The sequence below is a fragment of the Scyliorhinus torazame genome, chromosome 27 (genome assembly GCF_047496885.1).
Source record: "Scyliorhinus torazame isolate Kashiwa2021f chromosome 27, sScyTor2.1, whole genome shotgun sequence".
NCBI lineage: Eukaryota > Metazoa > Chordata > Chondrichthyes > Carcharhiniformes > Scyliorhinidae > Scyliorhinus > Scyliorhinus torazame.
Genome location: NC_092733.1, coordinates 43,302,734 through 43,591,091, shown reverse-complemented (window position 1 = coordinate 43,591,091; position 288,358 = coordinate 43,302,734). Strand labels below are relative to the sequence as shown.

At 49.6% G+C, this 288,358-nt stretch overlaps 1 protein-coding gene across 1 annotated transcript; it reads right to left on the bottom strand.

Annotated features, from left to right (window-relative positions):
* Positions 1–85,125: 85,125 nt before the first annotated feature.
* On the bottom strand, positions 85,126–286,720 carry LOC140403373 (uncharacterized). The gene is made up of 38 exons (XM_072491293.1): positions 286,680–286,720; positions 272,123–272,171; positions 267,440–267,584; positions 237,103–237,179; positions 236,846–237,010; positions 232,451–232,592; positions 221,246–221,322; positions 220,989–221,153; positions 216,623–216,764; positions 206,189–206,265; positions 205,932–206,096; positions 202,145–202,286; positions 195,254–195,330; positions 194,997–195,161; positions 190,649–190,790; positions 183,736–183,812; positions 183,479–183,643; positions 179,694–179,835; positions 172,814–172,890; positions 172,557–172,721; positions 168,209–168,350; positions 161,295–161,371; positions 161,038–161,202; positions 157,253–157,394; positions 150,373–150,449; positions 150,116–150,280; positions 145,768–145,909; positions 138,848–138,924; positions 138,591–138,755; positions 134,323–134,464; positions 127,320–127,396; positions 127,063–127,227; positions 122,686–122,827; positions 110,241–110,317; positions 109,984–110,148; positions 93,473–93,571; positions 89,851–89,933; positions 85,126–86,399 (listed from the first exon to the last, which is right to left on the bottom strand). The coding sequence occupies exons 2-38, from the start codon at positions 272,166–272,168 to the stop codon at positions 86,334–86,336; spliced, it is 4,521 nt and encodes a 1,506-aa protein (XP_072347394.1). The 5' UTR covers positions 272,169–272,171; positions 286,680–286,720; the 3' UTR covers positions 85,126–86,333.
* Between the last annotated feature and the right edge of the window lie 1,638 nt (positions 286,721–288,358).

Sequence of the window (288,358 nt, the reverse complement as noted above, 5' to 3'; positions counted from 1 at the left end):
GTCTGAGATTACTATCCACGTGGTGTGGAGCGTGGTCCGAGATTACTATCCACGTGGTGTGGAGCGTGGTCCAAGATTACTGTCCACGTGGTGTGGAGCGTGGTCCGAGATTACTATCCACGTGGTGTGGAGCGAGGTCCGAGATTCCTATCCACCCGGTGTGGAGCGTGGTCCGAGATTACTACTCACGTGTTGTTGAGCGTGGTCCGAGATTACTATCCACGTGGTGTGGAGCGTGGTCTGAGATTACTATCCATGTGTTGTGGAGCGTGGTCCGAGATTACTATCCACATGGTGTGGAGTGCGGTCCGAGATTACTATCCACGTGGTGTGGAGCGTGTTCCGAGATTCCTATCCACCCGGTGTGGAGCGTGGTCCGAGATTACTACCCACATGTTGTGGAGCGTGGTCCGAGATTACTATCCACGTGGTGTGGAGCGTGGTCTGAGATTACTATCCACCCGGTGTGGGGCGTGGTCCGAGATTACTATCCACGTGGTGTGGAGCGTGGTGCGAGATTACTATCCCCGTGGTGTGGAGCGTGGTCCGAGATTACTATCCACGTGGTGTGGAGCGTGGTCCGAGATTACTATCCACCCGGTGTGGGGCGTGGCCCGAAATTACTATCCACGTGGTGTGGAGCGTGGTCCGAGATTACTATCCAAGTGGTGTGGAGCGTGGTCCGAGATTACTATCCACGTGGTGTGGAGCGTGGTCCGAGATTACTGTCCACGTGGTGTGGAGCGTGGTCCGAGATTACTATCCACGCGCTGTGAAGCGTTGTCCGAGATTACTATCTACGCGGTGTGAAGCGTGGTCCGAGATTACTATCCACGTGGTGTGGAGCGTGGTCCGAGATTACTATGTACGGAATGTGGAGCGTTGTCCGAGATTACTATCCACGGGGTGTGAAGCGTTGTCCGAGATTACTATCCACGTGGTGTGGCGCGTTGTCCGAGATTACTATCCATGTGGTGTGGAGCGTGGTCCGAGATTACTATCCATGTGGTGTGGAGCGTGGTCCGAGATTACTATCCACGTGGCGTGGAGCGTGGTCCGAGATTACTTTCCACGTGGTGTGGAGCGTGGTCCGAGATTACTATCTACGGAATGTGGAGCGTTGTCCGAGATTACTATCCACGTGATTTGGAGCGTGGTCCGAGATTACTATTCATGTGGTGTGAAGCGTGGTCCGAGATTACTATCCACGTGGTGTGGATCGTGGTCCGAGATTACTATCCACGTGGTGTGGAGCGTGGTCCGAGATTACTCTCCAAGTGGTGTGGAGCGTGGTCCGAGATTACTGTCCACGTGGTGTGGAGCGTGGTCCGAGATTACCATCCACGTGGTGTGCAGCGTGGTCCGAGATAACTGTCCACGTGGTGTGGAGCGTGGTCCGAGATTACTATCCACGTGGTGCTGAGCGTGGTCCGAGTTTACTATCCACATCATGTGGAGCGTCGTGCGAGATTACTATCCACGTGGTGTGGAGCGTGGTCCGAGATTACTATCCACGTGGTGTGGAGCGTGGTCGAGATTACTATCCCTGTGGTGTGGATCGTGGTCCGAGATTACTATCCACATGGTGTGGAGCGTGGTCCGAGATTACTATCCACGTGGTGTGGAGCGTGGTCCGAGATTACTATCCACGTGGTGTGGAGCGTGGTCCGAGATAACTATCCCCGTGGTGTGGAACGTGGTCCGAGATTACTATCCACGTGGTGTGGAGCGTGGTCCGAGATTACTACCCACGTGTTGTGGAGCGTGGTCCGAGATTACTATCCACGTGGTGTGGAGCGTGGTCCGAGATTACTATCCACGTGGTGTGGAGCGTGGTCCGAGATTACTATCCACGTGGTGTGGAGCGTGGTCCGAGATTACTATCCACGTGTTGTGGAGCGTGGTCCGAGATTACTATCCACGTGGTGTGGAGCGTGGTCCAAGATTACTGTCCACGTGGTGTGGAGCGTGGTCCGAGATTACTATCCACGTGGTGTGGAGCGAGGTCCGAGATTCCTATCCACCCGGTGTGGAGCGTGGTCCGAGATTACTACCCACGTGTTGTGGAGCGTGGTCCGAGATTACTATCCACGTGGTGTGGAGCGTGGTCTGAGATTACTATCCATGTGTTGTGGAGCGTGGTCCGAGATTACTATCCACATGGTGTGGAGTGCGGTCCGAGATTACTAACCCCGTGGTGTGGAGCGTGTTCCGAGATTCCTATCCACCCGGTGTGGAGCGTGGTCCGAGATTACTACCCACATGTTGTGGAGCGTGGTCCGAGATTACTATCCACGTGGTGTGGAGCGTGGTCTGAGATTACTATCCACCCGGTGTGGGGCGTGGTCCGAGATTACTATCCACGTGGTGTGGAGCGTGGTTCGAGATTACTATCCCCGTGGTGTGGAGCGTGGTCCGAGATTACTATCCACCCGGTGTGGGGCGTGGTCCGAAATTACTATCCACGTGGTGTGGAGCGTGGTCCGAGATTACTATCCACGTGGTGTGGAGCGTGGTCCGAGATTACTATCCACGTGGTGTGGAGCGTGGTGCGAGATTACTATCCCCGTGGTGTGGAGCGTGGTCCGAGATTACTATCCACCCGGTGTGGGGCGTGGTCCGAAATTACTATCCACGTGGTGTGGAGCGTGGTCCGAGATTACTATCCAAGTGGTGTGGAACGTGGTCAGAGATTACTATCCACGTGGTGTGGAGCGTGGTCCGAGATTACTGTCCACGTGGTGTGGAGCGTGGTCCGAGATTACTATCCAAGCGCTGTGAAGCGTTGTCCGAGATTACTATCTACGCGGTGTGGAGCGTGGTCCGAGATTACTATCCACGTGGTGTGGAGCGTGGTCTGAGATTACTATCCACGTGGTGTGGAGCGTGGTCCGAGATTACTATGTACGGAATGTGGAGCGTTGTCCGAGATTACTATCCACGGGGTGTGAAGCGTTGTCCGAGATTACTATCCATGTGGTGTGGAGCGTGGTCCGAGATTACTATCCATGTGGTGTGGAGCGTGGTCCGAGATTACTATCCACGTGGTGTGGAGCGCGGTCCGAGATTACTATCCACGTGGTGTGGAGCGTGGTCCGAGATTACTATCCACGTTGTGTGGAGCGTGCCCAGAGATTACAATCCACGTGGTGTGGAGCGTGGTCTGTGATTATTATCCACGTGGTGTGGAGCGTGGTCCGAGATTACTTTCCACGTGGTGTGGAGCGTGGTCCGAGATTACTATCTACGGAATGTGGAGCGTTGTCCGAGATTACTATCCACGTGATTTGGAGCGTGGTCCGAGATTACTATCCACGTGGTGTGGAGCGTTGTCCGAGATTACTATCCATGTGGTGTGGAGCGTGGTCCGAAATTACTATCCATGTGGTGTGGAGCGTGGTCCGAGATTACTATCCACGTGGTGTGGAGCGTGGTCTGAGATTACTATTCATGTGGTGTGAAGCGTGGTCCGAGATTACTATCCACGTGGTGTGGATCGTGGTCCGAGATTACTATCCACGTGGTGTGGAGCGTGGTCCGAGATTACTCTCCAAGTGGTGTGGAACGTGGTCCGAGATTACTATCCACGTGGTGTGGAGCGTGGTCCGAGATTACTACCCACGTGTTGTGGAGCGTGGTCCAAGATTACTATCCACGTGGTGTGGAGCGTGGTCCGAGATTACTATCCACGTGGTGTGGAGCGTGGTCCGAGATTACTATCCACGTGGTGTGGAGCGTGGTCCGAGATTACTATCCAAGTGGTGTGGAGCGTGGTCTGAGATTACTACCCACGTGGTGTGGAGCGTGGTCCGAGATTACTACCCACGTGTTGTGGAGCGTGGTCCGAGATTACTATCCACGTGGTGTGGAGCGTGGTCCGAGATTACTATCCACGTGGTATGCAGCGTGGTCGAGATTACTATCCCTGTGGTGTGGAGCGTGGTCCGAGATTACTATCCACGTGGTGTGGAGCGTGGTCCGAGATTACTCTCCCCATGGTTTGGAACGTGGTCCGAGATTATTATCCACGTGGTGTGGAGCGTGGTCCGAGATTACTATCCACGTGGTGTGGAGCGTGGTCCGAGATTACTAACCACGTGGTGTGGAGCGTGGTCCGAGATTACTCTCCAAGTGGTGTGGAGCGTGGTCCGAGATTACTGTCCACGTGGTGTGGAGCGTGGTCCGAGATTACCATCCACGTGGTGTGCAGCGTGGTCCGAGATTACTGTCCACCCGGATTGGAGCGTGGTCCGAGATTACTATCCACGTGGTGCGGAGCGTGGTATGAGTTTACTATCCACATCATGTGGAGCGTGGTCCGAGATTACTATCCACGTGGTGTGGAGCGTGGTCCGAGATTACTATCCACGTGGTGTGGAGCGTGGTCCGAGATTACTATCCACGTGGTGTGGAGCGTAGTCGAGATTACTATCCCTGTGGTGTGGAGCGTGGTCCAAGATTACTATCCACATGGTGTGGAGCGTGGTCCGAGATTACTATCCACGTGGTGTGGAGCGTGGTCCGAGATTACTATCCACGTGGTGTGGAGCGTGGTCCCAGATTACTATCCACGTGGTGTGGAGCGTGGTCCGAGATTACTATCCACATGGTGTGGAGCGTGGTCGAGATTACTATCCCTGTGGTGTGGAGCGTGGTCCGAGATTACTATCCACATGGTGTGGAGCGTGGTCCGAGATTACTATCCAAGTGGTGTGGAGCGTGGTCCGAGATTACTATCCACGTGGTGTGGAGCGTGGTCCGATATTACTATCCCCGTGGTGTGGAACGTGGTCCGAGATTACTATCCACGTGGTGTGGAGCGTGGTCCGAGATTACTACCCACGTGTTGTGGATCGTGGTCCGAGATTACTATTCACGTGGTGTGGAGCGTGGTCCGAGATTACTACCCACGTGGTGTGGAGCGTGGTCCGAGATTACTACCCACGTGTTGTGGATCGTGGTCCGAGATTACTATTCACGTGGTGTGGAGCGTGGTCCGAGATTTCTATCCACGTGGTGTGGAGCGTGGTCCGAGATTACTATCCACGTGGTGTGGAGCGTGGTCCGAGATTACTATCCACGTGGTGTGGAGCGTGGTCTGAGATTACTACCCACGTGGTGTGCAGCGTGGTCCGAGATTACTACCCACGTGTTCTGGAGCGTGGTCCGAGATTACTATCCACGTGGTGTGGAGCGTGGTCCGAGATTACTATCCACGTGGTGTGGAGCGTGGTCGAGATTACTATCCCTGTGGTGTGGAGCGTGGTCCGAGATTACTATCCACCCGGTGTGGAGCGTGGTCCGAGATTACTATCCACCCGGTGTGGAGCGTGGTCCGAGATTACTATCCACGTGTTGTGGAGCGTGGTCCGAGATTACTATCCACGTGGTGTGGAGCGTGGTCCGAGATTACTATCCACGTGGTGTAGAGCATGGTCCGAGATTACTATCCATCCGGTGTGGAGTGTGGTCCGAGATTACTATCCACGTGGTGTGTAGTGTGGTCCGAGATTACTATCCACGTGGTGTGGAGCGTGGTCCGAGATTACTATCCACCCGGTTTGGGGCGTGGTCTGAGATTACTATTCACGTGGTGTGGAGAGTGATCCGAGATTACTATCCACGTGGTTTGGAGCGTGGTCCGAGATTACTGTCCACGTGGTGTGGAGCGTGGTCCGAGATTACTATCCACGTGGTGTGGAACGTGGTCCGAGATTACTATCCACGTGGTGTGGAGCGCGGTCCGAGATTACTATCCACGTGGTGTGGAGCGTGGTCCGAGATTACCATCCCCGTGGTATGGAGCGTGGTCCGAGATTACTATCCACGTGGTGTGGAGCGTGGTCCGAGATTACTATCCACCCGGTGTGGAGCTTGGTCCGAGATTACTACCCACGTGTTGTGGAGCGTGGTCCGAGATTACTATCCACGTGGTGTGGAGCGTAGTCCGAGATTACTATCCACGTGTTGTGGAGCGTGGTCCGAGATTACAATCCACCCGGTGTGGGGCGTGGTCCGAGATTACTATCCACGTGTTGTGGAGCGTGGTCCGAGATTAGTATCCCCGTGGTGTGGAGCGTGTTCCGAGATTACTATCCACCCGGCGTGGGGCGTGTTCCGAGATTACTATCCACGTGGTGTGGAGCGTGGTCCGAGATTACTACCCACGTGGTGTGGAGCGTGTTCCGAGATTACTATCCACCCGGCGTGGGGCGTGGTCCGAGATTACTATCCACGTGGTGTGGAGCGTGGTCCGAGATTACTATCCACGTTTTGTGGAGCGTGGTCCGAGATTACTATCCACGTGGTGTGGAGCGTGGTCCGAGATTACTACCCACGTGGTGTGGAGCGTGTTCCGAGATTACTATCCACCCGGTGTGGGGCGTGGGCCGAGATTACTATCCACGTGGTGTGGAGCGTGGTCCGAGATTACTATCCACGTGGTGTGGAGCGTGGTCCGAGATTACAAACCACGTGGTGTGGAGCGCGGTCCGAGATTACTGTCCACGTGGTGTGGAGCGTGGTCCGAGATTACTATCCACGTGGTGTGGAGCGTGGTCCGAGATTAAAAACCACGTGGTGTGGAGCGCGGTCCGAGATTACAAACCACGTGGTGTGGAGCGCGGTCCGAGGTTACTACCCACATGTTGTGGAGCGTGGTCCGAGATTACTATCCACATGGTGTGGAGCGTGGTCTGAGATTACTATCCACCCGGTGTGGGGCGTGGTCCGAGATTACTATCCACGTGGTGTGGAGCGTGGTGCGAGATTACTATCCCCGTGGTGTGGAGCGTGGTCCGAGATTACTATCCACGTGGTGTGGAGCGTGGTCCGAGATTACTATCCACCCGGTGTGGGGCGTGGTCCGAAATTACTATCCACGTGGTGTGGAGCGTGGTCCGAGATTACTATCCAAGTGGTGTGGAGCGTGGTCCGAGATTACTATCCACGTGGTGTGGAGCGTGGTCCGAGATTACTGTCCACGTGGTGTGGAGCGTGGTCCGAGATTACTATCCACGTGGTGTGGAGCGTGGTCCGAGATTACTATCCACGTGGTGTGGAGCGTGGTCCGAGATTACTATCCCCGTGGTCTGGAACGTGGTCCGAGATTACTATCCACGTGGTGTGGAGCGTGGTCCGAGATTACTACCCACGTGTTGTGGAGCGTGGTCCGAGATCACGATCCACGTGGTGTGGAGCGTGGTCCGAGATTACTATCCACGTGGTGTGGAGCGTGGTCCGAGATTACTATCCACGTGGTGTGGAGCGTGGGCTGAGATTACTACCCACGTGGTGTGGAGCGTGGTCCGAGTTTACTACCCACGTGGTGTGGAGCGTGGTCCGAGATTACTATCCACGTGGTGTGGAGCGTGGTCCGAGATTACTATCCACGTGGTGTGGAGCGTGGTCGAGATTACTATCCGTGTGGTGTGGAGCGTGGTCCGAGATTACTATCCACCCGGTGTGGAGCGTGGTCCGAGATTACTATCCACCCAGTGTGGAGCGTGGTCAGAGATTTCTACCCACGTGTCGTGGAGCGTGGTCCGAGATTACTCTCCACGTGGTGTGGAACGTGGTACGAGATTACTGTCCAGGTGGTGTGGAGCGTTGCCCGAGATTACTATCCACGCGGTGTGGAGCGTGGTCCGAGATTACTATCCACCCGGTTTGGAGCGTGGTCCGAGATTACTATCCACGTGGTGTGGAACGTGGTCCGAGATTACTGTCCACGTGGTGTGGAGCGTGATCCGAGATTACTATCCACGTGGTGTGGAGCGTGGGCGGAGTTTACTATACACGTGGTGTGGAGCGTGGTCCTAGATTACTATGCACGTGGTGTGGAGCGTTGTCCGAGATTACTATCCACGTGGTGTGGAGCGTGGTCCGAGATTACTATCTACGGAATGTGGAGCGTTGTCCGAGATTACTATCCACGCGGTGTGAAGCGTTGTCCGAGATTACTATCCACGCGGTGTGGAGCGTTGTCCGAGATTACTATCCGTGTGGTGTGGAGTGTGGTCCGAGATTACTATCCATCCGGTGTGGAGCGTGGTCCGAGATTACTATCCACCCAGTGTGGAGCGTGGTCAGAGATTTCTACCCACGTGTCGTGGAGCGTGGTCCGAGATTACTCTCCACGTGGTGTGGAACGTGGTACGAGATTACTGTCCAGGTGGTGTGGAGCGTTGCCCGAGATTACTATCCACGCGGTGTGGAGCGTGGTCCGAGATTACTATCCACCCGGTTTGGAGCGTGGTCCGAGATTACTATCCACGTGGTGTGGAACGTGGTCCGAGATTACTGTCCACGTGGTGTGGAGCGTGATCCGAGATTACTATCCACGTGGTGTGGAGCGTGGGCGGAGTTTACTGTACACGTGGTGTGGAGCGTGGTCCTAGATTACTATGCACGTGGTGTGGAGCGTTGTCCGAGATTACTATCCACGTGGTGTGGAGCGTGGTCCGAGATTACTATCTACGGAATGTGGAGCGTTGTCCGAGATTACTATCCACGCGGTGTGAAGCGTTGTCCGAGATTACTATCCACGCGGTGTGGAGCGTTGTCCGAGATTACTATCCACGCGGTGTGAAGCGTTGTCCGAGATTACTGTCCACGTGGTGTGGAGCGTGGTGAGAGTTTACTATCCACGTGGTGTGGAGCGTGGTCCGAGATTACTATCCACGTAGTGTGGAGCGTGGTCCGAGATTACTATCCACGCGGTGTGGAGCGTGGTCCGTGATTACTATCCACGTGGTGTGGAGAGAGGTCCGAGATTACTATCCACGTGGTGTGGAACGTGGTCCAAGATTACTATCCACGTGGTGTGGCGCGTGGTCCAAGATTACTATCCACGTGGTGTGGAGCGTGGTCCGAGATTACTATCCACGTGGTGTGGAGCGTGGTCCGAAATTACTATCCACGTGGTGTGGAGCGTGGTCCGAGTTTACTCTCCAAGTGGTGTGGAGCGTGGTCCGAGATTACTGTCCACGTGGTGTGGAGCGTGGGCCGAGATTACTATCCACGTGGTGTGCAGCGTGGTCCGAGATTACTGTACACGTGGTGTGGAGCGTGGTCCGAGATTACTATCCAAGTGGTGCAGAGCGTGGTCCGAGATTACTATCCACATCATGTGGAGCGTGGTCCGAGATTACTTTCCACGTGGTGTCGAGCGTGGTCCGAGATTACTATCCACGTGGTGTGGAGCGTGGTCCGAGATAACTATCCACGTGGTGTGGAGCATGGTCCGAGTTTACTATCCACGTGGTGTGGAGCGTGGTCCGAGATTACTATCCACTTTCTGAGGAGCGTGGTCCGAGATTACTATCCACGTGGTGTGGAGCGTGGTCCGAGATTACTATCCACGTGGTGTGGAGCGTGGTCTGAGATTACTATCTACGGAATGTGGAGCGTTGTCCGAGATTACTATCCACGCGGTGTGAAGCGTTGTCCGAAATTACTATCCACGCGGTGTGGAGCGTTGTCCGAGATTACTATCCGTGTGGTGTGGAGCGTGGTCCGAGATTACTATCCATCCGGTGTGGAGCGTGGTCCGAGATTACTATCCACCCAGTGTGGAGCGTGGTCAGAGATTTCTACCCACATGTCGTGGAGCGTGGTCCGAGATTACTCTCCACGTGGTGTGGAACGTGGTACGAGATTACTGTCCAGGTGGTGTGGAGCATTGCCCGAGATTACTATCCACGCGGTGTGGAGCGTGGTCCGAGATTACTATCCACCCGGTTTGGAGCGTGGTCCGAGATTACTATCCACGTGGTGTGGAACGTGGTCCGAGATTACTGTCCACGTGGTGTGGAGCGTGATCCGAGATTACTATCCACGTGGTGTGGAGCGTGGGCGGAGTTTACTATACACGTGGTGTGGAGCGTGGTCCTAGATTACTATGCACGTGGTGTGGAGCGTTGTCCGAGATTACTATCCACGTGGTGTGGAGCGTGGTCCGAGATTACTATCGACGGAATGTGGAGCGTTGTCCGAGATTACTATCCACGCGGTGTGAAGCGTTGTCCGAGATTACTATCCACGCGGTGTGGAGCGTTGTCCGAGATTACTATCCACGCGGTGTGAAGCGTTGTCCGAGATTACTGTCCACGTGGTGTGGAGCGTGGTGAGAGTTTACTATCCACGTGGTGTGGAGCGTGGTCCGAGATTACTATCCACGTAGTGTGGAGCGTGGTCCGAGATTACTATCCACGCGGTGTGGAGCGTGGTCCGTGATTACTATCCACGTGGTGTGGAGAGAGGTCCGAGATTACTATCCACGTGGTGTGGAACGTGGTCCAAGATTACTATCCACGTGGTGTGGCGCGTGGTCCAAGATTACTATCCACGTGGTGTGGAGCGTGGTCCGAGATTACTATCCACGTGGTGTGGAGCGTGGTCCGAAACTACTATCCACGTGGTGTGGAGCGTGGTCCGAGTTTACTCTCCAAGTGGTGTGGAGCGTGGTCCGAGATTACTGTCCACGTGGTGTGGAGCGTGGGCCGAGATTACTATCCACGTGGTGTGCAGCGTGGTCCGAGATTACTGTACACGTGGTGTGGAGCGTGGTCCGAGATTACTATCCAAGTGGTGCAGAGCGTGGTCCGAGATTACTATCCACATCATGTGGAGCGTGGTCCGAGATTACTTTCCACGTGGTGTGGAGCGTGGTCCGAGATTACTATCCACGTGGTGAGGAGCGTGGTCCGAGATAACTATCCACGTGGTGTGGAGCATGGTCCGAGATTACTATCCACGTGGTGTGGAGCGTGGTCCGAGATTACTATCCACTTTCTGAGGAGCGTGGACCGAGATTACTATCCACGTGGTGTGGAGCGTGGTCCGAGATTACTATCCACGTGGTGTGGAGCGTGGTCTGAGATTACTACCCAGGTGGTGTGGAGCGTGGTCCGAGATTACTACCCACGTGGTGTGGAGCGTGGTCCGAGATTACTACCCACGTGGTGTGGAGCGTGGTCCGAGATTACTATCCACGTGCTGTGGTGCGTGGTCCGAGATTACTATCCACGTGGTGTGGAGCGTGGTCCGAGATTACTATCCACGTGGTGTGGAGCGTGGTCCGAGATTACTATCGCCGTGGTGTGGAACGTGGTCCGAGATTACTATCCACGTGGTGTGGAGCGTGGTCCGAGATTACTACCCACGTGTTGTGGAGCGTGGTCCGAGATCACGATCCACGTGGTGTGTAGCGTGGTCCGAGATTACTATCCACGTGGTGTGGAGCGTGGTCCGAGATTACTATCCACGTGGTGTGGAGCGTGGTCCGAGATTACTATCCACGAGGTGTGGAGCGTGGTCTGAGATTACTACCCACGTGGTGTGGAGCGTGGTCCGAGATTACTATCCACGTGGTGTGGAGCGTGGTCCGAGATTACTATCCACGTGGTGTGGAGCGTGGTCCGAGATTACAATCCACGTGGGGTGGAGCGTGGTCGAGATTACTATCCGTGTGGTGTGGAGGGAGGTCCGAGATTACTATTCACGTGATGTGGAGCGTGGTCCGAGATTACTCTCCCCATGGTTTGGAACGTGGTCCGAGATTACTATCCACGTGGTGTGGAGCGTGTTCCGAGATTACTATCCACCCGGTGTGGAGCGTGGTCCGAGATTACTATCCACCCGGTGCGGAGCGTGGTCAGAGATTACTACCCACGTGTCGTGGAGCGTGGTCCGAGATTACTCTCCACGTGGTGTGGAACGTGGTCCGAGATTACTGTCCAGGTGGTGTGGAGCGTTGCCCGAGATTACTATCCACGTGGTGTGGTGCGTGGTCCGAGATTACTATCCACGTGGTGTGGAGCGTTGCCGAGATTACTATCCACGTGGTGTGGAGCGTGGTCCGAGATTACTATCCACCCGGTTTGGAGCGTGGTCCGAGATTACTATCCACGTGGTGTGGAACGTGGTCCGAGATTACTGTCCACATGGTGTGGGGCGTGATCCGAGATTACTATCCACGTGGTGTGGAGCGTGGTCGGAGTTTACTATACACGTGGTGTGGTGCGTGGTCCGAGATTACTCTCCCCATGTTTTTGAACGTTGTCCGAGTTTACTATCCACGTGGTTTGGAGCGTGGTCCTAGATTACTATCCACGTGGTGTGGAGCGTTGTCCGAGATTACTATCCACGTGATGTGGAGCGTGGTCCGAGATTACTATCCACGTGGTGTGGAGCGTGGTCCGAGATTACTATCCACGTGGTGTGGAGCGTTGTCCAAGTTTACTATCTACGGAATGTGCAGCTTGGTCCAAGATTACTATCCACGTGGTGTGGAGCGTGGTCCGAGATTACTATCTACGGAATGTGGAGGTTGCTCCGAGATTACTATCCACGTGATGTGGAGCGTGGTCCGAGATTACTATCCGCAGAGTGTGGAGCGTGGTCCGAGATTACTATCCACGTGGTGTGGAGCGTTTTCCGAGATTACTATCCACGCGGTGTGAAGCGTTGTCCAAGATTACTATCCACGTGGTGTGGAGTATGGTCCGAGATTACTATCCTCCTGGTGTGGAGTGTGGTCCGAGATTACTATCCACGCGGTGTGGAGCGTGGTCCGAGGTTACTATCCACGCGGTGTGAAGCGTGGTCCGCGATTACTATCCACGCGGTGTGAATCGTGGTCAGAGATTACTACCCACGTGTCGTGGAGCGTGGTCCGAGATTACTCTCCACGTGGTGTGGATCATGGTCCGAGATTACTGTCCACGTGGTGTGGAGCGTTGCCCGAGATTACTATCCACGTGGTGTGGTGCGTGGTCCGAGATTACTATCCACGTGGTGTGGAGCGTGGTCCGAGATTACTATCCACCCGGTTCGGAGCGTGGTCCGAGGTTACTATCCACGTGGTGTGGAACGTGGTCCGAGATTACTGTCCACGTGGTGTGGAGCGTGATCCGAGATTACTATCCACGTGGTGTGGAGCGTTGCCCGAGATTACTGTCCACGTGGTGTGGAGCGTGGTCCGAGATTACTATCCACCCGGTTCGGAGCATGGTCCGAGATTACTATCCACGTGGTGTGGAACGTGGTCCGAGATTACTGTCCAGGTGGTGTGGAGCGTGATCCGAGATTACTATCCACGTGGTGTGGAGCGTGGTCGGAGTTTACTATCCACGTGGTGTGGTGCGTGGTCCGAGATTACTCTCCCCATGGTTTGGAACGTGGTCCGAGATTACTATCCACGTGGTGTGGAGCGTGGTCCGAGATTACTATCCACGTGGTGTGGAGCGTTGTCCGAGATTACTATCCACGTGGTGTGGAGCGTGGTCCGAGATTACTATCCACGTGGCGTGGATCGTGATCCGAGATTACTATCCACGTGGTGTGGAGCGTTGTCCAAGATTACTATCTACGGAATGTGCAGCTTGGTCCAAGATTACTATCCACGTGGTGTGGAGCGTGGTCCGAGATTACTATCCTCAGAATGTGGAGCTTTCTCCGAGATTTCTATTCACGTGATGGGGAGCGTGGTCCGAGTTTACTATCCACAGAGTGTGGAGCGTGGTCCGAGATTACTATCCACGTGGTGTGGAGCGTTTTCCGAGATTACTAGCCACGCGGTGTGAAGCGTGGTCCGAGATTACAAACCACGTGGTGTGGAGTGTGGTCCGAGATTACTATCCTCGTGGTGTGGAGCGTGGTCCGAGATTACTATCCACGCGGTGTGAAGCGTGGTCCGCGATTACTATCCACGCAGTGTGAAGCGTGGTCCGAGATTACTATCCACGCGGTGTGGAGCGTGGTCCGTGATTACTATCCACGTGGTGTGGAGCGAGGTCCGAGATTACTATCCACGTGGTGTGGAGCGTGGTCCGAGATTACTATCCACGTGGTGTGGAGCGTGGTCCGAGATTACCATCCACGTGGTGTGGACCGTGGTCCGAGATTACTATCCACGTGGTGTGGAGCGTGGTCCGAGATTACTATCCACGTGGTGTGGAGCGTAGTCCGAGATTACTATCCACATGGTGTGGAGCGTGGTCCGAATTACTATCCACGGAGTGTGGAGCGTGGTCCGAGATTACTATCCACGTGGTGTGGAGCGTGTTCCGAGATTACTATCCACGTGGTGTGGAGCGTGGTCCGAGATTACTATCCACGTGGTGTGGAGAGTAGTCCGAAATTACTATCCCCATGGTGTGGAGCGTGGTCCGAGATTACTATACACGTAGTCTGGAGCGTGGTCCGAGATTACTATCCACGTGGTGTGTAGCGTGGTCCGAGATTACTATCCATGCCCTGTGTAGCGTAGTTCGAGATTTCTATCCACGCGGTGTGGAGCGTAGTCCGAGATTACTATCCACGTGGTGTGGAGCGTGGCCCGCGATTACTATCCACGTGGTGTGGAGCGTGGTCCGAGATTACTATACACGTGGTGTGGAGTGTGGTCCGAGATTACTATCCACCCGGTGTGGGGCGTGGTCCGAGATTACTATCCACGTGGTGTGGAGCGTGGTCCGAGATTACTATCCACGTGGTGTGGAGCGTGGTCCGAGATTACTATACACGTGGTGTGGAGCGTGGTCCGAGATTACTATCCACGTGGTGTGGACCGTGGTACGAGATTACTATCCACGTGGTGTGGAGCGTGGTCCGAGATTACTATCCACGTGGTGTAGAGCGTGGTCCGAGATTACTATCCACCCGGTGTGGGGCGTGGTCCGAGATTACTATCGACGTGGTGTGGAGCGTGGTCCAAGATTACTATCCACGTGGTGTGGAGCGTGGTCCGAGATTACTATCCACGTGGTGTGGAGCGTTGTCCGAGATTTCTATCCACGTGGTGTGTGGCGTGGTCCAAGTTTACTATCCACGTGGTGTGGAGCGTGGTCTGATATTACTACCACGTGCTGTGGAGCGTGGTCCGAGATTACTATCCACGTGGTGTGGAGCGTGGTCCGAGATTACTATCCACGTGGTTAGGAGCGTGGTCCGAGATTACTATCCACTTGGTGCGGACCGTTGTCCTAGATTACTATCCACGCGGTATGGAGCGTGGTCCGAGATTACTATCCACGTAGTGTGGAGCGTGGTCCGAGATTTCTATCCACATGGTGTGGAGCGTGGTCCGAGATTACTATCCACGTGGTGTGGAGCGTGGTCCGAAATTACTGTCCACGTGGTGTGGAGCGTGGTCCGAAATTACTATCCACGTGGTGTGGAGCGTGGTCCTGAGATTACTATCCACGTGGTGTGTAGCGTGGTCGGAGATTACTACCCACGTGGTGTGGAGCGAGGTCCGAGATTACTTTCCTCGTGGTGTGGAGCGTGGTCCGAGATTACTATCCCCGTGGTGTGGAGCGTGGTCCCAGATTACTATCCACGTGGTGTGGAGCGTGGTCAGAGTTTACTATCCACGTGGTGTGGAGCGTGGTCCGAGATTACTATCCACGTTGTGTGGAGCGTGGACGAGATTACTATCCACGTGGTGTGGAGCGTGGTCCGAGATTACTATCGACGCGGTGTGGAGCGTTGTCCGAGATTACTATCCACGTGGTGTGGAGCGTGGTCCGAGATTACTATCCACGTGGTGTGGAGTGTGGTCCGAGATTACAATCCACGTGGTGTGGAGCGTGGTCCGAGATTACTATCCACGTGGTGTGGAGCGTGGTCCGAGATTACTATCCACGCGGTGTGTAGCGTAGTTCGAGATTACTATCCACGCGGTGTGGAGCGTAGTCCGAGATTACTATCCACGTGGTGTTGCGCGTGGTCCGAGATTACTATCCACGTGGTAGTGGAGCGTGGTCCGAGATTACTATACACGTGGTGTGGAGCGTGGTCCGAGATTACTATCCACCCGGTGTGGGGCGTGGTCCGAGATTACTATCCACGTGGTGTGGAGCGTGGTCCGAGATTACTATCCACGTGTTGTGGAGCGTGGTCCGAGATTACTATACACGTGGTGTGGAGCGTGGTCCGAGATTACTATCCACGTGGTGCGGAGCGTGGTCCGAGATTACTATCCACGTGGTGTGGAGCGTGGTCCGAGATTACTATCCACGTGGTGTAGAGCGTGGTCCGAGATTACTATCCACCCGGTGTGGGGCGTGGTCCGAGATTACTATCCACGTGGTGTGGAGCGTGGTCCAAGATTACTATCCACGTTGTGTGGAGCGTGGTCCGAGATTACTATCCACGTGGTGTGTGGCGTGCTCCGAGATTACTATCCACGTGGTGTGGAGCGTTTTCCGAGATTACTAGCCACGTGGTGTGTGGCGTGGTCCAAGATTACTATCCACGTGGTGTGGAGCGTGGTCTGAGATTACTACCACGTGCTGTGGAGCGTGGTCCGAGATTACTATCCACGTGGTGTGGAGCGTGGTCCGAGATTACTATCCACGTGGTGTGGAGCGTGGTCCGAGATTACTATCCACTTGGTGTAGACCGTTGTCCTAGATTACTATCCACGCGGTGTGGAGCGTGGTCTGAGATTACTATCCACGTAGTGTGGAGCGTGGTCCGAGATTTCTATCCACATGGTGTGGAGCGTGGTCCGAGTTTACTATCCACGTGGTGTGGAGCGTGGTCCGAGATTACTGTCCACGTGGTGTGGAGCGTGGTCCGAGATTACTATCCACGTGGTGTGGAGTATGGTCCGAGATTACTATCCACGTGGTGCGGAGCGAGGTCCGAGATTACTTTCCTCGTGGTGTGGAGCGTGGTCCGAGATTACTATCCCCGTGGTGTGGAGCGTGGTCCGAGATTACAATCCACGTGGGGTGGAGCGTGGTCGAGATTACTATCTGTGTGGTGTGGAGGGAGGTCCGAGATTACTATTCACGTGATGTGGAGCGTGGTCCGAGATTACTCTCCCCATGGTTTGGAACGTGGTCCGAGATTACTATCCACGTGGTGTGGAGCGTGTTCCGAGATTACTATCCACCCGGTGTGGAGCGTGGTCCGAGATTACTATCCACCCGGTGCGGAGCGTGGTCAGAGATTACTACCCACGTGTCGTGGAGAGTGGTCCGAGATTACTCTCCACGTGGTGTGGAACGTGGTCCGAGATTACTGTCCAGGTGGTGTGGAGCGTTGCCCGAGATTACTATCCACGTGGTGTGGTGCGTGGTCCGAGATTACTATCCACGTGGTGTGGAGCGTTGCCGAGATTACTATCCACGTGGTGTGGAGCGTGGTCCGAGATTACTATCCACCCGGTTTGGAGCGTGGTCCGAGATTACTATCCACGTGGTGTGGAACGTGGTCCGAGATTACTGTCCACATGGTGTGGGGCGTGATCCGAGATTACTATCCACGTGGTGTGGAGCGTGGTCGGAGTTTACTATACACGTGGTGTGGTGCGTGGTCCGAGATTACTCTCCCCATGTTTTGGAACGTTGTCCGAGTTTACTATCCACGTGGTTTGGAGCGTGGTCCTAGATTACTATCCACGTGGTGTGGAGCGTTGTCCGAGATTACTATCCACGTGGTGTGGAGCGTGGTCCGAGATTACTATCCACGTGGTGTGGAGCGTGGTCCGAGATTACTATCCACGTGGTGTGGAGCGTTGTCCAAGTTTACTATCTACGGAATGTGCAGCTTGGTCCAAGATTACTATCCACGTGGTGTGGAGCGTGGTCCGAGATTACTATCTACGGAATGTGGAGGTTGCTCCGAGATTACTATCCACGTGATGTGGAGCGTGGTCCGAGATTACTATCCACAGAGTGTGGAGCGTGGTCCGAGATTACTATCCACGTGGTGTGGAGCGTTTTCCGAGATTACTATCCACGCGGTGTGAAGCGTTGTCCAAGATTACTATCCACGTGGTGTGGAGTATGGTCCGAGATTACTATCCTCCTGGTGTGGAGTGTGGTCCGAGATTACTATCCACGTGGTGTGGAGCGTGGTCCGAGGTTACAATCCACGCGGTGTGAAGCGTGGTCCGCGATTACTATCCACGCGGTGTGAATCGTGGTCAGAGATTACTACCCACGTGTCGTGGAGCGTGGTCCGAGATTACTCTCCACGTGGTGTGGATCATGGTCCGAGATTACTGTCCACGTGGTGTGGAGCGTTGCCCGAGATTACTATCCACGTGGTGTGGTGCGTGGTCCGAGATTACTATCCACGTGGTGTGGAGCGTGGTCCGAGATTACTATCCACCCGGTTCGGAGCGTGGTCCGAGGTTACTATCCACGTGGTGTGGAACGTGGTCCGAGATTACTGTCCACGTGGTGTGGAGCGTGATCCGAGATTACTATCCACGTGGTGTGGAGCGTTGCCCGAGATTACTGTCCACGTGGTGTGGAGCGTGGTCCGAGATTACTATCCACCCGGTTCGGAGCATGGTCCGAGATTACTATCCACGTGGTGTGGAACGTGGTCCGAGATTACTGTCCAGGTGGTGTGGAGCGTGATCCGAGATTACTATCCACGTGGTGTGGAGCGTGGTCGGAGTTTACTATCCACGTGGTGTGGTGCGTGGTCCGAGATTACTCTCCCCATGGTTTGGAACGTGGTCCGAGATTACTATCCACGTGGTGTGGAGCGTGGTCCGAGATTACTATCCACGTGGTGTGGAGCGTTGTCCGAGATTACTATCCACGTGGTGTGGAGCGTGGTCCGAGATTACTATCCACGTGGCGTGGAGCGTGATCCGAGATTACTATCCACGTGGTGTGGAGCGTTGTCCAAGATTACTATCTACGGAATGTGCAGCTTGGTCCAAGATTACTATCCACGTGGTGTGGAGCGTGGTCCGAGATTACTATCCTCAGAATGTGGAGCTTTCTCCGAGATTTCTATTCACGTGATGGGGAGCGTTGTCCGAGTTTACTATCCACAGAGTGTGGAGCGTGGTCCGAGATTACTATCCACGTGGTGTGGAGCGTTTTCCGAGATTACTAGCCACGCGGTGTGAAGCGTGGTCCGAGATTACAAACCACGTGGTGTGGAGTGTGGTCCGAGATTACTATCCTCGTGGTGTGGAGCGTGGTCCGAGATTACTATCCACGCGGTGTGAAGCGTGGTCCGCGATTACTATCCACGCAGTGTGAAGCGTGGTCCGAGATTACTATCCACGCGGTGTGGAGCGTGGTCCGTGATTACTATCCACGTGGTGTGGAGCGAGGTCCGAGATTACTATCCACGTGGTGTGGAGCGTGGTCCGAGATTACTATCCACGTGGTGTGGAGCGTGGTCCGAGATTACCATCCACGTGGTGTGGACCGTGGTCCGAGATTACTATCCACGTGGTGTGGAGCGTGGTCCGAGATTACTATCCACGTGGTGTGGAGCGTAGTCCGAGATTACTATCCACATGGTGTGGAGCGTGGTCCGAATTACTATCCACGGAGTGTGGAGCGTGGTCCGAGATTACTATCCACGTGGTGTGGAGCGTGTTCCGAGATTACTATCCACGTGGTGTGGAGCGTGGTCCGAGATTACTATCCACGTGGTGTGGAGAGTAGTCCGAAATTACTATCCCCATGGTGTGGAGCGTGGTCCGAGATTACTATACACGTAGTCTGGAGCGTGGTCCGAGATTACTATCCACGTGGTGTGTAGCGTGGTCCGAGATTACTATCAATGCCCTGTGTAGCGTAGTTCGAGATTTCTATCCACGCGGTGTGGAGCGTAGTCCGAGATTACTATCCACGTGGTGTGGAGCGTGGCCCGCGATTACTATCCACGTGGTGTGGAGCGTGGTCCGAGATTACTATACACGTGGTGTGGAGTGTGGTCCGAGATTACTATCCACCCGGTGTGGGGCGTGGTCCGAGATTACTATCCACGTGGTGTGGAGCGTGGTCCGAGATTACTATCCACGTGGTGTGGAGCGTGGTCCGAGATTACTATACACGTGGTGTGGAGCGTGGTCCGAGATTACTATCCACGTGGTGTGGACCGTGGTACGAGATTACTATCCACGTGGTGTGGAGCGTGGTCCGAGATTACTATCCACGTGGTGTAGAGCGTGGTCCGAGATTACTATCCACCCGGTGTGGGGCGTGGTCCGAGATTACTATCGACGTGGTGTGGAGCGTGGTCCAAGATTACTATCCACGTGGTGTGGAGCGTGGTCCGAGATTACTATCCACGTGGTGTGGAGCGTTGTCCGAGATTTCTATCCACGTGGTGTGTGGCGTGGTCCAAGTTTACTATCCACGTGGTGTGGAGCGTGGTCTGATATTACTACCACGTGCTGTGGAGCGTGGTCCGAGATTACTATCCACGTGGTGTGGAGCGTGGTCCGAGATTACTATCCACGTGGTTAGGAGCGTGGTCCGAGATTACTATCCACTTGGTGCGGACCGTTGTCCTAGATTACTATCCACGCGGTATGGAGCGTGGTCCGAGATTACTATCCACGTAGTGTGGAGCGTGGTCCGAGATTTCTATCCACATGGTGTGGAGCGTGGTCCGAGATTACTATCCATGTGGTGTGGAGCGTGGTCCGAAATTACTGTCCACGTGGTGTGGAGCGTGGTCCGAGATTACTATCCACGTGGTGTGGAGCGTGGTCCTGAGATTACTATCCACGTGGTGTGTAGCGTGGTCGGAGATTACTACCCACGTGGTGTGGAGCGAGGTCCGAGATTACTTTCCTCGTGGTGTGGAGCGTGGTCCGAGATTACTATCCCCGTGGTGTGGAGCGTGGTCCCAGATTACTATCCACGTGGTGTGGAGCGTGGTCAGAGTTTACTATCCACGTGGTGTGGAGAGTGGTCCGAGATTACTATCCACGTGGTGTGGAGCGTGGACGAGATTACTATCCACGTGGTGTGGAGCGTGGTCCGAGATTACTATCGACGCGGTGTGGAGCGTTGTCCGAAATTACTATCCACGTGGTGTGGAGCGTGGTCCGAGATTACTATCCACGTGGTGTGGAGTGTGGTCCGAGATTACAATCCACGTGGTGTGGAGCGTGGTCCGAGATTACTATCCACGTGGTGTGGAGCGTGGTCCGAGATTACTATCCACGCGGTGTGTAGCGTAGTTCGAGATTACTATCCACGCGGTGTGGAGCGTAGTCCGAGATTACTATCCACGTGGTGTTGCGCGTGGTCCGAGATTACTATCCACGTGGTAGTGGAGCGTGGTCCGAGATTACTATACACGTGGTGTGGAGCGTGGTCCGAGATTACTATCCACCCGGTGTGGGGCGTGGTCCGAGATTACTATCCACGTGGTGTGGAGCGTGGTCCGAGATTACTATCCACGTGTTGTGGAGCGTGGTCCGAGATTACTATACACGTGGTGTGGAGCGTGGTCCGAGATTACTATCCACGTGGTGCGGAGCGTGGTCCGAGATTACTATCCACGTGGTGTGGAGCGTGGTCCGAGATTACTATCCACGTGGTGTAGAGCGTGGTCCGAGATTACTATCCACCCGGTGTGGGGCGTGGTCCGAGATTACTATCCACGTGGTGTGGAGCGTGGTCCAAGATTACTATCCACGTTGTGTGGAGCGTGGTCCGAGATTACTATCCACGTGGTGTGTGGCGTGCTCCGAGATTACTATCCACGTGGTGTGGAGCGTGGTCCGAGATTACTAGCCACGTGGTGTGTGGCGTGGTCCAAGATTACTATCCACGTGGTGTGGAGCGTGGTCTGAGATTACTACCACGTGCTGTGGAGCGTGGTCCGAGATTACTATCCACGTGGTGTGGAGCGTGGTCCGAGATTACTATCCACGTGGTGTGGAGCGTGGTCCGAGATTACTATCCACTTGGTGTAGACCGTTGTCCTAGATTACTATCCACGCGGTGTGGAGCGTGGTCTGAGATTACTATCCACGTAGTGTGGAGCGTGGTCCGAGATTTCTATCCACATGGTGTGGAGCGTGGTCCGAGTTTACTATCCACGTGGTGTGGAGCGTGGTCCGAGATTACTGTCCACGTGGTGTGGAGCGTGGTCCGAGATTACTATCCACGTGGTGTGGAGTATGGTCCGAGATTACTATCCACGTGGTGCGGAGCGAGGTCCGAGATTACTTTCCTCGTGGTGTGGAGCGTGGTCCGAGATTACTATCCCCGTGGTGTGGAGCGTGGTCCGAGATTACTATCCACGTGGTGTGGAGCGTGGTCAGAGATTACTATCCAGGTGGTGTGGAGAGTGGTCCGAGATTACTATCCACGTGGTGTGGAGCGAGGTCCGAGATTACTATCCACGTGGTGTGGAGCGTGGTCCGAGATTACTATCCACGTGGTGTGGAGCGTGGTCCGAGATTACCATCCACGTGGTGTGGACCGTGGTCCGAGATTACTATCCACGTGGTGTGGAGCGTGGTCCGAGATTACTATCCACGTGGTGTGGAGCGTAGTCCGAGATTACTATCCACATGGTGTGGAGCGTGGTCCGAATTACTATCCACGGAGTGTGGAGCGTGGTCCGAGATTACTATCCACGTGGTGTGGAGCGTGTTCCGAGATTACTATCCACGTGGTGTGGAGCGTGGTCCGAGATTACTATCCACGTGGTGTGGAGAGTAGTCCGAAATTACTATCCCCATGGTGTGGAGCGTGGTCCGAGATTACTATACACGTAGTCTGGAGCGTGGTCCGAGATTACTATCCACGTGGTGTGTAGCGTGGTCCGAGATTACTATCCATGCCCTGTGTAGCGTAGTTCGAGATTTCTATCCACGCGGTGTGGAGCGTAGTCCGAGATTACTATCCACGTGGTGTGGAGCGTGGCCCGCGATTACTATCCACGTGGTGTGGAGCGTGGTCCGAGATTACTATACACGTGATGTGGAGTGTGGTCCGAGATTACTATCCACCCGGTGTGGGGCGTGGTCCGAGATTACTATCCACGTGGTGTGGAGCGTGGTCCGAGATTACTATCCACGTGGTGTGGAGCGTGGTCCCAGATTACTATACACGTGGTGTGGAGCGTGGTCCGAGATTACTATCCACGTGGTGTGGACCGTGGTACGAGATTACTATCCACGTGGTGTGGAGCGTGGTCCGAGATTACTATCCACGTGGTGTAGAGCGTGGTCCGAGATTACTATCCACCCGGTGTGGGGTGTGGTCCGAGATTACTATCGACGTGGTGTGGAGCGTGGTCCAAGATTACTATCCACGTGGTGTGGAGCGTGGTCCGAGATTACTATCCACGTGGTGTGGAGCGTTGTCCGAGATTTCTATCCACGTGGTGTGTGGCGTGGTCCAAGTTTACTATCCACGTGGTGTGGAGCGTGGTCTGATATTACTACCACGTGCTGTGGAGCGTGGTCCGAGATTACTATCCACGTGGTGTGGAGCGTGGTCCGAGATTACTATCCACGTGGTTAGGAGCGTGGTCCGAGATTACTATCCACTTGGTGCGGACCGTTGTCCTAGATTACTATCCACGCGGTATGGAGCGTGGTCCGAGATTACTATCCACGTAGTGTGGAGCGTGGTCCGAGATTTCTATCCACATGGTGTGGAGCGTGGTCCGAGATTACTATCCACGTGGTGTGGAGCGTGGTCCGAAATTACTGTCCACGTGGTGTGGAGCGTGGTCCGAGATTACTATCCACGTGGTGTGGAGCGTGGTCCTGAGATTACTATCCACGTGGTGTGTAGCGTGGTCGGAGATTACTACCCACGTGGTGTGGAGCGAGGTCCGAGATTACTTTCCTCGTGGTGTGGAGCGTGGTCCGAGATTACTATCCCCGTGGTGTGGAGCGTGGTCCCAGATTACTATCCACGTGGTGTGGATCCTGGTCAGAGTTTACTATCCACGTGGTGTGGAGCGTGGTCCGAGATTACTATCCACGTGGTGTGGAGCGTGGACGAGATTACTATCCACGTGGTGTGGAGCGTGGTCCGAGATTACTATCGACGCGGTGTGGAGCGTTGTCCGAGATTACTATCCACGTGGTGTGGAGCGTGGTCCGAGATTACTATCCACGTGGTGTGGAGTGTGGTCCGAGATTACAATCCACGTGGTGTGGAGCGTGGTCCGAGATTACTATCCCCGTGGTGTGGAGCGTGGTCCCAGATTACTATCCACGTGGTGTGGAGCGTGGTCAGAGTTTACTATCCACGTGGTGTGGAGCGTGGTCCGAGATTACTATCCACGTGGTGTGGAGCGTGGACGAGATTACTATCCACGTGGTGTGGAGCGTGGTCCGAGATTACTATCGACGCGGTGTGGAGCGTTGTCCGAGATTACTATCCACGTGGTGTGGAGCGTGGTCCGAGATTACTATCCACGTGGTGTGGAGTGTGGTCCGAGATTACAATCCACGTGGTGTGGAGCGTGGTCCGAGATTACTATCCACGTGGTGTGGAGCGTGGTCCGAGATTACTATCCACGCGGTGTGTAGCGTAGTTCGAGATTACTATCCACGCGGTGTGGAGCGTAGTCCGAGATTACTATCCACGTGGTGTTGCGCGTGGTCCGAGATTACTATCCACGTGGTAGTGGACCGTGGTCCGAGATTACTATACACGTGGTGTGGAGCGTGGTCCGAGATTACTATCCACCCGGTGTGGGGCGTGGTCCGAGATTACTATCCACGTGGTGTGGAGCGTGGTCCGAGATTACTATCCACGTGTTGTGGAGCGTGGTCCGAGATTACTATACACGTGGTGTGGAGCGTGGTCCGAGATTACTATCCACGTGGTGCGGAGCGTGGTCCGAGATTACTATCCACGTGGTGTGGAGCGTGGTCCGAGATTACTATCCACGTGGTGTAGAGCGTGGTCCGAGATTACTATCCACCCGGTGTGGGGCGTGGTCCGAGATTACTATCCACGTGGTGTGGAGCGTGGTCCAAGATTACTATCCACGTTGTGTGGAGCGTGGTCCGAGATTACTATCCACGTGGTGTGTGGCGTGCTCCGAGATTACTATCCACGTGGTGTGGAGCGTGGTCCGAGATTACTAGCCACGTGGTGTGTGGCGTGGTCCAAGATTACTATCCACGTGGTGTGGAGCGTGGTCTGAGATTACTACCACGTGCTGTGGAGCGTGGTCCGAGATTACTATCCACGTGGTGTGGAGCGTGGTCCGAGATTACTATCCACGTGGTGTGGAGCGTGGTCCGAGATTACTGTCCACGTGGTGTGGAGCGTGGTCCGAGATTACTATCCACGTGGTGTGGAGTATGGTCCGAGATTACTATCCACGTGGTGTGGAGCGTGGTCCGAGATTACTGTCCACGTGGTGTGGAGCGTGGTCCGAGATTACTATCCACGTGATGTGGAGTATGGTCCGAGATTACAATCCACGTGGTGCGGAGCGAGGTCCGAGATTACTTTCCTCGTGGTGTGGAGCGTGGTCCGAGATTACTATCCCCGTGGTGTGGAGCGTGGTCCGAGATTACTATCCACGTGGTGTGGAGCGTGGTCAGAGATTACTATCCAGGTGGTGTGGAGCGTGGTCCGAGATTACTATCCACGTGGTGTGGAGCGAGGTCCGAGATTACTATCCACGTGGTGTGGAGCGTGGTCCGAGATTACTATCCACGTGGTGTGGAGCGTGGTCCGAGATTACCATCCACGTGGTGTGGACCGTGGTCCGAGATTACTATCCACGTGGTGTGGAGCGTGGTCCGAGATTACTATCCACGTGGTGTGGAGCGTAGTCCGAGATTACTATCCACATGGTGTGGAGCGTGGTCCGAATTACTATCCACGGAGTGTGGAGCGTGGTCCGAGATTACTATCCACGTGGTGTGGAGCGTGTTCCGAGATTACTATCCACGTGGTGTGGAGCGTGGTCCGAGATTACTATCCACGTGGTGTGGAGAGTAGTCCGAAATTACTATCCCCATGGTGTGGAGCGTGGTCCGAGATTACTATACACGTAGTCTGGAGCGTGGTCCGAGATTACTATCCACGTGGTGTGTAGCGTGGTCCGAGATTACTATCCATGCCCTGTGTAGCGTAGTTCGAGATTTCTATCCACGCGGTGTGGAGCGTAGTCCGAGATTACTATCCACGTGGTGTGGAGCGTGGCCCGCGATTACTATCCACGTGGTGTGGAGCGTGGTCCGAGATTACTATACACGTGGTGTGGAGTGTGGTCCGAGATTACTATCCACCCGGTGTGGGGCGTGGTCCGAGATTACTATCCACGTGGTGTGGAGCGTGGTCCGAGATTACTATCCACGTGGTGTGGAGCGTGGTCCCAGATTACTATACACGTGGTGTGGAGCGTGGTCCGAGATTACTATCCACGTGGTGTGGACCGTGGTACGAGATTACTATCCACGTGGTGTGGAGCGTGGTCCGAGATTACTATCCACGTGGTGTAGAGCGTGGTCCGAGATTACTATCCACCCGGTGTGGGGCGTGGTCCGAGATTACTATCGACGTGGTGTGGAGCGTGGTCCAAGATTACTATCCACGTGGTGTGGAGCGTGGTCCGAGATTACTATCCACGTGGTGTGGAGCGTTGTCCGAGATTTCTATCCACGTGGTGTGTGGCGTGGTCCAAGTTTACTATCCACGTGGTGTGGAGCGTGGTCTGATATTACTACCACGTGCTGTGGAGCGTGGTCCGAGATTACTATCCACGTGGTGTGGAGCGTGGTCCGAGATTACTATCCACGTGGTTAGGAGCGTGGTCCGAGATTACTATCCACTTGGTGCGGACCGTTGTCCTAGATTACTATCCACGCGGTATGGAGCGTGGTCCGAGATTACTATCCACGTAGTGTGGAGCGTGGTCCGAGATTTCTATCCACATGGTGTGGAGCGTGGTCCGAGATTACTATCCACGTGGTGTGGAGCGTGGTCCGAAATTACTGTCCACGTGGTGTGGAGCGTGGTCCGAGATTACTATCCACGTGGTGTGGAGCGTGGTCCTGAGATTACTATCCACGTGGTGTGTAGCGTGGTCGGAGATTACTACCCACGTGGTGTGGAGCGAGGTCCGAGATTACTTTCCTCGTGGTGTGGAGCGTGGTCCGAGATTACTATCCCCGTGGTGTGGAGCGTGGTCCCAGATTACTATCCACGTGGTGTGGAGCGTGGTCAGAGTTTACTATCCACGTGGTGTGGAGCGTGGTCCGAGATTACTATCCACGTGGTGTGGAGCGTGGACGAGATTACTATCCACGTGGTGTGGAGCGTGGTCCGAGATTACTATCGACGCGGTGTGGAGCGTTGTCCGAGATTACTATCCACGTGGTGTGGAGCGTGGTCCGAGATTACTATCCACGTGGTGTGGAGTGTGGTCCGAGATTACAATCCACGTGGTGTGGAGCGTGGTCCGAGATTACTATCCACGTGGTGTGGAGCGTGGTCCGAGATTACTATCCACGCGGTGTGTAGCGTAGTTCGAGATTACTATCCACGCGGTGTGGAGCGTAGTCCGAGATTACTATCCACGTGGTGTTGCGCGTGGTCCGAGATTACTATCCACGTGGTAGTGGAGCGTGGTCCGAGATTACTATACACGTGGTGTGGAGCGTGGTCCGAGATTACTATCCACCCGGTGTGAGGCGTGGTCCGAGATTACTATCCACGTGGTGTGGAGCATGGTCCGAGATTACTATCCACGTGTTGTGGAGCGTGGTCCGAGATTACTATACACGTGGTGTGGAGCGTGGTCCGAGATTACTATCCACGTGGTGCGGAGCGTGGTCCGAGATTACTATCCACGTGGTGTGGAGCGTGGTCCGAGATGACTATCCACGTGGTGTAGAGCGTGGTCCGAGATTACTATCCACCCGGTGTGGGGCGTGGTCCGAGATTACTATCCACGTGGTGTGGAGCGTGGTCCAAGATTACTATTACACGTTGTGTGGAGCGTGGTCCGAGATTACTATCCACGTGGTGTGTGGCGTGCTCCGAGATTACTATCCACGTGGTGTGGAGCGTGGTCCGAGATTACTAGCCACGTGGTGTGTGGCGTGGTCCAAGATTACTATCCACGTGGTGTGGAGCGTGGTCTGAGATTACTACCACGTGCTGTGGAGCGTGGTCCGAGATTACTATCCACGTGGTGTGGAGCGTGGTCCGAGATTACTATCCACGTGGTGTGGAGCGTGGTCCGAGATTACTATCCACTTGGTGTAGACCGTTGTCCTAGATTACTATCCACGCGGTGTGGAGCGTGGTCTGAGATTACTATCCACGTAGTGTGGAGCGTGGTCCGAGATTTCTATCCACATGGTGTGGAGCGTGGTCCGAGTTTACTATCCACGTGGTGTGGAGCGTGGTCCGAGATTACTGTCCACGTGGTGTGGAGCGTGGTCCGAGATTACTATCCACGTGGTGTGGAGTATGGTCCGAGATTACTATCCACGTGGTGCGGAGCGAGGTCCGAGATTACTTTCCTCGTGGTGTGGAGCGTGGTCCGAGATTACTATCCCCGTGGTGTGGAGCGTGGTCCGAGATTACAATCCACGTGGGGTGGAGCGTGGTCGAGATTACTCTCCGTGTGGTGTGGAGGGAGGTCCGAGATTACTATTCACGTGATGTGGAGCGTGGTCCGAGATTACTCTCCCCATGGTTTGGAACGTGGTCCGAGATTACTATCCACGTGGTGTGGAGCGTGTTCCGAGATTACTATCCACCCGGTGTGGAGCGTGGTCCGAGATTACTATCCACCCGGTGCGGAGCGTGGTCAGAGATTACTACCCACGTGTCGTGGAGCGTGGTCCGAGATTACTCTCCACGTGGTGTGGAACGTGGTCCGAGATTACTGTCCAGGTGGTGTGGAGCGTTGCCCGAGATTACTATCCACGTGGTGTGGTGCGTGGTCCGAGATTACTATCCACGTGGTGTGGAGCGTTGCCGAGATTACTATCCACGTGGTGTGGAGCGTGGTCCGAGATTACTATCCACCCGGTTTGGAGCGTGGTCCGAGATTACTATCCACGTGGTGTGGAACGTGGTCCGAGATTACTGTCCACATGGTGTGGGGCGTGATCCGAGATTACTATCCACGTGGTGTGGAGCGTGGTCGGAGTTTACTATACACGTGGTGTGGTGCGTGGTCCGAGATTACTCTCCCCATGTTTTGGAACGTTGTCCGAGTTTACTATCCACGTGGTTTGGAGCGTGGTCCTAGATTACTATCCACGTGGTGTGGAGCGTTGTCCGAGATTACTATCCACGTGGTGTGGAGCGTGGTCCGAGATTACTATCCACGTGGTGTGGAGCGTGGTCCGAGATTACTATCCACGTGGTGTGGAGCGTTGTCCAAGTTTACTATCTACGGAATGTGCAGCTTGGTCCAAGATTACTATCCACGTGGTGTGGAGCGTGGTCCGAGATTACTATCTACGGAATGTGGAGGTTGCTCCGAGATTACTATCCACGTGATGTGGAGCGTGGTCCGAGATTACTATCCACAGAGTGTGGAGCGTGGTCCGAGATTACTATCCACGTGGTGTGGAGCGTTTTCCGAGATTACTATCCACGCGGTGTGAAGCGTTGTCCAAGATTACTATCCACGTGGTGTGGAGTATGGTCCGAGATTACTATCCTCCTGGTGTGGAGTGTGGTCCGAGATTACTATCCACGTGGTGTGGAGCGTGGTCCGAGGTTACTATCCACGCGGTGTGAAGCGTGGTCCGCGATTACTATCCACGCGGTGTGAATCGTGGTCAGAGATTACTACCCACGTGTCGTGGAGCGTGGTCCGAGATTACTCTCCACGTGGTGTGGATCATGGTCCGAGATTACTGTCCACGTGGTGTGTAGCGTTGCCCGAGATTACTATCCACGTGGTGTGGTGCGTGGTCCGAGATTACTATCCACGTGGTGTGGAGCGTGGTCCGAGATTACTATCCACCCGGTTCGGAGCGTGGTCCGAGGTTACTATCCACGTGGTGTGGAACGTGGTCCGAGATTACTGTCCACGTGGTGTGGAGCGTGATCCGAGATTACTATCCACGTGGTGTGGAGCGTTGCCCGAGATTACTGTCCACGTGGTGTGGAGCGTGGTCCGAGATTACTATCCACCCGGTTCGGAGCATGGTCCGAGATTACTATCCACGTGGTGTGGAACGTGGTCCGAGATTACTGTCCAGGTGGTGTGGAGCGTGATCCGAGATTACTATCCACGTGGTGTGGAGCGTGGTCGGAGTTTACTATCCACGTGGTGTGGTGCGTGGTCCGAGATTACTCTCCCCATGGTTTGGAACGTGGTCCGAGATTACTATCCACGTGGTGTGGAGCGTGGTCCGAGATTACTATCCACGTGGTGTGGAGCGTTGTCCGAGATTACTATCCACGTGGTGTGGAGCGTGGTCCGAGATTACTATCCACGTGGCGTGGAGCGTGATCCGAGATTACTATCCACGTGGTGTGGAGCGTTGTCCAAGATTACTATCTCCGGAATGTGCAGCTTGGTCCAAGATTACTATCCACGTGGTGTGGAGCGTGGTCCGAGATTACTATCCTCAGAATGTGGAGCTTTCTCCGAGATTTCTATTCACGTGATGGGGAGTGTGGTCCGAGTTTACTATCCACAGAGTGTGGAGCGTGGTCCGAGATTACTATCCACGTGGTGTGGAGCGTTTTCCGAGATTACTAGCCACGCGGTGTGAAGCGTGGTCCGAGATTACAAACCACGTGGTGTGGAGTGTGGTCCGAGATTACTATCCTCGTGGTGTGGAGCGTGGTCCGAGATTACTATCCACGCGGTGTGAAGCGTGGTCCGCGATTACTATCCACGCAGTGTGAAGCGTGGTCCGAGATTACTATCCACGCGGTGTGGAGCGTGGTCCGTGATTACTATCCACGTGGTGTGGAGCGAGGTCCGAGATTACTATCCACGTGGTGTGGAGCGTGGTCCGAGATTACTATCCACGTGGTGTGGAGCGTGGTCCGAGATTACCATCCACGTGGTGTGGACCGTGGTCCGAGATTACTATCCACGTGGTGTGGAGCGTGGTCCGAGATTACTATCCACGTGGTGTGGAGCGTAGTCCGAGATTACTATCCACATGGTGTGGAGCGTGGTCCGAATTACTATCCACGGAGTGTGGAGCGTGGTCCGAGATTACTATCCACGTGGTGTGGAGCGTGTTCCGAGATTACTATCCACGTGGTGTGGAGCGTGGTCCGAGATTACTATCCACGTGGTGTGGAGAGTAGTCCGAAATTACTATCCCCATGGTGTGGAGCGTGGTCCGAGATTACTATACACGTAGTCTGGAGCGTGGTCCGAGATTACTATCCACGTGGTGTGTAGCGTGGTCCGAGATTACTATCCATGCCCTGTGTAGCGTAGTTCGAGATTTCTATCCACGCGGTGTGGAGCGTAGTCCGAGATTACTATCCACGTGGTGTGGAGCGTGGCCCGCGATTACTATCCACGTGGTGTGGAGCGTGGTCCGAGATTACTATACACGTGGTGTGGAGTGTGGTCCGAGATTACTATCCACCCGGTGTGGGGCGTGGTCCGAGATTACTATCCACGTGGTGTGGAGCGTGGTCCGAGATTACTATCCACGTGGTGTGGAGCGTGGTCCGAGATTACTATACACGTGGTGTGGAGCGTGGTCCGAGATTACTATCCACGTGGTGTGGACCGTGGTACGAGATTACTATCCACGTGGTGTGGAGCGTGGTCCGAGATTACTATCCACGTGGTGTAGAGCGTGGTCCGAGATTACTATCCACCCGGTGTGGGGCGTGGTCCGAGATGACTATCGACGTGGTGTGGAGCGTGGTCCAAGATTACTATCCACGTGGTGTGGAGCGTGGTCCGAGATTACTATCCACGTGGTGTGGAGCGTTGTCCGAGATTTCTATCCACGTGGTGTGTGGCGTGGTCCAAGTTTACTATCCACGTGGTGTGGAGCGTGGTCTGATATTACTACCACGTGCTGTGGAGCGTGGTCCGAGATTACTATCCACGTGGTGTGGAGCGTGGTCCGAGATTACTATCCACGTGGTTAGGAGCGTGGTCCGAGATTACTATCCACTTGGTGCGGACCGTTGTCCTAGATTACTATCCACGCGGTATGGAGCGTGGTCCGAGATTACTATCCACGTAGTGTGGAGCGTGGTCCGAGATTTCTATCCACATGGTGTGGAGCGTGGTCCGAGATTACTATCCACGTGGTGTGGAGCGTGGTCCGAAATTACTGTCCACGTGGTGTGGAGCGTGGTCCGAGATTACTATCCACGTGGTGTGGAGCGTGGTCCTGAGATTACTATCCACGTGGTGTGTAGCGTGGTCGGAGATTACTACCCACGTGGTGTGGAGCGAGGTCCGAGATTACTTTCCTCGTGGTGTGGAGCGTGGTCCGAGATTACTATCCCCGTGGTGTGGAGCGTGGTCCCAGATTACTATCCACGTGGTGTGGAGCGTGGTCAGAGTTTACTATCCACGTGGTGTGGAGCGTGGTCCGAGATTACTATCCACGTGGTGTGGAGCGTGGACGAGATTACTATCCACGTGGTGTGGAGCGTGGTCCGAGATTACTATCGACGCGGTGTGGAGCGTTGTCCGAGATTACTATCCACGTGGTGTGGAGCGTGGTCCGAGATTACTATCCACGTGGTGTGGAGTGTGGTCCGAGATTACAATCCACGTGGTGTGGAGCGTGGTCCGAGATTACTATCCACGTGGTGTGGAGCGTGTTCCGAGATTACTATCCACGCGGTGTGTAGCGTAGTTCGAGATTACTATCCAGGCGGTGTGGAGCGTAGTCCGAGATTACTATCCACGTGGTGTTGCGCGTGGTCCGAGATTACTATCCACGTGGTAGTGGAGCGTGGTCCGAGATTACTATACACGTGGTGTGGAGCGTGGTCCGAGATTACTATCCACCCGGTGTGGGGCGTGGTCCGAGATTACTATCCACGTGGTGTGGAGCGTGGTCCGAGATTACTATCCACGTGTTGTGGAGCGTGGTCCGAGATTACTATACACGTGGTGTGGAGCGTGGTCCGAGATTACTATCCACGTGGTGCGGAGCGTGGTCCGAGATTACTATCCACGTGGTGTGGAGCGTGGTCCGAGATTACTATCCACGTGGTGTAGAGCGTGGTCCGAGATTACTATCCACCCGGTGTGGGGCGTGGTCCGAGATTACTATCCACGTGGTGTGGAGCGTGGTCCAAGATTACTATCCACGTTGTGTGGAGCGTGGTCCGAGATTACTATCCACGTGGTGTGTGGCGTGCTCCGAGATTACTATCCACGTGGTGTGGAGCGTGGTCCGAGATTACTAGCCACGTGGTGTGTGGCGTGGTCCAAGATTACTATCCACGTGGTGTGGAGCGTGGTCTGAGATTACTACCACGTGCTGTGGAGCGTGGTCCGAGATTACTATCCACGTGGTGTGGAGCGTGGTCCGAGATTACTATCCACGTGGTGTGGAGCGTGGTCCGAGATTACTATCCACTTGGTGTAGACTGTTGTCCTAGATTACTATCCACGCGGTGTGGAGCGTGGTCTGAGATTACTATCCACGTAGTGTGGAGCGTGGTCCGAGATTTCTATCCACATGGTGTGGAGCGTGGTCCGAGTTTACTATCCACGTGGTGTGGAGCGTGGTCCGAGATTACTGTCCACGTGGTGTGGAGCGTGGTCCGAGATTACTATCCACGTGGTGTGGAGTATGGTCCGAGATTACTATCCACGTGGTGCGGAGCGAGGTCCGAGATTACTTTCCTCGTGGTGTGGAGCGTGGTCCGAGATTACTATCCCCGTGGTGTGGAGCGTGGTCCGAGATTACTATCCACGTGGTGTGGAGCGTGGTCAGAGATTACTATCCAGGTGGTGTGGAGCGTGGTCCGAGATTACTATCCACGTGGTGTGGAGCGTGGTCGAGATTACTATCCACGTGGTGTGGAGCGTGGTCCGAGATTACTATCGACGCGGTGTGGAGCGTTGTCCGAGATTACTATCCACGTGGTGTGGAGCGTGGTCCGAGATTACTATCCACGTGGTGTGGAGCGTGGTCCAAGATAACTATCCACGTGGTGTGGAGCGTGGTCCGAGATTACTATCCACGTGGTGTGGAGCGTGGTACGAGATTACTATCCAAGTGGTGCAGAGCGTGGTCCGAGATTACTATCCACATCATGTGGAGCGTGGTCCGAGATTACTTTCCACGTGGTGTGGAGCGTGGTCCGAGATTACTATCCACGTGGTGTGGAGCGTGGTCCGAGATAACTATCCACGTGGTGTGGAGCATGGTCCGAGATTACTATCCACGTGGTGTGGAGCGTGGTCCGAGATTACTATCCACTTTCTGAGGAGCGTGGTCCGAGATTACTATCCACGTGGTGTGGAGCGTGGTCCGAGATTACTATCCACGTGGTGTGGAGCGTGGTCTGAGATTACTACCCAGGTGGTGTGGAGCGTGGTCCGAGATTACTACCCACGTGGTGTGGAGCGTGGTCCGAGATTACTACCCACGTGGTGTGGAGCGTGGTCCGAGATTACTATCCACGTGCTGTGGTGCGTGGTCCGAGATTACTATCCACGTGGTGTGGAGCGTGGTCCGAGATTACTATCCACGTGGTGTGGAGCGTGGTCCGAGATTACTATCGCCGTGGTGTGGAACGTGGTCCGAGATTACTATCCACGTGGTGTGGAGCGTGGTCCGAGATTACTACCCACGTGTTGTGGAGCGTGGTCCGAGATCACGATCCACGTGGTGTGTAGCGTGGTCCGAGATTACTATCCACGTGGTGTGGAGCGTGGTCCGAGATTACTATCCACGTGGTGTGGAGCGTGGTCCGAGATTACTATCCACGAGGTGTGGAGCGTGGTCTGAGATTACTACCCACGTGGTGTGGAGCGTGGTCCGAGATTACTATCCACGTGGTGTGGAGCGTGGTCCGAGATTACTATCCACGTGGTGTGGAGCGTGGTCCGAGATTACAATCCACGTGGGGTGGAGCGTGGTCGAGATTACTATCCGTGTGGTGTGGAGGGAGGTCCGAGATTACTATCCACGTGGTGTAGAGCGTGGTCCGAGATTACTATCCACCCGGTGTGGGGCGTGGTCCGAGATGACTATCGACGTGGTGTGGAGCGTGGTCCAAGATTACTATCCACGTGGTGTGGAGCGTGGTCCGAGATTACTATCCACGTGGTGTGGAGCGTTGTCCGAGATTTCTATCCACGTGGTGTGTGGCGTGGTCCAAGTTTACTATCCACGTGGTGTGGAGCGTGGTCTGATATTACTACCACGTGCTGTGGAGCGTGGTCCGAGATTACTATCCACGTGGTGTGGAGCGTGGTCCGAGATTACTATCCACGTGGTTAGGAGCGTGGTCCGAGATTACTATCCACTTGGTGCGGACCGTTGTCCTAGATTACTATCCACGCGGTATGGAGCGTGGTCCGAGATTACTATCCACGTAGTGTGGAGCGTGGTCCGAGATTTCTATCCACATGGTGTGGAGCGTGGTCCGAGATTACTATCCACGTGGTGTGGAGCGTGGTCCGAAATTACTGTCCACGTGGTGTGGAGCGTGGTCCGAGATTACTATCCACGTGGTGTGGAGCGTGGTCCTGAGATTACTATCCACATGGTGTGTAGCGTGGTCGGAGATTACTACCCACGTGGTGTGGAGCGAGGTCCGAGATTACTTTCCTCGTGGTGTGGAGCGTGGTCCGAGATTACTATCCCCGTGGTGTGGAGCGTGGTCCCAGATTACTATCCACGTGGTGTGGAGCGTGGTCAGAGTTTACTATCCACGTGGTGTGGAGCGTGGTCCGAGATTACTATCCACGTGGTGTGGAGCGTGGACGAGATTACTATCCACGTGGTGTGGAGCGTGGTCCGAGATTACTATCGACGCGGTGTGGAGCGTTGTCCGAGATTACTATCCACGTGGTGTGGAGCGTGGTCCGAGATTACTATCCACGTGGTGTGGAGTGTGGTCCGAGATTACAATCCACGTGGTGTGGAGCGTGGTCCGAGATTACTATCCACGTGGTGTGGAGCGTGTTCCGAGATTACTATCCACGCGGTGTGTAGCGTAGTTCGAGATTACTATCCAGGCGGTGTGGAGCGTAGTCCGAGATTACTATCCACGTGGTGTTGCGCGTGGTCCGAGATTACTATCCACGTGGTAGTGGAGCGTGGTCCGAGATTACTATACACGTGGTGTGGAGCGTGGTCCGAGATTACTATCCACCCGGTGTGGGGCGTGGTCCGAGATTACTATCCACGTGGTGTGGAGCGTGGTCCGAGATTACTATCCACGTGTTGTGGAGCGTGGTCCGAGATTACTATACACGTGGTGTGGAGCGTGGTCCGAGATTACTATCCACGTGGTGCGGAGCGTGGTCCGAGATTACTATCCACGTGGTGTGGAGCGTGGTCCGAGATTACTATCCACGTGGTGTAGAGCGTGGTCCGAGATTACTATCCACCCGGTGTGGGGCGTGGTCCGAGATTACTATCCACGTGGTGTGGAGCGTGGTCCAAGATTACTATCCACGTTGTGTGGAGCGTGGTCCGAGATTACTATCCACGTGGTGTGTGGCGTGCTCCGAGATTACTATCCACGTGGTGTGGAGCGTGGTCCGAGATTACTAGCCACGTGGTGTGTGGCGTGGTCCAAGATTACTATCCACGTGGTGTGGAGCGTGGTCTGAGATTACTACCACGTGCTGTGGAGCGTGGTCCGAGATTACTATCCACGTGGTGTGGAGCGTGGTCCGAGATTACTATCCACGTGGTGTGGAGCGTGGTCCGAGATTACTATCCACTTGGTGTAGACTGTTGTCCTAGATTACTATCCACGCGGTGTGGAGCGTGGTCTGAGATTACTATCCACGTAGTGTGGAGCGTGGTCCGAGATTTCTATCCACATGGTGTGGAGCGTGGTCCGAGTTTACTATCCACGTGGTGTGGAGCGTGGTCCGAGATTACTGTCCACGTGGTGTGGAGCGTGGTCCGAGATTACTATCCACGTGGTGTGGAGTATGGTCCGAGATTACTATCCACGTGGTGCGGAGCGAGGTCCGAGATTACTTTCCTCGTGGTGTGGAGCGTGGTCCGAGATTACTATCCCCGTGGTGTGGAGCGTGGTCCGAGATTACTATCCACGTGGTGTGGAGCGTGGTCAGAGATTACTATCCAGGTGGTGTGGAGCGTGGTCCGAGATTACTATCCACGTGGTGTGGAGCGTGGTCGAGATTACTATCCACGTGGTGTGGAGCGTGGTCCGAGATTACTATCGACGCGGTGTGGAGCGTTGTCCGAGATTACTATCCACGTGGTGTGGAGCGTGGTCCGAGATTACTATCCACGTGGTGTGGAGCGTGGTCCAAGATAACTATCCACGTGGTGTGGAGCGTGGTCCGAGATTACTATCCACGTGGTGTGGAGCGTGGTACGAGATTACTATCCAAGTGGTGCAGAGCGTGGTCCGAGATTACTATCCACATCATGTGGAGCGTGGTCCGAGATTACTTTCCACGTGGTGTGGAGCGTGGTCCGAGATTACTATCCACGTGGTGTGGAGCGTGGTCCGAGATAACTATCCACGTGGTGTGGAGCATGGTCCGAGATTACTATCCACGTGGTGTGGAGCGTGGTCCGAGATTACTATCCACTTTCTGAGGAGCGTGGTCCGAGATTACTATCCACGTGGTGTGGAGCGTGGTCCGAGATTACTATCCACGTGGTGTGGAGCGTGGTCTGAGATTACTACCCAGGTGGTGTGGAGCGTGGTCCGAGATTACTACCCACGTGGTGTGGAGCGTGGTCCGAGATTACTACCCACGTGGTGTGGAGCGTGGTCCGAGATTACTATCCACGTGCTGTGGTGCGTGGTCCGAGATTACTATCCACGTGGTGTGGAGCGTGGTCCGAGATTACTATCCACGTGGTGTGGAGCGTGGTCCGAGATTACTATCGCCGTGGTGTGGAACGTGGTCCGAGATTACTATCCACGTGGTGTGGAGCGTGGTCCGAGATTACTACCCACGTGTTGTGGAGCGTGGTCCGAGATCACGATCCACGTGGTGTGTAGCGTGGTCCGAGATTACTATCCACGTGGTGTGGAGCGTGGTCCGAGATTACTATCCACGTGGTGTGGAGCGTGGTCCGAGATTACTATCCACGAGGTGTGGAGCGTGGTCTGAGATTACTACCCACGTGGTGTGGAGCGTGGTCCGAGATTACTATCCACGTGGTGTGGAGCGTGGTCCGAGATTACTATCCACGTGGTGTGGAGCGTGGTCCGAGATTACAATCCACGTGGGGTGGAGCGTGGTCGAGATTACTATCCGTGTGGTGTGGAGGGAGGTCCGAGATTACTATTCACGTGATGTGGAGCGTGGTCCGAGATTACTCTCCCCATGGTTTGGAACGTGGTCCGAGATTACTATCCACGTGGTGTGGAGCGTGTTCCGAGATTACTATCCACCCGGTGTGGAGCGTGGTCCGAGATTACTATCCACCCGGTGCGGAGCGTGGTCAGAGATTACTACCCACGTGTCGTGGAGCGTGGTCCGAGATTACTCTCCACGTGGTGTGGAACGTGGTCCGAGATTACTGTCCAGGTGGTGTGGAGCGTTGCCCGAGATTACTATCCACGTGGTGTGGTGCGTGGTCCGAGATTACTATCCACGTGGTGTGGAGCGTTGCCGAGATTACTATCCACGTGGTGTGGAGCGTGGTCCGAGATTACTATCCACCCGGTTTGGAGCGTGGTCCGAGATTACTATCCACGTGGTGTGGAACGTGGTCCGAGATTACTGTCCACATGGTGTGGGGCGTGATCCGAGATTACTATCCACGTGGTGTGGAGCGTGGTCGGAGTTTACTATACACGTGGTGTGGTGCGTGGTCCGAGATTACTCTCCCCATGTTTTGGAACGTTGTCCGAGTTTACTATCCACGTGGTTTGGAGCGTGGTCCTAGATTACTATCCACGTGGTGTGGAGCGTTGTCCGAGATTACTATCCACGTGGTGTGGAGCGTGGTCCGAGATTACTATCCACGTGGTGTGGAGCGTGGTCCGAGATTACTATCCACGTGGTGTGGAGCGTTGTCCAAGTTTACTATCTACGGAATGTGCAGCTTGGTCCAAGATTACTATCCACGTGGTGTGGAGCGTGGTCCGAGATTACTATCTACGGAATGTGGAGGTTGCTCCGAGATTACTATCCACGTGATGTGGAGCGTGGTCCGAGATTACTATCCACAGAGTGTGGAGCGTGGTCCGAGATTACTATCCACGTGGTGTGGAGCGTTTTCCGAGATTACTATCCACGCGGTGTGAAGCGTTGTCCAAGATTACTATCCACGTGGTGTGGAGTATGGTCCGAGATTACTATCCTCCTGGTGTGGAGTGTGGTCCGAGATTACTATCCACGTGGTGTGGAGCGTGGTCCGAGGTTACTATCCACGCGGTGTGAAGCGTGGTCCGCGATTACTATCCACGCGGTGTGAATCGTGGTCAGAGATTACTACCCACGTGTCGTGGAGCGTGGTCCGAGATTACTCTCCACGTGGTGTGGATCATGGTCCGAGATTACTGTCCACGTGGTGTGGAGCGTTGCCCGAGATTACTATCCACGTGGTGTGGTGCGTGGTCCGAGATTACTATCCACGTGGTGTGGAGCGTGGTCCGAGATTACTATCCACCCGGTTCGGAGCGTGGTCCGAGGTTACTATCCACGTGGTGTGGAACGTGGTCCGAGATTACTGTCCACGTGGTGTGGAGCGTGATCCGAGATTACTATCCACGTGGTGTGGAGCGTTGCCCGAGATTACTGTCCACGTGGTGTGGAGCGTGGTCCGAGATTACTATCCACCCGGTTCGGAGCATGGTCCGAGATTACTATCCACGTGGTGTGGAACGTGGTCCGAGATTACTGTCCAGGTGGTGTGGAGCGTGATCCGAGATTACTATCCACGTGGTGTGGAGCGTGGTCGGAGTTTACTATCCACGTGGTGTGGTGCGTGGTCCGAGATTACTCTCCCCATGGTTTGGAACGTGGTCCGAGATTACTATCCACGTGGTGTGGAGCGTGGTCCGAGATTACTATCCACGTGGTGTGGAGCGTTGTCCGAGATTACTATCCACGTGGTGTGGAGCGTGGTCCGAGATTACTATCCACGTGGCGTGGAGCGTGATCCGAGATTACTATCCACGTGGTGTGGAGCGTTGTCCAAGATTACTATCTACGGAATGTGCAGCTTGGTCCAAGATTACTATCCACGTGGTGTGGAGCGTGGTCCGAGATTACTATCCTCAGAATGTGGAGCTTTCTCCGAGATTACTATTCACGTGATGGGGAGCGTGGTCCGAGTTTACTATCCACAGAGTGTGGAGCGTGGTCCGAGATTACTATCCACGTGGTGTGGAGCGTTTTCCGAGATTACTAGCCACGCGGTGTGAAGCGTGGTCCGAGATTACAAACCACGTGGTGTGGAGTGTGGTCCGGGATTACTATCCTCGTGGTGTGGAGCGTGGTCCGAGATTACTATCCACGCGGTGTGAAGCGTGGTCCGCGATTACTATCCACGCAGTGTGAAGCGTGGTCCGAGATTACTATCCACGCGGTGTGGAGCGTGGTCCGTGATTACTATCCACGTGGTGTGGAGCGAGGTCCGAGATTACTATCCACGTGGTGTGGAGCGTGGTCCGAGATTACCATCCACGTGCTGTGGACCGTGGTCCGAGATTACTATCCACGTGGTGTGGAGCGTGGTCCGAGATTACTATCCACGTGGTGTGGAGCGTAGTCCGAGATTACTATCCACATGGTGTGGAGCGTGGTCCGAATTACTATCCACGGAGTGTGGAGCGTGGTCCGAGATTACTATCCACGTGGTGTGGAGCGTGTTCCGAGATTACTATCCACGTGGTGTGGAGCGTGGTCCGAGATTACTATCCACGTGGTGTGGAGAGTAGTCCGAAATTACTATCCCCATGGTGTGGAGCGTGGTCCGAGATTACTATACACGTAGTCTGGAGCGTGGTCCGAGATTACTATCCACGTGGTGTGTAGCGTGGTCCGAGATTACTATCCATGCCCTGTGTAGCGTAGTTCGAGATTTCTATCCACGCGGTGTGGAGCGTAGTCCGAGATTACTATCCACGCGGTGTGAAGCGTGGTCCGAGATTACAAACCACGTGGTGTGGAGTGTGGTCCGGGATTACTATCCTCGTGGTGTGGAGCGTGGTCCGAGATTACTATCCACGCGGTGTGAAGCGTGGTCCGCGATTACTATCCACGCAGTGTGAAGCGTGGTCCGAGATTACTATCCACGCGGTGTGGAGCGTGGTCCGTGATTACTATCCACGTGGTGTGGAGCGAGGTCCGAGATTACTATCCACGTGGTGTGGAGCGTGGTCCGAGATTACCATCCACGTGCTGTGGACCGTGGTCCGAGATTACTATCCACGTGGTGTGGAGCGTGGTCCGAGATTACTATCCACGTGGTGTGGAGCGTAGTCCGAGATTACTATCCACATGGTGTGGAGCGTGGTCCGAATTACTATCCACGGAGTGTGGAGCGTGGTCCGAGATTACTATCCACGTGGTGTGGAGCGTGTTCCGAGATTACTATCCACGTGGTGTGGAGCGTGGTCCGAGATTACTATCCACGTGGTGTGGAGAGTAGTCCGAAATTACTATCCCCATGGTGTGGAGCGTGGTCCGAGATTACTATACACGTAGTCTGGAGCGTGGTCCGAGATTACTATCCACGTGGTGTGTAGCGTGGTCCGAGATTACTATCCATGCCCTGTGTAGCGTAGTTCGAGATTTCTATCCACGCGGTGTGGAGCGTAGTCCGAGATTACTATCCACGTGGTGTGGAGCGTGGCCCGCGATTACTATCCACGTGGTGTGGAGCGTGGTCCGAGATTACTATACACGTGGTGTGGAGTGTGGTCCGAGATTACTATCCACCCGGTGTGGGGCGTGGTCCGAGATTACTATCCACGTGGTGTGGAGCGTGGTCCGAGATTACTATCCACGTGGTGTGGAGCGTGGTCCGAGATTACTATCCACGTGGTGTGGAGCGTTGTCCGAGATTTCTATCCACGTGGTGTGTGGCGTGGTCCAAGTTTACTATCCACGTGGTGTAGAGCGTGGTCTGATATTACTACCACGTGCTGTGGAGCGTGGTCCGAGATTACTATCCACGTGGTGTGGAGCGTGGTCCGAGATTACTATCCACGTGGTTAGGAGCGTGGTCCGAGATTACTATCCACTTGGTGCGGACCGTTGTCCTAGATTACTATCCACGCGGTATGGAGCGTGGTCCGAGATTACTATCCACGTAGTGTGGAGCGTGGTCCGAGATTTCTATCCACATGGTGTGGAGCGTGGTCCGAGATTACTATCCACGTGGTGTGGAGCGTGGTCCGAAATTACTGTCCACGTGGTGTGGAGCGTGGTCCGAGATTACTATCCACGTGGTGTGGAGCGTGGTCCTGAGATTACTATCCACGTGGTGTGTAGCGTGGTCGGAGATTACTACCCACGTGGTGTGGAGCGAGGTCCGAGATTACTTTCCTCGTGGTGTGGAGCGTGGTCCGAGATTACTATCCCCGTGGTGTGGAGCGTGGTCCCAGATTACTATCCACGTGGTGTGGAGCGTGGTCAGAGTTTACTATCCACGTGGTGTGGAGCGTGGTCCGAGATTACTATCCACGCGGTGTGTAGCGTAGTTCGAGATTACTATCCACGCGGTGTGGAGCGTAGTCCGAGATTACTATCCACGTGGTGTTGCGCGTGGTCCGAGATTACTATCCACGTGGTAGTGGAGCGTGGTCCGAGATTACTACACACGTGGTGTGGAGCGTGGTCCGAGATTACTATCCACCCGGTGTGGGGCGTGGTCCGAGATTACTATCCACGTGGTGTGGAGCGTGGTCCGAGATTACTATCCACGTGTTGTGGAGCGTGGTCCGAGATTACTATACACGTGGTGTGGAGCGTGGTCCGAGATTACTATCCACGTGGTGCGGAGCGTGGTCCGAGATTACTATCCACGTGGTGTGGAGCGTGGTCCGAGATTACTATCCACGTGGTGTAGAGCGTGGTCCGAGATTACTATCCACCCGGTGTGGGGCGTGGTCCGAGATTACTATCCACGTGGTGTGGAGCGTGGTCCAAGATTACTATCCACGTTGTGTGGAGCGTGGTCCGAGATTACTAGCCACGTGGTGTGTGGCGTGGTCCAAGATTACTATCCACGTGGTGTGGAGCGTGGTCTGAGATTACTACCACGTGCTGTGGAGCGTGGTCCGAGATTACTATCCACGTGGTGTGGAGCGTGGTCCGAGATTACTATCCACGTGGTGTGGAGCGTGGTCCGAGATTACTATCCACTTGGTGTAGACCGTTGTCCTAGATTACTATCCACGCGGTGTGGAGCGTGGTCTGAGATTACTATCCACGTAGTGTGGAGCGTGGTCCGAGATTTCTATCCACATGGTGTGGAGCGTGGTCCGAGTTTACTATCCACGTGGTGTGGAGCGTGGTCCGAGATTACTGTCCACGTGGTGTGGAGCGTGGTCCGAGATTACTATCCACGTGGTGTGGAGTATGGTCCGAGATTACTATCCACGTGGTGCGGAGCGAGGTCCGAGATTACTTTCCTCGTGGTGTGGAGCGTGGTCCGAGATTACTATCCCCGTGGTGTGGAGCGTGGTCCGATATTACTATCCACGTGGTGTGGAGCGTGGTCAGAGATTACTATCCAGGTGGTGTGGAGCGTGGTCCGAGATTACTATCCACGTGGTGTGGAGCGTGGTCGAGATTACTATCCACGTGGTGTGCAGCGTGGTCCGAGATTACTATCGACGCGGTGTGGAGCGTTGTCCGAGATTACTATCCACGTGGTGTGGAGCGTGGTCCGAGATTACTATCCACGTGGTGTGGAGCGTGGTCCAAGATAACTATCCACGTGGTGTGGAGCGTGGTCCGAGATTACTATCCACGTGGTGTGGAGCGTGGTACGAGATTACTATCCACGTGGTGTGGAGCGTGGACCGAGATTACTCTCCACGTGGTGTAGAGCGTGGTCCGAGATTACTATCCACCCGGTGTGGGGCGTGGTCCGAGATTACTATCGACGTGGTGTGGAGCGTGGTCCAAGATTACTATCCACGTGGTGTGGAGCGTGGTCCGAGATTACTATCCACGTGGTGTGGAGCGTTGTCCGAGATTTCTATCCACGTGGTGTGTGGCGTGGTCCAAGTTTACTATCCACGTGGTGTGGAGCGTGGTCTGATATTATTACCACGTGCTGTGGAGCGTGGTCCGAGATTACTATCCACGTGGTGTGGAGCGTGGTCCGAGATTACTATCCACGTGGTAAGGAGCGTGGTCCGAGATTACTATCCACTTGGTGCGGACCGTTGTCCTAGATTACTATCCACGCGGTATGGAGCGTGGTCCGAGATTACTATCCACGTAGTGTGGAGCGTGGTCCGAGATTTCTATCCACATGGTGTGGAGCGTGGTCCGAGATTACTATCCACGTGGTGTGGAGCGTGGTCCGAAATTACTGTCCACGTGGTGTGGAGCGTGGTCCGAGATTACTATCCACGTGGTGTGGAGCGTGGTCCGAGATTACTATCCACGTGGTGTGTAGCGTGGTCCGAGATTACTATCCACGTGGTGTGGAGCGAGGTCCGAGATTAATTTCCTCGTGGTGTGGAGCGTGGTCCGAGATTACTATCCCCGTGGTGTGGAGCGTGGTCCCAGATTACTATCCACGTGGTGTGGAGCGTGGTCAGAGTTTACTATCCACGTGGTGTGGAGCGTGGTCCGAGATTACTATCCACGTGGTGTGGAGCGTGGACGAGATTACTATCCACGTGGTGTGGAGCGTGGTCCGAGATTACTATCGACGCGGTGTGGAGCGTTGTCCGAGATTACTATCCACGTGGTGTGGAGCGTGGTCCGAGATTACTATCCACGTGGTGTGGAGTGTGGTCCGAGATTACAATCCACGTGGTGTGGAGTGTGGTCCGAGATTACTATCCACGTGGTGTGGAGCGTGGTCCGAGATTACTATCCACGCGGTGTGTAGCGTAGTTCGAGATTACTATCCACGCGGTGTGGAGCGTAGTCCGAGATTACTATCCACATGGTGTGGAGCGTGGTCCGAGATTACTATCCACGTGGTGTGGAGCGTGGTCCGAGATTACTATACACGTGGTGTGGAGCGTGGTCCGAGATTACTATCCACCCGGTGTGGGGCGTGGTCCGAGATTACTATCCACGTGGTGAGGAGCGTGGTCCGAGATTACTATCCACGTGGTGTGGAGCGTGGTCCGAGATTACTATCCACGTGGTGCGGAGCGTGGTCCGAGATTACTATCCACGTGGTGTGGAGCGTGGTCCGAGATTACTATCAACGTGGTGTAGAGCGTGGTCCGAGATTACTATCCACCCGATGTGGTGCGTGGTCCGAGATTACTATCCACGTGGTGTGGAGCCTGGTCCAAGATTACTATCCACGTTGTGTGGAGCGTGGTCCGAGATTACTATCCACGTGGTGTGTGGCGTGCTCCGAGATTACTATCCACGTGGTGTGGAGCGTGGTCCGAGATTACTAGCCACGTGGTGTGTGGCGTGGTCCAAGATTACTATCCACGTGGTGTGGAGCGTGGTCTGAGATTACTACCACGTGCTGTGGAGCGTGGTCCGAGATTACTATCCACGTGGTGTGGAGCGTGGTCCGAGATTACTATCCACGTGGTGTGGAGCGTGGTCCGAGATTACTATCCACTTGGTGTAGACCGTTGTCCTAGATTACTATCCACGCGGTGTGGAGCGTGGTCTGAGATTACTATCCACGTAGTGTGGAGCGTGGTCCGAGATTTCTATCCACGTGGTGTGGAGCGTGGTCCGAGATTACTATCGACGCGGTGTGGAGCGTTGTCCGAGATTACTATCCACGTGGTGTGGAGCGTGGTCCGAGATTACTATCCACGTGGTGTGGAGTGTGGTCCGAGATTACAATCCACGTGGTGTGGAGCGTGGTCCGAGATTACTATCCACGTGGTGTGGAGCGTGGTCCGAGATTACTATCCACGCGGTGTGTAGCGTAGTTCGAGATTACTATCCACGCGGTGTGGAGCGTAGTCCGAGATTACTATCCACGTGGTGTGGAGCGTGGTCCGAGATTACTATCCACGTGGTGTGGAGCGTGGTCCGAGATTACTATACACGTGGTGTGGAGCGTGGTCCGAGATTACTATCCACCCGGTGTGGGGCGTGGTCCGAGATTACTATCCACGTGGTGTGGATTGTGGTCCGAGATTACTATCCACGTGGTGTGGAGCGTGGTCCGAGATTACTATCCACGTGGTGCGGAGCGTGGTCCGAGATTACTATCCACGTGGTGTGGAGCGTGGTCCGAGATTACTATCAACGTGGTGTAGAGCGTGGTCCGAGATTACTATCCACCCGGTGTGGGGCGTGGTCCGAGATTACTATCCACGTGGTGTGGAGCCTGGTCCAAGATTACTATCCACGTTGTGTGGAGCGTGGTCCGAGATTACTATCCACGTGGTGTGTGGCGTGCTCCGAGATTACTATCCACGTGGTGTGGAGCGTGGTCCGAGATTACTAGCCACGTGGTGTGTGGCGTGGTCCAAGATTACTATCCACGTGGTGTGGAGCGTGGTCTGAGATTACTACCACGTGCTGTGGAGCGTGGTCCGAGATTACTATCCACGTGGTGTGGAGCGTGGTCCGAGATTACTATCCACGTGGTGTGGAGCGTGGTCCGAGATTACTATCCACTTGGTGTAGACCGTTGTCCTAGATTACTATCCACGCGGTGTGGAGCGTGGTCTGAGATTACTATCCACGTAGTGTGGAGCGTGGTCCGAGATTTCTATCCACATGGTGTGGAGCGTGGTCCGAGTTTACTATCCACGTGGTGTGGAGCGTGGTCCGAGATTACTGTCCACGTGGTGTGGAGCGTGGTCCGAGATTACTATCCACGTGGTGTGGAGCATGGTCCGAGATTACTATCCACGTGGTGCGGAGCGAGGTCCGAGATTACTTTCCTCGTGGTGTGGAGCGTGGTCCGAGATTACTATCCACGTGGTGTGGAGCGTGGTCCGAGATTACTATCCACGTGGTGTGGAGCGTGGTCAGAGATTACTATCCAGGTGGTGTGGAGCGTGGTCCGAGATTACTATCCACGTGGTGTGGAGCGTGGTCGAGATTACTATCCACGTGGTGTGGAGCGTGGTCCGAGATTACTATCGATGCGGTGTGGAGCGTTGTCCGAGGTTACTATCCACGTGGTGTGGAGCGTGGTCCGAGATTACTATCCACGTGGTGTGGAGTGTGGTCCGAGATTATTATCCACGTGGTGTGGAGCGTGGACCGAGATTACTATCCACGTGGTGTGGAGCGTGGTCCGAGTTTACTATCCACCCGGTGTGGGGCGTGGTCCGAGATTACTATCCACGTGGTGTGGAGCGTGGTCCGAGATTACTATCCACGTGGTGTTGAGCGTGGTCCGAGTTTACTATACACGTGGTGTGGAGCGTGGTCCGAGATTACTATCCACGTGGTGTGGAGCGTGGTCCGAGATTACTATCCACGTGGTGTGGAGCGTGGTCCGAGATTACTATCCACGTGGTGTAGAGCGTGGTCCGAGATTACTATCCACCCGGTGTGGGGCGTGGTCCGAGATTACTATCCACGTGGTGTGGAGCGTGGTCCAAGATTACTATCCACGTAGTGTGGAGCGTGGTCCGAGATTTCTATCCACATGGTGTGGAGCGTGATCCGAGATTACTATCCACGTGGTGTGGAGCGTGGTCCGAGGTTACTGTCCACGTGGTGTGGAGCGTGCTCCGAGATTACTATCCACGTGGTGTGGAGCGTGGTCCGAGATTACTATCCACGTGGTGTGGAGCGAGGTCCGAGATTACATTCCTCGTGGTGTGGAGCGTGGTCCGAGATTACTATCCCCGTGGTGTGGAGCGTGGTCCGAGATTACTATCCACGTGGTGTGGAGCGTGGTCAGAGATTACTATCCACGTGGTGTGGAGCGTGGTCCGAGATTACTATCCACGTGGTGTGGAGCGTGGTCGAGATTACTATCCACGTGGTGTGGAGCGTGGTCCGAGATTACTATCGACGCGGTGTGGAGCGTTGTCCGAGATTACTATCCACGTGGTGTGGAGCGTGGTCCGAGATTACTATCCACGTGGTGTGGAGTGTGGTCCGAGATTACTATCCACGTGGTGTGGAGCGTGGTCCGAGATTACTATCCACGTGGTGTGGAGTGTGGTCCGAGATTACTGTCCACGTCGTGTGGAGCGTGGTCCGAGATTACTGTCCATGTGGTGTGGAGCGTGGTCCGAGATTACTATCCACGTGGTGTGGAGCGTGGTCCGAGATTACTATCCACGTGGTGTGGAGCATGTTCTGAGATTACTATCCACGTGATGTGGAGCGAGGTCCGAGATTACTATCCACGTGGTGTGGAGCGAGGTCCGAGATTACTGTCCACGTCGTGTCGAGCGTGGTCCGAGATTACTATCCACATGGTGTGGAGCGAGGTCCGAGAGTCCTATCCACGTGGTGTGGAGCGTGGTCCGAGGTTACTATCCACGCGGTGTGAAGCGTGGTTCGATATTACTATCCACGTGGTGTGGAGCGTGGTCCGAGATTACTCTCCACGTGTTGTGGAGCGTGGTCCGAGATTACTATCCACGCGGTGTGGAGCGTGGTCCGTGATTATTATCCACGTGGTGTGGAGCGAGGTCCGAGATTACTATCCACGTGGTGTGGAGCGTGGTCCGAGATTACTATGCACGTGGTGTGGAGCGTGGTCCGAGATTACTATCCACGTGGTGTGGAGCGTGGTCCGAGATTACTATACACGTGGTGTGGAGCGTGGTCCGAGATTACTATCCACGTGGTGTGGAGCGTGGTCCGAGATTACTATCCACGTGGTGTGGAGCGTGGTCCGAGATTACTATCCACGTGGTGTAGAGCGTGGTCCGAGATTACTATCCACCCGGTGTGGGGCGTGGTCCGAGATTACTATCGACGTGGTGTGGAGCGTGGTCCAAGATTAATATCCACGTGGTGTGGAGCGTGGTCCGAGATTACTATCCACGTGGTGTGGAGCGTGGTCCGAGATTACTATCCACGTGGTGTGTGGCGTGGTCCAAGATTACTATCCACGTGGTGTGGAGCGTGGTCTGATATTACTACCACGTGCTGTGGAGCGTGGTCCGAGATTACTATCCACGTGGTGTGGAGCGTGGTCCGAGATTACTATCCACGTGGTTAGGAGCGTGGTCCGAGATTACTATCCACTTGGTGCGGACCGTTGTCCTAGATTACTATCCACGCGGTATGGATCGTGGTCCGAGATTACTATCCACGTAGTGTGGAGCGTGGTCCGAGATTTCTATCCACATGGTGTGGAGCGTGGTCCGAGATTACTATCCACGTGGTGTGGAGCGTGGTCCGAAATTACTGTCCACGTGGTGTGGAGCGTGGTCCGAGATTAATATCCACGTGGTGTGGAGCGTGGTCCGAGATTACTATCCACGTGGTGTGGAGCGTGGTCCGAGATTACTATCCACGTGGTGTGGAGCGTGGACGAGATTACTATCCACGTGGTGTGGAGCGTGGTCCGAGATTACTATCGACGCGGTGTGGAGCGTTGTCCGAGATTACTATCCACGTGGTGTGGAGCGTGGTCCGAGATTACTATCCACGTGGTGTGGAGTGTGGTCCGAGATTACAATCCACGTGGTGTGGAGCGTGGTCCGAGATTACTATCCACGTGGTGTGGAGCGTGGTCCGAGATTACTATCCACGCGGTGTGTAGCGTAGTTCGAGATTACTATCCACGCGGTGTGGAGCGTAGTCCGAGATTACTATCCACGTGGTGTGGAGCGTGGTCCGAGATTACTATCCACGTGGTGTGGAGCGTGGTCCGAGATTACTATACACGTGGTGTGGAGCGTGGTCCGAGATTACTATCCACCCGGTGTGGGGCGTGGTCCGAGATTACTATCCACGTGGTGTGGAGCGTGGTCCGAGATTACTATCCACGTGGTGTGGAGCGTGGTCCGAGATTACTATCCACGTGGTGTGAGCGTGGTCCGAGATTACTATCCACGTGGTGTGGAGCGTGGTCCGAGATTACTATCCACGTGGTGTGGAGCGTGGTCCGAGATTACTATCCACGTGGTGTCGAGCGTGGTCCGAGATTACTATCCACGTGGTGTGGAGCGTGGTCCGAGATTACTATCCACGTGGTGCGGAGCGTGGTCCGAGATTACTATCCACGTGGTGTGGAGCGTGGTCCGAGATTACTATCAACGTGGTGTAGAGCGTGGTCCGAGATTACTATCCACCCGGTGTGGGGCGTGGTCCGAGATTACTATCCAAGTGGTGTGGAGCCTGGTCCAAGATTACTATCCACGTTGTGTGGAGCGTGGTCCGAGATTACTATCCACGTGGTGTGTGGCGTGCTCCGAGATTACTATCCACGTGGTGTGGAGCGTGGTCCGAGATTACTAGCCACGTGGTGTGTGGCGTGGTCCAAGATTACTATCCACGTGGTGTGGAGCGTGGTCTGAGATTACTACCACGTGCTGTGGAGCGTGGTCCGAGATTACTATCCACGTGGTGTGGAGCGTGGTCCGTGATTACTATCCACGTGGTGTGGAGCGTGGTCCGAGATTACTATCCACTTGGTGTAGACCGTTGTCCTAGATTACTATCCACGCGGTGTGGAGCGTGGTCTGAGATTACTATCCACGTAGTGTGGAGCGTGGTCCGAGATTTCTATCCACGTGGTGTGGAGCGTGGTCCGAGATTACTATCGACGCGGTGTGGAGCGTTGTCCGAGATTACTATCCACGTGGTGTGGAGCGTGGTCCGAGATTACTATCCACGTGGTGTGGAGTGTGGTCCGAGATTACAATCCACGTGGTGTGGAGCGTGGTCCGAGATTACTATCCACGTGGTGTGGAGCGTGGTCCGAGATTACTATCCACGCGGTGTGTAGCGTAGTTCGAGATTACTATCCACGCGGTGTGGAGCGTAGTCCGAGATTACTATCCACGTGGTGTGAAGCGTGGTCCGAGATTACTATCCACGTGGTGTGGAGCGTGGTCCGAGATTACTATACACGTGGTGTGGAGCGTGGTCCGAGATTACTATCCACCCGGTGTGGGGCGTGGTCCGAGATTACTATCCACGTGGTGTGGATTGTGGTCCGAGATTACTATCCACGTGGTGTGGAGCGTGGTCCGAGATTACTATCCACGTAGTGCGGAGCGTGGTCCGAGATTACTATCCACGTGGTGTGGAGCGTGGTCCGAGATTACTATCAACGTGGTGTAGAGCGTGGTCCGAGATTACTATCCACCCGGTGTGGGGCGTGGTCCGAGATTACTATCCACGTGGTGTGGAGCCTGGTCCAAGATTACTATCCACGTTGTGTGGAGCGTGGTCCGAGATTACTATCCACGTGGTGTGTGGCGTGCTCCGAGATTACTATCCACGTGGTGTGGAGCGTGGTCCGAGATTACTAGCCACGTGGTGTGTGGCGTGGTCCAAGATTACTATCCACGTGGTGTGGAGCGTGGTCTGAGATTACTACCACGTGCTGTGGAGCGTGGTCCGAGATTACTATCCACGTGGTGTGGAGCGTGGTCCGAGATTACTATCCACGTGGTGTGGAGCGTGGTCCGAGATTACTATCCACTTGGTGTAGACCGTTGTCCTAGATTACTATCCACGCGGTGTGGAGCGTGGTCTGAGATTACTATCCACGTAGTGTGGAGCGTGGTCCGAGATTTCTATCCACATGGTGTGGAGCGTGGTCCGAGTTTACTATCCACGTGGTGTGGAGCGTGGTCCGAGATTACTGTCCACGTGGTGTGGAGCGTGGTCCGAGATTACTATCCACGTGGTGTGGAGCATGGTCCGAGATTACTATCCACGTGGTGCGGAGCGAGGTCCGAGATTACTTTCCTCGTGGTGTGGAGCGTGGTCCGAGATTACTATCCCCGTGGTGTGGAGCGTGGTCCGAGATTACTATCCACGTGGTGTGGAGCGTGGTCAGAGATTACTATCCAGGTGGTGTGGAGCGTGGTTTGAGATTACTATCCACGTGGTGTGGAGCGTGGTCGAGATTACTATCCACGTGGTGTGGAGCGTGGTCCGAGATTACTATCGACGCGGTGTGGAGCGTTGTCCGAGATTACTATCCACGTGGTGTGGAGCGTGGTCCGAGATTACTATCCACGTGGTGTGGAGTGTGGTCCGAGATTATTATCCACGTGGTGTGGAGCGTGGACCGAGATTACTATCCACGTGGTGTGGAGCGTGGTCCGAGTTTACTATCCACCCGGTGTGGGGCGTGGTCCGAGATTACTATCCACGTGGTGTGGAGCGTGGTCCGAGATTACTATCCACGTGGTGTTGAGCGTGGTCCGAGTTTACTATACACGTGGTGTGGAGCGTGGTCCGAGATTACTATCCACGTGGTGTGGAGCGTGGTCCGAGATTACTATCCACGTGGTGTGGAGCGTGGTCCGAGATTACTATCCACGTGGTGTAGAGCGTGGTCCGAGATTACTATCCACCCGGTGTGGGGCGTGGTCCGAGATTACTATCCACGTGGTGTGGAGTGTGGTCCAAGATTACTATCCACGTAGTGTGGAGCATGGTCCGAGATTTCTATCCACATGGTGTGGAGCGTGATCCGAGATTACTATCCACGTGGTGTGGAGCGTGGTCCGAGGTTACTGTCCACGTGGTGTGGAGCGTGCTCCGAGATTACTATCCACGTGGTGTGGAGCGTGGTCCGAGATTACTATCCACGTGGTGTGGAGCGAGGTCCGAGATTACATTCCTCGTGGTGTGGAGCGTGGTCCGAGATTACTATCCCCATGGTGTGGAGCGTGGTCCGAGATTACTATCCACGTGGTGTGGAGCGTGGTCAGAGATTACTATCCACGTGGTGTGGAGCGTGGTCCGAGATTACTATCCACGTGGTGTGGAGCGTGGTCGAGATTACTATCCACGTGGTGTGGAGCGTGGTCCGAGATTACTATCGACGCGGTGTGGAGCGTTGTCCGAGATTACTATCCACGTGGTGTGGAGCGTGGTCCGAGATTACTATCCACGTGGTGTGGAGTGTGGTCCGAGATTACTATCCACGTGGTGTGGAGCGTGGTCCGAGATTACTATCCACGTGGTGTGGAGTGTGGTCCGAGATTACTGTCCACGTCGTGTGGAGCGTGGTCCGAGATTACTGTCCATGTGGTGTGGAGCGTGGTCCGAGATTACTATCCACGTGGTGTGGAGCGTGGTCCGAGATTACTATCCACGTGGTGTGGAGCATGTTCTGAGATTACTATCCACGTGATGTGGAGCGAGGTCCGAGATTACTATCCACGTGGTGTGGAGCGAGGTCCGAGATTACTGTCCACGTCGTGTCGAGCGTGGTCCGAGATTACTATCCACATGGTGTGGAGCGAGGTCCGAGAGTCCTATCCACGTGGTGTGGAGCGTGGTCCGAGGTTACTATCCACGCGGTGTGAAGCGTGGTTCGATATTACTATCCACGTGGTGTGGAGCGTGGTCCGAGATTACTCTCCACGTGTTGTGGAGCGTGGTCCGAGATTACTATCCACGCGGTGTGGAGCGTGGTCCGTGATTATTATCCACGTGGTGTGGAGCGAGGTCCGAGATTACTATCCACGTGGTGTGGAGCGTGGTCCGAGATTACTATGCACGTGGTGTGGAGCGTGGTCCGAGATTACTATCCACGTGGTGTGGAGCGTGGTCCGAGATTACTATACACGTGGTGTGGAGCGTGGTCCGAGATTACTATCCACGTGGTGTGGAGCGTGGTCCGAGATTACTATCCACGTGGTGTGGAGCGTGGTCCGAGATTACTATCCACGTGGTGTAGAGCGTGGTCCGAGATTACTATCCACCCGGTGTGGGGCGTGGTCCGAGATTACTATCGACGTGGTGTGGAGCGTGGTCCAAGATTACTATCCACGTGGTGTGGAGCGTGGTCCGAGATTACTATCCACGTGGTGTGGAGCGTGGTCCGAGATTACTATCCACGTGGTGTGTGGCGTGGTCCAAGATTACTATCCACGTGGTGTGGAGCGTGGTCTGATATTACTACCACGTGCTGTGGAGCGTGGTCCGAGATTACTATCCACGTGGTGTGGAGCGTGGTCCGAGATTACTATCCACGTGGTTAGGAGCGTGGTCCGAGATTACTATCCACTTGGTGCGGACCGTTGTCCTAGATTACTATCCACGCGGTATGGATCGTGGTCCGAGATTACTTTCCACGTAGTGTGGAGCGTGGTCCGAGATTTCTATCCACATGGTGTGGAGCGTGGTCCGAGATTACTATCCACGTGGTGTGGAGCGTGGTCCGAAATTACTGTCCACGTGGTGTGGAGCGTGGTCCGAGATTACTAGCCACGTGGTGTGTGGCGTGGTCCAAGATTACTATCCACGTGGTGTGGAGCGTGGTCTGAGATTACTACCACGTGCTGTGGAGCGTGGTCCGAGATTACTATCCACGTGGTGTGGAGCGTGGTCCGAGATTACTATCCACGTGGTGTGGAGCGTGGTCCGAGATTACTATCCACTTGGTGTAGACCGTTGTCCTAGATTACTATCCACGCGGTGTGGAGCGTGGTCTGAGATTACTATCCACGTAGTGTGGAGCGTGGTCCGAGATTTCTATCCACATGGTGTGGAGCGTGGTCCGAGATTACTATCCACGTGGTGTGGAGCGTGGTCCGAAATTACTGTCCACGTGGTGTGGAGCGTGGTCCGAAATTACTATCCACGTGGTGTGGAGCATGGTCCGAGATTACTATCCACGTGGTGCGGAGCGAGGTCCGAGATTACTTTCCTCGTGGTGTGGAGCGTGGTCCGAGATTACTATCCCCGTGGTGTGGAGCGTGGTCCGAGATTACTATCCACGTGGTGTGGAGCGTGGTCAGAGATTACTATCCAGGTGGTGTGGAGCGTGGTTTGAGATTACTATCCACGTGGTGTGGAGCGTGGTCGAGATTACTATCCACGTGGTGTGGAGCGTGGTCCGAGATTACTATCGACGCGGTGTGGAGCGTTGTCCGAGATTACTATCCACGTGGTGTGGAGCGTGGTCCGAGATTACTATCCACGTGGTGTGGAGTGTGGTCCGAGATTATTATCCACGTGGTGTGGAGCGTGGACCGAGATTACTATCCACGTGGTGTGGAGCGTGGTCCGAGTTTACTATCCACCCGGTGTGGGGCGTGGTCCGAGATTACTATCCACGTGGTGTGGAGCGTGGTCCGAGATTACTATCCACGTGGTGTTGAGCGTGGTCCGAGTTTACTATACACGTGGTGTGGAGCGTGGTCCGAGATTACTATCCACGTGGTGTGGAGCGTGGTCCGAGATTACTATCCACGTGGTGTGGAGCGTGGTCCGAGATTACTATCCACGTGGTGTAGAGCGTGGTCCGAGATTACTATCCACCCGGTGTGGGGCGTGGTCCGAGATTACTATCCACGTGGTGTGGAGCGTGGTCCAAGATTACTATCCACGTAGTGTGGAGCATGGTCCGAGATTTCTATCCACATGGTGTGGAGCGTGATCCGAGATTACTATCCACGTGGTGTGGAGCGTGGTCCGAGGTTACTGTCCACGTGGTGTGGAGCGTGCTCCGAGATTACTATCCACGTGGTGTGGAGCGTGGTCCGAGATTACTATCCACGTGGTGTGGAGCGAGGTCCGAGATTACATTCCTCGTGGTGTGGAGCGTGGTCCGAGATTACTATCCCCATGGTGTGGAGCGTGGTCCGAGATTACTATCCACGTGGTGTGGAGCGTGGTCAGAGATTACTATCCACGTGGTGTGGAGCGTGGTCCGAGATTACTATCCACGTGGTGTGGAGCGTGGTCGAGATTACTATCCACGTGGTGTGGAGCGTGGTCCGAGATTACTATCGACGCGGTGTGGAGCGTTGTCCGAGATTACTATCCACGTGGTGTGGAGCGTGGTCCGAGATTACTATCCACGTGGTGTGGAGTGTGGTCCGAGATTACTATCCACGTGGTGTGGAGCGTGGTCCGAGATTACTATCCACGTGGTGTGGAGTGTGGTCCGAGATTACTGTCCACGTCGTGTGGAGCGTGGTCCGAGATTACTGTCCATGTGCTGTGGAGCGTGGTCCGAGATTACTATCCACGTGGTGTGGAGCGTGGTCCGAGATTACTATCCACGTGGTGTGGAGCATGTTCTGAGATTACTATCCACGTGATGTGGAGCGAGGTCCGAGATTACTATCCACGTGGTGTGGAGCGAGGTCCGAGATTACTGTCCACGTCGTGTCGAGCGTGGTCCGAGATTACTATCCACATGGTGTGGAGCGAGGTCCGAGAGTCCTATCCACGTGGTGTGGAGCGTGGTCCGAGGTTACTATCCACGCGGTGTGAAGCGTGGTTCGATATTACTATCCACGTGGTGTGGAGCGTGGTCCGAGATTACTCTCCACGTGTTGTGGAGCGTGGTCCGAGATTACTATCCACGCGATGTGGAGCGTGGTCCGTGATTATTATCCACGTGGTGTGGAGCGAGGTCCGAGATTACTATCCACGTGGTGTGGAGCGTGGTCCGAGATTACTATGCACGTGGTGTGGAGCGTGGTCCGAGATTACTATCCACGTGGTGTGGAGCGTGGTCCGAGATTACTATACACGTGGTGTGGAGCGTGGTCCGAGATTACTATCCACGTGGTGTGGAGCGTGGTCCGAGATTACTATCCACGTGGTGTGGAGCGTGGTCCGAGATTACTATCCACGTGGTGTAGAGCGTGGTCCGAGATTACTATCCACCCGGTGTGGGGCGTGGTCCGAGATTACTATCGACGTGGTGTGGAGCGTGGTCCAAGATTACTATCCACGTGGTGTGGAGCGTGGTCCGAGATTACTATCCACGTGGTGTGGAGCGTGGTCCGAGATTACTATCCACGTGGTGTGTGGCGTGGTCCAAGATTACTATCCACGTGGTGTGGAGCGTGGTCTGATATTACTACCACGTGCTGTGGAGCGTGGTCCGAGATTACTATCCACGTGGTGTGGAGCGTGGTCCGAGATTACTATCCACGTGGTTAGGAGCGTGGTCCGAGATTACTATCCACTTGGTGCGGACCGTTGTCCTAGATTACTATCCACGCGGTATGGATCGTGGTCCGAGATTACTATCCACGTAGTGTGGAGCGTGGTCCGAGATTTCTATCCACATGGTGTGGAGCGTGGTCCGAGATTACTATCCACGTGGTGTGGAGCGTGGTCCGAAATTACTGTCCACGTGGTGTGGAGCGTGGTCCGAGATTACTATCCACGTGGTGTGGAGCGTGGTCCGAGATTACTATCCACGTGGTGTGTAGCGTGGTCCGAGATTACTATCCACGTGGTGTGGAGCGAGGTCCGAGATTACTTTCCTCGTGGTGTGGAGCGTGGTCCGAGATTACTATCCCCGTGGTGTGGAGCGTGGTCCCAGATTACTATCCACGTGGTGTGGAGCGTGGTCAGAGTTTACTATCCACGTGGTGTGGAGCGTGGTCCGAGATTACTATCCACGTGGTGTGGAGCGTGGACGAGATTACTATCCACGTGGTGTGGAGCGTGGTCCGAGATTACTATCGACGCGGTGTGGAGCGTTGTCCGAGATTACTATCCACGTGGTGTGGAGCGTGGTCCGAGATTACTATCCACGTGGTGTGGAGTGTGGTCCGAGATTACAATCCACGTGGTGTGGAGCGTGGTCCGAGATTACTATCCACGTGGTGTGGAGCGTGGTCCGAGATTACTATCCACGCGGTGTGTAGCGTAGTTCGAGATTACTATCCACGCGGTGTGGAGCGTAGTCCGAGATTACTATCCACGTGGTGTGGAGCGTGGTCCGAGATTACTATCCACGTGGTGTGGAGCGTGGTCCGAGATTACTATCCACGTGGTGTGGAGCGTGGTCCGAGATTACTATACACGTGGTGTGGAGCGTGGTCCGAGATTACTATCCACGTGGTGTGGAGCGTGGTCCGAGATTACTATCCACGTGGTGTGGAGCGTGGTCCGAGATTACTATCCACGTGGTGTCGAGCGTGGTCCGAGATTACTAGCCACGTGGTGTGTGGCGTGGTCCAAGATTACTATCCACGTGGTGTAGAGCGTGGTCTGAGATTACTACCACGTGCTGTGGAGCGTGGTCCGAGATTACTATCCACGTGGTGTGGAGCGTGGTCCGAGATTACTATCCACGTGGTGTGGAGCGTGGTCCGAGATTACTATCCACTTGGTGTGGACCGTTGTCCGAGATTACTATCCACGTGGTGTGGAGCGTGGTCCGAGATTACTGTCCACGTGGTGTGGAGCGTGGTCCGAGATTACTATCCACGTGGTGTGGAGCGTGGTCCGAGATTACTATCCACGTGGTGCGGAGCGAGGTCCGAGATTACTTTCCTCGTGGTGTGGAGCGTGGTCCGAGATTACTATCCCCGTGGTGTGGAGCGTGGTCCGAGATTACTATCCACGTGGTGTGGAGCGTGGTCAGAGATTACTATCCAGGTGGTGTGGAGCGTAGTTCGAGATTACTATCCACGCGGTGTGGAGCGTAGTCCGAGATTACTATCCACGTGGTGTGGAGCGTGGTCCGAGATTACTATCCACGTGGTGTGGAGCGTGGTCCGAGATTACTATCCACGTGGTGTAGAGCGTGGTCCGAGATTACTATCCACCCGGTGTGGGGCGTGGTCCGAGATTACTATCGACGTGGTGTGGAGCGTGGTCCAAGATTACTATCCACGTGGTGTGGAGCGTGGTCCGAGATTACTATCCACGTGGTGTGGAGCGTGGTCCGAGATTACTATCCACGTGCTGTGTGGCGTGGTCCAAGATTACTATCCACGTGGTGTGGAGCGTGGTCTGATATTACTACCACGTGCTGTGGAGCGTGGTCCGAGATTACTATCCACGTGGTGTGGAGCGTGGTCCGAGATTACTATCCACGTGGTTAGGAGCGTGGTCCGAGATTACTATCCACTTGGTGCGGACCGTTGTCCTAGATTACTATCCACGCGGTATGGATCGTGGTCCGAGATTACTATCCACGTAGTGTGGAGCGTGGTCCGAGATTTCTATCCACATGGTGTGGAGCGTGGTCCGAGATTACTCTCCACGTGGTGTGGAGCGTGGTCCGAAATTACTGTCCACGTGGTGTGGAGCGTGGTCCGAGATTACTATCCACGTGGTGTGGAGCGTGGTCCGAGATTACTATCCACGTGGTGTGTAGCGTGGTCCGAGATTACTATCCACGTGGTGTGGAGCGAGGTCCGAGATTACTTTCCTCGTGGTGTGGAGCGTGGTCCGAGATTACTATCCCCGTGGTGTGGAGCGTGGTCCCAGATTACTATCCACGTGGTGTGGAGCGTGGTCAGAGTTTACTATCCACGTGCTGTGGAGCGTGGTCCGAGATTACTATCCACGTGATGTGGAGCGTGGACGAGATTACTATCCACGTGGTGTGGAGCGTGGTCCGAGATTACTATCGACGCGGTGTGGAGCGTTGTCCGAGATTACTATCCACGTGGTGTGGAGCGTGGTCCGAGATTACTATCCACGTGGTGTGGAGTGTGGTCCGAGATTACAATCCACGTGGTGTGGAGCGTGGTCCGAGATTACTATCCACGTGGTGTGGAGCGTGGTCCGAGATTACTATCCACGCGGTGTGTAGCGTAGTTCGAGATTACTATCCACGCGGTGTGGAGCGTAGTCCGAGATTACTATCCACGTGGTGTGGAGCGTGGTCCGAGATTACTATCCACGTGGTGTGGAGCGTGGTCCGAGATTACTATACACGTGGTGTGGAGCGTGGTCCGAGATTACTATCCACCCGGTGTGGGGCGTGGTCCGAGATTACTATCCACGTGGTGTGGAGCGTGGTCCGAGATTACTATCCACGTGGTGTGGAGCGTGGTCCGAGATTACTATACACGTGGTGTGGAGCCTGGTCCGAGATTACTATCCACGTGGTGTGGAGCGTGGTCCGAGATTACTATCCACGTGGTGTGGAGCGTGGTCCGAGATTACTATCCACGTGGTGTCCAGCGTGGTCCGAGATTACTAGCCACGTGGTGTGTGGCGTGGTCCAAGATTACTATCCACGTGGTGTAGAGCGTGGTCTGAGATTACTACCACGTGCTGTGGAGCGTGGTCCGAGATTACTATCCACGTGGTGTGGAGCGTGGTCCGAGATTACTATCCACGTGGTGTGGAGCGTGGTCCGAGATTACTATCCACTTGGTGTGGACCGTTGTCCTAGATTACTATCCACGCGGTGTGGAGCGTGGTCTGAGATTACTATCCACGTAGTGTGGAGCGTGGTCCGAGATTTCTATCCACATGGTGTGGAGCGTTGTCCGAGATTACTATCCACGTGGTGTGGAGCGTGGTCCGAGATTACTGTCCACGTGGTGTGGAGCGTGGTCCGAGATTACTATCCACGTGGTGTGGAGCGTGGTCCGAGATTACTATCCACGTGGTGCGGAGCGAGGTCCGAGATTACTTTCCTCGTGGTGTGGAGCGTGGTCCGAGATTACTATCCCCGTGGTGTGGAGCGTGGTCCGAGATTACTATCCACGTGGTGTGGAGCGTGGTCAGAGATTACTATCCAGGTGGTGTGGAGCGTGGTCCGAGATTACTATCCACGTGGTGTGGAGCGTGGTCGAGATTACTATCCACGTGGTGTGGAGCGTGGTCCGAGATTACTATCGACGCGGTGTGGAGCGTTGTCCGAGATTACTATCCACGTGGTGTGGAGCGTGGTCCGAGATTACTATCCACGTGGTGTGGAGAGTGGTCCGAGATTACTATCCACGTGGTGTGGAGCGTGGTCCGAGATTACTATCCACGTGGTGTGGAGCGTGGTCCGAGATTACTATCCATGTGGTGTGGAGCGTGGTTCGAGATTACTATCCACGTTGTGTGGAGAGTGGTCCGAGATTACTATCCACGTGGTGTAGAGCGTGGTCCGAGATTACTATCCACCCGGTGTGGGGCGTGGTCCGAGATTACTATCCACGTGGTGTGGAGCGTGGTCCAAGATTACTATCCACGTGGTGTGGAGCGTGGTCCGAGATTTCTATCCACATGGTGTGGTGCGTGATCCGAGATTACTATCCACGTGGTGTGGAGCGTGGTCCGAGATTACTGTCCACGTGGTGTTGAGCGTGCTCCGAGATTACTATCCACGTGGTGAGGAGCGAGGTCCGAGATTACTTTCCTCGTGGTGTGAAGCGTGGTCCGAGATTACTATCCCCGTGGTGTGGAGCGTGGTCCGAGATTACTATCCACGTGGTGTGGAGCGTGGTCAGAGATTACTATCCAGGTGGTGTGGAGCGTGGTCCGAGATTACTATCCACGTGGTGTGGAGCGTGGTCGAGATTACTATCCACGTGGTGTGGTGCGTGGTCCGAGATTACTATCGACGCGGTGTGGAGCGTTGTCCGAGATTACTATCCACGTGGTGTGGAGCGTGGTCCGAGATTACTATCCACGTGGTGTGGAGTGTGGTCCGAGATTACTATCCACGTGGTGTGGAGCGTGGTCCGAGATTACTATCCACGTGGTGTGGAGCGTGGTCCGAGTTTACTATCCACGCGGTGTGTAGCGTAGTTCGAGATTACTATCCACGCGGTGTGGAGCGTAGTCCGAGATTACTATCCACGTGGTGTGGAGCGTGGTCCGAGATTACTATCCACGTGGTGTGGAGCGTGGTCCGAGATTACTATACACGTGGTGTGGAGCGTGGTCCGAGATTACTATCCACCCGGTGTGGGGCGTGGTCCGAGATTACTATCCACGTGGTGTGGAGCGTGGTCCGAGATTACTATCCACGTGGTGTTGAGCGTGGTCCGAGATTACTATACACGTGGTGTGGAGCGTGGTCCGAGATAACTATCCATGTGGTGTGGAGCGTGGTCCGAGATTACTATCCACGTGGTGTGGAGCGTGGTCCGAGATTACTATCCACGTGGTGTAGAGCGTGGTCCGAGATTACTATCCACCCGGTGTGGGGCGTGGTCCGAGATTACTATCCACGTGGTGTGGAGCGTGGTCCAAGATTACTATCCACGTAGTGTGAAGCGTGGTCCGAGATTTCTATCCACATGGTGTGGAGCGTGATCCGAGATTACTATCCACGTGGTGTGGAGCGTGGTCCGAGATTACTGTCCACGTGGTGTGGAGCGTGCTCCGAGATTACTATCCACGTGGTGTGGAGCGTGGTCCGAGATTACTATCCACGTTGTGTGGAGCGAGGTCCGAGATTACTTTCCTCGTGGTGTGGAGCGTGGTCCGAGATTACTATCCCCGTGGTGTGGAGCGTGGTCCGAGATTACTATCCACGTGGTGTGGAGCGTGGTCAGAGATTACTATCCACGTGGTGTGGAGCGTGGTCCGAGATTACTATCCACGTGGTGTGGAGCGTGGTCGAGATTACTATCCACGTGTTGTGGAGCGTGGTCCGAGATTACTATCGACGCGGTGTGGAGCGTTGTCCGAGATTACTATCCACGTGGTGTGGAGCGTGGTCCGAGATTACTATCCACGTGGTGTGGAGTGTGGTCCGAGATTACTATCCACGTGGTGTGGAGTGTGGTCCGAGATTACTGTCCATGTGGTGTGGAGCGTGGTCCGAGATTACTATCCACGTGGTGTGGAGTGTGGTCCGAGATTACTATCCACGTGGTGTGGAGCGTGGTCCGAGATTACTATCCACGTGGTGTGGAGTGTGGTCCGAGATTACTGTCCACGTCGTGTGGAGCGTGGTCCGAGATTACTGTCCATGTGGTTTGGAGCGTGGTCCGAGATTATTATCCACGTGATGTGGAGCGAGGTCCGAGATTACTGTCCACGTCGTGTGGAGCGTGGTCCGAGATTACTATCCACGTGGTGTGGAGCGAGGTCCGAGAGTCCTATCCACGTGGTGTGGAGCGTGGTCCGAGGTTACTATCCATGCGGTGTGAAGCGTGGTTCGATATTACTATCCACGTGGTGTGGAGCGTGGTCCGAGATTACTCTCCACGTGTTGTGGAGCGTGGTCCGAGATTACTATCCACGCGGTGTGGAGCGTGGTCCGTGATTATTATCCACGTGGTGTGGAGCGAGGTCCGAGATTACTATCCACGTGGTGTGGAGCGTGGTCCGAGATTACTATGCACGTGGTGTGGAGCGTGGTCCGAGGTTACTATCCACGTGGTGTGGACCGTGGTCCGAGATTACTATCCACGTGGTGTGGAGCGTGGTCCGAGATTACTATCCACGTGTTGTGGAGCTTAGTCCGAGATTACTCTCCATGCGGTGCGGAGCGTGGTCCGAGATTACTATCCCTGTGGTGTGGAGCGTCGTCCGAATTACTATCCACGGAGTGTGGAGCGTGATCCAATATTACTATCCACGTGGTGTGGAGCGTGGTCCGAGATTACTATCCACGTGGTGTGGGGCGTGGGGCGTGGTCCGAGATTACTATCCACGTGGTGTGGAGCGTGATCCAAGATTACTATCCACGTGGTGTGGAGCGTGTTCCGAGATTACTATCCACGTGGTGTGGAGCGAGGTACGAGATTACTATGCACGTGGTGTGGGGCGTGGTCCGAGATTACTATACACGTGGTGTGGAGCGTGGTCCGAGATTACTATCCACGTGGTGTGGAGCGTGGTCCGAGATTACTATCCACGTGATGTGGAGCGAGGTCCGAGATTACTATCCACGTGATGTGGAGCGTGGTCCGAGATTACTATCCACGTGGTGTGGGGCGTGGTCCGAGATTACTATCCACGTGGTGTGGAGCGAGGTACGAGATTACTATCCACGTGGTGTGGGGCTTGGTCCGAGATTACTATACACGTGGTGTGGAGCGTGGTCCGAGATTACTATCCACGTGATGTGGGGCGTGGTCCGAGATTACTATCCACTTGGTGTGGAGCGTGGTCTGAGATTACTATACACGTGGTGTGGAGCGTGGTCCGAGATTACTATCCACGTGGTGTGGGGCGTGGTCCGAGATTACTATCCACGTGGTGTGGAGCGTGGTCTGAGATTACTATCCACATGGTGTGGAGCGAGGTCCGGCATTCCTATTGTGGATTACTCCACACCTACCACCCCAGGAAGCACCGACTCATCCACGATGAAGAATTCCATGTGGGGTTTTGCTCTGTGGTTGTGGGATAAGAAGGAGAAGTCCTTTTCTCTCGGGTGTTTGAATCTCCATTGGTTCCCCCCACTCTCCCCGTCCCAATCTGCTCCATGAAGGTGTTTAACTCTTTCCATTCTGGTTCCTGGGCTGGATTTGTCTGGATTCGGGTCCTGCCCACAGTTGAATTCTCCCCCATAATTCGCCCCATGGAGGAGCTGGTTTAGCACAGTGGGGTAAATCGCTGGCTTGTAATGTACAACACAGCCAGCAACGCAGGTTCAATTCCCGTACCAGCCGCCCCGAACAGGCGCCGGAATGTGATGACTAGGGGCTTTTCACAGTAACTTCATTGAAGCCAACTTGTGACAATAAATTATTATAATATTATTATTATTATGAGTTGCTGGGAGCCTTGGTCGGGGATTTCTGTCATAGGTTTTTTAACGAGCTCGGTGTTGTCCTGGGTTGGGGCGTAGATATTGATAAAGAGCACCGTGCTAAGCGTATCATCCCCCTGGGTCATAGAATCATAGAAGTTTGCAGCATGGGAACAGGCCCTTCGGCCCAACCAGTCCATGCCGCCCAGTTTTTAGCATTAAGCTAGTCCCAGTTGCCCGCACTTCGCCCATAACCCTCTATACCCATCTTACCCATGTAACTATCTAAATGTTTTTTAAAAGACACAATTGTACCCGCCTCTACTACTACCTCTGGCAGCACATTCCAGACACTCACTACCCTCTGAGTGAAGAAATTGCCCGTCTGGGCCCTTCTGAATCTCTCCCCTCTCACCTTAAACCTATGCCCTCTAGTTTTAGACTCCTGCCGACTACGCCAATAAAAGGAAACTATAATTTAAGGGAATCTTAACCTGTCGAACTACGCCAAGTTTGGGGGAAACTTAGTTGATGAATCAAGTCCTGGCGCAATACGACAAGTTGTAAGATTTGTACTATTTCTGGACTATGCCAAGTTGTTTGGTTCCTTGTATTATTCGACTGTGTATAGTTGAAGGAATTTATATCATCTCTGCTATTCGGTTGTCAGTAGCACTTTGCGAATACTGGAACTCAGCAGAAATTTGCAGTATAAACTCCTCAGGTGCCAAAAAGAATTGTTTTATTTGTAGTCGCTTGATTACAATTTGAAAGTCATTTAAAAGGCAATTCGTAGACAATTCGAAGCTTTCAGAGAATTACAGACATTATCTTTCTTTGCTTAGGCAGACAGCTCGAAAGTAACTTTTAAAAGGTCAAAGTCTGGCAATGAAACATGAAGAGAGAGAGAGCTAATCTTCAGCTAAACTCAAACTCAAAGTCAAAAGTGGACTAACATCACTGACACAGACTGTTAAACTGACAACCCCCAAAAGACATAAACCTAAAATCTAAAACTAAACCAAACCTAAAATGGAGACTATAAAGGACAAAACTGACTAAACTAAACACTAAAACAAAACTTAACCTAAAATGGCCGGGAGAAACTTTTCAGTTATACACTTTCATATCTGTCTTAAGTCATCTAATTACACCCCAATATAATCCAAATTGGTTTGGGTTAGACTCAAACACATTTGATTTGATGGCAAGCCGTCCATCTTCAATGTGCAACATCAGCTTTTCTGACCCAGCTGTTATCTGCATTGTGAACAATGGTGCCTTCATGTTGCTGTGTATTCAATCCCTTGGCCTTGACAATTAGCACAAGACAGTGTCAAATTATCTTGCAACTGTGCTTTTTTTAATGTCACACTGTCTTTGAAAATATGCATTTGCCAGAACAACGGACTTCAGTAAAAGTGAATTATGCTGTAACTGGGGCTCAACATTTATGCTTAAACAGCTATCTTTTACCTCTACTAGTTGTATTTGAAATACTTGGCTTCTACACCCTACCTTTGGGAAAAGATGTTCACTATCTATCTTATCAATGCCCCTCATTATTTTATAGAGTTGGGGACCAAGGGCAATGTGTCCAAGTTTTCAGACGACACTAGGATAAGTGGTAAAGCAAAAAGTGCAGAGGATACTGGAAGTCTGCAGAGGGATTTGGATAGGCTAAGTGAATGGGCTAGGGTCTGGCAGATGGAATACAATGTTGACAAATGTGAGGTTATACATTTTGGTAGGAATAACAGCAAAAGGGATTATTATTTAAATGATACAATTTTAAAACATGCTGCTGTGCAGAGAGACCTGGGTGTGCTAGTGCATGAGTCGCAAAAAGTTGGTTTACAGGTGCAACAGGTGATTAAGAAGGCAAATGGAATTTTTACTTCATTGCTAGAGGGATGGAGTTTAAGACTAGGGAGGTTCTGCTGCAATTGTATAAGGTGTTAGTGAGGCCACACCTGGAGTATTGTGTTCAGTTTTGGCCTCCATAGAACATAGAACATAGAACATAGAACAATACAGCGCAGTACAGGCCCTTCGGCCCACGATGTTGCACCGAAACAAAAGCCATCTAACCTACACTATGCCATTATCATCCATATGTTTATCCAATAAACTTTTAAATGCCCTCAATGTTGGCGAGTTCACTACTGTAGCAGGTAGGGCATTCCACGGCCTCACTACTCTTTGCGTAAATAACCTACCTCTGACCTCTGTCCTATATCTATTACCCCTCAGTTTAAAGTTATGTCCCCCCGTGCCAGCCATATCCATCCGCGGGAGAAGGCTCTCACTGTCCACCCTATCCAACCCCATGATCATTTTGTATGCCTCTATTAAGTCTCCTCTTAACCTTCTTCTCTCCAACGAAAACAACCTCAAGTCCATCAGCCTTTCCTCATAAGATTTTCCCTCCATACCAGGCAACATCCTGGTAAATCTCCTCTGCACCCGCTCCAAAGCCTCCACGTCCTTCCTATAATGCGGTGACCAGAACTGTACGCAATACTCCAAGTGCGGCCGTACCAGAGTTCTGTACAGCTGCAACATGACCTCCCGACTCCGGAACTCAATCCCTCTACCAATAAAGGCCAACACTCCATAGGCCTTCTTCACAACCCTATCAACCTGGGTGGCAACTTTCAGGGATCTATGTACATGGACACCTAGATCCCTCTGCTCATCCACACTTTCAAGAACTTTACCATTAGCCAAATATTCCGCATTCCTGTTATTCCTTCCAAAGTGAATCACCTCACACTTCTCTACATTAAACTCCATTTGCCACCTCTCAGCCCAGCTCTGCAGCTTATCTATATCCCTCTAACCTGCTACATCCTTCCACACTATCGACAACACCACCGACTTTAGTATCGTCTGCAAATGTACTCACCCACCCCTCTGCGCCTTCCTCTAGGTCATTGATAAAAATGACAAACAACAACGGCCCCAGAACAGATCCTTGTGGTACTCCACTTGTGACTGTACTCCATTCTGAACATTTCCCATCAACCACCACCCTCTGTCTTCTTTCATCTAGCCAATTTCTGATCCACATCTCTAAATCACCCTCAATCCCCAGCCTCCGTATTTTTTGCAATAGCCTACCGTGGGGAACCTTATCAAACGCTTTGCTGAAATCCATATACACCACATCAACTGCTCTACCCTCGTCTACCTGTTCAGTCACCTTCTCAAAGAACTCAATAAGGTTTGTGAGGCATGACCTACCCTTCACAAAGCCATGCTGACTATCCCTGATCATATTATTCCTATCCAGATGATTATAAATCTTGTCTCTTATGATCCCCTCCAAGACTTTACCCACTACAGACGTGAGGCTCACCGGTCTATAGTTGCCGGGGTTGTCTCTGCTCCCCTTTTTGAACAAAGGGACCACATTTGCTGTCCTCCAGTCCTCTGGCACTATTCCTGTAGCCAATGATGACATAAAAATCAAAGCCAAAGGTCCAGCAATCTCTTCCCTGGCCTCCCAGACAATCCTAGGATAAATCCCATCAGGTCCCGGGGACTTATCTATTTTCAGCCTGTCCAGAATTGCCAACACCTCTTCCCTACGTACCTCAATGCCATCTATTCTAAAGGACTTACTTGAGAAAGGACGTACTGGCACTGGAGGGTGTGAAGAGGAGATTCACTAGGTTAATCCCAGAGCTGAAGGGGTTGGATTACGAAGAGAGGTTGAGTAGACTGGGACTGTACTCGTTGGAATTTAGAAGGATGAGGGGGGACCTTATAGAAACATATAAAATTATGAAGGGAATAGATAGGATAGATGCGGGCAGGTTGTTTCCACTGGTGGGTGAAAGCAGAACTAGGGGGCAGAGCCTCAAAATAAGGGGAAGTAGATTTGGGACTGAGTTTAGGAGGAACTTCTTCACCCAAAGGGTTGTGAATCTATGGAATTCCTTGCCCAGTGAAGCAGTAGAGGCTCCTTCATTAAATGTTTTTAAGATATAGATAATTTTTTGAAGAATAAAGGGATTAAGGGTCATGGTGTTCGGGCCGGAAAGTGGAGCTGAGTCCACAAAAGATCAGCCATGATCTCATTGAATGGCGGAGCAGGCTCGAGGGGCCCGATGGCCGACTCCTGCTCCTAGTTCTTATATTGCAGGTTTTCTGCTGATGAAAGCTCGCTGTTCACAATATCGAATAAGACAAGGGATAGGAGACCAATCGGCCCCTCGAGCCTGTTCTACCATTCAAAGCCATCATGGGTGACCTTGGGCTTCATCTCCACTTTCCCGGCCACTCCCCACATCCCGAATTCCCCGAGACCAACAACCTGCCTCTCCCAGCCTGAAATATATTCCGCGATGGAGCTTCCACACCCTCTGCAGTGAGAACTCCAAACATTCCCAACCCTTTGAGTGAAGAACTTTCTCCTCATCTCAGTCCTCAGTGATCCTGAGACTGTGTCCCGTGGTTTAGATTCCCGGGCCAATGGAAACAAACCCTCCGTGTCCCCCCGTCACAGCTCCTCGGAATCTTGTATCTTTCCCTCTCTGAACTCGAGAGAAGATCGACACAACTTTACTCAGCCTCTCATCCCAGGGACCAATCTACTCAACCTTCACTGTTCCACCTCCAATACAACTAAACCCTTCCTTAAATATGGAGACTGAGGCCGGGATTTCCCCAGAATGTGGTCGAGTGCGACAGTGGACAGGAAAAGCAGCGTTTACCCCACTCATAGAAACACGGGGCGGGATTCTCCGTTGCCTGACGCTGAAATCGGGAAACACGATTGGGCGGAGAATAGTTTCCGACCCGAAATCGTGGGGGGCGCCGATTCGGGGGATTTGACACCAAATCACAATTCTCCGTCACCTCGACAGCGGCGTCGATGCGGTCTGGGACGCACGTCCAGTAAACACCGTTTGCCTATCAGCAGTGGGCCTGACCCAGTATTCTCCGGGCCCTCCGCCATTCTCCGGCTCCCATGGGCGGAGTTCCTGATGCCGCGGTTCACTGATGCCTTTAACAATCATGAAACTGGCGTGGTGGCTGATTAAGGAGAGGGGGCACGGAAAGCGGGCCCAACATCGCCACGGTCTCCTGACAGCTGTGCCGCTGGCCGGGGGCTTCTGCCAGGGCAGGGGGGAGTAGCGGGGGGGGGGGGGGGGGGAGTAGCGGGGGGGGGGGGGGGCGGGTGGCCAGCTGGGCTGTGGGATGGGGGTGGACGGGCACCAAACTCCATTGCCGCGGCTGGCAAGGCAGCCATGCAGCTGCGCAGGCCGCTGACAGCCCCACTGGGAACTTAGTGCCCCCAAGCCACCCCCTAGGTGCCCTCTGGCCCCAGACAACCCAACAGCTGGATGGGCTCCAGCACAACCAGTGCCATCTTGTTGGCTGGGATGGTGTGTGTGGGGAGTGTAATGTGTACAGGCAGCTGCAGCTTGTCAGCCTCCCGAGTGTCAATCACGGACCCGGTCAATCCTGCACCATTTACCATTGGGATCGATTGTGTTCCACGTGACGCCGGTTCGAACCCCTCCACAGTCGCTGGATCGGTCCAGGGTCAGCGACAGTTTGGATGTTGCGAAAGTTCACGAATCCTGACCCGACGTCAGCTCTTCGTCTCAGAAACGGAAAATCCAGCCCATAGAATTCCTACGATGCAGAAGGAGGCCATTCAGCCCATCGAGTCTGCAGAATCACAGAATAACACAGCACAGAGGGCCCTTCGGCCCATCGAGTCTGCACCGACACGAGAAACGCCCGACCTGCCGACCCATTCCCATTCCCAGCACTTGGCCCCGGGCCTGGAATGTTGGGATGCGTTAACTGCTGATCCAGGTACTTTTTAAAGGATGTGAGGCGACCCGCCTCTCCCCCCCTCCCAGGCCGTGCGTTCCAGACCCTCACCACCCTCTGGGGAAAAAGCTTTTCCCTCAAATCTCCCCTAAACCTCCCACCCCTCACCTGGAGCTGTGTCCCCCTCGGAACCGACCCTTCAACTCAGGGGAAGAGCTGCTCCCTCTCCACCCTGTCCATGCCCCTCAGAATCTTGTCCACCTCGATCAGGCCGCCCCTCAGTCTTCTCTCCTCCAGCGAAAACAACCCCAGCCGATCGAAACTCTCTTCATAACTGAAATGTTCCATCCCAGGCAACTTGAAAATGTTTCCACGGGATGTGGGGGTCATACTGTTCAACAAGAGTAATATTTATAGTGACGAACACAGTGACAAACACGGTGACTGACCAGAGAGTCCATAAAGCAGCGGGAGTTCACAGAGAGAGAGTCCATAAAGCAGCGGGAGTTCACAGAGAGAGAGTCCATAAAGCAGCGGGAGTTCACAGAGAGAGAGTCCATAAAGCAGCGGGAGTTCACAGAGAGTCCATAAAACAGCGGGAGTTCACAGAGAGTCCATAAAGCAGCGGGAGTTCACAGAGAGTCCATAAAACAGCGGGAGTTCACAGAGAGTCCATAAAGCAGCGGGAGTTCACAGAGAGTCCATAAAGCAGCGGGAGTTCACAGAGAGTCCATAAAGCAGCGGGAGTTCACAGAGAGTCCATAAAGCAGCGGGAGTTCACAGAGAGAGAGTCCATAAAGCAGCGGGAGTTCACAGAGAGAGAGTCCATAAAGCAGCGGGAGTTCACAGAGAGAGAGTCCATAAAGCAGCGGGAGTTCACAGAGAGAGAGTCCATAAAGCAGCGGGAGTTCACAGAGAGAGAGTCCATAAAGCAGCGGGAGTTCACAGAGAGAGAGAGTCCATAAAGCAGCGGGAGTTCACAGAGAGAGAGTCCATAAAGCAGCGGGAGTTCACAGAGAGAGAGTCCATAAAGCAGCGGGAGTTCACAGAGAGAGAGTCCATAAAGCAGCGGGAGTTCACAGAGAGTCCATAGTTTCGGGAGAACAGTTTCGGGAGCAGGCCTATTGGCTGACTGTAAATCAGGAAGGATACAAAAGGTGTGGCTGAAGTGCCTTTAGAAATGGAGTGCTGGAAGCAAACAGAATGTACCTGAGTTTGGGTAAGGCTGAGTTTGGGTAAGAGGTGAGTGAGGGCTGTGTTTTTTGGAGTTTGGTGTTTGGGGTTGAGTTTCCAAAAAAAAACCCAATTATTAATTAACTAGTAAGGGAATTTGGTGCTCATCTTAAGGAGGTGCAGAGAAGCAGACCTGTGAGGGAGCCTCGGGAGCAATTACATCACAGCCAGCAGGTAAGTGATTGCCTTGTGACTGGTAAGTGATTTTTCTTTTCTCTCTTTGACTTTCTCTTAGCTGTGTAGTGTAGTTCAAATTTAACTTCAGGTTTAAGTCATGGCAGGAGAGCTCAGACCCGTGTCATGCTCCTCTTGTGAGATGTGGCAATTCAGGGACCCTTCTGGTGTCCCTGACTCCTTCATCTGCAAGAAGTGTGTCCAACTGCAGCTCCTGTTAGACCGCTTGACGGCTCTGGAGCTGCGGATGGATTCACTTTGGAGCATCCGCGATGCTGAGGAAGTTGTGGATAGCACATTCAGTGAGTTGGTCACACCGCAGATTAAAATTACTGAGGCAGATAGGGAATGGGTGACCAACAGACAGAGGAAGAGTAGGAAGGCAGTGCAGGGATCCCCTGCAGTCATCTCCCTGCAAAACAGATATCCCGCTTTGGATACTGTTGAGGGAGATGGCTCACCAGGGGAAGGTGGCAGCAGCCAGGTTCAGGGCACCGTGGCTGGCTCTGCTGCACAGAAGGGCGGGAAAAAGAGTGGCAGAGCTATAGTGATAGGGGATTCAATTGTAAGGGGAATAGACAGGCGTTTCTGCGGACGCAAACGAGAATCCAGGTTGGTATGTTGCCTCCCTGGTGCAAGGGTCAAGGATGTCTCGGAGCGGCTGCAGGGCATACTGGAGGGAGAGGGTGAACAGCCAGCTGTCGTGGTGCATATAGACACCAACGATATAGGTAAAAAACGAGATGAGGTCCTACAAGCTGAATTTAGGGAGTTAGGAGTTAAACTAAAAAGTAGGACCTCAAAGGTAGTAATAGAACATAGAACATAGAATGATACAGCGCAGTACAGGACCTTCGGCCCACGATGGTGCACCAAAACAAAAGGCATCTAACCTACACTATGCCATTATCATCCATATGTTTATCCAATAAACTTTTAAATGCCCTCAATGTTGGCGAGTTCACTACTGTTGCAGGTAGGGCATTCCACGACCTCACCACTCTTTGTGTAAAGAACCTACCTCTGACCTCTGTCCTATATCTATTACCCCTCAGTTTAAAGCTATGTCCCCTCGAGCCAGCCATTTCCATCCGCGGGAGAAGGCTCTCACTGTCCACCCTATCCAACCCCCTGATCATTTTGTATGCCTCTATTAAGTCTCCTCTTAACCTTCTTCTCTCCAACGAAAACAACCTCAAGTCCATCAGCCTTTCCTCATAAGATTTTCCCTCCATACCAGGCAACATCCTGGTAAATCTCCTCTGCACCCGCTCCAAAGCCTCCACGTCCTTCCTATAATGCGGTGACCAGAACTGTACGCAATACTCCAAATGCGGCCGTACCAAAGTTTTGTACACCTGCAACATGACCTCCTGACTCTGGAACTCAATCCCTCTACCAATAAAGGCCAACACTCCATAGGCCTTCTTCACAACCCTATCAACCTGGGTGGCAACTATCAGGGATCTATGTACATGGACACCTAGATCCCTCTGCTCATCCACACTTCCAAGAACTTTATCATTAGCCAAATATTCCGCATTCCTGTTATTCCTTCCAAAGTGAATCACCTCACACTTCTCTACATTAAACTCCATTTGCCACCTCTCAGCCCAGCTCTGCAGCTTATCTATATCCCTCTGTAACCTGCTACATCCTTCCACACTGTCGACAACACCACCGACTTTAGTATCGTCTGCAATTTTACTCACCCACCCTTCTGCGCCTTCCTCTAGGTCATTGATAAAAATGACAAACAGCAACGGCCCCAGAACAGATCCTTGTGGTACGCCACTTGTAACTGAACTCCATTCTGAACATTTCCCATCAACCACCACCCTCTGTCTTCTTTCAGCTAGCCAATTTCTGATCCACATCTCTAAATCTCCCTCAATCCCCAGCCTCCGTATTTTCTGCAATAGCCTACCGTGGGGAACCTTATCAAACGCTTTACTGAAATCCATATACACCACATCAACTGCTCTACCCTCGTCTACCTGTTCAGTCACCTTCTCAAAGAACTCAATAAGGTTTGTGAGGCATGACCTACCCTTCACAAAGCCATGCTGACTATCCCTGATCATATTATTCCTATCGAGATGATTATAAATCTTGTCTCTTATAATCCCCTCCAAGACTTTACCCACTACAGACGTGAGGCTCACCGGTCTATAGTTGCCGGGGTTGTCTCTGCTCCCCTTTTTGAACAAAGGGACCACATTTGCTATCCTCCAGTCCTCTGGCACTATTCCTGTAGCCAATGACTACAGGAATCTCAGGCTTGCTACCAGTGCCACGTGATAATCAGAGTAGGAATGACAGGTTAGCTAGGATGACTACGTGGCTTGAGAGATGGTGCAAGAGGGAGGGTTTCAAATTCCTGGGACATTGGAACCGGTTCTGGGGGAGGTGGGACCTGTGCAAATCGGACGGTCTGCATCTGAGTGGGACCGGAACCAATGTTCTCGGGGGTGTGTTTGCTAGTGCAGTTGGGGAGGGTTTAAACTAATGTGGCAGGGGGATGGGAACCGATGTAGGAAGTCAGTGGGGACAGAAACAAAAGGCAGGAAGGGAGAGTGTGTAAAGCATGACCAGAGAAAGCAGGGCAGAGAGCAAGCAAAGTCTACATTAAACTGCATCTATTTCAATGCAAGGGGCCTGACGGGCAAAGCGGATGAACTCAGGGCATGGACGGGCACATGGGACTGGGATATTATAGCTATGACTGAAACATGGCTAAGGGAGGGGCAGGACTGGCAGCTCAATGTTCCGGGGTACAGATGCTATAGAAAGGATAGAACAGGAGGTAAGAGAGGAGGGGGAGTGGCGTTTTTGATTAGGGAGAACATCACGGCAGTACTTAGAGGGGATATATCCGAGGGTTCGCCCACTGAGTCTATATGGGTGGAACTGAAAAATAAGAAGGGAGAGATCACCTTGGTAGGACTGTACTAAAGGCCCCCAAATAGTCAGCGGGAAATTGAGGAGCAAATATGTAAGGAGATTACAGATAGCTGCAAGAAAAATAGGGTGGTAATAGTAGGGGACTTTAACTTTCCCAACATTGACTGGGACAGCCATAGCATTAGGGGCTTGGATGGAGGGAAATTTGTTGAGTGTATTCAGGAGGAATTTCTCATTCAGTATGTGGATGGACCGATTAGAGAGGGGGCAAAACTTGACCTCGTCTTGGGAAATAAGGAAGGGCAAGTGACAGAAGTGTTAGTGAGGGATCACTTTGGGACAAGTGACCATAACTCCATTAGTTTTAAGATAGCTATGGAGAATGATAGGTCTGGCCCAAGAGTTAAAATTCTTAATTGGGGCAAGGCCAATTTTGATTGTATCAGACAGGAACTTTCAGAGGTAGATTGGGGGAGACTGTTGGCAGGCAAAGGGACGGCTGGTAAATGGGAGGCTTTTAAAAATGTGTTAACCAGGGTTCAGGGTAAGCACATTCCCTTTAGAGTGAAGGGCAAGGCTGGTAGAAGTAGGGAACCCTGGATGACTCGAGATATTGAGACTCTGGTCAAAAAGAAGAAGGAGGCATATGACGTACATAAACAACTGGGATCAAGTGGATCCCTTGAAGAGTATAGAGATTGTCGAAATAGAGTTAAGAGTGAAATCAGGAGGGCAAAAAGGGGACATGAAATTGCTTTGGCAAATAATGCAAAGGAGAATCCAAAGAGCTTCTACAGATACATAAAGGGAAAAAGAGTAACTAGGGACAGGGTAGGGCCTCTTAAGGATCAACAAGGGCATCTATGTGCAGAGCCACAAGAGTTGGGTGAGATCCTGAATGAATATTTCTCATCGGTATTCACGGTGGAGAAAGGCATGGATGTTAGGAAACTAAGGGAAATAAATAGTGATGTCTTGAGAAGTGTGCATATTACAGAGGAGGAGGTGCTGGAAGTCTTAAAGCGTATAAAAGTAGATAAACCCCCTTACCTGATGAAATGTATCCCAGGATGTTGTGGGAGGCTAGGGAGGAAATTGCGGGTCCCCTAACAGAGATATTTGAATCAATTTAGAATCAGCGCGGGAATTTTGAAAAGCGCGGGGGCTGCGAGACAGAGGGGACCATTTAAAAGGTTGCTGTCTGTGGTGAGGTGAGTACAGATTAACTTACTTGCCTTGCAGGTCAGCTGTTGAGTTCGGGAGTGAGAGCTGGGACCTTAGAATCAGCGCGGGAATTTTGAAAAGCGCGGGGGCTGCGAGACAGAGGGGACCATTTAAAAGGTTGCTGTCTGTGGTGAGGTGAGTACAGATTAACTTACTTGCCTTGCAGGTCAGCTGTTGAGTTCGGGAGTGAGAGCTGGGACCTTAGAATCAGCGCGGGAATTTTGAAAAGCGCGGGGGCTGCGAGACAGAGGGGACCATTTAAAAGGTTGCTGTCTGTGGTGAGGTGAGTACAGATTAACTTACTTACCTTGCAGGTCAGCTGTTGAGTTCGGGAGTGAGAGCTGGGACCTTAGAATCAGCGCGGGAATTTTGAAAAGCGCGGGGGCTGCGAGACAGAGGGGACCATTTAAAAGGTTGCTGTCTGTGGTGAGGTGAGTACAGATTAACTTACTTGCCTTGCAGGTCAGCTGTTGAGTTCGGGAGTGAGAGCTGGGACCTTAGAATCAGCGCGGGAATTTTGAAAAGCGCGGGGGCTGCGAGACAGAGGGGACCATTTAAAAGGTTGCTGTCTGTGGTGAGGTGAGTACAGATTAACTTACTTGCCTTGCAGGTCAGCTGTTGAGTTCGGGAGTGAGAGCTGGGACCTTAGAATCAGCGCGGGAATTTTGAAAAGCGCGGGGGCTGCGAGACAGAGGGGACCATTTAAAAGGTTGCTGTCTGTGGTGAGGTGAGTACAGATTAACTTACTTGCCTTGCAGGTCAGCTGTTGAGTTCGGGAGTGAGAGCTGGGACCTTAGAATCAGCGCGGGAATTTTGAAAAAGCGCAGATTAACAACTTGCTTACCTTGCAGGCCAAGTCGATTTCAGCAGGAGCGGAGCAGGTTAGTCCATTTCTGCGGGGGCAGTGCGGAAGTGATTTCTGGGAGGTAAGTTTCTCCTTTAAATAAATTTTTTAAAAAAAAATTCTAGTGTTTAAGGTGGGAACAGGAAGTCGACCCGCGGACGTCTGGGAAGACCCTCACCAATAAATTCTGGTGGAGAGGAAACCCGAGACACTACACGTGTAGTGTCTCCCACCCGCCCTCCTCCTCTAACCTAATAATAAAACCCTTTGGAGTGAGGTAAGTACCATATTTTATTATTGTTATTAATAATTTTTATTCTTTCTTTTTTTGCATATATAATTTTTTTTTTTAAATTTAGTTGTTAGCCAGATCTTGGTAGAAAGTTAGAGGAATGGCAGGGAAGGGAGTGCAATGTTCCTCCTGCAGGATGTTTGAGGTGAGGGATGCCGTTAGTGTCCCTGCTGATTTTACCTGCAGGAAGTGCTGCCATCTCCAGCTCCTCCAAGACCGAGTTAGGGAACTGGAGCTGGAGTTGGAAGAACTTCGGATCATTCGGGAGGCAGAGGGGGTCATAGATAGCAGCTTCAGGGAATTAGTTACACCAAAGATTGGAGATAGATGGGTAACTGTAAGAGGGACGGGGAAAAAACAGTCAGTGCAGGGATCCCCTGCGGTCGTTCCCCTGAGAAACAAGTATACCGCTTTGGATACTTGTGGGGGGGACGACTTACCAGGGGTAAGCCATGGGGTACAGACCTCTGGCACAGAGTCTGTCCCTGTTGCTCAGAAGGGAAGGGGGGAGAGGAGCAGAGCATTAGTAATTGGGGACTCTATAGTCAGGGGCACAGATAGGAGATTTTGTGGGAGCGTGAGAGACTCACGTTTGGTATGTTGCCTCCCAGGTGCAAGGGTACGTGATGTCTCGGATCGTGTTTTCCGGGTCCTTAAGGGGGAGGGGGAGCAGCCCCAAGTCGTGGTCCACATTGGCACTAACGACATAGGTAGGAAAGGGGATAAGGATGTCAGGCAGGCTTTCAGGGAGCTAGGATGGAAGCTCAGAACTAGAACAAACAGAGTTGTTATCTCTGGGTTGTTGCCCGTGCCACGTGATAGTGAGATGAGGAATAGGGAGAGAGAGCAATTAAACACGTGGCTACAGGGATGGTGCAGGCGGGAGGGATTCAGATTTCTGGATAACTGGGGCGCTTTCTGGGGAAGGTGGGACCTCTACAGACAGGATGGTCTACATCTGAACCTGCGGGGCACAAATATCCTGGGGGGGAGATTTGTTAGTGCTCTTTGGGGGGGTTTAAACTAATGCAGCAGGGGCATGGGAACCTGGATTGTAGTTTTAGGGTAAGGGAGAATGAGAGTATAGAGGTCAGGAGCTCAGATTTGACGTCGGAGGAGGGGGCCAGTGTTCAGGTAGGTGGTTTGAAGTGTGTCTACTTCAATGCCAGGAGTATACGAAATAAGGTAGGGGAACTGGCAGCATGGGTTGGTACCTGGGACTTCGATGTTGTGGCCATTTCGGAGACGTGGATAGAGCAGGGACAGGAATGGATGTTGCAGGTTCCGGGGTTTAGGTGTTTTAGTAAGCTCAGGGAAGGAGGCAAAAGAGGGGGAGGTGTGGCGCTGCTAGTCAAGAGCAGTATTACGGTGGCGGAGAGGATGCTAGATGGGGACTCATCTTCCGAGGTAGTATGGGCTGAGGTTAGAAACAGGAAAGGAGAGGTCACCCTGTTGGGAGTTTTCTATAGGCCTCCAAATAGTTCTAGGGATGTAGAGGAAAGGATGGCGAAGATGATCCTGGATATGAGCGAAAGTAACAGGGTAGTTATTATGGGAGACTTTAACTTTCCAAATATTGACTGGAAAAGATATAGTTCGAGTACATTAGATGGGTCGTTTTTTGTTCAGTGTGTGCAGGAGGGTTTCCTGACACAGTTTGTTGACAGGCCAACAAGAGGTGAGGCCACATTGGATTTGGTTTTGGGTAATGAACCAGGCCAGGTGTTGGATTTGGAGGTAGGTGAGCACTTTGGGGACAGTGACCACAATTCGGTGACGTTTACGTTAAGGATGGAAAGGGATAAGTATACACCGCAGGGCAAGAGTTATAGCTGGGGGAAGGGAAATTATGATGCCATTAGACGTGACTTGGGGGGGATAAGGTGGAGAAGTAGGCTGCAAGTTTTGGACACACTGGATAAGTGGAGCTTGTTCAAGGATCAGCTATTGCGTGTTCTTGATAAGTATGTACCGGTCAGGCAGGGAGGAAGGTGCCGAGCGAGGGAACCGTGGTTTACCAAAGAAGTGGAATCCCTTGTTAAGAGGAAGAAGGAGGCCTATGTGAAGATGAGGTGTGAAGTTTCAGTTGGGGCGATGGATAGTTACAAGGTAGCGAGGAAGGATCTAAAGAGAGAGCTAAGACGAGCAAGGAGGGGACATGAGAAGTATTTGGCAGGAAGGATCAAGGAAAACCCAAAAGCTTTCTATAGGTATGTCAGGAATAAGCGAATGACTAGGGACAGAGTAGGACCAGTCAAGGACAGGGATGGGAAGTTGTGTGTAGAGTCTGAAGAGATAGGCGAGATACTAAATGAATATTTTTCGTCAGTATTCACTCAGGAAAAAGATAATGTTGTGGAGGAGAATGCTGAGCTCCAGGTAAATAGATTAGATGGCATTGAGGTAAGTAGGGAAGAGGTGTTGGCAATTCTGGACAGGCTGAAAATAGATAAGTCCCCGGGGCCTGATGGGATTTATCCTAGGATTCTCTGGGAGGCCAGGGAAGAGATTGCTGGACCATTGGCTTTGATTTTTATGTCATCATTGGATACAGGAATAGTGCCAGAGGACTGGAGGATAGCAAATGTGGTCCCTTTGTTCAAAAAGGGGAGCAGAGACAACCCCGGCAACTATAGACCGGTGAGCCTCACGTCTGTAGTGGGTAAAGTCTTGGAGGGCATTATAAGAGACAAGATTTATAATCATCTAGATAGGAATAATATGATCAGGGATAGTCAGCATGGCTTTGTGAAGGGTAGGTCATGCCTCACAAACCTTATCGAGTTCTTTGAGAAGGTGACTGAACAGGTAGACGAGGGTAGAGCAGTTGATGTGGTGTATATGGATTTCAGCAAAGCGTTTGATAAGGTTCCCCACGGTAGGCTATTGCAGAAAATACGGAGGCTGGGGATTGAGGGTGATTTAGAGATGTGGATCAGAAATTGGCTAGCTGAAAGAAGACAGAGGGTGGTGGTTGATGGGAAATGTTCAGAATGGAGTTCTGTCACAAGTGGAGTACCACAAGGATCTGTTCTGGGGCCGTTGCTGTTTGTCATTTTTATCAATGACCTAGAGGAAGGCGCAGAAGGGTGGGTGAGTAAATTTGCAGTCGATACTAAAGTCGGTGGTGTTGTCGATAGTGAGGAAGGAAGTAGCAGGTTACAGAGGGATATAGATAAGCTGCAGTGCTGGGCTGAGAGGTGGCAAATGGAGTTTAATGTAGAGAAGTGTGAGGTGATTCACTTTGGAAGGAAAAACAGGAATGTGGAATATGTGGCTAATGGAAAAGTTCTTGAAAGTGTGGATGAGCAGAGGGATCTAGGTGTCCATGTACATAGATCCCTGAAAGTTGCCACCCAGGTTGATAGGGTGGTGAAGAAGGCCTATGGAGTGTTGGCCTTTATTGGTAGAGGGATTGAGTTCCGGAGTCAGGAGGTCATGTTGCAGCTGTACAGAACTCTGGTACGGCCGCATTTGGAGTATTGCGTACAGTTCTGGTCACCGCATTATAGGAAGGACGTGGAGGCTTTGGAACGGGTGCAGAGGAGATTTACCAGGATGTTGCCTGGTATGGAGGGAAAATCTTATGAGGAAAGGCTGATGGACTTGAGGTTGTTTTCGTTAGAGAGAAGAAGGTTAAGAGGAGACTTAATAGAGGCATACAAAATGATCAGAGGGTTAGATAGGGTGGACAGTGAGAGCCTTCTCCCACGGATGGAAATGGCTAGCACGAGGGGACATAGCCTTAAACTGAGGGGTAATAGTTATAGGACAGAGGTCAGGGGTAGGTTCTTTACGCAAAGAGTAGTGAGGCCGTGGAATGCCCTACCTGCTACAGTAGTGAACTCGCCAACATTAAGGGCATTTAAAAGTTTATTGGATAAACATATGGATGATAATGGTATAGTGTAGGTTAGATGGCTTTTGTTTCGGTGCAACATCGTGGGCCGAAGGGCCTGTACTGCGCTGTATTGTTCTATGTTCTATGTTCTAATTTGAAGATTGGAGAGTGGCGAATGTTGTGCCCTTGTTTAAGAAGGGCAGCAGGGAAAAGCCTGGGAACTACAAACCGGTGAGCCTACCATCTGTAGTAGGTAAGTTGCTAGAAGGTATTCTGAGAGACAGGATCTACAAGCATTTAGAGAGGCAAGGACTGATTCGGGGCAGTCAGCATGGCTTTGTGCGTGGAAAATCATGTCTCACAAATTTGATTGAGTTTTTTGAGGGGGTGACCAAGAAGGTAGATGAGGGCAGTGCAGTAGACGTTGTCTACATGGACTTTAGCAAAGCCTTTGACAAGGTACCGCATGGTAGGTTGTTGCAGAAGGTTAAAGCTCACGGGATCCAGGGTGAGGTTGCCAATTGGATTCAAAATTGGCTGGACGACAGAAGACAGAGGATGGTTGTAGAGGGTTGTTTTTCAAACTGGAGGCCTGTGACCAGTGGTGTGCCTCAGGGATCTGTGCTGGGTCCACTGTTATTTGTGATTTATATTAATGATTTGGATGAGAATTTAGGAGGCATGGTTAGTAAGTTTGCAGATGACACCAAGATTGGTGGCACAGTGGATAGTGAAGAAGGTTATCTAGGATTGCAACGGGATCTTGATCAATTAGGCCAGTGGGCCGACGAATGGCAGATGGAGTTTAATTTAGATAAATGTGAGGTGATGCATTTTGGCAGATCGAATCAGGCCAGGACCTACTCAGTTAATGGTATGGCGTTGGGGAGAGTTATAGAACAAAGAGATCTAGGAGTACAGGTTCATAGCTCCTTGAAGGTGGAGTCGCAGGTGGACAGGGTGGTGAAGAAGGCATTCGGCATGCTTGGTTTCATTGGTCAGAACATTGAATACAGGAGTTGGGACGTCTTGTTGAAGTTGTACAAGACATTGGTACGGCCACACTTGGAATACTGTGTGCAGTTCTGGTCACCCTATTATAGAAAAGATATTATTAAACTAGAAAGAGTGCAGAAAAGATTTACTAGGATGTTGCCGGGACTTGATGGTTTGAGTTATAAGGAGAGGCTGGATAGACTGGGACTTTTTTCCCTGGAGCGTAGGAGGCTTAGGGATGATCTTATAGAGGTCTATAAAATAATGAGGGGCATAGATAAGGTAGAAAGTCAACATCTTTTCCCAAAAGTAGGGGAGTCTAAAACTAGAGGGCATAGGTTTAAGGTGAGAAGGGAGAGATTCAGAAGGGCCCAGAGGGGCAATGTCTTCACTCAGAGGGTAGTGAGTGTCTGGAATGTGCTGCCAGAGGTAGTAGTAGAGGCGGGTACAATTGTGTCTTTTAAAAAGCATTTAGATAGTTACATGGGGAAGATGGGTATAGAGGGTTATGGGCCAAGTGCGGGCAACTGGGACTAGCTTAATGGTAAAAACTGGGCGGCATGGACTGGTTGGGCCGAAGGGCCTGTTTCCATGCTGTAAACTTCTATGATTCTATGATTCTAACAATCCTCTCAAGGTCCTCACCTGTCATAGCCTCATTTCCATCAGTCACTGGCATGTTATTTGTGTCTTCCACTGTGAAGACCGACCCAAAAAACCTGTTCAGTTCCTCAGCCATTTCCTCATCTCCCATTATTAAATCTCCCTTCTCCTCCTCTAGAGGACCAATATTTACCTTAGCCACTCTTTTTTGTTTTATATATTTGTAGAAACTTTTACTATCTGTTTTTATATTCTGAGCAAGTTTACTCTCATAATCTATCTTCCACTTCTTTATAGCGTTTTTAGTAGCTTTCTGTTGCCCCCTAAAGATTTCCCAGTCCTCTAGTCTCCCACTAATCTTTGCTACTTTCTATGCTTTTTCCTTCAATTTGATACTCTCCCTTATTTCCGTAGATATCCACGGTCGATTTTCCCTCTTTCTACCGTCCTTCCTTATTGTTGGTATAAACCTTTGCTGAGCACTGTGAAAAATCGCTTGGAAGGTTCTCCACTGTTCCTCAACTGTTTCACCATAAAGTCTTTGCTCCCAGTCTACCTTAGCTAGTTCTTCTCTCATCCCATTGTAATCTCCTTTGTTTCAGCACAAAACACTAGTGTTTGATTTTACCTTCTCACCCTCCATCTGTATTTTAAATTCCACCATATTGTGATCGCTCCTTCCGAGAGGATCCCTAACTATGAGATCCTGAATCAATCCTGTCTCATTACACAGGACCAGATCTAGGACCGCTTGTTCCCTCGTAGGTTCCATTACATACTGTTCTAGGAAACTATCGTGGATACATTCTATAAACACCTCCTCAAGGCTGCCTTGACCGACCTGGTTAAACCAATCAACATGTAGATTAAAATCCCCCATGATAACTGCTGTACCATTTCTACATGCATCTGTTATTTCTTTGTTTATTGCCTGCCCCACCATAATGTTACTATTTGGTGGCCTATAGACTACTCCTATCAGTGACTTTTTCGCCTTACTATTCCTGATTTCCACCCAAATGGATTCAATCTTATCCTCCATAGCACCGATGTCATCCCTTACTGTTGCCCGGATGTCATCCTCAAATAACAGAGCTACACCACCTCCCTTACCATCCACTCTGTCCTTCCGAATAGTTTGACACCCTGGGATATTTAACTCCCAGTCGTGACCATCCTTTAACCATGTTTCAGTAATGGCCACTAAATCATAGTCATTCACGTAGATTTGCGCCATCAACTCATTTACCTTATTCCGAATACTACGAGCATTCAGGTAAAGTACACTTATGTTGGCTTTTTTACCTCTGTTCTGAATCTTAACACCTCGATCAGTAACCTCTCCTAAGTTCTATTTCCTCTTAACCTTTCTCCTAATTTTCCTTGTCGTTTAACCCATATCTTCATGTAACAACCTGCCGCGTCGCTTACCATTAATGTTTTCACTTCCCGTTTTATTCCTTTTAGTATTCCTGGTCTGATTCACTGAGCTCCCCTCAGTCACTGTACCTTGTACTGTCGCCCTTTTTGATTTTTGACTGTGGCTTCTCTGCCTTACACCTTCCCCCTTACTGCCTTTTGTTTCTGTCCCTGTTTTACTACCTTCCAACTTCCTCCAACGGTTCCCATCCCCCTGCCACATTAGTTTAAACTCTTCCCAACAGCTCTAGCAAACACCCCCCCCCCCCCAGGACATCGGTTCCAGTCCTGCCCAGGTGCAGACCGTCCGGTTTGTACTGGTCCCCCTCCTCCAGAACCGGTTCCAATGCCCCATGAATTTGAATCCCTCCCTCTTGCACCATCTCCCGAGCCATGCATTCATCCTATCTATCCTGACATTGCTACTCTGACTAGCTCGTGGCACTGGTAGCAATCCTGAGATTACTACCTTTGAGGTCCTACCTTTTAGTCTAACTCCTAGCTCCCTAAATTCAGCTTGTAGGACCTCGTCCCGTTTTTTACCTATATCGTTGGTGCCTATGTGCACCACGACAGCTGGCTGTTCGCCCTCCCCCCCCCACCCCCCCTCCCCAGAATGTCCTGCAGCCGCTCCGAGACATCCTTGACCCTTGCACCAGGGAGGCAACATACCATCCTGGAGTCCTGATTGCATCCGCAGAACCGCCTGTCTATTCCCCTTACAATTGAGCCCCCTATCACTCTAGCCCTGCCATTCTTCTTCCTGCCCAGCTGTGCAGCAGAGCCAGCCACGGTGCCATGAACCTGGCTGCTGCTGCCTTCCCCTGGTGAGCCATCTCCCTCAACAGTATCTAAAGCGGTATATCTGTTTTGCAGGGAGATGACCGCAGAGGACACCTGCACTGCCTTCCTACTCTTGCTCTGTCTTTTGGTCACCCATTTACTATCTCCCTCAGTACCTTTCACCTGCGGTGTGACCAACTCGCTAAACGTGCTATCCACGACGTCCTCAGCATCGCGGATGCTCGAAAGTGAGTCCATCCGCAGCTCCAGAGCCGTCAAGCGGTCTAACAGGAGCTGCAACTGGACACACTTCTTGCACGTGAAGGAGCCAGGGACAGTGGACGTGGTCAGAGTGAAGCAGAGAGAGGAAGGTGAAGCGGGTGGAGGACAGAGGAACAGAAAGATCCCACTCGGAGAAACAAGCCAAACATCAGTCTCAGCGTCAGAATGAGTTTCAATCTGGACCAGGATGGTTTTCACTCTGAATCAGATCATCTGCACATTTCTCCAAAAGAAACACCTTTCACACATTGTGGTCAAGCAGTTATAGATTTATTGAGCACACACTTCATGCAATAACATTGAAACACCCGCTGAACCGATCAGCCCACATGTGATGGTGAGGAACTCCGACATGTTACACTTCCCAGCTGAATATTCAGTGAAACAAACTCTCCACAATCCAGATCCTCAGGACAGTCGACTGCTTCATTCGAGACCTTTTTGACCCCAGGTTTGTGTCTGTGAAAGTCCATTAATGGGAAGCTCACAGACCTGATTGTGTGACAGAAACAAGAGAAAACCCAGCGAGCTGTAAATGCAGAGCCGGTCAGGCAGTAACTGTGGAGAGAATCCCAGTTACTCTTTCAGGGTCAGGAGCCAAAGCATTGAGCTGAAACATGATCTGGGGTTTCTCCACAGCCGCTGCCTGACTAGCTGAGAGTTCAGTGTCTGCAGGAGTTTCCCTGATATTAGTCCTGACCATGTCTCGCTCACACCAGCGGTTTGCCAGCTTCACGCTGCAGAGTTGTGACCAACAGGACATTTTCACCGGGTCTATTGGTTGACACGAGTGAAGGTGGGAACACATTGCTCTCTGCTCCATCAGGAATATCGCTCCTCCAGATAAGGAGCATCTGATTGGACCCACCACATATCGGAAAAGCTGATTCCCTCCCTTGTTTCATTGAGCTCCTGGGATCAGTTATCAAATATTTCACTTTGCTCAACAGAATGTGTTTCTGTGAAGGAAACAAGAACGCTGGATTTTATTCTGTCCCAACAACACCATTGTCGAGGAACCCTGAGGGAATGGATGATCTCTACCCAGAGATTGTGCTGGGATTCACTGTTGTCTGGACACCCATTCCCGGTGCTGACAAATCTCGGAATTCAGCAACTGGACACAGATCTTTATAAAATCCTCTCGTTAAGCAGAAGGTTAAAAAGGGTCATTTGGGGTCAGTCTCTGTCCCACAGCCCAGTGGTCAGGACTTCCAAATGGAGGTTATACTTCCCTATTCCACAAAGCCAAAACTAAAAGCTCCCACATTCCCTAATATGAAGACGAATCAATCGCAATGTAAGATTAACACACAGCGAGCGATTAACCCTTTGCTCGCTGCGTCACGCTGTAAGGCAGGGCTATTACTGAGCGAAGCTGTAAACACACAGGTGACCAGGTGCTCACTGGTACGATCCATCACCGTCAATCTTCTGGAGCAGCCACAGCCCAGAGCTAACTTTCTCCCAGACTCAAATGAAGCTTCAGGTCCGGGAATCGTTCCCTGAACGACAGCTGCAGCTACATCGCAGACAGGAGACATGGTTAATATTGCAGTGAGGGAGGGGAGACATGGTTAATATTGCAGTGAGGGGGGGGGGAGACATGGTTAATATTGCAGTGAAGGGGGGGAGACATGGTTAATATTGCAGTGAAGGGGGGGAGACATGGTTAATATTGCAGTGAGGGGGGGGAGACATGGTTAATATTGCAGTGAGGGGGGAGACATGGTTAATATTGCAGTGAGGGGGGGGAGACATGGTTAATATTGCAGTGAGGGGGGAGACATGGTTAATATTGCAGTGAAGGGGGGGAGACATGGTTAATATTGCAGTGAGGGGGGGGAGACATGGTTAATATTGCAGTGAGGGGGGGGAGACATGGTTAATATTGCAGTGAGGGGGGGGGAGACATGGTTAATATTGCAGTGAGGGGGGGGAGACATGGTTAATATTGCAGTGAAGGGGGGGGCATGGTTAATATTGCAGTGAGGGGGGAGACATGGTTAATATTGCAGTGAGGGGGGGGAGACATGGTTAATATTGCAGTGAGGGGGGGGAGACATGGTTAATATTGCAGTGAGGGGGGGGAGAGACATGGTTAATATTGCAGTGAGGGGGGGGAGACATGGTTAATATTGCAGTGAGGGGGGGGAGACATGGTTAATATTGCAGTGAGGGGGGGGGAGACATGGTTAATATTGCAGTGAGGGGGGGGAGACATGGTTAATATTGCAGTGAGGGGGGGGAGACATGGTTAATATTGCAGTGAGGGGGGGAGACCTGGTTAATATTGCAGTGAGGGGGGGGGAGACATGGTTAATATTGCAGTGAGGGGGGGGAGACATGGTTAATATTGCAGTGAGGGGGGGGGGAGACATGGTTAATATTGCAGTGAGGGGGGGGAGACATGGTTAATATTGCAGTGAGGGGGGGGGGAAGACATGGTTAATATTGCAGTGAGGGGGGGGGGAGACATGGTTAATATTGCAGTGAGGGGGGGGAGACATGGTTAATATTGCAGTGAGGGGGGGTGAGAAATGGTTAATATTGCAGTGAGGGGGGGAGAAATGGTTAATATTGCAGTGAGGGGGGGAGAAATGGTTAATATTGCAGTGAGGGGGGGGAGAAATGGTTAATATTGCAGTGAGGGGGGGAGACATGGTTAATATTGCAGTGAGGGGGGGGAGACATGGTTAATATTGCAGTGAGGGGGGGAGAAATGGTTAATATTGCAGTGAGGGGGGAGACATGGTTAATATTGCAGTGAGGGGGGGGAGAAATGGTTAATATTGCAGTGAGGGGGGGAGAAATGGTTAATATTGCAGTGAGGGGGGGAGAAATGGTTAATATTGCAGTGAGGGGGGGGGGTAGAGTTTGGGGACAAAAAGTCACCTTCACTGCCAATCACTGGCTGGAACGGCTCAGGGTGTGAGGAACGCGGGAAATTGCTGCCAATATTTTGGGCAGCACGGTAGCACTGTGGTTAGCACTGTTGCTTCACAGCTCCAGGGTCCCAGGTTCGATTCCCCGCTGGGTCACTGTCTGTGCGGAGTCTGCACATCCTCCCCGTGTGTGCGTGGGTTTCCTCCGGGTGCTCCGGTTTCCTCCCACAGTCCAAAGATGTGCGGGTTCGGTGGATTGGCCGTGATCGATGGCCCTCAGGTTAGGGTTGCAGGAATAGGGCGGGGATTGGGCCTAGGCAGAGTGGTCTTTTGAAGGGTCAGTGCAGATGTGATGGGCCGAGTGACGTCCTTCTGCACCGCAGGGATTCTATCATTCTATTTTTAATGAAATGATAAGAGGGAGAAAAGAGAGAGACAGAGTGGAAGAGGGTGTGAGAGAAACAGAGAAAGGGGGAGACAGGATGAGGCAGAGAGAGAGAGAGACTGGGATAGGAAGAAAGAGGGAGAGAGTGGGATAGGAAGAAAGAGGGAGAGAGTTGGACAGACACGGCAGAAAAAAAAGAGAGACTGGGACAGAAATAAAGAGAGCAAGTGGGACAGACACGAGAGAGAGATACGATTCTTTCTTGTAGCTCCAAAGAGAAGGGTTCAGCGGCGACACACGTCGAGTTGGTATCACATTGAGGACGGGGTTTATTTACAAAATGCAGCTCAAACAGGGCACAATGATGAACTCCACAAAAGCCCGTGAAACGCTCCGATTATGTCATTGCGGAACACGTGACAATAACACGTGGGCGGCTCGGTGGCTGAGTGGTTAACACGGCTGCCTCACAGCGCCAGGGTCCCGGGTCCAATTCCGACCTCGGGTGACTGAGTGGAGTTTATACTTTCTCCCCGTGTCTGCGTGGGTTTCCTCTGGGTGCTCCGGTTTCCTCCCACTGTCCAAAGGTTTGCCGGTTAGGGGGTGTTATGGGGGTAACGGGGACGGGGGCCTCGGCAGGGTGCTCTTTCAGAGGGTCGGCGCAGACTCGATGGGCTGAATGGCCTCCTTCTGCAACGTTGGGATTCGATGGATTTCTGAGGTTCTATTACACCAGCCAATGGTGTTACTCTGATACAGAACAGAAAGTAAAAGGGGCAGATGGAGACAAAGCGTGAGAGAGAGAGAGAGAGAAACATTGAAGGTTAGAGGGAGCGAGAGTGTGAGAAAGAGCGAGAGATTGAGAGGGAGACAGAGGACAGACAGGTTGAGGCAGCAACAGAGATGGACAGAGGGAGAGAGAGAGAGAGCGAGGGAAAGATACAGGGACAGAGAGAGAGAGCGAGAGAGAGTGGGGAAAGATACAGAGAGAGAGAGAGAGAGAGCGAGGGAAAGATACAGGGACAGAGAGAGCGAGAGAAAGATACAGAGGCAGAGCGAGGGAAAGAGACAGTGACAGAGAGAGAGCAAGGGAAAGATGCAGAGACAGGGGGAGAGGGAAAGATGCAGAGACAGAGAGAGAGGGAGGGAAAGATACAGAGACAGAGAGAGAGAACGAGGGAAAGCTAAAGAGACCAGAGAGAGAGGGAGGGGGAAAGATGCAGAGAGAGAGAGGGAACGAGTGAAAGATACAGAGACAGAGAGAGAGAGAGAGAGAGAGGGAAAGATACAGAGACAGAGGGAGAGAGCGAGGGAAAGGTACAGAGACCGAGAGAGAGAGCGAGGGAAAGATACAGAGACAGAGAGAGAGAGATTGGGAAAGATACAGAGAGAGGTGATCTCGGGGACAGCAGTGCAATGTGAGTCTGCCCCTTGTGTGAGGAGATCGGCCCAATGGGACTGGACTGTGACAAAGCCCCTGATCCAGCGACACTGTCGAGGCTCAGACACCAAGACAGGAACAGGAGGAGGCCATTCAGCCCATTGAACCTGTTCCGTGGGACAGGAGGGTTGTCTGGGTGATAGGAGGGTGGCCAGAGGGGGGGTGGAGCTGCTGTATGTGAGGTGACGGCTCCTGATCTCTGAATCCAGACAGTGAGAGGCAGGTGTTGGTGTCAATATTTAATCTCGAAACAGTTTCTCACCTCCAGAATGAATTTCCGCATCGAGTCAGGATCAAAGTCTCCCAGCAATGTGATCACCAGTTGAAACTGTTTGCCACCCATTCCTAAAGACAACAATCACAGCTTTAGAAGGTTAAACTCACTGAGCCCAGCTCCCAGGAGGCACTGGGGCCTGGCCATTCTTCCCTCTATTTCATGTTTCCCCCTCAATGTTACCATTGCCTCTTTCCTCTCCCGTACCAGCCTCCCGGAGCAGGCGCCGGGATGTGGCGACTAGGGGCTTTTCACAGTAACTTCATTTGAAGCCTACTTGTCACAATAAGCGATTTTCATTTCATTTTTTCATTTCACTCCATATCTGGTTCACACTCTCTCTATCTCGATATAGTTTCTACTTTCTACTCTCTGTGTCACATCCTCCCAACTCCTGTCCAAACTAATAAAAACATCAGGAATATGAGCGAGATCATCGAGTCCATCAGGACGGCTCTGCCTAATCAGGGCTGGTCATTGTGGATCTAACACCACTTTCCTGTCTTCCCGATAATCCTCGTCAATCCAAAATCTGTACCTCGCCTGTCACTCTTTGTTCCTCCTTCAATTGCTGTTGCTCTCGCCCTCCTCCCTGTCACAGGAGAGAGAGAGATGCAGCAAGATAGAGAGAATGTGTGAGAGAGAGATACAGCAAGATAGAGAGAATGTGAGAGAGAGAGAGACAGCAAGATAGAGAGATTGTGTGAGAGAGATACAGCAAGATAGAGAGAATGTGTGAGAGAGAGTGATGCAGCAAGATAGAGAGAATGTGTGAGAGAGTGAGATACAGCAAGATAGAGAGAATGTGTGAGAGCGAGAGATACAGTAAGATAGAGAGAATGTGTGTGAGAGAGAGAGATACAGCAAGATAGAGAGAATGTGTGAGAGAGAGAAATACAGCAAGATAGAGAGAATGTGCGAGAGATACTCCATCCCACTCCCCTCACTCACTCACTCCATCCCACTCCCCTCCCTCACTCACTCCATCCCACTCCCCTCACTCACTCACTCCACCCCACTCCGTTCACTCACTCACTCCATCCCATTCCCTCATTCACTCCATCCCACTCCCCTCACTCACTCACTCCATCCCACTCCCCTCCCTCACTCCATCCCACTCCCCTCACTCACTCCATCCCACTCCCCTCACTCACTCCATCCCACACCCCTCACTCACTCACTCCATCCCACTCCCCTCCCTCACTCACTCCATCCCACTCCCCTCACTCACTCCATCCCACTCCCCTCCCTCACTCACTCCATCCCACTTCCCTCACTCATTCAATCCATCCCATTCCCTCATTCACTCCATCCCACTCCCCTCACTCACTCACTCCATCCACTCCCCTCCCTCACTCCATCCCACTCCCTTCACTCACTCACTCCATCCCTTTCCCTCATTCACTCCATCCCACTCCCCTCCCTCACTCACTCCATCCCACTCCCCTCACTCACTCACTCCATCCCACTCCCCTCATTCACTCCATCCCACTCCCTTCAGTCACTCACTCCATCCCACTCCCCTCACTCACTCCATCCCACTTCCCTCACTCACTCAATCCCACTTCCCTCACTCACTCCATCCCACTCCCCTCACTCACTCAATCCCACTTCCCTCACTCACTCACTCCATCCCACTCCTCTCACTCACTCCAACCCACGACCCTCCCTCACTCCATCCCACTCCTCTCAATCACTCCATCCCACTCCCCTCACTCACTCACTCCATCCCACTCTCCTCACTCACTCACTCCATCCCACTTCCCTCACTCACTCAATCCCACTTCCCTCACTCACTCCATCCCACTCCCCTCACTCACTCAATCCCACTTCCCTCACTCACTCACTCCATCCCACTCCTCTCACTCACTCCAACCCACGACCCTCCCTCACTCCATCCCACTCCTCTCAATCACTCCATCCCACTCCTCTCAATCACTCCATCCCACTCCCCTCACTCACTCACTCCATCCCACTCTCCTCACTCACTCACTCCATCCCACTCCCCTCCCTCACTCACTCCATCCCACTCCCCTCACTCACTCCATCCCACTCCCCTCACTCACTCCATCCCACTCTCCTCACTCACTCACTCCATCCCACTCCCCTCACTCACTCCACCCCTCCCTTCACTCACTCACTCCATCCCACTCCCCTCACTCACTCACTCCATCCCACTCCCCTCACTCACTCACTTCACCCCACTCCCTTCACTCACTCACTCCATACCATTCCCTCGTTCACTCCAACCCACTCCCCTCACTCACCCACTCCATCCCACTCCCCTCACTCACCCACTCCATCCCACTCCCCTCCCACACTCACTCCATCCCACTCCCCTCACTCACTCACTCCATCCCATTCCCTCACTCACTCCATCCCACTCCCCGCACTCACTCACTCCATCCCATTCCGTCATTCACTCCATCCAACTCCCCTCATTCACCCACTCCATCCCATTCCCTCATTCACTCCATCCCACTCTCCTCACTCACTCACTCCATCCCACTCTCCTCACTCACTCACTCCATCCCACTCCCCTCACTCACTCTATCGCACTCCCCTCACTCACTCACTCCATGCCACTCCCCTCACTCACTCACTATCCCACTCCCCTCACTCACTCCATCCCACTCCCCTCACTCACTCACTCCATCCCACTCTCCTCACTCACTCACTCCACCCCACTCCCCTCACACACTCTATCCCAGTCCCACTCCTTCACTCACTCCATCCCACTCCCCTCACTCACTCATTCCATCCCATTCCCTCACTCACTCACTCCATCCCAGTCCCACTCCTTCACTCACTCCATCCCACTCCCCTCACTCACTCACTCCATCCCATTCCCTCACTCACTCACTCCATCCCAGTCCCACTCCTTCACTCACTCCATCCCACTCCCCTCACTCACTCACTCCATCCCACTCCCCTCACTCACTCACTCCATCCCATTCCCTCACTCACTCACTCCATCCCAGTCACACTCCTCTCACTCCATCCCACTCCCCTCACTCACTCCATCGCACTCCCCTCACTCACTCACTCCATCCCATTCCCTCATTCACTCCATCCCACTCCCCTCAATCACTCACTCCATCCCACTCCCCTCACTCACTCACTCCATCCCACTGCCGTCACTCACTCACTCCATCCCACTCTCCTCACTCACTCACTCCATCCCACTCCCCTCACTCACTCACTCCATCCCACTCCCCTCACTCACTCCATCCCACTCCCCTCACTCACTCCATCCCACTCCCCTCACTCACTCCATCCCACTCCCCTCACTCACTCCATCCCACTCCCCTCACTCACTCCATGCCACCCCCCTCACTCACTCCAACCCACTCCTCTCACTCACACAATCCCACTCCCCTCCCTCACTCCATCCCACTCCCCTCACTAACTCCATCCCACTCCCCTCACTCACTCCATCCCACTCCCCTCACTCACTCCATCCCACTCCCCTCACTCACTCACTCCATCCCATTCCCTCACTCACTCCCTGCAGAGTAATAAAAGCCACTCTCTCAGTTGGAGATTTGATGAATGCTCCGGGAGTTTTCCGGGTGAAGTTTGAGTTTAAAACCCCTCCGGATGCTGTTACCTGGCGCTGGTGATGTCAGATTTGGGACAATCATTGAAGATGCAATTTGTGGCAGAGTGGGCTTTGGTGTGGTTGGCAGAGTTGGTATGACAGCTTCACCTGGAAATAAGAGACACAAAGGTGGGAGAATGAGTGAGGACAAAATCCCAACATCAAAGCAAAATAAAGAAAGTGCCGGGAATCTGAAGTCATTGCAGAAGCTTCTGGAAAGACCCAGTACATCTGGGAGCATCTGTGGAGCGAGGAACAGAGAGCCTTGCAGATTGAGGAACTGTTTGTCATCCAGCAGGGGCTTGGGAACCTGAATTGTAGCTCCAGTATACAGGAGGTTGAGAGTAGTGAGGTCATGAGTAAGGTTTCAAAGTTGCAGGAGTGTACCGGCAGGCAGGAAGGTGGTTTAAAGTGTGTCTTCTTCAATGCCAGGAGCATCCGGAATAAGGTGGGTGAACTTGCGGCATGGGTTGGTACCTGGGACTTCGATGTTGTGGCCATTTCACAGACATGGATAGAGCAGGGACAGGAATGGTTGTTGCAGGTGCCGGGGTTTAGATATTTCAGTAAGCTCAGAGAAGGTGGTATAAGAGGGGGAGGGGTGGCATTGTAGTCAAGGACAGTATTACGGTGGCTGAAAGGATGTTTGATGAGGACTCGTCTACTGAGGTAGTATGGGCTGAGGTTAGAAACAGGAAAGGAGAGATCACCCTGTTAGGGGTTTTCTATAGGCCTCCGAAAAGTTCCAGAGATGTAGAGGAGAGGATTGCAAAGATGATTCTGGATAGGAGCGAAAGTAACAGGGTAGTTGTTATGGGGGACTTCAACTTTCCAAATATTGACTGGAAATGCTATAGTTCGAGTACTTTAGATGGGTCCTTTTTTGTCTAATGTGTGCAGGAGGGTTTCCTGACACAGTACAAGAGGCGAGGCCATATTGGATTTGGTACTGGGTAATGAACCAGAACAGCTGTTAGATTTGGAGGTAGGTGAGCACTTTGGTGACAGTGACCACAATTTGATTACGTTTACTTTAGCGAAGGAAAGGGATAGGTATATACCGCAGGGCAAGAGTTATATCTGGGGGAAAGGCAATTATGATGCGATGAGGCAAGACTTAGGATGCATCGGATGGGGAAGGAAACTGCAGGGGATGGGCACAATGGAAATGTGGAGCTTGTTCAAGGACCTGTCGGGCAGGGAAGAAGTGGTCGAGCGAGGGAACCGTGGTTTACTAAAGAAGTTGAATCACTTGTCAAGAGGAAGAAGGAGGCTTATGTAAAGATGAGACGTGAAGGTTCAGTTAGGGCGCTCGAGAGTTACAAGTTAACTAGGAAGGACCTAAAGAGAGAGCTAAGGAGAGCCAGGAGGGGACATGAGAAGTGTCATGTGAGAGTACCTTTAAGACATGGATGTTTATGCAATGTACCTTTAAGAAAACAGTGACGTCAGAGAGTGGGTGGAGCTGAGGTCAGGTCAGCCATTTTGCAGTTTAGTTTTGCAGTTTGGAAAAGAGCTTGTGTGTGTCTGGGTGTTTCCAGAGAGCTGCAGTATTAAAAAGCAGCTTGTGTGTGTCTGTGTGTTTCAGAGAGCTTCAGTTTGGAGAAAAAGAGCTTGGGGAGTGTCTGTGTTTTGCAGTGAGCTGGATCTCTGCCATAAAAAACTATCTCTGGATCATTTGGGTGATTTAAACTCATAATTGTAAAGCCTTTAACCTGATGTGATTCTGTTTAAAGGTGTTAAGTCTCTTGGAAGTTTGAAGGAACATTTTAAGGAATTATTTACTGTTGCAATATTTTCGGAGTTATCTTTGAAGTAAGGGGTGTTAAGAGATCCAATGTTTATTTAAGAAGTTAAGTTGAGTTCTTGGAATAAACAGTGTTTTGTGTTTAAAAACCCACGTGTCCATAATTCTAATCCCACTCCTAGGGAACAAGCCGTGTGCTCGGAAAAGCAGCAAATACATTAAAGGGAGAGGTTGGTTGAACTCCATGATACATTTTGGGGTTCTGAAAACGCCTCGCCCATAACAGAAGTCTTTGGCAGGTAGGATCAAGGATAACCCTAAAGTTTACTATAGATATATCAGGAATAAAAGAAAGACTAGGGTAAGAGTAGGGCATGTCAAGGACAATAGTGGGAAGTTATGCGTGGAGTCCGAGGAGATAGGAGAGGTGCTAAATGAATATTTTTCATTAGTATTCACACAGGAAAAAGACAATGTTGTCGAGGAGAATACTGAGATTCAGGCTACTAGACTAGAAGGGCTTGAGGTTCATAAGGAGGAGGTGTTAGCAATTCTGGAAAGTGTGAAAATAGATAAGTCCCCTGGGTCGGATGGGATTTATCCTAGGATTCTCTGGGAAGCTAGGGAGGAGCCTTTGGCTTTGATCTTTATGTCATCATTGTCTACAGGAATAGTGCCAGAAGATTGGAGGAAAACAAATGTCCCCTTGTTCAAGAAGGGGAGTAGAGACAACCCCGGTGACTATAGACCAGTGAGCCTTACTTCTGTTGTGGGCAAAGTCTTGGAAAGGTTTATAAGAGATAGGATGTATAATCATCTGGAAAGGAATAATTTGATTAGAGATAGTCAACACGGCTTTGTGAAGGGTAGGTCGTGCCTCACAAACCTTATTGAGTTCTTTGAGAAGGTGACCAAACAGGTGGACGAGGGTAAAGCAGTTGATGTGGTGTACATGGATTTCAGTAAAGCGTTTGATAAGGTCCCCCACGGTAGGCTACTGCAGAAAATACGGAGGCTGGGGATTGAGGGTGATTTAGCAGTTTGGATCAGAAATTGGCTAGCTGGAAGAAGACAAAGGGTGGTGGTTGATGGGAAATGTTCAGACTGGAGTCCAGTTACTAGTGGTGTACCACAAGGATCTGTTTTGGGGACACTGCTGTTTGTCATTTTTATAAATGACCTGGAGGAGGGCGTAGAAGGATGGGTGAGTAAATTTGCAGATGACACTAAAGTCGGTGGAGTTGTGGACAGTGCGGAAGGATGTTACAAGTTACAGAGGGACATAGATAAGCTGCAGCACTGGGCTGAGAGGTGGCAAATGGAGTTTAATGCAGAAAAGTGTGAGGTGATTCATTTTGGAAGGAATAACAGGAATACAGATTACTGGGCTAATTGTAAGATTCTTGGTAGTGTGGATGAGCAGAGAGATCTCGGTGTCCATGTACATAGATCCCTGAAAGTTGCCACCCAGGTTGAGAGGGTTGTTAAGAAGGCATATGGTGTGTTAGCTTTTATTGGTAGAGGGATTGAGTTTCGGAGCCATGAGGTCATGTTGCAGCTGTACAAAACTCTGGTGCGGCCACATTTGGAGTATTGTGTGCAATTCTGGTCGCCCCATTATAGGAAGGATGTGGAAGCATTGGAAAGGGTGCAGAGGAGATTTACCAGGATGTTGCCTGGTATGGAGGGAAAATCTTATGAGGGAAGGCTGAGGGACTTGAGGCTGTTTTCATTAGAGAGAAGGTTAAGAGGTGACTTAATTGTGACATACAAGATGATCAGAGGATTAGATAGGGTGGACAGTGAGAGCCTTTTTCCTCGGATGGTGATGTCTAGCATGAGGGGACATAGCTTTAAATTGAGGGGAGATAGATATAGGACAGATGTCAGAGGTAGGTTCTTTACTCAGAGAGTAGTAAGGGCGTGGAATGCCCTGCCTGCAACAGTAGTGGACTCGCCAACATTAAGGGCATTTAAATGGTCATTGGATAGACATATGGACGATAAGGGAATAGTGTAGATGGGCTTTAGAGTGGTTTCACAGGTCGGCGCAACATCGAGGGCCAAAGGGCCTGTACTGCGCTGTAATGTTCTATGTTCTATGAGGGCCAGAAGCCGACAAGGTTAGCTCTGTTCCTGTCCACAGACACTGCCAGACATGCTGAGTATTTTATATTCTTCCCCACAGACACCTAACTCCACTTCAAACCCGAACTAGAATTCAGCAAATGAGAGGGAGGAGGTAAAACAGCCTCCGTAATCATTCCAATGTGACTCCTACCCAGACTGGGCCCCATACGGCACAGTCCTCATCCTCCCTTCCCCACAACAGACTCCTCCACCCCTCAGTAAGAAACCCCCCATGGTATTCCCCAAACCCGACCCCCACTCCCACGAGATTCTCTCCCCCCCAACAACTGACCCGACACCCCATCACCCCCATTCTCCTCTCACCCCCCCCTCGCTCATCCCCATGCACTACCTGACTGCACCCACTGCCAAACCTCGCCCCAACACGGCTGGAAACCACCCCTACCCACAAAACTGACCTGCCAGTCCCCCGATACCTGACCCCACCCACCCCCAGCACCATGACCCAGCCCCCAGCTCCATGACCCATGACCAAGCCCCCAGCCCCATGACCCATGACCCATGACCCAGCCCCCAGCCCCATGACCCAGCCCCCAGCCCCATGACCCAGCCCCCAGCCCCATGACAAAGAAACATCGGGATTAGGATCAGGAGGAGGCCACTCGGCCCCTCGAGCCTGCCCCACCATTCAATAAGATCATTGGCTGATCTGATTGTAACCTCAGCCCCACATTCCTGCTGACCCCCCGATAACCTTTCACCCCCGCGTTCACCAAGAATCTCTCTCGCTCGGCCTTAAAAATATTCAAAGATTCTGCTTCCACTGCCCTTTGAGGGGGAGAGTTCCCAAGACTCCCCCTCCCCCAGAGAGAAAACATTCTCCTCATCTCCGTCTTAAACAGGCGACCCCTTATTGTTAAACACTGACCCGAGTTCTGGATTCTCCCACAAGAGGAAACATCCTCTCCGCATCCACCCTGTCAATACCCCTCAGCATCTTAAAGGTTTCGATCAAGTTGCCTCGTACTCTTCTAAACTCCTGTGGATACAAACCCAACCTCTCCAACCATTCCTCATCAGACAAGCCGCCCATTCCTGGGATTAGTCTGGTAAACCTTCTCACTGCTTCTAACACATTTACATCTTTCCTTAAATAAGGAGACCGATACTGTTGACAATACTCCAGATGTGGTCTGACTGGGGCCCTGTGTAACTGAAGCACAACCTCCTACTTTTGGAATCCATCCCCCTCACAATAAATAATGTAATTCCAATATCTTTCCCAATTACTTGCTGTGCCTGTTTATCAGCCTTTTGTGATCCATGCACTGGGACCCCCAGATCCCTCTGTACCTCAGAGCTCTGCAATCTCGCACCGTCTCCAAAATCAGCTTCCCTTTTATTCTTCCTGCCAAACTGGACACTTTCCCACTTTCCCAAGTTATACTCCATTTTCCCCACATTTACCCTCTCGATGTCCCTTTACACCCTCCTTACGTTCTCTTCACAATTTACTGTCCTTCCTATCATTGTGTCGTCAGCAAAGTTAGTGAGCAGACATTCAGCCCCTTCATCCGAGTCCCTATCTCCATGTTTCTGAAATATCCTCAGTGACTCAGCTTCCACAGGCCTCTGGGATAGAGAATTCCAAACAGTCACAACCCTGGGGTTTTATCACACGGGTTCAGGGGTGAGCTGGCAAGGTGGATACAGAACTGGCTAGTTCATAGAAGGCAGAGAGTAGCAATGGAGGGATGCTTTTCTAATTGGAGCGCTGTGACTAGTGGTGTTCCACAGGGATCAGTGCTGGGACCTTTGCTGTTTGTAGTGTATATAAATGATTTGGAGGAAAATGTAACTGGTCTGATTAGTAAGTTTGCAGACGACACAAAGGTCGGTGGAATTGCGGATAGCGATGAGGACTGTCGGAGGATACAGCAGGATTTAGATTGTTTGGAGACTTGGGCGGAGGGATGGCAGATGGAGTTTAATCCGGACAAATGTGAGGTAATGCATTTTGGAAGGTCTAATGCAGGTAGGGAATACCTGTAGGGAATGCTGTACTTTTCTTTGTTCTTTGTTTTTTGTTATTTGTTCTAATCCCGCTTTCCCCCCATATCCTTCAATCCCCTTCGCCAGAAGTGCAATATCGAACTACTTCTTGAAACATTAATGTTTTGGCCTCAACAGCTTCCTGTGGTAATGAATTCCACAGGCCGACCACTCTCTGGGTGAAGAAATTTCTCCTCATCTCTGTCCTAAATGGTCAACACCATATCCTCAGACTGTGACCCCTGGTTCTGGACACACCCATGATCGGGAACATCTACCCTGCCCAGTCCTGGTTGAATTTTATCGGTTTCTATGAGGTCCCCCCTCATTCTTCTGCACTCCAGCGAAGACAATCCTAACCGACTCAATCCTCCTCATATGTCAGCTCGACATAAGACAGCTCAATAAATACATGGATAGGATGGGTATAGAGGGATCTGGCACAAGGAAGTGCTGAGGGTTTTGGCCAAGGTTGGTATCATGACCAGTACAGGCTTGGAGGGCCGAAGGGCCTGTTCCTGTGCTGTATTGTTCTTTGTCTGTCCTGCCATACCAGGATTCAGTTTGGTTACATAGGCAGCACAGCGGCAAATGGAATTTAATCCTGAAAAGTGAGAGGTGATGCCTATTGAATGGGCTAACAAGGCAAGGGGGTATACAATGAATGGTAAGGAGGGTCAGAGGGATCTGAGTCTGCAATGACAGATATACAAGGTGGTTTACAAGGTCTATGGGATACCTGCCGTTATTAACCCAGGCACTGAATACAAGAGCGGGGAGGTTATGCTGGGACTGTATAAAGCGCTGGTTAGGTCACAGCTAGAGGATTGTGTACAGTTCTGGTCACCACACTATAGCAGTGAGTGCATTAGAGAGGGTGCAGGGGAGACTGACCAGGATGTTGCCCAGGCTGCAATGTTTCAGCTATCGAGAGAGACTGGAGCGGCTGGGAATGTTTTCTCTGGAGCAGAGAGGGCTGAGGAGGGAGCTGAGCGATTTGGACAGAATTATGAGGGACAGGGACAGGGTGGATAGGGAGGTACTTTTCCCCTTAGTTGAGGGGTAACCAGGGGGCAGCGATTTAAGGTAAGGGGCCGGAGATTTAGAGGGGATTTGAGGGAAAACCTTTTCATCCAGGTGGGAATTTGACTGAGCTCTCACTGCAATCTAAACCAGACTGAAATGGAGAGACAGGGTCGATGCGGCGGAGCTCGTTCCCCTGGTCGGCGAATTCTGAACCACGGGGCAAAAACCCCAAATAAGGAGAAGCCAATTAGGGCCGAGGGGGAGAGAGGTTTTAAAAAAAAAATTATTATGTACAGCACGGGAACAGGCCCTTCGGCCCTCCAAGCCTGTGCCGACCATGCTGCCCGACTAAACTACAATCTTCTACACTTCCTGGGTCCGTATCCCTCTATTCCCATCCTATTCATGTATTTGTCAAGATGCCCCTTAAATGTCACTATCGTCCCTGCCTCCACCATCCCCTCCGGCAGCGAGTTCCAGACACCCACTATCCTCTGTGTAAAAAACTTGCCTCGTACATCTACTCTAAACCTTGCCCCTCTCACCTTAAACCTATGCCCCCTAGTAATTGACCCCTCTACCCCGGGGAAAAGCCTCTGATTGTCCACTCTGTCTATGCCCCTCATAATTTTGTAGACCTCTATCAGGTCTCCCCTCAACCTCCGTCGTTCCAGTGAGAACAAACCGAGTTTATTCAACCGCTCCTCATAGCTAATGCCCTCCATACCAGGCTATATTCTGGTAAATCTCTTCTGCACCCTCTCTAAAGCCTCCATGAATAGGATTGGAATAGAGGGATACGGACCCAGGAAGTGTAGAAGATTGTAGTTTAGTTGGGCAGCATGGTCGGCACGGGCTTGGAGGGCCGAAGGGCCGAAGGGCCTGTTCCTGTGCTGTACATTTCTTTGTTCTTTGTTGTTCTTTGTCCACATCCTTCTGGTCGTGTGGCGACCAGAATTGAACACTATACTCCAAGTGTGGCCTAACTAAGGTTCTATACAGCTGCAACATGACTTGCCAATTCTTATACTCAATGCCCCGGCCAATGAAGGCAAGCATGCCGTATGCCTTCTTGACTACCTTCTCCACCTGTGTTGCCCCTTTCAGTGATCTGTGGACCTGTACACCTAGATCTCTCTGACTTTCAATACTCTTGAGGGTTCTACCATTCACTGTATATTCCCTACCTGCATTAGACCTTCCAAAATGCATTACCTCACATTTGTCCGGATTAAACTCCATCTGCCATCCCTCCGCCCAAGTCTCCAAACAATCTAAATCCTGCTGTATCCTCTGACAGTCCTCATCGCTATCCGCAATTCCACCAACCTTTGTGTCGTCTGCAAACTTACTAATCAGACCAGTTACATTTTCCTCCAAATCATTTATATATACTACGAACAGCAAAGGTCCCAGCACTGATCCCTGTGGAACACCACTGGTCACAGCCCTCCAATTAGAAAAGCATCCTTCCATTGCTACTCTCTGCCTTCTATGGCCTAGCCAGTTCTGTATCCACCTTGCCAGTTCACCCCTGATCCCGTGTGATGTCACCTTTTGTACTAGTCTACCATGAGGGACCTTGTCAAGGGCCTTACTGAAGTCCATATAGACAACATCCACTGCCCTACCTGCATCAATCATCTTAGTGACCTCCTCGAAAAACTCGATCAAGTTAGTGAGACATGACCTCCCCTTCACAAAACCGTGCTGCCTCTCACTAATACGTCCATTTGCTTGCAAATGGGAGTAGATCCTGTCTCGAAGAATTCTCTCCAGTAATTTCCCGACCACTGACGTAAGGCTCACTGGCCTGTAGTTCCCTGGATTATCCTCGTAAGGCTCACCTGTAGTTCCCTGGATTATCCTTTCTACCCTTCTTAAACAGAAGAACAACATTGGCTATTCTCCAGTCCTCCGGGACATCCCCTGAAGACAGCGAGGATCCAAAGATTTCTGTCAAGGCCTCAGCAATTTCCTCTCTAGCCTCCTTCAGTATTCTGGGGTAGATCCCATCAGGCCCTGGGGACTTATCTACCTTATCTACCTTAACACCTCGTCTTTTTGGATCTCAATGTGACCCAGGCTATCTACACACCCTTCTCCAGACTCAACATCCACCAATTCCTTCTCTTTGGTGAAGACTGATGCAAAGTATTCATTTAGTACCTCGCCCATTTCTTCTGGCTCCACACATAGATCCCCTTGCCTATCCTTCAGTGGGCCAACCCTTTCCCTGGCTACCCTCTTGCTTTTTATGTACGTGTATGTTATAACCTGCCTACTTACCATTGGCTGGGGACTAATGACAATCCCACAATCCTGTGGGTGTATGAGCTTCCCCAATGAGGGGGGCGGAGAAACCACGAGTAAACTCCTAGTATAAATAAAGCTGGCCAGTTCAGGAACCAGCAGGAAGGAGTGTGCAGCAAGGGAAGTTACTGCTACTGTTATGTATATATGTTATAGTGAATAAATGTTATTTCTTTGTATCCTTAAAACTCGTGCTGGATTCTTCGTGGCCCTCACAAAACTGGCGACGAGGGTTAAAGTGAATAGCTGTCTACACTGCTGAAGCCACCTCCCTGGATTTTTGTTGGATACAGGTTGGAAGTTGTTTTCTATTATACCATGCCTCTGTACGGACGTTTGGATGTGTTTGATGCTGCGCTGGAAAGCTGGAACCAGTACACACAATGGATGCGTTATTATTTCCGGGCAAACAATATCACTGAAAACGAGCGCCAGGTGGTCATATTGCTCACCGCCTGCGGCCCGCATACGTTTGGGGTGATTAGGAGCCTTACGTACCCAGCTGCGCCGGACACCAAAATGTTTGATGAACTTGTGAATATAGTGGGGCAACATTTTAACCCAACCCCGTCCACGATAGTCCAGCATTACCGGTTTAATACCGCTGAGAGGACCCCTGGAGAATCCCTTGCCGATTTTCTATCCAGGATACGCAGGATTGCGGAGTACTGTGACTATGGTGAGACCTTGTCAGAAATGTTACGCGACCGTTTGGTTTGCGGTATTAACAATACAGCCATCCAGAGAAAGTTGTTAGCGGAGCCAACATTGACTTTTCAACAGGCCATTCAAATAGTATTGTCCCGAGAGAGCGCAGAACGAGGAGTGCAGGAGCTACAGGGAATGGAAGTGCATGCCTTGGGGCGCAACCCCTTCCGTCCGAAAACGTCCCCCCGCACCCCGTACCTTGGGTGAGGCAACGTCCGGTCCGACGCCAGTGGCCGTTGGACATTCCTCCCCGAAGGGAGCCTTCTCCAGAGCCAATGGATGAGGAGCCATGTCCGTGTCAGACTTGTAGGCGCCGACCCCGTCGCGGACAGCGGTCCTGGGGGCGCCACAGGCGCCGTCGTTCCGACCGAAACTGGGACCAGCCCAGGGGCCGTAACTGGGACCAGCCCAGAGGCCGTACCTTCCATGTGGATGAACCTGCGGCGACTACTCCTGAGGACGTGGAGACGGAGGACGACTGCCTGCAGTTGCATTGTGTGGCAGCTCCCCGTGGCCCCCATTAAGGTGACAGTACGGGTCAATGGCCACCCGCTTGAGATGGAGTTGGATACTGGCGCAGCGGTCTCCGTGATCGCCCAGAGGACATTCGACCTCATCAAGCAGGGTATACAGACCCTTACATTAACCGACTCACAGGCCAGGTTGGCCACCTACACGGGGAACCACTGGACATTGCAGGAACTACAATGACCCCTGTTGTCTATGGGCGACAGGAGGGGCGTTTCCCACTTATCGTGGTGCGCGGCCATGGGCCCAGCCTGTTGGGTCGGGACTGGTTGCGCCATTTGCAGTTGCAATGGCAGCACATCCTCCAAACAGTTTCTGAAGGGTTGACTGAGGTGCTAGGACGATACCCAGATGTATTCCAGCCTGGTTTGGGGAAAATAAAAGGGGCCGTAGCCCGTATCCAAGTTGAACCAGGAGCCACGCCGCGCTATTTCCAGGTGCGCCCAGTGCCTTACGCCTTGCTCGAGAAGGTAGAAGGGGAGCTCACTCGTTTGGAGAGTTTGGGTATTATCAGGCCCGTCCGTTTCGCTGACTGGGCAGCACCAATTGTACCTGTAATGAAGCCAGATGCCACAGTTCGCTTGTGTGGCGACTATAAACTTACAGTGAATACGGCTTCCCGACTCGACCGATATCCAATGCCTCGCATAGAGGATCTCTACGCGAAACTTGCAGGTGGACTCTCGTTCACAAAATTAGATATGAGTCACGCCTACCTGCAGTTGGAGCTGGACCCTGCCTCCCGACCATATGTAACGATTAATACACACCGGGGCCTGTATGAATATACACGGTTGCCCTTTGGAGTATCCTCTGCCTGCGCAATTTTTCAACGTGTTATGGAGGGCATTTTGAGAGGTTTACCACGTGTGGCTGTCTAATTAGATGATGTTTTGATCACAGGGACGTCGGAGCAGGAACATTTGGAAAGTCTGGCGGCTGTCCTTAGACGCCTTTCGGAGGCTGGAGTCCGTTTATGTCGCACAAAGTGCATATTTCAGGCAAAGGAAGTAGTCTACCTAGGTTATCGGGTGGACCGCGAAGGTCTGCACCCCGTCGCAGAGAAGGTGCGTGCGATTCAACAGGCCCCCGCCCCGACTGACACTTCGCATCTTCGTTCTTTTCTCGGTCTCGTAAACTATTACGGGAAGTTCCTCCCCAATCTGGCAACTACGCTGGCCCCATTACACCTTCTGCTAAAGAAAAATCACACCTGGGTTTGGGGTCAGCCGCAAGAAACCGCTTTCCGGCGGGTAAAGCAACAATTGTCGTCGTCTGGGTTACTAACCCACTATGATCCTGGAAAGCCTTTGCTCGTCACATGTGATGCATCCCTGTATGGTATTGGGGCCGTCCTGTCCCACAAGATGGAGAACGGGGCCGAGCGGCCGACAGCTTTCGCCTCCCGCACATTGACTGCAGTGGAGAAAAAGTACGCGCAGATCGAGAAGGAGGGCCTGGCAGTGGTTTTTGCGGTGAAACGCTTCCACCAGTACGTGTATGGCCGCCGTTTCACTATCGTGACTGATCATAAGCCCCTGCTGGGACTTTTCAGAGAGGATAAGCCAATACCGCCCATTGCTTCTGCACGGATCCAGCGCTGGGCTTTGTTGCTCGCTGCATACGAGTATTCTCCGGAGCACAAACCAGGTACGCAGATAGCAAATGCCGACGCACTGAGCCGATTGCCTTTACCGACCGGCCCCATGTCGACCCCCACGACCGGTGAGGTGGTTGCAACCCTAAATTTTATGGACACCTTGCCTGTCACGGCATCACAGATACGTGAGTGGACCCAGACGGAGCCAGTCTTGTCAAAGGTTCGGCACATAGTCCTGTATGGTGGGCAGCATAGACAGCTCCCAGGCGAGTTACGGGCATTTTCCCTCCAAGCTGTCAGAATTCAGCGTGGAAGACGGCATCCTCTTGTGGGGGACGCGTGTGATTGTCCCGGAAAAATGCCAGGAGCTGATACTAACAGACTTGCACAATGGGCATCCAGGCGTGACCAAAATGAAAATGTTGGCCCGGAGTTATGTCTGGTGGTCAGGCCTCGACACCGACATTGAGAAGGTGGCCCAAAACTGCTCCATTTGCCAGGAGCATCAGAAGCTTCCGCCGGCCGCGCCCCTACATCACTGGGAATGGCCAGGGCGGCCTTGGGCACGCTTGCATGCAGATTTCGCAGGCCCTTTTCAAGGATCCATGTTCCTTCTACTAATTGACGCCCAGTCTAAATGGCTAGAGGTGCATAAGATGCAGGGGACAACGTCCTGCGCAACAATTGAAAAGATGCGTTTGTCGTTTAGTACGCATGGCCTCCCCGAGGTGCTGGTCACGGATAACGGCACTCCATTCACGAGTGAGGAGTTTGCGAGGTTCACGAAGATGAACGGCATCCGCCATATCCGCACTGCCCCTTGCCACCCGGCTTCAAATGGGTTGGCAGAGCGTGCAGTGCAAACATTCAAACGAGGCCTAAAGAAGCAGTCTTCCGGATCAATGGACACAAGGCTGGCTCGCTTTTTGTTTACGAATAGGACCACCCCCCATGCAGTGACTGGGGTAGCTCCCGCAGAACTCCTAATGGGCCAGAGACTTCGCACCCACCTTAGTATGGTTTTCCCGGACACTGGCGCAAAGGTACGCCGCACACAAGAATGGCAGGGACAGGGATTTTCTCGGCATCAGCCGATTCGGCAGTTTGCGCCCGGTGACCCAGTGTTCGTTCGGAATTTTGCTGGTGGTGCCCAATGGGTTCCTGGTGTAATCTTTCGCCAAACGGGCCCTATATCTTACCAGGTGCAAGCCCAGGGTCGTCTCCAGCGCAAACATGTAGACCACGTTCGGTCCAGAAGACTATCCCCTCAAAAGATTCCCCGCCCCCGGAGCTCATTTCTACAGCCGCAGAGACCAGAGACAAGGGAAGGTAGTCCTCACAATCTTCCACTGGTGCCTCACTCGAAGCCTGTGCAGATCGTTACGGGACCAAATGGAGATAGAGACACTGACATGACGGAGGCAGCAGACTCTGACTCCGAGATGGAGACACAGGATGCATCAGAGGGGGAATCCTCGGGTCCACGGGCCGTGGATGTACAACCGTTGCGCTGTTCATCACGGAAGCGCCGGTCTCCATCTCGTTACACACCGCCTGATCCAGCGCCGCGTGCAAATGGTGTCCGGCCTGCGGCCAAACGAGTCCGACGCCCTCCTTTGCCAGGGTCTTCGGTGGATTCCTTGGACTTTGGGGGGGAGGGATGTTATAACCTGCCTACTTACCATTGGCTGGGGACTAATGACTATCCCACAATCCTGTGGGAGTATGAGCTTCCCCAATGAGGGGGGCGGAGAAACCACTAGTAAACTCCTAGTATAAATAAAGCTGGCCAGTTTGGAACCAGCAGGAAGGAGTATGTAGCAAGGGAAGTTACTGCTACTGTTATGTATATATGTTATAGTAAATAAATGTTATTTCTTTGTATCCTTAAAACTCGTGCTGGATTCTTCGTGGCTCTTACAAAAGTGTAAAAAGCATTGGGAGTTTCCTTAACCCTATTTGCCAATTACTTTTCGTGACCCCTTCTAGCCCTCCTGACTCCTTGCTGAAGTTCCTTCCTACTTTCCTTATATTCCACACAGGCTTTGTCTGTTCCCAGCCTTTTAGCCCTGACAAATGCCTCCTTTTTCTTTTTGACGAGGCCTACAATATCTCTCGTTATCCAAGGTTCCCGAAAATTGCGTTATTTATCCTTCTTCCTCACAGTAACATGCCGGTCCTGAATTCCTTTCAACTGACACTTGAAAGCCTCCCACATGTCAGATGTTGATTTGCCCTCAAACATCCGCCCCCAATCTAGGTTCTTCAATTCCCGCCTAATATTGTTATAATTAGCCTTCCTTCAATTTAGCACATTCAACCTAGGACCACTCTTATCCTTGTCCACCAGCACTTTAAAACTTACTAAATTGTTGTCACTGTTCCCGAAATGCTCCCCGACTGAAACTTCTACCACCTGGCCGGGCTCATTCCCCAATACCAGGTCCAGCACAGCCCCTTCCCTAGTTGGACTGTCTTCATATTGTTTTAAGAAGCCCTCCTGGATGCTCCTTACAAACTCTGCCCCGTCTAAGCCCCTGGCACTAAGTGAGTCCCAGTCAATATTAGGGAAGTTGAAGTCTCCCATCACAACAACCCTGTTGTTTTTACTCTTTTCCAAAATCTGTCTACCTATCTGCTCCTCTATCTCCCGCTGGCTGTTGGGAGGCCTGTAGTAAACCCCCAACATTGTAACTGCACCCTTCTTATTCCTGATCTCTACCCATATAGCCTCTCTGCCCTCTGAGGTGTCCTCCCGTAGTACAGCTGTGATATTCTCCCGAACCAGTAGCGCAACTCCGCCACCCCTTTTATATCCCCCTCTATCCCTCCTGAAACATCTAAATCCTGGAACGTTTAGCTGCCAATCCTGTCCTTCCCTCAAACAGGTCTCTGTAATGGAAACAACATCATAGTTCCCAGTACTAATCCAAGCTCTAAGTTCATCTGCCTTACCCGTAATACTTCTTGCATTAAAACATATGCACTTCAGGCCACCAGACCCGCTGTGTTCAGCAACTTCTCCCTGTCTGCTCTGCCTCAGAGCCCTACTGTCCCTATTCCCTAGTTCTCCGTCAATGCTGACCTATTGCTCCCGTGCCCACCCCCCTGCCAGACTAGTTTAAACCCCCCCGTGTGACACTCGCAAACCTCAATTAGACGATTGAGTTGGATGATCAGCCATGATGATAATGGTACGAAGTCTTACACCAGGTGAATGATGGTCATGAATGGTGAAGCAGGTTTGAAGGGCTGAATGGCTCATCGTATTCTTAATTTCTATGTTTCTTTGACCAGCTCCTCTCTATGGTCTCATTCTTCAAAACTGTCACAAATTCATGTCCAGTTTCCTCAATCTCTCTTCATAAGGGACAGTCCCGACATCCCGGGAACAAGTCTGATGAACTTTCCGTAAACTCCAGCTCTGGGAATAAAATCCTTCCTCAGGTAAGGGAACCAAAACTACACACACTGCTCCAGGTGTGGTCAAACCAGAGTTCCAGAAATTTGGAGCAAGACTTTGCGACTCCTGCACTCAAATTCTCTGGTCATAATGTCTAACATTCCTTTAGCTTCCTAATTGCTCACTGTAAATGCATGCTAGCTCTCAGTGCCTTATTGACGAGGACTCCCAGGTCCCTTTGTCCAGCTACACTTTCTAACCTCTCACCATTTGGGAAATAACCCACACACCTGTTCCTCCCACAAAATGGTCGCCTCACATTTTCTACGATATATTCCATCTCCCATGTTCTTGCCAACTCACCAAATCTGCCCAAATCCCCTTGAAACAGCTTTGCATCTTCCTCACAACTCACATTCCCACTCACGTTGTGCCTTCCACAATCTTGGAAAGGTGACATTGATCTATATTGTGAACAGCTGGGGCCCTGAGTACTGATCCTTGTGGGCCCCACTCGTCAGAGGCTGTCACTGTCAGAATGGGCCCTTTATTCCCGCTCTCTGTTTTTGGCCTGTTAACCAGTCCCGAGCCTGTGTCAGTATCTTGTCTCCTATCCCATTGCTTTACTTTGTGACCAACCTCCTGTTGGTGAGTTGATCAAAAGCTTTCTGAAAATACAGGAACTCTACATTCCCCTTTATCAATTCTGTCAGTAACATCCTCAAAAACCCCAACATGTTCGTCCAACATCTTTCCCCACATTAACCCATGTTGACTGTGTCCAATCAGATCATCATTATCCAAGTGTCCAGTTCTCACATCCTTCCGAATTGATTTGAACGTTTCCCCTCCGACTGGAGCAAGGTGAGTGAATTGGGAAAGGGTTACAAAGGAGCTATCAGAGTGTCTGATTCAGTTCCCGTCGCTGGAAATTACACTTTGGGTTTCAGTCCCTTCCAGCAGCGAGGCTCTGATGTAACTTTGTCATTGCTGCTGCTGACCTGGGACATCCCAGAATTACCCGTTTACTCCATTTTAAAACCCCAATGTACCTGTGCAGTAAGCGAGGTGACAGACAGGAGACTTCTTCAAGTAATAAACAAAGTAATTCCTGCAGCGTTTGATCTTTATGTCCTGAGACCAGCGACAACTCTTTCCATTCCAGTGAAAACAAACTTGCCTCTTCACCTCCCCATCACCCGGAGTGGGATGACTACCTGAAACGAGGGATAGAAAGAGTGAAAAGTGTATCCAGTGTGAATATGTTGGACAGTCAATGGAAATCTGAGATAATAGAGTCTGAAATTACCGTTTAACCAGCCCGGGGCGTGTGTGGAGCAGTGATTGACTGGAACAACAGCCTCAGGAATGGTCGATCCACCAGGACTGAAAGAACAATCACAGAGTCAGTCGCTGGACTGGGGAAATCACAATAAAATGAAGCAGGAATTACTCAGCTGGTCAGGCAGCCTGTGTGGAGAGAAACAGAATTAACCTTTCTGTTTGTGATGACCCTTCGTCAGGACAGAGGAGTTATCACAACTCCAAACATTAACTCTGATTCTCTCCACAGAAGCTGACTGAGCTGCTGAGTATTTGCAGCATGTTGTGTTTCCATTTCACATTGTATTCAGGAGGACGTGTGTGAAATGTGCAGTGGGATAAACTCAGCAGGGGAGGGAATATTACCGTGTTTAGCACCCTGGAAAGTGGACATGTCCCCAGTGTTATGACACCCTGGGTGGGTGCACAGTCAGTTCCCCCACAGATCCCGGAGTGAATTACCCAATAATTCATGTGTTTCCTTGAGTTTGTTAACCCTTGACTGCGATAACGAGTTACGGGCACCAGGTTTATTGGTAAAATAGTAACTAACTGTTTATTATAACAAGAGAAAAGAAGAACATATAATGGAAACAACGTAACAACGGTCTGCTAGTCACCAATTCACAAACCCCGTCCCACCCTCCACCCAGACACACACCAGACAGGTACACAGTAAGGGGGGTAGGAAAGGTTCAAAAATTAAGGAGCTGCGCGATTTGAGGTTCTTCACTGCTGGGGTTGTGACCTCTGTAGGCATCGGTCTTCTCTGAATGCACCCCTCTGGGAATTGATTTGCACAGGCGATTCAAGTCGGTGCAATTCCATCCTTTGACCACTAGATGGAGCCTTGCACAGGAGATTTTGGTCAGTGTAATTCTATCCTTTGATCACCAGGTGGAATCTCTGTCTCCTTGAGATACGACTGGAGCTTTATACCTGAGAAATTACAGCAGACTTTATGTCCAGTCTGCCTTTGTCTGTTTGACCGACCTCGGTGCAGAGTTTCGACCTGCATCATGCAGAGAATCCTCAGGTTGCGTTTCCCCCAGCCATTCAGACAGAGAACTAAACTGTTACAGACCTGCTCAGTAACTGAAGTCACAGCCTTTAAAACCAGCAGCTCCTTCACAGGTCTGACTCCTGTCTGCAATCTTCTAAATAGGAGTGCCTTCCGCACGTCTGGCTGGGAGAGAGTGCCTTCAAGCTGCTGGCTGAATCTCTTCACAAAACTCAGGACAAGATGGAGCTCTTCACATGGCCCGCATTTCTTCCGAAATGTTCCGAATGGCTCAACCAATCACAAGCGAAAACAGGCAAAGTCTCAGAATTTCAGACACACAGATTGGCTGCTTACAAGGTTATCAGACTGACATCATGGGCTCTGCCACACAGCATAAAGGGGGAGTCCTGGGCAACTTGATTAGACCAGGGGTGGTTTGGTACGCCTAAAGTCTGGAGCTTAAGCATAAATCCCAGTTTTGCAGCAGCTAAGAAGTGGACTGTAGATTAAAGGCAGTCAGCAGGACAGGAATTACAAAAGAAACACAGAACAGACAAAGGTTTTTGGCCGGATCCTTATACCAGACAGAGACAAAACGTCTCCCGGGCTGTTGAGGAAAACAAGGGAAGATGTAATCAGGACTCAAAGCATCTTCACCCATTGACCGTGGCTATAGGTGTGGAGCTGGAGATCTGCAGGACTAATAACAAAAACAGGATGAAGAGACAGTGTGACTAATTACAGACCACTCCGTCTAACGTCTGTGATGGGTACATTATGGGGAATAATTGTATAAAATTATATTAATCATGGTTTATATATTATGATCACAGAATTTACAGTGCTGAAGGACCCATTCGGCCCATCGAGTCCGCACCGGTCCCTACACTTCTACCCTATCCCCGTAACCCCACCGTACCTTACTTTTTTAAAATCTGTCTATATATATGTTTCTGGAACATACCTCTTCATTCACCCGAGGAAGGAGCAGTGCTCCGAAAGCTAGTGATTCGAAACAAGCCTGTTGGACTTGAACCTGGTGTTGTAAGACTTCTTACTGTGCCCACCCCAGTCCAATGCCGGCATCTCCACATCATTACTTTTTTTTGGACACTAAGGGCAATTTAGCATGGCCAATCCACTTACCCCTGCACATCTTTGGACTTAGCCATTGTGCTAACCATAATGCTGCCTTGCTGCCCAATCAGGGGCAGCATGGTAGCATAGTGGTTAGCACAGTTGCTTTACAGCTCCAGGGTCCCAGCTTCGATTCCCGGCTTGGGTCACTGTCTGTGCGGAGTCTGCACGTTCTCCCCCTGTCTGCGTGGGTTTCCTCCGGGTGCTCCGGTTTCCTCCCATAGCCCAAAGATGTGCAGGTTAGGTGGATTGGCCATGATAAATTGCCCTTAAGTGTCCAAAAAATTGAGGTGGGGTGACTGGGTTACGGGGATAGGGTGGAGCTGTGGGCTTGGGAGTGGTGCTCTTTCCATGGGCCGGTACAGATTTGATGTGCCAAATGGCCTCCTTCTGGACTGTAAATTCGATGATTCTATGGTTTCGAAAGACATAACTTAATCAAAGAGAGTCAGGACCGATCTGTTCCGGCGAAGTCTAGTTTGACTAAATTGATTATATGTTTGGGGCAGTAACATGGAGGGTTGATGAGGATAACGTGCATGATATAACCTACATGGGTTTTAGCAAGCGTTTTGACAAGGTCCAACAAGACGGACGGGTCAGGAAGTTGCTATCTGATGCGATCCAGCCAAAGTGCCAATCTGCATCCCAATTGGCTTAATGCCAGAAAGCAAAGGGTTCTGGTTCGTGTTAGTATTGAGATCGGAAGGTTGTTTCCAGTGGCATTCTGGAGGGATCCAGACTGGGTTCCTGGGTTCTTGTGGTATACTAGTAGGATACTGTTGTAAACCATTTATCTGCTCTGCGTTTCCTTTTTAATTTTGTCCCGTTTGCCTTTCATCTACAATCCCCTTGCTAGCTGCTGCAAAACAAAACTGCCCCCGGTCTAATGGCCCAGGACTTCCCTTTTAGGGTCTGTGGCAGAAGCCATGATGTCAGTTTGATAGACTGGGCATGCAGCCAATCGGTGAATCTGAAATGCTGGACTATCTCCTAATGTTGCTTACGATTGGTGGAGCCACTCAGAATCTTCTGGAAGAAAGGAGGGACATCTGGAGAGCTCCATTTTGTCCTCAGTTCGAAGAGGACTTTCAGCCAGGAAGCAGCTGGACAATTCTCTCTTTGTTCTCTCTACCTCTGTGATTTAAAAGGCTGCTGAGTTTTGCACTGAGTGCTGAATTTGGTGCTTTTTGAGTGCTAAAGTAAGAGTTTGGTGACCGAGGGAGTGCTGAATTTGGTGCTTTTTGAGTGCTATAGTAAGAGTTTGGTGACCGAGGGATTTAGGTGAGGAGGGAGTAAGGTGCTCCTTTCATTTTGTTTCCGACATTTCCGCAAACAGTGCGAAGAGAGCCAGGAGTTTACAGAAACTGTAGCTGACTGGGAGCAGAGTCGGAGGGCGGAGATCTAGTTAGTCCACACGGCAGATATATTCTGTAAGGTAAGAGGGGATGGAGGCTAGGCCAGTTGCATGCTCCTCCTGTAGGATGTGGGTGGTGAGGGATACCACTGGTGTCCCCGCTGACTATACCTGCGGGAAGTGCACCCAACTTCAGCTCCTCCACGACCGTGTTAGGGAACTGGAGCTGAATCTGGATGAACTTCGGATCATCCGGGAGGCAGAGGGGGTGATTGAGAAGAGTTACAGGGAGGTAACCACACCCAAGGTACAGGACAAGAATAGCTGGGTTACAGTCAGGGAGAAAAAACCAAACAGGCAGACAGTGCAGGGATCCCTCGTGGCCGTTCCCCTTCAAAACAAGTATACCGTTTTGGATGCTGTTGGGGGGGATGACCTACCGGGGGAAGGCCCTAGCGGCCAGGTCTCTGGCACTGAGCCTGGCTCTGGGGCTCAGAAGGGAAGGGGGGGGAGAATAGAAAAGCAATAGTTGTAGGAGATTCAATGGTTAACAAAAGGAGGTAGGCAGAAAGTGAGTAATTATAGGCCAGTGAGCTTAACTTCGGTAGTCGGGAAGATGCTGGAATCTATCATCAAGGAAGAAATAGCGAGGCATCTGGATGGACATTGTCCCATTGGACAGACGCAGCATGGGTTCATAAAGGGCAGGTCGTGCCTAACTAATTTAGTGGAATTTTTTGAGGACATTAACAGTGCGGTAGATAACGGGGAGCCAATGGATGTGGTATATCTGGATTTCCAGAAAGCCTTTGACAAGGTGCCACACAAAAGGTTGTTGCATCAGATAAAGATGCATGGCATTAAGGGGAAAGTAGGAGCATGGATAGAGGATTGGTTAATTAATAGAAAGCAAAGAGTGGGGATTAATGGGTGTTTCTCTGGTTGGCAATCAGTAGCTAGCGGTGTCCCTCAGGGATCAGTGTTGGGCCCACAACTGTTCACAATTTACATAGATGATTTGGAGTTGGGGACCAAGGGCAATGTGTCCAAGTTTGCAGACGACACTAAGATAAGTGGTAAAGCAAAAAGTGCAGAGGATACTGGAAGTCTGCAGAGGGATTTGGACAGGCTAAGTGAATGGGCTAGGGTCTGGCAGATGGAATACAATGTTGACAAATGTGAGGTTATCCATTTTGATAAGAATAACGGCAAAAGGGATTATTATTTAAATGATAAAATATTAAAACATGCTGCTGTGCAGAGAGACCTGGGTGTGCTAGTGCATGAGTCGCAGAAAGTTGGTTTTCAGGTGCAACAGGTGATTAAGAAGGCAAATGGAATTTTGTCCTTCATTGCTGGAGGGATGGAGTTTAAGACTGGGGAGGTTATGCTGCAATTGTATAAGGTGTTAGTGAGGCCACACCTGGAGTATTGTGTTCAGTTTTGGTCTCCTTACTTGAGAAAGGACGTACTGGCACTGGAGGGTGTGCAGAGGAGATTCACTAGGTTAACCCCAGAGCTGAAGGGGTTGGATTACGAGGAGAGGTTGAGTAGACTGGGACTGTACTCGTTGGAATTTAGAAGGATGAGGGGGGATCTTATAGAAACATATAAGATTATGAAGGGAATAGATAGGATAGATGCGGGCAGGTTGTTTCCACTGGCGGGTGAAAGCAGAACTAGGGGGCATAGCCTCAAAATAAGGGGAAGTAGGTTTAGGACTGAGTTTAGGAGGAACCTCTTCACCCAAAGGGTTGTGAATCTATGGAATTCCTTGCCCAGTGAAGCAGTAGAGGCTCCTTCATTAAATGTTTTTAAGATAAAGACAGATAGTTTTTTGAAGAATAAAGGGATTAAGGGTTATGGTGTTCGGGCCGGAAAGTGGAGCTGAGTCCACAACAGATCAGCCATGATCTCATTGAATGGCGGAGCAGGCTCGAGGGGCCAGATGGCCGACTCCTACTCCTAGTTCTTATGTTCTTATGTTATGGGGAATAGATAGGAGATTCTGTGGTCGCGAATGAGACTCCCGGAAGGTATGTTGCCTCCCGGGTGCCAGGGCCAGGGATGTCTCGGATCGTGTCTTCAGGATCCTTAAGAGGGAGGCTGAGCAGCCAGAAGTCGTGGTGCACATTGGTACCAACGACATAGGTAGGAAAAGGGGTGTGGAGGTAATAAACAAGTTTAGGGAGTTAGGCTGGAAGTTAAAAGCCAGGACAGACAGAGTTTTCATCTCTGGTTTGTTGCCGGTGCCACGTGATAGCGAGGCTAGGAATAGGGAGAGAGTGCAGCTGAACACGTGGCTGCAGGAATGGTGTAGGAGGGAGGGCTTCAGGTATTTGGATAATTGGAGCGCATTCTGGGGAAGGTGGGACCTGTACAAGCAGGACGGGTTGCATCTGAACCAGAGGGGCACCAATATCCTGGGAGGGAGGTTTTCTAGTACTCTTCGGGAGGGTTTAAACTAATTTGGCAGGGGAATGGGAACCGGATTTGTAGTCCAGCAACTAAGGTAGCCGATATTCAGGACGCCAAAGCGTATAGTGAGGCAGTGGGGAAGGGAACACTGACAAAGGAGAGTACTTGCAGGCACGGAGATGGGTTGAAGTGTGTATACTTCAACGCAAGAAGCATCAGGAATAAGGTGGGTGAACTTAAGACATGGATCGGTACTTGGGACTACGATGTAGTGGCCATCACGGAAACTTGGATAGAAGAGGGGCAGAAATGGTTGTTGGAGGTCCCTGGTTATAGATGTTTCAATCAGATTAGGGAGGGTGGTAAAAGAGGTGGGGGGGTGGCATTATTAATTAGAGATAGTATAACAGCTGCAGAAAGGCAGTTCGAGGAGTATCAGCCTACTGAGGTAGTATGGGTTGAAGTCAGAAATAGGAAAGGAGCAGTCACCTTGTTAGGAGTTTTCTATAGGCCCCCCAATAGTAGCAGAGATGTGGAGGAACAGATTGGGAAGCAGATTTTGGAAAGGTGCAGAAGTCATAGGGTAGTAGTCATGGGCGACTTTAACTTCTCAAATATTGAGTGGAAACTCTTTAGATCAAATAGTTTGGATGGGGTGGTGTTTGTGCAGTGTGTCCAGGAAGCTATTCTAACACAGTATGTAGATTGTCCGACCAGAGGAGGGGCAATATTGGATTTAGTACTTGGTAATGAACCAGGGCAAGTGATAGATTTGTTAGTGGGGGAGCATTTTGGAGATAGTGACCACAATTCTGTGACTTTCACTTTAGTAATGGAGAGGGATAGGTACGTGCAACAGGGCAAGGTTTACAATTGGGGGAAGGGTAAATACGATGTTGTCAGACAAGAATTGGAGTGCATAAGTTGGGAACATAGGCTGGCAGGGAAGGACGCAAGTGAAATGTGGAACTTGTTCAAGGAACAGGTGCTACGTGTCCTTGATATGTATGTCCCTGACAGGCAGGGAAGAGATGGTCGAGTGAGGGAACAATGGTTGACAAGAGAGGTTGAATGTCTTGTTAAGTGGAAAAAGGAGACTTATATAAGGCTGAGGAAACAAGGTTCAGACAGGGCATTGGAGGGATACAAGATAGCCAGGAGGGAACTGAAGAAAGGGATAAGGAGAGCAACGAGAGGGCATGAACAATCTTTGGCAGGTAGGATCAAGGAAAACCCCAAGGCCTTTTACACATATGTGATTAATATGAGAATGACGAGAGCGAGGGTAGGTCCGATCAAGGACAGTAGCGGGAGATTGTGTATAGAGTCTGAAGAGATAGGAGAGGTCTTGAACGACTACTTTTCTTCTGTATTTACAAATGAGAGGGGCGATATTGTTGGAGAGGACAGTGTGAAACAGATTGGTAAGCTCGAGGAAATACTTGTCAGGAAGGAAGATGTGTTGGGCATTTTGAAAAACTTGAGGATAGACAAGTCCCCCGGGCCTGACGGTATATATCCAAGGATTCTATGGGAAGCAAGAGATGAAATTGCAGAGCCGTTGGCAATGATCTTTTCGTCCTCACTGTCAACAGGGGTGGTACCAGGGGATTGACGAGTGGTGAATGTCGTGCCCCTGTTCAAAAAAGGGACTAGGAATAACCCTGGGAATTACAGGCCAGTTAGTCTTACTTCGGTGGTAGGCCAAGTACTGGAAAGGGTCCTGAAGGATAGGATTTCTGAACATCTGGAAAGGCACTGCTTGATTAGGGATAGTCAGCACGGATTTGTGAGGGGTAGGTCTTGCCTTACAAGTCTTATTGAATTCTTTGAGGAGGTGACCAAGCATGTGGATGAAGGTAAAGCAGTGGATGTAGTGTACATGGATTTTAGTAAGGCATTTGATAAGATTCCCCATGGTAGGCTTATGCAGAAAGTAAGGAGGCATGGGATAGTGGGAAATTTGGCCAGTTGGATAACGAACTGTTTGTGATTTTCATTAATGACTTGGATGAGGGAGTTGAAGGGTGGGTCAGTAAATTTGCAGACGATACGAAGATTGGTGGAGTTGTGGATAGTGAGGAGGGCTGTTGTCGGCTGCAAAGAGACATAGAATGGATGCAGAGCTGGGCTGAGAAGTGGCAGATGGAGTTTAACCCTGAAAAGTGTGAGGTTGTCCATTTTGGAAGGACAAATATGAATGCGGAATACAGGGTTAACGGTAGAGTTCTTGGCAATGTGGAGAAGCAGAGAGATCTTGGGGTCTATGTTCATACATCTTTGAAAGTTGCACTCAAGTGGATAGAGCTGTGAAGAAGGCCTATGGTGTGCTCGCGTTCATTAACAGAGGGATTGAATTTAAGAGCCGTGAGGTGATGATGCAGCTGTACAAAACTTTGGTAAGGCCACATTTGGAGTATTGTGTACAGGTCTGGTCGACTCATTTTAGGAAGGATGTGGAAGCTTTGGAAAGGTGCAAAGAAGATTTACCAGGATGTTGCCTGGAATGGAGAGTAGGTCTTAAGAGGAAAGGTTGAGGGTGCGAGGCCTTTTCTCATTAGAGCGGAGAAGGATGAGGGGCGACTTGATAAGGGCGGTTTATAAGATGATCAGGGGAATCGATAGAGTAGACAGTCAGAGACTTTTCCCCCGGGTGGAACAAACCATTACAAGGGGACATAAATTTAAGGTGAAAGGTGGAAGATATAGGAGGGATATCAGAGGTAGGTTCTTTACCCAGAGAGTAGTGGGGGCATGGAATGCACTGCCTGTGGAAGTAGTTGAGTCGGAAACATTAGGGACCTTCAAGCAGCTATTGGATAGGTACATGGATTACGGTAAAATGATATAGTGTAGATTTATTTGTTCTTAAGGGCAGCACGGTAGCATTGTGGATAGCACAATTGCTTCACAGCTCCAGGGTCCCAGGTTCGATTCCGGCTTGGGTCACTGTCTGTGCGGAGTCTGCACGTCCTCCCCGTGTCTGCGTGGGTTTCCTCCGGGTGCTCCGGTTTCCTCCCACAGTCCAAAGATGTGCAGGTTAGGTGAATTGGCCAATGATAAATTGCCCTTAGTGTCCAAAATTGCCCTTGGTGTTGGGTGGAGGTGTTGAGTTTGGGTAGGGTGCTCTTTCCAAGAGCCGGTGCAGACTCAAAGGGCCGAATGGCCTCCTTCTGCACTGTAAATTCAATGATAATCTATGATTAATTCTAGGACAAAGGTTCGGCACAACATCGTGGGTGAAGGGCCTGCTCTGTGCTGTATTTTCTATGTTCTATGTTCTATGCTGATCAGATCTGTGAAGGCACTCCTCTTTAAAAGACAGACTGCAGTGAAAACTGTGATGAGAAACGTCTGGAGTGAAAGATTGTGACCGGTTTCTCCTCCACGTCTGTGATTCGTTAATCCTCTGTCTGAATAGCTGGGTAAAGCTCAATATGAGAACACTCTTTATAATACAGCATGCACAGAGATCATGCAAAAGGAAGACAGTTTAGAACGCTCAGGTTTAAAGTTCCAGTGATATCTCAGGGATCAGCGTGCTCCATTCAGTGGTCGGAGGTCAGAATTACATTGACCGAAATCCCTGAATGAAGCTTCATCCGGTGGTTGATGGTCAGAATTTCATTGACCTGAATCTCCAGTTTGAAGCTCCATCTGATGGTCGGAGCTCAGAATGACACTGATCGGAATCACTTATATAAACCAATTGCCCAGAGAGTCGCATTCAGAGACAAAAGAACAAAGAACAAAGAAATGTACAGCACAGGAACAGGCCCTTCGGCCCTCCAAGCCCGTGCCGACCATACTGCCCGACTAAACTACAATCTTCTACACTTCCTGGGTCCGTATCCTTCTATTCCCATCCTATTCATATATTTGTCAAGATGCCCCTTAAATGTCCCTATCGTCCCTGCCTCCACTACCTCCTCCGGTAGTGAGTTCCAGGCACCCACTACCCTCTGCGTAAAAAACTTGCCTCGTACATCTACTCTAAACTTTGCCCCTCTCACCTTAAACCTATGCCCCCTAGTAATTGACCCCTCTACCCTGGGGAAAAGCCTCTGACTATCCACTCTGTCTATGCCCCTCATAATTTTGTATACCTCTATCAGGTCGCCCCTCAACCTCCTTCGTTCCAGTGAGAACAAACCGAGTTTATTCAATCGCTCCTCATAGCTTATGCCCTCCATACCAGGCAACATTCTGGTAAATCTCTTCTGCACCCTCTCTAAAGCCTCCACATCCTTCTGGTAGTGTGGCGACCAGAATTGAACACTATACTCCAAGTGTGGCCTAACTAAGGTTCTATACAGCTGCAACATGACTTGCCAATTCTTATACTCAATGCCCCGGCCAATGAAGGCAAGCATGCCGTATGCCTTCTTGACTACCTTCTCCACCTGTGTAGCCCCTTTCAGTGATCTGTGGACCTGTACTCCTAGATCTCTTTGACTTTCAATACTCTTGAGGGTTCTACCATTCACTGTATATTCCCTACCTGCATTAGCCCTTCCAAAATGCATTACCTCACATTTGTCCAGGTTAAACTCCATCTGCCATCTCTCCGCCCAAGTCTCCAGACAATCTAAATCCTGCTGTATCCTCAGACAGTCCTCATCGCTATCCGCAATTCCACCAACCTTTGTGTCGTCTGCAAACTTACTAATCAGACCAGTTACATTTTCCTCCAAATCATTTATATATACTACAAAGAGCAAAGGTCCCAGCACTGATCCCTGTGGAACACCACTGGTCACAGCCCTCCAATTAGAAAAGCATCCCTCCATTGCTACCCTCTGCCTTCTATGGCCTAGCCAGTTCTGTATCCACCTTGCCAGTTCACCCCTGATCCCGTGTGACTTCACCTTTTGTACTAGTCTACCATGAGGGACCTTGTCAAAGGCCTTACTGAAGTCCATATAGACAACATCTACTGCCCTACCTGCATCAATCATCTTAGTGACCTCCTCGAAAAACTCTATCAAGTTAGTGAGACACGACCTCCCCTTCACAAAACCGTGCTGCCTCTCACTAATACGTCCATTTGCTTCCAAATGGGAGTAGATCCTGTCTCGAAGAATTCTCTCCAGTAATTTCCCTACCACTGAAGTAAGGCTCACCGGCCTGTAGTTCCCGGGATTATCCCTGCCACCCTTCTTAAACAGAGGAACAACATTGGCTATTCTCCAGTCCTCCGGGACATCCCCTGAAGACAGCGACGACCGGTGCCTCCTGAGACCAGAACCGCCGCAGCGGAGATTCATCTCAAACATTTTCTTCAATTCTTGTTGTTTTAATTCTTCCCCTCCCCTTACCGTGTGTCTGTCTTGTGTGTGTCCAGGTGGAGGGTGGGACGGGGCTTTGGGAATAGATGGAGTCAGGAAAACACAAATTATTGGGCAATTCACTTATGTTGGGACTGTAACTGACGACACACTCACCCAGGGTGTTGAAACAAAGAAATGGGATTGAAAGTTGTCGACATGATTAAATGTCTGTAGCAGAGACGGAAATTGTTCCTGTGGTTTGAGAGTGAGGAGAAAAGCTGTAAACTCTTGGAAGATATCAATGGACTGGTCAGGTGGGTGGATGTGTGAGCAAGTGAACTCCATGTGGAGAAGTGGGAGGAAATGGGTTTTGGGAGTGTCATCACCCCGACGAGGACTAAGGGCAGCCACTGTTGATACCCCCGTGGGACACGAAGAGTATGAGCTTCCCTGATAGGGAGCAGAGACCACCCAGCTGGCGGTTGCTATACCTAAATATATAGTCGACCCAAGCAGGGCCTGGAGCTGTACGTTGTCCCAAAAGGGACTGAATTGGGAGAGAGTTACTGCTGTGGCTAGATGTTGTACATAGTTCAATAAATCCCAGCTAGCTTCCTCATTCACTAAACTGGCGACGAGGACAAAGAGGCTCCGGTCTCGTTTGTGGAACCGCCAGCCGCCCCAGATGAATATTATTCAGGAACATGTGGACATAAAATCCAAGATGCCTCTGTTCGGTAAGCTAGAAGCCTTTGATGCAAGTCTGCAAGACTGGAGCTAGTATGCTGAATGCAGGAGATACAGCTTCCAGGCTAATTTCCCCAGGTATTATGGTGGAAGATCGTCAGAAATTCATCCTCCTGAACGCGTGCGAGGCCCGTCTTTTGGAATTATAAAGAGTCCCATTAACCTGAATGCAGCAGGCTCTAAATAGTTTGGCGAACTGACCATATTGGTGGCTGAAACCCTCTCTTTTTTTGTTTTATAAATTTAGCGTGGCCAATTATTTTTTTTTCAATTCAGGAGCTATTGAGCCTGGGAGTTAAAGTGGCTGGTCATGAATTGTCTTTCAGGGGAAGATCCACGGTATTGGACAAGATTATCCCAACCAAGGCTGGATTCACTACTTTTATTTATTTCAGATCCATGTCTGGACCACTGCAGGAGCCTCGATCTTTCCTTTACTCTCAACCAATTCTCTGCAGTTACACTGATGAGTTTAATCAAGTTTCCCCCTGCATCTTACCTGTTGAATCTGTACCATCCAGGGACAAGATTGTTGTCACAATGTAAACTAGAACACTTTCGACCAACACACTTTGTGCTCCTCCACCGCTGGTTCAGGACTTGGTGACTCACACACGGGTCGACAGGCTTGGACTGTCCGGCTGATGAGCACAAGATGTTTATTGTAAAGATAAAGTTTAGGAAATGTTCCACACTGACTCGTCTCCATTGAAACATTAAAAACCTCCCTTTCACCCACTGCTCTGCTATCAAATCCCTGAAATGAAAGCGGGAATCTCTACTCCTTCCCGAGACCAGTACCCGGAACCCCCCACCCCCCACCCATCCCCCCTCCTCATCTCCCCTCCACCCCACCCATCCTCTCTCTCCCCACCCCACCCATCCCCCCTCTCTCTCCCCCCACCCATCATCCCCCCCACCCTTGCCCCCTCTTCCCCGCCACACCCATCACCCCCCAACCCCACCCACCCATGCCGACTCTCCCCCCCCACCATCCCCCATCTCTCCCTCCCACCCATCCCCCCTCTCCCCCCACCCAAAGTGTTGTTACTCTATGAAATCCATCTCCCAGAAAGCACTGATTGGCTCTTTGAGTTGACTGTAGGCTGAGTTAGAGATTTTCAGAAACAAGGGATTCAAGACTTGTGAGGGGCTGACGGCAGATTGGAGATGAGGCAACCGGCAAATCTGCCAGGCTCAGATTGAATGCTGGGACAGGCTGGAAGGGCCGAATGGCTGACTCCAGTTTAGTCCCATGTGCAGATGTCCATCGCAGTCTCCTCACTCAGTTCACTCCACACTGAGGGGCTGAGGTTCAGCGTGACACACCCGGCAGCAATCGATGTGACTCACAAACACGGAAAACTGGGCCCATTTGCAAATTGAAGGTTCTGAGAGTTTAAAATCAGTGTCAGCTTGGAGAATAAAATCACTTCAGGAGGTTGAGCAGTGGGTGGTGATGAATGGGTTATTTTGACATTCAATGATGATCCCCAGTGTTGGGGCTGCCACCTGGACACTTTCTGCTATTGGGAAATGATTTGAATATTGGAAAGGCAAGATAACTCTCCAAACGTCCTGAGCAAAGCAAACCTGGAGATGGGGCAGTGAGTGAGGAGGATACCCATTATTTAACAGCACATGGATAGGCTGGTGAAATGGACAAGAAAGTGGCCGATGATTTCACACAGAAAGGTCTGAAGCTTTTTTCTAGGAGAGTTGGGGAGAGTCAAGATAGACTTTATGGTGCAGTTCAAAAGAGTGTTCAGGGACAGAGGGTCTTGGAGGTCTGTGGGCAATGGTCTTTGAAGACAATCACTTATATTGAGTGGGACGTGATGAAACCATTAGTAGAGGTGTAATGTGTAAAATCAGCAAAGACCATGTTGAAGGATGTGAGGGTTCTTGGGCGAGATTCTCCGACCTCCCGCCGGGTCAGAGAATCGCCGGGGGCTGCCGTGAATCCCGCCCCCGCCGGTTTCCGAATTCTCCGGCACCGGATATTCGGCAGGGGCGGGAATCGCGCCGCGCCGGTTGGCGGGCCCCCCGCGCGATTCTCCGGCCCGGATGGGCCGAAGTCCCGCTGCTAAAATGCCTGATTAAACCACCTCTCTTACCGGCGGGACAAGGCGGCACGGGCGGGCTCCGGGGTCCTGGGGGGGGCAGGGCGATCTGGCCCCGGGGGGTGCCCCCACGGTGGCCTGGCCCGCGCTCGGTGCCCACCGATCCGCGGGCGGGCCTGTGCCGTGGGGGCACTCTTTTCCTTCCGCCTTCGCCACGGTCTCCACCATGGCGGAGGCGGAAGAGACTCCCTCCACTGCGCAGGCGCGGGGATGCCGTCAGTGGCCGCTAACGCTCCCGAGCATGCGCCGCCCGGAGATGTCATTCCCGCGCCAGCTGGCGGGGCACCAAAGGCCTTTTCCGCCAGCTGGTGGGCGGAAATTCGCCCGGCGCGGGCCTAGCCCCTTAAGGTTGGGGCTCGGCCCCCCAAATGCGGAGCATTCCGCACCTTTGGGGCGGCACGATGCCCGACTGATTTGCGCCGTTTTGGGCGCCAGTCTGCGGACATCGCGCCGATACCGGAGAATTTCGCCCAAGAGGGGGCAGAGGAGATTTAACCAGGATAGCTACAGGAATGATGGAGCTCAGTACAAGTTTAGAATGGAGAATCTGATGCCTACGGCGCTGAGGATCCGGGTTTGACCCCGGCCCCAGGTCACTGTCCGTGTGGGGTTTGTACATTCTCCCCGTGTCTGCGCGGATTCACCCCCATACCCCAAAGATGTGCAGGGTAGGTGGATTGGCCATTCTACATTGCCCCTTAATTGGAAAAGAATAATTGAATTGGGTACTCATTTTGTAAATGGGGAATCTGAGCTTATTCTTTCGAGGGCAAAGGTACTTCGGTGAGAGTTGCTCGCCGTGTCGAAGATGGTGACTGGTTTCTGTCATGCAGACAAAGAGAAGCTCTTCCCATTGGTCAGAGAGTTGCTGACGGTACAAGGAGGAGGGGACACGGTTTGAATCTTTGTGCTCAGATGTGGAGGGGAAAGTGAGTGGGAACTTTTTAACACATCGACAGGTATTGATCTGGATCTCATTGTAAGTGAGTGAGGGGGAAACAGAGACAATTCGAAAAGGAAATGGAATGTGCACTCGATGGAATAACCGTCCAGGGAAATGGGAACAGAACGAGGAAATGAAATGAAAATCGCTGATTGTCACAAGTAGGCTTCAATGAAGTTAGTGTGAAAAGCCCCTAGTCGCCACATTCCGGCACCTGTTCGGGGAGGCTGGTACGGGAATGGGACTGATTGGATTTCTCTCCAAGGATTTGATAGTCACTCAGTTCATCCTGAGTATGGAGGGGTTTTCCTATGAGGAGAGGTTGATCAGTAAGTTTGTGAATGATATGAAAATTGGCGGGTGATAAATAGTGAGGAGGATAGCCTTCGATTGCCGGAGGATATAGACGGGCTGGTCATATGGGCTGACCAGTGGCAAATGGAATTCAATGCGGATAAGTGTGAGGTGATGCACTTGGACAGGACAAACAAGGCAAAGGATTACATGGTAAACGGCTGGACCCTGGGAAGCCCCGAGGATCAGAGGGGCCTTGGTGTGCATGGACACCCGTCCCTGAAGGTAGCAGAGCAGGTGGATACAGTGGTTAAGAAGGCCAATGGCCTTTATTAGCCGAGGCAGCGAGTTTAAGAGCAGGGAGGTTATGCTGGAACTGTATAAAACGTCGGTTAGGCCACTGCTAGAGTATTGTGTGCAGTTCTGGAATCCACATTACAGGAAGGATGTGATAGCCACTGGACAGGGTGCAGAGGAGATTTACCAGGATGTTGCCTGGGCTGGAGAGGTTTAGTTATGAAGAGAGATTGGATAGACTGGGGTTGTTTTCCTTGGAGCAGAGGAGACTGAGGGGGACATGATTGAGATGTATAAAATTATGAGGCACACAGATAGAGTGGGCAGGAAGAAACCTTACCCCTCGGTGGAGGGATCAGTGACCAGGGGGCAGAGATTTCCGGTAAGGGGCAGGAGGGTTCGAGGGGGTTTGAGGAGAAACCTTTTTCCCCAGAGGGGGTTGGGAGTCTGGAACTCGCTGCCTGAAAGGGGGGTGGAGGCAGAGACCCTCAGAACATTAAGAAGTATTTAGATGAGCACTTGCAGTCCCAGGGCAAACTATGGGCCAAGTGCTGGGAAATGGGATTAGAATGGTTAGGGGTTGATTTCGACTGATGCAGGCACGATGGGCTGAAGGGCCATAAGACATAGGAGCAGAATTAGGCCACTCGGCCCATCGAGTCTGCTCCGCCATTCAATCATGGCTGTTGTTTTTCTCATCCCATTCTCCTGCCTTCTCCCCATAATCCCGACTCTGCCTGTTAACCAGTCCTTAGTCTGTGTCAGTATCTTGTCTCCTATCCCATTGCTTTACTTTGTTGACCAACCTCCTGTTGGTGAGTTGATCAAAAGCTTTCTGAAAATACAGGAACTCTACATTCCCCTTTATCAATTCTGTTAGTAACATCCTCAAAACCCCCAACATGTTCGTCCAACATCTTTCCCCACATTAACCCATGTCGACTGTGTCCAATCAGATCATCATTATCCAAGTGTCCAGTTCTCACATCCTTCCGAATTGATTTGAACGTTTCCCCTCCGACTGCAGCAAGGTGAGTGAGTTGGGAAAGGGTTACAAAGGAGCTATCAGAGTGTCTGATTCAGTTCCCGTCGCTGGAAATTACACTTTGGGTTTCAGTCCCTTCCAGCAGCGAGGCTCTGATGTAACTTTGTCATTGCTGCTGCTGACCTGGGACATCCCAGAATTACCCGTTTACTCCATTTAAAAACCCCAATGTACCTGTGCAGTAAGCGAGGTGACAGGCGGGAGACTTCTTCAAGTAATAAACAAAGTAATTCCTGCAGCGTTTGATCTTTATGTCCTGAGACCAGCGACAACTATTTCCACTCCAGTGAAAACAAACTTGCCTCTTCACCTCCCCATCACCCGGAGTGGGATGCCTACCTGAAACGAGGGATAGAAAGAGTGAAAAGTGTATCCAGTGTGAATATGTTGGACAGTCAATGGAAATCTGAGATAATAGAGTCTGAAATTACCACGTAACCAGCCCGGGGCGCTTGTGGAGCAGTGATTGACTGGAACAACAGCCTCAGGAATGGTCGATCCACCAGGACTGAAAGAACAATCACAGAGTCAGTCGCTGGACTGGGGAAATCACAATAAAATGAAGAAGGAATTACTCAGCTGGTCAGGCAGCCTGTGTGGAGAGAAACAGAATTAACCTTTCTGTTTGTGATGACCCTTCGTCAGGACAGAGGAGTTATCACAACACCAAACATTAACTCTGATTCTCTCCACAGAAGCTGACTGAGCTGCTGAGTATTTGCAGCATGTTGTGTTTCCATCTCACATTGTATTCAGGAGGACGTGTGTGAAATGTGCAGTGGGATAAACTCAGCAGGGGAGGGAATATTACCGTGTTTAGCACCCTGGAAAGTGGACATGTCCCCAGTGTTATGACACCCTGGGTGGGTGCACAGTCAGTTCCCCCACAGATCCCGGAGTGAATTACCCAATAATTCATGTGTTTCCTTGAGTTTGTTAACCCTTGACTGCGATAACGAGTTACGGGCACCAGGTTTATTGGTAAAATAGTAACTAACTGTTTATTATAACAAGAGAAAAGAAGAACATATAATGGAAACAACGTAACAACTGTCTGCTAGTCACCAATTCACAAAACCCCGTCCCACCCTCCACCCAGACACACACAAGACAGGTACACAGTAAGGGGGGTAGGAACGGTTCAAAAATTAAGGAGCTGCGCGATTTGAGGTTCTTCACTGCTGTGGTTGTGACCTCTGTAGGCATCGGTCTTCTCTGAATGCACCCCTCTGGGAATTGATTTGCACAGGCGATTCAAGTCGGTGCAATTCCATCCTTTGACCACTAGATGGAGCCTTACACAGGAGATTTTGGTCAGTGTAATTCTATCCTTTGACCACCAGGTGGAATCTCTGTCTCCTTGAGATACGACTGGAGCTTTATACCTGAGAAATTACAGCAGACTTTATGTCCAGTCTGCCTTTGTCTGTTTGACCGATCTCGGTGCAGAAATTCGACCTGCATCATGCAGAGAATCCTCAGGTTGCGTTTCCCCCAGCCATTCAGACAGAGAACTAAACTGTTACAGACCTGCTCAGTAACTGAAGTCACAGCCTTTAAAACCAGCAGCTCCTTCACAGGTCTGACTCCTGTCTGCAATCTTCTAAATAGGTGTGCCTTCCGCACGTCTGGCTGGGAGAGAGTGCCTTCAAGCTGCTGGCTGAATCTCTTCACAAAACTCAGGACAAGATGGAGCTCTTCACATGGCCCGCATTTCTTCCGAAATGTTCCGAATGGCTCAACCAATCACAAGCGAAAACAGGCAAAGTCTCAGAATTTCAGACACACAGATTGGCTGCTTACAAGGTTATCAGACTGACATCATGGGCTCTGCCACACAGCATAAAGGGGGAGTCCTGGCCAACTTGATTAGACCAGGGGTGGTTTGGTACGCCTAAAGTCTGGAGCTCAAGCATAAATCCCAGTTTTGCAGCAGCTAAGAAATGGACTGTAGATTAAAGGCAGTCAGCAGGACAGGAATTACAAAAGAAACACAGAACAGACAAAGGTTTTTGGCCGGATCCTTATACCAGACAGAGACAAAACGTCTCCCGGGCTGTTGAGGAAAACAAGGGAAGATGTAACCAGGACTCAAAGCATCTTCACCCATTGACCGTGGCTATAGGTGTGGAGCTGGAGATCTGCAGGACTAATAACAAAAACAGGATGAAGAGACAGTGTGACTAATTACAGACCACTCCGTCTAACGTCTGTGATGGGTACATTATGGGGAATAATTGTATAAAATTATATTAATCATGGTTTATATATTATGATCACAGAATTTACAGTGCTGAAGGACCCATTCGGCCCATCGAGTCCGCACCGGTCCTTGGAAAGAGCACCCTACCTAACCTCACAGCTCCACCCTATCCCCACACTTCCACCCTATCCCCGTAACCCCACCTTACCTGACTGTTTTTGAATCTGTCTATATATAAGTTTCTGGAACCTCTTCATTCACCTGAGGAAGGAGCAGTGCTCCGAAAGCTAGTGATTCTAAACAAACCTGTTGGACTTTAACCTGGTGTTGTAAGACTTCTTACTGTGCTCACCCCAGTCCAACGCCGGTATCTCCACATCATTACTTTTTTTTGGACACTGTAAGGTTTTCGGGCAATTCGGCCCTTTTTGGTCTGTTCAAGAGTAAAATCCAGAGACTGGAACATAACCAAATTTCCCAGCAGGCTTGGCCTGCTGAGTGGGTATGTGTATGGATACTTACAACCCCCCCCCCCCCCCCCCCCCCCCCCCAGGAGCTACAAGGAAGAAGGAGCCAGACAACTAGATAAGATTAAAACACAGACAAAGGGGCATGGTAATACAAATACCCCATCAACATAGCGAGGTGAGAATAGCAGCGATCTCCGGAGCAGATGGAAGACTTTGAAAATCTTCACAAGAGAGCTTAACCTCGTTATCCCAAAAAGCAGACTGTCTGTGCTCAGTATATTGCGCTGGAAAAGCCCTTGAAGATAAACGGTAGAAAAACCCAAGTTGGAGGCGGACCTGGGGGAGGTACTCCAATCTTGACAGAAGCCACCGGCAGGAACTCACTGGGTGGAGGGGGCGGAGTCGTCGCCAAATTCAAATCAGGACAGGTCTGCCTGGCTGGAAGGAGCGGACCTGCGAGGAAAACCCGGAAGTCAACAGGTCTGCCCAGCTCAAAGGGGGCGGGACCAGCGGGAACTTTAAACTTGGACCGATACAATGCAAATGCGAGGAAAACCCGGAAGTCGACAGGTCTGACCGGCTCAAAGGGGGCGGGACCAACGGGAACTTTAAACCTTCCCGATTCAATGCAAAAGGGGCTGGCCGAACACAGGAAAAAGCCAGGTAAACGGATATAAAAGGGGCTGTGTTTCGATTGAGGGTCTCTTGGCTTGACCTCTCCACCTTCGACTTGACCTCCTGCTCGAGCCGCAGCCCTGGACTGTAAGTACCCTGCAGCAGCGAGCGAAACTCCCGGGACTTTGATAGTGGTTGAGGCTTTGGGGCAGGGGGCTTGATTTGTGTTTTGTACCATTGCTAAAATTGTGTAACAATAAGATTTTACGTTGTGTCCGTTATAGTACTTCCTGAATAGGCATAGTTTGTGTTAGAGCTTAAGATTTTATTATAATTTCTTCTGTTTGATGATTTTGACCTGGGTTTTGCAATAAACCTCGATTTGCTGATAATTTGAGTGGTTTAAATTCTTCAATCTCTCACCAGCAATCTCTGACCAAGTCATTGTTAAGATATTCCTCACCTTAATTCCGGGGTCGAGAATCTGGGGTCATCTTGAACGATTCGAACCCGTTCACTCAGGACAGGCTGCTGGTTAGGTAATAAACAGCAGTGTCCTATTCTCTCTCTTGGGAAAGCTACTCCAGCGAAGTAGGAACCGGGTGGGTGTTGCACCACCGGCAAGAGTGAGAATCACCTGGGCATTGGTGGGGGTCTGGATATCTATGCGATATAAGCCTCAGGCTTCCGGTTAGGGATAAACGGCAGGCTTGATTCAGTGCTCTCTTCCGTGGAGGTGTCCCAGTGCGGCATCCCCTGGCCTCTGAAGTTTCAGTGCCAGCTGGAGAGAGACACACACAGATACTCAAACCCCAGATATCGGCCCAGTAGTGGAGTAGCCCTCTACAACACTAAGGGCAATTTAGCATGGCCAATCCACTTACCCCTGCACATCTTTGGGCTTAGCCATTGTGCTAACCATTATGCTACCTTGCTGCCCAACCAGGGGCAGCACGGAAGCACAGTGGTTAGCACAGTTGCTTTACAGCTCCAGGGTCCCAGGTTCGATTCCCGGCTTGGGTCACTGTCTGTGCGGAGTCTGCACGTTCTCCCCGTGTGTGCGTGGGTTTCCTCCGGGTGCTCCGGTTTCCTCCCACAGTCCAAAGATGTGCAGGTTAGGTGGATTGGCCATGATAAATTGCCCTTACATGTCCAAAAAATTGTGGTGGGGTGACTGGGTTACGGGGATAGGGTGGAGCTGTGGGCTTGGGAGTGGTGCTTTTTCCATGGGCCGGTACAGATTTGATGTGCCAAATGGCCTCCTTCTGGACTGTAAATTCGATGATTCTATGGTTTTGAAAGACATAAATTAATCAAAGAGAGTCAGGACCGATCTGTTCCGGCGAAGTCTAGTTTGACTAAATTGATTATATGTTTGGGGCAGTAACATGGAGGGTTGATGAGGATAACGTGCATGATATAACCTACATGGGTTTTAGCAAGCGTTTTGACAAGGTCCAACAAGACGGACGGGTCAGGAAGTTGCTATCTGATGCGATCCAGCCAAAGTGCCAATCTGCATCCCAATTGGCTTAATGCCAGAAAGCAAAGGGTTCTGGTTCGTGTTAGTATTGAGATCGGAAGGTTGTTTCCAGTGGCATTCTGGAGGGATCCAGACTGGGTTCCTGGGTTCTTGTGGTATACTATTAGGATACTAGGTCCACAGGTCTAATGGCCCAGGACTTCCCTTTTAGGGGCAGCACGGTAGCATTGTGGATAGCACAATTGTTTCACAGCTCCAGGGTCCCAGGTTCGATTCTGGCTTGGGTCACTGTCTGTGCGGAGTCTGCACATCCTCCCCTTGTGTGCGTGGGTTTCCTCCGGGTGCTCCGGTTTCCTCCCACAGTCCAAAGATGTGCAGGTTAGGTGGATTGGCCATGATAAATTGCCCATCGTGTCCAAAATTTCCCTTAGTGTTGTGTGGGGTTATGGGGATTGGGTAGAGGTGTTGACCTTGGGTAGGGAGCTCTTTCCAAGAGCCGGTGCAGACTCGATGGGCCGAATGGCCTCCTTCGGCACTGTTAATTCTGTGATACTGTTGTAAACCATTTATCTGCTCTGCGTTTCCTTTTTAATTTTGTCCCGTTTGCCTTTCATCTACAATCCCCTTGCTAGCTGCTGCAAAACAAAACTGCCCCCGGTCTAATGGCCCAGGACTTCCCTTTTAGGGTCTGTGGCAGAAGCCATGATGTCAGTTTGATAGACTGGGCATGCAGCCAATCGGTGAATCTGAAATGCTGGACTATCTCCTGTTGTTGCTTACGATTGGTGGAGCCACTCAGAATCTTCTGGAAGAAAGGAGGGACATCTGGAGAGCTCCATTTTGTCCTCAGTTCGAAGAGGACTTTCAGCCAGGAAGCAGCTGGACAATTCTCTCTTTGTTCTCTCTATCCCTGTGATTTAACAGGCTGCTGATAAGATCTGTGAAGGCACTCCTCTTTAAAAGACAGACTGCAGTGAAAACTGTGATGAGAAACGTCTGGAGTGAAAGATTGTGACCGGTTTCTCCTCCACGTCTGTGATTCGTTAATCCTCTGTCTGAATAGCTGGGTAAAGCTCAATATGAGAACACTCTTTATAATACAGCATGCACAGAGATCATGCAAAAGGAAGACAGTTTAGAACGCTCAGGTTTAAAGTTCCAGTAATATCTCAGGGATCAGCGTGCTCCATTCAGTGGTCGGAGGTCAGAATTACATTGACCTAAATCCCTGAATGAATCTTCATCTGGTGGTTGATGGTCAGAATTTCATTGACCTGAATCTCCAGTTTGAAGCTCCATCTGATGGTCGGAGCTCAGAATGACACTGATCGGAATCACTTATATAAACCAATTGCCCAGAGAGTCGCATTCAGAGACGACCGGTGCCTCCTGAGACCAGAACCGCCGCAGCAGAGATTCATCTCAAACATTTTCTTCAATTCTTGTTGTTTTAATTCTTCCCCTCCCCTTACCGTGTGTCTGTCTTGTGTGTGTCCAGGTGGAGGGTGGGACGGGGCTTTGGGAATAGATGGAGTCAGGAAAACACAAATTATTGGGCAATTCACTTATGTTGGGACTGTAACTGACTACACACTCACCCAGGGTGTTGTAACAAAGAAATGGGATTGAAAGTTGTCGACATGATTAAATGTCTGTAGCAGAGACGGAAATTGTTCCTGTGGTTTGAGAGTGAGGAGAAAAGCTGTAAACTCCTGGAAGATATCAATGGACTGGTCAGGTGGGTGGATGTGTGAGCAAGTGAACTCCATGTGGAGAAGTGGGAGGAAATGGGTTTTGGGAGTGTCATCACCCCGACGAGGACTAAGGGCAGCCACTGTTGATACCCCCGTGGGACACAAAGAGTATGAGCTTCCCTGATAGGGAGCAGAGACCACCCAGCTGGCGGTTGCTATATCTAAATATATAGTCGACCCAAGCAGGGCCCGGAGCTGTTCATTGTCCCAAAAGGGGCTGAATTGGCCACTGCTGTGGCTAGATGTTGTACATAGTTCAATAAATCCCTGCTAACTTCCTCAAACACTAAACTGGCGACGAGGACAAAGAGGCTCCGGTCTCGTTTGTGGAACCGCCAGCCGCCCCGGATGAATATTATTCAGGAACATGTGGACATAAAGTCCAAGATGCCTCTGTTCGGTAAGCTAGAAGCCTTTGATGCAAGTCTGCAAGACTGGAGCTAGTATGCTGAATGCAGGAGATACAGCTTCCAGGCTAATTTCCCCAGGTATTATGGTGGAAGATCGTCAGAAATTCATCCTCCTGAACGCGTGCGAGGCCCGTCTTTTGGAATTATAAAGAGTCCCATTAACCCGAATGCAGCAGGCTCTAAATAGTTTGGCGAACTGACCATATTGGTGGCTGAAACCCTCTCTTTTTTTGTTTTATAAATTTAGCGTGGCCAATTATTTTTTTTTCAATTCAGGAGCTATTGAGCCTGGGAGTTAAAGTGGCTGGTCATGAATTGTCTTTCAGGGGAAGATCCACGGTATTGGACAAGATTATCCCAACCAAGGCTGGATTCACTATTTTTATTTATTTCAGATCCATGTCTGGACCACTGCAGGAGCCTCGATCTTTCCTTTACTCTCAACCAATTCTCTGCAGTTACACTGATGAGTTTAATCAAGTTTCCCCCTGTATCTTACCTGTTGAATCTGTACCATCCAGGGACAAGTTTGTTGTCACAATGTAAACGAGAACACTTTCGACCAACACACTTTGTGCTCCTCCACCGCTGGTTCAGGACTTGGTGACTCACACACGGGTCGACAGGCTTGGACTGTCCGGCTGATGAGCACAAGATGTTTATTGTAAAGATAAAGTTTAGGAAATGTTCCACACTGACTCGTCTCCATTGAAACATTAAAAACCTCCCTTTCACCCACTGCTCTGCTATCAAATCCCTGAAATGAAAGCGGGAATCTCTGCTCCTTCCCGAGACCAGTACCCGGAACCCCCCACCCCCCACCCATCCCCCCTCCTCATCTCCCCTCCACCCCACCCATCCTCTCTCTCCCCACCCCACCCATCCCCCCTCTCTCTCCCCCCACCCATCATCCCCCCCACCCTTCCCCCCTCTTCCCCGCCACACCCATCACCCCCCAAACCCCCCACCCATGCCGACTCTCCCCCCCCACCATCCCCCATCTCTCCCTCCCACCCATCCCCCCTCTCCCCCCACCCAAAGTGTTGTCACTCTATGAAATCCATCTCCCAGAAAGCACTGATTGGCTCTTTGAGTTGACTGTAGGCTGAGTTAGAGATTTTCAGAAACAAGGGATTCAAGACTTGTGAGGGGCTGACGGCAGATTGGAGATGAGGCAACCGGCAAATCTGCCAGGCTCAGATTGAATGCTGGGACAGGCTGGAAGGGCCGAATGGCTGACTCCAGTTTAGTCCCATGTGCAGATGTACATCGCAGTCTCCTCACTCAGTTCACTCCACACTGAGGGGCTGAGGTTCAGCGTGACACACCCGGCAGCAATCGATGTGACTCACAAACACGGAAAACTGGGCCCATTTGCAAATTGAAGGTTCTGAGAGTTTAAAATCAGTGTCAGCTTGGAGAATAAAATCACTTCAGGAGGTTGAGCAGTGGGTGGTGATGAATGGGTTATTTTGACATTCAATGATGATCCCCAGTGTTGGGGCTGCCACCTGGACACTTTCTGCTATTGGGAAATGATTTGAATATTGGAAAGGCACGATAACTCTCCAAACGTCCTGAGCAAAGCAAACCTGGAGATGGGGCAGTGAGTGAGGAGGATACCCATTATTTAACAGCACATGGATAGGCTGGTGAAATGGACAAGAAAGTGGCCGATGATTTCACACAGAAAGGTCTGAAGCTTTTTTCTAGGAGAGTTGGGGAGAGTCAAGATAGACTTTATGGTGCAGTTCAAAAGAGTGTTCAGGGACAGAGGGTCTTGGAGGTCTGTGGGCAATGGTCTTTGAAGACAATCACTTATATTGAGTGGGACGTGATGAAACCATTAGTAGAGGTGTAATGTGTAAAATCAGCAAAGACCATGTTGAAGGATGTGAGGGTTCTTGGGCGAGATTCTCCGACCCCCCGCCGGGTCAGAGAATTGCCGGGGGCTCGCGTGAATCCCGCCCCCGCCGGTTGCCGAATTCTCCGAATGGGCCGAAGTCCCGCTGCTAAAATGCCTGTCCCGCCGGCGTAGATTAAACCACCTACCTTACCGGCGGGACAAGGCGGGGCGATCTGGCCCCGGGGGGTGCCCCCACGCTCGGGGCCCACCGATCTAAGGGCGGGCCTGTGCCGTGGGGGCACTCTTTTCCTTCCGCCTTCGCCACGGTCTCCACCATGGCGGAGGCGGAAGAGAATCCCTCCACTGCGCAGGCGCGGGGATGCCGTCAGTGGCCGCTAACGCTCCCGCGCATGCGCCGCCCGGAGATGTCATTCCCGCGCCAGCTGGCGGGGCACCAAAGGCCTTTTCCGCCAGCTGGTGGGCGGAAATTCGTCCGGCGCGGGCCTAGCCCCTTAAGGTTGGGGCTCGGCCCCCCAAATGCGGAGCATTCCGCACCTTTGGGGCGGCGCGATGCCCGACTGATTTGCGCCGTTTTTGGCGCCAGTCTGCGGACATCGCGCCGATACCGGAGAATTTCGCCCAAGAGGGGGCAGAGGAGATTTAACCAGGATAGCTACAGGAATGATGGAGCTCAGTACAAGTTTAGAATGGAGAATCTGATGCCTACGGCGCTGAGGATCCGGGATTGACCCCGGCCCCAGGTCACTGTCCGTGTGGGGTTTGTACATTCTCCCCGTGTCTGCGCGGATTCACCCCCATACCCCAAAGATGTGCAGGGTAGGTGGATTGGCCATTCTACATTGCCCCTTAATTGGAAAAGAATAATTGAATTGGGTACTCATTTTGTAAATGGGGAATCTGAGCTTATTCATTCGAGGGCAAAGGAACTACGGTGAGAGTTGCTCGCCGTGTCGAAGATGGTGACTGGTTTCTATCATGCAGACAAAGAGAAGCTCGTCCCATTGGTCAGAGAGTTGCTGACGGTACAAGGAGGAGGGGACACGGTTTGAATCTTTGTGCTCAGATGTGGAGGGGAAAGTGAGTGGGAACTTTTTAACACATCGACAGGTATTGATCTGGATCTCATTGTCAGTGAGTGAGGGGGAAACAGAGACAATTCGAAAAGGAAATGGAATGTGCACTCGATGGAATAACCGTCCAGGGAAATGGGAACAGAACGAGGAAATGAAATGAAAATCGCTTATTGTCACAAGTAGGCTTCAATGAAGTTAGTGTGAAAAGCCCCTAGTCGCCACATTCCGGCACCTGTTCGGGGAGGCTGGTACGGGAATGGGACTGATTGGATTTCTCTCCAAGGATTTGATAGTCACTCAGTTCATCCTGAGTATGGAGGGGTTTTCCTATGAGGAGAGGTTGATCAGTAAGTTTGTGAATGATATGAAAATTGGCGGGTGATAAATAGTGAGGAGGATAGCCTTCGATTGCCGGAGGATATAGACGGGCTGGTCATATGGGCTGACCAGTGGCAAATGGAATTCAATGCGGATAAGTGTGAGGTGATGCACTTGGACAGGACAACAAGGCAAAGGATTACATGGTAAACGGCTGGACCCTGGGAAGCCCCGAGGATCAGAGGGGCCTTGGTGTGCATGGACACCCGTCCCTGAAGGTAGCAGAGCAGGTGGATACAGTGGTTAAGAAGGCCAATGGCCTTTATTAGCCGAGGCAGCGAGTTTAAGAGCAGGGAGGTGATGCTGGAACTGTATAAAACGTCGGTTAGGCCACTGCTAGAGTATTGTGTGCAGTTCTGGAATCCACATTACAGGAAGGATGTGATAGCCACTGGACAGGGTGCAGAGGAGATTTACCAGGATGTTGCCTGAGCTGGAGAGGTTTAGTTATGAAGAGAGATTGGATAGACTGGGGTTGTTTTCCTTGGAGCAGAGGGACTGAGGGGGACATGATTGAGATGTATAAAATTATGAGGCACACAGATAGAGTGGGCAGGAAGAAACCTTACCCCTTGGTGGAGGGATCAATGACCAGGGGGCAGAGATTTCCGGTAAGGGGCAGGAGGGTTCGAGGGGGTTTGAGGAGAAACCTTTTTCCCCAGAAGGGGGTTGGGAGTCTGGAACTCGCTGCCTGAAAGGGGAGTGGAGGCAGAGAACCTCTGAACATTAAGAAGTATTTAGATGAGCACTTGCAGTCCCAGGGCAAACTATGGGCCAAGTGCTGGGAAATGGGATTTGAATGGTTTAGGGTTGATTTCGACTGACGCAGGCACGATGGGCTGAAGGGCCATAAGACATAGGAGCAGAATTAGGCCACTCGGCCCATCGAGTCTGCTCCGCCATTCAATCATGGCTGTTGTTTTTCTCATCCCATTCTCCTGCCTTCTCCCCATAATCCCGACTCTGCCTGTTAACCAGTCCTTAGTCTGTGTCAGTATCTTGTCTCCTATCCCATTGCTTTACTTTGTTGACCAACCTCCTGTTGGTGAGTTGATCAAAAGCTTTCTGAAAATACAGGAACTCTACATTCCCCTTTATCAATTCTGTTCGTAACATCCTCAAAACCCCCAACATGTTCGTCCAACATCTTTCCCCACATTAACCCATGTCGACTGTGTCCAATCAGATCATCATTATCCAAGTGTCCAGTTCTCACATCCTTCCGAATTGATTTGAACGTTTCCCCTCCGACTGCAGCAAGGTGAGTGAGTTGGGAAAGGGTTACAAAGGAGCTATCAGAGTGTCTGATTCAGTTCCCGTCGCTGGAAATTACACTTTGGGTTTCAGTCCCTTCCAGCAGCGAGGCTCTGATGTAACTTTGTCATTGCTGCTGCTGACCTGGGACATCCCAGAATTACCCGTTTACTCCATTTAAAAACCCCAATGTACCTGTGCAGTAAGCGAGGTGACAGACAGGAGACTTCTTCAAGTAATAAACAAAGTAATTCCTGCAGCGTTTGATCTTTATGTCCTGAGACCAGCGACAACTATTTCCACTCCAGTGAAAACAAACTTGCCTCTTCACCTCCCCATCACCCGGAGTGGGATGCCTACCTGAAACGAGGGATAGAAAGAGTGAAAAGTGTATCCAGTGTGAATATGTTGGACAGTCAATGGAAATCTGAGATAATAGAGTCTGAAATTACCACGTAACCAGCCCGGGGCGCTTGTGGAGCAGTGATTGACTGGAACAACAGCCTCAGGAATGGTCGATCCACCAGGACTGAAAGAACAATCACACAGTCAGTCGCTGGACTGGGGAAATCACAATAAAATGAAGAAGGAATTACTCAGCTGGTCAGGCAGCCTGTGTGGAGAGAAACAGAATTAACCTTTCTGTTTGTGATGACCCTTCGTCAGGACAGAGGAGTTATCACAACACCAAACATTAACTCTGATTCTCTCCACAGAAGCTGACTGAGCTGCTGAGTATTTGCAGCATGTTGTGTTTCCATTTCACATTGTATTCAGGAGGACGTGTGTGAAATGTGCAGTGGGATAAACTCAGCAGGGGAGGGAATATTACCGTGTTTCGCACCCTGGAAAGTGGACATGTCCCCAGTGTTATGAAACCCTGGGTGGGTGCACAGTCAGTTCCCCCACAGACCCTGGAGTGAATTACCCAATGATTCATGTGTTTCCTTGAGTTTGTTAACCCTTGACTGCGATAACGAGTTACGGGCACCAGGTTTATTGGTAAAATAGTAACTAACTGTTTATTATGACAAGAGAAAAGAAGAACATATAATGGAAACAACGTAACAACTGTCTGCTAGTCACCAATTCACAAAACCCCGTCCCACCCTCCACCCAGACACACACCAGACAGGTACACAGTAAGGGGGGTAGGAACGGTTCAAAAATTAAGGAGCTGCGCGATTTGAGGTTCTTCACTGCTGGGGTTGTGACCTCTGTAGGCACCGGTCTTCTCTGAATGCACCCCTCTGGGAATTGATTTGCACAGGCGATTCAAGTCGGTGCAATTCCATCCTTTGACCACTAGATGGAGCCTTACACAGGAGATTTTGGTCAGTGTAATTCTATCCTTTGACCACCAGGTGGAATCTCTGTCTCCTTGAGATACGACTGGAGCTTTATACCTGAGAAATTACAGCAGACTTTATGTCCAGTCTGCCTTTGTCTGTTTGACCGATCTCGGTGCAGAGTTTCGACCTGCATCATGCAGAGAATCCTCAGGTTGCGTTTCCCCCAGCCATTCAGACAGAGAACTAAACTGTTACAGACCTGCTCAGTAACTGAAGTCACAGCCTTTAAAACCAGCAGCTCCTTCACAGGTCTGACTCCTGTCTGCAATCTTCTAAATAGGAGTGCCTTCCGCACGTCTGGCTGGGAGAGAGTGCCTTCAAGCTGCTGGCTGAATCTCTTCACAAAAGTCAGGACAAGATGGAGCTCTTCACATGGCCCGCATTTCTTCCGAAATGTTCCGAATGGCTCAACCAATCACAAGCGAAAACAGGCAAAGTCTCAGAATTTCAGACACACAGATTGGCTGCTTACAAGGTTATCAGACTGACATCATGGGCTCTGCCACACAGCATAAAGGGGGAGTCCTGGGCAACTTGATTAGACCAGGGGTGGTTTGGTACGCCTAAAGTCTGGAGCTTAAGCATAAATCCCAGTTTTGCAGCAGCTAAGAAGTGGACTGTAGATTAAAGGCAGTCAGCAGGACAGGAATTACAAAACAAACACTGAACAGACAAAGGTTTTTGGCCGGATCCTTATACCAGACAGAGACAAAATGTCTCCCGGGCTGTTGAGGAAAACAAGGGAAGATGTAACCAGGACTCAAAGCATCTTCACCCATTGACTGTGGCTATAGGTGTGGAGCTGGAGATCTGCAGGACTAATAACAAAAACAGGATGAAGAGACAGTGTGACTAATTACAGACCACTCCGTCTAACGTCTGTGATGGGTACATTATGGGGAATAATTGTATAAAATTATATTAATCATGGTTTATATATTATGATCACAGAATTTACAGTGCTGAAGGACCCATTCGGCCCATCGAGTCCGCACCGGTCCTTGGAAAGAGCACCCTACCTAACCTCACACCTCCACCCTATCCCCACACTTCCACCCTATCCCCGTAACCCCACCTTACCTTACTGTTTTTGAATCTGTCTATATATAAGTTTCTGGAACCTCTTCATTCACCTGAGGAAGGAGCAGTGCTCCGAAAGCTAGTGATTCGAAACAAACCTGTTGGACTTTAACCTGGTGTTGTAAGACTTCTTCCTGTGCTCACCCCAGTCCAACGCCGGTATCTCCACATCATTACTTTTTTTTGGACACTGTGAGGTTTTCGGGCAATTCGGCCCTTTTTGGTCTGTTCAAGAGTAAAATCCAGAGACTGGAACATAACCAAATTTCCCAGCAGGCTTGGCCTGCTGAGCTGGGTATGTGTATGGATACTTACAACCCCCCCCCCCCCCCCCCCCCCCCAAGGAGCTACAAGGAAGAAGGAGCCAGACAACTAGATAAGATTAAAACACAGACAAAGGGGCATGGTAATACAAATACCCCATCAACATAGCGAGGTGAGAATAGCAGCGATCTCCGGAGCAGATGGAAGACTTTGAAAATCTTCACAAGAGAGCTTAACCTCGTTATCCCAAAAAGCAGACCGTCTGGGCTCAGTATATTGCGCTGGAAAAGCCCTTGAAGATAAACGGTAGAAAAACCCAAGTTGGAGGCGGACCTGGGGGAGGTACTCCAATCTTGACAGAAGCCACCGGCAGGAACTCACTGGGTGGAGGGGGCAGAGTCGGCGCCAAATTCAAATCGGGACAGGTCTGCCTGGCTGGAAGGAGCGGACCTGCGAGGAAAACCCGGAAGTCAACAGGTCTGCCCGGCTCAAAGGGGGCGGGACCAGCGGGAACTTTAAACCTTCCCGATTCAATGCAAAAGGGGCTGGCCGAACACAGGAAAAAGCCAGGTAAACGGATATAAAAGGGGCTGTGTTTCGATTGAGGGGCTCTTGGCTTGACCTCTCCACCTTCGACTTGACCTCCTGCTCCAGCCGCAGCCCTGGACTGTAAGTACCCTGCAGCAGCGAGTGAAACTCCCGGGACTTTGATAGTGGTTGAGGCTTTGGGGCAGGGGGCTTGATTTGTGTTTTGTGCCATTGCTAAAATTGTGTAACAATAAGATTTTAAGTTGTGTCCGTTATAGTACTTCCTGAATAGACTTAGTTTGTGTTAGAGCTTAAGATTTTATTATAATTTCTTCTGTTTGATGATTTTGACCTGGGTTTTGCAATAAACCTTGATTTGCTGATAATTGGAGTCGTTTAAATTCTTCAATCTCTCACCAGCAATCTCTGACCAAGTCATTGTTAAGATATTCCTCACCTGAATTCCGGGGTCGAGAATCTGGGGTCATCTTGAACGATTCGAACCCGTTCACTCAGGACAGGCTGCTGGTTAGGTAATAAACAGCAGTGTCCTATTCTCTCTATTGGAAAAGCTACTCCAGCGAAGTAGGAACCGGGTGGGTGTTGCACCACCGGCAAGAGAGAGAATCACCTGGGCATTGGTGGGGGTCTGGATATCTGTGTGATATAAGCCTCAGGCTTCCGGTTAGGGATAAACGGCAGGCTTGATTCAGTGCTCTCTCCCGCGGAGGTATCCCAGTGCGGCATCCCCTGGCCTCTGAAGTTTCAGTGCCAGCTGGAGAGAGACACACACAGATACTCAAACCCCAGATATCGGCCCAGTAGTGGAGTAGCCCTCTACAACACTAAGGGCAATTTAGCATGGCCAATCCACTTACCCCTGCACATCTTTGGACTTAGCCATTGTGCTAACCATTATGCTACCTTGCTGCCCAACCAGGGGCAGCACGGAAGCACAGTGGTTAGCACAGTTGCTTTACAGCTCCAGGGTCCCAGGTTCGATTCCCGGCTTGGGTCACTGTCTGTGCGGAGTCTGCACGTTCTCCCCGTGTGTGCGTGGGTTTCCTCCGGGTGCTCCGGTTTCCTCCCACAGTCCAAAGATGTGCAGGTTAGGTGGATTGGCCATGATAAATTGCCCTTACATGTCCAAAAAATTGAGGTGGGGTGACTGGGTTACGGGGATAGGGTGGAGCTGTGGGCTTGGGAGTGGTGCTTTTTCCATGGGCCGGTACAGATTTGATGTACCAAATGGCCTCCTTCTGGACTGTAAATTCGATGATTCTATGGTTTTGAAAGACATAAATTAATCAAAGAGAGTCAGGACCGATCTGTTCCGGCGAAGTCTAGTTTGACTAAATTGATTATATGTTTGGGGCAGTAACATGGAGGGTTGATGAGGATAACGTGCATGATATAACCTACATGGGTTTTAGCAAGCGTTTTGACAAGGTCCAACAAGACGGACGGGTCAGGAAGTTGCTATCTGATGCGATCCAGCCAAAGTGCCAATCTGCATCCCAATTGGCTTAATGCCAGAAAGCAAAGGGTTCTGGTTCGTGTTAGTATTGAGATCGGAAGGTTGTTTCCAGTGGCATTCTGGAGGGATCCAGACTGGGTTCCTGGGTTCTTGTGGTATACTATTAGGATACTAGGTCCACAGGTCTAATGGCCCAGGACTTCCCTTTTAGGGGCAGCACGGTAGCATTGTGGATAGCACAATTGTTTCACAGCTCCAGGGTCCCAGGTTCGATTCTGGCTTGGGTCACTGTCTGTGCGGAGTCTGCACATCCTCCCCTTGTGTGCGTGGGTTTCCTCCGGGTGCTCCGGTTTCCTCCCACAGTCCAAAGATGTGCAGGTTAGGTGGATTGGCCATGATAAATTGCCCATCGTGTCCAAAATTTCCCTTAGTGTTGTGTGGGGTTACTGGGTTATGGGGATTGGGTAGAGGTGTTGACCTTGGGTAGGGAGCTCTTTCCAAGAGCCGGTGCAGACTCGATGGGCCGAATGGCCTCCTTCGGCACTGTTAATTCTGTGATACTGTTGTAAACCATTTATCTGCTCTGCGTTTCCTTTTTAATTTTGTCCCGTTTGCCTTTCATCTACAATCCCCTTGCTAGCTGCTGCAAAACAAAACTGCCCCCGGTCTAATGGCCCAGGACTTCCCTTTTAGGGTCTGTGGCAGAAGCCATGATGTCAGTTTGATAGACTGGGCATGCAGCCAATCGGTGAATCTTAAATGCTGGACTATCTCCTGTTGTTGCTTACGATTGGTGGAGCCACTCAGAATCTTCTGGAAGAAAGGAGGGACATCTGGAGAGCTCCATTTTGTCCTCAGTTCGAAGAGGACTTTCAGCCAGGAAGCAGCTGGACAATTCTCTCTTTGTTCTCTCTATCCCTGTGATTTAACAGGCTGCTGATAAGATCTGTGAAGGCACTCCTCTTTAAAAGACAGACTGCAGTGAAAACTGTGATGAGAAACGTCTGGAGTGAAAGATTGTGACCGGTTTCTCCTCCACGTCTGTGATTCGTTAATCCTCTGTCTGAATAGCTGGGAAAAGCTCAATATGAGAACACTCTTTATAATACAGCATGCACAGAGATCATGCAAAAGGAAGACAGTTTAGAACGCTCAGGTTTAAAGTTCCAGTAATATCTCAGGGATCAGCGTGCTCCATTCAGTGGTCGGAGGTCAGAATTACATTGACCTAAATCCCTGAATGAATCTTCATCTGGTGGTTGATGGTCAGAATTTCATTGACCTGAATCTCCAGTTTGAAGCTCCATCTGATGGTCGGAGGTCAGAATGACACTGATCGGAATCACTTATATAAACCAATTGCCCAGAGAGTCGCATTCAGAGACGACCGGTGCCTCCTGAGACCAGAACCGCCGCAGCGGCGATTCATCTCAAACATTTTCTTCAATTCTTGTTGTTTTAATTCTTCCCCTCCCCTTACCGTGTGTCTGTCTTGTGTGTGTCCAGGTGGAGGGTGGGACGGGGCTTTGGGAATAGATGGAGTCAGGAAAACACAAATTATTGGGCAATTCACTTATGTTGGGACTGTAACTGACTACACACTCACCCAGGGTGTTGTAACAAAGAAATGGGATTGAAAGTTGTCGACATGATTAAATGTCTGTAGCAGAGACGGAAATTGTTCCTGTGGTTTGAGAGTGAGGAGAAAAGCTGTAAACTCCTGGAAGATATCAATGGACTGGTCAGGTGGGTGGATGTGTGAGCAAGTGAACTCCATGTGGAGAAGTGGGAGGAAATGGGTTTTGGGAGTGTCATCACCCCGACGAGGACTAAGGGCAGCCACTGTTGATACCCCCGTGGGACACAAAGAGTATGAGCTTCCCTGATAGGGAGCAGAGACCACCCAGCTGGTGGTTGCTATACCTAAATATATAGTCGACCCAAGCAGGGCCCGGAGCTGTTCATTGTTCCAAAAGGGGCTGAATTGGCCACTGCTGTGGCTAGATGTTGTACATAGTTCAATAAATCCCTGCTAGCTTCCTCAAACACTAAACTGGCGACGAGGACAAAGAGGCTCCGGTCTCGTTTGTGGAACCGCCAGCCGCCCCGGATGAATATTATTCAGGAACATGTGGACATAAAGTCCAAGATGCCTCTGTTCGGTAAGCTAGAAGCCTTTGATGCAAGTCTGCAAGACTGGAGCTAGTATGCTGAATGCAGGAGATACAGCTTCCAGGCTAATTTCCCCAGGTATTATGGTGGAAGATCGTCAGAAATTCATCCTCCTGAACGCGTGCGAGGCCCGTCTTTTGGAATTATAAAGAGTCCCATTAACCCGAATGCAGCAGGCTCTAAATAGTTTGGCGAACTGACCATATTGGTGGCTGAAACCCTCTCTTTTTTTGTTTTATAAATTTAGCGTGGCCAATTATTTTTTTTTCAATTCAGGAGCTATTGAGCCTGGGAGTTAAAGTGGCTGGTCATGAATTGTCTTTCAGGGGAAGATCCATGGTATTGGACAAGATTATCCCAACCAAGGCTGGATTCACTATTTTTATTTATTTCAGATCCATGTCTGGACCATTGCAGGAGCCTCGATCTTTCCTTTACTCTCAACCAATTCTCTGCAGTTACACTGATGAGTTTAATCAAGTTTCCCCCTGCATCTTACCTGTTGAATCTGTACCATCCAGGGACAAGTTTGTTGTCACAATGTAAACGAGAACACTTTCGACCAACACACTTTGTGCTCCTCCACCGCTGGTTCAGGACTTGGTGACTCACACACGGGTCGACAGGCTTGGACTGTCCGGCTGATGAGCACAAGATGTTTATTGTAAAGATAAAGTTTAGGAAATGTTCCACACTGACTCGTCTCCATTGGAACATTAAAAACCTCCCTTTCACCCACTGCTCTGCTATCAAATCCCTGAAATGAAAGCGGGAATCTCTGCTCCTTCCCGAGACCAGTACCCGGAACCCCCCACCCCCCACCCATCCCCCCTCCTCATCTCCCCTCCACCCCACCCATCCTCTCTCTCCCCACCCCACCCATCCCCCCTCTCTCTCCCCCCACCCATCATCCCCCCCACCCTTCCCCCCTCTTTCCCGCCACACCCATCACCCCCCAACCCCCCCCCACCCATGCCGACTCTCCCCCCCACCATCCCCCATCTCTCCCTCCCACCCATCCCCCCTCTCCCCCCACCCAAAGTGTTGTCACTCTATGAAATCCATCTCCCAGAAAGCACTGATTGGCTCTTTGAGTTGACTGTAGGCTGAGTTAGAGATTTTCAGAAACAAGGGATTCAAGACTTGTGAGGGGCTGACGGCAGATTGGAGATGAGGCAACCGGCAAATCTGCCAGGCTCAGATTGAATGCTGGGACAGGCTGGAAGGGCCGAATGGCTGACTCCAGTTTAGTCCCATGTGCAGATGTCCATCGCAGTCTCCTCACTCAGTTCACTCCACACTGAGGGGCTGAGGTTCAGCGTGACACACCCGGCAGCAATCGATGTGACTCACAAACACGGAAAACTGGGCCCATTTGCAAATTGAAGGTTCTGAGAGTTTAAAATCAGTGTCAGCTTGGAGAATAAAATCACTTCAGGAGGTTGAGCAGTGGGTGGTGATGAATGGGTTATTTTGACATTCAATGATGATCCCCAGTGTTGGGGCTGCCACCTGGACACTTTCTGCTATTGGGAAATGATTTGAATATTGGAAAGGCACGATAACTCTCCAAACGTCCTGAGCAAAGCAAACCTGGAGATGGGGCAGTGAGTGAGGAGGATACCCATTATTTAACAGCACATGGATAGGCTGGTGAAATGGACAAGAAAGTGGCCGATGATTTCACACAGAAAGGTCTGAAGCTTTTTTCTAGGAGAGTTGGGGAGAGTCAAGATAGACTTTATGGTGCAGTTCAAAAGAGTGTTCAGGGACAGAGGGTCTTGGAGGTCTGTGGGCAATGGTCTTTGAAGACAATCACTTATATTGAGTGGGACGTGATGAAACCATTAGTAGAGGTGTAATGTGTAAAATCAGCAAAGAACATGTTGAAGGATGTGAGGGTTCTTGGGCGAGATTCTCCGACCCCCCGCCGGGTCAGAGAATCGCCGGGGGCTGGCGTGAATCCCGCCCCCGCCGGTTTCCGAATTCTCCGGCACCGGATATTCGGCAGGGGCGGGAATCGCGCCGCGCCGGTTGGCGGGCCCCCCCGCGCGATTCTCCGGCCCGGATGGGCCGAAGTCCCGCTGCTAAAATGCCTGATTAAACCACCTCTCTTACCGGCGGGACAAGGCGGCGCGGGCGGGCTCCGGGGTCCTGGGGGGGGCAGGGCGATCTGGCCCCGGGGGGTGCCCCCACGGTGGCCTGGCCCGCGCTCGGTGCCCACCGATCCGCGGGCGGGCCTGTGCCGTGGGGGCACTCTTTTCCTTCCGCCTTCGCCACGGTCTCCACCATGGCGGAGGCGGAAGAGACTCCCTCCACTGCGCAGGCGCGGGGATGCCGTCAGTGGCCGCTAACGCTCCCACGCATGCGCCGCCCGGAGATGTCATTCCCGCGCCAGCTGGTGGGGCAGAAATTCGTCCGGCGCGGGCCTAGCCCCTTAAGGTTGGGGCTCGGCCCCCCAAATGCGGAGCATTCCGCACCTTTGGGGCGGCGCGATGCCCGACTGATTTGCGCCGTTTTGGGTGGCAGTCTGCGGACATCGCGCCGATACCGGACAATTTCGCCCAAGAGGGGGCAGAGGAGATTTAACCAGGATAGCTACAGGAATGATGCAGCTCAGTACAAGTTTAGAATGGAGAATCTGATGCCTACGGCGCTGAGGATCCGGGTTTGACCCCGGCCCCAGGTCACTGTCCGTGTGGGGTTGGTACATTCTCCCCGTGTCTGCGCGGATTCACCCCCATACCCCAAAGATGTGCAGGGTAGGTGGATTGGCCATTCTACATTGCCCCTTAATTGGAAAAGAATAATTGAATTGGGTCCTCATTTTGTAAATGGGGAATCTGAGCTTATTCTTTCGAGGGCAAAGGAACTTCGGTGAGAGTTGCTCGCCGTGTCGAAGATGGTGACTGGTTTCTGTCATGCAGACAAAGAGAAGCTCTTCCCATTGGTCAGAGAGTTGCTGACGGTACAAGGAGGAGGGGACACGGTTTGAATCTTTGTGCTCAGATGTGGAGGGGAAAGTGAGTGGGAACTTTTTAACACATCGACAGGTATTGATCTGGATCTCATTGTCAGTGAGTGAGGGGGAAACAGAGACAATTCGAAAAGGAAATGGAATGTGCACTCGATGGAATAACCGTCCAGGGAAATGGGAACAGAACGAGGAAATGAAATGAAAATCGCTGATTGTCACAAGTAGGCTTCAATGAAGTTAGTGTGAAAAGCCCCTAGTCGCCACATTCCGGCACCTGTTCGGGGAGGCTGGTACGGGAATGGGACTGATTGGATTTCTCTCCAAGGATTTGATAGTCACTCAGTTCATCCTGAGTATGGAGGGGTTTTCCTATGAGGAGAGGTTGATCAGTAAGTTTGTGAATGATATGAAAATTGGCGGGTGATAAATAGTGAGGAGGATAGCCTTCGATTGCCGGAGGATATAGACGGGCTGGTCATATGGGCTGACCAGTGGCAAATGGAATTCAATGCGGATAAGTGTGAGATGATGCACTTGGACAGGACAAACAAGGCAAAGGATTACATGGTAAACGGCTGGACCCTGGGAAGCCCCGAGGATCAGAGGGGCCTTGGTGTGCATGGACACCCGTCCCTGAAGGTAGCAGAGCAGGTGGATACAGTGGTTAAGAAGGCCAATGGCCTTTATTAGCCGAGGCAGCGAGTTTAAGAGCAGGGAGGTTATGCTGGAACTGTATAAAACTTCGGTTAGGCCACTGCTAGAGTATTGTGTGCAGTTCTGGAATCCACATTACAGGAAGGATGTGATAGCCACTGGACAGGGTGCAGAGGAGATTTACCAGGATGTTGCCTGGGCTGGAGAGGTTTAGTTATGAAGAGAGATTGGATAGACTGGGGTTGTTTTCCTTGGAGCAGAGGAGACTGAGGGGGACATGATTGAGATGTATAAAATTCTGAGGCACACAGATAGAGTAGGCAGGAAGAAACCTTACCCCTTGGTGGAGGGATCAGTGACCAGGGGGCAGAGATTTCCGGTAAGGGGCAGGAGGGTTCGAGGGGGTTTGAGGAGAAATCGTTTTCCCCAGAGGGGGGTGGGAGTCTGGAACTCGCTGCCTGAAAGGGGGGTGGAGGCAGAGACCCTCAGAACATTAAGAAGTATTTAGATGAGCACTTGCAGTCCCAGGGCAAACTATGGGCCAAGTGCTGGGAAATGGGATTAGAATGGTTAGGGGTTGATTTCGACTGACGCAGGCACGATGGGCTGAAGGGCCATAAGACATAGGAGCAGAATTAGGCCACTCGGCCCATCGAGTCTGCTCCGCCATTCAATCATGGCTGTTGTTTTTCTCATCCCATTCTCCTGCCTTCTCCCCATAATCCCGACTCTGCCTGTTAACCAGTCCTTAGTCTGTGTCAGTATCTTGTCTCCTATCCCATTGCTTTACTTTGTTGACCAACCTCCTGTTGGTGAGTTGATCAAAAGCTTTCTGAAAATACAGGAACTCTACATTCCCCTTTATCAATTCTGTTCGTAACATCCTCAAAACCCCCAACATGTTCGTCCAACATCTTTCCCCACATTAACCCATGTCGACTGTGTCCAATCAGATCATCATTATCCAAGTGTCCAGTTCTCACATCCTTCCGAATTGATTTGAACGTTTCCCCTCCGACTGCAGCAAGGTGAGTGAGTTGGGAAAGGGTTACAAAGGAGCTGTCAGAGTGTCTGATTCAGTTCCCGTCGCTGGAAATTACACTTTGGGTTTCAGTCCCTTCCAGCAGCGAGGCTCTGATGTAACTTTGTCATTGCTGCTGCTGACCTGGGACATCCCAGAATTACCCGTTTACTCCATTTAAAAAGCCCAATGTACCTGTGCAGTAAGCGAGGTGACAGGCGGGAGACTTTTTCAAGTAATAAACAAAGTAATTCCTGCAGCGTTTGATCTTTATGTCCTGAGACCAGCGACAACTGTTACCACTCCAGTGAAAACAAACTTGCCTCTTCACCTCCCCATCACCCGGAGTGGGATGCCTACCTGAAACGAGGGATAGAAAGAGTGAAAACTGTATCCAGTGTGAATATGTTGGACAGTCAATGGAAATCTGAGATAATAGAGTCTGAAATTACCACGTAACCAGCCCGGGGCGCTTGTGGAGCAGTGATTGACTGGAACAACAGCCTCAGGAATGGTCGATCCACCAGGACTGAAAGAACAATCACACAGTCAGTCGCTGGACTGGGGAAATCACAATAAAATGAAGAAGGAATTACTCAGCTGGTCAGGCAGCCTGTGTGGAGAGAAACAGAATTAACCTTTCTGTTTGTGATGACCCTTCGTCAGGACAGAGGAGTTATCACAACTCCAAACAGTAACTCTGATTCTCTCCACAGAAGCTGACTGAGCTGCTGAGTATTTGCAGCATGTTGTGTTTCCATTTCACATTGTATTCAGGAGGACGTGTGTGAAATGTGCAGTGGGATAAACTCAGCAGGGGAGGGAATATTACCGTGTTTAGCACCCTGGAAAGTGGACATGTCCCCAGTGTTATGACACCCTGGGTGGGTGCACAGTCAGTTCCCCCACAGATCCCGGAGTGAATTACCCAATAATTCATGTGTTTCCTTGAGTTTGTTAACCCTTGACTGCGATAACGAGTTACGGGCACCAGGTTTATTGGTAAAATAGTAACTAACTGTTTATTATGACAAGAGAAAAGAAGAACATATAATGGAAACAACGTAGCAACTGTCTGCTAGTCACCAATTCACAAAACCCCGTCCCACCCTCCACCCAGACACACACAAGACAGGTACACAGTAAGGGGGGTAGGAAAGGTTCAAAAATTAAGGAGCTGCGCGATTTGAGGTTCTTCACTGCTGGGGTTGTGACCTCTGTAGGCACCGGTCTTCTCTGAATGCACCCCTCTGGGAATTGATTTGCACAGGCGATTCAAGTCGGTGCAATTCCATCCTTTGACCACTAGATGGAGCCTTACACAGGAGATTTTGGTCAGTGTAATTCTATCCTTTGACCACCAGGTGGAATCTCTGTCTCCTTGAGATACGACTGGAGCTTTATACCTGAGAAATTACAGCAGACTTTATGTCCAGTCTGCCTTTGTCTGTTTGACCGATCTCGGTGCAGAGTTTCGACCTGCATCATGCAGAGAACCCTCAGGTTGCGTTTCCCCCAGCCATTCAGACAGAGAACTAAACTGTTACAGACCTGCTCAGTAACTGAAGTCACAGCCTTTAAAACCAGCAGCTCCTTCACAGGTCTGACTCCTGTCTGCAATCTTCTAAATAGGAGTGCCTTCCGCACGTCTGGCTGGGAGAGAGTGCCTTCAAGCTGCTGGCTGAATCTCTTCACAAAAGTCAGGACAAGATGGAGCTCTTCACATGGCCCGCATTTCTTCCGAAATGTTCCGAATGGCTCAACCAATCACAAGCGAAAACAGGCAAAGTCTCAGAATTTCAGACACACAGATTGGCTGCTTACAAGGTTATCAGACTGACATCATGGGCTCTGCCACACAGCATAAAGGGGGAGTCCTGGGCAACTTGATTAGACAAGGGGTGGTTTGGTACGCCTAAAGTCTGGAGCTTAAGCATAAATCCCAGTTTTGCAGCAGCGAAGAAGTGGACTGTAGATTAAAGGCAGTCAGCAGGACAGGAATCACAAAAGAAACACTGAACAGACAAAGGTTTTTGGCCGGATCCTTATACCAGACAGAGACAAAATGTCTCCCGGGCTGTTGAGGAAAACAAGGGAAGATGTAACCAGGACTCAAAGCATCTTCACCCATTGACTGTGGCTATAGGTGTGGAGCTGGAGATCTGCAGGACTAATAACAAAAACAGGATGAAGAGACAGTGTGACTAATTACGGACCACTCCGTCTAACGTCTGTGATGGGTACATTATGGGGAATAATTGTATAAAATTATATTAATCATGGTTTATATATTATGATCACAGAATTTACAGTGCTGAAGGACCCATTCGGCCCATCGAGTCCGCACCGGTCCTTGGAAAGAGCACCCTACCTAACCTCACAGCTCCACCCTATCCCCACACTTCCACCCTATCCCCGTAACCCCACCTTACCTTACTGTTTTTGAATCTGTCTATATATAAGTTTCTGGAACCTCTTCATTCACCTGAGGAAGGAGCAGTGCTCCGAAAGCTAGTGATTCGAAACAAACCTGTTGGACTTTAACCTGGTGTTGTAAGACTTCTTCCTGTGCTCACCCCAGTCCAACGCCGGTATCTCCACATCATTACTTTTTTTTGGACACTGTAAGGTTTTCGGGCAATTCGGCCCTTTTTGGTCTGTTCAAGAGTAAAATCCAGAGACTGGAACATAACCAAATTTCCCAGCAGGCTTGGCCTGCTGAGCTGGGTATGTGTATGGATACTTACAACCCCCCCCCAGGATCTACAAGGAAGAAGGAGCCAGACAACTAGATAAGATTAAAACACAGACAAAGGGGCATGGTAATTCAAATACCCCATCAACATAGCGAGGTGAGAATAGCAGCGATCTCCGGAGCATAGAACATAGAACATAGAAAATACAGCACAGAACAGGCCCTTCGGCCCACGATGTTGTGCCGAACCTTTGTCCTAGATTAATCATAGATTATCATTGAATTTACAGTGCAGAAGGAGGCCATTCGGCCCTTTGAGTCTGCACCGGCTCTTGGAAAGAGCACCCTACCCAAACTCAACACCTTCACCCAACACCAAGGTCAATTTGGACATTAAGGGCAATTTATCATTGGCCAATTCACCTAACCTGCACATCTTTGGATTGTGGGAGGAAACCGGAGCACCCGGAGGAAACCCACGCAGACACGGGGAGGACGTGCAGACTCCGCACAGTCAGTGACCCAAGCCGGAATCGAACCTGGGACCCTGGAGCTGTGAAGCAATTGTGCTATCCACAATGCTACCGTGCTGCCCTTGAGAACAAATAAATCTACACTATATCATTTAACCGTAATCCATGTACCTATCCAATAGCTGCTTGAAGGTCCCTAATGTTTCCGACTCAACTACTTCCACAGGCAGTGCATTCCATGCCCCCACTACTCTCTGGGTAAAGAACCTACCTCTGATATCCCTCCTATATCTTCCACCTTTCACCTTAAATTTATGTCCCCTTGTAATGGTTTGAGCAGATGGAAGACTTTGAAAATCTTCACAAGAGAGCTTAACCTCGTTATCCCAAAAAGCAGACTGTCTGGGCTCAGTATATTGCGCTGGAAAAGCCCTTGAAGATAAACGGTAGAAAAACCCAAGTTGGAGGCGGACCTGGGGGAGGTACTCCAATCTTGACAGAAGCCACTGGCAGGAACTCACTGGGTGGAGGGGGCAGAGTCGGCGCCAAATTCAAATCAGGACAGGTCTGCCTGGCTGGAAGGAGCGGACCTGCGAGGAAAACCCGGAAGTCAACAGGTCTGTCCGGCTCAAAGGGGGCGGGACCAGCGGGAACTTTAAACTTGGACCGATACAATGCAAATGCGAGGAAAACCCGGAAGTCGACAGGTCTGACCGGCTCAAAGGGGGCGGGACCAACGGGAACTTTAAACCTTCCCGATTCAATGCAAAAGGGGCTGGCCGAACACAGGAAGAAGCCAGGTAAACGGATATAAGAGGGGCTGTGTTTCGATTGAGGGGCTCTTGGCTTGACCTCTCCACCTTCGACTTGACCTCCTGCTCCAGCCGTAGCCCTGGACTGTAAGTACCCTGCAGCAGCGAGCGAAACTCCCGGGACTTTGATAGTGGTTGAGGCTTTGGGGCAGGGGGCTTGATTTGTGTTTTGTACCATTGCTAAAATTGTGTAACAATAAGATTTTACGTTGTGTCCGTTATAGTACTTCCTGAATAGACATAGTTTGTGTTAGAGCTTAAGATTTTATTATAATTTCTTCTGTTTGATGATTTTGACCTGGGTTTTGCAATAAACCTCGATTTGCTGATAATTGGAGTCGTTTAAATTCTTCAATCTCTCACCAGCAATCTCTGACCAAGTCATTGTTAAGATATTCCTCACCTTAATTCCGGGGTCGAGAATCTAGGGTCATCTTGAACGATTCGAACCCGTTCACTCAGGACAGGCTGCTGGTTAGGTAATAAACAGCAGTGTCCTATTCTCTCTCTTGGGAAAGCTACTCCAGCGAAGTAGGAACCGGGTGGGTGTTGCACCACCGGCAAGAGTGAGAATCACCTGGGCATTGGTGGGGGTCTGGAGATCTGTGCGATATAAGCCTCAGGCTTCCGGTTAGGGATAAACGGCAGGCTTGATTCAGTGCTCTCTCCCGTGGAGGTGTCCCAGTGCGGCATCCCCTGGTCTCTGAAGTTTCAGTGCCAGCTGGAGAGAGACACACACAGATACTCAAACCCCAGATATCGGCCCAGTAGTGGAGTAGCCCTCTACAACACTAAGGGCAATTTAGCATGGCCAATACACTTACCCCTGCACATCTTTGGACTTAGCCATTGTGCTAACCATTATGCTACCTTGATGCCCAACCAGGGGCAGCACGGTAGCACAGTGGTTAGCACAGTTGCTTTACAGCTCCAGGGTCCCAGGTTCGATTCCCGGCTTGGGTCACTGTCTGTGCGGAGTCTGCACGTTCTCCCCGTGTGTGCATGGGTTTCCTCCGGGTGCTCCGGTTTCCTCCCACAGTCCAAAGATGTGCAGGTTAGGTGGATTGGCCATGATAAATTGCCCATCGTGTCCAAAATTTCCCTTAATGTTGTGTGGGGTTACTGGGTTATGGGGATTGGGTGAAGGTGAACCTTGGGTAGGGAGCTCTTTCCAAGAGCCGGTGCAGACTCGATGGGCCGAATGGCCTCCTTCGGCACTGTTAATTCTATGATACTGTTGTAAACCATTTATCTGCTCTGCGTTTCCTTTTTAATTTTGTCCCGTTTGCCTTTCATCTACAATCCCCTTGCTAGCTGCTGCAAAAGAAAACTGCCCCCGGTCTAATGGCCCAGGACTTCCCTTTTAGGGTCTGTGGCAGAAGCCATGATGTCAGTTTGATAGACTGGGCATGCAGCCAATCGGTGAATCTGAAATGCTGGACTATCTCCTGTTGTTGCTTACGATTGGTGGAGCCACTCAGAATCTTCTGGAAGAAAGGAGGGACATCGGGAGAGCTCCATTTTGTCCTCAGTTCGAAGAGGACTTTCAGCCAGGAAGCAGCTGGACAATTCTCTCTTTGTTCTCTCTATCCCTGTGATTTAACAGGCTGCTGATCAGATCTGTGAAGGCACTCCTCTTTAAAAGACAGACTGCAGTGAAAACTGTGATGAGAAACGTCTGGAGTGAAAGATTGTGACCGGTTTCTCCTCCACGTCTGTGATTCGTTAATCCTCTGTCTGAATAGCTGGGTAAAGCTCAATATGAGAACACTCTTTATAATACAGCATGCACAGAGATCATGCAAAAGGAAGACAGTTTAGAACGCTCAGGTTTAAAGTTCCAGTAATATCTCAGGGATCAGCGTGCTCCATTCAGTGGTCGGAGGTCAGAATTACATTGACCTAAATCCCTGAATGAAGCTTCATCCGGTGGTTGATGGTCAGAATTTCATTGACCTGAATCTCCAGTTTGAATCTCCATCTGATGGTCGGAGGTCAGAATGACACTGATCGGAATCACTTATATAAACCAATTCCCCAGAGAGTCGCATTCAGAGACGACCGGTGCCTCCTGAGACCAGAACCGCCGCAGCGGAGATTCATCTCAAACATTTTCTTCAATTCTTGTTGTTTTAATTCTTCCCCACCCCTTACCGTGTGTCTGTCTTGTGTGTGTCCAGGTGGAGGGTGGGACGGGGCTTTGGGAATAGATGGAGTCAGGAAAACACAAATTATTAGGCAATTCACTTATGTTGGGACTGCAACTGACTACACACTCACCCAGGGTGTTGTAACAAAGAAATGGGATTGAAAGTTGTCGACATGATTAAATGTCTGTAGCAGAGACGGAAATTGTTCCTGTGGTTTGAGAGTGAGGAGAAAAGCTGTAAACTCCTGGAAGATATCAATGGACTGGTCAGGTGGGTGGATGTGTGAGCAAGTGAACTCCATGTGGAGAAGTGGGAGGAAATGGATTTTGGGAGTGTCATCACCCCGGCGAGGACTAAGGGCAGCCACTGTTGATACCCCCGTGGGACACAAAGAGTATGAGCTTCCCTGATAGGGAGCAGAGAACACCCAGCTGGCGGTTGCTATACCTATATATATAGTTGACCAAGGCAGGGCCCGGAGCTGTTCATTGTCCCAAAAGGGGCTGAATTGGGAGAGGGTTACTGCTGTGGCTAGATGTTGTACATAGTTCAATAAATCCCTGCTAGCTTCCTCAAACACTATACTGGCGACGAGGACAAAGAGGCTCCGGTCTCGTTTGTGGAACCGCCAGCCGCCCCGGATGAATATTATTCAGGAACATGTGGACATAAAGTCCAAGATGCCTCTGTTCGGTAAGCTAGAAGCCTTTGATGCAAGTCTGCAAGACTGGAGCTAGTATGCTGAATGCAGGAGATACAGCTTCCAGGCTAATTTCCCCAGGTATTATGGTGGAAGATCGTCAGAAATTCATCCTCCTGAACGCGTGCGAGGCTCGTCTTTTGGAATTATAAAGAGTCCCATTAACCCGAATGCAGCAGGCTCTAAATAGTTTGGCGAACTGACCATATTGGTGGCTGAAACCCTCTCTTTTTTTGTTTTATAAATTTAGCGTGGCCAATTATTTTTTTTTCAATTCAGGAGCTATTGAGCCTGGGAGTTAAAGTGGCTGGTCATGAATTGTCTTTCAGGGGAAGATCCACGGTATTGGACAAGATTCTCCCAACCAAGGCTGGATTCACTATTTTTATTTATTTCAGATCCATGTCTGGACCACTGCAGGAGCCTCGATCTTTCCTTTACTCTCAACCAATTCTCTGCAGTTACACTGATGAGTTTAATCAAGTTTCCCCCTGCATCTTACCTGTTGAATCTGTACCATCCAGGGACAAGTTTGTTGTCACAATGTAAACGAGAACACTTTCGACCAACACACTTTGTGCTCCTCCACCGCTGGTTCAGGACTTGGTGACTCACACACGGGTCGACAGGCTTGGACTGTCCGGCTGATGAGCACAAGATGTTTATTGTAAAGATAAAGTTTAGGAAATGTTCCACACTGACTCGTCTCCATTGAAACATTAAAAACCTCCCTTTCACCCACTGCTCTGCTATCAAATCCCTGAAATGAAAGCGGGAATCTCTGCTCCTTCCCGAGACCAGTACCCGGAACCCCCCACCCCCCACCCATCCCCCCTCCTCATCTCCCCTCCACCCCACCCATCCTCTCTCTCCCCACCCCACCCACCCCCCCTCTCTCTCCCCCCACCCATCATCCCCCCCACCCTTCCCCCCTCTTCCCCGCCACACCCATCACCCCCCAACCCCCCCCACCCATGCCGACTCTCCCCCCCACCATCCCCCATCTCTCCCTCCCACCCATCCCCCCTCTCCCCCCACCCAAAGTGTTGTCACTCTATGAAATCCATCTCCCAGAAAGCACTGATTGGCTCTTTGAGTTGACTGTAGGCTGAGTTAGAGATTTTCAGAAACAAGGGATTCAAGACTTGTGAGGGGCTGACGGCAGATTGGAGATGAGGCAACCGGCAAATCTGCCAGGCTCAGATTGAATGCTGGGACAGGCTGGAAGGGCCGAATGGCTGACTCCAGTTTAGTCCCATGTGCAGATGTCCATCGCAGTCTCCTCACTCAGTTCACTCCACACTGAGGGGCTGAGGTTCAGCGTGACACACCCGGCAGCAATCGATGTGACTCACAAACACGGAAAACTGGGCCCATTTGCAAATTGAAGGTTCTGAGAGTTTAAAATCAGTGTCAGCTTGGAGAATAAAATCACTTCAGGAGGTTGAGCAGTGGGTGGTGATGAATGGGTTATTTTGACATTCAATGATGATCCCCAGTGTTGGGGCTGCCACCTGGACACTTTCTGCTATTGGGAAATGATTTGAATATTGGAAAGTCAAGATAACTCTCCAAACGTCCTGAGCAAAGCAAACCTGGAGATGGGGCAGTGAGTGAGGAGGATACCCATTATTTAACAGCACATGGATAGGCTGGTGAAATGGACAAGAAAGTGGCCGATGATTTCACACAGAAAGGTCTGAAGCTTTTTTCTAGGAGAGTTGCGGAGGCGAATGAGACTCCCTCCACTGCGCAGGCGCGGGGATGCCGTCAGTGGCCGCTAACGCTCCCGCGCATGCGCCGCCCGGAGATGTCATTCCCGCGCCAGCTGGCGGGGCACCAAAGGCCTTTTCCGCCAGCTGGTGGGCGGAAATTCGCCCGGCGCGGGCCTAGCCCCTTAAGGTTGGGGCTCGGCCCCCCAAATGCGGAGCATTCCGCACCTTTGGGGCGGCACGATGCCCGACTGATTTGCGCCGTTTTGGGCGCCAGTCTGCGGACATCGCGCCGATACCGGAGAATTTCGCCCAAGAGGGGGCAGAGGAGATTTAACCAGGATAGCTACAGGAATGATGGAGCTCAGTACAAGTTTAGAATGGAGAATCTGATGCCTACGGCGCTGAGGATCCGGGATTGACCCCGGCCCCAGGTCACTGTCCGTGTGGGGTTTGTACATTCTCCCCGTGTCTGCGCGGATTCACCCCCATACCCCAAAGTTGTGCAGGGTAGGTGGATTGGCCATTCTACATTGCCCCTTAATTGGAAAAGAATAATTGAATTGGGTACTCATTTTGTAAATGGGGAATCTGAGCTTATTCTTTCGAGGGCAAAGGAACTTCGGTGAGAGTTGCTCGCCGTGTCGAAGATGGTGACTGGTTTCTATCATGCAGACAAAGAGAAGCTCTTCCCATTGGTCAGAGAGTTGCTGACGGTACAAGGAGGAGGGGACACGGTTTGAATCTTTGTGCTCAGATGTGGAGGGGAAAGTGAGTGGGAACTTTTTAACACATCGACAGGTATTGATCTGGATCTCATTGTCAGTGAGTGAGGGGGAAACAGAGACAATTCGAAAAGGAAATGGAATGTGCACTCGATGGAATAACCGTCCAGGGAAATGGGAACAGAACGAGGAAATGAAATGAAAATCGCTGATTGTCACAAGTAGGCTTCAATGAAGTTAGTGTGAAAAGCCCCTAGTCGCCACATTCCGGCACCTGTTCGGGGAGGCTGGTACGGGAATGGGACTGATTGGATTTCTCTCCAAGGATTTGATAGTCACTCAGTTCATCCTGAGTATGGAGGGGTTTTCCTATGAGGAGAGGTTGATCAGTAAGTTTGTGAATGATATGAAAATTGGCGGGTGATAAATAGTGAGGAGGATATAGACGGGCTGGTCATATGGGCTGACCAGTGGCAAATGGAATTCAATGCGGATAAGTGTGAGGTGATGCACTTGGACAGGACAAACAAGGCAAAGGATTACATGGTAAACGGCTGGACCCTGGGAAGCCCCGAGGATCAGAGGGGCCTTGGTGTGCATGGACACCCGTCCCTGAAGGTAGCAGAGCAGGTGGATACAGTGGTTAAGAAGGCCAATGGCCTTTATTAGCCGAGGCAGTGATTTTAGGAACAGGGAGGTGATGCTGGAACTGTATAAAACGTCGGTTAGGCCACTGCTAGAGTATTGTGTGCAGTTCTGGAATCCACATTACAGGAAGGATGTGATAGCCACTGGACAGGGTGCAGAGGAGATTTACCAGGATGTTGCCTGGGCTGGAGAGGTTTAGTTATGAAGAGAGATTGGATAGACTGGGGTTGTTTTCCTTGGAGCAGAGGAGACTGAGGGGGACATGATTGAGATGTATAAAATTATGAGGCACACAGATAGAGTGGGCAGGAAGACACCTTACCCCTCGGTGGAGGGATCAGTGACCAGGGGGCAGAGATTTACGGTAAGGGGCAGGAGGGTTCGAGGGGGTTTGAGGAGAAACCTTTTTCCCCAGAAGGGGGTTGGGAGTCTGGAACTCGCTGCCTGAAAGGGGGGTGGAGGCAGAGACCCTCAGAACATTAAGAAGTATTTAGATGAGCACTTGCAGTCCCAGGGCAAACTATGGGCCAAGTGCTGGGAAATGGGATTAGAATGGTTAGGGGTTAATTTTGACTGATGCAGGCACGATGGGCTGAAGGGCCATAAGACATAGGAGCAGAATTAAGCCACTCGGCCCATCGAGTCTGCTTCGCCATTCAATCATGGCTGTTATTTTTCTCATCCCATTCTCCTGCCTTCTCCCCATAATCCCGACTCTGCCTGTTAACCAGTCCTTAGTCTGTGTCAGTATCTTGTCTCCTATCCCATTGCTTTACTTTGTTGACCAACCTCCTGTTGGTGAGTTGATCAAAAGCTTTCTGAAAATACAGGAACTCTACATTCCCCTTTATCAATTCTGTTAGTAACATCCTCAAAACCCCCAACATGTTCGTCCAACATCTTTCCCCACATTAACCCATGTCGACTGTGTCCAATCAGATCATCATTATCCAAGTGTCCAGTTCTCACATCCTTCCGAATTGATTTGAACGTTTCCCCTCCGACTGCAGCAAGGTGAGTGAGTTGGGAAAGGGTTACAAAGGAGCTATCAGAGTGTCTGATTCAGTTCCCGTCGCTGGAAATTACACTTTGGGTTTCAGTCCCTTCCAGCAGCGAGGCTCTGATGTAACTTTGTCATTGCTGCTGCTGACCTGGGACATCCCAGAATTACCCGTTTACTCCATTTAAAAACCCCAATGTACCTGTGCAGTAAGCGAGGTGACAGACAGGAGACTTCTTCAAGTAATAAACAAAGTAATTCCTGCAGCGTTTGATCTTTATGTCCTGAGACCAGCGACAACTATTTCCACTCCAGTGAAAACAAACTTGCCTCTTCACCTCCCCATCACCCGGAGTGGGATGCCTACCTGAAACGAGGGATAGAAAGAGTGAAAAGTGTATCCAGTGTGAATATGTTGGACAGTCAATGGAAATCTGAGATAATAGAGTCTGAAATTACCACGTAACCAGCCCGGGGCGCTTGTGGAGCAGTGATTGACTGGAACAACAGCCTCAGGAATGGTCGATCCACCAGGACTGAAAGAACAATCACAGAGTCAGTCGCTGGACTGGGGAAATCACAATAAAATGAAGCAGGAATTACTCAGCTGGTCAGGCAGCCTGTGTGGAGAGAAACAGAATTAACCTTTCTGTTTGTGATGACCCATCGTCAGGACAGAGGAGTTATCACAACTCCAAACAGTAACTCTGATTCTCTCCACAGAAGCTGACTGAGCTGCTGAGTATTTGCAGCATGTTGTGTTTCCATTTCACATTGTATTCAGGAGGACGTGTGTGAAATGTGCAGTGGGATAAACTCAGCAGGGGAGGGAATATTACCGTGTTTAGCACCCTGGAAAGTGGACATGTCCCCAGTGTTATGACACCCTGGGTGGGTGCACAGTCAGTTCCCCCACAGATCCCGGAGTGAATTACTCAATAATTCATGTGTTTCCTTGAGTTTGTTAACCCTTGACTGCGATAACGAGTTACGGGCACCAGGTTTATTGGTAAAATAGTAACTAACTGTTTATTATGACAAGAGAAAAGAAGAACATATAATGGAAACAACGTAACTACTGTCTGCTAGTCACCAATTCACAAAACCCCGTCCCACCCTCCACCCAGACACACACAAGACAGGTACACAGTAAGGGGGGTAGGAAAGGTTCAAAAATTAAGGAGCTGCGCGATTTGAGGTTCTTCACTGCTGGGGTTGTGACCTCTGTAGGCACCGGTCTTCTCTGAATGCACCCCTCTGGGAATTGATTTGCACAGGCGATTCAAGTCGGTGCAATTCCATCCTTTGACCACTAGATGGAGCCTTACACAGGAGATTTTGGTCAGTGTAATTCTATCCTTTGACCACCAGGTGGAATCTCTGTCTCCTTGAGATACGACTGGAGCTTTATACCTGAGAAATTACAGCAGACTTTATGTCCAGTCTGCCTTTGTCTGTTTGACCGATCTCGGTGCAGAGTTTCGACCTGCATCATGCAGAGAATCCTCAGGTTGCGTTTCCCCCAGCCATTCAGACAGAGAACTAAACTGTTACAGACCTGCTCAGTAACTGAAGTCACAGCCTTTAAAACCAGCAGCTCCTTCACAGGTCTGACTCCTGTCTGCAATCTTCTAAATAGGAGTGCCTTCCGCACGTCTGGCTGGGAGAGAGTGCCTTCAAGCTGCTGGCTGAATCTCTTCACAAAAGTCAGGACAAGATGGAGCTCTTCACATGGCCCGCATTTCTTCCGAAATGTTCCGAATGGCTCAACCAATCACAAGCGAAAACAGGCAAAGTCTCAGAATTTCAGACACACAGATTGGCTGCTTACAAGGTTATCAGACTGACATCATGGGCTCTGCCACACAGCATAAAGGGGGAGTCCTGGGCAACTTGATTAGACCAGGGGTGGTTTGGTACGCCTAAAGTCTGGAGCTTAAGCATAAATCCCAGTTTTGCAGCAGCTAAGAAGTGGACTGTAGATTAAAGGCAGTCAGCAGGACAGGAATTACAAAAGAAACACAGAACAGACAAAGGTTTTTGGCCGGATCCTTATACCAGACAGAGACAAAATGTCTCCCGGGCTGTTGAGGAAAACAAGGGAAGATGTAACCAGGACTCAAAGCATCTTCACCCATTGACCGTGGCTATAGGTGTGGAGCTGGAGATCTGCAGGACTAATAACAAAAACAGGATGAAGAGACAGTGTGACTAATTACAGACCACTCCGTCTAACGTCTGTGATGGGTACATTATGGGGAATAATTGTATAAAATTATATTAATCATGGTTTATATATTATGATCACAGAATTTACAGTGCTGAAGGACCCATTCGGCCCATCGAGTCCGCACCGGTCCTTGGAAAGAGCACCCTACCTAACCTCACACCTCCACCCTATCCCCACACTTCCACCCTATCCCCGTAACCCCACCTTACCTTACTGTTTTTGAATCTGTCTATATATAAGTTTCTGGAACCTCTTCATTCACCTGAGGAAGGAGCAGTGCTCCGAAAGCTAGTGATTCGAAACAAACCTGTTGGACTTTAACCTGGTGTTGTAAGACTTCTTACTGTGCTCACCCCAGTCCAACGGCGGTATCTCCACATCATTACTTTTTTTTGGACACTGTAAGGTTTTCGGGCAATTCGGCCCTTTTTGGTCTGTTCAAGAGTAAAATCCAGAGACTGGAACATAACCAAATTTCCCAGCAGGCTTGGCCTGCTGAGCTGGGTATGTGTATGGATACTTACAACCCCCCCCCCCCCCCCCCCAGGAGCTACAAGGAAGAAGGAGCCAGACAACTAGATAAGATTAAAACACAGACAAAGGGGCATGGTAATATAAATACCCCATCAACATAGCGAGGTGAGAATAGCAGCGATCTCCGGAGCAGATGGAAGACTTTGAAAATCTTCACAAGAGAGCTTAACCTCGTTATCCCAAAAAGCAGACCGTCTGGGCTCAGTATATTGCGCTGGAAAAGCCCTTGAAGATAAACGGTAGAAAAACCCAAGTTGGAGGCGGACCTGGGGGAGGTACTCCAATCTTGACAGAAGCCACCGGCAGGAACTCACTGGGTGGAGGGGGCAGAGTCGGCGCCAAATTCAAATCGGGACAGGTCTGCCTGGCTGGAAGGAGCGGACCTGCGAGGAAAACCCGGAAGTCAACAGGTCTGCCCGGCTCAAAGGGGGCGGGACCAGCGGGAACTTTAAACCTTCCCGATTCAATGCAAAAGGGGCTGGCCGAACACAGGAAAAAGCCAGGTAAACGGATATAAAAGGGGCTGTGTTTCGATTGAGGGGCTCTTGGCTTGACCTCTCCACCTTCGACTTGACCTCCTGCTCCAGCCGCAGCCCTGGACTGTAAGTACCCTGCAGCAGCGAGTGAAACTCCCGGGACTTTGATAGTGGTTGAGGCTTTGGGGCAGGGGGCTTGATTTGTGTTTTGTGCCATTGCTAAAATTGTGTAACAATAAGATTTTAAGTTGTGTCCGTTATAGTACTTCCTGAATAGACTTAGTTTGTGTTAGAGCTTAAGATTTTATTATAATTTCTTCTGTTTGATGATTTTGACCTGGGTTTTGCAATAAACCTTGATTTGCTGATAATTGGAGTCGTTTAAATTCTTCAATCTCTCACCAGCAATCTCTGACCAAGTCATTGTTAAGATATTCCTCACCTGAATTCCGGGGTCGAGAATCTGGGGTCATCTTGAACGATTCGAACCCGTTCACTCAGGACAGGCTGCTGGTTAGGTAATAAACAGCAGTGTCCTATTCTCTCTATTGGAAAAGCTACTCCAGCGAAGTAGGAACCGGGTGGGTGTTGCACCACCGGCAAGAGAGAGAATCACCTGGGCATTGGTGGGGGTCTGGATATCTGTGTGATATAAGCCTCAGGCTTCCGGTTAGGGATAAACGGCAGGCTTGATTCAGTGCTCTCTCCCGCGGAGGTATCCCAGTGCGGCATCCCCTGGCCTCTGAAGTTTCAGTGCCAGCTGGAGAGAGACACACACAGATACTCAAACCCCAGATATCGGCCCAGTAGTGGAGTAGCCCTCTACAACACTAAGGGCAATTTAGCATGGCCAATCCACTTACCCCTGCACATCTTTGGACTTAGCCATTGTGCTAACCATTATGCTACCTTGCTGCCCAACCAGGGGCAGCACGGAAGCACAGTGGTTAGCACAGTTGCTTTACAGCTCCAGGGTCCCAGGTTCGATTCCCGGCTTGGGTCACTGTCTGTGCGGAGTCTGCACGTTCTCCCCGTGTGTGCGTGGGTTTCCTCCGGGTGCTCCGGTTTCCTCCCACAGTCCAAAGATGTGCAGGTTAGGTGGATTGGCCATGATAAATTGCCCTTACATGTCCAAAAAATTGAGGTGGGGTGACTGGGTTACGGGGATAGGGTGGAGCTGTGGGCTTGGGAGTGGTGCTTTTTCCATGGGCCGGTACAGATTTGATGTACCAAATGGCCTCCTTCTGGACTGTAAATTCGATGATTCTATGGTTTTGAAAGACATAAATTAATCAAAGAGAGTCAGGACCGATCTGTTCCGGCGAAGTCTAGTTTGACTAAATTGATTATATGTTTGGGGCAGTAACATGGAGGGTTGATGAGGATAACGTGCATGATATAACCTACATGGGTTTTAGCAAGCGTTTTGACAAGGTCCAACAAGACGGACGGGTCAGGAAGTTGCTATCTGATGCGATCCAGCCAAAGTGCCAATCTGCATCCCAATTGGCTTAATGCCAGAAAGCAAAGGGTTCTGGTTCGTGTTAGTATTGAGATCGGAAGGTTGTTTCCAGTGGCATTCTGGAGGGATCCAGACTGGGTTCCTGGGTTCTTGTGGTATACTATTAGGATACTAGGTCCACAGGTCTAATGGCCCAGGACTTCCCTTTTAGGGGCAGCACGGTAGCATTGTGGATAGCACAATTGTTTCACAGCTCCAGGGTCCCAGGTTCGATTCTGGCTTGGGTCACTGTCTGTGCGGAGTCTGCACATCCTCCCCTTGTGTGCGTGGGTTTCCTCCGGGTGCTCCGGTTTCCTCCCACAGTCCAAAGATGTGCAGGTTAGGTGGATTGGCCATGATAAATTGCCCATCGTGTCCAAAATTTCCCTTAGTGTTGTGTGGGGTTACTGGGTTATGGGGATTGGGTAGAGGTGTTGACCTTGGGTAGGGAGCTCTTTCCAAGAGCCGGTGCAGACTCGATGGGCCGAATGGCCTCCTTCGGCACTGTTAATTCTGTGATACTGTTGTAAACCATTTATCTGCTCTGCGTTTCCTTTTTAATTTTGTCCCGTTTGCCTTTCATCTACAATCCCCTTGCTAGCTGCTGCAAAACAAAACTGCCCCCGGTCTAATGGCCCAGGACTTCCCTTTTAGGGTCTGTGGCAGAAGCCATGATGTCAGTTTGATAGACTGGGCATGCAGCCAATCGGTGAATCTTAAATGCTGGACTATCTCCTGTTGTTGCTTACGATTGGTGGAGCCACTCAGAATCTTCTGGAAGAAAGGAGGGACATCTGGAGAGCTCCATTTTGTCCTCAGTTCGAAGAGGACTTTCAGCCAGGAAGCAGCTGGACAATTCTCTCTTTGTTCTCTCTATCCCTGTGATTTAACAGGCTGCTGATAAGATCTGTGAAGGCACTCCTCTTTAAAAGACAGACTGCAGTGAAAACTGTGATGAGAAACGTCTGGAGTGAAAGATTGTGACCGGTTTCTCCTCCACGTCTGTGATTCGTTAATCCTCTGTCTGAATAGCTGGGAAAAGCTCAATATGAGAACACTCTTTATAATACAGCATGCACAGAGATCATGCAAAAGGAAGACAGTTTAGAACGCTCAGGTTTAAAGTTCCAGTAATATCTCAGGGATCAGCGTGCTCCATTCAGTGGTCGGAGGTCAGAATTACATTGACCTAAATCCCTGAATGAATCTTCATCTGGTGGTTGATGGTCAGAATTTCATTGACCTGAATCTCCAGTTTGAAGCTCCATCTGATGGTCGGAGGTCAGAATGACACTGATCGGAATCACTTATATAAACCAATTGCCCAGAGAGTCGCATTCAGAGACGACCGGTGCCTCCTGAGACCAGAACCGCCGCAGCGGCGATTCATCTCAAACATTTTCTTCAATTCTTGTTGTTTTAATTCTTCCCCACCCCTTACCGTGTGTCTGTCTTGTGTGTGTCCAGGTGGAGGGTGGGACGGGGCTTTGGGAATAGATGGAGTCAGGAAAACACAAATTATTGGGCAATTCACTTATGTTGGGACTGTAACTGACTACACACTCACCCAGGGTGTTGTAACAAAGAAATGGGATTGAAAGTTGTCGACATGATTAAATGTCTGTAGCAGAGACGGAAATTGTTCCTGTGGTTTGAGAGTGAGGAGAAAAGCTGTAAACTCCTGGAAGATATCAATGGACTGGTCAGGTGGGTGGATGTGTGAGCAAGTGAACTCCATGTGGAGAAGTGGGAGGAAATGGGTTTTGGGAGTGTCATCACCCCGACGAGGACTAAGGGCAGCCACTGTTGATACCCCCGTGGGACACAAAGAGTATGAGCTTCCCTGATAGGGAGCAGAGACCACCCAGCTGGTGGTTGCTATACCTAAATATATAGTCGACCCAAGCAGGGCCCGGAGCTGTTCATTGTTCCAAAAGGGGCTGAATTGGCCACTGCTGTGGCTAGATGTTGTACATAGTTCAATAAATCCCTGCTAGCTTCCTCAAACACTAAACTGGCGACGAGGACAAAGAGGCTCCGGTCTCGTTTGTGGAACCGCCAGCCGCCCCGGATGAATATTATTCAGGAACATGTGGACATAAAGTCCAAGATGCCTCTGTTCGGTAAGCTAGAAGCCTTTGATGCAAGTCTGCAAGACTGGAGCTAGTATGCTGAATGCAGGAGATACAGCTTCCAGGCTAATTTCCCCAGGTATTATGGTGGAAGATCGTCAGAAATTCATCCTCCTGAACGCGTGCGAGGCCCGTCTTTTGGAATTATAAAGAGTCCCATTAACCCGAATGCAGCAGGCTCTAAATAGTTTGGCGAACTGACCATATTGGTGGCTGAAACCCTCTCTTTTTTTGTTTTATAAATTTAGCGTGGCCAATTATTTTTTTTTCAATTCAGGAGCTATTGAGCCTGGGAGTTAAAGTGGCTGGTCATGAATTGTCTTTCAGGGGAAGATCCATGGTATTGGACAAGATTATCCCAACCAAGGCTGGATTCACTATTTTTATTTATTTCAGATCCATGTCTGGACCATTGCAGGAGCCTCGATCTTTCCTTTACTCTCAACCAATTCTCTGCAGTTACACTGATGAGTTTAATCAAGTTTCCCCCTGCATCTTACCTGTTGAATCTGTACCATCCAGGGACAAGTTTGTTGTCACAATGTAAACGAGAACACTTTCGACCAACACACTTTGTGCTCCTCCACCGCTGGTTCAGGACTTGGTGACTCACACACGGGTCGACAGGCTTGGACTGTCCGGCTGATGAGCACAAGATGTTTATTGTAAAGATAAAGTTTAGGAAATGTTCCACACTGACTCGTCTCCATTGGAACATTAAAAACCTCCCTTTCACCCACTGCTCTGCTATCAAATCCCTGAAATGAAAGCGGGAATCTCTGCTCCTTCCCGAGACCAGTACCCGGAACCCCCCACCCCCCACCCATCCCCCCTCCTCATCTCCCCTCCACCCCACCCATCCTCTCTCTCCCCACCCCACCCATCCCCCCTCTCTCTCCCCCCACCCATCATCCCCCCCACCCTTCCCCCCTCTTTCCCGCCACACCCATCACCCCCCAACCCCCCCCCACCCATGCCGACTCTCCCCCCCACCATCCCCCATCTCTCCCTCCCACCCATCCCCCCTCTCCCCCCACCCAAAGTGTTGTCACTCTATGAAATCCATCTCCCAGAAAGCACTGATTGGCTCTTTGAGTTGACTGTAGGCTGAGTTAGAGATTTTCAGAAACAAGGGATTCAAGACTTGTGAGGGGCTGACGGCAGATTGGAGATGAGGCAACCGGCAAATCTGCCAGGCTCAGATTGAATGCTGGGACAGGCTGGAAGGGCCGAATGGCTGACTCCAGTTTAGTCCCATGTGCAGATGTCCATCGCAGTCTCCTCACTCAGTTCACTCCACACTGAGGGGCTGAGGTTCAGCGTGACACACCCGGCAGCAATCGATGTGACTCACAAACACGGAAAACTGGGCCCATTTGCAAATTGAAGGTTCTGAGAGTTTAAAATCAGTGTCAGCTTGGAGAATAAAATCACTTCAGGAGGTTGAGCAGTGGGTGGTGATGAATGGGTTATTTTGACATTCAATGATGATCCCCAGTGTTGGGGCTGCCACCTGGACACTTTCTGCTATTGGGAAATGATTTGAATATTGGAAAGGCACGATAACTCTCCAAACGTCCTGAGCAAAGCAAACCTGGAGATGGGGCAGTGAGTGAGGAGGATACCCATTATTTAACAGCACATGGATAGGCTGGTGAAATGGACAAGAAAGTGGCCGATGATTTCACACAGAAAGGTCTGAAGCTTTTTTCTAGGAGAGTTGGGGAGAGTCAAGATAGACTTTATGGTGCAGTTCAAAAGAGTGTTCAGGGACAGAGGGTCTTGGAGGTCTGTGGGCAATGGTCTTTGAAGACAATCACTTATATTGAGTGGGACGTGATGAAACCATTAGTAGAGGTGTAATGTGTAAAATCAGCAAAGAACATGTTGAAGGATGTGAGGGTTCTTGGGCGAGATTCTCCGACCCCCCGCCGGGTCAGAGAATCGCCGGGGGCTGGCGTGAATCCCGCCCCCGCCGGTTTCCGAATTCTCCGGCACCGGATATTCGGCAGGGGCGGGAATCGCGCCGCGCCGGTTGGCGGGCCCCCCCGCGCGATTCTCCGGCCCGGATGGGCCGAAGTCCCGCTGCTAAAATGCCTGATTAAACCACCTCTCTTACCGGCGGGACAAGGCGGCGCGGGCGGGCTCCGGGGTCCTGGGGGGGGCAGGGCGATCTGGCCCCGGGGGGTGCCCCCACGGTGGCCTGGCCCGCGCTCGGTGCCCACCGATCCGCGGGCGGGCCTGTGCCGTGGGGGCACTCTTTTCCTTCCGCCTTCGCCACGGTCTCCACCATGGCGGAGGCGGAAGAGACTCCCTCCACTGCGCAGGCGCGGGGATGCCGTCAGTGGCCGCTAACGCTCCCACGCATGCGCCGCCCGGAGATGTCATTCCCGCGCCAGCTGGTGGGGCAGAAATTCGTCCGGCGCGGGCCTAGCCCCTTAAGGTTGGGGCTCGGCCCCCCAAATGCGGAGCATTCCGCACCTTTGGGGCGGCGCGATGCCCGACTGATTTGCGCCGTTTTGGGCGGCAGTCTGCGGACATCGCGCCGATACCGGACAATTTCGCCCAAGAGGGGGCAGAGGAGATTTAACCAGGATAGCTACAGGAATGATGCAGCTCAGTACAAGTTTAGAATGGAGAATCTGATGCCTACGGCGCTGAGGATCCGGGTTTGACCCCGGCCCCAGGTCACTGTCCGTGTGGGGTTGGTACATTCTCCCCGTGTCTGCGCGGATTCACCCCCATACCCCAAAGATGTGCAGGGTAGGTGGATTGGCCATTCTACATTGCCCCTTAATTGGAAAAGAATAATTGAATTGGGTCCTCATTTTGTAAATGGGGAATCTGAGCTTATTCTTTCGAGGGCAAAGGAACTTCGGTGAGAGTTGCTCGCCGTGTCGAAGATGGTGACTGGTTTCTGTCATGCAGACAAAGAGAAGCTCTTCCCATTGGTCAGAGAGTTGCTGACGGTACAAGGAGGAGGGGACACGGTTTGAATCTTTGTGCTCAGATGTGGAGGGGAAAGTGAGTGGGAACTTTTTAACACATCGACAGGTATTGATCTGGATCTCATTGTCAGTGAGTGAGGGGGAAACAGAGACAATTCGAAAAGGAAATGGAATGTGCACTCGATGGAATAACCGTCCAGGGAAATGGGAACAGAACGAGGAAATGAAATGAAAATCGCTGATTGTCACAAGTAGGCTTCAATGAAGTTAGTGTGAAAAGCCCCTAGTCGCCACATTCCGGCACCTGTTCGGGGAGGCTGGTACGGGAATGGGACTGATTGGATTTCTCTCCAAGGATTTGATAGTCACTCAGTTCATCCTGAGTATGGAGGGGTTTTCCTATGAGGAGAGGTTGATCAGTAAGTTTGTGAATGATATGAAAATTGGCGGGTGATAAATAGTGAGGAGGATAGCCTTCGATTGCCGGAGGATATAGACGGGCTGGTCATATGGGCTGACCAGTGGCAAATGGAATTCAATGCGGATAAGTGTGAGATGATGCACTTGGACAGGACAAACAAGGCAAAGGATTACATGGTAAACGGCTGGACCCTGGGAAGCCCCGAGGATCAGAGGGGCCTTGGTGTGCATGGACACCCGTCCCTGAAGGTAGCAGAGCAGGTGGATACAGTGGTTAAGAAGGCCAATGGCCTTTATTAGCCGAGGCAGCGAGTTTAAGAGCAGGGAGGTTATGCTGGAACTGTATAAAACTTCGGTTAGGCCACTGCTAGAGTATTGTGTGCAGTTCTGGAATCCACATTACAGGAAGGATGTGATAGCCACTGGACAGGGTGCAGAGGAGATTTACCAGGATGTTGCCTGGGCTGGAGAGGTTTAGTTATGAAGAGAGATTGGATAGACTGGGGTTGTTTTCCTTGGAGCAGAGGAGACTGAGGGGGACATGATTGAGATGTATAAAATTCTGAGGCACACAGATAGAGTAGGCAGGAAGAAACCTTACCCCTTGGTGGAGGGATCAGTGACCAGGGGGCAGAGATTTCCGGTAAGGGGCAGGAGGGTTCGAGGGGGTTTGAGGAGAAATCGTTTTCCCCAGAGGGGGGTGGGAGTCTGGAACTCGCTGCCTGAAAGGGGGGTGGAGGCAGAGACCCTCAGAACATTAAGAAGTATTTAGATGAGCACTTGCAGTCCCAGGGCAAACTATGGGCCAAGTGCTGGGAAATGGGATTAGAATGGTTAGGGGTTGATTTCGACTGACGCAGGCACGATGGGCTGAAGGGCCATAAGACATAGGAGCAGAATTAGGCCACTCGGCCCATCGAGTCTGCTCCGCCATTCAATCATGGCTGTTGTTTTTCTCATCCCATTCTCCTGCCTTCTCCCCATAATCCCGACTCTGCCTGTTAACCAGTCCTTAGTCTGTGTCAGTATCTTGTCTCCTATCCCATTGCTTTACTTTGTTGACCAACCTCCTGTTGGTGAGTTGATCAAAAGCTTTCTGAAAATACAGGAACTCTACATTCCCCTTTATCAATTCTGTTCGTAACATCCTCAAAACCCCCAACATGTTCGTCCAACATCTTTCCCCACATTAACCCATGTCGACTGTGTCCAATCAGATCATCATTATCCAAGTGTCCAGTTCTCACATCCTTCCGAATTGATTTGAACGTTTCCCCTCCGACTGCAGCAAGGTGAGTGAGTTGGGAAAGGGTTACAAAGGAGCTGTCAGAGTGTCTGATTCAGTTCCCGTCGCTGGAAATTACACTTTGGGTTTCAGTCCCTTCCAGCAGCGAGGCTCTGATGTAACTTTGTCATTGCTGCTGCTGACCTGGGACATCCCAGAATTACCCGTTTACTCCATTTAAAAAGCCCAATGTACCTGTGCAGTAAGCGAGGTGACAGGCGGGAGACTTTTTCAAGTAATAAACAAAGTAATTCCTGCAGCGTTTGATCTTTATGTCCTGAGACCAGCGACAACTGTTACCACTCCAGTGAAAACAAACTGTCCTCTTCACCTCCCCATCACCCGGAGTGGGATGCCTACCTGAAACGAGGGATAGAAAGAGTGAAAAGTGTATCCAGTGTGAATATGTTGGACAGTCAATGGAAATCTGAGATAATAGAGTCTGAAATTACCACGTAACCAGCCCGGGGCGCTTGTGGAGCAGTGATTGACTGGAACAACAGCCTCAGGAATGGTCGATCCACCAGGACTGAAAGAACAATCACACAGTCAGTCGCTGGACTGGGGAAATCACAATAAAATGAAGAAGGAATTACTCAGCTGGTCAGGCAGCCTGTGTGGAGAGAAACAGAATTAACCTTTCTGTTTGTGATGACCCTTCGTCAGGACAGAGGAGTTATCACAACTCCAAACAGTAACTCTGATTCTCTCCACAGAAGCTGACTGAGCTGCTGAGTATTTGCAGCATGTTGTGTTTCCATTTCACATTGTATTCAGGAGGACGTGTGTGAAATGTGCAGTGGGATAAACTCAGCAGGGGAGGGAATATTACCGTGTTTAGCACCCTGGAAAGTGGACATGTCCCCAGTGTTATGACACCCTGGGTGGGTGCACAGTCAGTTCCCCCACAGATCCCGGAGTGAATTACCCAATAATTCATGTGTTTCCTTGAGTTTGTTAACCCTTGACTGCGATAACGAGTTACGGGCACCAGGTTTATTGGTAAAATAGTAACTAACTGTTTATTATGACAAGAGAAAAGAAGAACATATAATGGAAACAACGTAGCAACTGTCTGCTAGTCACCAATTCACAAAACCCCGTCCCACCCTCCACCCAGACACACACAAGACAGGTACACAGTAAGGGGGGTAGGAAAGGTTCAAAAATTAAGGAGCTGCGCAATTTGAGGTTCTTCACTGCTGGGGTTGTGACCTCTGTAGGCACCGGTCTTCTCTGAATGCACCCCTCTGGGAATTGATTTGCACAGGCGATTCAAGTCGGTGCAATTCCATCCTTTGACCACTAGATGGAGCCTTACACAGGAGATTTTGGTCAGTGTAATTCTATCCTTTGACCACCAGGTGGAATCTCTGTCTCCTTGAGATACGACTGGAGCTTTATACCTGAGAAATTACAGCAGACTTTATGTCCAGTCTGCCTTTGTCTGTTTGACCGATCTCGGTGCAGAGTTTCGACCTGCATCATGCAGAGAACCCTCAGGTTGCGTTTCCCCCAGCCATTCAGACAGAGAACTAAACTGTTACAGACCTGCTCAGTAACTGAAGTCACAGCCTTTAAAACCAGCAGCTCCTTCACAGGTCTGACTCCTGTCTGCAATCTTCTAAATAGGAGTGCCTTCCGCACGTCTGGCTGGGAGAGAGTGCCTTCAAGCTGCTGGCTGAATCTCTTCACAAAAGTCAGGACAAGATGGAGCTCTTCACATGGCCCGCATTTCTTCCGAAATGTTCCGAATGGCTCAACCAATCACAAGCGAAAACAGGCAAAGTCTCAGAATTTCAGACACACAGATTGGCTGCTTACAAGGTTATCAGACTGACATCATGGGCTCTGCCACACAGCATAAAGGGGGAGTCCTGGGCAACTTGATTAGACAAGGGGTGGTTTGGTACGCCTAAAGTCTGGAGCTTAAGCATAAATCCCAGTTTTGCAGCAGCTAAGAAGTGGACTGTAGATTAAAGGCAGTCAGCAGGACAGGAATTACAAAAGAAACACTGAACAGACAAAGGTTTTTGGCCGGATCCTTATACCAGACAGAGACAAAATGTCTCCCGGGCTGTTGAGGAAAACAAGGGAAGATGTAACCAGGACTCAAAGCATCTTCACCCATTGACTGTGGCTATAGGTGTGGAGCTGGAGATCTGCAGGACTAATAACAAAAACAGGATGAAGAGACAGTGTGACTAATTACGGACCACTCCGTCTAACGTCTGTGATGGGTACATTATGGGGAATAATTGTATAAAATTATATTAATCATGGTTTATATATTATGATCACAGAATTTACAGTGCTGAAGGACCCATTCGGCCCATCGAGTCCGCACCGGTCCTTGGAAAGAGCACCCTACCTAACCTCACAGCTCCACCCTATCCCCACACTTCCACCCTATCCCCGTAACCCCACCTTACCTTACTGTTTTTGAATCTGTCTATATATAAGTTTCTGGAACCTCTTCATTCACCTGAGGAAGGAGCAGTGCTCCGAAAGCTAGTGATTCGAAACAAACCTGTTGGACTTTAACCTGGTGTTGTAAGACTTCTTCCTGTGCTCACCCCAGTCCAACGCCGGTATCTCCACATCATTACTTTTTTTTGGACACTGTAAGGTTTTCGGGCAATTCGGCCCTTTTTGGTCTGTTCAAGAGTAAAATCCAGAGACTGGAACATAACCAAATTTCCCAGCAGGCTTGGCCTGCTGAGCTGGGTATGTGTATGGATACTTACAACCCCCCCCCAGGATCTACAAGGAAGAAGGAGCCAGACAACTAGATAAGATTAAAACACAGACAAAGGGGCATGGTAATTCAAATACCCCATCAACATAGCGAGGTGAGAATAGCAGCGATCTCCGGAGCATAGAACATAGAACATAGAAAATACAGCACAGAACAGGCCCTTCGGCCCACGATGTTGTGCCGAACCTTTGTCCTAGATTAATCATAGATTATCATTGAATTTACAGTGCAGAAGGAGGCCATTCGGCCCTTTGAGTCTGCACCGGCTCTTGGAAAGAGCACCCTACCCAAACTCAACACCTTCACCCAACACCAAGGTCAATTTGGACATTAAGGGCAATTTATCATTGGCCAATTCACCTAACCTGCACATCTTTGGATTGTGGGAGGAAACCGGAGCACCCGGAGGAAACCCACGCAGACACGGGGAGGACGTGCAGACTCCGCACAGTCAGTGACCCAAGCCGGAATCGAACCTGGGACCCTGGAGCTGTGAAGCAATTGTGCTATCCACAATGCTACCGTGCTGCCCTTGAGAACAAATAAATCTACACTATATCATTTAACCGTAATCCATGTACCTATCCAATAGCTGCTTGAAGGTCCCTAATGTTTCCGACTCAACTACTTCCACAGGCAGTGCATTCCATGCCCCCACTACTCTCTGGGTAAAGAACCTACCTCTGATATCCCTCCTATATCTTCCACCTTTCACCTTAAATTTATGTCCCCTTGTAATGGTTTGAGCAGATGGAAGACTTTGAAAATCTTCACAAGAGAGCTTAACCTCGTTATCCCAAAAAGCAGACTGTCTGGGCTCAGTATATTGCGCTGGAAAAGCCCTTGAAGATAAACGGTAGAAAAACCCAAGTTGGAGGCGGACCTGGGGGAGGTACTCCAATCTTGACAGAAGCCACTGGCAGGAACTCACTGGGTGGAGGGGGCAGAGTCGGCGCCAAATTCAAATCAGGACAGGTCTGCCTGGCTGGAAGGAGCGGACCTGCGAGGAAAACCCGGAAGTCAACAGGTCTGTCCGGCTCAAAGGGGGCGGGACCAGCGGGAACTTTAAACTTGGACCGATACAATGCAAATGCGAGGAAAACCCGGAAGTCGACAGGTCTGACCGGCTCAAAGGGGGCGGGACCAACGGGAACTTTAAACCTTCCCGATTCAATGCAAAAGGGGCTGGCCGAACACAGGAAGAAGCCAGGTAAACGGATATAAGAGGGGCTGTGTTTCGATTGAGGGGCTCTTGGCTTGACCTCTCCACCTTCGACTTGACCTCCTGCTCCAGCCGTAGCCCTGGACTGTAATTACCCTGCAGCAGCGAGCGAAACTCCCGGGACTTTGATAGTGGTTGAGGCTTTGGGGCAGGGGGCTTGATTTGTGTTTTGTACCATTGCTAAAATTGTGTAACAATAAGATTTTACGTTGTGTCCGTTATAGTACTTCCTGAATAGACATAGTTTGTGTTAGAGCTTAAGATTTTATTATAATTTCTTCTGTTTGATGATTTTGACCTGGGTTTTGCAATAAACCTCGATTTGCTGATAATTGGAGTCGTTTAAATTCTTCAATCTCTCACCAGCAATCTCTGACCAAGTCATTGTTAAGATATTCCTCACCTTAATTCCGGGGTCGAGAATCTAGGGTCATCTTGAACGATTCGAACCCGTTCACTCAGGACAGGCTGCTGGTTAGGTAATAAACAGCAGTGTCCTATTCTCTCTCTTGGGAAAGCTACTCCAGCGAAGTAGGAACCGGGTGGGTGTTGCACCACCGGCAAGAGTGAGAATCACCTGGGCATTGGTGGGGGTCTGGAGATCTGTGCGATATAAGCCTCAGGCTTCCGGTTAGGGATAAACGGCAGGCTTGATTCAGTGCTCTCTCCCGTGGAGGTGTCCCAGTGCGGCATCCCCTGGTCTCTGAAGTTTCAGTGCCAGCTGGAGAGAGACACACACAGATACTCAAACCCCAGATATCGGCCCAGTAGTGGAGTAGCCCTCTACAACACTAAGGGCAATTTAGCATGGCCAATACACTTACCCCTGCACATCTTTGGACTTAGCCATTGTGCTAACCATTATGCTACCTTGATGCCCAACCAGGGGCAGCACGGTAGCACAGTGGTTAGCACAGTTGCTTTACAGCTCCAGGGTCCCAGGTTCGATTCCCGGCTTGGGTCACTGTCTGTGCGGAGTCTGCACGTTCTCCCCGTGTGTGCATGGGTTTCCTCCGGGTGCTCCGGTTTCCTCCCACAGTCCAAAGATGTGCAGGTTAGGTGGATTGGCCATGATAAATTGCCCATCGTGTCCAAAATTTCCCTTAATGTTGTGTGGGGTTACTGGGTTATGGGGATTGGGTGAAGGTGAACCTTGGGTAGGGAGCTCTTTCCAAGAGCCGGTGCAGACTCGATGGGCCGAATGGCCTCCTTCGGCACTGTTAATTCTATGATACTGTTGTAAACCATTTATCTGCTCTGCGTTTCCTTTTTAATTTTGTCCCGTTTGCCTTTCATCTACAATCCCCTTGCTAGCTGCTGCAAAAGAAAACTGCCCCCGGTCTAATGGCCCAGGACTTCCCTTTTAGGGTCTGTGGCAGAAGCCATGATGTCAGTTTGATAGACTGGGCATGCAGCCAATCGGTGAATCTGAAATGCTGGACTATCTCCTGTTGTTGCTTACGATTGGTGGAGCCACTCAGAATCTTCTGGAAGAAAGGAGGGACATCGGGAGAGCTCCATTTTGTCCTCAGTTCGAAGAGGACTTTCAGCCAGGAAGCAGCTGGACAATTCTCTCTTTGTTCTCTCTATCCCTGTGATTTAACAGGCTGCTGATCAGATCTGTGAAGGCACTCCTCTTTAAAAGACAGACTGCAGTGAAAACTGTGATGAGAAACGTCTGGAGTGAAAGATTGTGACCGGTTTCTCCTCCACGTCTGTGATTCGTTAATCCTCTGTCTGAATAGCTGGGTAAAGCTCAATATGAGAACACTCTTTATAATACAGCATGCACAGAGATCATGCAAAAGGAAGACAGTTTAGAACGCTCAGGTTTAAAGTTCCAGTAATATCTCAGGGATCAGCGTGCTCCATTCAGTGGTCGGAGGTCAGAATTACATTGACCTAAATCCCTGAATGAAGCTTCATCCGGTGGTTGATGGTCAGAATTTCATTGACCTGAATCTCCAGTTTGAATCTCCATCTGATGGTCGGAGGTCAGAATGACACTGATCGGAATCACTTATATAAACCAATTCCCCAGAGAGTCGCATTCAGAGACGACCGGTGCCTCCTGAGACCAGAACCGCCGCAGCGGAGATTCATCTCAAACATTTTCTTCAATTCTTGTTGTTTTAATTCTTCCCCACCCCTTACCGTGTGTCTGTCTTGTGTGTGTCCAGGTGGAGGGTGGGACGGGGCTTTGGGAATAGATGGAGTCAGGAAAACACAAATTATTAGGCAATTCACTTATGTTGGGACTGCAACTGACTACACACTCACCCAGGGTGTTGTAACAAAGAAATGGGATTGAAAGTTGTCGACATGATTAAATGTCTGTAGCAGAGACGGAAATTGTTCCTGTGGTTTGAGAGTGAGGAGAAAAGCTGTAAACTCCTGGAAGATATCAATGGACTGGTCAGGTGGGTGGATGTGTGAGCAAGTGAACTCCATGTGGAGAAGTGGGAGGAAATGGATTTTGGGAGTGTCATCACCCCGGCGAGGACTAAGGGCAGCCACTGTTGATACCCCCGTGGGACACAAAGAGTATGAGCTTCCCTGATAGGGAGCAGAGAACACCCAGCTGGCGGTTGCTATACCTATATATATAGTTGACCAAGGCAGGGCCCGGAGCTGTTCATTGTCCCAAAAGGGGCTGAATTGGGAGAGGGTTACTGCTGTGGCTAGATGTTGTACATAGTTCAATAAATCCCTGCTAGCTTCCTCAAACACTATACTGGCGACGAGGACAAAGAGGCTCCGGTCTCGTTTGTGGAACCGCCAGCCGCCCCGGATGAATATTATTCAGGAACATGTGGACATAAAGTCCAAGATGCCTCTGTTCGGTAAGCTAGAAGCCTTTGATGCAAGTCTGCAAGACTGGAGCTAGTATGCTGAATGCAGGAGATACAGCTTCCAGGCTAATTTCCCCAGGTATTATGGTGGAAGATCGTCAGAAATTCATCCTCCTGAACGCGTGCGAGGCTCGTCTTTTGGAATTATAAAGAGTCCCATTAACCCGAATGCAGCAGGCTCTAAATAGTTTGGCGAACTGACCATATTGGTGGCTGAAACCCTCTCTTTTTTTGTTTTATAAATTTAGCGTGGCCAATTATTTTTTTTTCAATTCAGGAGCTATTGAGCCTGGGAGTTAAAGTGGCTGGTCATGAATTGTCTTTCAGGGGAAGATCCACGGTATTGGACAAGATTCTCCCAACCAAGGCTGGATTCACTATTTTTATTTATTTCAGATCCATGTCTGGACCACTGCAGGAGCCTCGATCTTTCCTTTACTCTCAACCAATTCTCTGCAGTTACACTGATGAGTTTAATCAAGTTTCCCCCTGCATCTTACCTGTTGAATCTGTACCATCCAGGGACAAGTTTGTTGTCACAATGTAAACGAGAACACTTTCGACCAACACACTTTGTGCTCCTCCACCGCTGGTTCAGGACTTGGTGACTCACACACGGGTCGACAGGCTTGGACTGTCCGGCTGATGAGCACAAGATGTTTATTGTAAAGATAAAGTTTAGGAAATGTTCCACACTGACTCGTCTCCATTGAAACATTAAAAACCTCCCTTTCACCCACTGCTCTGCTATCAAATCCCTGAAATGAAAGCGGGAATCTCTGCTCCTTCCCGAGACCAGTACCCGGAACCCCCCACCCCCCACCCATCCCCCCTCCTCATCTCCCCTCCACCCCACCCATCCTCTCTCTCCCCACCCCACCCACCCCCCCTCTCTCTCCCCCCACCCATCATCCCCCCCACCCTTCCCCCCTCTTCCCCGCCACACCCATCACCCCCCAACCCCCCCCACCCATGCCGACTCTCCCCCCCACCATCCCCCATCTCTCCCTCCCACCCATCCCCCCTCTCCCCCCACCCAAAGTGTTGTCACTCTATGAAATCCATCTCCCAGAAAGCACTGATTGGCTCTTTGAGTTGACTGTAGGCTGAGTTAGAGATTTTCAGAAACAAGGGATTCAAGACTTGTGAGGGGCTGACGGCAGATTGGAGATGAGGCAACCGGCAAATCTGCCAGGCTCAGATTGAATGCTGGGACAGGCTGGAAGGGCCGAATGGCTGACTCCAGTTTAGTCCCATGTGCAGATGTCCATCGCAGTCTCCTCACTCAGTTCACTCCACACTGAGGGGCTGAGGTTCAGCGTGACACACCCGGCAGCAATCGATGTGACTCACAAACACGGAAAACTGGGCCCATTTGCAAATTGAAGGTTCTGAGAGTTTAAAATCAGTGTCAGCTTGGAGAATAAAATCACTTCAGGAGGTTGAGCAGTGGGTGGTGATGAATGGGTTATTTTGACATTCAATGATGATCCCCAGTGTTGGGGCTGCCACCTGGACACTTTCTGCTATTGGGAAATGATTTGAATATTGGAAAGGCACGATAACTCTCCAAACGTCCTGAGCAAAGCAAACCTGGAGATGGGGCAGTGAGTGAGGAGGATACCCATTATTTAACAGCACATGGATAGGCTGGTGAAATGGACAAGAAAGTGGCCGATGATTTCACACAGAAAGGTCTGAAGCTTTTTTCTAGGAGAGTTGCGGAGGCGAATGAGAATCCCTCCACTGCGCAGGCGCGGGGATGCCGTCAGTGGCCGCTAACGCTCCCGCGCATGCGCCGCCCGGAGATGTCATTCCCGCGCCAGCTGGCGGGGCACCAAAGGCCTTTTCCGCCAGCTGGTGGGCGGAAATTCGCCCGGCGCGGGCCTAGCCCCTTAAGGTTGGGGCTCGGCCCCCCAAATGCGGAGCATTCCGCACCTTTGGGGCGGCACGATGCCCGACTGATTTGCGCCGTTTTGGGCGCCAGTCTGCGGACATCGCGCCGATACCGGAGAATTTCGCCCAAGAGGGGGCAGAGGAGATTTAACCAGGATAGCTACAGGAATGATGGAGCTCAGTACAAGTTTAGAATGGAGAATCTGATGCCTACGGCGCTGAGGATCCGGGATTGACCCCGGCCCCAGGTCACTGTCCGTGTGGGGTTTGTACATTCTCCCCGTGTCTGCGCGGATTCACCCCCATACCCCAAAGTTGTGCAGGGTAGGTGGATTGGCCATTCTACATTGCCCCTTAATTGGAAAAGAATAATTGAATTGGGTACTCATTTTGTAAATGGGGAATCTGAGCTTATTCTTTCGAGGGCAAAGGAACTTCGGTGAGAGTTGCTCGCCGTGTCGAAGATGGTGACTGGTTTCTATCATGCAGACAAAGAGAAGCTCTTCCCATTGGTCAGAGAGTTGCTGACGGTACAAGGAGGAGGGGACACGGTTTGAATCTTTGTGCTCAGATGTGGAGGGGAAAGTGAGTGGGAACTTTTTAACACATCGACAGGTATTGATCTGGATCTCATTGTCAGTGAGTGAGGGGGAAACAGAGACAATTCGAAAAGGAAATGGAATGTGCACTCGATGGAATAACCGTCCAGGGAAATGGGAACAGAACGAGGAAATGAAATGAAAATCGCTGATTGTCACAAGTAGGCTTCAATGAAGTTAGTGTGAAAAGCCCCTAGTCGCCACATTCCGGCACCTGTTCGGGGAGGCTGGTACGGGAATGGGACTGATTGGATTTCTCTCCAAGGATTTGATAGTCACTCAGTTCATCCTGAGTATGGAGGGGTTTTCCTATGAGGAGAGGTTGATCAGTAAGTTTGTGAATGATATGAAAATTGGCGGGTGATAAATAGTGAGGAGGATATAGACGGGCTGGTCATATGGGCTGACCAGTGGCAAATGGAATTCAATGCGGATAAGTGTGAGGTGATGCACTTGGACAGGACAAACAAGGCAAAGGATTACATGGTAAACGGCTGGACCCTGGGAAGCCCCGAGGATCAGAGGGGCCTTGGTGTGCATGGACACCCGTCCCTGAAGGTAGCAGAGCAGGTGGATACAGTGGTTAAGAAGGCCAATGGCCTTTATTAGCCGAGGCAGTGATTTTAGGAACAGGGAGGTGATGCTGGAACTGTATAAAACGTCGGTTAGGCCACTGCTAGAGTATTGTGTGCAGTTCTGGAATCCACATTACAGGAAGGATGTGATAGCCACTGGACAGGGTGCAGAGGAGATTTACCAGGATGTTGCCTGGGCTGGAGAGGTTTAGTTATGAAGAGAGATTGGATAGACTGGGGTTGTTTTCCTTGGAGCAGAGGAGACTGAGGGGGACATGATTGAGATGTATAAAATTATGAGGCACACAGATAGAGTGGGCAGGAAGACACCTTACCCCTCGGTGGAGGGATCAGTGACCAGGGGGCAGAGATTTACGGTAAGGGGCAGGAGGGTTCGAGGGGGTTTGAGGAGAAACCTTTTTCCCCAGAAGGGGGTTGGGAGTCTGGAACTCGCTGCCTGAAAGGGGGGTGGAGGCAGAGACCCTCAGAACATTAAGAAGTATTTAGATGAGCACTTGCAGTCCCAGGGCAAACTATGGGCCAAGTGCTGGGAAATGGGATTAGAATGGTTAGGGGTTAATTTTGACTGATGCAGGCACGATGGGCTGAAGGGCCATAAGACATAGGAGCAGAATTAAGCCACTCGGCCCATCGAGTCTGCTTCGCCATTCAATCATGGCTGTTATTTTTCTCATCCCATTCTCCTGCCTTCTCCCCATAATCCCGACTCTGCCTGTTAACCAGTCCTTAGTCTGTGTCAGTATCTTGTCTCCTATCCCATTGCTTTACTTTGTTGACCAACCTCCTGTTGGTGAGTTGATCAAAAGCTTTCTGAAAATACAGGAACTCTACATTCCCCTTTATCAATTCTGTTAGTAACATCCTCAAAACCCCCAACATGTTCGTCCAACATCTTTCCCCACATTAACCCATGTCGACTGTGTCCAATCAGATCATCATTATCCAAGTGTCCAGTTCTCACATCCTTCCGAATTGATTTGAACGTTTCCCCTCCGACTGCAGCAAGGTGAGTGAGTTGGGAAAGGGTTACAAAGGAGCTATCAGAGTGTCTGATTCAGTTCCCGTCGCTGGAAATTACACTTTGGGTTTCAGTCCCTTCCAGCAGCGAGGCTCTGATGTAACTTTGTCATTGCTGCTGCTGACCTGGGACATCCCAGAATTACCCGTTTACTCCATTTAAAAACCCCAATGTACCTGTGCAGTAAGCGAGGTGACAGGCGGGAGACTTCTTCAAGTAATAAACAAAGTAATTCCTGCAGCGTTTGATCTTTATGTCCTGAGACCAGCGACAACTATTTCCACTCCAGTGAAAACAAACTTGCCTCTTCACCTCCCCATCACCCGGAGTGGGATGCCTACCTGAAACGAGGGATAGAAAGAGTGAAAAGTGTATCCAGTGTGAATATGTTGGACAGTCAATGGAAATCTGAGATAATAGAGTCTGAAATTACCACGTAACCAGCCCGGGGCGCTTGTGGAGCAGTGATTGACTGGAACAACAGCCTCAGGAATGGTCGATCCACCAGGACTGAAAGAACAATCACAGAGTCAGTCGCTGGACTGGGGAAATCACAATAAAATGAAGCAGGAATTACTCAGCTGGTCAGGCAGCCTGTGTGGAGAGAAACAGAATTAACCTTTCTGTTTGTGATGACCCATCGTCAGGACAGAGGAGTTATCACAACTCCAAACAGTAACTCTGATTCTCTCCACAGAAGCTGACTGAGCTGCTGAGTATTTGCAGCATGTTGTGTTTCCATTTCACATTGTATTCAGGAGGACGTGTGTGAAATGTGCAGTGGGATAAACTCAGCAGGGGAGGGAATATTACCGTGTTTAGCACCCTGGAAAGTGGACATGTCCCCAGTGTTATGACACCCTGGGTGGGTGCACAGTCAGTTCCCCCACAGATCCCGGAGTGAATTACTCAATAATTCATGTGTTTCCTTGAGTTTGTTAACCCTTGACTGCGATAACGAGTTACGGGCACCAGGTTTATTGGTAAAATAGTAACTAACTGTTTATTATGACAAGAGAAAAGAAGAACATATAATGGAAACAACGTAACTACTGTCTGCTAGTCACCAATTCACAAAACCCCGTCCCACCCTCCACCCAGACACACACAAGACAGGTACACAGTAAGGGGGGTAGGAAAGGTTCAAAAATTAAGGAGCTGCGCGATTTGAGGTTCTTCACTGCTGGGGTTGTGACCTCTGTAGGCACCGGTCTTCTCTGAATGCACCCCTCTGGGAATTGATTTGCACAGGCGATTCAAGTCGGTGCAATTCCATCCTTTGACCACTAGATGGAGCCTTACACAGGAGATTTTGGTCAGTGTAATTCTATCCTTTGACCACCAGGTGGAATCTCTGTCTCCTTGAGATACGACTGGAGCTTTATACCTGAGAAATTACAGCAGACTTTATGTCCAGTCTGCCTTTGTCTGTTTGACCGATCTCGGTGCAGAGTTTCGACCTGCATCATGCAGAGAATCCTCAGGTTGCGTTTCCCCCAGCCATTCAGACAGAGAACTAAACTGTTACAGACCTGCTCAGTAACTGAAGTCACAGCCTTTAAAACCAGCAGCTCCTTCACAGGTCTGACTCCTGTCTGCAATCTTCTAAATAGGAGTGCCTTCCGCACGTCTGGCTGGGAGAGAGTGCCTTCAAGCTGCTGGCTGAATCTCTTCACAAAAGTCAGGACAAGATGGAGCTCTTCACATGGCCCGCATTTCTTCCGAAATGTTCCGAATGGCTCAACCAATCACAAGCGAAAACAGGCAAAGTCTCAGAATTTCAGACACACAGATTGGCTGCTTACAAGGTTATCAGACTGACATCATGGGCTCTGCCACACAGCATAAAGGGGGAGTCCTGGGCAACTTGATTAGACCAGGGGTGGTTTGGTACGCCTAAAGTCTGGAGCTTAAGCATAAATCCCAGTTTTGCAGCAGCTAAGAAGTGGACTGTAGATTAAAGGCAGTCAGCAGGACAGGAATTACAAAAGAAACACAGAACAGACAAAGGTTTTTGGCCGGATCCTTATACCAGACAGAGACAAAATGTCTCCCGGGCTGTTGAGGAAAACAAGGGAAGATGTAACCAGGACTCAAAGCATCTTCACCCATTGACCGTGGCTATAGGTGTGGAGCTGGAGATCTGCAGGACTAATAACAAAAACAGGATGAAGAGACAGTGTGACTAATTACAGACCACTCCGTCTAACGTCTGTGATGGGTACATTATGGGGAATAATTGTATAAAATTATATTAATCATGGTTTATATATTATGATCACAGAATTTACAGTGCTGAAGGACCCATTCGGCCCATCGAGTCCGCACCGGTCCTTGGAAAGAGCACCCTACCTAACCTCACACCTCCACCCTATCCCCACACTTCCACCCTATCCCCGTAACCCCACCTTACCTTACTGTTTTTGAATCTGTCTATATATAAGTTTCTGGAACCTCTTCATTCACCTGAGGAAGGAGCAGTGCTCCGAAAGCTAGTGATTCGAAACAAACCTGTTGGACTTTAACCTGGTGTTGTAAGACTTCTTCCTGTGCTCACCCCAGTCCAACGCCGGTATCTCCACATCATTACTTTTTTTTGGACACTGTGAGGTTTTCGGGCAATTCGGCCCTTTTTGGTCTGTTCAAGAGTAAAATCCAGAGACTGGAACATAACCAAATTTCCCAGCAGGCTTGGCCTGCTGAGCTGGGTATGTGTATGGATACTTACAACCCCCCCCCCCCCCCCCCAGGAGCTACAAGGAAGAAGGAGCCAGACAACTAGATAAGATTAAAACACAGACAAAGGGGCATGGTAATATAAATACCCCATCAACATAGCGAGGTGAGAATAGCAGCGATCTCCGGAGCAGATGGAAGACTTTGAAAATCTTCACAAGAGAGCTTAACCTCGTTATCCCAAAAAGCAGACCGTCTGGGCTCAGTATATTGCGCTGGAAAAGCCCTTGAAGATAAACGGTAGAAAAACCCAAGTTGGAGGCGGACCTGGGGGAGGTACTCCAATCTTGACAGAAGCCACCGGCAGGAACTCACTGGGTGGAGGGGGCAGAGTCGGCGCCAAATTCAAATCGGGACAGGTCTGCCTGGCTGGAAGGAGCGGACCTGCGAGGAAAACCCGGAAGTCAACAGGTCTGCCCGGCTCAAAGGGGGCGGGACCAGCGGGAACTTTAAACCTTCCCGATTCAATGCAAAAGGGGCTGGCCGAACACAGGAAAAAGCCAGGTAAACGGATATAAAAGGGGCTGTGTTTCGATTGAGGGGCTCTTGGCTTGACCTCTCCACCTTCGACTTGACCTCCTGCTCCAGCCGCAGCCCTGGACTGTAAGTACCCTGCAGCAGCGAGTGAAACTCCCGGGACTTTGATAGTGGTTGAGGCTTTGGGGCAGGGGGCTTGATTTGTGTTTTGTGCCATTGCTAAAATTGTGTAACAATAAGATTTTAAGTTGTGTCCGTTATAGTACTTCCTGAATAGACTTAGTTTGTGTTAGAGCTTAAGATTTTATTATAATTTCTTCTGTTTGATGATTTTGACCTGGGTTTTGCAATAAACCTTGATTTGCTGATAATTGGAGTCGTTTAAATTCTTCAATCTCTCACCAGCAATCTCTGACCAAGTCATTGTTAAGATATTCCTCACCTGAATTCCGGGGTCGAGAATCTGGGGTCATCTTGAACGATTCGAACCCGTTCACTCAGGACAGGCTGCTGGTTAGGTAATAAACAGCAGTGTCCTATTCTCTCTATTGGAAAAGCTACTCCAGCGAAGTAGGAACCGGGTGGGTGTTGCACCACCGGCAAGAGAGAGAATCACCTGGGCATTGGTGGGGGTCTGGATATCTGTGTGATATAAGCCTCAGGCTTCCGGTTAGGGATAAACGGCAGGCTTGATTCAGTGCTCTCTCCCGCGGAGGTATCCCAGTGCGGCATCCCCTGGCCTCTGAAGTTTCAGTGCCAGCTGGAGAGAGACACACACAGATACTCAAACCCCAGATATCGGCCCAGTAGTGGAGTAGCCCTCTACAACACTAAGGGCAATTTAGCATGGCCAATCCACTTACCCCTGCACATCTTTGGACTTAGCCATTGTGCTAACCATTATGCTACCTTGCTGCCCAACCAGGGGCAGCACGGAAGCACAGTGGTTAGCACAGTTGCTTTACAGCTCCAGGGTCCCAGGTTCGATTCCCGGCTTGGGTCACTGTCTGTGCGGAGTCTGCACGTTCTCCCCGTGTGTGCGTGGGTTTCCTCCGGGTGCTCCGGTTTCCTCCCACAGTCCAAAGATGTGCAGGTTAGGTGGATTGGCCATGATAAATTGCCCTTACATGTCCAAAAAATTGAGGTGGGGTGACTGGGTTACGGGGATAGGGTGGAGCTGTGGGCTTGGGAGTGGTGCTTTTTCCATGGGCCGGTACAGATTTGATGTACCAAATGGCCTCCTTCTGGACTGTAAATTCGATGATTCTATGGTTTTGAAAGACATAAATTAATCAAAGAGAGTCAGGACCGATCTGTTCCGGCGAAGTCTAGTTTGACTAAATTGATTATATGTTTGGGGCAGTAACATGGAGGGTTGATGAGGATAACGTGCATGATATAACCTACATGGGTTTTAGCAAGCGTTTTGACAAGGTCCAACAAGACGGATGGGTCAGGAAGTTGCTATCTGATGCGATCCAGCCAAAGTGCCAATCTGCATCCCAATTGGCTTAATGCCAGAAAGCAAAGGGTTCTGGTTCGTGTTAGTATTGAGATCGGAAGGTTGTTTCCAGTGGCATTCTGGAGGGATCCAGACTGGGTTCCTGGGTTCTTGTGGTATACTATTAGGATACTAGGTCCACAGGTCTAATGGCCCAGGACTTCCCTTTTAGGGGCAGCACGGTAGCATTGTGGATAGCACAATTGTTTCACAGCTCCAGGGTCCCAGGTTCGATTCTGGCTTGGGTCACTGTCTGTGCGGAGTCTGCACATCCTCCCCTTGTGTGCGTGGGTTTCCTCCGGGTGCTCCGGTTTCCTCCCACAGTCCAAAGATGTGCAGGTTAGGTGGATTGGCCATGATAAATTGCCCATCGTGTCCAAAATTTCCCTTAGTGTTGTGTGGGGTTACTGGGTTATGGGGATTGGGTAGAGGTGTTGACCTTGGGTAGGGAGCTCTTTCCAAGAGCCGGTGCAGACTCGATGGGCCGAATGGCCTCCTTCGGCACTGTTAATTCTGTGATACTGTTGTAAACCATTTATCTGCTCTGCGTTTCCTTTTTAATTTTGTCCCGTTTGCCTTTCATCTACAATCCCCTTGCTAGCTGCTGCAAAACAAAACTGCCCCCGGTCTAATGGCCCAGGACTTCCCTTTTAGGGTCTGTGGCAGAAGCCATGATGTCAGTTTGATAGACTGGGCATGCAGCCAATCGGTGAATCTTAAATGCTGGACTTTCTCCTGTTGTTGCTTACGATTGGTGGAGCCACTCAGAATCTTCTGGAAGAAAGGAGGGACATCTGGAGAGCTCCATTTTGTCCTCAGTTCGAAGAGGACTTTCAGCCAGGAAGCAGCTGGACAATTCTCTCTTTGTTCTCTCTATCCCTGTGATTTAACAGGCTGCTGATAAGATCTGTGAAGGCACTCCTCTTTAAAAGACAGACTGCAGTGAAAACTGTGATGAGAAACGTCTGGAGTGAAAGATTGTGACCGGTTTCTCCTCCACGTCTGTGATTCGTTAATCCTCTGTCTGAATAGCTGGGAAAAGCTCAATATGAGAACACTCTTTATAATACAGCATGCACAGAGATCATGCAAAAGGAAGACAGTTTAGAACGCTCAGGTTTAAAGTTCCAGTAATATCTCAGGGATCAGCGTGCTCCATTCAGTGGTCGGAGGTCAGAATTACATTGACCTAAATCCCTGAATGAATCTTCATCTGGTGGTTGATGGTCAGAATTTCATTGACCTGAATCTCCAGTTTGAAGCTCCATCTGATGGTCGGAGGTCAGAATGACACTGATCGGAATCACTTATATAAACCAATTGCCCAGAGAGTCGCATTCAGAGACGACCGGTGCCTCCTGAGACCAGAACCGCCGCAGCGGCGATTCATCTCAAACATTTTCTTCAATTCTTGTTGTTTTAATTCTTCCCCTCCCCTTACCGTGTGTCTGTCTTGTGTGTGTCCAGGTGGAGGGTGGGACGGGGCTTTGGGAATAGATGGAGTCAGGAAAACACAAATTATTGGGCAATTCACTTATGTTGGGACTGTAACTGACTACACACTCACCCAGGGTGTTGTAACAAAGAAATGGGATTGAAAGTTGTCGACATGATTAAATGTCTGTAGCAGAGACGGAAATTGTTCCTGTGGTTTGAGAGTGAGGAGAAAAGCTGTAAACTCCTGGAAGATATCAATGGACTGGTCAGGTGGGTGGATGTGTGAGCAAGTGAACTCCATGTGGAGAAGTGGGAGGAAATGGGTTTTGGGAGTGTCATCACCCCGACGAGGACTAAGGGCAGCCACTGTTGATACCCCCGTGGGACACAAAGAGTATGAGCTTCCCTGATAGGGAGCAGAGACCACCCAGCTGGCGGTTGCTATACCTAAATATATAGTCGACCCAAGCAGGGCCCGGAGCTGTTCATTGTTCCAAAAGGGGCTGAATTGGCCACTGCTGTGGCTAGATGTTGTACATAGTTCAATAAATCCCTGCTAGCTTCCTCAAACACTAAACTGGCGACGAGGACAAAGAGGCTCCGGTCTCGTTTGTGGAACCGCCAGCCGCCCCGGATGAATATTATTCAGGAACATGTGGACATAAAGTCCAAGATGCCTCTGTTCGGTAAGCTAGAAGCCTTTGATGCAAGTCTGCAAGACTGGAGCTAGTATGCTGAATGCAGGAGATACAGCTTCCAGGCTAATTTCCCCAGGTATTATGGTGGAAGATCGTCAGAAATTCATCCTCCTGAACGCGTGCGAGGCCCGTCTTTTGGAATTATAAAGAGTCCCATTAACCCGAATGCAGCAGGCTCTAAATAGTTTGGCGAACTGACCATATTGGTGGCTGAAACCCTCTCTTTTTTTGTTTTATAAATTTAGCGTGGCCAATTATTTTTTTTTCAATTCAGGAGCTATTGAGCCTGGGAGTTAAAGTGGCTGGTCATGAATTGTCTTTCAGGGGAAGATCCATGGTATTGGACAAGATTATCCCAACCAAGGCTGGATTCACTATTTTTATTTATTTCAGATCCATGTCTGGACCACTGCAGGAGCCTCGATCTTTCCTTTACTCTCAACCAATTCTCTGCAGTTACACTGATGAGTTTAATCAAGTTTCCCCCTGCATCTTACCTGTTGAATCTGTACCATCCAGGGACAAGTTTGTTGTCACAATGTAAACGAGAACACTTTCGACCAACACACTTTGTGCTCCTCCACCGCTGGTTCAGGACTTGGTGACTCACACACGGGTCGACAGGCTTGGACTGTCCGGCTGATGAGCACAAGATGTTTATTGTAAAGATAAAGTTTAGGAAATGTTCCACACTGACTCGTCTCCATTGGAACATTAAAAACCTCCCTTTCACCCACTGCTCTGCTATCAAATCCCTGAAATGAAAGCGGGAATCTCTGCTCCTTCCCGAGACCAGTACCCGGAACCCCCCACCCCCCACCCATCCCCCCTCCTCATCTCCCCTCCACCCCACCCATCCTCTCTCTCCCCACCCCACCCATCCCCCCTCTCTCTCCCCCCACCCATCATCCCCCCCACCCTTCCCCCCTCTTTCCCGCCACACCCATCACCCCCCAACCCCCCCCCACCCATGCCGACTCTCCCCCCCACCATCCCCCATCTCTCCCTCCCACCCATCCCCCCTCTCCCCCCACCCAAAGTGTTGTCACTCTATGAAATCCATCTCCCAGAAAGCACTGATTGGCTCTTTGAGTTGACTGCAGGCTGAGTTAGAGATTTTCAGAAACAAGGGATTCAAGACTTGTGAGGGGCTGACGGCAGATTGGAGATGAGGCAACCGGCAAATCTGCCAGGCTCAGATTGAATGCTGGGACAGGCTGGAAGGGCCGAATGGCTGACTCCAGTTTAGTCCCATGTGCAGATGTCCATCGCAGTCTCCTCACTCAGTTCACTCCACACTGAGGGGCTGAGGTTCAGCGTGACACACCCGGCAGCAATCGATGTGACTCACAAACACGGAAAACTGGGCCCATTTGCAAATTGAAGGTTCTGAGAGTTTAAAATCAGTGTCAGCTTGGAGAATAAAATCACTTCAGGAGGTTGAGCAGTGGGTGGTGATGAATGGGTTATTTTGACATTCAATGATGATCCCCAGTGTTGGGGCTGCCACCTGGACACTTTCTGCTATTGGGAAATGATTTGAATATTGGAAAGGCACGATAACTCTCCAAACGTCCTGAGCAAAGCAAACCTGGAGATGGGGCAGTGAGTGAGGAGGATACCCATTATTTAACAGCACATGGATAGGCTGGTGAAATGGACAAGAAAGTGGCCGATGATTTCACACAGAAAGGTCTGAAGCTTTTTTCTAGGAGAGTTGGGGAGAGTCAAGATAGACTTTATGGTGCAGTTCAAAAGAGTGTTCAGGGACAGAGGGTCTTGGAGGTCTGTGGGCAATGGTCTTTGAAGACAATCACTTATATTGAGTGGGACGTGATGAAACCATTAGTAGAGGTGTAATGTGTAAAATCAGCAAAGAACATGTTGAAGGATGTGAGGGTTCTTGGGCGAGATTCTCCGACCCCCCGCCGGGTCAGAGAATCGCCGGGGGCTGGCGTGAATCCCGCCCCCGCCGGTTTCCGAATTCTCCGGCACCGGATATTCGGCAGGGGCGGGAATCGCGCCGCGCCGGTTGGCGGGCCCCCCCGCGCGATTCTCCGGCCCGGATGGGCCGAAGTCCCGCTGCTAAAATGCCTGATTAAACCACCTCTCTTACCGGCGGGACAAGGCGGCGCGGGCGGGCTCCGGGGTCCTGGGGGGGGCAGGGCGATCTGGCCCCGGGGGGTGCCCCCACGGTGGCCTGGCCCGCGCTCGGTGCCCACCGATCCGCGGGCGGGCCTGTGCCGTGGGGGCACTCTTTTCCTTCCGCCTTCGCCACGGTCTCCACCATGGCGGAGGCGGAAGAGACTCCCTCCACTGCGCAGGCGCGGGGATGCCGTCAGTGGCCGCTAACGCTCCCACGCATGCGCCGCCCGGAGATGTCATTCCCGCGCCAGCTGGTGGGGCAGAAATTCGTCCGGCGCGGGCCTAGCCCCTTAAGGTTGGGGCTCGGCCCCCCAAATGCGGAGCATTCCGCACCTTTGGGGCGGCGCGATGCCCGACTGATTTGCGCCGTTTTGGGCGGCAGTCTGCGGACATCGCGCCGATACCGGACAATTTCGCCCAAGAGGGGGCAGAGGAGATTTAACCAGGATAGCTACAGGAATGATGCAGCTCAGTACAAGTTTAGAATGGAGAATCTGATGCCTACGGCGCTGAGGATCCGGGTTTGACCCCGGCCCCAGGTCACTGTCCGTGTGGGGTTGGTACATTCTCCCCGTGTCTGCGCGGATTCACCCCCATACCCCAAAGATGTGCAGGGTAGGTGGATTGGCCATTCTACATTGCCCCTTAATTGGAAAAGAATAATTGAATTGGGTCCTCATTTTGTAAATGGGGAATCTGAGCTTATTCTTTCGAGGGCAAAGGAACTTCGGTGAGAGTTGCTCGCCGTGTCGAAGATGGTGACTGGTTTCTGTCATGCAGACAAAGAGAAGCTCTTCCCATTGGTCAGAGAGTTGCTGACGGTACAAGGAGGAGGGGACACGGTTTGAATCTTTGTGCTCAGATGTGGAGGGGAAAGTGAGTGGGAACTTTTTAACACATCGACAGGTATTGATCTGGATCTCATTGTCAGTGAGTGAGGGGGAAACAGAGACAATTCGAAAAGGAAATGGAATGTGCACTCGATGGAATAACCGTCCAGGGAAATGGGAACAGAACGAGGAAATGAAATGAAAATCGCTGATTGTCACAAGTAGGCTTCAATGAAGTTAGTGTGAAAAGCCCCTAGTCGCCACATTCCGGCACCTGTTCGGGGAGGCTGGTACGGGAATGGGACTGATTGGATTTCTCTCCAAGGATTTGATAGTCACTCAGTTCATCCTGAGTATGGAGGGGTTTTCCTATGAGGAGAGGTTGATCAGTAAGTTTGTGAATGATATGAAAATTGGCGGGTGATAAATAGTGAGGAGGATAGCCTTCGATTGCCGGAGGATATAGACGGGCTGGTCATATGGGCTGACCAGTGGCAAATGGAATTCAATGCGGATAAGTGTGAGATGATGCACTTGGACAGGACAAACAAGGCAAAGGATTACATGGTAAACGGCTGGACCCTGGGAAGCCCCGAGGATCAGAGGGGCCTTGGTGTGCATGGACACCCGTCCCTGAAGGTAGCAGAGCAGGTGGATACAGTGGTTAAGAAGGCCAATGGCCTTTATTAGCCGAGGCAGCGAGTTTAAGAGCAGGGAGGTTATGCTGGAACTGTATAAAACTTCGGTTAGGCCACTGCTAGAGTATTGTGTGCAGTTCTGGAATCCACATTACAGGAAGGATGTGATAGCCACTGGACAGGGTGCAGAGGAGATTTACCAGGATGTTGCCTGGGCTGGAGAGGTTTAGTTATGAAGAGAGATTGGATAGACTGGGGTTGTTTTCCTTGGAGCAGAGGAGACTGAGGGGGACATGATTGAGATATATAAAATTCTGAGGCACACAGATAGAGTAGGCAGGAAGAAACCTTACCCCTTGGTGGAGGGATCAGTGACCAGGGGGCAGAGATTTCCGGTAAGGGGCAGGAGGGTTCGAGGGGGTTTGAGGAGAAATCGTTTTCCCCAGAGGGGGGTGGGAGTCTGGAACTCGCTGCCTGAAAGGGGGGTGGAGGCAGAGACCCTCAGAACATTAAGAAGTATTTAGATGAGCACTTGCAGTCCCAGGGCAAACTATGGGCCAAGTGCTGGGAAATGGGATTAGAATGGTTAGGGGTTGATTTCGACTGACGCAGGCACGATGGGCTGAAGGGCCATAAGACATAGGAGCAGAATTAGGCCACTCGGCCCATCGAGTCTGCTCCGCCATTCAATCATGGCTGTTGTTTTTCTCATCCCATTCTCCTGCCTTCTCCCCATAATCCCGACTCTGCCTGTTAACCAGTCCTTAGTCTGTGTCAGTATCTTGTCTCCTATCCCATTGCTTTACTTTGTTGACCAACCTCCTGTTGGTGAGTTGATCAAAAGCTTTCTGAAAATACAGGAACTCTACATTCCCCTTTATCAATTCTGTTCGTAACATCCTCAAAACCCCCAACATGTTCGTCCAACATCTTTCCCCACATTAACCCATGTCGACTGTGTCCAATCAGATCATCATTATCCAAGTGTCCAGTTCTCACATCCTTCCGAATTGATTTGAACGTTTCCCCTCCGACTGCAGCAAGGTGAGTGAGTTGGGAAAGGGTTACAAAGGAGCTGTCAGAGTGTCTGATTCAGTTCCCGTCGCTGGAAATTACACTTTGGGTTTCAGTCCCTTCCAGCAGCGAGGCTCTGATGTAACTTTGTCATTGCTGCTGCTGACCTGGGACATCCCAGAATTACCCGTTTACTCCATTTAAAAAGCCCAATGTACCTGTGCAGTAAGCGAGGTGACAGGCGGGAGACTTTTTCAAGTAATAAACAAAGTAATTCCTGCAGCGTTTGATCTTTATGTCCTGAGACCAGCGACAACTGTTACCACTCCAGTGAAAACAAACTTGCCTCTTCACCTCCCCATCACCCGGAGTGGGATGCCTACCTGAAACGAGGGATAGAAAGAGTGAAAACTGTATCCAGTGTGAATATGTTGGACAGTCAATGGAAATCTGAGATAATAGAGTCTGAAATTACCACGTAACCAGCCCGGGGCGCTTGTGGAGCAGTGATTGACTGGAACAACAGCCTCAGGAATGGTCGATCCACCAGGACTGAAAGAACAATCACACAGTCAGTCGCTGGACTGGGGAAATCACAATAAAATGAAGAAGGAATTACTCAGCTGGTCAGGCAGCCTGTGTGGAGAGAAACAGAATTAACCTTTCTGTTTGTGATGACCCTTCGTCAGGACAGAGGAGTTATCACAACTCCAAACAGTAACTCTGATTCTCTCCACAGAAGCTGACTGAGCTGCTGAGTATTTGCAGCATGTTGTGTTTCCATTTCACATTGTATTCAGGAGGACGTGTGTGAAATGTGCAGTGGGATAAACTCAGCAGGGGAGGGAATATTACCGTGTTTAGCACCCTGGAAAGTGGACATGTCCCCAGTGTTATGACACCCTGGGTGGGTGCACAGTCAGTTCCCCCACAGATCCCGGAGTGAATTACCCAATAATTCATGTGTTTCCTTGAGTTTGTTAACCCTTGACTGCGATAACGAGTTACGGGCACCAGGTTTATTGGTAAAATAGTAACTAACTGTTTATTATGACAAGAGAAAAGAAGAACATATAATGGAAACAACGTAACAACTGTCTGCTAGTCACCAATTCACAAAACCCCGTCCCACCCTCCACCCAGACACACACCAGACAGGTACACAGTAAGGGGGGTAGGAAAGGTTCAAAAATTAAGGAGCTGCGCGATTTGAGGTTCTTCACTGCTGGGGTTGTGACCTCTGTAGGCACCGGTCTTCTCTGAATGCACCCCTCTGGGAATTGATTTGCACAGGCGATTCAAGTCGGTGCAATTCCATCCTTTGACCACTAGATGGAGCCTTACACAGGAGATTTTGGTCAGTGTAATTCTATCCTTTGACCACCAGGTGGAATCTCTGTCTCCTTGAGATACGACTGGAGCTTTATACCTGAGAAATTACAGCAGACTTTATGTCCAGTCTGCCTTTGTCTGTTTGACCGATCTCGGTGCAGAGTTTCGACCTGCATCATGCAGAGAACCCTCAGGTTGCGTTTCCCCCAGCCATTCAGACAGAGAACTAAACTGTTACAGACCTGCTCAGTAACTGAAGTCACAGCCTTTAAAACCAGCAGCTCCTTCACAGGTCTGACTCCTGTCTGCAATCTTCTAAATAGGAGTGCCTTCCGCACGTCTGGCTGGGAGAGAGTGCCTTCAAGCTGCTGGCTGAATCTCTTCACAAAAGTCAGGACAAGATGGAGCTCTTCACATGGCCCGCATTTCTTCCGAAATGTTCCGAATGGCTCAACCAATCACAAGCGAAAACAGGCAAAGTCTCAGAATTTCAGACACACAGATTGGCTGCTTACAAGGTTATCAGACTGACATCATGGGCTCTGCCACACAGCATAAAGGGGGAGTCCTGGGCAACTTGATTAGACAAGGGGTGGTTTGGTACGCCTAAAGTCTGGAGCTTAAGCATAAATCCCAGTTTTGCAGCAGCTAAGAAGTGGACTGTAGATTAAAGGCAGTCAGCAGGACAGGAATTACAAAAGAAACACTGAACAGACAAAGGTTTTTGGCCGGATCCTTATACCAGACAGAGACAAAATGTCTCCCGGGCTGTTGAGGAAAACAAGGGAAGATGTAACCAGGACTCAAAGCATCTTCACCCATTGACTGTGGCTATAGGTGTGGAGCTGGAGATCTGCAGGACTAATAACAAAAACAGGATGAAGAGACAGTGTGACTAATTACGGACCACTCCGTCTAACGTCTGTGATGGGTACATTATGGGGAATAATTGTATAAAATTATATTAATCATGGTTTATATATTATGATCACAGAATTTACAGTGCTGAAGGACCCATTCGGCCCATCGAGTCCGCACCGGTCCTTGGAAAGAGCACCCTACCTAACCTCACAGCTCCACCCTATCCCCACACTTCCACCCTATCCCCGTAACCCCACCTTACCTTACTGTTTTTGAATCTGTCTATATATAAGTTTCTGGAACCTCTTCATTCACCTGAGGAAGGAGCAGTGCTCCGAAAGCTAGTGATTCGAAACAAACCTGTTGGACTTTAACCTGGTGTTGTAAGACTTCTTCCTGTGCTCACCCCAGTCCAACGCCGGTATCTCCACATCATTACTTTTTTTTGGACACTGTAAGGTTTTCGGGCAATTCGGCCCTTTTTGGTCTGTTCAAGAGTAAAATCCAGAGACTGGAACATAACCAAATTTCCCAGCAGGCTTGGCCTGCTGAGCTGGGTATGTGTATGGATACTTATAACCCCCCCCCCCCCCCCCCCCCCCCCCAGGATCTACAAGGAAGAAGGAGCCAGACAACTAGATAAGATTAAAACACAGACAAAGGGGCATGGTAATTCAAATACCCCATCAACATAGCGAGGTGAGAATAGCAGCGATCTCCGGAGCATAGAACATAGAACATAGAAAATACAGCACAGAACAGGCCCTTCGGCCCACGATGTTGTGCCGAACCTTTGTCCTAGATTAATCATAGATTATCATTGAATTTACAGTGCAGAAGGAGGCCATTCGGCCCTTTGAGTCTGCACCGGCTCTTGGAAAGAGCACCCTACCCAAACTCAACACCTTCACCCAACACCAAGGTCAATTTGGACATTAAGGGCAATTTATCATTGGCCAATTCACCTAACCTGCACATCTTTGGATTGTGGGAGGAAACCGGAGCACCCGGAGGAAACCCACGCAGACACGGGGAGGACGTGCAGACTCCGCACAGTCAGTGACCCAAGCCGGAATCGAACCTGGGACCCTGGAGCTGTGAAGCAATTGTGCTATCCACAATGCTACCGTGCTGCCCTTGAGAACAAATAAATCTACACTATATCATTTAACCGTAATCCATGTACCTATCCAATAGCTGCTTGAAGGTCCCTAATGTTTCCGACTCAACTACTTCCACAGGCAGTGCATTCCATGCCCCCACTACTCTCTGGGTAAAGAACCTACCTCTGATATCCCTCCTATATCTTCCACCTTTCACCTTAAATTTATGTCCCCTTGTAATGGTTTGAGCAGATGGAAGACTTTGAAAATCTTCACAAGAGAGCTTAACCTCGTTATCCCAAAAAGCAGACTGTCTGGGCTCAGTATATTGCGCTGGAAAAGCCCTTGAAGATAAACGGTAGAAAAACCCAAGTTGGAGGCGGACCTGGGGGAGGTACTCCAATCTTGACAGAAGCCACTGGCAGGAACTCACTGGGTGGAGGGGGCAGAGTCGGCGCCAAATTCAAATCAGGACAGGTCTGCCTGGCTGGAAGGAGCGAACCTGCGAGGAAAACCCGGAAGTCAACAGGTCTGTCCGGCTCAAAGGGGGCGGGACCAGCGGGAACTTTAAACTTGGACCGATACAATGCAAATGCGAGGAAAACCCGGAAGTCGACAGGTCTGACCGGCTCAAAGGGGGCGGGACCAACGGGAACTTTAAACCTTCCCGATTCAATGCAAAAGGGGCTGGCCGAACACAGGAAGAAGCCAGGTAAACGGATATAAGAGGGGCTGTGTTTCGATTGAGGGGCTCTTGGCTTGACCTCTCCACCTTCGACTTGACCTCCTGCTCCAGCCGTAGCCCTGGACTGTAAGTACCCTGCAGCAGCGAGCGAAACTCCCGGGACTTTGATAGTGGTTGAGGCTTTGGGGCAGGGGGCTTGATTTGTGTTTTGTACCATTGCTAAAATTGTGTAACAATAAGATTTTAAGTTGTGTCCGTTATAGTACTTCCTGAATAGACATAGTTTGTGTTAGAGCTTAAGATTTTATTATAATTTCTTCTGTTTGATGATTTTGACCTGGGTTTTGCAATAAACCTCGATTTGCTGATAATTGGAGTCGTTTAAATTCTTCAATCTCTCACCAGCAATCTCTGACCAAGTCATTGTTAAGATATTCCTCACCTTAATTCCGGGGTCGAGAATCTAGGGTCATCTTGAACGATTCGAACCCGTTCACTCAGGACAGGCTGCTGGTTAGGTAATAAACAGCAGTGTCCTATTCTCTCTCTTGGGAAAGCTACTCCAGCGAAGTAGGAACCGGGTGGGTGTTGCACCACCGGCAAGAGTGAGAATCACCTGGGCATTGGTGGGGGTCTGGAGATCTGTGCGATATAAGCCTCAGGCTTCCGGTTAGGGATAAACGGCAGGCTTGATTCAGTGCTCTCTCCCGTGGAGGTGTCCCAGTGCGGCATCCCCTGGTCTCTGAAGTTTCAGTGCCAGCTGGAGAGAGACACACACAGATACTCAAACCCCAGATATCGGCCCAGTAGTGGAGTAGCCCTCTACAACACTAAGGGCAATTTAGCATGGCCAATACACTTACCCCTGCACATCTTTGGACTTAGCCATTGTGCTAACCATTATGCTACCTTGATGCCCAACCAGGGGCAGCACGGTAGCACAGTGGTTAGCACAGTTGCTTTACAGCTCCAGGGTCCCAGGTTCGATTCCCGGCTTGGGTCACTGTCTGTGCGGAGTCTGCACGTTCTCCCCGTGTGTGCATGGGTTTCCTCCGGGTGCTCCGGTTTCCTCCCACAGTCCAAAGATGTGCAGGTTAGGTGGATTGGCCATGATAAATTGCCCATCGTGTCCAAAATTTCCCTTAATGTTGTGTGGGGTTACTGGGTTATGGGGATTGGGTGAAGGTGAACCTTGGGTAGGGAGCTCTTTCCAAGAGCCGGTGCAGACTCGATGGGCCGAATGGCCTCCTTCGGCACTGTTAATTCTATGATACTGTTGTAAACCATTTATCTGCTCTGCGTTTCCTTTTTAATTTTGTCCCGTTTGCCTTTCATCTACAATCCCCTTGCTAGCTGCTGCAAAAGAAAACTGCCCCCGGTCTAATGGCCCAGGACTTCCCTTTTAGGGTCTGTGGCAGAAGCCATGATGTCAGTTTGATAGACTGGGCATGCAGCCAATCGGTGAATCTGAAATGCTGGACTATCTCCTGTTGTTGCTTACGATTGGTGGAGCCACTCAGAATCTTCTGGAAGAAAGGAGGGACATCGGGAGAGCTCCATTTTGTCCTCAGTTCGAAGAGGACTTTCAGCCAGGAAGCAGCTGGACAATTCTCTCTTTGTTCTCTCTATCCCTGTGATTTAACAGGCTGCTGATCAGATCTGTGAAGGCACTCCTCTTTAAAAGACAGACTGCAGTGAAAACTGTGATGAGAAACGTCTGGAGTGAAAGATTGTGACCGGTTTCTCCTCCACGTCTGTGATTCGTTAATCCTCTGTCTGAATAGCTGGGTAAAGCTCAATATGAGAACACTCTTTATAATACAGCATGCACAGAGATCATGCAAAAGGAAGACAGTTTAGAACGCTCAGGTTTAAAGTTCCAGTAATATCTCAGGGATCAGCGTGCTCCATTCAGTGGTCGGAGGTCAGAATTACATTGACCTAAATCCCTGAATGAAGCTTCATCCGGTGGTTGATGGTCAGAATTTCATTGACCTGAATCTCCAGTTTGAATCTCCATCTGATGGTCGGAGGTCAGAATGACACTGATCGGAATCACTTATATAAACCAATTCCCCAGAGAGTCGCATTCAGAGACGACCGGTGCCTCCTGAGACCAGAACCGCCGCAGCGGAGATTCATCTCAAACATTTTCTTCAATTCTTGTTGTTTTAATTCTTCCCCACCCCTTACCGTGTGTCTGTCTTGTGTGTGTCCAGGTGGAGGGTGGGACGGGGCTTTGGGAATAGATGGAGTCAGGAAAACACAAATTATTAGGCAATTCACTTATGTTGGGACTGCAACTGACTACACACTCACCCAGGGTGTTGTAACAAAGAAATGGGATTGAAAGTTGTCGACATGATTAAATGTCTGTAGCAGAGACGGAAATTGTTCCTGTGGTTTGAGAGTGAGGAGAAAAGCTGTAAACTCCTGGAAGATATCAATGGACTGGTCAGGTGGGTGGATGTGTGAGCAAGTGAACTCCATGTGGAGAAGTGGGAGGAAATGGATTTTGGGAGTGTCATCACCCCGGCGAGGACTAAGGGCAGCCACTGTTGATACCCCCGTGGGACACAAAGAGTATGAGCTTCCCTGATAGGGAGCAGAGAACACCCAGCTGGCGGTTGCTATACCTATAGTTGACCAAGGCAGGGCCCGGAGCTGTTCATTGTCCCAAAAGGGGCTGAATTGGGAGAGGGTTACTGCTGTGGCTAGATGTTGTACATAGTTCAATAAATCCCTGCTAGCTTCCTCAAACACTATACTGGCGACGAGGACAAAGAGGCTCCGGTCTCGTTTGTGGAACCGCCAGCCGCCCCGGATGAATATTATTCAGGAACATGTGGACATAAAGTCCAAGATGCCTCTGTTCGGTAAGCTAGAAGCCTTTGATGCAAGTCTGCAAGACTGGAGCTAGTATGCTGAATGCAGGAGATACAGCTTCCAGGCTAATTTCCCCAGGTATTATGGTGGAAGATCGTCAGAAATTCATCCTCCTGAACGCGTGCGAGGCTCGTCTTTTGGAATTATAAAGAGTCCCATTAACCCGAATGCAGCAGGCTCTAAATAGTTTGGCGAACTGACCATATTGGTGGCTGAAACCCTCTCTTTTTTTGTTTTATAAATTTAGCGTGGCCAATTATTTTTTTTTCAATTCAGGAGCTATTGAGCCTGGGAGTTAAAGTGGCTGGTCATGAATTGTCTTTCAGGGGAAGATCCACGGTATTGGACAAGATTCTCCCAACCAAGGCTGGATTCACTATTTTTATTTATTTCAGATCCATGTCTGGACCACTGCAGGAGCCTCGATCTTTCCTTTACTCTCAACCAATTCTCTGCAGTTACACTGATGAGTTTAATCAAGTTTCCCCCTGCATCTTACCTGTTGAATCTGTACCATCCAGGGACAAGTTTGTTGTCACAATGTAAACGAGAACACTTTCGACCAACACACTTTGTGCTCCTCCACCGCTGGTTCAGGACTTGGTGACTCACACACGGGTCGACAGGCTTGGACTGTCCGGCTGATGAGCACAAGATGTTTATTGTAAAGATAAAGTTTAGGAAATGTTCCACACTGACTCGTCTCCATTGAAACATTAAAAACCTCCCTTTCACCCACTGCTCTGCTATCAAATCCCTGAAATGAAAGCGGGAATCTCTGCTCCTTCCCGAGACCAGTACCCGGAACCCCCCACCCCCCACCCATCCCCCCTCCTCATCTCCCCTCCACCCCACCCATCCTCTCTCTCCCCACCCCACCCACCCCCCCTCTCTCTCCCCCCACCCATCATCCCCCCCACCCTTCCCCCCTCTTCCCCGCCACACCCATCACCCCCCAACCCCCCCCACCCATGCCGACTCTCCCCCCCACCATCCCCCATCTCTCCCTCCCACCCATCCCCCCTCTCCCCCCACCCAAAGTGTTGTCACTCTATGAAATCCATCTCCCAGAAAGCACTGATTGGCTCTTTGAGTTGACTGTAGGCTGAGTTAGAGATTTTCAGAAACAAGGGATTCAAGACTTGTGAGGGGCTGACGGCAGATTGGAGATGAGGCAACCGGCAAATCTGCCAGGCTCAGATTGAATGCTGGGACAGGCTGGAAGGGCCGAATGGCTGACTCCAGTTTAGTCCCATGTGCAGATGTCCATCGCAGTCTCCTCACTCAGTTCACTCCACACTGAGGGGCTGAGGTTCAGCGTGACACACACACCCGGCAGCAATCGATGTGACTCACAAACACGGAAAACTGGGTCCATTTGCAAATTGAAGGTTCTGAGAGTTTAAAATCATTGTCAGCTTGGAGAATAAAATCACTTCAGGAGGTTGAGCAGTGGGTGGTGATGAATGGGTTATTTTGACATTCAATGATGATCCCCAGTGTTGGGGCTGCCACCTGGACACTTTCTGCTATTGGGAAATGATTTGAATATTGGAAAGGCAAGATAACTCTCCAAACGTCCTGAGCAAAGCAAACCTGGAGATGGGGCAGTGAGTGAGGAGGATACCCATTATTTAACAGCACATGGATAGGCTGGTGAAATGGACAAGGAAGTGGCCGATGATTTCACACAGAAAGGTCTGAAGCTTTTTTCTAGGAGAGTTGCGGAGGCGAATGAGAATCCCTCCACTGCGCAGGCGCGGGGATGCCGTCAGTGGCCGCTAACGCTCCCGCGCATGCGCCGCCCGGAGATGTCATTCCCGCGCCAGCTGGCGGGGCACCAAAGGCCTTTTCCGCCAGCTGGTGGGCGGAAATTCGCCCGGCGCGGGCCTAGCCCCTTAAGGTTGGGGCTCGGCCCCCCAAATGCGGAGCATTCCGCACCTTTGGGGCGGCACGATGCCCGACTGATTTGCGCCGTTTTGGGCGCCAGTCTGCGGACATCGCGCCGATACCGGAGAATTTCGCCCAAGAGGGGGCAGAGGAGATTTAACCAGGATAGCTACAGGAATGATGGAGCTCAGTACAAGTTTAGAATGGAGAATCTGATGCCTACGGCGCTGAGGATCCGGGATTGACCCCGGCCCCAGGTCACTGTCCGTGTGGGGTTTGTACATTCTCCCCGTGTCTGCGCGGATTCACCCCCATACCCCAAAGTTGTGCAGGGTAGGTGGATTGGCCATTCTACATTGCCCCTTAATTGGAAAAGAATAATTGAATTGGGTACTCATTTTGTAAATGGGGAATCTGAGCTTATTCATTCGAGGGCAAAGGTACTTCGGTGAGAGTTGCTCGCCGTGTCGAAGATGGTGACTGGTTTCTATCATGCAGACAAAGAGAAGCTCTTCCCATTGGTCAGAGAGTTGCTGACGGTACAAGGAGGAGGGGACACGGTTTGAATCTTTGTGCTCAGATGTGGAGGGGAAAGTGAGTGGGAACTTTTTAACACATCGACAGGTATTGATCTGGATCTCATTGTCAGTGAGTGAGGGGGAAACAGAGACAATTCGAAAAGGAAATGGAATGTGCACTCGATGGAATAACCGTCCAGGGAAATGGGAACAGAACGAGGAAATGAAATGAAAATCGCTTATTGTCACAAGTAGGCTTCAATGAAGTTAGTGTGAAAAGCCCCTAGTCGCCACATTCCGGCACCTGTTCGGGGAGGCTGGTACGGGAATGGGACTGATTGGATTTCTCTCCAAGGATTTGATAGTCACTCAGTTCATCCTGAGTATGGAGGGGTTTTCCTATGAGGAGAGGTTGATCAGTAAGTTTGTGAATGATATGAAAATTGGCGGGTGATAAATAGTGAGGAGGATTAGATGGGCTGGTCATATGGGCTGACCAGTGGCAAATGGAATTCAATGCGGATAAGTGTGAGGTGATGCACTTGGACAGGACAAACAAGGCAAAGGATTACATGGTAAACGGCTGGACCCTGGGAAGCCCCGAGGATCAGAGGGGCCTTGGTGTGCATGGACACCCGTCCCTGAAGGTAGCAGAGCAGGTGGATACAGTGGTTAAGAAGGCCAATGGCCTTTATTAGCCGAGGCAGCGAGTTTAAGAGCAGGGAGGTTATGCTGGAACTGTATAAAACGTCGGTTAGGCCACTGCTAGAGTATTGTGTGCAGTTCTGGAATCCACATTACAGGAAGGATGTGATAGCCACTGGACAGGGTGCAGAGGAGATTTACCAGGATGTTGCCTGGGCTGGAGAGGTTTAGTTATGAAGAGAGATTGGATAGACTGGGGTTGTTTCCCTTGGAGCAGAGGAGACTGAGGGGGACATGATTGAGATGTATAAAATTATGAGGCACACAGATAGAGTGGGCAGGAAGAAACCTTACCCCTTGGTGGAGGGATCAATGACCAGGGGGCAGAGATTTCCGGTAAGGGGCAGGAGGGTTCGAGGGGGTTTGAGGAGAAACCTTTTTCCCCAGAGGGGGTTGGGAGTTTGGAACCCGCTGCCTGAAAGGGGGGTGGAGGCAGAGACCCTCAGAACATTAAGAAGTATTTAGATGAGCACTTGCAGTCCCAGGGCAAACTATGGGCCAAGTGCTGGGAAATGGGATTAGAATGGTTAGGGGTTGATTTCGACTGATGCAGGCACGATGGGCTGAAGGGCCATAAGACATAGGAGCAGAATTAGGCCACTCGGCCCATCGAGTCTGCTCCGCCATTCAATCATGGCTGTTGTTTTTCTCATCCCATTCTCCTGCCTTCTCCCCATAATCCCGACTCTGCCTGTTAACCAGTCCTTAGTCTGTGTCAGTATCTTGTCTCCTATCCCATTGCTTTACTTTGTTGACCAACCTCCTGTTGGTGAGTTGATCAAAAGCTTTCTGAAAATACAGGAACTCTACATTCCCCTTTATCAATTCTGTTCGTAACATCCTCAAAACCCCCAACATGTTCGTCCAACATCTTTCCCCACATTAACCCATGTCGACTGTGTCCAATCAGATCATCATTATCCAAGTGTCCAGTTCTCACATCCTTCCGAATTGATTTGAACGTTTCCCCTCCGACTGCAGCAAGGTGAGTGAGTTGGGAAAGGGTTACAAAGGAGCTATCAGAGTGTCTGATTCAGTTCCCGTCGCTGGAAATTACACTTTGGGTTTCAGTCCCTTCCAGCAGCGAGGCTCTGATGTAACTTTGTCATTGCTGCTGCTGACCTGGGACATCCCAGAATTACCCGTTTACTCCATTTAAAAACCCCAATGTACCTGTGCAGTAAGCGAGGTGACAGGCGGGAGACTTCTTCAAGTAATAAACAAAGTAATTCCTGCAGCGTTTGATCTTTATGTCCTGAGACCAGCGACAACTGTTACCACTCCAGTGAAAACAAACTTGCCTCTTCACCTCCCCATCACCCGGAGTGGGATGCCTACCTGAAACGAGGGATAGAAAGAGTGAAAAGTGTATCCAGTGTGAATATGTTGGACAGTCAATGGAAATCTGAGATAATAGAGTCTGAAATTACCACGTAACCAGCCCGGGGCGCTTGTGGAGCAGTGATTGACTGGAACAACAGCCTCAGGAATGGTCGATCCACCAGGACTGAAAGAACAATCACAGAGTCAGTCGCTGGACTGGGGAAATCACAATAAAATGAAGCAGGAATTACTCAGCTGGTCAGGCAGCCTGTGTGGAGAGAAACAGAATTAACCTTTCTGTTTGTGATGACCCTTCGTCAGGACAGAGGAGTTATCACAACACCAAACAGTAACTCTGATTCTCTCCACAGAAGCTGACTGAGCTGCTGAGTATTTGCAGCATGTTGTGTTTCCATTTCATATTGTATTCAGGAGGACGTGTGTGAAATGTGCAGTGGGATAAACTCAGCAGGGGAGGGAATATTACCGTGTTTAGCACCCTGGAAAGTGGACATGTCCCCAGTGTTATGACACCCTGGGTGGGTGCACAGTCAGTTCCCCCACAGATCCCGGAGTTAATTACCCAATAATTCATGTGTTTCCATGAGTTTGTTAACCCTTGACTGCGATAACGAGTTACGGGCACCAGGTTTATTGGTAAAATAGTAACTAACTGTTTATTATGACAAGAGAAAAGAAGAACATATAATGGAAACAACGTAGCAACGGTCTGCTAGTCACCAATTCACAAAACCCCATCCCACCCTCCACCCAGACACACACAAGACAGGTACACAGTAAGGGGGGGTAGGAAAGGTTCAAAAATTAAGGAGCTGCGCGATTTGAGGTTCTTCACTGCTGGGGTTGTGACCTCTGTAGGCACCGGTCTTCTCTGAATGCACCCCTCTGGGAATTGATTTGCACAGGCGATTCAAGTCGGTGCAATTCCATCCTTTGACCACTAGATGGAGCCTTACACAGGAGATTTTGGTCAGTGTAATTCTATCCTTTGACCACCAGGTGGAATCTCTGTCTCCTTGAGATACGACTGGAGCTTTATACCTGAGAAATTACAGCAGACTTTATGTCCAGTCTGCCTTTGTCTGTTTGACCGATCTCGGTGCAGAGTTTCGACCTGCATCATGCAGAGAATCCTCAGGTTGCGTTTCCCCCAGCCATTCAGACAGAGAACTAAACTGTTACAGACCTGCTCAGTAACTGAAGTCACAGCCTTTAAAACCAGCAGCTCCTTCACAGGTCTGACTCCTGTCTGCAATCTTCTAAATAGGAGTGCCTTCCGCACGTCTGGCTGGGAGAGAGTGCCTTCAAGCTGCTGGCTGAATCTCTTCACAAAAGTCAGGACAAGATGGAGCTCTTCACATGACCCGCATTTCTTCCGAAATGTTCCGAATGGCTCAACCAATCACAAGCGAAAACAGGCAAAGTCTCAGAATTTCAGACACACAGATTGGCTGCTTACAAGGTTATCAGACTGACATCATGGGCTCTGCCACACAGCATAAAGGGGGAGTCCTGGGCAACTTGATTAGACCAGGGGTGGTTTGGTACGCCTAAAGTCTGGAGCTTAAGCATAAATCCCAGTTTTGCAGCAGCTAAGAAGTGGACTGTAGATTAAAGGCAGTCAGCAGGACAGGAATTACAAAAGAAACACAGAACAGACAAAGGTTTTTGGCCGGATCCTTATACCAGACAGAGACAAAATGTCTCCCGGGCTGTTGAGGAAAACAAGGGAAGGTGTAACCAGGACTCAAAGCATCTTCACCCATTGACCGTGGCTATAGGTGTGGAGCTGGAGATCTGCAGGACTAATAACAAAAACAGGATGAAGAGACAGTGTGACTAATTACAGACCACTCCGTCTAACGTCTGTGATGGGTACATTATGGGGAATAATTGTATAAAATTATATTAATCATGGTTTATATATTATGATCACAGAATTTACAGTGCTGAAGGACCCATTCGGCCCATCGAGTCCGCACCGGTCCTTGGAAAGAGCACCCTACCTAACCTCACACCTCCACCCTATCCCCACACTTCCACCCTATCCCCGTAACCCCACCTTACCTTACTGTTTTTGAATCTGTCTATATATAAGTTTCTGGAACCTCTTCATTCACCTGAGGAAGGAGCAGTGCTCCGAAAGCTAGTGATTCGAAACAAACCTGTTGGACTTTAACCTGGTGTTGTAAGACTTCTTACTGTGCTCACCCCAGTCCAACGCCGGTATCTCCACATCATTACATTTTTTTGGACACTGTAAGGTTTTCGGGCAATTCGGCCCTTTTTGGTCTGTTCAAGAGTAAAATCCAGAGACTGGAACATAACCAAATTTCCCAGCAGGCTTGGCCTGCTGAGCTGGGTATGTGTATGGATACTTACAAACCCCTCCCCAGGAGCTACAAGGAAGAAGGAGCCAGACAACTAGATAAGATTAAAACACAGACAAAGGGGCATGGTAATACAAATACCCCATCAACATAGCGAGGTGAGAATAGCAGCGATCTCCGGAGCAGATGGAAGACTTTGAAAATCTTCACAAGAGAGCTTAACCTCGTTATCCCAAAAAGCAGACTGTCTGGGCTCAGTATATTGCGCTGGAAAAGCCCTTGAAGATAAACGGTAGAAAAACCCAAGTTGGAGGCGGACCTGGGGGAGGTACTCCAATCTTGACAGAAGCCACCGGCAGGAACTCACTGGATGGAGGGGGCAGAGTCGGCGCCAAATTCAAATCAGGACAGGTCTGCCTGGCTGGAAGGAGCGGACCTGCGAGGAAAACCCGGAAGTCAACAGGTCTGCCCGGCTCAAAGGGGGCGGGACCAACGGGAACTTTAAACCTTCCCGATTCAATGCAAAAGGGGCTGGCCGAACACAGGAAAAAGCCAGGTAAACGGATATAAAAGGGGCTGTGTTTCGATTGAGGGGCTCTTGGCTTGACCTCTCCACCTTCGACTTGACCTCCTGCTCCAGCCGCAGCCCTGGACTGTAAGTACCCTGCAGCAGCGAGCGAAACTCCCGGGACTTTGATAGTGGTTGAGGCTTTGGGGCAGGGGGCTTGATTTGTGTTTTGTGCCATTGCTAAAATTGTGTAACAATAAGATTTTAAGTTGTGTCCATTATAGTACTTCCTGAATAGACTTAGTTTGTGTTAGAGCTTAAGATTTTATTATAATTTCTTCTGTTTGATGATTTTGACCTGGGTTTTGCAATAAACCTTGATTTGCTGATAATTGGAGTCGTTTAAATTCTTCAATCTCTCACCAGCAATCTCTGACCAAGTCATTGTTAAGATATTCCTCACCTGAATTCCGGGGTCGAGAATCTGGGGTCATCTTGAACGATTCGAACCCGTTCACTCAGGACAGGCTGCTGGTTAGGTAATAAACAGCAGTGTCCTATTCTCTCTATTGGAAAAGCTACTCCAGCGAAGTAGGAACCGGGTGGGTGTTGCACCACCGGCAAGAGAGAGAATCACCTGGGCATTGGTGGGGGTCTGGATATCTGTGTGATATAAGCCTCAGGCTTCCGGTTAGGGATAAACGGCAGGCTTGATTCAGTGCTCTCTCCCGCGGAGGTATCCCAGTGCGGCATCCCCTGGCCTCTGAAGTTTCAGTGCCAGCTGGAGAGAGACACACACAGATACTCAAACCCCAGATATCGGCCCAGTAGTGGAGTAGCCCTCTACAACACTAAGGGCAATTTAGCATGGCCAATCCACTTACCCCTGCACATCTTTGGACTTAGCCATTGTGCTAACCATTATGCTACCTTGCTGCCCAACCAGGGGCAGCACGGAAGCACAGTGGTTAGCACAGTTGCTTTACAGCTCCAGGGTCCCAGGTTCGATTCCCGGCTTGGGTCACTGTCTGTGCGGAGTCTGCACGTTCTCCCCGTGTGTGCGTGGGTTTCCTCCGGGTGCTCCGGTTTCCTCCCACAGTCCAAAGATGTGCAGGTTAGGTGGATTGGCCATGATAAATTGCCCTTACATGTCCAAAAAATTGAGGTGGGGTGACTGGGTTACGGGGATAGGGTGGAGCTGTGGGCTTGGGAGTGGTGCTTTTTCCATGGGCCGGTACAGATTTGATGTACCAAATGGCCTCCTTCTGGACTGTAAATTCGATGATTCTATGGTTTTGAAAGACATAAATTAATCAAAGAGAGTCAGGACCGATCTGTTCCGGCGAAGTCTAGTTTGACTAAATTGATTATATGTTTGGGGCAGTAACATGGAGGGTTGATGAGGATAACGTGCATGATATAACCTACATGGGTTTTAGCAAGCGTTTTGACAAGGTCCAACAAGACGGATGGGTCAGGAAGTTGCTATCTGATGCGATCCAGCCAAAGTGCCAATCTGCATCCCAATTGGCTTAATGCCAGAAAGCAAAGGGTTCTGGTTCGTGTTAGTATTGAGATCGGAAGGTTGTTTCCAGTGGCATTCTGGAGGGATCCAGACTGGGTTCCTGGGTTCTTGTGGTATACTATTAGGATACTAGGTCCACAGGTCTAATGGCCCAGGACTTCCCTTTTAGGGGCAGCACGGTAGCATTGTGGATAGCACAATTGTTTCACAGCTCCAGGGTCCCAGGTTCGATTCTGGCTTGGGTCACTGTCTGTGCGGAGTCTGCACATCCTCCCCTTGTGTGCGTGGGTTTCCTCCGGGTGCTCCGGTTTCCTCCCACAGTCCAAAGATGTGCAGGTTAGGTGGATTGGCCATGATAAATTGCCCATCGTGTCCAAAATTTCCCTTAGTGTTGTGTGGGGTTACTGGGTTATGGGGATTGGGTAGAGGTGTTGACCTTGGGTAGGGAGCTCTTTCCAAGAGCCGGTGCAGACTCGATGGGCCGAATGGCCTCCTTCGGCACTGTTAATTCTGTGATACTGTTGTAAACCATTTATCTGCTCTGCGTTTCCTTTTTAATTTTGTCCCGTTTGCCTTTCATCTACAATCCCCTTGCTAGCTGCTGCAAAACAAAACTGCCCCCGGTCTAATGGCCCAGGACTTCCCTTTTAGGGTCTGTGGCAGAAGCCATGATGTCAGTTTGATAGACTGGGCATGCAGCCAATCGGTGAATCTTAAATGCTGGACTATCTCCTGTTGTTGCTTACGATTGGTGGAGCCACTCAGAATCTTCTGGAAGAAAGGAGGGACATCTGGAGAGCTCCATTTTGTCCTCAGTTCGAAGAGGACTTTCAGCCAGGAAGCAGCTGGACAATTCTCTCTTTGTTCTCTCTATCCCTGTGATTTAACAGGCTGCTGATAAGATCTGTGAAGGCACTCCTCTTTAAAAGACAGACTGCAGTGAAAACTGTGATGAGAAACGTCTGGAGTGAAAGATTGTGACCGGTTTCTCCTCCACGTCTGTGATTCGTTAATCCTCTGTCTGAATAGCTGGGAAAAGCTCAATATGAGAACACTCTTTATAATACAGCATGCACAGAGATCATGCAAAAGGAAGACAGTTTAGAACGCTCAGGTTTAAAGTTCCAGTAATATCTCAGGGATCAGCGTGCTCCATTCAGTGGTCGGAGGTCAGAATTACATTGACCTAAATCCCTGAATGAATCTTCATCTGGTGGTTGATGGTCAGAATTTCATTGACCTGAATCTCCAGTTTGAAGCTCCATCTGATGGTCGGAGGTCAGAATGACACTGATCGGAATCACTTATATAAACCAATTGCCCAGAGAGTCGCATTCAGAGACGACCGGTGCCTCCTGAGACCAGAACCGCCGCAGCGGCGATTCATCTCAAACATTTTCTTCAATTCTTGTTGTTTTAATTCTTCCCCTCCCCTTACCGTGTGTCTGTCTTGTGTGTGTCCAGGTGGAGGGTGGGACGGGGCTTTGGGAATAGATGGAGTCAGGAAAACACAAATTATTGGGCAATTCACTTATGTTGGGACTGTAACTGACTACACACTCACCCAGGGTGTTGTAACAAAGAAATGGGATTGAAAGTTGTCGACATGATTAAATGTCTGTAGCAGAGACGGAAATTGTTCCTGTGGTTTGAGAGTGAGGAGAAAAGCTGTAAACTCCTGGAAGATATCAATGGACTGGTCAGGTGGGTGGATGTGTGAGCAAGTGAACTCCATGTGGAGAAGTGGGAGGAAATGGGTTTTGGGAGTGTCATCACCCCGACGAGGACTAAGGGCAGCCACTGTTGATACCCCCGTGGGACACAAAGAGTATGAGCTTCCCTGATAGGGAGCAGAGACCACCCAGCTGGCGGTTGCTATATCTAAATATATAGTCGACCCAAGCAGGGCCCGGAGCTGTTCATTGTCCCAAAAGGGGCTGAATTGGCCACTGCTGTGGCTAGATGTTGTACATAGTTCAATAAATCCCTGCTAGCTTCCTCAAACACTAAACTGGCGACGAGGACAAAGAGGTTCCGGTCTCGTTTGTGGAACCGCCAGCCGCCCCGGATGAATATTATTCAGGAACATGTGGACATAAAGTCCAAGATGCCTCTGTTCGGTAAGCTAGAAGCCTTTGATGCAAGTCTGCAAGACTGGAGCTAGTATGCTGAATGCAGGAGATACAGCTTCCAGGCTAATTTCCCCAGGTATTATAACAAAGAACAAAGAACAAAGAAATGTACAGCACAGGAACAGGCCCTTCGGCCCTCCAAGCCCGTGCCGACCATACTGCCCGACTAAACTACAATCTTCTACACTTCCTGGGTCCATATCCTTCTATTCCCATCCTATTCATATATTTGTCAAGATCCCCCTTAAATGTCCCTATCGTCCCTGCCTCCACTACCTCCTCCGGTAGTGAGTTCCAGGCACCCACTACCCTCTGCGTAAAAAACTTGCCTCGTACATCTACTTTAAACTTTGCCCCTCTCTCCTTAAACCTATGCCCCCTAGTAATTGACCCCTCTACCCTGGGGAAAAGCCTCTGACTATCCACTCTGTCTATGCCCCTCATAATTTTGTATACCTCTATCAGGTCGCCCCTCAACCTCCTTCGTTCCAGTGAGAACAAACCGAGTTTATTCAATCGCTCCTCATAGCTTATGCCCTCCATACCAGGCAACATTCTGGTAAATCTCTTCTGCACCCTCTCTAAAGCCTCCACATCCTTCTGGTAGTGTGGCGACCAGAATTGAACACTATACTCCAAGTGTGGCCTAACTAAGGTTCTATACAGCTGCAACATGACTTGCCAATTCTTATACTCAATGCCCCGGCCAATGAAGGCAAGCATGCCGTATGCCTTCTTGACTACCTTCTCCACCTGTGTAGCCCCTTTCAGTGATCTGTGGACCTGTACTCCTAGATCTCTTTGACTTTCAATACTCTTGAGGGTTCTACCATTCACTGTATATTCCCTACCTGCATTAGCCCTTCCAAAATGCATTACCTCACATTTGTCCAGGTTAAACTCCATCTGCCATCTCTCCGCCCAAGTCTCCAGACAATCTAAATCCTGCTGTATCCTCAGACAGTCCTCATCGCTATCCGCAATTCCACCAACCTTTGTGTCGTCTGCAAACTTACTAATCAGACCAGTTACATTTTCCTCCAAATCATTTATATATACTACAAAGAGCAAAGGTCCCAGCACTGATCCCTGTGGAACACCACTGGTCACAGCCCTCCAATTAGAAAAGCATCCCTCCATTGCTACCCTCTGCCTTCTATGGCCTAGCCAGTTCTGTATCCACCTTGCCAGTTCACCCCTGATCCCGTGTGACTTCACCTTTTGTACTAGTCTACCATGAGGGACCTTGTCAAAGGCCTTACTGAAGTCCATATAGACAACATCTACTGCCCTACCTGCATCAATCATCTTAGTGACCTCCTCGAAAAACTCTATCAAGTTAGTGAGACACGACCTCCCCTTCACAAAACCGTGCTGCCTCTCACTAATAGGTCCATTTGCTTCCAAATGGGAGTAGATCCTGTCTCGAAGAATTCTCTCCAGTAATTTCCCTACCACTGAAGTAAGGCTCACCGGCCTGTAGTTCCCGGGATTATCCCTGCCACCCTTCTTAAACAGAGGAACAACATTGGCTATTCTCCAGTCCTCCGGGACATCCCCTGAAGACAGCGAGGATCCAAAGATTTCTGTCAAGGCCTCAGCAATTTCCTCTCCAGCCTCCTTCAGTATTCTGGGGTAGATCCCATCCGGCCCTGGGGACTTATCTACCTTAATATTTTTTAAGACACCCAACACCTCGTCTTTTTGGATCACAATGTGACCCAGGCTATCTACACCCCCTTCTCCAGACTCAACATCTACCAATTCCTTCTCTTTGGTGAATACTGATGCAAAGTATTCATTTAGTACCTCGCCCATTTCCTCTGGCTCCACACATAGATTCCCTTGCCTATCCTTCAGTGGGCCAACCCTTTCCCTGGCTACCCTCTTGCTTTTTATGTAAGTGTAAAAAGCCTTGGGATTTTCCTTAACCCTATTTGCCAATGACTTTTCATGACCCCTTCTAGCCCTCCTGACTCCTTGCTTAAGTTCCTTCCTACTTTCCTTATATGCCACACAGGCTTCGTCTGTTCCCAGCCTTTTAGCCCTGACAAATGCCTCCTTTTTCTTTTTGACGAGGCCTACAATATCACTCGTCATCCAAGGTTCCCGAAAATTGCCGTATTTATCTTTCTTCCTCACAGGAACATGCCTGTCCTGTATTCCTTTCAGCTGACACTTGAAAGCCTCCCACATGTCAGATGTTGATTTGCCCTCAAACATCCGCCCCCAATCTATGTTCTTCAGTTCCCGCCTAATATTGTTGTAATTAGCCTTCCCCCAATTTAGCACATTCATCCTCGGACCACTCTTATCCTTGTCCACCAGTACTTTAAAACTTACTGAATTGTGGTCACTGTTACCGAAATGCTCCCCTACTGAAACATCTACCACCTGGCCGGGCTCATTCCCCAATACCAGGTCCAGTACCGCCCCTTCCCTAGTTGGACTGTTTACATATTGTTTTAAGAAGCCCTCCTGGATGCTCCTTACAAACTCTGCCCCGTCTAAGCCCCTGGCACTAAGTGAGTCCCAGTCAATATTGGGGAAGTTGAAGTCTCCCATCACCACAACCCTGTTGTTTTTACTCTTTTCCAAAATCTGTCTACCTATCTGCTCCTCTATCTCCCGCTGGCTGTTGGGAGGCCTGTAGTATACCCCCAACATTGTGACTGCACCCTTCTTATTCCTGATCTCTACCCATATAGCCTCACTGCCCTCTGAGGTGTCCTCTCGCTGTATAGCTGTGATACTCTCCTGAACAAGTAGCGCAACTCCGCCTCCCCTTTTACATCCCCCTCTATCCCGCCTGAAACATCTAAATCCTGGAACGTTTAGCTGCCAATCCTGCCCTTCCCTCAACCAGGTCTCTGTAATGGCAACAACATCATAGTTCCAAGTAGTAATCCAAGCTCTAAGTTCATCTGCCTTACCCGTAATGCTCCTTGCATTAAAACATATGCACTTCAGGCCACCAGACCCGCTGTGTTCAGCAACTTCTCCCCGTCTGCTCTGCCTCAGAGCCACACTGTCCCTATTCCCTAGTTCTCCCTCAATGCTCTCACCTTCTGACCTATTGCTCCCGTGCCCACCCCCCTGCCATACTAGTTTAAACCCTCCCGTGTGACACTAGCAAATCTCGCGGCCAGGATATTTATGCCTCTCCGGTTTAGATGCAACCCGTCCATCTTATACAGGTCACACCTGCCCCGGAAGAGCTCCCAGTGGTCCAGATAACAGAAACCCTCCCTCCTACACCAGCTGTTTAGCCACGTGTTTGTCTGCTCTATCTTCCTATTTCTAGCCTCACTGGCACGTGGCACAGGGAGTAATCCCGAGATTACAACCCTCGAGGTCCTGTCTTTTAACTTTCTGCCTAGCTCCCTGAACTCCTGCTGCAGGACCTCATGCCCCTTCCTGCCTATGTCGTTAGTACCAATATGTACAACGACCTCTGCCTGTTTGCCCTCCCCCTTCAGGATTCCCTCTACCCGTTCGGAGACATCCTGGACCCTGGCACCAGGGAGGCAACATACCATCCTGGAGTCTCTTTCACGTCCACAGAAGCGCCTATCTGTGCCCCTGACTATAGAGTTCCCTATAACAATTATGGTGGAAGATCGTCAGAAATTCATCCTCCTGGACGCGTGCGAGGCCCGTCTTTTGGAATTATAAAGAGTCCCATTAACCCGAATGCAGCAGGCTCTAAATAGTTTGGCGAACTGACCATATTGGTGGCTGAAACCCTCTCTTTTTTTGTTTTATAAATTTAGCGTGGCCAATTATTTTTTTTTCAATTCAGGAGCTATTGAGCCTGGGAGTTAAAGTGGCTGGTCATGAATTGTCTTTCAGGGGAAGATCCACGGTATTGGACAAGATTATCCCAACCAAGGCTGGATTCACTATTTTTATTTATTTCAGATCCATGTCTGGACCACTGCAGGAGCCTCGATCTTTCCTTTACTCTCAACCAATTCTCTGCAGTTACACTGATGAGTTTAATCAAGTTTCCCCCTGTATCTTACCTGTTGAATCTGTACCATCCAGGGACAAGTTTGTTGTCACAATGTAAACTAGAACACTTTCGACCAACACACTTTGTGCTCCTCCACCGCTGGTTCAGGACTTGGTGACTCACACACGGGTCGACAGGCTTGGACTGTCCGGCTGATGAGCACAAGATGTTTATTGTAAAGATAAAGTTTAGGAAATGTTCCACACTGACTCGTCTCCATTGAAACATTAAAAACCTCCCTTTCACCCACTGCTCTGCTATCAAATCCCTGAAATGAAAGCGGGAATCTCTGCTCCTTCCCGAGACCAGTACCCGGAACCCCCCACCCCCCACCCATCCCCCCTCCTCATCTCCCCTCCACCCCACCCATCCTCTCTCTCCCCACCCCACCCATCCCCCCTCTCTCTCCCCCCACCCATCATCCCCCCCACCCTTCCCCCCTCTTCCCCGCCACACCCATCACCCCCCAAACCCCCCACCCATGCCGACTCTCCCCCCCCACCATCCCCCATCTCTCCCTCCCACCCAACCCCCCTCTCCCCCCACCCAAAGTGTTGTCACTCTATGAAATCCATCTCCCAGAAAGCACTGATTGGCTCTTTGAGTTGACTGTAGGCTGAGTTAGAGATTTTCAGAAACAAGGGATTCAAGACTTGTGAGGGGCTGACGGCAGATTGGAGATGAGGCAACCGGCAAATCTGCCAGGCTCAGATTGAATGCTGGGACAGGCTGGAAGGGCCGAATGGCTGACTCCAGTTTAGTCCCATGTGCAGATGTACATCGCAGTCTCCTCACTCAGTTCACTCCACACTGAGGGGCTGAGGTTCAGCGTGACACACCCGGCAGCAATCGATGTGACTCACAAACACGGAAAACTGGGCCCATTTGCAAATTGAAGGTTCTGAGAGTTTAAAATCAGTGTCAGCTTGGAGAATAAAATCACTTCAGGAGGTTGAGCAGTGGGTGGTGATGAATGGGTTATTTTGACATTCAATGATGATCCCCAGTGTTGGGGCTGCCACCTGGACACTTTCTGCTATTGGGAAATGATTTGAATATTGGAAAGGCACGATAACTCTCCAAACGTCCTGAGCAAAGCAAACCTGGAGATGGGGCAGTGAGTGAGGAGGATACCCATTATTTAACAGCACATGGATAGGCTGGTGAAATGGACAAGAAAGTGGCCGATGATTTCACACAGAAAGGTCTGAAGCTTTTTTCGAGGAGAGTTGGGGAGAGTCAAGATAGACTTTATGGTGCAGTTCAAAAGAGTGTTCAGGGACAGAGGGTCTTGGAGGTCTGTGGGCAATGGTCTTTGAAGACAATCACTTATATTGAGTGGGACGTGATGAAACCATTAGTAGAGGTGTAATGTGTAAAATCAGCAAAGACCATGTTGAAGGATGTGAGGGTTCTTGGGCGAGATTCTCCGACCCCCCGCCGGGTCAGAGAATCGCCGGGGGCTGGCGTGAATCCCGCCCCCGCCGGTTGCCGAATTCTCCGGCACCGGATATTCGGCGGGGGCGGGAATCGTGCCGCGCCGGTTGGCGGGCCCCCCCGCGCGATTCTCCGGCCCGAATGGGCCGAAGTCCCGCTGCTAAAATGCCTGTCCCGCCGGCGTAGATTAAACCACCTACCTTACCGGCGGGACAAGGCGGCGCGGGCGGGCTCCGGGGTCCTGGGGGGGGGCGCGGGGCGATCTGGCCCCGGGGGGTGCCCCCACGGTGGCCTGGCCCGCGATCGGGGCCCACTGATCCGCGGGCGGGCCTGTGCCGTGGGGGCACTCTTTTCCTTCCGCCTTCGCCACGGTCTCCACCATGGCGGAGGCGGAAGAGACTCCCTCCACTGCGCAGGCGCGGGGATGCCGTCAGTGGCCGCTAACGCTCCCGCGCATGCGCCGCCCGGAGATGTAATTTCCGCGCCAGCTGGCGGGGCACCAAAGGCCTTTTCCGCCAGCTGGTGGGCGGAAATTCGTCCGGCGCGGGCCTAGCCCCTTAAGGGTGGGGCTCGGCCCCCCAAGCTGCAGAGCATTCCGCACCTTTGGGGCGGCGCGATGCCCGACTGATTTGCGCCGTTTTGGGCGCCAGTCTGCGGACATCGCGCCGATACCGGAGAATTTCGCCCAAGAGGGGGCAGAGGAGATTTAACCAGGATAGCTACAGGAATGATGGAGCTCAGTACAAGTTTAGAATGGAGAATCTGATGCCTACGGCGCTGAGGATCCGGGTTTGACCCCGGCCCCAGGTCACTGTCCGTGTGGGGTTTGTACATTCTCCCCGTGTCTGCGCGGATTCACCCCCATACCCCAAAGATGTGCAGGGTAGGTGGATTGGCCATTCTACATTGCCCCTTAATTGGAAAAGAATAATTGAATTGGGTCCTCATTTTGTAAATGGGGAATCTGAGCTTATTGTTTCGAGGGCAAAGGTACTACGGTGAGAGTTGCTCGCCGTGTCGAAGGTGGTGACTGGTTTCTATCATGCAGAGAAAGAGAAGCTCTTCCCATTGGTCAGAGAGTTGCTGACGGTACAAGGAGGAGGGGACATGGTTTGAATCTTTGTGCTCAGATGTGGAGGGGAAAGTGAGTGGGAACTTTTTAACACATCGACAGGTATTGATCTGGATCTCATTGTCAGTGAGTGAGGGGGAAACAGAGACAATTCGAAAAGGAAATGGAATGTGCACTCGATGGAACATGCGTCCAGGGAAATGGGAACAGAACGAGGAAATGAAATGAAAATCGCTTATTGTCACAAGTAGGCTTCAATGAAGTTAGTGTGAAAAGCCCCTAGTTGCCACATTCCGGCACCTGTTCGGGGAGGCTGGTACGGGAATGGGACTGATTGGATTTCTCTCCAAGGATTTGATAGTCACTCAGTTCATCCTGAGTATGGAGGGATTTTCCTATGAGGAGAGGTTGATCAGTAAGTTTGTGAATGATATGAAAATTGGCGGGTGATAAATAGTGAGGAGGATTAGATGGGCTGGTCATATGGGCTGACCAGTGGCAAATGGAATTCAATGCGGATAAGTGTGAGGTGATGCACTTGGACAGGACAAACAAGGCAAAGGATTACATGGTAAACGGCTGGACCCTGGGAAGCCCCGAGGATCAGAGGGGCCTTGGTGTGCATGGACACCCGTCCCTGAAGGTAGCAGAGCAGGTGGATACAGTGGTTAAGAAGGCCAATGGCCTTTATTAGCCGAGGCAGCGAGTTTAAGAGCAGGGAGGTTATGCTGGAACTGTATAAAACGTCGGTTAGGCCACTGCTAGAGTATTGTGTGCAGTTCTGGAATCCACATTACAGGAAGGATGTGATAGCCACTGGACAGGGTGCAGAGGAGATTTACCAGGATGTTGCCTGGGCTGGAGAGGTTTAGTTATGAAGAGAGATTGGATAGACTGGGGTTGTTTTCCTTGGAGCAGAGGAGACTGAGGGGGACATGATTGAGATGTATAAAATTATGAGGCACACAGATAGAGTGGGCAGGAAGAAACCTTACCCCTTGGTGGAGGGATCAGTGACCAGGGGGCAGAGATTTCCGGTAAGGGGCAGGAGGGTTCGAGGGGGTTTGAGGAGAAACCTTTTTCCCCAGAAGGGGGTTGGGAGTCTGGAACTCGCTGCCTGAAAGGGGGGTGGAGGCAGAGACCCTCAGAACATTAAGAAGTATTTAGATGAGCACTTGCAGTCCCAGGGCAAACTATGGGCCAAGTGCTGGGAAATGGGATTAGAATGGTTAGGGGTTGATTTCGACTGACACAGGCACGATGGGCTGAAAGACATAGGAGCAGAATTAGGCCACTCGGCCCATCGAGTCTGCTCCGCCATTCAATCATGGCTGTTGTTTTTCTCATCCCATTCTCCTGCCTTCTCCCCATAATCCCGACTCTGCCTGTTAACCAGTCCTTAGTCTGTGTCAGTATCTTGTCTCCTATCCCATTGCTTTACTTTGTTGACCAACCTCCTGTTGGTGAGTTGATCAAAAGCTTTCTGAAAATACAGGAACTCTACATTCCCCTTTATCAATTCTGTAAGTAACATCCTCAAAACCCCCAACATGTTCGTCCAACATCTTTCCCCACATTAACCCATGTCGACTGTGTCCAATCAGATCATCATTATCCAAGTGTCCAGTTCTCACATCCTTCCGAATTGATTTGAACGTTTCCCCTCCGACTGCAGCAAGGTGAGTGAGTTGGGAAAGGGTTACAAAGGAGCTATCAGAGTGTCTGATTCAGTTCCCGTCGCTGGAAATTACACTTTGGGTTTCAGTCCCTTCCAGCAGCGAGGCTCTGATGTAACTTTGTCATTGCTGCTGCTGACCTGGGACATCCCAGAATTACCCGTTTACTCCATTTAAAAACCCCAATGTACCTGTGCAGTAAGCGAGGTGACAGACAGGAGTCTTCTTCAAGTAATAAACAAAGTAATTCCTGCAGCGTTTGATCTTTATGTCCTGAGACCAGCGACAACTATTTCCACTCCAGTGAAAACAAACTTGCCTCTTCACCTCCCCATCACCCGGAGTGGGATGCCTACCTGAAACGAGGGATAGAAAGAGTGAAAAGTGTATCCAGTGTGAATATGTTGGACAGTCAATGGAAATCTGAGATAATAGAGTCTGAAATTACCACGTAACCAGCCCGGGGCGCTTGTGGAGCAGTGATTGACTGGAACAACAGCCTCAGGAATGGTCGATCCACCAGGACTGAAAGAACAATCACAGAGTCAGTCGCTGGACTGGGGAAATCACAATAAAATGAAGAAGGAATTACTCAGCTGGTCAGGCAGCCTGTGTGGAGAGAAACAGAATTAACCTTTCTGTTTGTGATGACCCTTCGTCAGGACAGAGGAGTTATCACAACACCAAACATTAACTCTGATTCTCTCCACAGAAGCTGACTGAGCTGCTGAGTATTTGCAGCATGTTGTGTTTCCATTTCACATTGTATTCAGGAGGACCTGTGTGAAATGTGCAGTGGGATAAACTCAGCAGGGGAGGGAATATTACCGTGTTTAGCACCCTGGAAAGTGGACATGTCCCCAGTGTTATGACACCCTGGGTGGGTGCACAGTCAGTTCCCCCACAGATCCCGGAGTGAATTACCCAATAATTCATGTGTTTCCTTGAGTTTGTTAACCCTTGACTGCGATAACGAGTTACGGGCACCAGGTTTATTGGTAAAATAGTAACTAACTGTTTATTATAACAAGAGAAAAGAAGAACATATAATGGAAACAACGTAACAACTGTCTGCTAGTCACCAATTCACAAAACCCCGTCCCACCCTCCACCCAGACACACACCAGACAGGTACACAGTAAGGGGGGTAGGAAAGGTTCAAAAATTAAGGAGCTGCGCAATTTGAGGTTCTTCACTGCTGGGGTTGTGACCTCTGTAGGCATCGGTCTTCTCTGAATGCACCCCTCTGGGAATTGATTTGCACAGGCGATTCAAGTCAGTGCAATTCCATCCTTTGACCACTAGATGGAGCCTTACACAGGAGATTTTGGTCAGCGTAATTCTATCCTTTGACCACCAGGTGGAATCTCTGTCTCCTTGAGATACGACTGGAGCTTTATACCTGAGAAATTACAGCAGACTTTATGTCCAGTCTGCCTTTGTCTGTTTGGCCGATCTCGGTGCAGAGTTTCGACCTGCATCATGCAGAGAATCCTCAGGTTGCGTTTCCCCCAGCCATTCAGACAGAGAACTAAACTGTTACAGACCTGCTCAGTAACTGAAGTCACAGCCTTTAAAACCAGCAGCTCCTTCACAGGTCTGACTCCTGTCTGCAATCTTCTAAATAGGAGTGCCCTCCACACGTCTGGCTGGGAGAGAGTGCCTTCAAGCTGCTGGCTGAATCTCTTCACAAAAGTCAGGACAAGATGGAGCTCTTCACATGACCCGCATTTCTTCCGAAATGTTCCGAATGGCTCAACCAATCACAAGCGAAAACAGGCAAAGTCTCAGAATTTCAGACACACAGATTGGCTGCTTACAAGGTTATCAGACTGACATCATGGGCTCTGCCACACAGCATAAAGGGGGAGTCCTGGGCAACTTGATTAGACCAGGGGTGGTTTGGTACGCCTAAAGTCTGGAGCTTAAGCATAAATCCCAGTTTTGCAGCAGCTAAGAAGTGGACTGTAGATTAAAGGCAGTCAGCAGGACAGGAATTACAAAAGAAACACAGAACAGACAAAGGTTTTTGGCCGGATCCTTATACCAGACAGAGACAAAATGTCTCCCAGGCTGTTGAGGAAAACAAGGGAAGATGTAACCAGGACTCAAAGCATCTTCACCCATTGACCATGGCTATAGGTGTGGAGCTGGAGATCTGCAGGACTAATAACAAAAACAGGATGAAGAGACAGTGTGACTAATTACAGACCACTCCGTCTAACGTCTGTGATGGGTACATTATGGGGAATAATTGTATAAAATTATATTAATCATGGTTTATATATTATGATCACAGAATTTACAGTGCTGAAGGACCCATTCGGCCCATCGAGTCCGCACCGGTCCCTACACTTCTACCCTATCCCCATAACCCCACCGTACCTTACTGTTTTTGAATCTGTCTATATATATGTTTCTGGAACATACCTCTTCATTCACCTGAGGAAGGAGCAGTGCTCCGAAAGCTAGTGATTCGAAACAAGCCTGTTGGACTTGAACCTGGTGTTGTAAGACTTCTTACCGTGCCCACCCCAGTCCAATGCCGGCATCTCCACATCATTACTTTTTATTGGACACTAAGGGCAATTTAGCATGGCCAATCCACTTACCCCTGCACATCTTTGGACTTAGCCATTGTGCTAACCATAATGCTACCTTGCTGCTCAATCAGGGGCAGCATGGTAGCATAGTGGTTAGCACAGTTGCTTTACAGCTCCAGGGTCCCAGCTTCGATTCCCGGCTTGGGTCACTGTCTGTGCGGAGTCTGCACGTTCTCCCCCTGTCTGCGTGGGTTTCCTCCGGGTGCTCCGGTTTCCTCCCATAGCCCAAAGATGTGCAGGTTAGGTGGATTGGCCATGATAAATTGCCCTTAAGTGTCCAAAAAATTGAGGTGGGGTGACTGGGTTACGGGGATAGGGTGGAGCTGTGGGCTTGGGAGTGGTGCTCTTTCCATGGGCCGGTACAGATTTGATGTGCCAAATGGCCTCCTTCTGGACTGTAAATTCGATGATTCTATGGTTTCGAAAGACATAACTTAATCAAAGAGAGTCAGGACCGATCTGTTCCGGCGAAGTCTAGTTTGACTAAATTGATTATATGTTTGGGGCAGTAACATGGAGGGTTGATGAGGATAACGTGCATGATATAACCTACATGGGTTTTAGCAAGAGTTTTGACAAGGTCCAACAAGACGGACGGGTCAGGAAGTTGCTATCTGATGCGATCCAGCCAAAGTGCCAATCTGCATCCCAATTGGCTTAATGCCAGAAAGCAAAGGGTTCTGGTTCGTGTTAGTATTGAGATCGGAAGGTTGTTTCCAGTGGCATTCTGGAGGGATCCAGACTGGGTTCCTGGGTTCTTGTGGTATACTATTAGGATACTGTTGTAAACCATTTATCTGCTCTGCGTTTCCTTTTTAATTTTGTCCCGTTTGCCTTTCATCTACAATCCCCTTGCTAGCTGCTGCAAAACAAAACTGCCCCCGGTCTAATGGCCCAGGACTTCCCTTTTAGGGTCTGTGGCAGAAGCCATGATGTCAGTTTGATAGACTGGGCATGCAGCCAATCGGTGAATCTGAAATGCTGGACTATCTCCTGTTGTTGCTTACGATTGGTGGAGCCACTCAGAATCTTCTGGAAGAAAGGAGGGACATCTGGAGAGCTCCATTTTGTCCTCAGTTCGAAGAGGACTTTCAGCCAGGAAGCAGCTGGACAATTCTCTCTTTGTTCTCTCTGTCTCTGTGATTTAAAAGGCTGCTGAGTTTGCACTGAGTGCTGAATTTGGTGCTTTTTGAGTGCTAAAGTAAGAGTTTGGTGACCGAGGGAGTGCTGAATTTGGTGCTTTTTGAGTGCTAAAGTAAGAGTTTGGTGACCGAGGGAGTATAAGGCTTCATTTTTATCTAAAGTTTAGTCTTTCTTTTATTTAGTTAATTAACTTAAAAGTTGCTGTTTGGTTTAGAAGAAGGTGAATTTTCAATCAGCTTTAAACAGGCTTCTACTTGTAGGCACTTGCAGCTGGAGCTTTGTAATTAGTTAATTGGATTAGGCCAGTTTTCAGAGGCTAGATTCACAGTATAAAAGTGATCCCCGACAGTGCAGACTTTGTTTGCACTGAGTGCTGAATTTGGTGCTTTTTGAGTGCTATAGTAAGAGTTTGGTGACCGAGGGAGTGCTGAATTTGGTGCTTTTTGAGTGCTATAGTAAGAGTTTGGTGACCGAGGGAGTTAGGTGAGGAGGGAGTAAGGTGCTCCTTTCATTTTGTTTCCGACATTTCCGCAAAGAGTGCGAAGAGAGCCAGGAGTTTACAGAAACTGTAGCTGACTGGGAGCAGAGTCGGAGGGCGGAGATCTAGTTAGTCCACACGGCAGCTATATTCTGTAAGGTAAGAGGGGATGGAGGCTAGGCCAGTTGCATGCTCCTCCTGTAGGATGTGGGTGGTGAGGGATACCACTGGTGACCCCGCTGACTATACCTGCGGGAAGTGCACCCAACTTCAGCTCCTCAAAGACCGTGTTAGGGAACTGGAGCTGAAGCTGGATGAACTTCGGATCATCCGGGAGGCAGAGGGGGTGATTGAGAAGAGTTACAGGGAGGTAACCACACCCAAGGTACAGGACAAGAATAGCTGGGTTACAGTCAGGGAGAAAAAACCAAACAGGCAGACAGTGCAGGGACCCCTCGTGGCCGTTCCCCTTCAAAACAAGTATACCGTTTTGGATGCTGTTGGGGGGGATGACCTACCGGGGGAAGGCCCTAGCGGCCAGGTCTCTGGCACTGAGTCTGGCTCTGGGGCTCAGAAGGGAAGGGGGGAGAATAGAAAAGCAATAGTTGTAGGAGATTCAATGGTTAACAAAAGGAGGTAGGCAGAAAGTGAGTAATTATAGGCCAGTGAGCTTAACTTCGGTAGTAGGGAAGATGCTGGAATCTATCATCAAGGAAGAAATAGCGAGGCATCTGGATGGAAATTGTCCCATTGGACAGACGCAGCATGGGTTCATAAAGGGCAGGTCGTGCCTAACTAATTTAGTGGAATTCTTTGAGGACATTAACAGTGCGGTAGATAACGGGGAGCCAATGGATGTGGTATATCTGGATTTCCAGAAAGCCTTTGACAAGGTGCCACACAAAAGGTTGTTGCATCAGATAAAGATGCATGGCATTAAGGGGAAAGTAGGAGCATGGATAGAGGATTGGTTAATTAATAGAAAGCAAAGAGTGGGGATTAATGGGTGTTTCTCTGGTTGGCAATCAGTAGCTAGTGGTGTCCCTCAGGGATCAGTGTTGGGCCCACAACTGTTCACAATTTACATAGATGATTTGGAGTTGGGGACCAAGGGCAATGTGTCCAAGTTTGCAGACGACACTAAGATAAGTGGTAAAGCAAAAAGTGCAGAGGATACTGGAAGTCTGCAGAGGGATTTGGATAGGCTAAGTGAATGGGCTAGGGTCTGGCAGATGGAATACAATGTTGACAAATGTGAAGTTATCCATTTTGATAAGAATAATGGCAAAAGGGATTATTATTTAAATGATAAAATATTAAAACATGCTGCTGTGCAGAGAGACCTGGGTGTGCTAGTGCATGAGTCGCAGAAAGTTGGTTTTCAGGTGCAACAGGTGATTAAGAAGGCAAATGGAATTTTGTCCTTCATTGCTGGAGGGATGGAGTTTAAGACTGGGGAGGTTATGCTGCAATTGTATAAGGTGTTAGTGAGGCCACACCTGGAGTATTGTGTTCAGTTTTGGTCTCCTTACTTGAGAAAGGACGTACTGGCACTGGAGGGTGTGCAGAGGAGATTCACTAGGTTAATCCCAGAGCTGAAGGGGTTGGATTACGAGGAGAGGTTGAGTAGACTGGGACTGTACTCGTTGGAATTTAGAAGGATGAGGGGGGGATCTTATAGAAACATATAAGATTATGAAGGGAATAGATAGGATAGATGCGGGCAGGTTGTTTCCACTGGCGGGTGAAAGCAGATCTAGGGGGCATAGCCTCAAAATAAGGGGAAGTAGGTTTAGGACTGAGTTTAGGAGGAACTTCTTCACCCAAAGGGTTGTGAATCTATGGAATTCCTTGCCCAGTGAAGCAGTAGAGGCTCCTTCATTAAATGTTTTTAAGATAAAGATAGATAGTTTTTTGAAGAATAAAGGGATTAAGGGTTATGGTGTTCGGGCCGGAAAGTGGAGCTGAGTCCACAACAGATCAGCCATGATCTAATTGAATGGCGGAGCAGGCTCGAGGGGCCAGATGGCCGACTCCTGCTCCTAGTTCTTATGTTCTTATGTTATGGGGAATAGATAGGAGATTCTGTGGTCGCGAACGAGACTCCCGGAAGGTATGTTGCCTCCCGGGTGCCAGGGCCAGGGATGTCTCGGATCGTGTCTTCAGGATCCTTAAGAGGGAGGCTGAGCAGCCAGAAGTCGTGGTGCACATTGGTACCAACGACATAGGTAGGAAAAGGGGTGTGGAGGTAATAAACAAGTTTAGGGAGTTAGGCTGGAAGTTAAAAGCCAGGACAGACAGAGTTTTCATCTCTGGTTTGTTGCCGGTGCCACGTGATAGCGAGGCTAGGAATAGGGAGAGAGTGCAGCTGAACACGTGGCTGCAGGAATGGTGTAGGAGGGAGGGCTTCAGGCATTTGGATAATTGGAGCGCATTCTGGGGAAGGTGGGACCTGTACAAGCAGGACGGGTTGCATCTGAACCAGAGGGGCACCAATATCCTGGGAGGGAGGTTTTCTAGTACTCTTCGGGAGGGTTTAAACTAATTTGGCAGGGGAATGGGAACCGGATTTGTAGTCCAGCAACTAAGGTAGCCGATATTCAGGGCGCCAAAGCGTATAGTGAGGCAGTGGGGAGGGGAACACTGACAAAGGAGAGTACTTGCAGGCACGGAGATGGGTTGAAGTGTGTATACTTCAACGCAAGAAGCATCAGGAATAAGGTGGGTGAACTTAAGACATGGATCGGTACTTGGGACTACGATGTAGTGGCCATCACGGAAACTTGGATAGAAGAGGGGCAGAAATGGTTGTTGGAGGTCCCTGGTTATAGATGTTTCAATCAGATTAGGGAGGGTGGTAAAAGAGGTGGGGGGGTGGCATTATTAATTAGAGATAGTATAACAGCTGCAGAAAGGCAGTTCGAGGAGTATCAGCCTACTGAGGTAGTATGGGTTGAAGTCAGAAATAGGAAAGGAGCAGTCACCTTGTTAGGAGTTTTCTATAGGCCCCCCAATAGTAGCAGAGATGTGGAGGAACAGATTGGGAAACAGATTTTGGAAAGGTGCAGAAGTCATAGGGTAGTAGTCATGGGCGACTTTAACTTCCCAAATATTGAGTGGAAACTCTTTAGATCAAATAGTTTGGATGGGGTGGTGTTTGTGCAGTGTGTCCAGGAAGCTTTTCTAACACAGTATGTAGATTGTCCGACCAGAGGAGGGGCAATATTGGATTTAGTACTTGGTAATGAACCAGGGCAAGTGATAGATTTGTTAGTGGGGGAGCATTTTGGAGATAGTGACCACAATTCTGTGACTTTCACTTTAGTAATGGAGAGGGATAGGTACGTGCAACAGGGCAAGGTTTACAATTGGGGGAAGGGTAAATACGATGTTGTCAGACAAGAATTGGAGTGCATAAGTTGGGAACATAGGCTGGCAGGGAAGGACACAAGTGAAATGTGGAACTTGTTCAAGGAACAGGTGCTACGTGTCCTTGATATGTATGTCCCTGTCAGGCAGGGAAGAGATGGTCGAGTGAGGGAACAATGGTTGACAAGAGAGGTTGAATGTCTTGTTAAGTGGAAAAAGGAGACTTATATAAGGCTGAGGAAACAAGGTTCAGACAGGGCATTGGAGGGATACAAGATAGCCAGGAGGGAACTGAAGAAAGGGATAAGGAGAGCAAAGAGAGGGCATGAACAATCTTTGGCAGGTAGGATCAAGGAAAACCCCAAGGCCTTTTACACATATGTGATTAATATAAGAATGACGAGAGCGAGGGTAGGTCCGATCAAGGACAGTAGCGGGAGATTGTGTATAGAGTCTGAAGAGACAGGAGAGGTCTTGAACGACTACTTTTCTTCTGTATTTACAAATGAGAGGGGCGATATTGTTGGAGAGGACAGTGTGAAACAGATTGGTAAGCTCGAGGAAATACTTGTCAGGAAGGAAGATGTGTTGGGCATTTTGAAAAACTTGAGGATAGACAAGTCTCCCGGGCCTGACGGTATATATCCAAGGATTCTATGGGAAGCAAGAGATGAAATTGCAGAGCCGTTGGCAATGATCTTTTCGTCCTCACTGTCAACAGGGGTGGTACCAGGGGATTGAAGAGTGGTGAATGTCATGCCCCTGTTCAAAAAAGGGACTAGGAATAACCCTGGGAATTACAGGCCAGTTAGTCTTACTTCGGTGGTAGGCCAAGTAATGGAAAGTGTACTGAAGGATAGGATTTCTGAACATCTGGAATGACACTGCTTGATTAGGGATAGTCAGCACGGATTTGTGAGGGGTAGGTCTTGCCTTACAAGTCTTATTGAATTCTTTGAGGAGGTGACCAAGCATGTGGATGAAGGTAAAGCAGTGGATGTAGTGTACATGGATTTTAGTAAGGCATTTGATAAGGTTCCCCATGGTAGGCTTATGCAGAAAGTAAGGAGGCATGGGATAGTGGGAAATTTGGCCAGTTGGATAACGAACTGTTTGTGATTTTCATTAATGACTTGGATGAGGGAGTTGAAGGGTGGGTCAGTAAATTTGCAGATGATACGAAGATTGGTGGAGTTGTGGATAGTGAGGAGGGCTGTTGTCGGCTGCAAAGAGACATAGAATGGATGCAGAGCTGGGCTGAGAAGTGGCAGATGGAGTTTAACCCTGAAAAGTATGAGGTTGTCCATTTTGGAAGGACAAATATGAATGCGGAATACAGGGTTAACGGTAGAGTTCTTGGCAATGTGGAGAAGCAGAGAGATCTTGGGGTCTATATTCATACATCTTTGAAAGTTGCCACTCAAGTGGATAGAGCTGTGAAGAAGGCCTATGGTGTGCTCGCGTTCATTAACAGAGGGATTGAATTTAAGAGCCGTGAGGTGATGATGCAGCTGTACAAAACTTTGGTAAGGCCACATTTGGAGTATTGTGTACAGGTCTGGTCGCCTCATTTTAGGAAGGATGTGGAAGCTTTGGAAAGGTGCAAAGAAGATTTACCAGGATGTTGCCTGGAATGGAGAGTAGGTCTTACGAGGAAAGGTTGCGGGTGCTAGGCCTTTTCTCATTAGAACGGAGAAGGATGAGGGGCGACTTGATAAGGGCGGTTTATAAGATGATCAGGGGAATCGATAGAGTAGACAGTCAGAGACTTTTCCCCCGGGTGGAACAAACCATTACAAGGGGACATAAATTTAAGGTGAAAGGTGGAAGATATAGGAGGGATATCAGAGGTAGGTTCTTTACCCAGAGAGTAGTGGGGTCATGGAATGCACTGCCTGTGGAAGTAGTTGAGTCGGAAACATTAGGGACCTTCAAGCAGCTATTGGATAGGTACATGGATTACGGTAAAATGATAGAGTGTAGATTTATTTGTTCTTAAGGGCAGCACGGTAGCATTGTGGATAGCACAATTGCTTCACAGCTCCAGGGTCCCAGGTTCGATTCCGGCTTGGGTCACTGTCTGTGCGGAGTCTGCACGTCCTCCCCGTGTCTGCGTGGGTTTCCTCCGGGTGCTCCGGTTTCCTCCCACAGTCCAAAGATGTGCAGGTGCTCTTTCCAAGAGCTGGTGCAGACTCAAAGGGCCGAATGGCCTCCTTCTGCACTGTAAATTCAATGATAATCTATGATTAATTCTAGGACAAAGGTTCGGCACAACATCGTGGGTGAAGGGCCTGCTCTGTGCTGTATTTTCTATGTTCTATGTACTATGCTGATCAGATCTGTGAAGGCACTCCTCTTTAAAAGACAGACTGCAGTGAAAACTGTGATGAGAAACGTCTGGAGTGAAAGATTGTGACCGGTTTCTCCTCCACGTCTGTGATTGGTTAATCTTGTGTCTGAATAGCTGGGTAAAGCTCAATATGAGAACACTCTTTATAATACAGCATGCACAGAGATCATGCAAAAGGAAGACAGTTTAGAACGCTCAGGTTTAAAGTTCCAGTAATATCTCAGGGATCAGCGTGCTCCATTCAGTGGTCGGAGGTCAGAATTACATTGACCTAAATCCCTGAATGAAGCTTCATCCGGTGGTTGATGGTCAGAATTTCATTGACCTGAATCTCCAGTTTGACGCTCCATCTGATGGTCGGAGGTCAGAATGACACTGATCGGAATCACTTATCTCAACCACTTCCCCAGAGAGTCGCATTCAGAGATGACCGGTGCCTCCTGAGACCAGAACCGCCGCAGCGGAGATTCATCTCAAACATTTTCTTCAATTCCTGTTGTTTTAATTCTTCCCCTCCCCTTACCGTCTGTCTTGTGTGTGTCCAGGTGGAGGGTGGGACGGGGCTTTGGGAATAGATGGAGTCAGGAAAACACAAATTATTGGGCAATTCACTTATGTTGGGACTGTAACTGACTACACACTCACCCAGGGTGTTGTAACAAAGAAATGGGATTGAAAGTTGTCGACGTGATTAAATGTCTGTAGCAGAGACGGAAATTGTTCCTGTGGTTTGAGAGTGAGGAGAAAAGCTGTAAACTCCTAGAAGATTTCAATGGACTGGTCAGGTGGGTGGATGTGTGAGCAAGTGAACTCCATGTGGAGAAGTGGGAGGAAATGGGTTTTGTGAGTGTCATCACCCCGACGAGGACTAAGGGCAGGAATTTGTTGATACCCCCGTGGGACACGAAGAGTATGAGCTTCCCTGATAGGGAGCAGAGACCACCCAGCTGGCGGTTGCTATACCTAAATATATAGTCGACCCAAGCAGGGCCTGGAGCTGTACGTTGTCCCAAAAGGGGCTGAATTGGGAGAGAGTTACTGCTGTGGCTAGATGTTGTACATAGTTCAATAAATCCCTGCTAGCTTCCTCATTCACTAAACTGGCGACGAGGACAAAGAGGCTCCGGTCTCGTTTGTGGAACCGCCAGCCGCCCCAGATGAATATTATTCAGGAACATGTGGACATAAAATCCAAGATGCCTCTGTTCGGTAAGCTAGAAGCCTTTGATGCAAGACTGGAGCTAGTATGCTGAATGCAGGAGATACAGCTTCCAGGCTAATTTCCCCAGGTATTATGGTGGAAGATCGTCAGAAATTCATCCTCCTGAACGCGTGCGAGGCCCGTCTTTTGGAATTATAAAGAGTCCCATTAACCCGAATGCAGCAGGCTCTAAATAGTTTGGCGAACTGACCATATTGGTGGCTGAAACCCTCTCTTTTTTTGTTTTATAAATTTAGCGTGGCCAATTATTTTTTTTTCAATTCAGGAGCTATTGAGCCTGGGAGTTAAAGTGGCTGGTCATGAATTGTCTTTCAGGGGAAGATCCACGGTATTGGACAAGATTATCCCAACCAAGGCTGGATTCACTATTTTTATTTATTTCAGATCCATGTCTGGACCACTGCAGGAGCCTCGATCTTTCCTTTACTCTCAACCAATTCTCTGCAGTTACACTGATGAGTTTAATCAAGTTTCCCCCTGCATCTTACCTGTTGAATCTGTACCATCCAGGGACAAGATTGTTGTCACAATGTAAACTCGAACACTTTCGACCAACACACTTTGTGCTCCTCCACCGCTGGTTCAGGACTTGGTGACTCACACACGGGTCGACAGGCTTGGACTGTCCGGCTGATGAGCACAAGATGTTTATTGTAAAGATAAAGTTTAGGAAATGTTCCACACTGACTCGTCTCCATTGAAACATTGAAAACCTCCCTTTCACCCACTGCTCTGCTATCAAATCCCTGAAATGAAAGCGGGAATCTCTGCTCCTTCCCGAGACCAGTACCCGGAACCCCCCACCCCCCACCCATCCCCCCTCCTCATCTCCCCTCCACCCCACCCATCCTCTCTCTCCCCACCCCACCCATCCCCCCTCTCTCTCCCCCCACCCATCATCCCCCCCACCCTTCCCCCCTCTTTCCCGCCACACCCATCACCCCCCAACCCCCCCCCACCCATGCCGACTCTCCCCCCCACCATCCCCCATCTCTCCCTCCCACCCATCCCCCCTCTCCCCCCACCCAAAGTGTTGTCACTCTATGAAACCCATCTCCCAGAAAGCACTGATTGGCTCTTTGAGTTGACTGTAGGCTGAGTTAGAGATTTTCAGAAACAAGGGATTCAAGACTTGCGAGGGGCTGACGGCAGATTGGAGATGAGGCAACCGGCAAATCTGCCAGGCTCAGATTGAATGCTGGGACAGGCTGGAAGGGCCGAATGGCTGACTCCAGTTTAGTCCCATGTGCAGATGTTCATCGCAGTCTCCTCACTCAGTTCACTCCACACTGAGGGGCTGAGGTTCAGCGTGACACACCCGGCAGCAATCGATGTGACTCACAAACACGGAAAACTGGGCCCATTTGCAAATTGAAGGTTCTGAGAGTTTAAAATCAGTGTCAGCTTGGAGAATAAAATCACTTCAGGAGGTTGAGCAGTGGGTGGTGATGAATGGGTTATTTTGACATTCAATGATGATCCCCAGTGTTGGGGCTGCCACCTGGACACTTTCTGCTATTGGGAAATGATTTGAATATTGGAAAGGCAAGATAACTCTCCAAACGTCCTGAGCAAAGCAAACCTGGAGATGGGGCAGTGAGTGAGGAGGATACCCATTATTTAACAGCACATGGATAGGCTGGTGAAATGGACAAGAAAGTGGCTGATGATTTCACACAGAAAGGTCTGAAGCTTTTTTCTAGGAGAGTTGGGGAGAGTCAAGATAGACTTTATGGTGCAGTTCAAAAGAGTGTTCAGGGACAGAGGGTCTTGGAGGTCTGTGGGCAATGGTCTTTGAAGACAATCACTTATATTGAGTGGGACGTGATGAAACCATTAGTAGAGGTGTAATGTGTAAAATCAGCAAAGACCATGTTGAAGGATGTGAGGGTTCTTGGGCGAGATTCTCCGAACCCCCGCCGGGTCAGAGAATCGCCGGGGGCTGGCGTGAATCCCGCCCCCGCCGGTTGCCGAATTCTCCGGCACCGGATATTCGGCGGGGGCGGGAATCGTGCCGCGCCGGTTGGCGGGCCCCCCCGCGCGATTCTCCGGCCCGAATAGGCCGAAGTCCCGCTGCTAAAATGCCTGTCCCGCCGGCGTAGATTAAACCACCTACCTTACCGGCGGGACAAGGCGGCGCGGGCGGGCTCCGGGGTCCTGGGGGGGGGCGCGGGGCGATCTGGCCCCGGGGGGTGCCCCCACGGTGGCCTGGCCCGCGCTCGGGGCCCACTGATCCGCGGGCGGGCCTGTGCCGTGGGGGCACTCTTTTCCTTCCGCCTTCGCCACGGTCTCCACCATGGCGGAGGCGGAAGAGACTCCCTCCACTGCGCATGCGCGGGGATGCCGTCAGTGGCCGCTAACGCTCCCGCGCATGCGCCGCCCGGAGATGTCATTCCCGCGCCAGCTGGCGGGGCACCAAAGGCCTTTTCCGCCAGCTGGTGGGCGGAAATTCGTCCGGCGTGGGCCTAGCCCCTTAAGGTTGGGGCTCGGCCCCCCAAATGCGGAGCATTCCGCACCTTTGGGGCGGCGCGATGCCCGACTGATTTGCGCCGTTTTGGGCGCCAGTCTGCGGACATCGCGCCGATACCGGAGAATTTCGCCCAAGAGGGGGCAGAGGAGATTTAACCAGGATAGCTACAGGAATGATGGAGCTCAGTACAAGTTTAGAATGGAGAATCTGATGCCTACGGCGCTGAGGATCCGGGTTTGACCCCGGCCCCAGGTCACTGTCCGTGTGGGGTTTGTACATTCTCCCCGTGTCTGCGCGGATTCACCCCCATACCCCAAAGATGTGCAGGGTAGGTGGATTGGCCATTCTACATTGCCCCTTAATTGGAAAAGAATAATTGAATTGGGTACTCATTTTGTAAATGGGGAATCTGAGCTTATTCTTTCGAGGGCAAAGGTACTTCGGTGAGAGTTGCTCGCCGTGTCGAAGATGGTGACTGGTTTCTATCATGCAGACAAAGAGAAGCTCTTCCCATTGGTCAGAGAGTTGCTGACGGTACAAGGAGGAGGGGACACGGTTTGAATCTTTGTGCTCAGATGTGGAGGGGAAAGTGAGTGGGAACTTTTTAACACATCGACAGGTATTGATCTGGATCTCATTGTCAGTGAGTGAGGGGGAAACAGAGACAATTCGAAAAGGAAATGGAATGTGCACTCGATGGAATATGCGTCCAGGGAAATGGGAACAGAACGAGGAAATGAAATGAAAATCGCTTATTGTCACAAGTAGGCTTCAATGAAGTTAGTGTGAAAAGCCCCTAGTTGCCACATTCCGGCACCTGTTCGGGGAGGCTGGTACGGGAATGGGACTGATTGGATTTCTCTCCAAGGATTTGATAGTCACTCAGTTCATCCTGAGTATGGAGGGGTTTTCCTATGAGGAGAGGTTGATCAGTAAGTTTGTGAATGATATGAAAATTGGCGGGTGATAAATAGTGAGGAGGATAGCCTTCGATTGCCGGAGGATATAGACGGGCTGGTCATATGGGCTGACCAGTGGCAAATGGAATTCAATGCGGATAAGTGTGAGGTGATGCACTTGGACAGGACAAACAAGGCAAAGGATTACATGGTAAACGGCTGGACCCTGGGAAGCCCCGAGGATCAGAGGGGCCTTGGTGTGCATGGACACCCGTCCCTGAAGGTAGCAGAGCAGGTGGATACAGTGGTTAAGAAGGCCAATGGCCTTTATTAGCCGAGGCAGCGAGTTTAAGAGCAGGGAGGTTATGCTGGAACTGTATAAAACGTCGGTTAGGCCACTGCTAGAGTATTGTGTGCAGTTCTGGAATCCACATTACAGGAAGGATGTGATAGCCACTGGACAGGGTGCAGAGGAGATTTACCAGGATGTTGCCTGAGCTGGAGAGGTTTAGTTATGAAGAGAGATTGGATAGACTGGGGTTGTTTTCCTTGGAGCAGAGGAGACTGAGGGGGACATGATTGAGATGTATAAAATTATGAGGCACACAGATAGAGTGGGCAGGAAGAAACCTTACCCCTTGGTGGAGGGATCAATGACCAGGCGGCAGAGATTTCCGGTAAGGGGCAGGAGGGTTCGAGGGGGTTTGAGGAGAAACCTTTTTCCCCAGAGGGGGTTGGGAGTCTGGAACTCGCTGCCTGAAAGGGGGGTGGAGGCAGAGACCCTCAGAACATTAAGAAGTTTTTAGATGAGCACTTGCAGTCCCAGGGCAAACTATGGGCCAAGTGCTGGGAAATGGGATTAGAATGGTTAGGGGTTGATTTCGACTGATGCAGGCACGATGGGCTGAAGGGCCATAAGACATAGGAGCAGAATTAGGCCACTCGGCCCATCGAGTCTGCTCCGCTATTCAATCATGGCTGTTATTTTTCTCATCCCATTCTCCTGCCTTCTCCCCATAATCCCGACTCTGCCTGTTAACCAGTCCTTAGTCTGTGTCAGTATCTTGTCTCCTATCACATTGCTTTACTTTGTTGACCAACCTCCTGTTGGTGAGTTGATCAAAAGCTTTCTGAAAATACAGGAACTCTACATTCCCCTTTATCAATTCTGTTAGTAACATCCTCAAAACCTCCAACATGTTCGTCCAACATCTTTCCCCACATTAACCCATGTCGACTGTGTCCAATCAGATCATCATTATCCAAGTGTCCAGTTCTCACATCCTTCCGAATTGATTTGAACGTTTCCCCTCCGACTGCAGCAAGGTGAGTGAGTTGGGAAAGGGTTACAAAGGAGCTATCAGAGTGTCTGATTCAGTTCCCGTCGCTGGAAATTACACTTTGGGTTTCAGTCCCTTCCAGCAGCGAGGCTGTGATGTAACTTTGTCATTGCTGCTGCTGACCTGGGACATCCCAGAATTACCCGTTTACTCCATTTAAAAACCCCAATGTACCTGTGCAGTAAGCGAGGTGACAGGCGGGAGACTTCTTCAAGTAATAAACAAAGTAATTCCTGCAGCGTTTGATCTTTATGTCCTGAGACCAGCGACAACTCTTTCCATTCCAGTGAAAACAAACTTGCCTCTTCACCTCCCCATCACCCGGAGTGGGATGCCTACCTGAAACGAGGGATAGAAAGAGTGAAAAGTGTATCCAGTGTGAATATGTTGGACAGTCAATGGAAATCTGAGATAATAGAGTCTGAAATTACCACGTAACCAGCCCGGGGCGTGTGTGGAGCAGTGATTGACTGGAACAACAGCCTCAGGAATGGTCGATCCACCAGGACTGAAAGAACAATCACAGAGTCAGTCGCTGGACTGGGGAAATCACAATAAAATGAAGCAGGAATTACTCAGCTGGTCAGGCAGCCTGTGTGGAGAGAAACAGAATTAACCTTTCTGTTTGCGATGACCCTTCGTCAGGACAGAGGAGTTATCACAACACCAAACAGTAACTCTGATTCTCTCCACAGAAGCTGACTGAGCTGCTGAGTATTTGCAGCATGTTGTGTTTCCATTTCACATTGTATTTAGGAGGACGTGTGTGAAATGTGCAGTGGGATAAACTCAGCAGGGGAGGGAGTATCACTGTGTTCAGCATTCTGGAAATTGGACATATTCCCTGAGACAAAATGTATCCCAGGTTGCTGAGGAAACCAAGGGTGTTATATTACTTTGCATAATACATATATTACTCTTTTGAACCAGCCAAGTTGTTGAAATGAGCACTAGTCTTGGAAAGATAAACTAATTTATTGAGTGATATAAATAAATATTGTGAGTCCTTTTTACTCAATACTCAACGAGTCAAACAAAGAAACAATTGTAGAGATAATTAATTAAATTATACAATACAATGCTTTGATAACTAATAACTTCTCTCTCCAGCTTTCCTCTGTCTGTTCTCTCTGCATTCCTGATACACACTCCTTCCGAAAGAGTGGGAAAACTATTAATATAGGTCCTGACAGTGAGACATCTAGCGCGAAATTATCCGGAAACGGCGCGATTTCCGCCGACTGGCAACCAAAACGGAGCAAATCAGACGGGCATCGCGCCGCCCAAAAGGTGCGGAATGCTCCGCATCTTTGGGGGCCGAGCCCCAACATTGAGGGACTAGGCCGGCGCCAGAGGAATTTCCGCCCCGCCAGCTGGCGGAAAAGGCCTTTTGTGCCCCGCCAGCTGGCGCGGAAATGCGGCGCATGCGCGGGAGCGTCAGCGGCCGCTGACAGTTTCCCACGCATGCGCAGTGGAGGGAGTCTCTTCCGCCTCCGCCATGGTGGAGACCGTGGCGAAGGTGAAAGGGAATGAGTGCCCCCACGGCACAGGCCCGCCCGCGGATCGGTGGGCCCCGATCGCGAGCCAGGCCACCGTGGGGGCACCCCCCGGGGCCAGATCACCCCGCGCCCCCCCCAGGACCCTGGAGCCCGCCTGTGCCGCCTTGTCTCGCCGGTAAGGTAGGTGATTTAATTAACGCCGGCGGGACAGGCATTTTAGCGGCGGGACTTCGGCCCATCCGCGCTGGAGAATCGAGCGGGGGGGGGGGCCCGCCAACCGGCGTGCCGCGATTTCCGCCCCCGCCGAATCTCCGGTGCTGGAGACTTCGGCACCCGGCGGGGGAGGGATTCACGCCAGCCCCTGGCGATTCTCCGACCCGGCGGGGGGTCGGAGAATTTCGCCCCTGGTTTTCAATTGCCTGCACTAGCATTACATATATTGATTATGTATATTGATATACAGAGATCACTACAAAGGGAAGGTGTAACAAATCACCTTCACCCATCGACCACGGCTGTAGGTGTGGAGCTCGAAATCTGGAAGACTGATAGTGGAGGGGAGGGGGTTTCAGTTGAATAGAGAATTAGAAAATCAAGGTTAAAGGAGAAGGCAGAAATGCAGGTTAATGATGAGGACTTTAAACAAGCTCAGGGCGGCAAGGGCTCAGGAGAGGTCAGTAAAGTTTCCAGAACACGCAATAGAACTTAAAAACCTAAAGAAAAATCCTCTCACCTGACAGCCACAGCCTAGCTCCACCCACAAATGACATCACTGAAGCCATGCTACAAGTCACATGATAAGAGGTCACAACTTTCTTAAAGGGACACTTACATGACAGGAGGCACAAAAGAAATTAATCCCAAGGAGGAGGAAACATGCTAAGGGGGAGGACGAGGCAACCATGGCGGACTAGAGAAGTCAAAGACAGCATGAAAGCAAAAGAAAAAACATATAAACTGGCGAGCATTCGTGGAAAGCCAGTGGATTGGGAAGCCTTTAAAAGTGAGCAGAGGACAACTAAAAAAGCAGTAAGGGGGGGGCGAAGATGAAATATGAGTGTAAGCTAGCTAGTAATATAAAAGAAGATTGCAAGAGTTTCTTTCAATATATAAAAGTTAAGGGAGAGGCAAGAATTAACATATAACTGGAAAATGAGGCTGGAGAATAATAGGAAACTGTCATGTGAGAGTACCCTTTAAGAAATGGGTGTTTAGGAAATGTACCTTTAAGAAATGGAGCTGCTCATGTTACTGCAGTGATGTCAGAGTGTGGGTGGGGCTAAGCTCTACTTCTGCTTTTTGGGTTTCAGTTGGAGAAAGCTTGGGTGTGTCTGTGAGATGCACTGCTGTTGATCTCTGCCATCCAAAGACTATCTGTGGATCATTTGGTGAATTCAGAAGAAGTATAAATATTTTCAGTCTTGAATGTAAATCCCGATGTCCGCCTGTTTGGAGGTTTGTCTTTTGGATGGTAAAAAGGCAGCATACAGGTTATTTAGTGTGGTATTCTTTGGGAGGTGTATTTGATTTACTGGTTGCTTAGATGTTCAGGGCTGTTTTAGAAAGGTTGAATGAACATTGTTTTGTTTTAAAAAACAGTGGTCCATTTTCTGCTGTACCACACCTGTAGAGTGGGCCGTGTGCTCCCCATACCGTGAATGCTGTGGGTCAGGTGAACTCCATGAAACACTTTGGGGTTCTCTAAACCCTGGCCCATAACAATTGGGGGCTCGTCCAGGATAAAAGTCTATCTATTGGATTGGTTTTGTGAACTTAAAGACAGTGAGGTGTGAGCATATTGTGGTTGGAATAATTTGATTAGACATAGTCAACACGGTTTCGTGAAGGGTAGGTCGTGCCTCACAAACCTTATTGAGTTCTTTGAGAAGGTGACCAAACAGGTGGATGAGGGTAAAGCAGTTGATGTGGTGTATATGGATTTCAGTAAAGTGTTTGATAATGTTCCCCACGGTAGGCTACTGCAGAAAATACGGAAGCATGGGATTCAGGGAGATTTAGCAGTTTGGATCAGAAATTGGCTAGCTGGAAGAAGACAAAGGGTGGTGGATGATGGGAAGTGTTCAGACTGGAGTCCAGTTACTAGTGGTGTACCTCAAGGGTCTGTTTTGGGGCCACTGCTGTTTGTCATTTTTATAAATGACCTGGAAGAGGGCGTAAAAGGATGGGTGAGTAAATTTTCAGATGACACTAAAGTCGGTGGAGTTGTGGACAGTGCGGAAGGATGTTACAAGTTACAGAAGGACATAGATAAGCTGCAGCGCTGGGCTGAGAGGTGGCAAATGGAGTATAACGCAGAAAAGTGTGAGGTGATACATTTTGGAAGGAATAACAGGAGTACTGGGCTAATGGTAAGATTCTTGGCAGTGTGGATGAGCAGAGAGATCTCGGTGTCCATGTACATAGATCCCTGAAAGTTGCCACTCAGGTTGAGAGGGTTGTTAAGAAGGCGTACGGTGTGTTAGCTTTTATTGGCAGAGGGATTGAGTTTCGGAGCCATGAGGTCATGTTGCAGCTGTACATAACTCTGGTGCGGTCGCATTTAGAGTATTGCGTACAATTCTGGTCACCGCATTATAGGAAGGATGTGGAAGGATTGGAAAGGGTGCAGAGGAGATTTACCAGAATGTTGCCTGGTATAGAGGGAAGATCTTATGAGGAAAGGCTGAGGGACCTGAGGCTGTTTTCGTTAGAGAGAAGAAAGTTAATTGAGGCATACAAGATGATCAGAGGATTGGATAGGGTGGACAGTGAGAGCCTTTTTCCTCGGATGGTGATGTCTAGCACGAGGGGACATAGCTTTAAATTGAGGGGAGATAGATATAAGACAGACGTCAGAGGTAGGTTCTTTACTCAGAGAGTAGTAAGGGTGTGGAATGCTCTGCCTGCAACAGTAGTGGACTCGCCAACACTAAAGGTATTCAAATGGTCATTGGATAGACATATGGACGATAAGGGAATAGTGTAGATGGGCTTTAGAGTGGTTTCACAGGTCGGCGCAACATCGAGGGCTGAAGGACCTGTACTGCGCTGTAATGTGCTATGTTTTATGTTCTATGTTTTTCAGCTGTAGTATTTTAGTCTAAGTGGGGAATGTGTTGTGGACAATGGCTCTTTCAGAGGCTCAGAAGTTTTTGGGGGTGGATATTGTCACATGCAGTACCATACGGACAGAGACTAAAATCAGACTGTTAGATTTGGCAAAAACATTGCAGTTAACATTACCTGACAAAATGCGAAAAGGTGAGGTAATTATGGCAGTGGCTAAGCATTTAAAGTTGCCTGAGATACAGTTTGACTCATTGGAAATGGCAAAAATTCAGTTGCAAATTAAACAAATGGAACATGAGAAAGAATTAAAGCAGCTTGAATACGAAAGAGAGAGAGTGGAAAGAGAAAGAGAGAGAGAGAAAAAGAAAAGGAGAGAGAAGAAAGGAGAAAAGAAGAATAGTCCGAGCAGAACAAAAAGAAAGAGAAAGGGATATACAGAGCAGGGAAAAAGATAAAGAGAGAGAGTTTGAACTTCAGAAAATGGCCATGAAACATGACAGTCAGTTAAAATTGGCAGACGTAAAGGGAAACGTACAGTTGGATGATAGTGATGAGGATAGTGAGAAAGAGCGTCATAGTCAAAGGCTTGGTGGGAATCTATTTAAATCTGTCCAAGCATTGCCAAGGTTTGACGAGAAGGAAGTGGAAGCCTTTTTCATTTCATTTGAGAAGGTAGCTAAACAAATGAAATGGCCACAGGACATGTGGGTGTTACTGATTCAAACAAAGCTGGTAGGTAGAGCGAGTGAAGTGTTTGCATCACTACCGGAGGAGGTTTCTGGAACGTATGAGGAGGTGAAAAAATCCATTTTAGGTGCATATGAGCTAGTGCCTGAAGCCTACAGACAAAGGTTTAGAAATTTAAGGAAAGAATTTGGTCAAACATACATGGAGTTTGAAAGGATCAAACAGAGTAATTTTGATAGGTGGATAAGGGCTTTGAAAATAGACCAAACGTATGAAGCTCTCAGAGAAATTATACTTTTGCAGGAGTTTAGAAATTCAATTCCTGATGTAGTGAGAACTCATGTGGAAGAGCAGAGGGTTAAAACTGCGAGATTAGCAGCAGAAATGGCAGATGATTATGAATTAGTTCATCAATCAAAGCTTGGTTTCTGACATCAGTTTCAGCCTGTGAGGGATAGAAACTGGGGACATGAGAAATACTCAAGTGGTAAAGGTAAAGGTGATTTGATGGGAGATAATAAGGAGAGTGTACCCCAGATTAAAAAAGAAATCCAGGAGGGTGGAAAAGAAATGAAAAGTTTTCACTGTAATAAACTAGGCCATGTAAAGTCACAGTGTTGGTGGTTGAAGAAAAGCACTGGGAAGGCTGATGTGGTAAAACAGGATTTGTTAAAGTGGTAAAGGAAAGCCCAAGTGAAGCGAAGGAAGTGCAAAAGATTGTACAGCCTGATCAAGAAGTGATTGATGAGAAGGTGCCGGATGTCTTTCAAGAATTTACTTGTGTGGGTAAAGTTTACTCGTGCATCATGAGGAGTAGGTAAAGAAGTCACAATTTTAAGAGATACGGGAGCTAGTCAATCTTTAATGGTAAGAGATGAGGAGTTATGTAATTTGGGAAGAATGTTGCTAGAAAAGGTGGTAATATGTGGAATTCAGGGTGAGAAGAGTAGGGTTCCATTATATAAGGTAAGGTTGGAAAGTCCAGTGAAGAGTGGTGAAGTGGTAGTAGGAGTAATTGAAAAATTATCTTGTCCAGGAACAGAGTTTATCTTGGGCAATGATATAGCTGGATCGCAGGTGGGAGTGATGCCTACTGTGGCTGATAAGCCAGTGGAAAATCAGACAACTGAAGTGTTGAAGATCGAATATCCTGGGATTTTTCCAGATTGTGTAGTAACAAGGTCGCAAAGTCACAGGTTAAGACAAAAGGAAAAAATCAAAGAGTGAAGATGACGTTGAAGTGCAATTGTCAGAAACAATTTTTGATCAGATGGTTGAAAAAGAACAGGAACAGGTGGAGGATGAGGCGGATATTTTTAGTTCACGAAAATTGGCGGAGTTACAACAAAAAGATATAGAAATAAAATGGATGTATCAGAAAGCATACACGGAAGAGGAATCTGTGTGTATACCAGAGCGTTATTACCGTAAAAGTAATGTCTTGATGAGAAAATGGAGCCTTTACATATGCAGGCAGATGAAAAGTGGACAAAAGTTCATCAAGTAGTATTGCCGGTAGGGTATAGAAAGGAGGTGTTGCGAGTTGGACATGAGGCACCAGTGGGAGGTCATTTGGGGATAAGGAAAACTCAAGCTAAAATCCAGAAAATTTTTATTGGCCTGGACTACATAAAGATGTACTTAAATTTTGTCAATCATGTCACACATGTCAAGTGATAGGGAAACCTCAAGCAGTGATAAAACCAGCGTCCTTAATACCCATTCCAGCATTTGAGGAACCTTTTACAAGGGTCCTAATTGATTGCGTAGGACCGCTTCCTAAAACAAAATGCGGGTATCAATATCTTTTGACTATAATGGATGTGTCTACTAGGTTTCCAGAGGCCATTCCAGTACGTAATATTACAGCTAAAAAGATTGTGGAGGAATTACTTAAATTATTTACTAGATATGGACTACCCACAGAAATACAATCGGATCAAGGATCAAATTTTACCTCAAAGTTATTCAAAGAAGTAATGGATAGCTTAGGAATAAAACAATTTAAATCAACTGCGTACCATCCAGAATCGCAGAGAGTGTTAGAAAGGTGGCATCAGACATTAAAGACAATGTTGAGGGCTTATTGTCAAGATTATCCAGAGGATTGGGATAAAGGAATTCCAATCTGTTTGCAATTAGGGATGCACCTAATGAGTCAACCAAATTTAGTCCTTTTGAACAAATTTTTGGTCATGAGGTAAGAGGACCACTGAAATTGATTAAGGAAAAATTGGTGAGTGAGAAATCGAAAATTACATTATTGGATTACGTGTCAAATTTTAGGGAATGATTAAATAGAACAGGTGAATTGGCTAGACAACATTTAAAAGTTGCACAAATGTGATGAAACGGGTAGCGGACAAGAAATCCAAAGTTCGTAGTTTTGCCAGTGGAGATAAAGTTTTAGTGTTGTTACCAGTGGTAGGGGAGCCTTTAAAAGCAAGGTTTTGTGGACTGTATCAGATTGAAAGTAAATTAAGTGAGGTGAATTATGTGGTAAAAACACCAGATAGAAGGAAGACTCACCGAGTGGGTCATGTGAATATGCTTAAAAGGTACTTTGAAAGGGAAGGAGAGAAAAAGGAGGAGGTTTTAATGATTCTAACTCAAAGTGACGAACCAAATCCAGATGATTGTGATTTCGACATACCTCAAATTAAATTGGAAAATGAGGATGTTCTTAAAAATTGGGATAAATTGTTAAGTTACCTTCCAGAGGAAAAACGAACTGACCTGAAAGCGTTATTGATATCACAGGGGCAAGTTTGTGGAGATAAATTGGGAAGTACTAAAATGGCTATACATGATGTAGATGTGGGAAATGCTGTTCCAATCAAACAACATCCATATAGACTTAACCCTTTAAAATTGGCACCGGTTAACAAAGAGATTGAAAGTATTTCATTTCATTTCATTTTCATTTCATTTTCAAGTGTGCTTAAAAATGGCATAATTGAAGTGGGTTGCAGCCAATGGAGCTCACCCATAGTGATGGTGCCTAAACCAGACGGTACCCAATGGTTGTGTGTGGACAATAGAAAGGTTAATGCAGTTGCAAGAACGGACTCTTATCCTATCCCACATTTGGAGGATTGCATTGCGAAAGTGGGACAATCAGTTTTGATTTCCAAATTGGATTTACTGAAAGGTTACTGGCAGGTACCTTTATCCAAAAGGGCGAAGGAGATTTCAGCTTTTGTGACTCCAGATGGTATATACCAATTCAAAGTTATGCCATTTGGCATGAAGAAGGCCGCAGCCACATTTTAACGGTTAACTAACAAAGTCGCTTCAGGATTACCCAATTGTGCGGTATACATCGACGACCTAGTCATTTTCAGCCAGGCATGGACAGAACTTTTAAACCATCTGATGGAGTTATTTGATCGACTTCAGGAGGCTGGTTTGGTGATAAACCTAGCCAAAAGTGAATTTGGAAAAGCCCGAATCACTTTCCTTGAGGAGTTTTCGATACCCTCGAGACAAATGGAAATAATGCGATGTTGTGGCACGAGTGGATTTGATCGAACATTTGTGCAAAAGCTTTGTAGCATTGACGAATGTGATATAAAATAGTAAGTTTGAATATTAGTTACAGTAATGTAGATAGAGGCCAGTTTAATTCCAGTGAGTTCACAAAGGACAAAAGATTTCGGCAAGCATGGCAAGGAAGGGGGGGAGGGGTGTCTGGTAGAGGAGGGGAAAAGGGTGCTGGGTAACAAGAGGCCCAGGGTTAAGGAATGAGAAGTGAGCCAATTAGGATGTATGGCCAGGTCAGGAGGGGTATAGGATGACCTATGGGAATCTGTATGTGAAACTTGATGCCATTTGAATGTATTTGCAGAGATCCCTTTGTCTCGGGCCTCATTAGTTTCCAAGGGGTCCAGGAGACTGGTTCTGTGTTCTGTGTCCCTGAGAAGCGAGTCAGACTTGTAAGTTGGTTAAAAATAAATAATACTATGCCTACAAATCCATCTCGAGTGTTATTGAGGCCAGACTGACGGGTAAAGAATTCAACATTTGTCAGCATGATTGCTCCACTGATGGACTTGCTTAAGAAACGATGAAAATGTCAATGGACAGCGGACTTTCAACAGCCATTTGACTGCCTGAAACTGTGATAACCAATACTCCTGTGTTGGAGAATTGCAAGGGACTCTGTGATCTGATTGAACTAAAGTATCTGACTTTAAAGAGAAATGCCGAGGCATAGAGAAATGGACAGATCGTGCAGAGACCTTCTTGTTCAAAGAGACAGTTAATTGAGAAGGATTTCGGTTGGAGGAAGAAGAACTAAAAAAAAATGGACTATATTATTATACCTGTTTGCGTGGTTTTGTTTAAGCGAACAAGTATATTTACTGTGTGCATTTCTTAAAGGAGTGTGCAAAGGTGAAAAATGAAACCACCTTGAAGTTGATGGTTTATTTTTTTTTCTGGGGGGAGGTGTCATGTGAGAATACCCTTCAAGAAATGGGTTTTTAAGAAATGTACCTTTAAGAAATGGTGCTGCTCATGTTACTGCAGTGATGTCAGAGTGTGGGTGGAGCTGAGCTCTACTTCTGCTTTTTGGGTTTCAGTTGGAGAAAGCTTGGATGTGTCTGTGAGCTGCACTGCTGTTGATCTCTGCCATCCAAAGACTATCTATGGATCATTTGGTGAATTCAGAAGAAGTATAAATGTTTTCAGTCTTCAATGTAAACCCTGATGTGCTCCTGTTTGGAGGTTTGCTAAGTATTTTGGATGGTAAAAGGACAGCATACAGGTTATTTAGTGTTGTATTCTTTGGGGGGGTGTATTTGATTTACTGGTTGCTAAGATGTTCACTGTTTGTTGTAGAAAGGTTAACTTGATTTCATAGAATAAACATTGTTTTGTTTTAAAAACCACTGGTCCATTTTCTGCTGTCCCACATCTGTAAAGTGAGCCGTGTGCTCCCCATACCACAATCTAGTAAAAGTTGTGGGTCAGGTGAACTCCATGATACACTTTGGGGTTCTCTAAACCCTGGCCCATAATAAAACAAAGAAATGGCAGACAAACTGAATAGTTTTGCATCAGTCTCCACAGTGGTAGACACCAGTGGGATGCCCGAACTCCAGGAGAACCAGGGGGCAGGGGTGAGTGCAGTGGCCATCACTAAGGAGAAGGTTCTGGGGAAACTGAAAGGTCTGAAGGTGGATAAACCACCTGGACCGGATGGACTACACCCCAGCGTTCTAAAGGAGATAGCGGAGGAGATTGTGGAGGCATTAGTGACGATCTTTCAGGAATCACTGGAGGCAGGGAGGGTCCCAGAGGACTGGAAAGTGGCTAATGTAACACCGCTGTTTAAGAAGGGAGGGAGGCAGAAGATGGGAAATTATAGTCCGGTTACCCTGACTTCGGTCATAGGTAAGATTTGAGAGTCCATTATTAAAGATGAGATTGCGGAGTACTTGGAAGTGCATGGTAAAATAGGACTGAGTCAGCACGGCTTCGTCAAAGGGAGATCATGTCTGACAAATCTGTTAGAGTTCTTTGAGAATAACAAGGAAGATAGAGAAAGGGGAACCAGTGGACATGGTCTATTTAGATTTCCAGGAGGTCATTGACAAGGTGCCATAGAGGAGCCTGTTAACTAAGTTAAGGTGCCATGGTTTTCAGGGCGAGAGACTGGCATGGATAGAGAATTGGCTGACTGGCAGAATGCAGAGAGTGGGGATAAAGGGGTCTTTTTCAGGATGGCAACCGGTATCTAGTTATGTGCCTCAGGGGTCTGTGCTGGGACCACAACTTTTCACAATATACATTAATGATCTGGAGGAAGGAACTGAAGGTACTGTTGCTACGTTTGTAGATGATACAAAGATCTGTAGAGGGACAGGTAGTATTGAGGAAGCAGGGGGGGGGGCTGCAGAAGGATTTGGAGGGGCGAGGAGAGTGGGCAAAGAAGTGGCAGATGGAATACAATGTGGAAAAGTGTGAGGTTCTGCGTTTTGAAAGGAGGAATGGAGGCATAGACTATTTTCTAAATGGGGAAATGCTGAGGAAACCAGAATCACAAAGGGACTTGGGAGTCCTTGTTCACGATTCTCTTAAGGTTAACGTGCAGGTTCAGTCGGCAGTTAGGAAGGCAAATGCAATGTTAGCGTTCATGGCCAGAGGGCTACAATACAAGAGCAGGGTTGTACTTGTGAGGCTGGAAAAGGCTCTGGTCAGACCCCATTTGGAGTATTGGGAGCAGTTCTGGGCCCCATATCCGAGGAAGGGCCTTGGAAAGGGTCCAGAGGAGGTTCACAAGAATGATCCCTGGAATGAAGAGCTTGTCGTATGAGGAACGGTTGAGGACTCTGGGTCTGTTGGAGTTTAGGACGACGAGGGTGGATCTTATTGAAACTTACAGGATACTGCGAGGCCCGGATAGAGTGGACGTGGAGAGGATGTTTCCACTTAGAACAAAGAACAAAGAAATGTACAGCACAGGAACAGGCCCTTCGGCCCTCCAAGCCTGTGCGGACCATGCTGCTCGTCTAAACTAAAAACTTCTATACATCATGGGTCCGTATCCCTCTATTCCCATCCTACTCATGTATTTGTCAAGATGCCCCTTAAATGTCACTATCGTCCCTGCTTCCACCACCTCCTCCGGTAGCGAGTTCCGGGCACCCACTACCCTCTGTGTAAAAAACTTGCCTCGTACATCTACTCTAAACCTTGCCCCTCGCACCTTAAACCTATGCCCCCTAGTAATTGACCCCTCTACCCTGGGGAAAAGCCTCTGACTATCCACTCTGTCTATGCCCCTCATAATTTTGTAGACCTCTATCAGGTCGCCCCTCAACCTCTGTCGTTCCAGTGAGAACAAACCGAGTTTATTCAACCGCTCCTCATAGCTAATGCCCTCCATTCCAGGCAATATCCTGGTAAATCTCTTCTGCACCCTGTCTAAAGACTTCTGGTAGTGTGATGACCAGAATTGAACACTATACTCCAAGTGTGGCCTTGCTAAGGTTCTATACAGCTGCAACATGACTTGCCAATTCTTGTAGGAAATGACTTGTAGGAAAAACTAGAACCAGAGGACACAATCTCAGACTAAAGGGACGATCCTTTAAAACTGAGATGAGGAGGAATTTCTTCAGCCAGAGGGTGGTGAATCTGTGGAACTCTTTGCCGCAGAAGGCTGTGGAGGCCAAATCACTGAGTGTCTTTAAGACAGAGATAGATAGGTTTTTGATCAGTAAGGGGATCAGGGGTTCTAGGGAGAAGGCAGGAGAATGGGGATGAGACTATATCAGCCATGATTGAATGATGGAGCAGACCTGATGGGCTTAATTCTGCTCCTATATCTTATGGTCTTATGGTCTAATAACATTGATAAAAACAGGATGGAGAGACCAGTGTGACTAATTACAGACCACTCCGCCTAACGTCTGTGGTGGTTAAATTATGGGAAATAATTGTGTGAAATGATATAAATCATCGTCTAGGAAGACATAAATTAATCAAAGGGCATCAGGACAGATTTGTTCAGGCTGAGTCCAGTTTGATTAAGGGCAGCACGGTGGCACAGTTAGCACTGCTGCCTCACAGCGCCAGGGACAATTCCTGCCTGTGGAGTTTGCCCATTCTCCCCGTGTGTGCGTGGGTTTCCTCCGGGTGCTCAGCTTTCCTCCCACAGCCCAAAGATGTGCAGGTTAGGTGGATTGGCTACGCTAAATTGCAGAGCCTTTGGCTTTGATCTTTATGTCCTCACTGTCATGATATTCAAACACACACATCATGATAGACACACCAACAGACAAATCAGAACACACAACACCACAACCAATCACAGACAAGGACAGGGACAGTATAAAAGGACAAACACGACACCTGGTGGACAGTATTAGCTGGAGACCAGGACAAGGACAGACCTGTTACACTACACACTCAGGGAGACAGCACGTGTAGAGTATCCAGACCGAATTGTATATAGAAGTTGAAATAAAATAGAGTTGTACCAAATACAACTGTGTTGGTTCATCTGTGCATCAGAGCACCCAACACCACATGGTACAGGAGTGGATCGATACCTGCCGGCATACCTCAGTGTACAGAGACAACCAGCAGTGCCCAGACAAAATGTTACAGCTCCCGGTTCCGCAGCCGCTCCAGTGCCACGGCGATCTACGCGAAAACTGGCGGCGATTCGGGAAAGTGTTCGAATTGTTCCTGGTGGCAGCTGAACTCCAAGACCTGGATGATAGCGAAAAAATTGAATTTCTCCTCACCATCGCCGGTGCAAGGGCAAGAGAAATATTCACAAGGTTCAGGTTCTTCAGGAGGCAGCAAAGGTACGATTACCAGGCAGTCCTGGACAAATTCTCCAAGTACTGTGAAGAAAACGCACTCCAATCGGCAAGTAAAGGTAAGAAAAGCGGCAGTACTCACCTCGTGGCCGGGATCCCGGAGCCCGAATTCCCAGAGGCCGAAATCCCGGGCCTGAGAGAGGGCTGGGTCGAGGTCGGCGGCCATCTTGCTAACGGTATCACGCTAGCACAGTTGCGCGAGCAGTGCGCAGAACCGGAAGTTTCGTTTGCGCATGCGCGAGATGCTGCGCATGCACAGTCAAGAAAACGGCCATCGGTAAAGGAACAGCGATCTGAGCATGCGCAGTCGCTTCCTACGTGCTACATACCGAGCGTCAGGATGTCAGAGGCCCCAGACCACACCAAATCAAAAAAACAAAAATCTGTTAAAGCTGTAAATCAACCTTCCCTCACCTGGAATGACAGCACATTGCCGCAAATTGACCCAGGAGATGAATTTGACCTCCGAAGAACCCTCCGACAAGCAGTTACCTACGCACAAACCGATGATTCCGACCTCGAATACTTCGATGACGATCTTTACAGTGTTTCCGGACCTCGCGAGCCCAATGACAGCTCCATGGTCCTAGACGACTATGACTCGGACGAACCTTTCGTGTTGCACATTGGCGGCCCCCACATTGAATCCGACGCAGATGCGGATTCATTTTTCGGATTTGAAGATCTTCAATCCAGCAGATATGACGTCCCAACTTATCAGTACCGGATGATGCTGCAGCCTGACATTAACAGACAGGGAGCGGTGCAAGCACACGGAGAGTGCCCTGCTGCCACACAGAGCGTGGTCCACGTCCCGCTCAGCGTTCCCGACTCTCTGAAAGAAGACATGCAAGACTCCACACCGCAGTCCTTGCATGAACAAGAAGTGACTCCAGAGTCACAAGCCTCCACAGCGAGCTCGTGGACAGACTCCACGATAGAAGGAACGCAAGACTCCAGAGCACAGTCCTTGCGCGAACAAGAAGTGACTCCAGAGTCACAAGCCTCCACAGCGAGCTCGTGGACAGACTCCACAATTGCAGAAACGCAAGGCTCCAGAGCGCAGTCCTTGCACAAACAAGAAGTGACTCCAGAGTCACAAGCCTCCACAGAGAGCTCGTGGACAGCCTCCACGATAGAATAAACGCTTGACTCCGATGCGCAGTCCTTGCAGGAACAAGACCATGAGGGTCTAGCAACCTCTCCTGACCAACCAGCGGCAGACGATGCAAGTCTGCCATGCTCACGTGAACAGCAAGAAGGCTATAACAGCCTACCATGCTCCACTACACAGCAGCATGACCATGACGGTCTCTCATGCAACAATGAAGGGCACAGCGCTGAAGACTGTTCAAGCCCAACTGAAGACAAGCCAAAGGAATCGCCTCTTCCAAGCCCGAAGGAAAAAGGTTTATGCGCTGACCTTCAGGATCATTATAGCCGAACAGAGATTAATAATGCTGCACGGTCACAGAAGGATGCTGAGGATTTGCTAAAGAAATTAATTGAATGTTTAACTTGCAAGGAGCAGACTGAGAATTGCCAGTGTTTTAGTACGGATCGAAAAAATGGACAAGACATTGATCCTCAGGTAATGGAAATAACACAACCTGAATTATATCTACAGCAGGGACAACTGTCTCCCTTCAACACAACACCGCGAAGTCCCAACTACAGAGACCAGCAGTTAGTCAGTAATGACTCTTCAAACCTTGAGGGGAACATTAACTGCATTGAATCTATACACACTGCACTGATAAATGAGCAGAACATTGGAGCAAGAATCCTGAGGACACCGACATCGAGTAGCCAGATAAAGAACTTAAAACCCGCAGCAGTTTCAAGTGAACCAAGTGTGCTTTCCACTAATGGTGAAGATGCAGATAAGGTCGACCCGATTATCCATTGTACCACACTAACCCCAGAGATTAAGCAGTTATGTATGGGGAGTATAATGTGGGCAATTGTGAACAGTAAAAGAGAGACTGTGACCATGCCAGTCCCAGCAAAATCAGACCCAGAGACTATGAAGGCATGTACATTAGACAAAGATGAGGTAACTGAGAAGAAAATTGAAACGGAATGTTCTTTGTAAAATAGTACAATGTCGAAAGAAACATTGGATCCTACATTCGAGGCCATACATATGGGAGAATTTGGGGGTAATAAACAAGGTTCTGCAATGTCTGGGGGAAGATTTAAAATTCCAAAGAAGAAAAGCCCAAATGAAGGACAACGGCTAGACAATGACAGTCCACCGACATGGCGTGCACCACCAGATGAAAACTCGGACAATTCACCCAACCCTAGTGACAATTCACCCAACCCAACAGCAAGCTGCTAATGAGGATCTATCCACGGGATGTGAGACGAGTGACGACAGCATCCCACTTCCCATGCAAAAGGTGCAAGGTGACAGACCTCGCCTAGTGCGTACAGAGGCACTCGACGATCACGGTGGGACCACTGACGACTGCGGTGGCGCTGCACCGCTTCCACCCTCGATGGCTCGAGCCTCTCCACTGGTCGGTGCATTCCTGCATGTTCCGACTCCAGAAGTGCAGCTTCAGGGAATCTCGGCTGCCTCCAGTGAACCTGTTGGGACTCCGGACGGGGAGCAGCCAAGCGCCCACTCTGATTCGCGTATGCCAGACTTTGCTGCGGACGGGCAGTGTCGCGGCCTCGGTGATGGCACGCTCAGGGTGACGGCGGATGCCACGGCGACAGGGAATGGATCGCGTGGCAGTCACACTGGGTCAGCAGTGGATGTTTGAGGTGAGGGATGCAGTTAGTGTCCCTGCTGATTTTACCTGCAGGAAGTGCTGCCATCTCCAGCTCCTCCAAGACCGAGTTAGGGAACTGGAGCTGGAGTTGGAAGAACTTCGGATCATTCGGGAGGCAGAGGGGGTCATAGATAGCAGCTTCAGGGAATTAGTTACACCAAAGATTGGAGATAGGTGGGTAACTGTAAGAGGGACTGGGAAAAAGCAGTCAGTGCAGGGATCCCCTGCGGTCGTTCCCCTGAGAAACAAGTATACCACTTTGGATACTTGTGGGGGGGGGGGACTTACCAGGGGTAAGCCATGGGGTACGGGCCTCTGGCACAGAGTCTGTCCCTGTTGCTCAGAAGGGAAGGGGGGAGAGGAGCAGAGCATTAGTAATTGGGGACTCTATAGTCAGGGGCACAGATAGGAGATTTTGTGGGAGCGTGAGAGACTCACGTTTGGTATGTTGCCTCCCAGGTGCAAGGGTACGTGATGTCTCGGATCGTGTTTTCCGGGTCCTTAGGGGGAGGGGGAGCAGCCCCAAGTCGTGGTCCACATTGGCACTGACGACATAGGTAGGAAAGGGGACAAGGATGTCAGGCAGGCTTTCAGGGAGCTAGGATGGAAGCTCAGAACTAGAACAAACAGAGTTGTTATCTCTGGGTTGTTGCCCGTGCCACGTGATAGTGAGATGAGGAATAGGGAGAGAGCATTTAAACACGTGGCTACAGGGATGGTGCAGGCGGGAGGGATTCAGATTTCTGGATAACTGGGGCTCTTTCTGGGGAAGGTGGGACCTCTACAGACAGGATGGTCTACATCTGAACCTGAGGGGCACAAATATCCTGGGGGGGAGATTTGTTAGTGCTCTTTGGGGGGGTTTAAACTAATGCAGCAGGGGCATGGGAACCTGGATTGTAGTTTTAGGGTAAGCGAGAATGAGAGTAAACAGGTCAGGAGCACAGATTTGACGTCGCAGGAGGGGGCCAGTGTTCAGGTAGGTGGTTTGAAGTGTGTCTACTTCAATGCCAGGAGTATACGAAACAAGGTAGGGGAACTGGCAGCATGGGTTGGTACCTGGGACTTCGATGTTGTGGCCATTTCGGAGACATGGATAGAGCAGGGACAGGAATGGATGTTGTAGGTTCCGGGGTTTAGGTGTTTTAGTAAGCTCAGAGAAGGAGGCAAAAGATGGGGAGGTGTGGCGCTGCTAGTCAAGAGCAGTATTACGGTGGCGGAGAGGATGCTAGATGGGGACTCTTCTTCCGAGGTAGTATGGGCTGAAGTTAGAAACAGGAAAGGAGAGGTCACCCTGTTGGGAGTTTTTTATAGGCCTCCTAATAGTTCTAGGGATGTAGAGGAAAGGATGGCGAAGATGATTCTGGATATGAGCGAAAGTAACAGGGTAGTTATTATGGGAGACTTTAACTTTCCAAATATTGACTGGAAAAGATATAGTTCGAGTACAATAGATGGGTCGTTTTTTGTACAGTGTGTGCAGGAGGGTTTCCTGAAACAATATGTTGACAGGCCAACAAGAGGCGAGGCCACGTTGGATTTGGTTTTGGGTAATGAACCAGGCCAGGTGTTGGATTTGGAGGTAGGAGAGCACTTTGGGGACAGTGACCACAATTCGGTGACGTTTACGTTAATGATGGAAAGGGATAAGTATACACCGCAGGGCAAGAGTTATAGCTGGGGGAAGGGAAATTATGATGCCATTAGACGTGACTTGGGGGGGATAAGGTGGAGAATTAGGCTGCAAGTGTTGGGCACACTGGATAAGTGGAGCTTGTTCAAGGATCAGCTACTGCGTGTTCTTGATAAGTATGTACCGGTCAGACAGGGAGGAAGGCGTCGAGCGAGGGAACCGTGGTTTACCAAGGAAGTGGAATCTCTTGTTAAGAGGAAGAAGGAGGCCTATGTGAAGATGAAGTGTGAAGTTTCGGTTGGGGCGATGGACAGTTACAAGGTAGCGAGGAAGGATCTAAAGAGAGAGCTAAGACGAGCAAGGAGGGGACATGAGAAGTATTTGGCAGGAAGGATCAAGGAAAACCCAAAAGCCTTCTATAGGTATGTCAGGAATAAGCGAATGACTAGGGAAAGAGTAGGACCAGTCAAGGACAGGGATGGGAAATTGTGTGTGGAGTCTGAAGAGATAGGCGAGATACTAAATGAATATTTTTCGTCAGTATTCACTCAGGAAAAAGATAATGTTGTGGAGGAGAATGCTGAGCCCCAGGCTAATAGAAAAGATGGCATTGAGGTACGTAGGGAAGAGGTGTTGGCAATTCTGGACAGGCTGAAAATAGATAAGTCCCCGGGACCTGATGGGATTTATCCTAGGATTCTCTGGGAGGCCAGGGAAGAGATTGCTGGACCTTTGGCTTTGATTTTTATGTCATCATTAGCTACAGGAATAGTGCCAGAGGACTGGAGGACAGCAAATGTGGTCCCTTTGTTCAAAACGGGGAGCAGAGACAACCCCGGCAACTATAGACCGGTGAGCCTCACGTCTGTAGTGGGTAAAGTCTTCGAGGGGATTATAAGAGACAAGATTTATAATCATCTAGATAGGAATAATATGATCAGGGATAGTCAGCATGGCTTTGTGAAGGGTAGGTCATGCCTCACAAACCTTATTGAGTTCTTTGAGAAGGTGACTGAACAGGTAGATGAGGGTAGAGCAGTTGATGTGGTGTATATGGATTTCTGCAAAGCGTTTGATAAGGTTCCCCACGGTAGGCTATTGCAAAAAATACGGAGGCTGGGGATTGAGGGTGATTTAGAGATGTGGATCAGAAATTGGCTAGCTGAAAGAAGACAGAGGGTGGTGGTTGATGGGAAATGTTCAGAATGGAGTACAGTCACAAGTGGAGTACCACAAGGATCTGTTCTGGGGCCGTTGCTGTTTGTCTGTATTATCAATGACCTAGAGGAAGGCGCAGAAGGGTGGGTGAGTAAATTTGCAGACGATACTAAAGTCGGTGGTGTTGTCGATAGTGTGGAAGGATGTAGCAGGTTACAGAGGGATATAGATAAGCTGCAGAGCTGGGCTGAGAGGTGGCAAATGGAGTTTAATGTAGAGAAGTGTGAGGTGATTCACTTTGGAAGGAATAACAGGAATGCGGAATATTTGGCTAATGGTAAAGTTCTTGAAAGTGTGGATGAGCAGAGGGATCTAGGTGTCCATGTACATAGATCCCTGAAAGTTGCCACCCAGGTTGATAGGGTTGTGAAGAAGGCCTATGGAGTGTTGGCCTTTATTGGTAGAGGGATTGAGTTCCGGAGTCAGGAGGTCATGTTGCAGCTGTACAGAACTCGGGTACGGCCGCATTTGGAGTATTGCGTACAGTTCTGGTCACCGCATTATAGGAAGGACGTGGAGGCTTTGGAGCGGGTGCAGAGGAGATTTCCCAGCCTTCTCCCGCGGATGGATATGGCTGGCACGAGGGGACATAACTTTAAACTGAGGGGTAATAGATATAGGACAGAGGTCAGAGGTAGGTTCTTTACGCAAAGAGTAGTGAGGCCGTGGAATGCCCTACCTGCTACAGTAGTGAACTCGCCAACATTGAGGGCATTTAAAAAGTTTATTGGATAAACATATGGATGATAAGGGCATCGTGTAGGTTAGATGGCTATTGTTTCGGTGCAACATCGTGGGCCGAAGGGCCTGTACTGCGCTGTATTGTTCTATATGTTCTATGAGTCGCCCTTCCGGCACAGCATGTGGCCGGAACCAGCGTGCACGGTCTCGGCCAACTTCCACATCTGGCACAGTCATCGCCTTGCATGATATTAGTGATGGTGCCTCTTCAATGGCAACGACCCATCGGCTACAAGATGCCGTCCAGCGGCACCACCACAAACATAAAAAGAAAAAAGACTCCACCTCGTTCCTGATACGCAGGGCGGATGGATTGGTGCGTAGGCGTAATCGGCGAGCCTTGCGCCGCCTTCCACACTCGCAACTGAGCCGTGCACACACGCCGGATCCTCCACTGGTTCCCAAGGATGACTTTGTGGAGCTGCCACGGATCATGCCCCTTCCATCGCCACCCGTGGCCACGCTTGCACATCAGCCGGTGGTTCTTGACCCACCCTTGAGGCGGTCAACCCGGATTCGTCGCACACCTATTAGACTGGATTTATAACACTGTTCATATGTTTAAACGTTAAACACTGCTGTATAATAACCTGTTGTTGTTTTATCGTTCCAGATATCGTTTGACCGGACCACTAGTCAAAGTTTTTTTTGCATTCATGTTTTGTTACGGTACAACCTCATTAGCATGACGCACCCGACATCGCCCCATGTATATAGTTACGTCGTATGCACATGCTGCAAATAACACACACACACACTCTTAGATGCACGCACAACACGATTATATTTATAACCAAGTAGGCACATATCTTTGTAAAAAGGGGGGATGTCATGATATTCAAACACACACATCATGATAGACACACCAACAGACAAATCAGAACACACAACACCACAACCAATCACAGACAAGGACAGGGACAGTATAAAAGGACAAACACGACACCTGGTGGCCAGTATTAGCTGGAGACCAGGACATGGACAGACCTTTTACACTACACACTCAGGGAGACACAACGTGCAGAGTATCCAGACCGAATTGTATATAGAAGTTGAAATAAAATAGAGTTGTACCAAATACAACTGTGTTGGTTCATCTGTGCATCAGAGCACCCAACACCACACTCACTGTCTACAGGAATAGTGCCAGAAGAATGGAGAGAGGCGAATGTTGTCCCTTGTTCAAGAAAGGGAAGAGGTATAACCCTGGGAATTAAAGGCCGGTTAGTCTCACTTCGGTCACAGGTAAATTATTGGAGAGGGTCCTGAGGGATAGGATTTATGATCATTTGGAAAGATACCGCATTATCCAGGATAGTCAGCACGGATTTGTGAGGGGTAAGTCTTGCCTCACAAGTTTGATTGTATTCTTTGAGGAGGTAACTAAGTACATAGATGTTGTTGATGTTGTTTCCGTGGATTTTAGTAAGGCGTTTGATAAGGTGCCCCATGGTCGGCTCATGCAGAAAGGAGGCATGGCATAGAGGGAAATTTGGTTGATTGAATCAGTAACTGGCGATCACCTAGAAGACAGAGGGTGGTGGTAGATGGTAAATTTTCATCCTGGAGCCCAGTTACCAGCGGTGTACCACAGGGATCAGTGCTGGGTCCTCTGCTATTTGTGATTTTTATCAATGACTTGGATGATGGAGTTGAAGGAATTTGCTGATGACACCAAGATTGGTGGAGTAGTGGATGAGGTGGAGGGCTGTTGTAGGCTGCAGAGAGACATTGATAGGATGCAGAGCTGGGCTGAAAAGTGGCAGATGGAGTTTAACCCTGATAAGTGTGAGGTGATTCATTTTGGTGGTATTGCAAGGTTAATGGCAGGGTTCTGAAGAATGTGGAGGAGCAGAGAGATCTCGGAGTTCATGTCCATAGATCTCTGAAAGTTGCCACCCAAGTGGATAGAGCCGTGAAGAAAGTGCGTTAGCGTTTATTAACAGGGGGATTGAGTTTAAGAGCCGTGAGGTTATGCTGCAACTGTACAAGACCTTGGTTAGACCACATTTGGAGTATTGTGTGCAGTTCTGGTCACCTCATTATAGGAAGGATGTGGAAGCATTGGAAAGGGTGCAAAGGAGATTTACCAGGATGCTGCCTGGATTGGAAGGTAGGTCTTATGAGGAAAGGTTGAGGGAGCTAGGGCTTTTCTCATTGGAGCGAAGGAGGATGAGAGGTGACTTAATTGAGGTGTATAAGATGATGAGAGGGATAGATAGAGTGGACGTTCAGCGACTTTTTCCTCGGGTGGATGTAGCTGTTACAAGGGGGCATAACTATTAGGTTCGGGGTGGAAGATATAGGAGGGATCTCAGAGGTAGGTTCTTTACTCAGAGAGTGGTTGGGACGTGGAACGCACTCCCAGCTATGGTGGTGGCGTCGGACACTTTCGGAACTTTCAAACGGTTATTGGATCGGCATATGGAGTGCACTAGAATGATTGGGAGTAGGTTGATTTGATCTTAGTTTCAGACTAGTTCGGCACAACATTGTGGGCCGAAGGGCCTGTGCTGTGCTGTACAGTTCTATGTTCTATGTTCTATGCACGCAGACATTCCATGGGGTCCATGTTTCTTGCCATCGCGGACGCTCACTCAAAGTAGCGTAACGTGTACAACATGGCCTCAACGACATCCAGAGCCACGGTACAAAAGCTCGGGTGCTCGCTCAGCACCCGTGGGATCCCTGAGGTTCTGGTGACAGACAACAGGACGCCCTCCACGAGTGAGGAGTTTGCAAAAACGGAACACATCTAACATCAGAACCGTCCTTACCGCTCCTCATCCATCGGCCCGGCAGAAAGGGCGGTCCAAAGGGGACATAAAATAACAAACCACGAGCTCCATGAACACGGGACTGGCACGGTTCCTTTTTAACTACAGGGGTAGCCCATGAAGAACTGCTGTTGGGCTGAAGGCTTCGATCGGTTGAGCCTCATGTTACTGAACCTCGGTGTGAAAGTGGAGGTTCAGCAGGAGGCCCCGCAGTGACATCATTAACAGAGGACAGCAGGGCGGCAGTTTCACTCGGGGACACGGTCTCTGTTGTAACCTTGGAGACAAGGCGCTGACTCCCAGGTGTCGTGCTGGAGAGAACAGGACCGGCCTCCAACACGTTAGGATTCAGGGGAAAGTCCAGCGGAAGCATTTGGAAGAATGCGATCAGACTTGAGAACGTACAGAGATTATTAATGAGGATATTGCCATGGGCAGCACGGTGGCACAGTGGTTAGCACTGTCGCCTCACAGCTCCAGGGTCCCAGGTTCGATTCCCGCTTGGGTCACTGTCTGTGCGGAGTCTGCACGTTCTCCCCGTGTCTGCGTGGGTTTCCTCCGGGTGCTCCGGTTTCCTCCCACACGTCCCAAAAGACGTGCTGTTCGGTGAATTGGACATTCTGAATTCTCCCTCTGAGTACCTGAACAGGTGCCGGATTTTCACAGGGATTTTCACAGTAACACCATTGCAGTGTGTCAGCCTACTTGTGACAATAATAAAGATTGTATTTTATATTATTATGAATGAGAAACTGTAGTCAGGAGGAGAGATTGGATTGGCTGGAATTGTTGACCTTTCAACAGAGGCTAAGGGGGGATTTAAACTTTAAAAACTTACCTTGAAGAGTGACATCACAGCAAAGCAGTCACCTGATTGGCTGGTAGGGAAAGTGCTCCAATTAGCAGTAGCTGGGAGAAATTTAACTCTTCGTGTGTTGGTAAGCATTGTGATTGGTAAATAAACTCTTTATTCCTTTCGCTTATTCATTATTTGATATTATATTTGTAATCAGTTCAGGTAAAGTGTAAAAATGGCAGGAGATCCCAGACCCGTGTTATGCTCCTCGTGCTCAATGTGGGAGTTCAGGGATGTGGCCGATGCCCCTGACTCCTTCATGTGCGAGAAGTGTGTCCAGCTGCAGCTCCTGTTAGACCGCATGACGGCTCTGGAGCTGCGGATGGACTCACTTTGGAGCATCCGCGATGCTGAGGAGGTCGTGGATAGCACGTTCAGTGAGTTGGTCACACCGCAGATTAGGATTGGTGAGGGAGACAGGGAATGGGTGTTCAAAAGGCAGAGAAAGAGCAGGAAGGCAGTGCAGGTGTCCCCTGCGATCATCTCCCTCCAAAACAGGAATACCGTTTTGGATACTGCTGGGGGAGATGACTCACCAGGGGAAGGCAGTAGTAGCCAGGCTCATGGCACCGTGGCTGGCTCTGCTGCACAGAAGGGTGGGAAAAAGACTGGCAGAGCTATAGTCATAGGGGATTCAATCATAAGGGGAGTAGACAGGCGATTCTGTGGTCGAAAGCGAGACTCCAGAATGGTATGTTGCCTCCCGGGTGCACGGGTCAGGGATGTCTCAGATCGGCTGCAGGAAATACTGAAGAGGGAGGGTGAACAGCCAGTTGTCGTGGTGCACATAGGCACCAGCAATATAGGTAAAAAACGGGATGAGGTCCTACAATCAGAATTTAGGGAGTTAGGAGATAAGTTAAAAAGTAGGACCTCATAGGTAGTAATCTCAGGATTGCTACCAGTGGTACGAGACAGTCAGAGTAGAAATTCAAGAATAGTCAGAATGAATACGTGGCTTGAGAGATGGTGCAGGAGGGAGGGGTCAGATTTTTGGGACATTGGAACCGGTTCTGGGGGCGGTGGGACCATTACAAATCGGATGGTCTACACCTGGGCAGGACTGGAACCAATGTCCTAGGGGGTGCTTTTGCTAACACTGTTGGGGAGGTTTTAAACTAATGTGGCAGGGGGATGGGAACCAGATTAGGAAGTTAGAGGTCAGTAAAGAGGCAGCAACTAAAGCCAGTAAGGTACCAGATCATAAACTCAATGTGACTAAAGGGAAAAGTAGATAGGGAAGAGATGATGAACGCAAAGGGACAGGTGGTCTGAGGTGCATTTGTTTTAATGCGAGAAGTGTAGCAGGTAAGGCAGATGAACTTAGGGCTTGGATTAGTACCTGGGAATATGATGTTATTGGTATTACGAAGACTTGGTTGAGGGAAGGGCAAGACTGGCAACTAAATGTCCCAGTGTATAGATGCTTCAGGAGGAATTGAGAGGGAGGTGGAGGAGTTGCATTAGTGGTCAGAGATGATATCACAGCTGTGATTAAGGAGGGCATGATGGAGGATTCGAGCACTGAGGCAATATGGGGAGAGCTAAGAAATAGGAAGGGTGCAGTAACATTGTTGGGACTTTACTACAGGCCTCCCAAAAGCGAGCGTGAAGTAGAGGTACAAATATGTAGACAGATTATAGAAAAATGTAGGAGCAATAGGGTGTCGTGATGGGAGATTTTAACTTCCCCAACATTGAATGGGACTCATGTAGTGTTGGAGGCGTAGATGGAGCAGAATTTGTAAGGAGCATCCAGGAGAGATTTTTAGAGCAGTATGTAAATAGTCCAACTCGGGAAGGGGCCGTACTGGACCTGGTATTGGGGAATGATCCGGCCAGGTGGTTGAAGTTTCAGCCGGTGATTACTTTGGGATAGCGATCACAATTCCTTACATTTTAGAATACTCATGGACAAAGACGCGAGTGGTCCTAAAGGAAGAGTCCTAAATTGGGGAAAGGCCAAGTATAACAAAATTCGGCAGGAGCTAGGGACTGTGGATTGGGAGCAGCTGTTTAAGGGTAAATCCACATTTGAAATGTGGGAGTATTTTAAGGAAAGGTTGATTAGAGTGCAGGACAGACATGTCCCTGTGAAAATGAGGGATAGAAATGGCAAGATTAGGGAACCATGGATGACAGGTGGAATTGTGAGACTAGCTAAGATGAAAAAGGAAGCATACATAAGATCTAGACGACTTAAGACTGATGAAGCTTTGGAGGAATATCGGGAAAGTAGGACAAATCTCAAACGCACAATAAAGAGGGCTAAAAGGGGTCATGAAATATCTTTGGCTAACCGGGTTAAGGAAAATCCCAAAGCCTTTTATTCGTATATAGGAGCAAGAGGGTAACTAGAGAAAGGATTGGCCCACTCAAAGACAAAAGAGGGAATTTATGCGTGGAGTCAGAGGAAATGGGTGAGATTCTTAATGAGTACTTTGCATCGGTATTCACCAAGGAGAGGGACCTGACGGATGTTGAGGTTAGGGATGAATGTTTAAATACTCTAGGTCAAGTCGGCATAAGGAAGGGGGAAGTTTTGGGTATTCTAAAAGGCATTAAGGTGGACAAGTCCCCAGGTCTGGATGGGATCTATCCCAGGTTCTGAAGGAAGCGAGGGATGAAATAGCTGGGGCCTTAACAGATATCTTTGCAGCATCCTTGAGCACGGGTGAGGTCCCGGAGGACTGGAGAATTGTTAATGTTGTCCCTTTGTTTAAGAAGGGTAGCAGGGATAATCCAGGGAATTCTAGACCTGTGAGGTTGACGTCAGTGTTAGGCAAACTGTTGGAGAAGATACTGAGGGATAGGATCTATTCACATTTGGAAGAAATTCAACTTATCAGTGATAGACAACATGGTTTTGTGCAGGGAAGGTCATGTCTTACAAACCTAAAGAATTCTTTGAGGAATTGACAAAGTTAATTGATGAGGGAAGGGCTGTAGATGTCATATACATGGACTTCAGTAAGGCGTTTGATAAAGTTTCCCATGGCAGGTTGATGGAAAAAGTGAAGTTGTATGGGGTTCAGGGTGTACTAGCTAGATGTATAAAGAACTGGCTGGGCAACAGGAGACAGAGAGTAGTGGTGGAAGGGAGTGTCTCAAAATGGAGAAAGGTGACTAGTGGTGTTCAACAGGGATCCGTGCTTGGACCACTGATGTTTGTGATATACATAAATGATCTGGACGAAGGTATAGGTGGTCTGAATAGCAAGTTTGCAGATGATACGAAGATTGGTGGAGTTGCGGATAGCGATGAGGACTGTCAGAGGATACAGCAGGATTTAGATTGTTTGGAGACTTGGGCGGAGAGATGGCAGATGGAGTTTAATCCGGACAAATGTGAGGTAATGCATTTTGGAAGGTCTAATGCAGTTAGGGAATATACAGTGAATGGTAGAACCCTCAAGAGTATTGAAAGTCAAAGAGATCTAGGAGTACAGGTCCACAGGTCACTGAAAGGGGCAACACAGGTGGAGAAGGTAGTCAAGAAGGCATCCGGCATGCTTGCCTTCATTGGCCGGGGCATTGAGTATAAGAATTGGCAAGTCATGTTGCAGCTGTATAGAACCTTAGTTAGGCCACACTTGGAGTATAGTGTTCAATTCTGGTCGCCACACTACCAGAAGGATGTGGAGGCTTTAGAGAGGGTGCCGACGAGATTTCCCAGAATGTTGCCTGGTATGGAGGGCATTAGCTAGGAGGAGCGGTTGAATAAACTTGGTTTGTTCTCACTGGAATGACGGAGGTTGAGGGGCGACCTGATAGAGGTCTACAAAATTATGAGGGGCATAGACAGAGTGGACAGTCAGAGGCTTTTCCCCAGGGTAGAGGGGTCAATTACTAGGGGGCATAGGTTTAAGGTGAGAGGGGCAAGGTTTAGAGTAGATGAAAGAGGCAAGTTTTTTACGCAGAGGGTAGTGGGTTCCTGGAACTCGCTACCGGAGGAAGTGGTGGAAGCAGGGACGATAGTGACATTTCAGGGGCATCTTGACAAATACATGAATAGGATGGGAATAGAGGGATACGGACCCAGGAAGTGTAGAAGATTGTAGTTTAGTCGGGCAGCATGGTCGGCACGGGCTTGGAGGGCCGAAGGGACTGTTCCTGTGCTGTACTTTTCTTTGTTCTTTGTTCTTGTTCATACAGCATGCTTGCCTTTATCGGACGGGGTATTGAGTACAAGAGTCGGCAGGTCATGTTACAGTTGTATAGGACTTTGGTTAGGCCACATTTGGAATACTGCGTGCAGTTCTGGTCGCCACATTAACAGAAGGATGTGGATGCTTTAGAGAGGGTGCAGAGGAGGTTCACCAGGATGTTGCCTGGTATGGAGGGCGCTAGCTATGAAGAAAGGTTGAGTAGATTAGGATTGTTTTCGTTGGAAAGACGGAGGTTGAAGGGGGTCCTGATTGAGGTCTACAAAATTAGAACATATGGAACATAGAACATTACAGCGCCGACCTGTGAAACCACTCTAAAGCCCATTTACACTATTCCCTTATCGTCCATATGTCTATCCAATGACCATTTGAATGCCCTTAGTTTTGGCGAGTCCACTACTGTTGCAGGCAGGGCATTCCACACCCTTACTACTCTCTGAGTAAAGAACCTACCTCTGACATCTGTCCTATATCTATCTCCCCTCAATTTAAAGCTATGTCCCATTGTGCTAGACATCACCATCCGCGGGAGAAGGCTCTCACTGTCCACCCTATCCAATCCTCTGATCATCTTGTATGCCTCTATTAAGTCTCCTCTTAACCTTCTTCTCTCTAACGAAAACAGCCTCAAGTCTCTCAGCCTTCCCTCATAAGATCTTCCCTCCATACCAGGCAACATTCTGGTAAATCTCCTCTGCACCCTTTCCAATGTTTCCACATCCTTCCTATAATGCGGCGACCAGAATTGCACGCAATACTCCAAATGTGGCCGTACCAGAGTTTTGTACAGCTGCAACATGACCTCCTGACTCCGGAACTCAATCCCTCTACCAATAAAAGCTAACACACCGTACGCCTTCTTAACGACCCTCTCAACCTGAGTGGCAACTTTCAGGGATCTATGTACATGGACACCGAGCTCTCTCTGCTCATCCACACTACCAAGAATCTTACCATTAGCCCAGCACTCTGTCTTCCTGTTATTCCTTCCAAAATGAATCACCTCACACTTTTCTGCATTAAACTCCATTTGCCACCTCTCAGCGGCAGGGAGGTCTGGACAGGGTGGATAGCAACAAGCTTTTTCCTAGAGTGGAGATGTCAATTACAAGGGGTCACGATTTCAAGATGAGAGGGGGAAAGTTTAAGACCATAAGACATAGGAGCGGAAGTAAGGCCATTCGGCCCATCGAGTCCACTCCACCATTCAATCATGGCTGATTTCAACTCCATTTACCCGCTCTCTCTCCATAGCCCTTAATTCCTCGAGAAATCAAGAATTTATCAACTTCTGTCTTAAAGACACTCAACGTCCCGGCCTCCACCGCCCTCTGTGGCAATGAATTCCACAGACCCACCACTCTCTGGCTGAAGAAATTTCTCCTCATCTCTGTTCTAAAGTGACTCCCTTTTATTATAAGGCTGTGCCCCCGGGTCCTAGTCTCCCCTGCTAATGGAAACAACTTCCCTACATCCACCCTATCTAAGCCATTCATTATCTTGTAAGTTTCTATTAGACCTCCCCTCAACCTCCTAAACTCCAATGAATATAATCCCAGGATCCTCAGACGTTCATCGTATGTTAGGCCTACCATTCCTGGGATCATCCGTGTGAATCTCCGCTGGACCCGCTCCAGTGCCAGTATGTCCTTCCTGAGGTGTGGGGCCCAAAATTGCTCACAGTATTCTAAATGGGGCCTAACTAATGCTTTATAAAGCTTCAGAAGTACATCCCTGCTTTTATATTCCAAGCCTCTTGAGATGAATGACAACATTGCATTTGCTTTCTTAATTACGGACTCAACCTGGAAGTTTACCTTTAGAGAATCCGGCACTAGGACTCCCAAGTCCCTTTGCACTTCAGCATTATGAATTTTGTCACCGTTTAGAAAATAGTCCACGCCTCTATTCTTTTTTCCAAAGTGCAAGACCTCGCACTTGCCCACGTTGAATTTCATCAGCCATTTCTTGGACCACTCTCCTAAATTGTCTAAATCTTTCTGCAGCCTCCCCACCTCCTCCATCCTACCTGCCCCTCCACCTATCTTTGTATCATCGGCAAACTTAGCCAGAATGCCCCCAGTCCCATCATCTGGATCGTTAATATATAAAGAGAACAGCTGTGGCCCCAGCACTGAACCCTGCGGGACACCACTCGTCACCGGTTGCCATTCCGAAAAAGAACCTTTTATCCCAACTCTCTGCCTTCTGCCTGACAGCCAATCGTCAATCCATGTTAGTACCTTGCCTCGAATACCATGGGCCCTTTTTTAAGGAAGATGTGCGTGGAAAGTTTTTACGCAAAGGGTGTTGGGTGCCTGGAACGCTTTGCCAGCGGAGGTGGTAGAGGCGGGCACGATAGCATCATTCAAGATGCATCTAGACAGATATATGAATGGGAGGGGAACAGAGAGAAGTAGATCCTTGGAAAATAGGTGACAGGTTTAGATGAAGGATCTGGATCGGCGCAGGCTGGGAAGGCCGAAGGGCCTGTTCCTGTGCTGTAATTTTCTTTGTATTGTTCTTCTTAATTGTGATGTCTAAAATGGGAAGGAATCTGGAGCGAGTGGATTAGGAAGAACCAGTTTCGATTGGCAGAGAGGTCAATAACCAGGAGCAAAGATTGAAAATAATTGTTGGCAGATTGATGGGGGGATGAGGAGGAATCTTTTCACCCACAGGGCGGTGTGAACCGTCTGACAGAGCCAGAAGGGGGCGCTCTGCTTTGTCAAACAGCATGGATACAATGGATCGAATGGCCTCGTTCTGCACCCTGAATCTTTCCACGTTCACAAATATTTCCCCCCATCCCAGCAATGCCTTTACTCTCTGTCTCAGTGCTACCTTCCTGGGAATCTCCCATTATTCCCCAGGTTTCACTCTGTAGAATCCACATCGTCCCTTTCCCAGGATTCACTCCCAGCCCCATTGCTCTGAATAATGATCCCAGTTTCTCTGAAGTTTCACTGATGAGTTTAATTGAGTTTCCCGTGGACTTACCCGTTGAATCTGTACCATCCAGTGACAAGACTCTTGTCACATTGAAGACTAGAACAGTTAGTTTTACCACAGTTTGTGCTCCTCCATGGCTGCTCCAGGACCTTGTGATTCACACACGGGTCGGCAGACAGGAAATGGCAGCAATCTGTTGATTGTAAAGATAAAGTTTAGGAAATGTTCCACACTGACTCGTCTCCATTGAAACATTAAAAACCTCCCTTTCACCCACTGCTCTGCTATCAAATCCCTGAAATGAAAGCGGGAATCTCTGCTCCTTCCCGTGACCAGTACCCGGAACCCCCCACCCTCACCCCCGACCCCCAGCTCCAACAAACTGCAGACTCCTTTCATTCTTTCAACCTGAAAACCTCAACTCCTTGTTCCACTAAATTTCCCACCCAAGATTCCTCGATACTTTCCAGGATCTTTACCTCACTTCCCCTGGGAATCTCCCGATATTCCCCATGTTTCACTCTGTCGGATCCACATCCTCCCTTTCCCTGGATTTAATCCCTGGCCCATTGGTCTGACTAATGATCAGGATGTGCTGACATCATTCCAAATCCACTGGGATTCTCCTCAGTGAGAGCGGATCTCAGGCACGGCTGTGATCCCGTGTCCCACACAAACAGGGTAGATGTCAGGAGAGGCCTCTTCCAGGATTTACCCAGCTCACAAAACCTCACAAGATCTAACGGGATCTGGCGAAACATCACCATCTGCATCCCGCCCATTGTGGGCAGGATGAGTATTTGTCAAGTCAGCATATTAGTGAGGCAGCTAACCTCCGTCGAATATGCAGCTCACTTGATCTATCGAGGCTTTAGGATGTAACCTCCCCGCCTTGGATCCTTAGACAAGTGCAGCTCAGTCCAGGGCCGACTCAGAGGGTCCAAAGATCGGCCTCCATTTTAAAATGACGTCGCGATCTCCTCTTACACTGAGGAGTTCTGGCGAGCGGAGTTCTTCCGTGTCGGAAAAGGGATTAAGTTCGGCCTCGGTGGGGTGTTCTCACTGAGGCCCTGGATTACAGCAGAGTCCCGGTCGATAGCGTGGTCTTTCTCAGCGCTGTGAGCGCCGGAATACACTCGTAAACGTGCCAAAAACACCCTCCCTCCAGGGCCCTGTCCCCCTAATCCCACCGAACCGGCACAACTTGGGTCTGTGGGAGCAAACCGGAGATTGGCTAATTGAGTTTACTCCAGGTTGAGTTAGAAAGATTAATTTTCATTACAGAGGATGCTGGGTAAACTCAGCAGGTCTGGCAGCACCTGTGGACAGAGGAGCAGAGGGTGAGATTTAGTGGCCAATCGCACGCGACTTGGTGTCAGGACGAGGCTGTTGAATCTCCAGAAATACGCAACGGTCAAAATGTCTTGTGAGATTCAAGCGAGCCTCGGCAGGCATCATGATCTGGATCTCACCCCCACTGGCTGATTTCAATGCCCAGATGCCGGATTCTCCCGGTGCCCAGGGAATGGCCATGCCTGGGAGACCTCGCCAGGGTGCCGTTAGTCCTGGCCCACACACGCATGGAGCACACGTAATGACTCCTGAGGGGATGGGGGGGGGGGAGAATTTCCCAGGGTGATCGGGGAAAGGACAAGGTGGCATTGCCAGGGTTCTTGGGTGGCACTCTCCGGCCAACCCCTCCCTCCACCCAAACCCTCCCTCCCAAAACACTCCCTCTGAACCCCTCCCTCCCCCCAAACGTCTCCTGAACGACCTCACCCCCTCCACCACCTTGCCTCCCTCGAGCTCCTCCTTCCACTGCCTCACCTCCCTCCAACACCTAACCTCCCTCCAGCTCCTCACCCACCTCCAATACCTCACTTCCCTCCAGCACCTCACCTCCCTCCAACACCTCACCTCCCTCCAACACCTCAACTCCCTCCAACACCTCACCTCCCTCCAGCGCCTCACCTTCCTCCAGCGCCTCACCTCCCTCCAACACCTCAACTTCCTCCAACGCCTCACCTCCCTCCAGCTCCTCACCTCCCTCCAGCGCCTCACCTCTTATCTTGGAGTAACTCATCTGTGCAGAAGTCTTGAATCAGCAATAAATCCTTCAAAATCCACCACACAACTCCCTGCAGACTTCAGCGTCTTCGACGGCTGGAGAATAGCCAATATTGCCCCTTTGTTTAAGAAGGGACCCTGCACATCTTTGGAAGCACGTGTCTGCGTGGGTTTCCTCCGGGTGCTCCGGTTTCCTCCCACAGTCCAAAGATGTGCAGGTTAGGTGGATTGGCCTTGATAAATTGCCCTTAGTGTCCAAAATTGCCCTTAGTGTTCAAAAAGGTTAGGAGGGGTTACTGGGTTATGGGAATAGGGTGGAAGTGAGGGCTTAAGTGCGGTGGTCTTTCCAAAGACCGGTGCAGACTCGATGGGCCAAATGGCCTCCTTCTGCGCTGTAAATCCTCTGTTCCATGTAAGGGAACCAGGGATAATCCTGGTAATTATAGGCCAGAGAGCCTGACGTCAGTGGTGGGAAAGCTGTTGGAGAAGATACTGAGGGACAGGATTTATTCACATTTGGAAGCGAATAGAACTTTGTTCGGGGAATCTTGATAGTTTTTCAGGAGGTGGCAAACTTAATTGATGAGGGAAAGGCCGTGGATGTCACCTACATGGACTTTAATAAGGACTTTGACAAGGTCGCTCATGGCAGATTAGTGCAAAGGGTAAAGTCATGTGGGATTCGGGGTGTGCTAGCTGGATAGATAAAAAACTGGCTCGGCAACAGCAGACAGAGAATAACAGTGGGAGGGAGTTTTTCAGGCTGGAGTACTGTAACTAGTGATGTTCCACAGGGATCAGTGCTGGGACCACTGTTGTTGGTCATATATATAAATGATCTGGAGTAAAATGTGGATGGTCTGATTAGCAAGTTTGTAGGTGACATAAGACAGGTGAAGTTGCAGATAGTGAAGGGGGCTGTCAGAGAATACAGCAGAATACAGACAGATTGGAGAGTTGGGCAGGGAAATGGCAGATGGAGTTCAATCTGGACAAATGCGAGGTGATGCATTTTGGAAGATCAAATTCAAGTGTGAATTGTACAGTAAATGGCAGAACCTTAGTAGCATTGACATACAGAGGGATCTGGGCATTCAGGTCCATAGTTCCATGAAAGTGGCAATACAGGTGGATCACATGGGCAAGAAAGCATATGGCATGCTTGTCTTCATCGGCCTTCTTTGAGTACAAGAGTTATCAGGTCGTGTTACAGTTGTATAAAACTTTAGTTAGGCCACATTTGGGATATTGCGTGCAATTCTGGTCACCACACTACCAGAAGGACGTGGATCCTGTGGAGAGGGTGCAAAGAAGGTTTACCCAGAATGTTGCCTATTAGCTATCAGGTGCCATCAGGAATAAACTCGGATTATTTTCGTTGGAAAGACAGAGGCTGTGGAGACACCTGATTGAGGTCAACAAATTATCGAGAGGCACAGACAGGGTGAATAGTCGGAAGCTTTGTCCCAGGCTGGAAGACTCAATGACAGGGGGCACAGGTTCCAGGTGAGAAGGGATCAGTTCAGGGGCGATGTGCGATGTGCGGGGAAAGGGTGGTCGATGCCTGGAATGTGTTGCCAGTGGAGGTGTGGACGCAGGCACGATGGTAACATTTAAGATGTACTTCGATATAGGCAGCGCGGTAGCGCAGTGGGTTAGCTCTGCTGCCTCACGGCTCCGAGGTCCCAGGTTCGCTCCTGGCACGTGGTCACTGTCTGTGTGAAGTTTGCACATTCTCCCCGTGTTTGCGTGGGTTTCGCCCCGCAACTCAAAGATGTGCAGGCTAGGTGGATTGGCCACGCTAAATTGCCTCTTAATTGGGAAAAAAAAAGAATTGGTTACTCTAAATTTAAAAAAAAAAGTGTATTTCGACACACACTTGAATAGGCGGGAATGGAGGCCACAGATCATTTGGGCAATATGTAGTCGGTCTAAATAAGGAATCTGGATTGGTGCAGGCTTGGTGGGCCGAAGGGCCTGGTCCAGTGCTGTTCTTTGTTCTCCCCCCTGCTCCCAACCTACCTCCTGTATGTCACCTCCACCCAGCTCCTCATCTCCCTCCAGTGCCATGCTTCCCTCCAGCAGCTCACCACCCTCCAGTGCCCAATATTCCTCCAGGGTCTCAACTCCCTCCACTACCTCAAATTCCTTCAGCACCTCTCCTCCCTCCAAAGCCTCACTTGCCTCCAGGGCCTCACTTCTCTCCAGTGCCTCAATTATTTCTAATGCCTCACCTCCCCAGGCAAATTCTCGAACTGAGGCAATTGTGCAAACTTTCCCAATTATCCACAAAATCAAATCATCCCAGACCACTCATTATCTCCTCTTGCTGTATAATCCAGATGCCTGAGCCTCAAATGTCACCCATCCACCCCATCATATCATCCACACCCGTCACCCAATCAGTGGAGGCCACAACCTCATCCCAACATTTAAGCTGGGAACTGTCTTCCCGAAAGCTCTCAGTCACTCCACCTTCCTCTCGTCCCGAACTCCCTCCTAAATACACACCCTTCAATAAAACCTTTCCAAAAACCACCTTCTATCTTTCAAACCAATTCTTTGGTCAGGAAGAACCTCTCGAGGTTTTGAGGGGAAGATACTGAACGTGGACAATTGTATTTGTTGTACAATGGCCGACCGTCCTGAATGAATGTTACTCACTCAGACATCCCAGAATCAGCAACAACGTCTTCATCTCACTCGGCATATCCTGCAAAGGAAAAGAGACAATCCGTATGGGAGAGAATTCCGGCAATGGGAAAATTAGAGAGAATGTTAAACTGTGGGTGGGATAGTAAACATTGAGTTTATCTATCTACAGAGAGTGAAGTCTCTCTCTGGGAGTGGGATAGTAAACATTGAGTTTATCTATCTATAGTGAGTGAAGTCTCTCTGGGAGTGGGATAGTAAACATTGAGTTTATCTATCTATAGTGAGTGAAGTCTCTCTGGGAGTGGGATAGTAAACATTGAGTTTATCTATTTATAGTGAGTGAAGTCTCTCTGGGTGTGGGATAGTAAACATTGAGTTTATCTATCTATAGTGAGTGAAGTCTCTCTGGGAGTGGGATAGTAAACATTGAGTTTATCTATCTATAGTGAGTGAACTTTCTCTCTGGGAGTGGGATAGTAAACATTGAGTTTATCTATCTATAGTGAGTGAAGTCTCTCTGGGAGTGGGATAGTAAACATTGAGTTTATCTATCTATAGTGAGTGAAGTCTCTCTCTCTGGGAGTGGGATAGTAAACATTGAGTTTATCTATCTATAGTGAGTGAAGTCTCTCTGGGAGTGGGATAGTAAACATTGAGTTTATCTATCTATAGTGAGTGAAGTCTCACTGGGAGTGGGATAGTAAACATTGAGTTTATCTATCGATAGTGAGTGAAGTCTCTCTGGGAGTGGGGTAGTAAACATTGAGTTTATCTATCTATAGTGAGTGAAGTCTCTCTGGGAGTGGGATAGTAAACATTGAGTTTATCTATCTATAGTGAGTGAGGTCTCTCTGGGAGTGGGGTAGTACACATTGAGTTTATCTATCGATAGTGAGTGAAGTCTCTCTGGTAGTGGGGTAGTAAACATTGAGTTTATCTATCAATAGTGAGTGAAGTCTCTCTGGGAGTGGGATAGTAAACATTGAGTTTATCTATCTATAGTGAGTGAAGTCTCTCTGGGAGTGGGATAGTAAACATTGAGTTTATCTATCTATAGTGAGTGAAGTCTCTCTGGGAGTGGGGTAGTAAACATTGAGTTTATCTATCGATAGTGAGTGAAGTCTCTCTGGGAGTGGGGTAGTAAACATTGAGTTTATCTATCGATAGTGAGTGAAGTCTCTCTGGGAGTGGGGTAGTAAACATTGAGATTATCTATCGATAGTGAGTGAAGTCTCTCTGGGAGTGGGAGAGAAAACATTGAGTTTATCTATCTATAGTGAGTGAAGTCTCTCTCTCTGGGAGTGGAGTAGTAAACATTGAGTTTATCTATCGATAGTGAGTGAAGTCTCTCTGGGAGTGGGATAGTAAACATTGAGTTTATCTATCTATAGTGAGTGAAGTCTCTCTGGGAGTGGGATAGTAAACATTGAGTTCATCTATCTATAGTGAGTGAAGTCTCTCTCTGGGAGTGGGATAGTAAACATTGAGTTTATCGATATATAGTGAGTGAAGTCTCTCTGGGAGTGGGATAGTAAACATTGAGTTTATCTATCTATAGTGAGTGAAGTCTCTCTGGGAGTGGATTAGTAAACATTGAGTTTATCTATCTATAGTGAGTGAAGTCTCTCTCTCTGGGAGTGGGAAAGTAAACATTGAGTTTATCTATCTATAGTGAGTGAAGTCTCTCTCTCTGGGAGTGGGATAGTAAACATTGAGTTTATCTATCTATAGTGAGTGAAGTCTCTCTGGGAGTAGGATAGTAAACATTGAGTTTATCTATCTATAGTGAGTGAAGTCTCTCTGGGAGTGGGATAGTAAACATTGAGTCTATCTATCGATAGTGAGTGAAGTCTCTCTGGGAGTGGGATAGAAAACATTGAGTCTATCTATCTATAGTGAGTGAAGTCTCTCTGGGAGTGGGATAGTAAACAGTGAGTTTATCTATCTATAGTGAGTGAAGTCTCTCTGGGAGTGGGATAGTAAACATTGAGTTTATCTATTTATAGTGAGTGAAGTTTCTCTGGGAGTGGGATAGTAAACAGTGAGTTTATCTATCTATAGTGAGTGAAGTCTCTCTGGGAGTGGGATAGTAAACATTGAGTTTATCTATTTATAGTGAGTGACGTTTCTCTGGGAGTGGGATAGTAAACATTGAGTTTATCTACCTAGAGTGAGTGAAGTCTCTCTGGGAGTAGGATAGTAGACATTGAGTTTATTTACCGAGAGTGAGTGAAGTCTCTCTCTGGGTGTGGGATAGTAAATTGGTGCTTTTTGAGTGCGATAGTGAGAGTTTGGTGACCGAGGGAGTGCTGAATTTGGTGCTTTTTGAGTGCGATAGTGAGAGTTTGGTGACCGAGGGAGTGCTGAATTTGGTGCTTTTTGAGTGCGATAGTGAGAGTTTGGTGACCGAGGGAGTTAGGTGAGGAGGGAGTAAGGTGCTCCTTTCATTTTGTTTCCGACATTTCCGCAAAAAGTGCGAAGAGAGCCAGGAGTTTACAGGAAGTGTAGCTGACTGGGAGCAGAGTCGGAGGGCGGAGATCTAGTTAGTCCACACAGCAGCTATATTCTTTAAGGTAAGAGGGGATGGAGGCTAGGCCAGTTACATGCTCCTCCTGTAGGATGTGGGTGGTGAGGGATACCACCGGTGTCCCCACTGACTATACCTGCGGGAAGTGCACCCAACTTCAGCTCCTCAAAGACCGTGTTAGGGAACTGGAGCTGAAGCTGGATGAACTTCGGATCATCCGGGAGGCAGAGGGGGTGATTGAGAAGAGTTACAGGGAGGTAACCACACCCAAGGTACAGGACAAGAATAGCTGGGTTACAGTCAGGGGGAAAAAAACAAACAGGCAGACAGTGCAGGGATCCCTCGTGGCCGTTCCCCTTCAAAACAAGTATACCGTTTTGGATGCTGTTGGGGGGGATGACCTACCGGGGGAAGGCCCTAGCGGTCTGGTCTCTGGCACGGAGTCTGGCTCGGGGGCTCAGAAGGGAAGGGGGGAGAATAGAAAAGCAATAGTTGTAGGAGATTCAATGGTTAGGGGAATAGATAGGAGATTCTGTGGTCGCGAGCAAGACTCCCGGAAGGTATGTTGCCTCCCGGGTGCCAGGGCCAGGGATGTCTCGGATCGTGTCTTCAGGATCCTTAAGGGGGAGGGGGAATAGCCAGAAGTCGTGGTGCACATTGGTACCAACGACATAGGTAGGAAAAGGGGTGTGGAGGTAATAAACAAGTTTAGGGAGTTAGGCTGGAAGTTGAAAGCCAGGACAGACAGAGTTGTCATCTCTGGTTTGTTGCTGGTGCCACGTGATAGCGAGGCTAGGAATAGGGAGAGAGTGCAGTTGAACACGTGGCTGCAGGAATGGTGTAGGAGGGAGGGCTTCAGGTATTTGGATAATTGGAGCGCATTCTGGGGAAGGTGGGACCTGTACAAGCAGGACGGGTTGCATCTGAACCAGAGGGGCACCAATATCCTGGGAGGGAGGTTTGCTAGTACTCTTCGGGAGGGTTTAAACTAATTTGGCAGGGGAATGGGAACCGGATTTGTAGTCCAGCAACTAAGGTAGCCGATATTCAGGACGCCAAATCATGTAATGAGGCAGTGGGGAAGGGAACACTGACAAAGGAGAGTATTTGCAGGCACGGAGATGGGTTGAAGTGTGTATACTTCAACGCAAGAAGCATCAGGAATAAGGTGGGTGAACTTAAGGCATGGATCGGTACTTGGGACTACGATGTGGTGGCCATCACGGAAACTTGGATAGAAGAGGGGCAGAAATGGTTGTTGGAGGTCCCTGGTTATAGATGTTTCAATCAGATTAGGGAGGGTGGTAAAAGAGGTGGGGGGGGTGGCATTATTAATTAGAGATAGTATAACAGCTGCAGAAAGGCAGTTCGAGGAGTATCACCCTATTGAGGTAGTATGGGTTGAAGTCAGAAATAGGAAAGGAGCAGTCACCTTGTTAGGAGTTTTCTATAGGCCCCCCAATAGTAACAGAGATGTGGAGGAACAGATTGGGAAACAGATTTTGGAAAGGTGCAGAAGTCACAGGGTAGTAGTCATGGGCGACTTTAACTTCCCAAATATTGAGTGGAAACTCTTTCGATCAAATAGTTTGGATGGGGTGGTGTTTGTGCAGTGTGTCCAGGAAGCTTTTCTAACACAGTATGTAGATTGTCCGACCAGAGGAGGGGCAATATTGGATTTAGTACTGGGTAATGAACCAGGGCAAGTGATAGATTTGTTAGTGGGGGAGCATTTTGGAGATAGTGACCACAATTCTGTGACTTTCACTTTAGTAATGGAGAGGGATAGGTACGTGCAACAGGGCAAGGTTTACAATTGGGGGAAGGGTAAATACGATGTTGTCAGACAAGAATTGAAGTGCATAAGTTGGGAACATAGGCTGGCAGGGAAGGACACAAGTGAAATGTGGAACTTGGTAAAGGAACAGGTGCTACGTGTCCTTGATATGTATGTCCCTGTCAGGCAGGGAAGAGATGGTCGAGTGAAGGAACAATAGTTGACAAGAGAGGTTGAATGTCTTGTTAAGAGGAAAAAGGAGACTTATATAAGGCTGAGGAAACAAGGTTCAGACAGGGCATTGGAGGGATACAAGATAGCCAGGAGGGAACTGAAGAAAGGGATTAGGAGAGCAAGGAGAGGGCATGAACAATCTTTGGCAGGTCGGATCAAGGAAAACCCCAAGGCCTTTTACACATATGTGAGAAATATGAGAATGACGAGAGCGAGGGTAGGTCCGATCAAGGACAGTAGCGGCAGATTGTGTATAGAGTCTGAAGAGATTGGAGAGGTCTTGAACGACTACTTTTCTTCTGTATTTACAAATGAGAGGGGCGATATTGTTGGAGAGAACAGTGTGAAACAGATTGGTAAGCTCGAGGAAATACTTGTTAGGAAGGAAGATGTGTTGGGCATTTTGAAAAACTTGAGGATAGACAAGTCCCCCGGGCCTGACGGGATATATCCAAGGATTCTATGGGAAGCAAGAGATGAAATTGCAGAGCCGTTGGCAATGATCTTTTCGTCCTCACTGTCAACAGGGGTGGTACCAGGGGATTGGAGAGTGGCGAATGTCGTGCCCCTGTTCAAAAAAGGAACTAGGGATAACCCTGGGAATTACAGGCCAGTTAGTCTTACTTCGGTGGTAGGCAAAGTAATGGAAAGGGTACTGAAGGATAGGATTTCTGAGCATCTGGAAAGACACTGCTCAATTAGGGATAGTCAGCACGGATTTGTGAGGGGTAGGTCTTGCCTTACAAATCTTATTGAATTCTTTGAGGAGGTGACCAAGCATGTGGATGAAGGTAAAGCAGTGGATGTAGTGTACATGGATTTTAGTAAGGCATTTGATAAAGTTCCCCATGGTAGGCTTATGCAGAAAGGTAGGAGGCATGGGATAGTGGGAAATTTGGCCAGTTGGATAACGAACTGGCTAACCGATAGAAGTCAGAGAGTGGTGGTGGATGGCAAATATTCAGCCTGGATCCCAGTTACCAGTGGCGTACCGCAGGGATCAGTTCTGGGTCCTCTGCTGTTTGTGATTTTCATTAATGACTTGGATGAGGGAGTTGAAGGGTGGGTTAGTAAATTTGCAGACGATACGAAGATTGGTGGAGTTGTGGATAGTAAGGAGGGCTGTTGTCGGCTGCAAAGAGACATTGATAGGATGCAGAGCTGGGCTGAGAAGTGGCAGATGGAGTTTAACCCTGAAAAGTGTGAGGTTGTCCATTTTGGAAGGACAAATATGAATGCAGAATATAGGGTTAATGGTAGAGTTCTTGGCAATGTGGAGGAGCAGAGAGATCTTGGGGTCTATGTTCATACATCTTTGAAAGTTGCCACTTAAGTGGATAGAGCTGTGAAGAAGGCCTATGGTGTGCTCGCGTTCATTAACAGAGGGATTGAATTTAAGAGCCGTGAGGTGATGATGCAGCTGTACAAAACTTTGGTAAGGCCACATTTGGAGTACTGTGTACAGTTCTGGGCGCCTCATTTTAGGAAGGATGTGGAAGCTCTGGAAAAGGTGCAAAGAAGATTTACCAGGATGTTGCCAGGAATGGAGAGTAGGTCTTACGAGGAAAGGTTGAGGGTGCTAGGTCTTTTCTCATTAGAGCGGAGTAGGATGAGGGGCGACTTGATAGAGGTTTATAAGATGATCAGGGGAATAGATAGAGTAGACAGTCAGAGACTTTTTCCCCGGGTGGAACACACCATTACAAGGGGACATAAATTTAAGGTGAAAGGTGGAAGATATAGGAGGGATATCAGAGGTAGGTTCTTTACCCAGAGAGTAGTGGGGGCATGGAATGCACTGCCTGTGGAAGTAGTTGAGTCGGAAACATTAGGGACCTTCAAGCAGCTATTGGATAGGTACATGGATGACGGTAAAATGATATAGTGTAGATTTATTTGTTCTTAAGGGCAGCACGGTAGCATTGTGGATAGCGCAATTGCTTCACAGCTCCATGGTCCCAGGTTCGATTCCGGCTTGGGTCATTGTCTGTGCGGAGTCTGCATGTCCTCCCCGTGTCTGCGTGGGTTTCCTCCGGGTGCTCCGGTTTCCTCCCTCAGTCCAAAGATGTGCGGGTTAGGTGAATTGGCCAATGATAAATTGCCCTTAATGTCCAAATTGCCCTTGGTGTTGGGTGGAGGTGTTGAGTTTGGGTAGGGTGCTCTTTCCAAGAGCCGGTGCAGACTCAACGGGCCGAATGGCCTCCTTCTGCACTGTAAATTCAATGATAATCTATTCAATTAATCTAATTGATTAATCTAGGACAAAGGTTCGGCACAACATCGTGGGCCAAAGGGCCTGTTCTGTGCTGTATTTTCTATGTTCTATGTTCTATGTTCTAAACATTGAGTTTATCTGTCTCCAGTGAGTGAAGTCACTCTGGGAGTAGGTTAGTAAACATTGAGTTTATCTACCTATAGTGAGTGAAGTCTCTCTCTCTGGGAGTGGGATAGTAAACATTGAGTTTATCTATCTATAGTGAGTTAAGTCTCTCAGGGAGTGGGATAGTAAACATTGAGTTTATCTATCTATAGTGAGTGAAGTTTCTCTCTCTGGGAGTGGGATAGTAAACATTGAGTTTATCTATGTCCAGTGAGTGAAGTCTCTCTCTCTGGGAGTGGGATAGTAAACATTGAGTATATCTATTTATAGTGAGTGAGGACTATGTCTGGGAGTGGGATAGTAAACATTGAGTTTATCTATCTATAGTGAGTGAAGTCTCTCTCTGGGAGTGGGATAGTAAATATTGAGTTTATCTATCTATAGAGAGTGAAGTCTCTCTGGGAGTGGCATATTAAACATTGAGTTTATCTATCTATAGTGAGTGAAGCCTCTCTGGCAGTGGGATAGTAAACATTGAGTTTATCTGTCTATAGAGAGTGAAGTCTCTCTCTGGGACTGGAACAGTAAACATTGAGTTTATCTATCTATAGTGAGTGAAGTTTCTCTCCCTGGGAGTGGGATAGTAAATATTGAGTTTATCTATGTCTAGTGAGTAAAGTCTCTCTCTCTGGGAGTGGGATAGTAAACATTGAGATTATCTATCTATAGTGAGTGAAGTTTCTCTCTCTGGGAGTGGGATAGTAAACATTAAGTTTATCTATCTATAGTGAGGGAAGACTCTCCCTCGGAGTGGGATAGCAAACAATGAGTTTATCTATCTACAGTGAGTGAAGTCTCTCTCTCTGGGAGTGGGATAGTAAACATTGAGATTAACTATCTATAGTGAGTGAAGTTTCTCTGGGAATGGGATAGTAAACCTTGAGCTAATCTATCTATAGTGAGTGAAGTCTCTCTGGGAGTGGGATAGTAAACATTGAGTTTAACTAGCTTTAGTGAGTGAAGTTTCTCTCCCTGGGAGTGGGATAGTAAACATTGAGTTTATCTATGTCCAGTGAGTGAAGTCTCTCTCTCTGGGAGTGGGGTTGTAAACATTGAGTTTCTCTATCTATAGTGAGTGAAGTCACTCTGGGAGTGGGATTGTAAACATTGAGTTTATCTATCTATAGTGAGTGAAGTTTCTCACTCTGGGAGTGGGATAGTAAACATTGAGATTATCTGTCTCTCGTGAGTGAAGTTTCTCTCTCTCTGGGAGTGGGATAGTAAACATTGAGTTTATCTATCTATAGTGAGTGAAGTCTCTCTGGGAGTGGGATAGTAAACATTGAGCTTATCTATCTATAGTGAGTGAAGTTTCTCTCTCTCTGGGTGTGGGATAGTAAACATTAAGTTTATCTATCTATAGTGAGTGATGACTATGTCTGGGAGTGGGATAGTAAACATTGGGTTTATCTATCTATAGTGAGTGAAGTCTCTCTCTCTGGGAGTGGGATAGTAAACATTGAGGTTATCTATCTATAGTGAGTGAAGTCTCTCTTTCTGGGAGTGGGAAAGGAAACATTGAGTTTATCTAGCTATAGTGAGTGAAGTATCTCTCTCTGGGAGTGGGATAGTAAACATTGAGATTATCTATCTATAGTGAGTGAAGTCTCTCTTTCTGGGAGTGGGGTAGTAAACATTGAGTGTATCTATCGAAAGTGAGTGAAGTCTCTCTCTGGGAGTGGGGTAGAAAACATTGAATTTATCTATCTATAGTGAGTGAAGTTTCTCTGGGAGTGGGATAGTAAACCTTGAGTTTATCTATCTATAGTGAGTGAAGTCTCTCCGGGAGTGGGATAGTAAACATTGAGTTTATCTATCTATAGTTAGTGAAGTTTCTCTCCCTGGGAGTGGGATAGTAAACATTGAGTTTATCTATGTCTAGTGAGTGAAGTCTCTCTCTCTGGGAGTGGGATAGTAAACATTGAGTTTCTCTATCTATAGTGAGTGAAGTCTCTCTGGGAGTGGGATAGTAAACATTGAGTTTATCTATCTATAGTGAGTGAAGTTTCTCTCCCTGGGAGTGGGATAGTAAACATTGAGTTTATCTATGTCTAGTGAGTGAAGTCTCTCTCTCTGGGAGTGGGATAGTAAACATTGAGATTATCTGTCTAGAGTGAGTGAAGTTTCTCTCTCTCTGGGAGTTGGATAGTAAACATTGAGTTTATCTATCTATAGTGAGTGAAGTCTCTCTGGGGGTGGGTTAGTAAACATTGAGTTTATCTATCTATAGTGAGTGAAGTCTCTCTCTGGGAGTGGGAAAGTAAACTTTGAATTTATCTATCTCTTGTGAGAGAAGATTTTCTCTGGGAGTGGGATAATAGACATTGAGGTTATCTATCTATCGTGAGTGAAGTCACTCTCTCTGGGAGTGGGATAATAAACATTGAGTTTATCTATCTATAGTGAGTGAAGTCTCTCTCTCTGGGAGTGGGATAGTAAACCTTGAGTTTATCTATCCATGGTGAGTGAAGTTTCTCTCCCTGGGAGTGGGATAGTAAACATTGAGTTTATCTATGTCTAGTGAGTGAAGTCTCTCTCTGGGAGTGGGATAGTAAACATTGAGATTATCTATCTATAGTGAGTGAAGTCTCTCTCTCTGGGAGTGGGATAGTAAACCTTGAGTTTATCTATCCATGGTGAGTGAAGTTTCTCTCCCTGGGAGTGGGATAGTAAACATTGAGTTTATCTATGTCTAGTGAGTGAAGCCTCTCTCTGGGAGTGGGAAAGGAAACATTGAGATTATCTATCTATACTGAGTGAAGTCTCTCTTTCTGGGAGTGGGATAGTAAACATTGAGTTCATCTATGACTAGTGAGTGAAGTCTCTCTCTCTCTGGGACTGGGAAAGGAAACATTGAGTTTATCTATCTACAGTGAGTGGAGTCTCTCTCTGGGAGTGGGATTGTAAACATTGAGTTTATCTATCTATAATGAGTGTTGTCTCTCTCTGGGAGTGGGATGGTAAACATTGATTTTAACTATCTCTGTTGAGTGAAGTCTCTCTCTGGGAGTAGGAAAGGAACCATTGAGTTTATCTATCTATAGTGAATGAAGTATCTCTGGGAGTGGGATAGTGAACATTGAGTTTATCTATCTATAGTGAGTGAAGTCTCTCTCTGGGAGTAGGAAAGGAACCATTGAGTTTATCTATCTATAGTGAATGAAGTATCTCTGGGAGTGGGATAGTGAACATTGAGTTTATCTATCTATAGTGAGTGAAGCCTCTCTCTCTGGGAGTGGGAAAGTAAACATTGAGTTTATCTATCCATGGTGAGTGAAGCCTCTCTCTCTGGGAGTGGGATAGTGAACATTGAGTTTATCTATCTATAGTGAGTGAAGCCTCTCTCTCTGGGAGTGGGATAGTGAACATTGAGTTTATCTATCTATAGTGAGTGAAGACTCCCTCTGCCAGTTGGATAGTAAACATTTTATTTATCTAACTACAGTGAGTGATGTCTCTCTCTCTGGGAGTGGGATAGTAAACATTGAGATTATCTATCTATAGTGAGTGAAGTTTCTCTCTCTGGGAGTGGGATAGTAAACATTGAGTTTATCTATGTCTAGTGAATGAAGTCTCTCTCTCTGGGAGTGGGATTGTAAACATTGAGTTTATCAATCTATAGTGAGTGAAATCTCTCTGGGAGTGGGAGAGTAGACATTGAGTTTATCTATCTATAGTGAGTGATGTCTCTCTCTCTGGGTGTGGGATTGCGTAGATGCCAGGTATTTCAAATACATCTAGTATAGGTAAAAGATAGCTGTTTAAGCATAAATATTAAGCCCCAGTTTTAAATACCCATTTATACAGCATAATTCACTTTTACTGAGGTCCGTTGTTCTGGCAAATTCATATTTTCAAAGTCACTGTGACATTAAAACAGCGCAGTTGCAAGACAATTTGTCACTGCTTGTGCTAATTGTCAAGGACAAGGACTGAATACCATAGCAACATGAAGGCACCATTGTTCACAATGCAGATAACAGCTAAGCTACCTTAAAACCAGTCTATTGCTGGTAAAGATTAGCAGAATATCACATTCCATAACATGTAGACATGAAACAATTAAAAGTTGATGTTGCACATTGAAGATGGATGGCTTGCCATCATATCAAATGTGTTTGAGTCTAACCCAAACCAATTAGGATTATATTGGGGTGTAATTAGATGACTTAAGACAGATATGAAAGTGTATAACTGAAAAGTTTCCGCCCGCCATTTTAGTGTCTTTCTGTGTGTCTTTGTGCTGTGTTGTTGTGTTGTTTGTCCTTAATTGCTGTCTTTAATTCTCTTAGTCTGTCTGTTAATGTGAGATGTCTTTTGGGGGTTCTGTCTTTGTGTTAGTCTGAGTTAGTGATGTCGTGTACTTTTGACTTTGAGCTTGAGTTTAGCTGAAGATTAGCTCTCTCTCTCTCTTCATGTTTCATTTCCAGACTTTGACCTTTTAAAAGTTGCTTTCGAGCTGTCTGACTAAGCCAAAAAGATCATGTCTGTAATTCTCTGAAAGCTTCGAATTGCCTTTTAAATGACTTTTAAATTGTAATCAAGCAACTACAAATAAAGCAATTCTTTTTTGCACCTGAGATGTTTTAACTGAAGTTTCTGCTGAGTTCCAGTATTCGCAAAGTGCTACTGGTAACCGAATAGCAGAAATAATATAAATTCCTTCAACTTTACACAGTCGAATAAAACTAGGAATCCAACAACTTGGCATAGTCCAGAAATATTACAAATCTTACAACTTGTCGTATTATGCCAGGACTTTGCTTTCCCCAAACTTGGCGTAGTTCGGCAGGTTAAGATCCTATCAATTACAGATTTTTAAAATTGGCGAGTCAGGCAGGAGTTAACATTCCTTCAGTTGCAGATTTTAACAATTGGCGTAGTCGGCAGGATAAGATTCCTTCAAATACAAGATTTGTACAATTGGCGTAGTCAGGCAGGAGGGGGGGGGAGTACTGAGGACGATTTTCGGAGGCCCAGGTGACGACGGAAAGCTTCGAAGATAATCGGAGGAGGTCCGGAACCTTCGGGAAGCTTCGGAGATAATCGGAGGAGGCCAAGAAGACAGCCGGAGCCCACGACTAGACTAGGATAAGAAATATCTTTTTCACCCATTAAAAGTCTTAAAGCCGCATCAATCAGTACTTCGACTCTTGAAAAGAACATTTTTTATAGACTGTGTTAAATAAATCCAGTGCCAGTCGTTGAGACTAACGTAGATGTGGCTGGAAGATTAGTCACTGCAGTAACTAAAATAAAATGGGACTGAAAAAATAGTCACGGCAGTCAGCGATCAAGAAAACTTATGGCTGATCCAAATCAAAGTGTACATTCAGAGCCTTTAGCAGACAGAAAATTACTCCCCACTACATCCAAGGGGGGGGGGGGGGGGGGGGGTACTGGAATACCAGATGTTTCTGTTGAAGATATGTTGGGGGATTGTAGATCTTTCACTCGTAGACATTTTAACCTATGTGAAACCTCAAAATAAATTGAATCAAAGTATGATATCCCCAGAGGACAGTGGTCTTTCAATAATATCAAGGGAGCATGGGGAAAATGCACACGATTACACGGTGCAGAACGTGTAAAATGATCCCTGGTAATTACGGGACGGATACACAGTCAGCAAGAGATCATTGTTAAAAATAAAAGTGATCATCAGCTTCAGTCCACTAAAGACCAACTAATTGCAGTTGTTGAAGATTTGCAAGATGCAAAATCCAATCTTGAGCATTATGATGAAATTAAAACAGATTTGCAAGTTGCAAAATCCAAACTTGAGACAGATTTGCAAAACAAAACCTCTGAACTCCAGCAGTTATCTTTTCAAAGAACAGAATTCCAAAATCAAGTTTTTGAAGTGGAGTCAAAATACCGACAATTGCAATTAAAAACTGAGCGAATTGAACTTGAAAATTGCAAGTTAATGAAAGAAAGGTGTGTTTTAGAAAGAGATATAAACAACGTAACTGAACACTGCAATTCTTTGACAAACAGGCTTTCTGTGCAGAAAATTGAACAAACTCAGAAAGAAGCCCAAGCCCCCCACCTAGTGGCACAATCGGAAATTGCGCAGCCGAGATCAATTGTTAAAAATAAATTAGTTCCTTTGTCAGATGAATCAGACGAAGATAGTGTTCCTACAATACAAAATACAAAAGTAATTTGACTAGCCCCTTTAAAACGCAAACGAATTAGAGTTGGAAGCAAAAAAAGAGAAGAAGATGGTGAAACTATCACTAGAAACATATTTGACCACCAATGGGTTCATGAACAAATTGATCCTTCGAAAATTGACAAATGGTCCAAAGATCTTCCACACCCTAAAAAGGGTGGTATGACCACATGGGATGGAATTCACAGATTACAAGCCATTTACAGTCTCCACCCATTCGATGGAGTACAAATTCTGACTATCATGCTAGGTACTCGTGTAATTTCAACCCTTAGAAATGAAGTAGAAGTTGCCCTTGGAGCCGATTTGCAAAATTTAGAAGCTGGTTGGCTAGCAATCAAGAGTTGTCTATTAAAGTTTCGCCCCCCGAGGACAAATTGGTCTAAGATCACATCTTGTATTCAAAAAAATAATGAAGATATTCAGGATTTTGAGGAAAGATTTTTACATACTTGGATGGAATATTCAGGGATGACACTCGACAAGGAAAATGACACATGGGATGCAAGCACTTTAAGTCCATTAAAAACGGCTTTTATAGCCGGTGTTAAACCTGGAGTTTCTGCTGCCTTGAATTTGGTTTTACCAGCTTGGGCCACAGCTGGCACATACCGAGACATAGTGACCGATGCATTCAGATAGATTGTGGTTTGCACAATCAGGCAACTTTTAACACTGCAGCTGCTCAAATGCAGCCTATTGCTCAAATCCAGCCCATGTTACCTGCTGCTCCAGCGGCGGCTGTTGCAGCACCTACAGGAATATCAGCAGTAACTACAATTTCACCACCAGCGCCAGGGCAAACATGTACCCTTGCTCCATTAAAATCATGTAAGAAAATACCACAATGTCTTTTCTGTGGTAGAGTAGGACACTGGATGGCAAAATGCTATCAAAAACAACGGATGGATTCGAGAGATGATAATGAAGTAGACAATGTTCACTACAATACATTTCCACCTCGTGGTCAACCATGTAACACGTACCAACAAGACACACCCAGTATGGCTTCTGGTCAGCAACACTGGCTAAGCAACTACAACCATGGTTTGCTTTTACAGTTAATCAACAACAGTATCATAATAGCCCAACTGTTTACCACATGGCTTTACAGAATCATCACAGGCAACTGCCTGTTCGGCCTTCCACCATTATCCAATATGAAGATGATGTTCTGATAACCTCCATCAATAAAGATGATCATGACAACGACTTACGGGTGGTCTTGAACCACCCCAGTACTAACAGTCGCAAAGCTAGCTTTCACAAAGCACAAATTGCCCAGAAAGATGTTTACTTGGGACAGAAAATTTCCAAACGAGAAAGGGAACTTACTCAGAACAGAACGGCTGCCATCAAAGCAGCTAAAGAAACCTCAATGTATCGCTAAAAAGTTGCCAAGAACTGTCAACTTAAGAAAACTGTCATTATTCTGAACGTTGCTTTATTAATTTAAAGAAATTAACATACCTTGTTAGCTGTGTTTCCTTGAACAGAATCGACAAATTCATCTACAGAAAATCAAGATACAGCACAAGATTGGTTCAGTTATATATTTAATAAGTTATTGTATTTGATATTTTAAAATAAATGTTTAAAATTAGCCTGGAAATTAAAACTTCAAACAATGTGGAAGCTGGTTTTAAAAAAAAAAACAACAATCTTTGATTAAAAGCCAAAGGAACAGGTTGTTCAAAGAAATTTGATAACGGGAATTTGGCAGCAATCCAACTTTTACTCCCAGTCCATTTGAGTGACAAAAAAAAAAGTTTAAAGATGCGAATGGCATCATTCCAAGCTATACGCCTCTTTTTGTCTCTGCAAGAAAATTAACCCTTTCAACAAGCTTTTGTGTATTATCCAGAAGATGTCAAAGACTTGACATCAATTTTGATAATCATTTTACCATTTATTACTAGATCATATGTTCAACTTTTATTGTATAATCATTTTATTTGTATACAAGAAGTTATTATTAATTGTTTATTGCTGAATTATGTAATCATGATATCAATGGTAAGATCTGTAAAATGTTAACCGTGGTATTACAAAATCGAAAGGCACTGGACTGTGTGCCAGCTGGAAAAGGTGGCACCTGCGCCCTGATTGGCGCAGAGTGTTGCACTTTCATTCCCGATAACTCTAAAGAAGTTAAAGATTTGGCATTACATATCCAAAACGAAATCAAAAAACTTGATCCACCCCAATTTATCTCTCTCTGGGATAAAATTTGTGGGTGGCTTGGACACACTGGAATGTCCACAATAAGAATAATCTCATTGTCCTGTGTAGCTGTATTCATCATTTACATAACATACCAATGTGATCAAATTTCATTAATTTATTAATTATAATAATTATTTTGAAATGCCTGTTGCAATGTTAAGTGTCCATTCTATTGTTTAAAACTGTAATGACAATATGAATGAGTTATTATTTGCTTTTTTACCTATCCTATCGCATTAATGATGTCTTTTATCTTATGGCGATATACCTCATTTAATTTTTCGATTTATCAAAGGGCCGACTGTAGAAGCCAGGTATTTCAAATACAACTAGTATAGGTAAAAGATAGCTGTTTAAGCATAAATGTTGAGCCCCAGTTTTAAATACCCATTTATACAGCATAATTCACTTTTACTGAGGTCCGTTGTTCTGGCAAATGCATATTTTCAAAGTCAGTGTGACATTAAAACAGCACAGTTGCAAGACAATTTGTCACTGCTTGTGCTAATTGTCAAGGACAAGGACTGAATACCATAGCAACATGAAGGCACCATTGTTCACAATGCAGATAACAGCTAAGCTACCTTAAAACCAGTCTATTGCTGGTAAAGATTAGCAGAATATCACATTCCATAACATGTAGACATGAAACAATTAAAAGCTGATGTTGCACATTGAAGATGGATGGCTTGCCATCAAATCAAATGTGTTTGAGTCTAACCCAAACCAATTAGGATTATATTGGGGTGTAATTAGATGACTTAAGACAGATATGAAAGTGTATAACTGAAAAGTTTCCGCCCGCCATTTTAGTGTCTTTCTGTGTGTCTTTGTGTTGTGTTGTTGTGTTGTTTGTCCTTAATTGCTGTCTTTAATTCTCTTAGTCTGTCTGTTAATGTGAGATGTCTTTTGGGGGTTCTGTC

Excerpts from the sequence above, each read along its gene's own strand:
- LOC140403373 (XM_072491293.1), bottom strand. The coding sequence starts at position 272,168 with ATGCCGAGTGAGATGAAGACGTTGTTGCTGATTCTGGGATGTCTGA. Across the intron at positions 183,813-190,648 it reads GGATGGTACAGATTCAACAG|TCCTGGTGGATCGACCATTC; the intron begins GTAAGATGCAGG and ends TTGTTCTTTCAG. Across the intron at positions 161,372-168,208 it reads GGATGGTACAGATTCAACAG|TCCTGGTGGATCGACCATTC; the intron begins GTAAGATGCAGG and ends TTGTTCTTTCAG.